Source organism: Ipomoea nil, unplaced genomic scaffold (genome assembly GCF_001879475.1).
Source record: "Ipomoea nil cultivar Tokyo-kokei standard unplaced genomic scaffold, Asagao_1.1 scaffold2759, whole genome shotgun sequence".
Lineage (NCBI taxonomy): Eukaryota > Viridiplantae > Streptophyta > Magnoliopsida > Solanales > Convolvulaceae > Ipomoea > Ipomoea nil.
In genome coordinates, this window is record NW_017619187.1 from 1,767,761 (window position 1) to 2,056,118 (window position 288,358).

General features: G+C 34.1%; 27 protein-coding genes, 1 long non-coding RNA gene and 4 other non-coding genes across 47 annotated transcripts in view; 22 read left to right on the forward strand and 10 right to left on the reverse strand.

The window, feature by feature from the left end:
* The first annotated feature begins 10,255 nt into the window (after positions 1-10,255).
* On the forward strand, positions 10,256-15,478 carry LOC109156891. Of its 2 annotated transcripts, XM_019304772.1 has the most exons (7): positions 10,256-11,060; positions 11,327-11,538; positions 13,236-13,530; positions 13,676-13,761; positions 13,843-13,934; positions 14,540-14,784; positions 14,863-15,478. In XM_019304772.1, the coding sequence occupies exons 1-6, from the start codon at positions 10,740-10,742 to the stop codon at positions 14,770-14,772; spliced, it is 1,239 nt and encodes a 412-aa protein (XP_019160317.1). In that variant the 5' UTR covers positions 10,256-10,739; the 3' UTR covers positions 14,773-14,784; positions 14,863-15,478. The 2 variants fall into 2 exon arrangements, with proteins under 2 accessions (XP_019160317.1, XP_019160316.1); XM_019304771.1 differs by having other exon boundaries at positions 14,540-15,478.
* A 1,627-nt stretch (positions 15,479-17,105) lies between these two features.
* Positions 17,106-19,545, reverse strand: LOC109156890 (protein NtpR-like). The gene is made up of 3 exons (XM_019304770.1): positions 19,251-19,545; positions 17,813-18,552; positions 17,106-17,692 (listed from the first exon to the last, which is right to left on the reverse strand). The coding sequence occupies exons 1-3, from the start codon at positions 19,339-19,341 to the stop codon at positions 17,234-17,236; spliced, it is 1,290 nt and encodes a 429-aa protein (XP_019160315.1). The 5' UTR covers positions 19,342-19,545; the 3' UTR covers positions 17,106-17,233.
* A 7,373-nt stretch (positions 19,546-26,918) lies between these two features.
* LOC109156832 (GPALPP motifs-containing protein 1-like) lies at positions 26,919-43,767 on the forward strand. The gene is made up of 3 exons (XM_019304689.1): positions 26,919-28,137; positions 42,897-42,900; positions 43,756-43,767. The coding sequence occupies exon 1, from the start codon at positions 26,977-26,979 to the stop codon at positions 28,135-28,137; it is 1,161 nt and encodes a 386-aa protein (XP_019160234.1). The 5' UTR covers positions 26,919-26,976; the 3' UTR covers positions 42,897-42,900; positions 43,756-43,767.
* On the forward strand, positions 32,836-35,695 carry LOC109156828 (receptor protein kinase-like protein ZAR1). The gene is made up of 2 exons (XM_019304686.1): positions 32,836-34,542; positions 34,652-35,695. Exons 1-2 carry the CDS (start codon positions 33,084-33,086, stop codon positions 35,317-35,319), a joined length of 2,127 nt encoding a protein of 708 aa, XP_019160231.1. The 5' UTR covers positions 32,836-33,083; the 3' UTR covers positions 35,320-35,695.
* On the forward strand, positions 39,462-45,620 carry LOC109156739 (probable LRR receptor-like serine/threonine-protein kinase At3g47570). The gene is made up of 4 exons (XM_019304572.1): positions 39,462-40,182; positions 40,320-40,610; positions 43,222-45,069; positions 45,167-45,620. Exons 1-4 carry the CDS (start codon positions 39,471-39,473, stop codon positions 45,526-45,528), a joined length of 3,213 nt encoding a protein of 1,070 aa, XP_019160117.1. The 5' UTR covers positions 39,462-39,470; the 3' UTR covers positions 45,529-45,620.
* Positions 45,621-49,280: 3,660 nt separating this feature from the next.
* On the forward strand, positions 49,281-94,184 carry LOC109156825 (LRR receptor-like serine/threonine-protein kinase EFR). 3 transcript variants are annotated; one of them, XM_019304683.1, is made up of 5 exons: positions 49,281-50,054; positions 66,217-66,394; positions 75,355-75,467; positions 91,328-93,487; positions 93,580-94,184. In XM_019304683.1, exons 1-5 carry the CDS (start codon positions 49,349-49,351, stop codon positions 93,945-93,947), a joined length of 3,525 nt encoding a protein of 1,174 aa, XP_019160228.1. In that variant the 5' UTR covers positions 49,281-49,348; the 3' UTR covers positions 93,948-94,184. The 3 variants fall into 3 exon arrangements, with proteins under 3 accessions (XP_019160228.1, XP_019160227.1, XP_019160229.1); XM_019304682.1 differs by lacking the exon at positions 66,217-66,394 and having other exon boundaries at positions 75,177-75,467; XM_019304684.1 differs by lacking the exons at positions 49,281-50,054; positions 66,217-66,394; positions 75,355-75,467 and adding exons at positions 88,770-89,480; positions 90,924-91,214.
* On the forward strand, positions 84,356-85,087 carry LOC109156837 (probable LRR receptor-like serine/threonine-protein kinase At3g47570). Its single transcript, XM_019304693.1, has 2 exons — positions 84,356-84,437; positions 84,526-85,087. The coding sequence occupies exons 1-2, from the start codon at positions 84,410-84,412 to the stop codon at positions 84,891-84,893; spliced, it is 396 nt and encodes a 131-aa protein (XP_019160238.1). The 5' UTR covers positions 84,356-84,409; the 3' UTR covers positions 84,894-85,087.
* A 1,978-nt stretch (positions 94,185-96,162) lies between the features above and the next one.
* Positions 96,163-139,632, forward strand: LOC109156827 (probable LRR receptor-like serine/threonine-protein kinase At3g47570). Its single transcript, XM_019304685.1, has 6 exons — positions 96,163-96,263; positions 113,931-114,221; positions 116,143-117,445; positions 124,938-125,482; positions 125,583-125,884; positions 139,614-139,632. Exons 1-6 carry the CDS (start codon positions 96,233-96,235, stop codon positions 139,614-139,616), a joined length of 2,475 nt encoding a protein of 824 aa, XP_019160230.1. The 5' UTR covers positions 96,163-96,232; the 3' UTR covers positions 139,617-139,632.
* Positions 103,523-104,347, forward strand: LOC109156835 (probable LRR receptor-like serine/threonine-protein kinase At3g47570). The gene is made up of 2 exons (XM_019304692.1): positions 103,523-103,813; positions 103,906-104,347. Exons 1-2 carry the CDS (start codon positions 103,534-103,536, stop codon positions 104,250-104,252), a joined length of 627 nt encoding a protein of 208 aa, XP_019160237.1. The 5' UTR covers positions 103,523-103,533; the 3' UTR covers positions 104,253-104,347.
* LOC109156838 (probable LRR receptor-like serine/threonine-protein kinase At3g47570) lies at positions 117,979-139,625 on the forward strand. The gene is made up of 3 exons (XM_019304694.1): positions 117,979-117,989; positions 118,086-118,482; positions 139,590-139,625. Exons 1-2 carry the CDS (start codon positions 117,980-117,982, stop codon positions 118,451-118,453), a joined length of 378 nt encoding a protein of 125 aa, XP_019160239.1. The 5' UTR covers position 117,979; the 3' UTR covers positions 118,454-118,482; positions 139,590-139,625.
* On the forward strand, positions 135,220-136,394 carry LOC109156834 (leucine-rich repeat receptor protein kinase EMS1-like). The gene is made up of 2 exons (XM_019304691.1): positions 135,220-135,742; positions 135,892-136,394. Exons 1-2 carry the CDS (start codon positions 135,295-135,297, stop codon positions 136,215-136,217), a joined length of 774 nt encoding a protein of 257 aa, XP_019160236.1. The 5' UTR covers positions 135,220-135,294; the 3' UTR covers positions 136,218-136,394.
* Positions 139,633-144,223: 4,591 nt separating the features above from the next.
* On the forward strand, positions 144,224-149,211 carry LOC109156830 (probable leucine-rich repeat receptor-like protein kinase At2g33170). The gene is made up of 4 exons (XM_019304687.1): positions 144,224-144,405; positions 144,445-145,074; positions 146,936-147,226; positions 148,597-149,211. Exons 1-4 carry the CDS (start codon positions 144,321-144,323, stop codon positions 148,983-148,985), a joined length of 1,395 nt encoding a protein of 464 aa, XP_019160232.1. The 5' UTR covers positions 144,224-144,320; the 3' UTR covers positions 148,986-149,211.
* Positions 149,172-150,913, forward strand: LOC109156740 (receptor-like protein kinase 2). Its single transcript, XM_019304573.1, has 4 exons — positions 149,172-149,175; positions 149,687-150,490; positions 150,647-150,793; positions 150,873-150,913. The coding sequence occupies exons 1-4, from the start codon at positions 149,172-149,174 to the stop codon at positions 150,911-150,913; spliced, it is 996 nt and encodes a 331-aa protein (XP_019160118.1).
* A 29-nt stretch (positions 150,914-150,942) lies between these two features.
* On the forward strand, positions 150,943-152,507 carry LOC109156831 (probable LRR receptor-like serine/threonine-protein kinase At3g47570). The gene is made up of 2 exons (XM_019304688.1): positions 150,943-151,843; positions 151,936-152,507. Exons 1-2 carry the CDS (start codon positions 150,970-150,972, stop codon positions 152,280-152,282), a joined length of 1,221 nt encoding a protein of 406 aa, XP_019160233.1. The 5' UTR covers positions 150,943-150,969; the 3' UTR covers positions 152,283-152,507.
* Positions 152,508-155,270: 2,763 nt separating this feature from the next.
* LOC109156833 (lipid phosphate phosphatase 2-like) lies at positions 155,271-157,916 on the forward strand. The gene is made up of 9 exons (XM_019304690.1): positions 155,271-155,546; positions 155,691-155,776; positions 156,246-156,470; positions 156,560-156,647; positions 156,745-156,860; positions 156,959-157,049; positions 157,146-157,334; positions 157,492-157,551; positions 157,639-157,916. The coding sequence occupies exons 2-9, from the start codon at positions 155,750-155,752 to the stop codon at positions 157,809-157,811; spliced, it is 969 nt and encodes a 322-aa protein (XP_019160235.1). The 5' UTR covers positions 155,271-155,546; positions 155,691-155,749; the 3' UTR covers positions 157,812-157,916.
* An 8,594-nt stretch (positions 157,917-166,510) lies between these two features.
* Positions 166,511-169,864, forward strand: LOC109156701 (amino-acid permease BAT1 homolog). Its single transcript, XM_019304530.1, has 8 exons — positions 166,511-166,870; positions 166,994-167,254; positions 167,945-167,963; positions 168,092-168,311; positions 168,406-168,587; positions 168,679-168,968; positions 169,060-169,189; positions 169,396-169,864. Exons 1-8 carry the CDS (start codon positions 166,767-166,769, stop codon positions 169,759-169,761), a joined length of 1,572 nt encoding a protein of 523 aa, XP_019160075.1. The 5' UTR covers positions 166,511-166,766; the 3' UTR covers positions 169,762-169,864.
* Positions 169,865-175,109: 5,245 nt separating this feature from the next.
* Positions 175,110-178,967, forward strand: LOC109156930 (fruit protein pKIWI502-like). Its single transcript, XM_019304829.1, has 5 exons — positions 175,110-175,731; positions 177,062-177,161; positions 177,258-177,353; positions 177,858-177,938; positions 178,486-178,967. The coding sequence occupies exons 1-5, from the start codon at positions 175,250-175,252 to the stop codon at positions 178,546-178,548; spliced, it is 822 nt and encodes a 273-aa protein (XP_019160374.1). The 5' UTR covers positions 175,110-175,249; the 3' UTR covers positions 178,549-178,967.
* A 1,936-nt stretch (positions 178,968-180,903) lies between these two features.
* LOC109156741 lies at positions 180,904-181,407 on the forward strand. The gene has a single exon (XM_019304574.1). The coding sequence runs from the start codon at positions 180,904-180,906 to the stop codon at positions 181,405-181,407; it is 504 nt and encodes a 167-aa protein (XP_019160119.1).
* Positions 181,408-187,324: 5,917 nt separating this feature from the next.
* LOC109156764 (glycine-rich protein 5-like) lies at positions 187,325-192,388 on the forward strand. The gene is made up of 2 exons (XM_019304595.1): positions 187,325-187,526; positions 192,144-192,388. The coding sequence occupies exons 1-2, from the start codon at positions 187,388-187,390 to the stop codon at positions 192,329-192,331; spliced, it is 327 nt and encodes a 108-aa protein (XP_019160140.1). The 5' UTR covers positions 187,325-187,387; the 3' UTR covers positions 192,332-192,388.
* A 9,860-nt stretch (positions 192,389-202,248) lies between these two features.
* Positions 202,249-205,093, forward strand: LOC109156805. 3 transcript variants are annotated; one of them, XR_002050116.1, is made up of 8 exons: positions 202,249-202,622; positions 203,023-203,338; positions 203,480-203,551; positions 203,762-203,829; positions 203,936-204,089; positions 204,177-204,262; positions 204,362-204,451; positions 204,644-205,093. XR_002050116.1 is itself a non-coding variant. In XM_019304657.1 (8 exons), exons 2-8 carry the CDS (start codon positions 203,102-203,104, stop codon positions 204,683-204,685), a joined length of 744 nt encoding a protein of 247 aa, XP_019160202.1. In that variant the 5' UTR covers positions 202,255-202,622; position 203,101; the 3' UTR covers positions 204,686-205,093. The 3 variants fall into 3 exon arrangements, 2 of the variants coding, with proteins under 2 accessions (XP_019160202.1, XP_019160201.1); XM_019304657.1 differs by having other exon boundaries at positions 202,255-202,622; positions 203,101-203,338; positions 204,177-204,257; XM_019304656.1 differs by having other exon boundaries at positions 202,257-202,622; positions 204,177-204,257.
* Positions 205,094-205,239: 146 nt separating this feature from the next.
* Positions 205,240-210,799, reverse strand: LOC109156801 (sulfhydryl oxidase 2-like). 2 transcript variants are annotated; one of them, XM_019304650.1, is made up of 12 exons: positions 210,395-210,798; positions 209,505-209,529; positions 209,341-209,433; positions 208,812-208,993; positions 208,397-208,466; positions 208,185-208,253; positions 207,956-208,029; positions 207,707-207,863; positions 207,237-207,277; positions 206,308-206,454; positions 205,750-206,190; positions 205,240-205,551 (listed from the first exon to the last, which is right to left on the reverse strand). In XM_019304650.1, the coding sequence occupies exons 1-12, from the start codon at positions 210,631-210,633 to the stop codon at positions 205,497-205,499; spliced, it is 1,593 nt and encodes a 530-aa protein (XP_019160195.1). In that variant the 5' UTR covers positions 210,634-210,798; the 3' UTR covers positions 205,240-205,496. The 2 variants fall into 2 exon arrangements, with proteins under 2 accessions (XP_019160195.1, XP_019160196.1); XM_019304651.1 differs by lacking the exon at positions 208,185-208,253 and having other exon boundaries at positions 210,395-210,799.
* A 3,787-nt stretch (positions 210,800-214,586) lies between these two features.
* Positions 214,587-220,218, reverse strand: LOC109156803 (nuclear ribonuclease Z). 3 transcript variants are annotated; one of them, XM_019304653.1, is made up of 9 exons: positions 220,112-220,207; positions 220,057-220,077; positions 217,399-217,835; positions 216,990-217,060; positions 216,650-216,745; positions 216,408-216,521; positions 216,097-216,165; positions 215,941-216,015; positions 214,587-214,689 (listed from the first exon to the last, which is right to left on the reverse strand). In XM_019304653.1, the coding sequence occupies exons 3-9, from the start codon at positions 217,817-217,819 to the stop codon at positions 214,615-214,617; spliced, it is 921 nt and encodes a 306-aa protein (XP_019160198.1). In that variant the 5' UTR covers positions 217,820-217,835; positions 220,057-220,077; positions 220,112-220,207; the 3' UTR covers positions 214,587-214,614. The 3 variants fall into 3 exon arrangements, with proteins under 3 accessions (XP_019160198.1, XP_019160197.1, XP_019160199.1); XM_019304652.1 differs by having other exon boundaries at positions 220,057-220,217; XM_019304654.1 differs by lacking the exon at positions 216,097-216,165 and having other exon boundaries at positions 220,057-220,218.
* Positions 220,219-221,155: 937 nt separating this feature from the next.
* LOC109156806 (sulfhydryl oxidase 2-like) lies at positions 221,156-246,764 on the reverse strand. 3 transcript variants are annotated; one of them, XM_019304659.1, is made up of 7 exons: positions 246,723-246,764; positions 223,949-224,196; positions 223,474-223,498; positions 223,286-223,378; positions 222,681-222,862; positions 222,233-222,302; positions 221,156-221,369 (listed from the first exon to the last, which is right to left on the reverse strand). In XM_019304659.1, exons 2-7 carry the CDS (start codon positions 224,143-224,145, stop codon positions 221,355-221,357), a joined length of 582 nt encoding a protein of 193 aa, XP_019160204.1. In that variant the 5' UTR covers positions 224,146-224,196; positions 246,723-246,764; the 3' UTR covers positions 221,156-221,354. The 3 variants fall into 3 exon arrangements, with proteins under 3 accessions (XP_019160204.1, XP_019160203.1, XP_019160205.1); XM_019304658.1 differs by lacking the exon at positions 246,723-246,764 and having other exon boundaries at positions 223,949-224,270; XM_019304660.1 differs by lacking the exons at positions 223,286-223,378; positions 246,723-246,764 and having other exon boundaries at positions 223,949-224,271.
* Positions 224,846-224,919, reverse strand: TRNAR-UCG. Its single transcript has one exon. It is a non-coding gene; the product is annotated as a tRNA-Arg (tRNA).
* TRNAR-UCG lies at positions 225,626-225,699 on the reverse strand. The gene has a single exon. It is a non-coding gene; the product is annotated as a tRNA-Arg (tRNA).
* LOC109156800 lies at positions 229,506-233,648 on the reverse strand. Its single transcript, XM_019304649.1, has 9 exons — positions 233,306-233,648; positions 232,278-232,474; positions 231,669-231,847; positions 231,305-231,589; positions 231,155-231,213; positions 231,040-231,076; positions 230,809-230,880; positions 230,383-230,707; positions 229,506-230,160 (listed from the first exon to the last, which is right to left on the reverse strand). Exons 1-9 carry the CDS (start codon positions 233,469-233,471, stop codon positions 229,795-229,797), a joined length of 1,686 nt encoding a protein of 561 aa, XP_019160194.1. The 5' UTR covers positions 233,472-233,648; the 3' UTR covers positions 229,506-229,794.
* LOC109156808 lies at positions 231,854-254,248 on the forward strand. Its single transcript, XR_002050117.1, has 3 exons — positions 231,854-231,925; positions 252,701-252,706; positions 254,238-254,248. It is a non-coding gene; the product is annotated as an uncharacterized LOC109156808 (long non-coding RNA).
* TRNAR-UCG lies at positions 244,994-245,067 on the reverse strand. Its single transcript has one exon. It is a non-coding gene; the product is annotated as a tRNA-Arg (tRNA).
* TRNAQ-UUG lies at positions 246,455-246,528 on the reverse strand. Its single transcript has one exon. It is a non-coding gene; the product is annotated as a tRNA-Gln (tRNA).
* Positions 254,249-255,263: 1,015 nt separating the features above from the next.
* Positions 255,264-256,584, reverse strand: LOC109156804 (probable ribose-5-phosphate isomerase 2). The gene has a single exon (XM_019304655.1). The coding sequence runs from the start codon at positions 256,341-256,343 to the stop codon at positions 255,510-255,512; it is 834 nt and encodes a 277-aa protein (XP_019160200.1). The 5' UTR covers positions 256,344-256,584; the 3' UTR covers positions 255,264-255,509.
* A 20,833-nt stretch (positions 256,585-277,417) lies between these two features.
* On the forward strand, positions 277,418-279,469 carry LOC109156850 (heavy metal-associated isoprenylated plant protein 20-like). Its single transcript, XM_019304714.1, has 3 exons — positions 277,418-277,600; positions 278,812-278,887; positions 279,107-279,469. Exons 1-3 carry the CDS (start codon positions 277,526-277,528, stop codon positions 279,394-279,396), a joined length of 441 nt encoding a protein of 146 aa, XP_019160259.1. The 5' UTR covers positions 277,418-277,525; the 3' UTR covers positions 279,397-279,469.
* Positions 279,470-283,594: 4,125 nt separating this feature from the next.
* The window catches only part of LOC109156847 (TMV resistance protein N-like), a 7,793-nt gene continuing 3,029 nt past the window's right edge, over positions 283,595-288,358 (forward strand). For all 6 annotated transcript variants that reach the window (XR_002050122.1, XM_019304707.1, XM_019304709.1 and 3 more), the window contains exons 1-4: positions 283,595-285,337; positions 286,187-287,252; positions 287,334-287,657; positions 287,744-288,358. The exon at positions 287,744-288,358 is cut by the window's right edge. Coding sequence is in view for 5 of the 6 variants with exons in the window: in XM_019304707.1 (XP_019160252.1) it covers positions 286,305-287,252; positions 287,334-287,657; positions 287,744-288,358 (1,887 nt within the window). In the remaining variant the exon portion in view is untranslated. The remainder of the gene's footprint in view (positions 285,338-286,186; positions 287,253-287,333; positions 287,658-287,743) is intronic.

A 288,358-nucleotide genomic window follows, 5' to 3' on the forward strand; every position in this document is an offset into this window, starting at 1 on the left:
GAGCACGAGTCAATGCTATATGCATTGATTCGTGCTGCACCGTTTCGGTGCTTGCGGACCACTCGGGTGTGGTTTTCGGTCCCAATTCGTTAAACCTTCGGGTTTGTATGGACTTCTCGGTCACTCAGATATTTTGAAACAGGTCGTTGTGGTCGGTACGAATTAATTGCGTATTAAGTTCGTGACCGTTGGTATTATTACGATAATAAGTACGACCGTTTCAAACGTTATTATCCTATTATTAAACTTTGAATTTATGTTGGTTAATGGCCATGAATATGCTTTAATTCCCTTCTCCTACAAATAGCTTGGTGGTTGGCAGAATGTTTTGCTGCGAGCTTTGAATCAACCAAAATTCTTTTGTTTTCTCTCCACCCTCATCCAGTTTACAAAAGAAAAGAAATTCTGCCAAACATCTTCCGTAAAATATCGGAGTGCTCAGCTTGTGTTCTAGTTCGCCGGGCTTTGGGTTGGAGTGCTCGAACGCCAAAGTCATAGTCCGTTTTATCCTGGGAGACTGACGCCACAACGATCCTAGCACCCTCGGGAGGTGGCGAATCAATTTTAAGGAGAGTGTGTGTACACACGACTCGGGCTTCCTCTGCTTCTTCTTTCTTCGCATTGGGTTAAAACCTCAGGTTAAAAACCCGTTCTTGCTTTTATTTTGTTCTTGGTTTCGGACCAAGTGATGGGATTAATCTCGGAAAGATTAAATCCTTGTACTAGTTTCGTACTAGTTGTGGTGGGATTAATTTCGTGGAAATTAAGTCCCGTGTCCTAGTTTTGTACTAGTTGTGGTGGGATTATTTTGATAAAATAAATCCCTAGTTGATTAATATATATACGCTTTATATATATATATATATATATATATATATATATATATATATATATATATATATGTAATTTTGGTTTTTAACCAAAATTAGTTGAATTTAATTTTCTATAAATTAAATTCCTTTTTTCGGGACTAATATATATTTTATATATATTTTGTGTATCGATTTATTCACCATTTCCAACATGATATTGACTTGTCAAAATTTATAGGTTAAGATATAATTGACACAAGTCATAAATGTTTATATTTGTAAACAAATAAATCTTTTTAAAAAATATATAATTTATTGCCAAATTATACTCTAAATTTCAAATACCATTTATTTCAGTTTTTCAGTCTTCTTTTCCCCAATTTTCTATTCTTCATTTTCTTTTTCAAAGTGTACAAGTAGATATATTCTTTATTTTTCTTTCTCAAATCTATTTTTATTTCTTCAAAGAACTTTAAAAAGAAAAAAAAAATCGTGTTTCCACTGACAAGTTGCATGCGGTCCAGAATATTGCCAACTTTTAAGTGGTATAGAAAAGTCAACGCCCTGTCCACCATGCCACTTTGGGGTTGCCCAAAGAAGGACCACCCAATTTTGTTCCACAAGTGGTGATAGATGCTGAAAGATTATTTTGGTTTGATTGAAGAGCATCACCACTTGTGGAACAAACTGAATGTCAATTACATCATGAAAGTTAAAGGAGAATATAAATAGAATTTTTAAAATAATTGAATAAAAATATTGCAAAATTGTATAATGTCTATTCAGAATAATGCCATATATCAAAATTAGTAAAAGGCTAGGTATATTTTGTAATTTCAAAAAATATTGAAGGAATGAATTTAATATAATGCTTCAGGTAAATACTTGAATTTTTAAAAAAATTATAATTATTAGTCCCTTTTTACTTGTTAATATCAATTAATATTGATATGAATGTAGCTTATTAAAATTTATTAGTATTGAAGTGCTACTCCTTATCCTTCAATATCCATTATTGGAGGAGCATCAAAACTTAAAAGCATAAAGTTTGGGATGTGGGCGGCCGAGGAGAGATGTGATCCAATTTACGTACATCTATTAGTCTATTTGTGATATGTTTAATAGGAAAAAAAAAAAAAAATTGTACAAGAACAATGGTATAACTAGTAATTGAAATTGTAAGTTTTAACGATTTATTCTAAGACTGATGTTACATTTTTCTTGTGAATTTCACTCATAATATTTACCTCCTTATGTGCCATTACATAACTGGTTATTTTTGAATTTGATAAGTATTTTTTTTTAACTCATGGTGAGACCAACCAATTCACAAATAACATATGAATATAAAGAATTGTATTGTCGTTTTAAGGCTATATGTATGCACACTATCTATGGGTGTGAATTACAAATTGACATGTCCATATTCAAATCTTTTCTTTTTTTTTTTTAAATCTAGTTGTGTTTCAAAGATTTCTTCCAAATATGACACCATTAGCCTTGTGGAGCCCAATTTTTAAAAAATAAAGTTAAATATTATTTTTATAATAACAATAATAAATGTTAAATGTCCACAGTAAAATTTGCCGTAATTATACTATTTGCAAATTATTCTATAAATTCGGACCTAAATATTCACAATTTACTTTTAAAAATTTTACAATTTGTATACTTTGAAACAAACACAAAATGTTAAAAAAGTGGACTCGTTGGGTCGACAGAAGGCTTGCTTCTTGGGCCTTTCCAATTTTCGATTTTGGACTGATTGGGCCTGTAGAAGAAAATAATTTCCTACAGCAAATGTGTGTTGGATTGTAAATAGTATACAAGTACATTAAAAATAAACATGTATAACACTAATCTACCTTGTAATGTGAATCATGCATGATATAATCATTGAATTTTGAAACCTGTGAATTGAAAAACATAGAACAATTAACATTAATTTTATTATTCCAAAACGTATGGATGTATAATTCCTTATATAAACTTTGTTTTTCTTGTTTCCTAATTTTGAATCAATGAAAAATTAACATAAAATAACTTGCAGTCATTAAAATTATAATACAACTATCAATAATGTATTCTAATACATTTAAATAAACTAGAGTTAAATATGTTAATTTGAAATGAAATAATTGCTATAAAATTGATTAAGAAAAACACTAGCTATATCAATTGATGGGATTTAAAGCATAATTTAATCGTCAATAATTGACCGTAACCTTATGTCTTTATCCACAATCAAAAGTACAATATATATATATATATATATATATATATATATCCTTTTATACATGATCCAAATTAAGAGTAGTACATCTAAAGATGAAGTTGTCACTCATCTTTCAACCTTCCTTTTGGATTATGGAATTATCCTTTGGGATATACTCACCACTACAATTATTGAGATGCTGCTGTACTGTTACTCCTTTCTCTTTTTATTTTTATTTTTAGAGGTATGGCCATCGGGGTAGGGCACTTTGTGGCCACCAAGTTAAAGAAGGGCATTTAGTGCATTTGTTCAAGGGAAAATTACATTTTTGGTCCTTCAATTATATTCGTGGTATAAACATAATTCTTGAGTTATATGCGTGATCATCTTTTAACTCCTAAATTATGCGTGAAGTTACGTTTTAGTCTATCGAAAATTATTTTTATCATCAATATATCACTTAATAAAACGACATATTTGGTCTTTCAAATACTAAAATAATCAATTTGCGCATAACTTAAGAATTAAGTATAGTCATGCATATAACTTAGTAGCATATAAATAAGTATTCGCTTTTAAATACTTTATTTTTTTTTATTAAGAAAAGCTTCATTGAGTGATCATTAGGTCTATATTGACAGAGGAGATTCAACAGAAAATTGGAGTTTTATTTTAAGTTTCTCTATATAAATATAAATCAAGTGGGTTGAGAAATAAAGTTTAGATTGTAGTCAATTGTGCAATCAGATTCATAGTATCCATAACGAGATTCACACTCTGGTAACTAAAAAGGAGTGGAAAAGAGAGCATTCACTAATTCATACAACCTCGTAGTCTTTCTCAATAACCCTAACCCTATTCCAAAATGTCTCCAAATTCGGGATGGTAAGCACTTTAAGTAGTCAAAAGCTCATCTAACTTGAACTCCTGATCTGTGATAACTTCTCCATTCAAAATATTTCCAGCTCTAACTACTTAACCCTTGACCCACTTTGCACTTAGTCAAGAACTCTCCTCACTCAAAACTAGGGATGAGCATCGGTCGGTTACGGTTAATAACCGACTGATAACCGAATAACCGATGGTCACTCAATGAAGCTTTTCTAAATCAAGGCATGTCATAGAGAGTAGAAAATGGGGATAGGATTTGAAAGTTCATGTAGAATTACTCAGATTTAGTACACATGGTACTGTGTATATTACACTTCACATTTAATTGATACTTGTTATATACACTAGTCACCACACGCGCATTGTGTGAATAGTCCAATGCCTAATGTGTATTTTTAAACTAGTGTTTTAGAATTTATCAAAATATCATTCGATATCGTGGCGTATATCAATGCAAGATTATCAAATTTTTCATAAAAGTAAATATTTCAAGAATGCATAACTATAACTTGTGACAGAAATGTTAGATTAACTTGTGCATGCAATAGCAGTTTTAGAGGGAAGTACCCTCAGTGGATAGTAGCCAAGCATAGTTGTTGCAACACAAAACCCTATTAATTGGCGTGATCCATGATTCCTTTTGTTGCCACTTTTGCCAAAAATGAATTTTTGATTTGATCAACTAATTGACCAAAGTTCATGTTAAATTTTATTTTGTATTTTTTAGTGCACTATAACATATTCATAGCATATGTTTAACAATTATGTCAATTTTGATTGTGATGGAGTTCGAACCTAATACCTTCCTTATAAATCAATGAGTAAGTTAACAATAATAAATAGTTAACGGAATATTCCGTTAATAAAATTTACATTAACAGGGCGTTTGGTTGGAGGGATTTTAAATTCGCTTCCCACTTAATTCCCACCTAATTCCAAAGGCCATTAAATTTCATAGTTTGGTTGGAGGGAATTGCAATTCCCCCTTAAAATCCCATGTCACCCCCCCCCCCCCCCCCCCCCCCCAGGATTTTAATTCCTGGGAAAAAAAGATAATGATGAGTCAAAATTACCCCTTCCTTTTTTAACCTAAAATTAATATAACGTCTAACAACAATAATGGACATTTTTGCCTTTATACTACTTATTCCCTTTCAATTCTCATGTATACCAAACATTGGAATTGAAATTCCCAGTAATTCTATTCCTGTCAACCAAACACTGGAATTTAAATTCCCACTTTATTCCCAGTAATTCAACTCACATGAAATTACAATTCTTTTCCTACATAATTCCCACCCCCCCCCCCCCCCTCCAACCAAACGCCCTGTAATGGAATGTAGAGGTATTTAGAAAAAGTAAATGATATAATATAGGGTAAAATAGGAAAGAAATACTAAAATGAAAATAATATGAATTATTCATTTCAACAAACAATTACATCAACATTTTTAGTTAATTTTCGTTAGGAGCTTAACTTTATTGGCTCTTATTAGGTTTGTAGATATAAAGCATTATTATATTGTTGTATTCATTAGGCATTTTCTGCAAGTGCCCTCAAAATGTTAGGACATCAAACGTAAGGTATTAGTTGGATTTGCCATGGTTGGTCCAACATATATACCTATATACACAAAATTCTCACATGGGTCACATTTATAAATCAAAGATTTTTCATCCATTATTTTTTAGGTAATTGTTACAAGTCATGTGCAGCCCCTTTTCCTCCAAATTGCTCATGCCCACTACAGAAAGGCAATGCCATATCTTTTAATCAAAATTGTTAGCATAAGCTAAGGAGCTTAGTTTAGAAATGGGTCGCTGTTATCAAATTCTTAAGGTGGGTTGGGTTGGAATATGATCGAGAATCAGAATTGGAATGTAATTAAATACTTAATAATTGAAATTCGTTTTTGTGAAAGTATTTTGTATTTTTAGTAGTAAGTTAGAATTTGAATAATTAATAATATTGTTGTTTGGTTATGTATGATTTTATAATTAGAATAAAAGTTTTAAAAATATAAAAATAAAAAATAAAGGCAATTTATCCTAATATGATGACATCCAAAACACAATATATATATAAACAAATAATCAAAACAAAAAATCTAAAAACATTAATCATATATATATATATATATATATATATATATATATATATATATATATATATATATATATATCACTGTTGGCTAAAGGCCTTGTGGTCGACCGGCATAGCTGTGTCATTTATATATCACTGTTGGCTAAAGGCCTTGTGGTCGACCGGCATAGCTGTGTCCCTTAAATGAGAGGTCTCAGGTTCGTCCCCTAGTGTGGGGACATTGACTATTTGTGCATGGTTGAAAAAGTGACATTTTAATATATCACTGCTGGAAATCTTTGATTTTTTGACCACTTTTCCAACCACCTAAAAAAATAGTTGAAAAAGTGCCATTTTTTTTAATTTTTCGTCGAAAGATTATGATAGGTAAATAGATAAGAATTTCCGACCACCTTTACTTAATGGTCGGAAATACCGACCACAAAGTAAAGGCGGTCAAAAAAAAATCGGCAGTTTAAAATTTGTAAACTAAGTGAGAATTTCTGTCAAAATTGGATGTTAGTTCTGACCACCTTGTCCAGTGGCCGAAAATAGCGACGAAAGTTTTTCCGGATACCAAAAGTGGTTGGAACAAGGGCTTCCGATTTTATTTAAGATCACTTTCAGGTGGTCGGAAATTCCTTAATTTCCAGCTTTGTATAAACATCTTTTTACAAATCATTGAGATAATTCGTTGAGCAAACCTACTAAGACAATGTTACCCGTTAATGGGAAATCTAAACCCTTATGGGGTATTTGGTTTAAGTTATATTTGTTTGGGAATATTAAGATTCTCATATTTGGTTCAGGTTATGTAATTTTTATTCAGGAAATGTCACATAACATCCACATGAAGTTTTTAGCTATTGGAAGGGAATGTGAGATACCCTCTAATTTCTTAGTTACTCTCACATTCCATTGTCTTATTACTAATTTTGGGTTTTTAACATTTTAATCAATTTGTCTTATTATCGTTGCCTTATTTACACACCTCACTTTTAAACTAAACACATGAACCTAACATTCCCAACAATCTAACTTAAAGGTGTGTTTGGAAACTCGAAAATTTTTTCAGATATCCAGTGTTTGGTACCCATGGAAAATTAAAGTTAAAGAAAAATATTTTCCTAGTCAATGTAAAATGCCCCTGTGTTGGTGTAAAATGACGTCTCCTTTTTTTTGAGAAGTCATTTTCCGGATCACTAAAAGATTCTTTGGTCTGCAGCAAACACTGTCTTTGGTTTCCGTCATTTTTTTTAATTTTTTAATAAATAATATTATTTGATTTCAAAAAAATAAATATTATTATAAATTTTTTATATTTTAAACAAAATAATTAATTATATAAAATATTTAATTATATTATTCTACCTCATTTTTTAAAAAATGAACCAAACATATAAAAATATTTTTCTACTGTGTAACCAAACACAAGAAAACAAAAAAAAATTCAAAAAATAATTCATTCTTTAAAAAACATTTTTCAGAGGTCATTTTTTTTACTTAATTTCAAAGCTTACAGGACAGTTAGGCACACATTTAATTGATTGGGGAATGCGGTCTTCCTACCATTAATTACGCTTTAGGACTCTATCACAAAACCAGGTCGACCTAGTACATAGAATCATTTAATTTGGAGTGGACATCTATCATAATTATTTCCCCTCTCAAATTGTATACATGGGAAACTATCGAAAAAAAGTTCTTTTTCTTTTAAAAAAAAATTAACTTTTTATTCTATAGGTTTGATAGTTTTCCTTTATTATATTGATGCATATATATATATATATATATATATATATATATATATATATATATATATATATATATATATATATAAGCATCCTCATTAATTAGTTTTGTTTTTAGGTTGATTTTTGTCTGAGTTAATATCCAAAATGGTCCTCGACTATAGTGGTTTTTCTTAATTTTGTTCTAAACAACTTTGGTGACTTAATATAGTCTCGGAGTTTTGTGTTTTCACTCAATTTAGTTCCAAATTTTTGTATTTTTGCTCAATTTAGTCTCCTATTTGTTATTTCGTCCATTTGTTGTTAAATAAATAGACAATTCAGTAATTTTAATATTGGCATCTCTTTACTCATAGACATGTGAAGTGCGAAATCCATCTTTTTTACGAATTACTCCCAAAATCACTCTTAAACCTGCGAATATAAAATTTGATTCGTAGGTCTGGGAGTAATTCTGGGTGTAATTCGTGCAAGAAAGAATGATTTCTCACTTCGCATGTTGAAAGTAAAGAGAGGTCAATATTGATATTATTAAATTGTCCTTTTATTTAACACCAATTTGATGGAATAACAAACGGAGGACTAAATTGAGCGAAACGTAAAAGTCTGGGACAATATTAAATCACCAAAGTCATTTAGGACGAAATTAAGAAAAATTACTATAGTCGAGGACAATTTTAGGTATTAACTCATTTTTGTCAATTACACGCCTAGCTTGCACGTGCCCTTCACGCGCCAATTGCCCTTCATAGCAGGTGAGCCCAACGCATAGTTGAGCGCACCGGCAATATGTTTTTCCTTATTTCTTCTTAATTGATGGATCCCCCAAAAAATCTATTTTGTAGGAATAAATACCCCAAAAAATCACCATATCCATTAGTACAAAAATCAATCCATAGTTTTTTGTTTGGATAAAAATCTCAAAATGTCACTAATGTGGTTGCTCTAAAAATTGCCATTATACACGTGTATTATTTTTAATTTTATTTTTCACTTTTGATCTTTTTGGAGAAAAATTTACTGACAAAAAAAAACAGAGAAAATGGTCAAATAGACCCTTAAACATTATACGAAAGAACAGTTAGGCTCTCGAACTTTAAAAAAGATCAATTAAAGTATTAAACACATAAACTTATCATTTTGATTGGGTTCATCTCAGTCCTTAAATTTTCTTTAGGTTTGAACATGTGACCTCTTATTTGAGAAAGCCACAAAGATGATATTGAGTTACAAACTACTCGGTTTGTCCTTAAACTTTTATTTTATTCTTTTCTTCACTAGTTCTTCAATAATTGGTCATTTTTCATCCTTATTTTTTAGACATTCTAACAAAATTCTTTTTACTGAAAGACATTTTAATTCGTCTTAACTCTTCACATTTGCATCACGGATCTTTAATTTAAAAATTTTGAAAGCAAAATTGTAAAATTTCTTAACATTTCACACTCATTTAATCTAAAAATGTTGAGGACGAGGTAATTAGAATAAAAGTTTTTTGTGGGTATCAACGTCCATATCATCCTTCACTATTTCACTCAATCTAAAAGATTATTCTTCCTAATAATTTTATGTTTTTTTCTCAATTTTTTGTAGGCCCACCAATTTACTCCACTATACTTTAATTTAATTATTTCTTTTTTATTATCATTATAAAAAATGTAATTACAATTATTATTTTTATTATATTTAAATTAAACATATCAAAATTAAAATAAATTTATAATTATAAAATTGTTAAAAATTTAACAACAAAATTAAATTTAACAATGGGTTAACAAATAAAAAAAGAAATTTTCAACGGTCGAAAAAAGAAGAAGAATAAAAAAAGATAGAACCATTTCAGAGTGGCCGTTAGCGGGCAACCACTCTGAAGTGCCCCACATGGCGCGTGAGAAATACGCGTCCGCTAGGATGTGCAGTTCGCTCCAGACGCACGTTCTCCTCTTTTTTTTTTTTTTTTTTTTTTTTTTCTTCTCCTGCCAAAATAATGTATTTGCATGAGAAAAAACTCTTCTTGAGGTTGCTCTAAAGACATAAATTATAATTCTTTACCAATTATTTTAATTACTTTAAATCTTTCGTGAATAGTTGCGAAAGAAAAAACGAAAGTAAAATGAGACCCACCCGGCACCAAAGTTGAAACGAATGAAAAAGAAATTGTGGTTTTTAGTTTTTAAATATTTTTTTGAATAGTTTATAAATACTTTTTCAACCTATTAGGGGTCTTTGGTTCAAGATATACAAAATAACTAAGATTATATTTGTTTGGGAATATAAGATTCTAATGTTTGGTTCAGGTTATGTAATTTTTTCCGTGAATGTCACATAAGTTTCATATTAAGTTTTCAACTATTAAAAGAACACGTGAAATACCTTTCAATTTTTCAAATAGATCACTCGATCACAAGATCTTTGATTTTTTTTTTTTTTATAAATATTTTATCTATGAATTAAAAATGACAATTAAAAAAAAAATGATTGTAACTTTTTTTTTTTTCTTTGTCATTCGGTCATACCCATACATTTCAGTCAACCTCTGCTCTCTCCTCTTTCTCTTTTTAAAAAATTTTCCATTTCCTCAACTCTCCAACACCAACCATTGTAATATTTCTCCCCATTCTCTCACCGTCGTCGTCATCATCACCGTCGTCGTCGTCATCATCACCGTCGTCGTCGTCATCATCACCATCGTAATATCTCTATTTCTGTAGACGCAAATATCAAACTATATATGCAGAAAAAGAGTTGCGAAATTTGATCTTAATTAACGTCTCTAGGGACCAGAAATCGTTCAATTCGTCCACGACGTTAGGCTAATTCGAATTCTTTTGCGAGATATTCAATTAGCCGGCATCACAACAAGGACATATATTGAAATATATAGAGATAAATACAAAGAGATACAGATTGGACCGCGTTGTGTGTATACGGATATCTATTTGTTGATTTGATATAGAAATTTAGGGCTTTTGGGTGTGTGGAAAAGGATGTTGGGGGCCGGATTGCAGTTTAACCGGAGGTGCAACGGCGACGATCGGTTTTACAGTGCGGCGAAGGCTCGCCGGAGTCGAAGTCAAAATCTGAACGGTCACCAGAATCATCAGAGCCAAGATCATCTCCGAAGAGCTCAGAGCGACGTCGCTGTCTGCCATTCTCCCAAGTCCGATGTCCGAGTCTCCACCGATGAGCCACCGAAGGAGAAGTTGGCCGTTGTAGACGTGCCGGGATATGGTGCCTTGTCGGATTCAAATATCCAACAGTTTCTGCATTCCGTTACTCCTTCTGTCACCGCTCAGTATCTCTCTAAGGTTTATTAATAAAAACTTGATTCAACATTTTTGAGTAATTTTTGTTTTGATTAAGTTGCAAAGTCATGAATACTATGCTATTTTGTTCTCTCTGAAGATATTTCTAAAGTTTAAAGGATATGATTAATTGATAGTCAAATGTGCAAAGTTTTGTTGATTACTTGCAAATTTTAGTGGGCACTTTGTTTTTCTCTTGAACTCTTTGTTGTTGTTGGTATATAGTTATGCTGATGGTGTTTGCTTGGTTTTGTATGTGCTAATGTCAGACTACAATGAAGAGTTTGAAAATGTGTGGTCCGGAGCTTCAGCCATATTTCCTCTTAGGGGATTTATGGGAGGCCTTCAAGGAGTGGAGTGCATATGGTGCTGGAGTGCCATTGATATTGAATGACTGTGATAGTGTAATTCAGTACTACGTTCCCTATTTATCAGGAATCCAATTATATGTAGACCCTTCAAAGTCTTCTGAGAAATCAAGGTATCGATCTCAGTGATTTAGTCTGATTTTATTAGTCTTGAATATTAACTCTTCCATAATCTTGGTAAGGGTGACTCAGCCTGTTTGATCTTGTAGTATATCTTTTCATAATTCAATTTACATTTTTTGTTTTATAGTTTATGGTTTGATTGAGTGAAAATGTAATTTCCTCATTTTCATCATCATGGATTGCAATGGTAAAATGTGTTGTTAAAAGTGAGCTGTCTTGGAAGTTGTGATTAGGGTGTGGTAGAAGAATGCTATGGTTTTGCCAATCATTTTGGATATATAATGCCCTTAGATGGCTTGTCTTAAAACTCCTACTGTTTAGATGATAATGCTTGGTAAACTGACATAACTCAAAATGTGATAACATTTTGCTTAGTTAGTTTCCCTTTTTGTCAAAATATTAAGTTCAATAATTGATTTATCAGTATGTGGACACCCTATAATACTCAAATACCCCCCTAGGCAGTGGCTGATACGAGTGCCTCTTCTCTAAGCTGTGTAAAATGTTTCCTTGAACTGCCAAATACCTTAATGGGGGGCATTTCTATGCATGTTTTCTTGCTGAATTCATTATAGATGATCTGCATTTGAATTCAGTACCATTGCTTTCTAATTATGTACTTTTGAATAGCAAGAGACAACTATAATTGAGTGATGGTCCAAACAAGACCAATTGCAACTCAAATTTTATAGAAAATGAGCCTGTTAGCAGTGGATATACGTGCCCCTTATTTGCAAAGAGAAGGCTAGCTTATCCATATTCCTCATCATATTGCTTCTTTTTGCATATGGCGATTTGGAAACTATCAGTTTAATACTCTGTATGCGCTTTAGTCACAGAAACATACGTGAACTTTTAAGTAGATTCTTTAACCTTTTGTTTGATATTGTTTATAGGTGTGTCCGTGTGTGTATGCATGTCAATTGCACTGACTATATTCTGTCATGTTTTCACAAATTTGTCACCTACTTCAATTAACAAGTCAGTTAACCATTTGAGTATTGAATTGAGTGTGTAAGAAGGTTGCAATGGAGATGTTTAAGCCGGCTATGATCTGCATTGCATTGTTTGGTTTCAATGGTGTTCTGTGACCTGTGTACACTATGGCAACTCAACTTTTGGTTACACCTATATTAGGTTTCCAACTGCTCTTGATTGATTGAATTTTTTGGAAGCTCAAGTTCTTATTCTTCCAAATTTTTGTTTCCTCCCTCTGATTTGTTTTCTCATTGACCCATGGATGGTAACACATTGCTGCCATTCTTTGTCCTAGATTTCATGGTATATTCACTGGATAGTAGGATGTTTTCAATCGTATCTATACAGGAATGTAATGGTTGAGCTGAGTAATACAACTGCAGCATTTTGCAGCTATTCTTTCTCCATGTGAAATATTGGTATTTACCTGTTAAAAAACGAACTAGGCAATACATGCCTTACATAGTTACATGTACTGGTGATGTGTGTGATCTTGCCTCATGGAGTCATGGACCTTTCATACTGAACTGGTTCCATTTTGATGGGAAATAGTTAACCGTAGTGCATTTATATTGTTAATAAGGCATTTTATATTGCAAATGAACTAGAATGAATTAGTGGCATTTGTGTTTAAATTCTGCTTCCTTATGTTAGTGGAAAACTTCTACTTGTCTTGTTTCTTGTCTGAAATGGGTTTATCTTGTGATAGAAAACCAGGTGAGGAAAGTGATGGTGATTATTTTAGGGATTCAAGTAGTGATGGCAGTAGTGATTCTGAACAAGAGAGAGGTCCCTTGAATTATTCAAGGGAGAAAAGGAGTTGCCATTGTCAAACCAGTGAAAATTCTCTTGGGATTGACCGATTGTCATTAAGAGATGAGAATGGTATATCTCAAGAAGGCTTTTCCAGTGATGAAGGTGAACCTGGGCGTTCTCAAGGTCACTTGGTGTTTGAATATCTTGAGCGAGTTCCTCCTCATGGCCGGGAACCTTTGGCAGACAAGGTAGGTCCTTTCATTATAAAAGTCTGTGATGTAAAGTTTTATCCTTGAAGGGAATTAATGACGTAAATGTTTTCTATTACTCATTTATTTATTATTATTACTTTAATGAGTTAATCATTGTCTTGACCTCCTTCTACTGTTGCAGATTTCACATCTTGCTGTCCGTTTTCCTGAGTTGAAGACACTTAGAAGTTGTGACCTACTTTCATCGAGTTGGATTTCAGTGGCCTGGTAGTGTGAATTTTCCTTCTGTTTATTGTCATTTGTATGTGCACACTAACTTGATTAGTCTTTATGATATTACTTTTGTAGGTATCCAATTTACCGGATACCAATGGGACCTTCACTAAAACCCTTGGATGCTTGCTTCTTGACCTATCATCATCTTCGTACACCGGTGGCAGGTAACTGAAACTTTCTTTTATTTTATAGCTCTCATGAACCGAATAGTTTTACTATATTGCTTGTGCATCGTTTATCAAGGGATGCATGTAATGCCACTATCTAAGAAGTTTTGGGTTACATTGAGGTTGTTTGGGTTATATAAACTTTCTTTTATTTTATAGCTCTCATGAACCGAATAGTTTTACTATATTGCTTGTGCATCTTTTTATCAAGGGATGCAAGTAATGCCACTATCTAAGAAGTTTTGGGTTACATTGAGGGTGTTTGGATTATATATATATACATTCTTTTGCTTGGGTGTTTGCTCTTTTAGTTACTACGTGGATGTGATTGCCATTTCTTTGTGGTCTGAAGCACCTATTTTTATATGCATTTCTATTTTATGTTCAATTTGCCACTGTCTTGTATCATCTCCTATCTCCTATAATCCCCTTTTTGTTTTGTGTTTCCAATTGCTTATAATAGTTGCTTTGAAACTCTTTTTAACTCTGAGAAAGCTTGAATACTGATCTAACTACTGTTATTAGTATGATATATATATATATACTTTCATGTTGAACCTTCTTCTGGTATTGCTTTTGAGATTTGAAACTGTACTCTGTAGGGACTCAAGGTGCACGTACCACAAGTATTACATGTCCATGTGAGACGGATGCTATCCCAAATATATTGTTACCTGTTTTCGGCCTTGCTTCATACAAGTTTAAATCATCGCTGTGGACCCCTGAGCGAGGATGTGAACGTCGATTAGTGAACGACCTCTTGCAGTCCGCTGGAAATTGGCTGACAACGCGTCAGGTCCATCACCCAGATTTCAGTTTCTTCTGCCGAAATTGAAACTTTAAGATGGTTTGTTTCTCTTCCCCAAATTCTCACTCCCTCGTAGAGTCATAGGCAAAGAAACCCAATGGTTTTTGTTTGATGCAGCAGTATAACTATGAGGAAAGTTGAGTCAGGGCTGTGACTTGTGAGTTGTGATGCTGTTATTTATTACTATGAGAAAAAGTGGAAAAGAAAAACATTAAAAAAAAAAAGAACAAAAAGGAAAAAAAAAAAAAGAGAAGAGAATTGAAATGGCAGAGCAGGGCAGTCGGGGAATATGAAGGTTGCTATGGGCATGGTCGGTGGCAATTATGTTTAAGATTGGCGACAAAAGAGCAATGATGCATCGGCAAGCTCCACCCCATGTTAGCAACACTGTGGAATGGTTGGAAAAAAAATGAACTTTTAATCTCAACACAATACGTACGTTTGATGGAACCGGCTGATGGGTTTTTTCCCTGCCTTGATGATCATTAGGTTTGGGTTGTTTTTTACCTTGGGGTGGGTTGATAAGAGTTTTCTATGGAAGTGAAGTTCATTTTGTCCGCCCCATATTGTACACTAGTTACTCTTTTTGTTTTCGGTGGGTTATAGTAAGTAGCCTGGGAACCTATAATTAGTTGTACACTAACCGATAATTTTGTTTTGAATCACTTGAATTGGAGTAGCAGGGTACTATAAATTAGTTTTGGCAGCATAATCTGTTTGCACTTTTGGATAACTTTTCATTGAATCATTCTATGCTTATTATCTGTCAAAGCCTCTAATTGAGATATCAGGTGTGTCATGCCTGAAAAGTGGAAAGGAACACAACGCGAATTGTATGAAAGCTAGTTTTGTGCGATGTTCAAGTACAGATTTAACATATTAAATATGTCCATATTTTGTCTTAACGGGTTAATATATTAAGACTTTGAAACTAAATGGGTCATATCAAATTATAATGATCTAGGATACAATCAGACAACTGAACCTGAACATGTTGTTATTTTTGTATCCAGTTTGACTTTGTTGCGTCAAAAATTACTTAGTCTAAGCTCAATTCCGTTGTCACGGTAGTGGAGGGATGAAATTTAGTGGGGTCAATGGGTTTTACCAAAGAATAACAAGCTTCAATAACCCCTTTAAACCAATAAAATAGAAAAATTGAGTTTTAATATAATGTTATTGGTAGAATAGTGCACTTGAATCCTAAACTTGTTTTGAATATTCTCTATTAGGGTAATCCCATTTGTGTATGAAAGTACACATCAGATGTAGGAAGCAATCATTATTATACGGACCATGGTCCACACAATTGTGTGGACCAGAAATAAAAAGTACATTTTAATATACTAAGGGTACATTATTTATGTATGTAAGTTACATTATTTATGTACGTAAGGTACATCTTTTGAAAGTACATTTTTAATATACTAAGGGTATATTATTTTATATAATGTATATTCAATACAAAAATAATGTACTTTTAATATATTAAAAATGTATATGATATTCATGGTCCACACAATAATTTGCCTGTAGGAAGGCACTAGGTCTAAAGAAGTACGTACAAAGTTCGAGCCCAAGTAATAAATAAACAATATAAATGGTAGCCTGGACAATGGACTAGAAGTAGTGTTGTTGTCGAGAATCGAACGATGGTGCGACTGAAAGAGAGGGCAAATGACCACCAGAAAGTGATGTCCCAAAGGAGGCACAGAACACCCCCTTTTAATAACTGACCATGCCCTCGTTGTGCTATTTACATGTACAACTCTCATAACCATCCTTTCCCGCCAGCCACATACACCACACACGTCCAACCCCACACAAAGACGACCTACCCCCCCCCCCCCCTGTCGAAAGGGGGGTGACGCTAGGGCACCAAAGTCGTGACGGGGCACGCGGCACCCTAGTTGACCGTGCCACTCCCAATCACCCTTAGACGAACGTCGAGCCGGCCCTCTCCACCACTTGGCTGGCAACACGCCGCTAAGCCCATGCAGTCAGAACACAAGGTGCAAAATGCCACGCAAGCGATACTGATAGAGCCCAGCACGCCCACCTGTCGACCAACTACCACCGGCAACACCCTCAACCGTGCTCTCCTGACTCACCTCCCTCAACCACCTTTTATGCTACTTGATTAGACCAAGCCCACCAAATCTAGCCCATATCCCATATCCCCATCAATATTAACTTTTATGTTATCAGTCATTCTAAATAATATGATTTTACATATATTGAGGGAATGTTAATAATAATAATAATAATAATAATAATAATAAGTCAACAACAATACCTATTTTTTTGAACCAATAATAATATACCTATTTAAATTTGAATATATGTAAATTTTTTACTAAACTTGCCAACCAGAGGAACCAGAAATTGCAAATATATATATAGGCGGCAATGCGCTACAATTCATATCTTGAAATATACATATTCAAGTTTTGTAGAGAATAAGGTTAACTCATCATGTGTTGGTCGATCAGCTTTCATGATGAATCCTGAGCTTCTTCTCCATAGCCTCTGAACACAGCTGCCCCATCTTACGATAAAACCCCACCATGTCTGATAGCTGTTCTATCGACATTTTCCCGATCACAGTCTTTGCCAGCTTCTCCCTCTCTTCTGTCATCTTCAACCTCTCAATGTACACTGACCCATTCCTCACTGTTGCTCCCATCTGCTTCAGCCTCTTCTCTTGCTGCAAGCTAAGCGCCGTGTTTTCCTCCAGGAATTCTGCGCCTGCTCGAAGCTCAGATTCCTGGACTGAAACCTCGTCGTTGTTACCTCTTCCTGTGCTGTACATGTCCTTTGCAATCGAGAAACTCCTCACAATGCTCTTTCTCTTGCTCTCTAGCTCATTGTTAAGCTTTATATCCTTTTCCACTCTTCTCGAGCCACTCAGCTTCTTCTCGTATGCTCTTACAGCCTTCACAAATTCCTGGTTAATCAACTCAAATATGTTAAATGACAGAAAACAAGTTTTACATGATTCAGCAATGTGCTTACCTCTACGGGAGTGAAACTATTCTTTAATTCATAGTGACGGTGATAGTTTTACCTGATATGCCATTGAACATCCTGGGTAATCAAAGCTACCCAAATCATGGGCACGCATTCGTTCAGGATGGAATTGCAGTCCCATAATGAACTTACCCTCATCTGGATTATAAGCATCTGGATCATAAAACCCTTCTATCAACCCATCAGGAGCAAAGGCCATTGGGACAAATCTCTGAGCCAATTTTTTCACACCTTGGTGGTGATAGCTATTGACCATAATCTCCATCTTCTCATCATCATCTTCTTCCAAAGAATCCTTGAACCATTCATGCAATGGTGTGTTCTCCACGACCTTAACAACATGCCTATGCCCATCATAGTCCTCATAGTTCATATGCACAACTTTTTGTTTCTCTGGGCAGTTTTTGGAGAGCTCTTTCTCTATGTCCTGATAAAGGGTGCCTCCACAAGCCACATTGAGGATTTGTGACCCTCTGCATATCCCCAAATAGGGAATGTTCCTCTCAAGACATAGTTTTGCTAGGCTGAGTTCTATTGAATCCTTTTCGCGATCGATGGCTGTGTCGCTTGCGTGTAGGTTCTTGATTTCTTGTAGCTCTTCGGGTGTAAAGCCTGATAACTCTGAATCGTAGAGGGACGGGTCAATGTCTTCTCCCTCGCAGAGAAGAACTCCATGGATGGGCTCGAAGCTCTCTAGTAGCATGTGGACTCCACTCACTCGTGGGACTATCACCGGCACTGCTCCATAGCTCACTATCAGATCTAGATGGTACTCTCCTGTTCACAATTTCCATATTATGTTATTTCAATCTCATATAATTCCCTCACCCCAGGACCCACGCTCTGACCCAACGAGCCTCAAGTACAATGCTATTTAGTAAAAGGACTCGTGTCTAGTGACTGGTCCTTACAAGTAATCATGTATTGAGTGTAACTCCATCCGATAAGACAATGGATGATTAGGTTAAAGGACCAATGTTTGGTGATTGGTTCACAAGTAATCATGTCTATCATATTGAGTGTAACTCTATTCGATAAGAATACAAGATGATGGAAGGGTAAATTAAGGTACCACCATTAGGTCGAAGGACCCGTGCCAGGTGGCTGGTCCTCACAAGGAATCATTCCATCATATTGAGTGTAACTCCATTTGGCAAGACAGTGAATAAGTAAATTACTGTGCCATTAGGTGGAAGGACCGGTGCCTGGTAGCTAGTACCCACAAGGAGTCAACCATATTGGATGTGTAACTCCATTAGACAAGAGAATCAATATGCCTATAAGGTGTGAGAACTAATGTCGGGGACGGTACCGACAAGGAGCTCACCATATTAGGTGTAACTCTCAGATTCTATTTTGTTAATTTTGATCATACAACACACATGTATAGAAGCAGACAAGTGCATGTATTTGTGAATAAAGAACATAAATTTGGTGGCATATCGTGAAACCAATTCGCAGGAAAGAAGACATACCGACGAAATCAACGAACTTGTTCTTGCGAACGGTACGACGAGAGACGATGAGAACCCTAGGGAGAATGGTGGAGAGATCTGCAGGCGCCATGGCTGAGCTCGATCAAGAAAATCTTCCCCTTTCACAATTCACTTCCAGAAATAAAAGTGAAAAACTAAAGCAAGCCCAAAAATCACACTTAATCCCCTTAATTAGTATCTAAATTACACACCCAGATTTTTAATTAAAATTTACAACGTTAGATTGTTTCCTCGATGGAATATGGAAACCCTAGGCTGTTATATAGATACGTGGGGAATGGGGATGGATGAGGGGTATGCGGGCGCAGTCGAGGCGCCGCGTAAAGAGAAGATGTACGTTTGATTGGTTAGCTGGAACTAAAATGGTATTAGTTTAAATTATCATAGGATTAGATGTAGGGAATAGGGAGTCAAACATTTGATAAGATATGCTGATTTGGATACAGGAAAGAATAATCAATAATATCCGGTCTTTAAGAACCGATTTGATCTAGGGTAGGCTAAAATTGAATCCAAATATTGAATTGATCGAAAGAAAAAAATTTGTAAGAGTAGATGTCAATAACAATTCGACTTAATAGTTCAAGTATGACCGGCCGACTATTTAAGTCATAACAAAAATATTTGTAAATATAGTACAAAACATTCAAATATTGACCGGCCGCTTGATGGCCATTGGTACATTCTCTTTTATCAAGGTTAAAAAAATTGTGGAAAGACATGTATACTATCAACGTATCGTATCATAGTTTAATTAATGGTTCGTAATTCAAGTAGAATAATGAGTTTAATTAATTTTATTTAAATAAGGTTATGTGAGTAAAGAAATATACACCAAAAATAACAATTCAAGTACTCAACCCTTGAAGGAATTAGCATTATTATAGAGTTAATACCCAAAAGAGAAAATTTCAATTTTGGTCACATGACTATAAGGACTTTGTTAATTTCAGCACCTGACTTTCAAAAGTATTAATTTAGTACCTTGACTATATAAATTTTATCAATTTTGGTCACTCCAGTTAAATTGTCAGTCAAATTTGGACGGAAAACCTTAATCCAACATTTAATTTATAATTTGATCAAAATACCATTTTGCCCCTCAGATTATAGATTACGTGTTGGATTGAATTTTTCCGGCCAAATTTGACCGTCAATTTGGCCGGAATGACCAAAATTGACAAAAATTACATAGTCAAGGTACTAAATTGACACTTTTAAAAGTCAGGTGCTGAAATTAACAAAACTCCTATAGTTATGTGACCAAAATTGAAATTATCTCATACCCAAAATAGTCCATCGACTATGTCGTAATTACCAATTTGGTCCTCGACTATCATTCTTACCCAATTAAGTCCTTAATTATACAATTTTTACTCAATTTAGTCCTTTGTCAATTTGACTGTTTGTTGACTGTCAAAAGTGGAAATAAAGTTGTAATTTTACAAGTTTTCTCCTTCCTCCTCATTTAGCAGCGCCAAACCATGTAGCAATAAGCTCCGGTTGGGTTCTAAACCTGTCAGTATCGAAGTAGTGGTTATGCATCGGATAGCCCATGGATTTGATTTCCAATGATTTTTTGACGATCGAAATCTGATCGGAGTGTATTGCTGCGTGGTTTGGCGCTGCTAAATGGAGAGGAAGGAGAAATCTTGTAAAATTATAATTTTATCCCGACTTTTGACAGTCAACAAACAGTCAAATTAATACAGAGGACTAAATTGGGTAAGAATTGTATAGTTGAGGACTAAATTGGGTAAGAATTGTATAGTTGAGGACTTAATTGAGTAAAAGTTACATAGTTGAGGACTTAATTGGGTAAGAATGGTAGTTGAGGACCAAATTGGTAATTATGGCATAGTCGAGGAACCATTTTGAGTATTAACTCATTATTATAAAAGTCAACAAATCAAAATTTCTCCCTTAATAATTATAATCGCAAGATGTTCATTACTGATGAGACGAATATTCGTAAACTATAATCTAAGTATTCGTTGATAAATTATTATTATTATTATTATTACGAATTGACATAGATACATCTTTAGTTTTAACAAGTTTTAAAGTGTTTTGGTGTAGACACATTTTTTTTAAACACTACCTTAGTAGAGCTTTTGTGAATCATCACTTAAATTTATTTATATATAAAAAAAAATTAGTTATATACTTTATACAAATGTCAATAATTATTACATTATGTTTTTGAGTTGGATTTTGAAATTGGAAATTTGGATTGATCAAATGATGTTCTATATTTAAAATTATATTAATGTGCATGCGCTAATTTATCAAAATTTAAAACATAAGATATTAATTTTTAAAATAAAATTTTAATTGCATTTCATCGATAAGCTTAAATGAGCATATTCGAAATAAGTGGGTTGGTCCAATTGATATCCCTAACTTATTCTTGTATTCAACTATAATTAATTATTTATTATCATTAGGTATATGCATCTTAGCAGCTCAACTAATGCATGTTAATCATTGAGCAAAAGGATAATGATGTTACAGATAAAGTAATGCAATGTTGGATAATTATATTAATTATCTTCACATGGATAAGTTTTCTTGCTATTTCATGCATGTACTTCATACTAATTAAGGGTGTTATCTCCCTTCAAAAAAAGGGTGTTATCTAAAATTTTAAACTTCTAGAGAGAGAGTGTGTCAAATTCATGAATAGGAAAAACCCTTTTCGTATGTACATCCACCAAGTTTTTTTTAAAAAAAAAAAAAAATTAATGACAATAAGATTTGACAGGTTCGATGGAGTGTGTCAACAATAATTGAACATTAATTTTTATATAAATGAAATTGATCATTTATAAATTACAAGATAATTATACAACACGTTCATTCTTCCAAAGGTTGAACCCCTGTGCACAAGGAACCCCGCTCTCACACTACCGTTGGTGAGACTCAATCCCTGGTCACTCTTTCAAAATTTCACCTCTATGACTATTGAGCTGCCCATGCGAGTCTTATACCCCACGTTCATAAATGTACACGATGAAGATATTTATTACTTTAGCCGTCAAAACACACCTTGAAAACCTTAATGTATTTGCTAGTATTTTATATATGCGATGCTCAAAATATATGTCAAATATTTAAAATCTTAATTATATTAAAATATTTTTTTTTAAAATAATTATATAAATTCGGTAACACAGACTTCGGTTCGGTTAACAATTAAAGGTTTAAAAACTCCGGTTAAATCAATTCGGTTAATCGAACGGTTAACCAATTGAACACCCCTATCAGTAACCATTCTAAATGAGTGGTCACAAGATCGAACTCCAGTGGTGTGTCATTGATTCTTTTGATTGAAAGGAATTGAAATAGTATATGACAAATACTACCTTGTAAGGAATCATGGGTGTGTGGTGTGTCATTGATTCTTTTGATTGAAAGGAATTGAAATAGTATATGACAAATACTACCTTGTAAGGAATCATGGGTGTTTTTAAAGAATTGTCACTGATATGATTTTTTCAGGAAGTGATGATGACATATATAATTGGAATGATAAAAATTATTCACTATCTGTTCATAATACTTTCTCAATTTACTAAATACAAAGAGTCAATACCTCACACTGGGATTCAAACTTGAGACCTTTCATTTGAGGGCCACAACTATATATGCCGTTGGACCAAAAGGCCTTTGGCAAAAAATATATTATTTAATCAATACATTATATTAAATATAATTTATTGTCTAGTCAAATATGAAGATATATAGAGGTCATCACTATTATAGAATTATATCTTGTGGACTATATGGATGAAAGGTCTAAAACACGTGGCTGAGATGCCAATTATGATTAAACCATGGGTGCATTTCATGTAGCCATATGTATAGCTTGAACTTATCAGATTACGAAAGAATTTCATTTGTGTTTCTTTTTTGGGGTCAGAGCTGAGGAGCGGTACATGTACATCATCATTCAACTTAGAAATATATATATATATATCTCTCGTAGAGCCGCCAATAGGGCTGCCCTTTGGCGGGGCAGAATAGCCAAGTAAATAATATTAACTTTATAAAATTTATAACTATTTTTTGAAACATGTTGTAAATTTAATTTTTAAGATCCTTCTATTATACAATTTTATTCAGCTTCATAATTATGTATTTTGATATTTTGGGCCAAATTAGTGGAGATAGGGAGGGACTTACATGTCAATATTGGCCCATAACATATTCTTGCAATAGTTATGCTGTGTAAACCGAATGCATCATGCGCATGGTGCATAAGATGCAAAACGACATCGTTTTGACTAAAAATGCGCGTCTCACTTTAAAAAAAAAAAATCAAGTTCGATTCTCGACAATAGCATTATTGTGGATATATAGTTATGAAAATTTCTGGATATATAGTTATGAATTTCTGGATATATAGTTATGAATTTATGGATATTTAGTTCATTCATTGTGGATATTTAGTTCATTCATTGTAGATATTTACTTCATTCATTCACTGTGGATATATAGTTATGAATTTCTGGATATATAGTTATGAATTTATGGATATTTAGTTCATTCATTGTGGATATTTAGTTCAATCATTGTGGATATTTAGTTCATTCATTGGAGATATTTAGTTCATTCATTGGGGATATTTAGTTCATTCATTGTGTATTTTTACTTCATCATTCACTGTGGATATATAGTTATGAATTTATGGATATATAAAAATGCTATTGCCGGGAATCGAACCTGATTTCTTTTTTAAGTGTGACGCACGTTTTTTAACCAAAACGACGTCGTTTTGCGTTGTATACACCATGCGCATGGTGCATTCAGTTGCACAACATAATTTGCGATATTTTTAAACTCAAAATCTCTCATATGGGAGTCCAACCCGAGTGTTATTAGACCACAAGATCATGGCAAGATAGTAAACTAATTCTATCATAATATATTGCAAAAGAAGTGCATAGAAAGCATTAGAGCTGTTCAACCACTCCCGAAAATCAGCCATACTTACAAGAAACCAATAGACCACATAATCTACATACAAAATATCCGGCAAATTTTATTGTGGGTCATGATCCACATTACAAAGTGTATCACTGATAAATGTTAATTTGTAGTATATTAAAGGTTCATGTTTAATATATTTAAGATTTAAATTTTTAGATAGTATATTAAAAGTAAACCTTCAAAAAAAATAAACGTGTTGTACATTAAAAATGAACTTTCAATAAATTAAAATAAATTTGTATATTAATGACATATCTTATAATGTGGATCATGCATGATCCACCCCCATGATAATTGATAATGGAGTGTTTAGTAAATAGTTGTTAGCTGATATAGCTATTAGCTGATTGGCAAAGTCTAAATCTTGCCAACATTGCATAATTTTGAATTCTATCTCCACAAAAAGTTTATATTAATAGTGAGTTGAGATTGCACATTTATATTTTTATATTATATATGCTCAACAAACAAACAGTAAAATTTATCATAAAGACTAATGGTGATCTGATGATCGATCAGCAATTGGGGAAAGACGATCCACAAGCAATAGCCACCTTCTTGGCATTAGGGGAAGCAACGAAACGCCGGAGTTTAATTAGGATCCTTCATATATATATATAGTTGCAAAGGCAATTCTTTTGCAATAGTTATGCTGTGCAACCGAATGTACCATGCGCATGGTGCATACGATGCAAAACGACGTCGTTTTGACTAAAAACGCGCGTTCCATTTAAAAAAAAAAAATTCAGGTTCGATTCTCGGCAATAGCATTATTGTGGATATATAGTTATGAATTTCTGGATATATAGTTATAAATTTGTGGATATATAGTTATGAATTTATGGATATTTAGTTCATTCATTGTGGATATTTAGTTCATTCATTGTAGATATTTACTTCATTCATTCACTGTGGATATATAGTTATGCATTTCTGGATATATAGTTATGAATTTCTGGATATTTAGTTCATTCATTGTAGATATTTAGTTCATTCGTTGTGGATTTTTACTTCATTCATTCATTCATTGTGGATTTTTACTTCATTCATTCATTCATTCATTGTGGATATATAGTTATGAATTTGTGGATATATAGTTATGAATTTGTGAATATATAAAAATGCTATTGCCGAGAATCGAACATGATTTCTTCTTTAAGTGAGACGCGCGTTTTTTTAATCAAAACGGCGCCGTTTTGCAACCGTATGCACCTTGCAAGGTGCATTCGGTTGCACAACATAATTTGCGATTCTTTTGTTCCTTGAGCCTTGAGCTCCAAATCTATAATTTGTTGTGTTATTGTCCTTTTTCAAATCTTATATTTGGTTCAAATATCACTTTCATCATTTTGATCATGTATGTACCAAGAACCAAGAAAAATATGTAAACATTCACGAGGTGGGTATATAGTGCAAAAGGCGAATATGTGATGGATTTATTATTATTATTATTATTATTATTATTATTATTATTATTATTATTATTTATTATTTTTGTCTTTTGGCCGTTTGGGTGCTAAATAACATGAACTATTTAAAAAAAAAAATTGAAAATCAAATAGCATTCGCTAGTGGAAAAAGTTTGAATTATTTTAGTATGAGTTCTATTCATTTTGGTATATATTAACGAGGGAGGGTTGTTGAAAAATAAGGAGAAAATGAATTTGATTAGTTTTATAAATATTTTAATTTTGAAAGTTTAAAATAATTATAAAATTGACGTGTTTTTTCTTTATTTACTAAAATTCTCAATATTGATGAATCCGACGGATCTATCAATAATTGAGAGTTGCTAAAAATAAAGGGAAAATGGAACAATTAGTTTTATAAATATTGCAAACTTAAATCTTTCAATAATTATAAAATTGTTCTCACATTTTTTTGCTAAAAGTCTCAATCATTGATAAATTCTAATGAGCGGTTATATCACAAGATCAAATGAGAACGGAGCCCTCCTGTAAAAAGTGAGAACTGATCTCAATCATTCATTAGGGTTCATCAATATTTGATAATTTTAGAAAAAAAAATGCATGATTAATTTTATAATTATTGAAAATTTTTAAGAAAATGCTACATTTTATAATTTTTATAAACTTAAAAGTTCAGCAATAATAGTATCTTAACCTTTAGTTTTTCAAGACGAAGAGTATAAATATGTTCATACTTTTTATAAGAATGTGACAGAGAAGTATTCTCTCATGAACCCTTCCCAATATAAACTTGCGAGGCAATAATAATCATAAAGGCATGTATAATGAGATGTACGTGGGTGGTGGTTGGGGGATCAAGCATGCGGTTCGATTAGATCCCTACTCGATCAGCCATATCTTAACTCAAACATCGATCTATCTATTATATACAGAAAGAATAAGAGTCAAATAGGCTATTGAACCGCATACAATAATACAATTAAGTCACTGTACTTAAAAAAATCTATAATTGGATCTCTAAATTAACCAATTTTATTCAATTTTCCAATTTACAGGTTTCCAGCAGATAATCCCAAATTTAAATTATTTTTTCCAAAAATAATTATTGGTTATTTGGGATGAGCTGCATATAGTATTTTCCTATTCCTATATAGAAAGGAAGTGGGAAAAGATACCCAATTTCATATATTTAATGATCAATCGAATACCCCGCCCACAACCCCTATTGCGGAGTTCCGTTTTCCGAACTACAAAGCTGCAGCAAAGTTTCCGATCGAGATAGCATGGGAGACCATTCCAATAGAAAGAAGAAGCACAGACATGAGGAAGATTCTCCCACTTCCTCTACACCTTCACAATCTCCATCGGAATCGTCCCACTCGGAAATCCACCGGCACAACCGCAGCAGGAAACGCCGTCGCGACACTTATAATGCTAATTTAAGTCTACCTAATGAAGAAACCTCAGCTCCAAGAAAGAGGATGATTGGACCTGCGAAGCCATCTGCTGAATTACTTGCAGAAGCACAGGAGGAGATGAGGGAGGAAGATAGCGATAGCCAACAGTTTATTGGACCTCCGCCTCCTGCGGTGGCGACTGAGGCTGAGTCCACAAATGAAGCAGAGCGTTTTGAAGAGATCACTAGAATTATGGGAGTTGAGGAAGACAATAATGGCTATGATGTTTTGGGAGTGAACAGAAATATGGCGAGTGAAAACATGAAGAAGAGGTACTGGAAGTTGTCTCTTATGGTGCATCCTGACAAATGTTCTCATCCTCAAGCTCACCAAGCATTTGTTAAACTCAACAAAGCGTTTAAAGATTTACAAGACCCAGATAAGAGAAAAGCATTGGATGACAAAATAAAGCTCAAGGAGGAGCAGGAGGAAATGAAGGCAGATTTGCAAGCCATGCGTGAAGCTGCACAGTGGAGACGTTTGCAAGGTATATCCATGGAGGGTGATGATATACTGTTAGAAACACCAAAAAGAGATGAATGGATGACAACCCTCCCTCCAGAAAGAAAACCTGGCCGCATGCCAATGTGTTCAACAACATTTAGCAAGAGTTCCAAGGAGGGGCGGGGTGATACTAGTGTCTGGACAGATACTCCTTCAGATAGAGCACTGAAAGCCAAAATGAATTATGCTTCTAAAGAACAGGATACGAAAAGGGAAAATGCAGATAATGCTGCACTTGTGGATCAGTACAACAAGGCTAAACGATCAAAATCTTTGGTAGAAAAGCATCAAGAGAAAGGTGGGAGCAAGTCCAAGAAAAAAGCAAAGCAAGAAGAATGGGAAGGAAACCATCCATGGAAACCTTGGGATCGCGAAAAGGATTTGAAAGTTAGAAGACAAAGTGTCAAACTTGACGCCCAAAATATGTCAAAGGGTTTGTCTTCCAGATTTTCTTCTGGGTCTTTCCAGAGGAACTTCCTCTAGACGGTAGTGGCATCAATCTCATTATTTTTTTCCTTTTGGACCATGAGATATCCAAACTATTGGGCCAAAAATTGAGATTATTAAAACACATAAAATGAATGGAAAAACCCCTTATTATGAAATGAAGTTTTTTGCTAAATTTTTCATTTGATAATTTAATTACCAACTTTGTTACATGACATATTGTATTATCTTATACGGATAATCAAATTAATTTGTTGTGAGGTACAATAATTTAGAAGTAACTAATGGACAATAAGTTATGACACTCCAAGTGAGATCATTAATTGAGTATATTGTATTTAATACAAAAAAGAAAATGATATAAACATCATTTTACTAAGTACAAGTAAGTCCACTAGCAACACAGGAATTGTTGGGACTAGATATTTCGATACAATAACTTTATTAGGCTATGGTTGACACTCCACAGTACACCGAGGAGGCGCATTGACAACATTAATGGATTACAATTAGCTTGATAACTATAATATTACACCCAGAGATAAAAGATGACAAAACCCTTTTTTTTTTTTTTTTTTAAATTGAAGAAAAAGAAACATCAAAGAAGTGTTCCAATCCCCCATTGCAGTTGTAGCATATGCTTCGACGCAGAAGACCAAAAAAGTGGTACCACGTATGTGTTGTTCTTGGTTGATGTTAAAAATGTTGAGTATATAATATATATAAATATAAATGTGCAATTCAACTATCAGTTTAAACTTTTAGTTGAGATGTAACACATGCTTTAATTTGATATCAGAATTATGTCTTTAATTTGATATCAGAATCATGTCAAAGGTCATGAATTCGAATCTCTATTACTTTAGATATTAAAAACAAACGAAACAAGACAATTTTGGGCATTCAATTTGGTCCCCGTCTCCAACTTTATTGATGCATGTCCTCAATATGCACAGACCGTGCTTGCTGCCCCTAACCACAATCTTGATTACTAGCACTTAATGTTCCATTCAATTTGCATATATATATATATATATTATGAGATCAGGTTAGTAAGAAATCCCCATCTTCATCACAATTGTGATTATTACTTATCCACACAAGGCAAAATAAAATACCCTCGCCTCCGTAACCTCCACACCTCAACTTGACAAGTAGTGGAGAGATAATCGTTGTGATTAAGCTAATCATTAGATGAGAGGACTAATATTGAGTGCATGCCCAGTTGCGATGACTTGATCCTTTAACACAATAATGTTTTCTATGTTATTATTGTTTGAATTCGAGCGAAGAATTGCTCAACTACCCGTGCGGTGCACGTGTGATGCGCGTGCGATACATGGATAAAAATAAATAAATACAATGACACATGTTTAGCTTAATTACCATAATAATTATTAGACAATTATTATTAGACAATTATATTAATATCTATACAATTATACTTTTCATATCTTAAATATATTCCCTTCCACCATATCACATTTACTTTTTTCCTCCTCCTTCATATATCTGAATGAATTAATTGTAATTAGTAGGAAAAAAAATCTAAAGACCCATATTTAATTGTAATTATATTAATATTGATATAATTATTAGCTTAATCAATGTAATATTTATTAGTCAATTATACTAATATATGTGCAATTAATTCATTAATTACCATAATAATTATTAGGTAATTATACTAAAATTGTGCAATTAACTTTCATATATATATATATATATATATATATATATTTATATATATATATATTATCAAAAATTTAATTGTAACAATTATTAAAAAAAATTCAATGACCCATGTTTAATTGTAATTATACTATTATTATGGTAATTATTAGTTTAATTATCATAATAATCATTAGTCAATTATACTTGTGTAATTAATTCCTTAATTACCATAATAATTATTAGATAAATATATTAATATTGTGCTATTATACTATTATTATTATACATTAAGTATAAAAATATGTATATAAAAGATGTCACATTTATTGAGCTATTACTTACCATAATAATTATTAGATTTTATTATATATTATTAATAGCTTATGAGGTCATTTTGGCGGAAAGTTCTAAAAGTGCGATTTTGTTTTTATAAGTAGTATAGATAGATTATTATTATTATTATTATTATTATTATTATTATTTAAAAATATTTGAACGACTTTATGAAAGTCAATAAAAATTTATTAAAATCTATCGATTTGAAAATCTATAAAAGTCATGATTGAATACATTCCCTAAATACTAACCACTGATTGTATAAGAGTGACTTAAGCACGGTTTATATAATAACTTATTGAGTTATTGCCTTTTAATCTGAGTATGTGGTTGAGTGGAAGTGACTCATTCATCATCAATCAAAAGTCAAGTATTCAATCCTTAGCTTTGGGTATGGAGTAGTCTTAAATCCTCTGGCGCCTCCATTGATAATTGAAACCGGAGAAAAGTTAAGGTTTAATAATATACTTAATTACACCCTCATGTCAGCTGCGCCTCAGCTCACACGGAATGTTTATAGACTTTATTCCTCCTTCCATCACGCCACAACATAATTCACGACTTTAAGAAAATTATACCAACGTAGTAGTAACTTTAGACTCCTATCTTAGTCTAATTTATGCTATCATATATATTATAAATATAATCTTATACAGTTCTTAAATTTATTATGCTATAAAGTTTGTTGATCACATATAAATTAAATGTTGAACACATAACAACTAATGGATGACAGGTGCATGTCGATCAACTTAATTTGTTATATTTAGATAGAATTATATTTTTAGTGTTGAGATATAAACAAGAACAAAAATAGCTCAGATTTACGTGGTTCGATAGGTCAGGTGTCTACATCTACAGAAGTAAAGTTATTCTTTTATTAATAATAGTGATGGTATAGTAGAACATCCAGAATTACAAATATCATATTTATATGAAACTCTAAATAAAGTACATGTACTGTACCGTGGGGTCGCTACTGCCCCACACTTGGATCTATCATCTTTAATTTTACTTTCTGTATATATGAGACAAATACAAAGCTTAAAATTAAAAGTATTTGATAAGACTTCAACAAGTGAATATTATATAGTGATTTTAGTAAAAAAGGAATATCATTTTTCTTAAAAAGTATTGGAAACCAAAAATCTTAACTTTAATTATTTATAATTAAGTAGTGAGCATATACATATTTTCTTCTCCAAGCAAGGGTGTTTTGATTTTATTTATTATTATTTTTTGTGACGAGGAAAACCTATAGTAACGTAACTATACAGTGATGTATACTAGGTAAATCTTGCATCTGTGTAATAGGGACGGGAAAGACTATGGGATAAATTCGACTGAGAGAGTACTATTGATGATAATTGAATTCATAATTTTGTAGTATAAAAATAATGTTTCACCCATTCAATCACCTGGAAAGTGTTTTTCAATGCTTGGCAGTGCTATTTCAACAAGTATCTTTTTAAAATTAATTGTTGGGCAATTTGTTTTTTCCCTCATTCAAGTTTACAGTCGTATAGAATCTAAATCGAGTTTAACGTATAATTTTTTTTTATCTATCTCTTCTTAATTTGCAACGAGCAAGTTTTAAAAGATTGGAGAAGCACGCGCGCGCGCACACGCACACACACATATATATATATAATTCCAGATAAGAGCTTATATATATGTAAGAACTTATATATGATCAAATTCAAACCATTGATCTAGTAGATTTAACGTTTGAAAATAAACAAAATTTTATAATATTTATAAAACTTTTTTTTTTTTTTATGTAAATCACAATGTGGTCCGGGTCCACCCGATTCGCTCTCGGCACAGAAGTTGGCTCAGAGGAAATCGTCACTTGTGAAAATCGAACCCGGATTATCCCATAATTCTCCCCCACAAAAAGAGCTCATTTGTCACTAAAACTACTCTATTGAGTTAATATTTATAAAACTTTATACCTATATATATATATTATAATAATAATAATAATAATAATAATAATAATAATAATAATAATGAATTTTCTATATTATCTTGTATTCATATATTTTAAGTTATATATTTAAATAAATAAATTCGACATTTAATTACTTATGTATGAACTTTTCGTATATAATTTTATATTGATATACTTTTAAATATTTTTTTAAATATAAAAATTGGACGTTAACACATTCGCATAATATGAGTGTAAAACTAATATATATATATATATATATATATATATATATATATATATAAAGATCTTAAAAACTGTAGTCTGGTCAAAGTCGCAGGTGGTGGGATGAAGCGCAGTCAAAGCGTTTGGTCTGCTCATAGAAATATGTTCACTTCGTTAATCAATCACTTATTGAATTAATTATTATTACTCCAATAGAAATATGTTCACTTCGTTAATATATAAAGATCTTAAAAACTGTAGTATAGTCTGGTCAAAGACCATTAGATTGTTGTTTCAAAGATTCAAATTTGAAACTTTGTGGTTAAGTAAAATGATACGGAGAAGAAAGTAATATTTATAGAGATTGAGATACATTCGAGTTTAAAATAATATAAAATTACAAGAATAGTTGCAAATTTGGCTTTCTAGGATTCTCTTAGCAACCTTCTTTTTTATGGATTTTTTTCTTCCTAAACATTTTGTCTTGTATTTATTCTCCTGGAAAAAGAACAAAACAAAACAAAACAATAGAAAAAGAAAACAAAGTAAAGGTGAAAAGAAACAAATGGTGTTAATGTCTAGTCTATTGCCCAAATGCCCCGCTGCATTCTTTCTCATTCTCCAAGACACCCTTTTTCTTCTCTCACTACTTCACTGTCAAAGCTTGCTTTTTTACTCGCTCTCCTGACCTCCATTGTTTCTCTCTCTAAACTTTCTCTGCCTCAACTTGGTTTTCAGTTGCACAAAGGTAAGCTCTTTGACACCCAACTTTTCTTTTTTTTTCACCCACATTTTCTTGGAAGAAAGGAAAAAAATGTTAGCTTTGGCATTGTTCATATTGATTTTCTGCAATTCGCAAGCTCTGGTGAGTTCTTTGAATGACGAAGCAAAAGCCCTTTTGTCTTTCAAGCAATCTGTTTTAGAAGACCCAGAAGGGTCACTGAATAACTGGAATTACTCTGATGAAACCCCATGTTCATGGAATGGTATTACTTGCAAGGACCAGAGAGTTGTCTCTGTGACCATTCCCAAGAAGAGCCTATCTGGGGTTCTTTCTTCTTCCCTTGGCTCACTCTCTGAGCTCAGACATTTGAATTTAAGGAATAATAGGCTTAATGGAAGCATCCCTCCTGGTCTCTTTAGAGCTCTAGGTTTGCAAAGTTTGGTTCTTAATGGGAATTCTTTGTCTGGGCCTTTGCCTTCTGAGGTTGGGGGGCTTAATTACCTTCAAACTTTGTATATTTCTCAGAATTTCTTGAATGGGTCTTTGCCTGCAACACTGATTCAATGTAAAAGATTGAAGAAACTTGATTTGAGTGTGAATAATTTTAGTGGTTCTTTGCCGAATGGTTTTGGGGCTAGCTTGGCTTCATTGGTAAACCTTGACCTTTCACACAATGAGTTCAGTGGGTTGATTCCTAGTGACTTGGGAAATTTGTCTAATTTGGAAGGAACCATTGATTTGTCTCATAATAGATTTAGTGGTTCGATCCCATCAAGTCTTGGTAACCTTCCTGAGAAAGTTTATATTGATCTCACGTATAACAATTTGAGTGGTCCAATCCCGCAAAATGGTGCTCTAATGAATAGAGGACCAACTGCATTCCTTGGGAATTCAGGGCTATGCGGTCCTCCATTGAAGAATCTGTGTTCTTCGGGAGGTGATGCTATTTCACCTTCCTTGTATCCACCCTTGCCCAATAACTATCCTCCACAAGGCACAGTGGATCACGAAAGGAGGCTGAGTAAAGGTGCCATATCTGCAATAATTGTGAGTGATGTGATTGGAATTTGCTTTATTGGCTTGCTGTTCTCATATTGTTATGCAAGAATCTGTCCTTGTGGAACGAGACACGATGAGAGCGGGCATGGTTTTGGAAAGGGAGGAAATGGAAGAAATAAATGCTTATGCTTTGGGAAGGAGGTGTCCGAGACTTTATCAGAACATGTAGAACAATGTGATCTCGTCCCACTGGACAACCAAGTGGCGTTTGATTTAGATCAGCTTCTCAAAGCATCTGCTTTTGTGCTCGGTAAGAGTGGCATTGGAATTGTCTATAAAGTTGTGCTTGAAGATGGGCTTAACTTGGCTGTGAGAAGACTCGGGGAAGGTGGATCGCAAAGATTGAAAGAGTTTCAAACAGAAGTCGAAGCAATTGGGAAGCTAAGGCATCCTAATGTTGTAACTCTTAGAGCCTATTATTGGTCAGTGGATGAGAAGCTATTGATATACGACTTTGTTCCAAACGGAAACCTTTCCACAGCAATTCATGGTAATTTTCACACCTACAAGTCCGTAGTTATTTCCAATGTTCCATAAGTTTTCAATTTATATATTGTGTTAATGATAATTTGTTATCTTGTTTCTATTAATGGCTTTAGGAAAACCCGGAATGGTGTCCTTTATGCCTCTTTCATGGTCTGTGCGATTGAGCATTATGAAGGGAACTGCTAAAGGAATGGTTTATTTGCACGAGTATAGCCCTAAAAAATATGTCCACGGTGATTTGAAACCATCAAATATATTGCTTGGACATGATATGGAACCTAAAATCTCCGATTTTGGACTTGGGCGTCTTGCTAACATAGCTGGAGGCTCCCCAACTCTGCTGTCCACTCGAATGGCCTCTGAGAAACAACGACTACCAGGCAGCGGGCCATCAGAAACGTCAACAATTGTTTCAACCGGAGCTTTAGGATCCCCTTACCAAGCTCCAGAGGCGTTTAAGGTAATGAAGCCATCGCAGAAGTGGGATGTGTACTCCTATGGAGTAATCTTATTGGAAATGCTTACTGGAAGATCACCGGTAGTACAGTTGGGATCCTCGGAAATGGACCTTGTTAACTGGATTCACCTTTGCATTGACGAAAAGAAGCCACTTTCAGATGTTTTGGACCCATATCTAGCTGAAGATGCTGATAAAGAAGATGAAATGATTGCCGTTCTGAAGATTTCAATGGCGTGTGTGCACACAAATCTTGAAAAGAGACCTTCGATGAGGCACGTCATGGAAGCACTCGAAAGACTGCCCGCCAGCAGTGCCCTTTAACCTTATCCCGTTTTCCTTGTCGAGAGGAAGGGTGTTTTAATTTTGGAGGTAAATCTTCGTTTAAATCAGTTGGTAAGAGTTTATTTTTTACTGTTTCTATATGTGGATAAGTAAAAGGAGGCTGTGTAACAGTAACACTCTTGTTCTTATCGCAGGCCTTTCCCGACCTATCTTGTTTGTTCGTTCAATATTTCTAGTTTGTTTTTTCTACTTATTGACATTCATAGCTCCAAAATATTAACTGACATACCGACTTCATGAGATCACACATGTGAACCGCTTAAACAGTTGTCAAAGAATTTACAGCTTTTGTAACTATTCTTTAAGTTTTGATAACATGATGTTTTTTTTGTATACATATATATCCTTGCAACTGCAAGGACAGAATGTGAAAAACAATGGCCACTCAAATCATGTTGATGGAGACTATACTACTGGGAATAAAACAATGTCATATGTTGTCATTTTGGATGTTCTGTTGGGTATGCTGTCTGTATGTGTACATTATGAGTATATATGGTCCATAGCTAGCTAAAAGGGGGTAAATAATTGGCTAGGCCAATGCACCCTTTGTAGGGTAAGAAGACAGATGAACAAAAGCTCGAGCATCATTAGTATCTACACCATGCAAAGTGAGACTAATTCAATTGAATTTCGGTCTGCCCCAATCAAACCAGCTCTCCCAAGAGTATTTTTGCATGCATATAGGTTCAGCAGAGCTAGACGAGATTTTTGCAACACTGAGTACAATATGTCTTGAAATGAGTGATCGAATAGGTAAAACGTGATTTTCATACTTAGATACTCATGAGTTTGATTTTTGCTAATGCTAACACAACACGTAGAAGTTTTGATAAATATTATATATATGAATCTTTGATAGTAGGAATCTTGACCAGTGTGTAATATTATTAAACCTGGTGGGGTAGGAGGGCTTTTGAACATAGGGTTATAGTCTTTAGAGCTGGCTTTGTGACTTTATGGGGGGAGAGCATAAATTAATGGAAAGTAAGTATAAGAAAAGTTGAGCCATCTTTGTTGGTATTGATTGGATTATTAGATATGTAAAGAAATAGTTAGGTGTCGTGGGAATGGAAGTCAATTTTTTCCATGGCAAGAGGCATGCATGAAAGCCAATTTGTGTACTATGATTGCCGCCATTCATGCCAACTACAATGCCCAACACAATGCCTGTCTACTAATAATACCGACTAATTTGATATATTTTCTATAGAGTTGGGACTTGGGAGAAGTTTATATCACTTGATAAATTAGGGTCATTAAACCCAATAGGGTAGCTCAAGTGACAAATGATTTTTTTTTTTTTTTTTTTTTTTTTTTTTTTTTTTTTTTTGTGGAGAAAATTCTGGAATAATCCGGATTTGATTCCTACAAGTGATGGGGATTAGTCAAGTGATAGATTGGTTGATGTGTATAATTATTATTAGTCTTTCACGCACATTGTGATGATTATTTTTAAATAAGTACTTCTATCAATTCAAGATTATATAAAAAGTGTTGATGCATAGGTATTCAATGTTGAATTTGTTTATTTAAATCAGTAATTCAAAGTGTATAAAAGCAAGATAATATATGAGAGATATATTATAATTGACACTAAAATAAATGTTTGCAACTTTGTAATGTAGTGAATATAATTAATTAATGAATTTGAAGGTAAGAAATCTTTGAATTGAAGAAAACAAAGATAATATAACTAATAAAATATATATATATATATATATATATATATATATATATATATATATATATATATATATATATTTAAAATTTTTTATAATGAATAATTTTTTTTTGAATAAAAGCATTATAAACATCTAATTCTAAATTAGTTAAATGCATATGTATTATTTTTTGTTGTAGCTACTCATTTATTTATAATTTAATAAGAGTAATAAAATGGGGTACTTACTTTTCATCCACAACAATGAAGTCATTGATTTTTTTTTTTATTTCCATTCTTGTTGAGACAAATTATTTTGGGAGTTTATCAATGACAATTATAAAATTTAAATTATAAATAACTTAAAAAAAAAAGCCTCGTTAACTTTTTTTTTTTTAAAAAAAAATTATAAATAGCATCAGTCAAGCCTTGTTAACCAAACCCGACACATAAAATGAGACGGAGGGAGTAGTAAAATTAACTTGCAAATTTCTTCAAAAATTTTCATGCTTTGATAAAATTCTGAGAATGATATGTAAACTTATTCAATTGGAGTCGGTGAGATGTCAACATTGTCAAATTTTTTTGGAAAATTGTAGTTTTAGAGTCTTGGTGTAGTTGTATTTATGATCAACAACTTTGTAGTTAGGTCACACATGCTTGACAATAATGTAAGAACAATTTTATCCGATAAAAAACAATAGTTCAATATTTATAAAGTAATGTACAATTGTACTATTATAGAAATACATACAAAAAATATTAATACTATAATGACCTAAACCATTTCAATAATGCAAAATCATAATTGAAATATTGAGTTTTGTTCAAACAGAACTTATAACTTATTTTGGAAATATTAACAAACAGAGCTTATAACTTATTAACAACTTAAAATAAGTTAGGAATAAGGGTCAAATAGGTTACTGAATTGCACACCAAAGTACAATTAGGCAATCGAACTCAATAATAATGCAATTGGGTCCCTGAACCACATAAAATCATACAATTAGGTCCAAAATGACTTGTTACCTGAAATGCAGGTTACCAATTTTAAAAATAATGTGTAAATATATTTTAAAATAAAATAAATAATTAAAATTATATAATTAAAAAAAAAAAACTAAAACTGCCGGAGACGAATCGTCTCCGGCAGTCTTCGTCTCCATTGCCAGGAGACAAAGCTTCGTCTCCATGGCCGGAGACCATCCCTTCGTCTCCATGGCCGGAGACCATCCCTTCGTCTCCGGCCATGGAGACGAAGGGACCTTCGTCTCCACTTCGTCTCCGGCAGTTCTAGTTTTTTTTTTTTTTTTTTTTTTTTTTTTTTTTTTTTAATTAATTATTTTATTTAAAATTAATTTTTTAAATTGATAACCGCCACGTCAGCACAATTTAAGGTTAACAGGTCATTTTAGACCTAATTGCATGATTTTGTGTAGTTTAAAAATCTAATTGAATTATTTTTTAGTTCGATGAGCTAATTGCATTTTGATGTGCAATTCGATGGTTTATTTGACCCTTATTTCAATAACTTATAAGTTCTTAAATACGCCGTGTCAGTAGCGTGTCTGTCCCACATTAAACACATTCCCGGTGAACCCCACTTATATGTTGGATCCAAAAATTAATTGAGACCAATAAGCAAACTCCTTCAACGCAGATTAATGTATCTCGATCCAAAACCGAATTATTCTTTGAAAATAAGTCATCCCAGACAAATTATGTCGTGCACCAGGGTGCACAATGCAGTGTGCACCATAAGACTTTATGTATATTATGTTAAGAGTTTATATGTATTATGTATTATGTTAAAATTAAGTATATTATGTTAAGAGTTTATGAATATTATGTTAAGAGTTTATATGTATTATCTATTATATATTATGTTAAGATTATGTGTATTATATTAGGAGTTTATGTGTATTTTACTCTACAATTATATATATACGAAACAGAGAATTTTTAAGACGCTCAATGCATTGTGCGCCTTGGTGCACGATATAACAATTGGCCATCCCCAATTCCATCTTGCTTTCAAAATTGAATCTAGCCCAACCCACGTGGCTCTACAAGGCCACCCATGGTTCAACCAAAGATATAAGTCAAAAGTCAACCAGTTCAAACCTTGTGGGTGTGTTCTCATGGGACACACAAATATAAAAGTTAACCAGTCAAAATTTCCCACTTCCCAGTATTACACTAAGTAGCCAAAATTATAACCACCGTAGTTGAAATTTTATTTTGAAGAAAGAGACATGGTTGCAACCATTTTTTGTGTTTCTCACAGAGTTTCAGGTGAGAAACCAGCCCTGAAACGTGAGAAACCAAACCAGCCGGACTGCACAGGCAAAAAGCATGGGAGTTAAAAAGTTAAATCTTATTTCATGGCCTCTCACTTATAAAGAGAAAAAACTTGAGCATTTAGTTGAGTAGAAGTAATTGGGTAGGTTGCATGCATGCAAATATGATGAGTTTGTTAGTATCAATGCAACAGTTTTTGGTTTTGGTTGTTTTAGTGCAATCCCTTTCCATGGGAACTCATCAGGCTGTGGCCTCCACGGTATCAACATCTGATGAGACTGCTCTATTGGCATTGAAAGGAGCAATCACATCCGACCCTTTTCAAATCTTGTCCAACAATTGGTCTCTCCAAACTCCACACTGTGATTGGATTGGCGTTACTTGCAATGCTAAGCACCAAAGAGTGACCCAATTGAATCTCTTCAATATGGGTCTCAACGGCACCATTCCTGAGGAGATTGGTGGCCTCTCATTCCTTGCAACTTTCAACATCAGCACCAATAGTTTCCATGGCCAAATCCCAGAAAGCATTGGATTCTTGACCAAACTCCAGAGTTTGGATCTGTCCTACAACAATCTCACTGGAAACATCCCCCCAACTATATACAACATTTCTTCCTTGCAATTTGTAGCCATGAAATACAATAGTCTCTCTGGGATTATTCCGGCGGGCATTTGTGATAACTACAGGCAGCTACAAAGCTTGTCTCTCAGATCAAATCAATTGAGTGGTCAGATTCCATCAAGTCTCCACAAATGTACCGAACTAAGAGTTTTGAGTTTAGGAGACAATGAATTTCATGGAAGCATACCACCTGAAATTGGCAACTTTTCCAAGCTCGAGATGTTATATCTATATGGCAACAACTTGACAGGTGAGTTTTTTGTTTTTGGTCTAGTTTTAGTGACATATATGCATGGCTACCAATTTACATAATACTAATATATAGAAGAATGTAATATGTCCATGTGTACGTACTTATATATACTTCATGTCTTTTAATACATTCAGGAGATTTGCCTTGGACAATCTTCAATATTTCATCTTTAATAGCACTTGACTTTGAGAGGAATGAACTCTCTGGAACTCTTCCAAATGACCTCTGTTATCTCCTTCCACAATTGGAGATTCTGGCCATTGGGAGAAACCATATTCGTGGAGAAATCCCTCAAGCTCTATCCAGTTGCAGGAAACTTCATGTACTTTCCATGTCTCACAATGAACTCTCTGGAAGATTACCTAGCGACATCTGGAACGTGTCATCTCTTCGGGATCTCTATCTTGGAGATATGAACTTGACAGGTAAATTCAAAAAACTTTATGAAATTTTGATTTAGGGAATTTTATAAAATAGTGAGGTCAGGGGCAGTGAACCGCCCCAACTAGGCCCTTTTGGCCTCTGGTAGAAATATTGGAGGGAATATAATGGTGGGTTAGAGTGGTGCAATTACATTACCCCCTCCTCCACTGGATCCTTGTCCCCAAAGATCAAAAGAGGAAAATTATTTAGTAACATGGTGATAGTCCTCCCAGGTGGCTGCTTCCACAGGCAAATTTTCCCACTGCACAAGTATTGCACCACTGCCTGGTTATTCCTTTTAATCAACCTCTTGTTTAAGGCTGCTATGGGGTGTGCCAAGACTTCCCCTTCTAGACGGGATATGGCCCTTTGTGAACCCTGGGTAGGGCCAATCGATAAGCCACTGCACCTACCCTTGCTATCACTTGATAAGGTCCATGACAGCTTGATATTGGTTCTTACTTACAGCCATAGTCACTTGCCTATAGGGTTGCACCTTCAAATAAACCCAATCTCCAACTTGGAATGCTCTTTCACTTCTCTTCTTGTCTGCTTGCTGTTTCATTCTATTTTGGACTGTTTGCAAATTGTTCCTCAAGACTGCTATCAGTGTTTTTCTGTTAGCTATCCATCCATTCCCCTCAGTTCTGTGGCCATCTCCCAAAGCCAACATAGGAGACTTGTAACCATAAAGTTCCTGAAAGGGAGTACACTGTAGGGATGAATGGAAGTTAGTGTTGTACCAAAATTCAGCCAAATGCAACCATTTGGTCCAGGATTTAGGTCTGTTGAATACCATGCACCTCAAGTATGTCTCCACACATTTGTTTACCCTCTCTGTCTGTCCATCTGATTGGGGATGGTAAGCAGTAGACATACATAGTTGGACTCTCATTTGTTTGAAAATAGCTTGCCAAAAATGACTGAGGAACACTTTGTCCCTATATCAGTCACAATACTCTCAGGCAATCCATGGAGTTTGTAGATGTTCTCCATGAATTCTGAAGCCACACTTTCAGCTGAGTAGGGGTGTGAGAGAGAAATGAAGTGGCTATACTTGGTGAACATGTCCACCACTACTAAAATGACTTTCCTTACTTTGGGACTTGGGCAACCCTTCTATGAAATCCATTGAAATTCCTTTCCATGCCTGATCAGGGATAGTCAATGGTTGGAGCAGCCCAGGTGTTGCCACATTTTTTGCCATACACCTCTGACACACATCACACTACCTCACCATCTCTTCTATTGCCTTCTTCATTTTTTCCCAGTAAAATAGGGATTTCAATATGTGATATGTACTTTTCTGCCCTGAGTGACCACCCAAGGGTGAGCTGTGCATCTGAGTCATCAGCTGATTTCTCAGTTTGCCCTTGTTCCCAATGTAGAGTCTTTGCTTATATGATTAACCCTTCCTTGACACCTACATTAGGATTCCCATCTGGTGTAATAAGGGCTGAAGTTAGTTTGTCTTGAGCCCATATATCCCCTTCATAGCTTGCAGCCACTTCCTCCATCCATTGGGGCTTGATACTAAGGATATCATTCATCTCAGGCTCATGGTTTGTCATTCTCCTAGTGAAGGCATCTGCAGCACCATTGTCAATCCCCTTTTTATATTGTATTATATAATGTATCCCAAGTAGCTTAGCCAGCTTCTTTTTCTGAATAGCAGTAGTTATTTTCTGTTCTAGAAGGAATTTCAGACTGTAGTGATCAGTCATTATGATGAAATGTCTTCCAACCAGGTAGGATCTCCACCTTTCAACAACATTGATGATAGAAAGATATTCTTTTTCATAAATGTGTAATGAGAATGGTTGGATCAGAGCAAATTATGAGGTGGACTACTGATAAATAATCATTTTAATGTACAAAAAGTTTAATTTTAGATAGTATACTTAAAAATAAATTTTTAATACACAACAAATGAACTGAAAAAAAATAAAAATAAAAATGAACCTTTAATATATTAAAAATGAATGTTATATTAGTGATTTATCTTGTAAGTTGAACCACGGCCTACACTATAATGCTTGTTGCGTACCTCTCCAACCACTCTCAGCTCGCAAATGCATCTTAAGTTCGGTGGGTTGGAATAAGTTAATGATTATTATAAAAATTACTGTTAAAATAATATTAATGTAACAACATATCTGATTATGAATATAAAAATATAAGACTTAAAATAAGAGATTAATTTTATGCAACTCATTTTTAATTTGCTTTATTTGTGAGTTGAAACTAACAGAGCTACTCTAAAGAGACTCAAAGTTTGGATTGGTTCCTAAACTTTTACATAACTTACAGGATACTTACCAAAAGAGATTGGGAAGTTGTCAAACCTTCGAACGTTTAGAGTTTTTGCAAATCGATTGACTGGTACAATACCCTCTTCAATTGGCAATATATCGACTTTGGAGAAATTTTTTGCTAGTGAAAACAATTTGGATGGTAATATTCCCCCAGAGCTAGGAAAGCTATCAAGTCTTAAAGGATTGATACTTGGTACAAATAATTTTAGTGGTGAAGTACCATCCTCCATTTTCAACATCTCTGGATTACAAGTGATTGATCTGTCAACAAATAAGTTTTTTGGCAATCTTCAACCAGGCTTAAGACATTGGATTTCACCAAGTCTTGAAGGACTTCTTTTCGCTGAAAACCAATTCAGTGGAACCATTCCTAGCACTATATCAAATGCCTCCCAACTCATAACGCTTGATCTTGGGAATAACATGTTCAGTGGCCATGTACCTTTGGTGTTTGAAAATTTACACCAACTTCGATATTTTAACATAGAAGGAAACCATATCACAAATGATCCATCGGCCAATGAGCTGAGCCTACTCACTTCATTGTCGAAATGCAAGAATTTGAAAAGGGTTATTTTGGCCGGCAATCCATTCAACACAGTTCTTCCCAGCTCATTAGATGTTGGCAATAAGTCGTCGTCGTTGAAAATCTTGTATGCAGCTGATTGTCACTTGAAAGGCAGTATTCCAAGTGGAATTAGTAACTATATCAACTTGATTTATTTGGACTTGTCCCAAAATAACCTCTCAGGTTCGCTTCCTGGAACATTGGGACATTTGCTGAGGTTACAGGGTTTATTCGTATATAACAATAAAATTGAAGGATCAATACCAAACACTTTATGCTATCTGAAGGACTTATATGAATTGCATCTTGAAGACAATAAGCTCTCAGGGAGCATACCAAGCTGTTTTGGAAATATATCCTCTTTGAGAAAAATATATCTAGGTTCCAATTTATTTACATCTACTATTCCGCTTGGCTTCTGGAATAACAAGGATGTCTTAGAGCTGGACATGTCCTCCAGTTTACTTAGTGGTACCTTGTCTTATGAAATTGGAAGTATGCACACCATGATATACCTCAATCTTTCAGGTAACCAATTTTCTGGAGAAATTCCTGACACCATTGGGCAACTTCAGAATTTGCTTAATCTCTCTCTATCATCAAATAGGCTTCATGGTCGTATTCCTAAATCATTTGATAGTTTGATAAGCTTGCAAGCATTAGATTTATCTAATAATAGCCTCTCTGGTGGTATTCCAAAGTCGATGGAAAAGCTCAAATATCTAGTGTATCTGAATATGTCTTTCAATTATCTCAGCGGTAGAATTCCAAATAGTGGACCTTTCAAAAATTTTAGCATGGAGTCATTCATGGGTAACAAGGAACTATGTGGACCTTCTCGATTCCATGTCATGGAATGCAAAGAAGGTAAAGGAAAACCGAGAAACATTGCCATATTTCTCAAGTATGTTTTGTCATCTCTTGTATCTGTGTTTGTTGTTGCTGTTCTACTGGTTTGGTTGCTTACTTTCTGGAAGAGAAACAAACGAAGGGAACCTCGGACTGAAGATTCACTTGATGTTGCACTCAAGAGGATTTCATACTATGAAATTCTTCGTGCTACAGAAGGTTTTGATGAGAGCAACTTGATAGGCAGGGGGAGTTTTAGCTCAGTGTTCAAGGGCACTTTTGTTGATGGGGTGATTGCTGCTATAAAAGTCTTCAATTTGGATGTGCACGATTCAATCAGAAGCTTTGAAGTAGAGTGCCAAGTGCTAAGGAATATTCGACACAGAAATCTTGTCAAAGTAATAACCAGTTGCTCCAACCTCGACTTCAAAGCTCTGATTTTAGAGTATATGCCCAATGGGAGCCTCGACAAATGGCTCTATTCATATAATTATTTCCTAGATATCTATCAGAGGCTAGGAATAATGATGGATGTTGGGAATGCTCTTGAGTACTTGCATCATGGTCATTCTTTTCTGGTGGTTCATTGTGATTTGAAGCCTGGCAACATTCTTTTAGATGAAAACATGGTTGCACATGTTGGTGACTTTGGTATAGCTAAGCTACTGGACAAAGATAAGGCCACTAAGCAGACAAAAACCATGGGCACAGTTGGATACATGGCTCCAGGTGAACTCACTCAGCTTTCTAATTAAATTTGTAGCTTAGCTTGAAGTTTAGGATATATGGAAGTAATTGTATATTCATATTTTTTGCACAATTGCAGAGTATGGTTGTGCAGGAATAGTATCCAGCATGGGAGATGTATACAGTTTTGGGATTCTACTAATGGAAGTATTCACGAGAAAGAAGCCCACAGATGAGATGTTCCATGGAGACTTCACCATGAGGAAATGGGTGTCTGATTCATTGCCTGATGCAATAATGGAGATTGTTGACTCCAATTTAGTGACAGGAGAAGAAGGTGGAGGGCAAGAAATAGAGGAGTGCTTCTTGATGGTGATGAGATTAGCTATGGAATGCACATATGATTTTCCAGCGGAGAGGATCACCATGGAAGATGCTATAGTAAGACTCAAGTATACACAACAAAAGTTCAACCAAAATGTCTCTATAAGTTTAGTTTAATTTGCATGCTTTGAAATGTTGCTCATTACTTGGATATTGTATTATGATTTCAGGGAATTCTGTTAATGTCCCCTCAAAAAGTAATAAGAACCAATTGCGCACTTGTCCTTATATGTGGTGCTATTTTTATTTATTTATTCATTTTTTTGCAATCTCATGATTAAGTGACTACTTCATAATACCACTAAAATGGAATATATTAAAGATGAGGTCTAGTTTAGTTGAGATGGCTATAGAGAGGCATTGCTATTGATGCAGAAGGTAGCTTTCCTTATTCCTTCTTGCATTGTTTGTGGTGTTTCAAATTCTTTCATGTTCTATGCGATTTTAAGCAGTACTCGACGAATTCCATTGCGTTTAACCAGCCAGGTTTTTTATCAAGTGGAAAGGGTCAACCAAAGACCAAATTGTTATTGTTGGTGCATCATATTGATTCTTCTGTGGCTAAGAATGAACATACATGCATTGTGCATCTTGACAAACTCCAAATGTGAGCTCATATCATTCCAAGAGCTCATTTGTTGGACCATCAAACCACTAGAAGTTCATTTTATTGGATCACCAAACCAATCATGATATCTACAATACAGTTTTACTTTCAGATCACTCCTAGAGCTTATTGGTTGGACTACCAAATCAGGCATGATATCTGTATCACTCCAGGAGCTCATTTGTTGGATCACCAAATCAGTCAAGATATCTTTAATACATTTTGCTTCATAAAGATAAAGTAGTCCTAATAATGGCGTAATTTTGAAATAAATATGAAACGTAATTTTATTTCTTCACCGCCAGCCAAACGTAAAACTTTATTGGTAATGCTCGTGCGTGGTGGCAACAAGGTGAAAGCTTTCATTTTTTAAGCATATAATTAAGATTAGTGGAAGGTCATGTTTTTACATTTCAAACTCTCATTTTCTTTTTGAATGTAAACTCTCATTTTCTTAACCATTTAAGATGGCAACAGAATCTCAATGCATAAGTCAACCGTATTTGCACTTTTTTTATTTATACTTTAGGTTTCTAGTTTATACTAGACTAATCTTAAGTCTCAAAAACTTTTACTTAAAAATTTAGAGGAGGTAAATCGCGAATTACTATACCTATGCACATAATGAGTCATCATCACTTCTGAACAATTTTTTGGACTTTGAATGTCTTAGTGACCCTACATTTTTTTGGGTTTTGGATCTCTCACAGTCACTCAATTGTTGGAACAAGACTTTCCAGATGGTCCTGAGTCATTAAGTTAAACCCCGGACATTTTCAATTTATTAATGCAGGAGTATCCTTGGGTCCTCAGATATGAGTCAATCTTGCAACTCTAACTAATTCATTCAAAAAAAAAAAAACATTTCCTTTAGCTTGCATGTATGATAAACTTGTTAACAGAGCACTTGGTTTCAAAGGAAAGGTATGTGGTTTTGGTTGTGGAATTCAGGGTGGGGCTAATGAGGCTACTCCATTGGCATTCAAAGCCACTATATATAACATTGGACCCCTTTGGCATCTTGTCTAGCAACTGGTCTCATCAACTCCATAATGTGACTGGATTGGTGTTATCTGCAATGTCAAGCACCAAAGAGTGACCCAATTGAATCTCTTAAATATGGGTCTGGACGGCACCATCCCTAGGCATATATAAGAGGGAAAATCATTGTTTTGATTCATCAATTGTTTAACAACCGTCAATTTATTCTTTAATTTTCAATTTAAACGAATTGACCTCGAATTGTTTAAATTTCATCAATTAAATCCCTTGACTATTATTCCTCTAGTCAATTGTTAGTTACCCTAATTTTAGTTGACAAAAACAATTGGAGAGTTATTTCGTTCAAATTAAAAATTAAGAACTAAAACCAAGTGGCTTGTGGTCCACTGGTATCCGATGTCTTGGATTCGAGCCTCAGTGTAAGCGTAGACAGTATACGGGTATTCCCCTTCCTTTGTAATAAAAAAAAAATTAAGAACTAAATTGACAATTACAAAATAATTGAGAAACCAAAGTAATGATTTTCTCTATATAAGATGACCAAAGAGAAATCAACGTTATTACGTATCATAAACGGTTGAAATTATTACAATTGGCCGATGCGGTGGAAGCCTAATTTAAATTGTTTTGTCCAAGCTCTCAGCCGCCCTCCTATTTTCCAAACCATTAAGACCGCAAAAGGAAAAAAAAAAAAAAAAAAAAAAAAAAAAGAATCAACACCAAAATCAACGCATAGCTTTCCATGAGAGAATCTTGCAACTTCCCGTAATTCACTAAAAAAAATTTAAAAAAAAAAAATTCGTAGTTTGCCTATAGATTTAATTTTATTTTTTGGTTCTACATTTATAAGTGACAGTCTATTTTTAAGTCTTTTTTATTTGAACTTTTAGTTCTAGTATTATAGTGGCATAACCATTTTTTGTCATTTATCAACAAAACAATTCAAATATCGTTAAATATAATGACATTTTGGTCTTCAATTAAGGATGTTTTCAAAAAAATAAACATAAAAAATATAGGGGTTCAACTTACTTTTTATAAAAAAAAATTGAAATGCTTTTATATTTAACGATATTTCAAAGATTTTGTTGATGGAGGACTAAAAATAGTCACCCCACAATAATATTATGACCAAATAAGGATGTTCTAATAAAAAAAAGGACTATAAATAGATTGTCACATATAAATCTAGGACCAGAAATGGAATTAACTCTTTGCATATACTATGAGCTTCTTCAAAGAGCAGAATTGGTATCAATGATTGGGTGTTTCGCTCCATACTTTCATTATCTTAAAAGCATATGAGTGGAAAAATCACTATTTTGATCCCTCAATTGTTTTGCAACTATCAATTTAGTCTCTAATGTTCAATTTGAATGAATTGACATCCAATTATTTTAAATTTCGTCAATTAAATCCCTTAGCTACTATTCCTTCAGTCAGCCGTTAGTTACACCAATCCGCCAGTTCAAGCCGATGCACATATTCAATAGAGATCACTCCAGGGATAGGGGTAGAAATCCAACACCAATTCGCCAGTTCTGGTGTTTTCGCGCTCGATTTATCGTATATTTCTCTCTGGAAGTTTGATATCTCCACCTTAAAACAACACTATCAAACCATCCTCCATAACTTACTTGATTAGATATTTTATAGTATTCCGCAAGTGGGGCCCCACAGGACAATCATTGCCGGTGGAGAGTATAGTATGAAGAAGATGAATTATATAGCTTCTCATTGTTTTACAATCTTTTTAGATCTAAATCTCTGAAGCTGATAATGAGAAAATTTTAAAATGTCCACTAAAAATAGGGTAACTAATAGTATGACAGAATACTGACTATAGAATTTAATTGATGAAATTCAAAATAATTGAAGGATAATTTCTTTCAAATTAAAAGTTAAGAACTAAATTAATAATTATAAAATAATTGAAGGATCAAAGCAGTGATTTCCCCCCTAATAAGATGACCAAAGAGAAATCCCCCCTAATAAGATGACCAAAGAGAAATCAATGTTACGATCTTAAATGGTTGAAATTATTACAATTTGCCAATGTGGTTGAAGCTTTCAATTGCATGTTTCGTCCAAGCTCTCAGCCGCCTCCTATTTTCTAAACCATTAAGACCGCCAAAAAAAAAAAAAAAAAAAAAAAAAATCAACGCCAAAGTAAACGCATAGCCCTCAATAAGTCAATGCATGGTATTACCACTTCATTAATTTAGGCATATCATAACTTTGGGTCTTCAGACATGAGTGAATCTTTCAACTTCCACTAATTCACTAAAAGAAAAAAAAAAAAAATCCTTACTTTAATTTGCATATACTATGAGCTTCTTCAAAGAGCACTTGGCATCAATGACTCGGTGTTTGGTTTTGGCCATTGCCCTCTGCATGGCTGTGGCCTCAGGAGCATCAAATAGCTCAGCTGATGAGGTTGCTCTATTGACATTGAAAGCGGCAATTACGTCTGATCCCTTTCGCATCTTCTCCAACAACTGGTCTCATCATACTCCATACTGCGATTGGATTGGTGTCACTTGTAGCGGTAGGCACCAAAGAGTGACCCAATTGAATCTCTTCAATATGGGTCTCAACGGCACCATTCCTGAGGAGATTGGTGGCCTCTCATTCCTTAAAACTTTCAACATCAGCAGCAATAGTTTCCATGGCCATATCCCAAAAAGCATTGGATTCTTGACCAAACTCCAGAGTTTGGACCTGTCCTACAACGATCTCACTGGAAACATCCCCGCAACTATATACAACATTTCTTCTTTGCGATTTGTAGTCATGGAATACAATAGTCTCTCAGGGATGCTCCCAGGAGGCATTTGTGATAACTGCAGGCAGCTACAAGGCTTGTCTCTTAGATCAAATCGATTGAGTGGTCAGATTCCATCAAGTATATACAAATGTGCGGAACTAAGAGTTTTGAGTTTAGGAGAGAATGAATTCCATGGAAGCATACCACCTGAAATTGGCAACTTTTCCAAGCTCGAGTGGTTACTGCTAAATGGTAACAATTTGACAGGTAAGATTTTCAGTCATTCTGTTGTTTTTGGTCTAAATTTAGTGGCATAAATGCATATATGGATACCAATTTTGATAGTAATATATTGTAACATACGAATAATGCATGCCTTTCATGATTTGACTATATATCTATTCTTGGATCAATTAATAAAATAAATTAAAAAGCTACTACTTATATTGTCTTTCAATACAGGAGATTTTCCTTTGACAATTTTCAATATTTCATCCTTGGTAGTACTTGACATGAAGATGAATGAAATCTCTGGAATTCTTCCTAATGACCCCTGTTATCTCCTTCCGGACTTGGAGTTTCTGGACATTGATACAAACCATATTCATGGAGAGATCCCTCAAGCTCTATCTACTTGCAGGAGACTTAAAGTGCTAGCCTTGTCTAAGAATCAACTCTCTGGAAGATTCCCTACTCAAATCTGCAACATATCATCTCTTCAGGAGCTTTATCTTTTAGGGATGAACTTGACAGGTAACTTTTTAATTAAAATTCCTTGAAACTGTACGTACCTTACGTTACTGTTGAAGCGGTGAAGCACCCCAATTGAAATATTTCCTAACAATTTCCCTTCGGAGGGAGCGATTGGAATTAATGATGGACTACTTGAACTACCTACTCTAATCGCTCTCTCAAATTAAACACACTATAAGTTTAGGGGGTTAAAAATTAAAATGAATAAGTAGATTATTATAGACTTACATTAAAATGATATTATAATTTAGGGAGAAATTATAGTTAGTTTATGTAAATGGAAGATATGCCTTTTGGCTAATTGATCTCATCTTATGCTATATTAGCATTTAATAAATAGCATGAAAATACTTCTTTTTTTGAATGTTATTGGCTCTAACAATGAGAGCCGAACTCACAACCTTCTAAATGAAAGTCTAATTCGGATACCATTAGACCATATAATCTTGGTATGAAAATACTTCTTATCCTTCTTCAATTTCCCATCCTAATGTGCATTCATTCGTGGAATGTTCAAGAATTGACTGATCACATCATTAATTTAAAAAAATAAATAAATAAATAAAGGAGAGGTATATATGTAACATTACTCAAAGCATACTATGGCCAAAACGTTGAAATTCAAAATTTTAAAAATAATAACTTTTTGGTTTGGTAGATTGCATTTATTTTGTTCAAAAGATTATTTTGCCCACTAATTTATACTATTAACTTATATTTATATAATAATTCAAAATATATAAAATCTAAAACTTTTATATATACTCCGTATTTTCAATTTAATCATATTGTTTTTTTTTTTGAAAGGAGCCAAGGTGGCAATTTATTCAAAATAATGCGAGATTTGTGCTGGTGGGTTCGCATCCCAGTACATAGCTGAAGTTTGACTAACAACTGAAGTAGCTAAAGCATGTGCTAAATAGTTTTCTGATCTAGGAATAAAAACAACTAAACAAGAAAGTAAAGAATTAATTAAATTCCTGCAACCATCTATTGCGTAGCCAACATATGATCGATCGGTACTAGCTGAAGTAGTTAGGTATTGTTTGACCGTTAAACAGTCCGTGAGTAATTCCAAGCTTTCCTCTCCACGATTCTTTAGCCAAGACAAAGCTTCCTTGCATGCCAATGCTTCCGCCATAAGAGACGAGAAACAATTTGGAAGTGAAGAGACATAGGCAGAGATATATTGTCCGTTTCCATTCAAAAGAACTGCACCTACCGAGGCCGTATTCGTGGCATGGTGATAACTCGCATCCACATAACACCTGCGAGTGTGTTGCCCTGGCGTGGCCGTGACTGTATTGGTGTGCGGCGGTGCAGGGCTGCTTTCGGTTCCACGGTGCACGGCGCACCATGCCTTCATCGTGATGGTGGCCGTCCTTAGCGTCTTCTTCGGCATCGGCATATAGGCGTCCCAAACGGCATTGTTTCTTGCTCTCCAAATATGGTATAAGATTGCAGCTGCATACACCAGACCATCAGTGTCCAGATTATCCAAAATCATATTAAACCATTCATTAAAAATATTCGTCTGGGTAATAGGGATTGGGAGGTTAGCTTGCCCCCATACAGCCTTGGCATAGTCACACGTGACCAGGGCATGCATGGTATCTTCATATAACACTCCACACATAGCACAACTAGGCTCAATATCAACTCTCTTGTTTCGCAGATTCATAGTAGTGGGAAGAATGTCACTCAAAGCTCTCCATAGAAAGGTTTTCCATTTTGGGGGGATTTTGAGCTTCCATAACGCTTGCCATCTATTAAAGGGAGTAATCGTATTATCATACCTGCCAACAATACACTTATAACCACTTTTCACAGAGTACAATCCTCTTGGGTCATCATGCCAATACCACGTATCTTCATAATCTGGTGATATGGGAATTTTCAGAATTCTGGGTACATCTTCTGGCACAAAAATATCCGTTAAAATGGAAGTATCCCATGTCCCCGTCTCTTGGTCAATTAATCCAAAAACTCGTGCATCGGCGAGTTGTGGTGGCATTTCTGTTTGAATCATTGGATTCTGCTCATCCTGCAGCCAGGGATGATCCCATATTCTCGTATCCTTGCCATTCCCTATCCTCCGCCTCACGCCAGTACAAACCATGCTTTTTGCTGCCATAATACTTCGCCAACAAAAACTTGGATTATTCCCAAGATGTGCCTCTGAGAAAGTATCTTTCGGATAATACCTGGCCTTATAAATACGTGCCACTAGGGATTCTGGCCTTGTGAGTAAACGCCATGCCTGCTTTCCCAACATTGCCAAATTAAATGCCCTGAGTTCCTTAAAACCCAAACCTCCATATTTCTTAGGGATGCATAATTTATCCCATGCCTTCCAATGTATTCCCTGATTAGTGCCTGAGTTCCACCAATACCTGTTCATGGTCCTCTCAATAGAAGAAACAACATTCATAGGGAGTAAAAAAACACTCATTGAGAAGGTAGGCATAGATTGAGCCACACTTTTCAATAATATTTCCTTACCAGCCTGAGAGAGCAACTTCTTATTCCATGAACCAATTCTCTGTTTAATCTTTTCCTCAATATACGAGAAAGCTGCCTTTCGATTTCTACCAATAAAAGACGGAAGCCCCAGATATTTGCCAAAATTTGGGGCTTGCAACACCCCCAGTTCCTGCGCCACCATGCCTCTGTCCTCCTCAGTAGTATTTTTGCTATAACAAATACTGGATTTATGATAGTTTACCGCTTGTCCTGACAACTTCTCATATGCCGTTAGGCATCCTTTTATCACACTTGCTTCCTGCAAATTGGCCTTAAAGAACAACAAACTGTCATCCGCAAAGAAGAGATGGGATATTGGGGGAGCTCCCCGAGCTACTCTACATCCATGAATACTATTATTCAATTGTGCCTGTTGCAACATCATAGAGAGTCCCTCTGCACAGATAATAAATAGATACGGAGACAATGGGTCCCCCTGCCTCAATCCACGAGTAGGTGTAACTGAATCAGTACGAGAGCCATTAATTTAAAACCTGTACGATACAGTAGACACACATAACATAATCAACTCCACCCATTTTTTATCAAAACCCATGGTCACAAGCATCCCATGTAGGAACGACCACTCCATTCGATCATATGCCTTTGCCATATCTAATTTTAGTGCAGCCCATCCAACAGCACCACACTGTTTCCTGTGCAAATAATGGCCAACCTCCGATGCTATCAAGATATTATCCGTTATAAGCCTATCGGGTATAAACGCACTCTGGGAATCCGATATAATCTCATCCATCAAGGGTTTCATTCTATTAGTCATCACCTTTGCCATTACCCTATATATCACATTACTCAACGCAATTGGCCTAAGATCAGATACTCGTTCCGGGTTTTGCTTTTTCGGGATCAATACCACATCCGTTTCATTCAGAGTTGCTGGGAAGCTGCAATTATTCAAACAATTGACTATAAAGGATGACATATCCCCCCCTACCACATCCCAAAAATGTTGATAGAAGCCAGGATTCATTCCATCCGGGCCTGGTGCCTTGTCAGGATACATAGAAAAGAGAGCAGTTTTGACCTCATCGTTAGTGAACGGCCGGACTAAAGATTCATTTTGTGCCAGAGTAACACGCAGGGCAATACTATTAAAGAAATTTTCCCCATTCTCCGGGTTTCCCGAGGCAAAAATATCTTGGAAATACTGTAAAACAATCCCCCTCATAGGCTCACCTTCCACCCAATCCCCATTATCATTCATAAGCTTATCAACATTATTTTTCTTTCTACGATGAGAGGCATACCTGTGAAAGAATTTTGTATTGGCATCGGCACCCTTGAGCCAGTGTTGCTTAGCTCGTTGTCTCCAGAATGCATCCTCCTGCGTCTCTGTTCGGCATAGCCGTTCCTCCAACGACCGGAACTCAGCTAACGAGGCTGGATCCGTTTTTCCTCTCAGACGCAGCTGCTCTTTCCGCAAACTCATAATTCTCTCTCCAAACATATGAAACCTGTCACCCCCCCACCGAGATAGCCGAGAGCCACAGAATTTTATGCAATCCTGCAGTCCACGGTCCTTTCCTTCATCCCATGCTTTTTCCACCACACCCCGGCATCCCTCATCATATAACCATGCATTCTCAAAACGGAAACCCCTCCTACTAGCCCCACCCCTCCCTACGGAGTCATGGATGCTTAGAAAGAGAGCCGAATGATCCGACTTGCGGGTTAAAAGATTTGATACTCTGGCTCCTGCAACAATCTCGCGCCACTCATCCGAGGCCAATACTTTATCCAAACGTTCCTCTATCCAGTCCGCCGTTCCTTTTCCCCTCTCCCATGTAAACGGATATCCCTGCATAGCCATCTGAGATAGGCCACACTCCTCAATAGTATCCCCAAAACCGCGTAGGAGCCTATCAGGGTGTGGGTTTCCTCCTCGTTTCTCGTGCTGAAAAAGAAGGTCATTAAAATCCCCAACTACTACCCAAGGCAGGTTAGACTTGGTAGCCAAAGATCGTAACTTTCCCCATGATTCCTCACGTCTGGGTCGCTGTGCCAAGCCATAAAAACCAGTCATTCGCCATTTAGGAAAGCCATGCATACTGACCTCAATATCCACATGATTATCCGAATAGCTGAGCAGACTAGCTGTATTATTTCTTCGCCACAACAACGCTATACCACCCTTCACACCATCACTATCCACACAGAAAAGACCATCAAAACCTAACTTGACACGTAAACGTTCAGCATGTGACCGATCAACCATAGTTTCCATCAAAAAAATAAAGTCGGGTTTCTTACGGGACGCAAAGTCCAGAACTTCACGAACTGTCCATGGATTACCCAAGCCACGACAGTTCCAGCTAAGGGTACTCATTGGGTCGGGCGGGTCTGGGAACCAGAACCCGCCTGCTGCAAGTTTTTTGACTGCTCTGCCATAACAACATCTTCCTCCACCCTTCCCCGCCCTCCTTCATCCGTCACCTCACCGCGCCGCTTAGACACGGCCACCAGCTCCGCCTCCCTGGCGTTACCGGCCCGGCTAGCTTCTACCGGCGCTGCACCACCCGACGCCACATCCGCCGTCTGCCTCGGCTCCTTCTGTCGGCCGGTCGGTAACAACCAGCTCCCACCGACCGGTCGAGGACCCCGAGATCCCCCCGCCTTCAGTTCCGGGCCATACAAATATTCCTCCACCGGTAGCACCGAATCCCTCGCTCCCCGACAGAATTTGTATGAGTGTCCCAAAAGTCCACAAAAATAGCAATATGTGTGCAGACGTTCATACTTGAAATTCACCCAGCAACTCGTCTTATCCCTCTTAATAAAATTCATTCGCCTCCTCAACGGTTTGTCAACGGCCAACGAAACCCTAATTCGATGAAAAATCTTCCATGGTGCATTATCAAAACGGTCATCCGCCTTGACAAACTTCCCCAAGAAATTCCCAATCTGTTCCAATATTACGGCAGTCGCATACCCCTTCGGCAAACCATGGAGTTGTATCCATAAATCAACCGAATCAAGCTCAACATCACACGGGGACATTCCATCCGGGACCTGCTTGCATACAAAAGTGTTATTATCAAACGACCAAGGCCCATCATTCAGAACACGCTGCATATCCGTCACATGGTGAAAGATAAACAAGAAACGGCCAGGTTCCACCTCCGTTGCCTCCACACCACTGACCGGTTGCCATACAGATGCCATAACTTGACTCATAAATTCCAACCTGACCAGCTTTCGTGTCAAGAAACGGCCGACGACCGCCCACTCCTCCTCCACGGCGTCCGGTTCACCACTGCCGTCGCCTTCCTCCACCGCCGGCATAAAAGCCGCGGCCTCCTCCTCCAAAACAAGATCCGCCCATCTCCTCGTCAACCCTGCTACGTCGCTGCTGGTGTGACTGGTAGCCATGCTCGCCCAACCTGCTGCTGGAGAAGCTTGATCGAAAACGGAGAGATCGTCCGTGCCGGAAAGTCGAGATACCGACGTGAAAACCCTAGAGAGAACTAGGTAGAGACTGTACGTCTATTCGGGTTAAATTCGAAATCATATTGTAAGCGCACAAGTTTCTGTCAAAGTTATTGGTCGGCTCCAATACAACAACAACAACCATAATAATTAAAATTAAATTATTATAAAATTTATTTCAATAAATTAATACTTTAAGAATAATTAAATAATTACGACAATAATATTCATATTTTTATAAATACTTTTACATGTTATCAACTAAAACTAAACATTTTTTTTTTACCTTTTAAAGCTTATCTTGGTCAAAGTACCTTTGAAATTTCTATAATATAGTATTTTATTCAATTTAATGATTTTAATTCACTTCACAATATTAAAAGTCAACTCAATTACTTTTTTTTTTTTTTTTGAAAAATGTCAAATAGACCCCTAAAATTTACACCAAAAGTCAATTAGATACATGAACTTTAAAAAATTGTAATTAAACCCTCAAACAAGTTATTTTGGTGCAACTAAACCCATCAATCGGTAATAGGGATGGCAACGGGGCGGGGGCGGGGGCGGGGAGTATACTTCCCGTCCCTGTCCCCGGCGGGGAATAAAAAAAGTTCCCCATCCCCGTCCCCGCAGGGAATTTGGCGGACCGGGGACGGGAAATCCCGATCCCCGATCAACCCATAGTCAAAGTGTCAAACTAATACAATTTTTAAAAATAAAAAAGAAAAATAAAATAAAATTTGTGGCTGTGATTTATGAGAGTTTATATAATATTATACATATTTTGACATTCAATACAATTATTCACACTGCAAATTAATCAACATTCAATATATTCCCATTAATCCAATATATACACATTCATTCAATATTCACAATGCAAAGTAATCAACATTCAATATATTCCAATTAATCCAATATATACATTGTATAAGTATATACACAATATAGTTAATAATCACCAATATATACACAGTATACTTAATAATCTCCAATGGAATATATTGAATGCTCCAAACCTCCAATATATATTGTTAATAATCTAATTCCTAATCCTAAAATAATATATATATATATATATATATATATATATATATATATATATATATATATATATATATATTAAACATTCGGGGACGGGGCGGGGCAGGGAGGGGTATCCCCATATCCCCGTCCCCTTCCCCGTCCCCATCCCGCCGGGGAATTTTAAAAATTTTTCGTTTCCATTCTTGATCCCCGAAATTTTTTCCCGTCCTCGTCCCCATCCCCTACGAGGATGGGGCACATTGCCATGCCTAATCGGTAATCAACATGTTATAGGCAGTCATTCTCATTCTGATGAAAAATTCGACGAATCTCCAACCACTTAAATTTCAAGTTACCTTTTCTGGCTTGGTCGCCTTTTCTTCGGAGAAAAGCAACCTTTCTAGTCTCCTTCTCCGGCGAAAGTGACATGGTTGATGTCTTCATGTAAAATTGATCTTGGACAACACCGGTCAACAGCAAAAATGACGGTCAATGGTGTAATTTTACGGGTAACCTGTTGGTTACCGGTAAATTTGATTTATTTGACCAAAAATAACATGTTTGAGATTTTAATTGCACTTTTTAAAAGTTCATGTGTCTAATTGACTTTTGGCGTAAAATTTAAGGTTCTATTTGACCCTTTATTTTTATTTTTTTAAAACACTCATGATTCTTTACAAGGTAGTTGACCACCACAGGGTTCGATCTGTGACCAACCACAGGTGTCATCGCACTACACAGTAGTTAGCATGCATATTACTTATTAGTTTATTAAAATATATTAACAATTAATAAAATTTTATTTATGTATTGTAAATGTTAATTAATTTTATTTGAATAAATTAAGTCACATGTATTTTGTACTCATAAAAAAGTCACATGGAATGGCATTATAAATCTAAAATTCAATTCATGAACATAACTTTTAAATTTTTTTTTTTTATTAACATGTGGGTTGAAACCAACAATTATACCATGGACCTGAGTCCACCTTGTAAGGTGGATTCATGTCCAAAATACACAATTTACATATTAAATGTTAGTATGTAAATTGTGAACATTCAATATATAAATTGTGAAAATTGAATAGGTAAATTATGTATTTTAAACTCGAGTCTACCTTGCAAGGTAGACTCAGATCCCCAGAATAATTTGACAGTTGAAACAAACCCCCTTAGCTTTAAAAGACTAGCCCAAAGAAGTTTAAATATGTTAATTTAGATTGGCTCATATATTTTTACACAATTATACAGGAATTTTGCCAAATGAAATTGGGAAGTTGTCTATCCTTCGAATGTTAATAGTTTTACAAAACAGCTTGACTGGTACGATACCTCCATCAATTGGCAATTTATCGACTTTGGAATATTTTGTTGTTGGGGACAACAATTTGCAAGGTAATGTTCCTCCAGAGATAGGAAAGCTTTCAAGACTTGAAGGATTGTCACTTCGCGATAATACTTTTAGTGGCAAAATACCATCCACCATTTTCAACATCTCTACATTACAAAAGATTGAGTTGACATCAAATAACCTTTCTGGCAATCTTGAACGTCTAGGTCTAAAACATTGGATGTCCCCACGTCTTGTAGTCCTTTTTCTTAGCCAAAACCAATTCACTGGAACCATTCCTAGCTCTATATCAAATGCCTCACAAATCACAAACCTTTACCTTGGGGAAAACATGTTTAGCGGCCATGTACCTTCGGAGATTGAAAACTTACAAAAACTTAAATACTTTAACATACAATACAACCAAATCACAAATGAGCCATCGGCTAATGAGCTAAGCTTACTCACTTCATTGTCGAAATGCAAGAATTTGAAAATGGTTGGTTTGAGTGGCAATCCATTCAACACAGTTCTACCCAACTTGTTAGATATTGGCAATAATAAATCTTTGTCTTTGGAATGGTTAGATGCTAATGGTTGTCACTTGAAAGGAAGCATTCCAAGTGGAATTAGTAACTTTATCAACTTGATTTCTTTGCATTTGAAAGACAACAAGCTCTCAGGTTCATTTCCTGAAACATTGGGACAACGTTTGTTGAGGTTACAGAGTTTAAACGTATATAATAATGAAATTGAGGGATCAATACCAAGAACCATGTGTTATTTGATGGACTTATTTGAATTGGATCTTAGAGACAATAAGCTCTCGGGGAAAATACCAAGTTGTTTTGGAAATCTATCTTCTTTGAGAAAAATATATCTAGGTTCAAACTTGTTTACATCTAGTATACCACTTGGATTCTGGAATAACAAGGATGTCTTGGAGATGGACTTGTCATCAAATTTACTCAGTGGTACCTTGTCTTCTGAAATTGGAAATATGCACAACATGGTATACCTCAATTTGTCAGGTAACCAATTTTCTGGAGAAATTCCTAACACCATTGGGCAACTTCAGAATTTGCTTAGTCTCTCTCTATCATCAAATAGGCTTCAAGGTCCTATTCCTCAGTCATTTGATAGTCTGGTAAGCTTGCAAGCATTAGATTTATCTAATAACAGCCTCTCTGGAGGTATTCCAAAGTCGATGGAGAAGCTCAAAGATCTAGTGTATCTGAACCTGTCTTTCAATGCTCTGAGTGGTAAAATTCCAAATGGTGGACCTTTTGCAAAATTTGGCATGGAATCACTCATGGGTAACAAGGAGCTATGTGGAGATTCTCGATTTCATGTCATGGAATGCAAAGAAGGTAAAGGAAAACTGAGAAACATTGCCATATTTCTCAAGTATATTTTGCCATCTCTTGTATCTGTGATTGTTGTTGCTGTTCTACTGGTTTGGATGCTTACTTTCTGGAAGAGAAACAAACGAAGGGAACCTCGGGCTGAAGATTCACTTGATGTTGCACTCAGGAGGATTTCATACTATGAAATTCTTCGTGCTACAGAAGGCTTTGATGAGAGCAACTTGATTGGGAGGGGGAGTTTTAGCTCAGTGTTCAAGGGGACTTTTGTTGCTGGGCTGGTTGCTGCTGTAAAGGTCTTCAATTTGGATGTGCAAGATTCAATTAGAAGCTTTGAAGTAGAGTGCCAAGTGCTAAGGAATATTCGACACAGAAATCTGGTCAAAGTAATAACCAGTTGCTCCAACCTCGACTTCAAAGCTCTGATTTTAGAGTATATGCCCAATGAGAGCCTAAACAAATGGCTCTATTCACATAATTATTTCCTAGATATCTATCAGAGGCTAGGAATAATGATGGATGTTGCGAATGCCCTCGAGTACTTGCATCATGGGTATTCTTTTCCAGTGGTTCATTGTGATTTGAAGCCTGGTAACATTCTTTTAGATGAAAACATGGTTGCACATGTTGGTGACTTTGGTATAGCTAAGCTACTGGACAGAGATAAGGCCACTAAGCAGACAAAAACCATGGGCACAGTTGGATACATGGCTCCAGGTGAACTCAGATCACTCTCTAATTTAATTTGTAGCTTGAAGTTTAGGATATATGGAAGTAATTGTATGTTCATATTTTTTGCACAATTGCAGAGTATGGTTGTGCAGGAATAGTGTCCAGCATGGGAGATGTATACAGTTTTGGGATTCTACTAATGGAAGTATTCACGAGAAAGAAGCCCACAGATGAGATGTTCCATGGAGACTTCAGCATGAGGAAATGGGTGTCTGATTCATTGCCTGATGCAATAATGGAGATTGTTGACTCCAATTTAGTGACAGGAGAAAAAGGTGGAGGGCAAGAAATAGAGGAGTGCTTCTTGATGGTGATGAGATTAGCTATGGAATGCACATATGATTTTCCAGAGGAGAGGATCACCATGGAAGATGCTATAGTAAGACTAAAGTATACACAACAAAAGTTCAACCAAAATGTCTCTATAAGTTTAGTAATAAACTAGTTTAATTTGCAAGCTTTGAAATAATGTTGCTCATTACTTGGATATTGTACAATAAAATAACATGTGGCATGTATTTCTAAAGTTTAAACACTGAAATATTTTACCCTATAGCCTGCCTTTTTTTTCCAACCAAAATGTATGTATATGTTTAGCAATATACTTTCTGCCTTTAAAAAAGAAAAAAAAAATCTTTAATTTGATGCAATTATTAAAATTTATTGTGTTTGTACTGTTTTTTTTTTTTTTAAATGATTTTAGGAAATTACATTTTGTTTCTTAATTGTTTGTCATTAGTCTATACACATGGTTTTCATCTATTACAATATATACGATATGATAATGTTATTATAAGGTTTTTAGTAGTCTATATTGGCACCTCATTTTTTGTTGTTTATAGATTTTGATGATGCTAATTCACTAGGCATATTAGAGATACTTGACCTCTAAAATTTTTTCATCCTTGTAAACCGCAAAATGTGTCTCATTCTCTATCGGAAGAAGTATAGCTGGAAGAAGGTGCGCCCACATTTGGAAATTGTAATGAAAGGAAGTGTGTTTAGAAGAAGTAAGTCAGAAGGAGTGTGGTTAATTGGCACAAAATACCATAGATCTTTTGGACTTGTCCCAATGCACCACCTATCAAAAGATCAACCGTTAGTCTCTCAATGCATGCAAAACCAATATATAAACCTCAGAAGCAAAAATTTGGGAATGTGGCAGCTTTTGAAGAGCGACCACTAAATTGTATGAGTCACAATAAGCAAATTTGAAATTCGAATTGGTGCTCAACCTCTTTTGTCTATTAAAGGAGGACCCATGCTTAGAAAAAGATATTGATGAATTTATGAATTCCTGAGTCCAAGAGAAAAGCTTGCAAGCTAAGCAATACTTAGCGTTCTAAATGATAATGCACAAAATGAACACACTTTTGCTCATATTTGTTTATTGAGTTTTGACTCGTCTTCATGAACCTAGCTTTGTGCTTAAATGATTAAATTTAATTTATTATATTTTAATGATGGATGTTGCGAATGCCCTTGAGTACTTGCATCATGGTCATTCTTTTTCAGTAATTCATTGTGATTTGAAGTCTGGTAACATTCTTTTAGACCAAAACATGGTTGCACATGTTGGTGACTTTGGTATAGCTAAGCTACTGGACAAAGATAAGGCCACTAAGCAGACAAAAACCATGGGCACAGTTGGATACATGGCTCCAGGTGAGCTCACTCAACTCTCTAATTTAATTTGTAGCTTCAAGTATATATATATATATATATATATATATATATATATATATATATATATACACACACACACTAAATTAGTATCTACACCATGCAAGTGAGATTAATTCAATTGAATTTCGGTCTGCCCCAATCAAACCATCTTTTCCAAGAGTATTGTTGCATGCATATCTTGATCCCTTTCATTTGAGCCAACATCTTTTATTAGTTACATGTGAGGATTATTAATGAAGTATATATCATTACCATATCTATGTCAACTCATCCCATAAGTCCTATCTAGTGGTAGGGGTGGGATTAGAGAGGGATTGCAGTGATATATGGATAAAATCTTGAACTATAAACCGTTAATGCAAATATGATTATTATTAGTATGACTATAGCCACTGATATGTAAAGAAATAGTTAGCTGTAGTGGGAATGCAAGTCAATTTTTTCCATGGCATGTAGCCAATTTGTCTACTATGATTGCCGCCATTCATGCCAACTACAATGCCCAACACAACGCCTGTCTACTAATATTTACCGACTAATTTGATATATTTTCTATAGAGTTGGGAGAAATTTATATCGATCACTTTATCAATAAATTAGGGTCATTAGTTCTACTATACGTCTATACATAAAAGACCATAGCATCCATGTGTTTTTTTTAGTACTATTAACTTCGTTATCTGTCTATAACTACTTTCTCAATCTACTGAAGAATAAAAGACCATAGCATACATATTTAATATATTAGATAGAAAATGAGCCGGGGTTACGCAAAAATTAGCTAGTGTATGTCTAACATAAAGTGAATTTGTTTGTTTGTTACTTTGGTTGATGTGTACAATTATTATATATTAAATAAAGATGAATTTGGTATTTTAACTATATACATAGTTACATACCAAAGAGTTTGAGATATGCAGAAATAACATGATCTGATTAGTTCAAATTTTAAATTCATATTCATAATGCATAGAATTCATGTTCATAATAATGTAATACACATACACATAAATACGATATAATAAATATGAATTATGTGTATTATGAACATGAATTCTGTGTATTATATAGCTGAGGACACATAACATAATACACAGAATTCATGTTCATAATGCACTGCTGGAAATTATGAAATTTCCGACCACCTGAAAGTGATCTTAAATCAAGTCGAAAGCCTTGTTCCGACCACTTTTGGTATCCGGAAAAATCTTTGTTGCTATTTCTGACCACTTTTTGCTTTTGACTTGATTTAAGATCACTTTCAGGTGGTCGGAAATATCATAATTTCCAGCAGTGATGCACAGAATTCATGTTCATTATATTGTGTTTATGTGTGTGTATTATGAACATGAATTTTGTGCATTATGAACATGAAATCTATGCATTATGAAGTCAAATTCTGTGTATTGGATCAAGGTCTACAGTGCACTTTGGATCCTGGTCCATTATATAATTTGGCCTCTGTCCCACATTAAACACATTCCCGTAGGGCAATTTTTATCGTGGACCAGGCTCCACAGTGCACTATGGACCCTGGTCCAATACACATAACGAAGACACATAATGTACATAATACACATACACAATGAACAGAATTTATGTTCATAATACACATACACATAAACACCATATAATGAAGATACATAAACAGTTAACATAATACACATAATTCATATTCATAATGTACAAAATTCATATTTATAATGCACAAAATTCGTGTTCATTATATCATGTTTATGTATATGTATATTATGAACGTAAATTATGTACATTATAAACATGAATTCTGTACATTATAAAGTCAAATTATTGTGGACCCTGGTCCACGATATACCGATTAGCCCCACTTATCTGTTGGACCCAAAAATTAATTCAGACCAATAAGCAAACTCCTTCAAACCTTGTGGGTGTGTTCTCATGGGACACACAAATATAAAAGAGAACCCATGTGATGCACGAGCTGACTCTAAGATACGCGAGAAATTTCTTTCAATGGGAAACACGCACGATAATGACTTGGGGCATGCAGTCTATCATGGTTACCTAGCTCACTTAATTCAATTTTTCCGCCAAACTACTAACTCCTTCAATTTTCCCACTTCCTAGTATATACGGATTAATTTGATATATTTTCTAAGAAAATATGTTAAATAAGTCATTAAATTTATCTAGCACTATTTAATCTGGGGATCACCCTTCCAAACACGACAGCCAGTCACGAAAGCAACCGTTTAAGCAAGGGCATCAACAACCTGATTCGTTGGTCTTGATGTTAATAAAATAATAAAAAAAAACAACATACTAAAGTAATGATTTGTTTTAACATCAATTTAACAAGGATCATCATCATCATAATTATTACTACTACACATTGGAAAACTCACAATTACCAATCATCACTAAGTAGCCAAAATTCTAACCACCGTAGTTGAAAATTTATTTTGAAGAAAGAGACATGGTTGCAACCATTTTTGGGTTTCTCACAGACTTTCAGGTGAGAAACGTGGGAAACCAATTTATTGGTTTCTCACAAACAAGAAACCAGCCAGACCAGCACAGGCAGAAAGCATGGGATTTTTTTTTTAAATTAAAAAACAAGGTTAGAAAGGGTAAAAATTAAATCTTATTTCTCTGGCCTCTCACTTATATAAAGAAAAAACTTGAGCATTTAGTTGAGTAGAAGTAATTGGGTAGGTTGCTTGCATGCAAATATGAGTTTCTTAGTATCAATGCAATGGTGTTTGGTTTTGGTTGTTTTAGTGCAATCCCTTTCAATTGGAACTCATGCCGTGGCCTCCACGGTATCATCATCTGATGAGGCTGCTCTATTGGCATTGAAAGGAGCAATCACATCCGACCCTTTTCAAATCTTGTCCAACAACTGGTCTCTCCAAACTCCACACTGTGATTGGATTGGCATTACTTGCAATAATGCTAAGCACCAAAGAGTGACCCAATTGAATCTCTTCAATATGGGTCTCAAAGGCACCATTCCTGAGGAGATTGGTGGCCTCTCATTCCTTGCAACTTTCAACATCAGCAGCAATAGTTTCCATGGCCAAATCCCAGAAAGCATTGGATTCTTGACCAAACTCCAGAGTTTGGATATGTCCTACAACCATCTCTCTGGAAACATTCCTGCAACTTTGTACAACGTTTCTTCCTTGCGTTTTGTAGACTTGGGAAACAATCATCTCTCAGGGACACTCCCAGTGGGCATTTGTGATAACTTCAGGCTGCTACAAACCTTGTTTCTTTCAGCAAATAGGTTCAGTGGTCAGATTCCGTCAAGTCTACCAAAATGCAAGGAACTTAGAATTTTGAATTTAGGAGATAATGAATTTCATGGAAGCATACCACCAGAAATTGGCAACTTTTCCAAGCTCGAGTGGTTAAAGCTACAGGGTAACAATTTGACAGGTGAGGTCTTTAATTTGTTAGTTTTTAGTCTAATTTTAGTGACATATATGCATGGCTACCAATTTACATAATACTAATATATAGAAGAATGTAATATGTCCATGTGTACGTACTTATACTGCCTGCCTTTTAATACATGCATGCAGGAGATTTGCCTTGGACAATCTTCAATATTTCATCTTTAATAGTACTCAACCTTCAGTTGAATGAACTCTCTGGAATTCTTCCAAATGACCCCTGTTATCTCCTTCCACAATTGGAGATGCTGGCTATTGCCGTAAACCATATTCATGGAGAAATCCCTCAAGCTCTATCCAGTTGCAGGAAACTTCAAGCACTTTCCATGTCTAGAAATGAACTTTCTGGAAGATTACCTAGGGACATCTGGAACATGTCATCTCTTCAGCAACTTTATCTTGCAGAACTGAACTTGACAGGTGAATTCAAAAACTTCATGAAATTTTGATTTAGGGAACTTTGTAAAATAGTGAATTGAAGTCAGGGGCAGTGTGAACTGTGAAGCACCCAACTGGCAATTTATATCATGGACCAGGGTCCACGTAGTATTATGGATCCCGAGTCGAAAAGACGAGGTACATAATTCATATTCGTAAGGTACATAATTTCATAACACAAGACTTTAAAAATCAAACACAAGACACATACACACGTTATATATTTACTTATTTTTCAAATCTGATTTAGATACATAAATTGTGTTCATTGGCACATAATTATTTCACAACACAAGACACAAAAATTCTTAATATAAGACACAATTACTAATTTGTGTAAGATACATAATTTAATAACACAAGACACAAAAACTCCACACATATACAACAATTTTTATTGTGGACCATGGTCTATGTAGCAACATGGACCATGAAATATGTAATTTTTTTTTTAGTTGCACTTCAGTTTCATTTGAAAATATTGCTATGTTTTTTAGTTTCATTTTTTCTCCACACTAGTTTCATTATAGCAATACTAAAGTATCATTTCAATTCTACTATAGTTTCATTTGATAGTATACATTATTACCTGAGGTCTATTTTTTTGTTTAGTTCTCCACACATACTAGTTTAATTATAGTAATGTTGAAATATTATTTTAATTACACTGCGGTAATTTGACAATATATGTTATTGTATGACTTTGGATTTTAGTTTCATTTTCCAAGCACACTAGTTCCATTATAACAATACTAAAATTTCATTTTAATTATACTACAGTTTTATTTGACAATAATGTACTTTGTTTTTGGTTTTATTTTTCACATATACTAGTTTTATTACAGTAACACAAAAGTATCATTTTAATTTTACTACAGTTCATTCAACAATTATGGTTCACACAGTGATGTGTGGACCGTGGTCTACTGTATAACAATTGTATATACACTAAGATCTACAATGCTATTTGAACCCTGATCAATGGATTGCGCCCCAACTAGGTAGGCCCTTTGGCCTAGTAGAGATTTTGGAAGGAATTGTTGGTTATAGACTTATAGTGGTGCAATTGGACCGTTGAAACATCCTATCCGGCCTAACTCAAATGTTGTCAAATGACTGTGTTGGCAATTTATATCGTGCACCAGGGCGCGCATTGCATTGTGTAACCTAATTCAAAACGACGTCGTTTTATATATAATTGTATAAATAAATATACATAATTGTATAAACAAACACACATAACTGTATAAAAAATACACATAATTATATGAACAATTACACATAATGATATAAACAAATACACATAATCACGTCAACTCCCTTCCACGCCTCCCAAAACGACGGCGTTTTGAGAGGCGCGGAGCACACAGTGCTGCGCGCGCCGTGGTGCAGGGTATAACGATTGAATGAGAGTGGTTGGAGCACTATGGTTGGATCGGGTAAATTATAATGCAGACTATTGATAAATATTCATTTTTAATATAAAAAAACTTTCATTTTTATGTAGTATAGATATACCTAAAAATATACTTTTAGTACACAACAAATGAATTGTCAAAAAATAAAATTAAAAAAAGAACATTTAGTATATTAAAAATGAATTTTATATATTTTCAAAAAAAAAATGAATTTTATACCAATAATTTACTTTGTAAGTTAGACGACCATGTTCTATGGTATAATGCTTGTTGGGTGGGTGGAACTCTCCAGCCACTCTCAGCTCGCAAATGCACCTAAAGTAACAACTAACAACATATCCTATTATGAATAAAAGATTAAAGACTTAAAAATATAAGACTTATAAAATAAGATAAATTAATTTTGTGCAACTCATTTATAATTTGCTTGATGTGTGATTTGAAACCAACTGAGCTATTCTAAAGTGACTCAAAGTTTAGATTGACTTCTAAACTTTTACATAATTTACAGGATACTTGTCAAAAGAGATTGAGAAATTGTCAAACCTTCGAGAGCTTATAGTATTTGAAAATTGCTTGACTGGTATAATACCTCCTTCAATTGGCAATATATCGACTTTGGAGATTTTTTTTGCTAAGTATAACAATTTGGATGGTAATATTCCTCCAGAGCTAGGAAAGCTATCAAGTCTCAAAGGATTGTCACTTAAATCAAATAATTTTAGTGGCAAACTACCATCCTCCATTTTCAACATCTCTACATTACAAAAGTTTGACCTGGGATCTAATAACCTTTTTGGCAATCTTCAACCAGGCCTAAGACATAGGATATCCCCAAGTCTTGAAGAACTTATTCTCAGCCAAAACCAATTCACTGGAACCATTCCTAGTTTTATATCAAATGCCTCCCAACTCAGACTGCTTGACCTTGGGACAAACATGTTTAGCGGCCATGTACCTTTGGAGATTGAAAAGTTACAACAACTTGAATACTTTATCATAGAATACAACCAAATCACAAATGAGCCATCGGTTAATGAGCTAAGCCTACTCACTACATTGTCGAAATGCAAGAATTTGAAAATGGTTAGTTTAAGTGGCAATCCATTCAACACAGTTTTACCGAACTTGTTAGGTGTAGGCAATAAATCTTTGTGTTTGGAATTCTTAGTTGCTGCGGATTGTCATTTGAAAGGCAGCATTCCAAGTGGAATTAGTAACTTTATCAACTTGATTTTTTTGGATTTGAGCGATAACAAGCTCTCAAGTTCATTTCCTGTAACATTAGGACGAGGTTTGTTGAGGTTACAGGGTTTACACATAGAGAATAATGAAATTGAGGGATCAATACCAAACACCATGTGTTTTTTGAAGGAGTTATCTGAATTGGATCTTGGAGATAATAAGCTCTCAGGAAAAATTCCAAGTTGTTTTGGGAACATATCTTCTTTGAGAAATATCTATCTAGGTTCCAATTTATTTACATCTGCAATACCGCTTGGGTTCTGGAACAACAAGGATCTCTTGGAGCTGGACTTGTCCAATAATTTTCTTTGTGATCACTTGTCTCCTGAAATTGGAAGTATGCACAACATGGTACAGTTATATCTGTCAGGTAATCAATTTTCTGGAGAAATTCCCGACACCATTGGGCAACTTCAGAATTTGCTTAATCTCTCTCTATCATCAAATAGGCTTCATGGTCCTATTCCAAAATCATTTGATAGTTTGATAAGCCTGCAAGCATTAGATTTATCTAATAACAGCCTCTCTGGTGGTATTCCAAAGTCGATGGAGAAGCTCAAATATCTAGTGTATCTGAATCTGTCTTTCAATGATCTCAGCGGTAGAATCCCAAATGGTGGACCTTTTGCAAAATTTAGCATGGAATCATTCATGGGTAACAAGGAACTATGTGGAGCTTCTCAATTCCATGTCATGGAATGCAATGAAGGTAAAGGGAAACAGAGAAACATTGTCATATTTCTCAAATATGTTTTGCCATCTCTTGTATCTGTGGCTGTTGTTGCTGTACTACTGGTTTGGTTGCTTACGTTCTGGAAGAGAAACAAACAAAGGGAATCTCAGGCTGAAGATTCACTTGATGTTGCACTCAAGAGGATTTCATACTATGAAATTCTTCGTGCTACAGAAGGTTTTGATGAGAGCAACTTGATAGGCAGGGGGAGTTTTAGCTCAGTGTTCAAGGGAACTTTTGTTGATGGGGTGATTGCTGCTATAAAAGTCTTCAATTTGGATGTGCAAGATTCAATCAGAAGCTTTGAAGTAGAGTGTCAAGTGCTAAGGAATATTCGACACAGAAATCTTGTCAAAGTAATAACCAGTTGCTCCAACCTCGACTTCAAAGCTCTGATTTTAGAGTATATGCCCAATGGGAGCCTAGACAAATGGCTCTATTCACATAATTATTTCCTAGATATCTATCAGAGGCTAGGAATAATGATGGATGTTGGGAATGCCCTCGAGTACTTGCATCATGGTCATTCTTTTCCTGTGGTTCATTGTGATTTGAAGCCTGGCAACATTCTTTTAGATGAAAGCATGGTTGCACATGTTGGTGACTTTGGTATAGCTAAGCTACTGGACAAAGATAAGACCACTAAGCAGACAAAAACCATGGGCACAATTGGATACATGGCTCCAGGTGAAGTCACTCAGCTCTCTAATTTAATTTGTAGCTTGAAGTTTAGGATATATGGAAGTAATTGTATGTTCATATTTTTTGCACAATTGCAGAGTATGGTTGTGCAGGAATAGTGTCCAGCATGGGAGATGTATACAGTTTTGGGATTCTACTAATGGAAGTATTCACGAGAAAGAAGCCCACAGATGAGATGTTCCATGGAGACTTCAGCATGAGGAAATGGGTGTCTGATTCATTGCCTGATGCAATAATGGAGATTGTTGACTCCAATTTAGTGACAGGAGAAAAAGGTGGAGGGCAAGAAATAGAGGAGTGCTTCTTGATGGTGATGAGATTAGCTATGGAATGCACATATGATTTTCCAGAGGAGAGGATCACCATGGAAGATGCTATAGTAAGACTAAAGTATACACAACAAAAGTTCAACCAAAATGTCTCTATAAGTTTAGTTTAATTTGCATGCTTTGAAATGTTGCTCATTACTTGGATATTGTATTATGATTTCAGGGAATTCTGTTAATGTCCCCTCAAAAAGTAATAAGAACCAATTGCGCACTTGTCCTTATATGTGGTGCTATTTTTATTTATTTATTTATTTTTTTGCAATCTCATGATTAAGTGACTACTTCATAATACCACTAAAATGGAATGTATTAAAGATGAGGTCTAGTTTAGTTGAGATGGCTATAGAGAGGCATTGCTATTGATGCAGACGGTAGCTTTCCTTATTCCTTCTTGCATTGTTTGTGGTGTTTCAAATTCTTTCATGTTCTATGTGATTTTAAGCAGTACTCGACGAATTCCAATGCGTTTAACCAGCCAGGTTTTTTATCAAGTGAAAAGGGTCAACCAAAGACCAAATTGTTATTGTTGGTGCATCATATTGATTCTTCTGTGGCTAAGAATGACCATACATGCATTGTGAATCTTGACAAACTCCAAAGGTGAGCTCAGATCATTCCAACAGCTCAATTGTTGGACCATCAAACGACTAGAAGCTCATTTTATTAGATCATCAAACCAGTCATGATATCTACAATACAGTTTTACTTTCAGATCACTCCTGGACTTATTGGTTGGACTACTAAATCAGGCATGATATCTGTATCACTCCAGGGGCTCATTTGTTGGATCACCAAACCAGTCATGATATCTTTAATACATTTTGCTTCATAAAGATAAAGTAGTCCTAATAATGGCGTAATTTTGAAATAAATATGAAACGTAATTTTATTTCTTCACCGCCAGCCAAACGTAAAACTTTATTGGTAATGCTCGTGCGTGGTGGCAACAAGGTGAAAGCTTTCATTTTTTAAGCATATAATTAAGATTAGTGGAACATTCATGAGGTCATGTTTTTACATTTCAAACTCTCATTTTCTTAACCATTTAAGGTGGCAACAGAATCTCAACGCATAAGTCAACCGTATTTGCACTTTTTTATTTATACTTTAGGTTTCTAATTTATGCTAGACTAATCTTAAATCTCATCAACTCCATTTTGTGACTGGATTGGAGTTACCTGCAATGTCAAGCACCAGAGAGTGACCCAATTGAATCTCTTCAATATGGGTTTGGATGGCACCATCCCTAAGCGTATATAAGAGGGGAAATCATTGTTTTGATTCATCAATTATTTTACAACCGTCAATTTATTTCTTAATTTTCAATTTGAACGAATTGACCTCGAATTATTTAAATTCCATCAATTAAATCCCCTAACTACTATTCCTCTAGTCAATCGTTAGTTACCCTAATTTTAGTTGACAAAAACAATTGGAGAGTTATTTAGTTCAAATTAAAAATTAAGAACTAAATTGACAATTGCAAAATAATTTGAGAAACCAAAGCAATGATTTTTCCTATATAAGATGACCAAAGAGAAATCAACGTTACTACGTATCATAAACGGTTGAAATTATTACAATTGGCCGATGCGGTGGAAGCCTAATTTGAATTGTTTTGTCCAAGCTCTCAGCCGCCCTCCTATTTTCCAAACCATTAAGACCGCAAAAGGGAAAAAAAAAAAAAAAAAAAAAAAAAAAAAAAAAATCAACACCAAAATCAACGCATAGCTCTCCATGCAACTTCCAGTAATTCACTAAAAAAAAATTTAAACAAAAAAAATCCGTAGTTTGCCTATAGATTTAATTTCATTTTTTGGTTCTAGATTTATAAGTGACAGTCTACTTTTAAGTTTTTATTAGAACTTTTAGTCCTAGTATTATTGTGGCATAATCATTTTTGGTCATTTATCAACAAAACAATTTAAATATCGTTAAATATAATGACATTTTGGTCTTCAATAATGAATGTTTTCAAAAAAATAAATATACAAAATATAGCGGTTCAACTTACTTTTTATAAAAAAGATTGAAATGTCTTTATATTTAACGATATTTCAACGATTTTGTTGATGGAGGACTAAAAATGGTTATCCCACCATAATACTAGGACCAAATGACGGTGTTCTAATAAAAAAAAAAAGGACTATAAGTGGATTGTCACCTATAAATCTAAGACCAGAAATGGAATTAACTCTTTGCATATACTATGAGCCTCTTCAAAGAGCAAAATTGGTATCAATGATTGGGTGTTTGGCTCCATACTTTCATTATCTTAATGCATATATAAGTGAAAAATCACTATTTTGATCCCTCAATTGTTTTGTAACTATCAATTTAGTTTCTAATGTTCAGTTTGAACGAATTGACATCTAATTGTTTTAAATTTTATCAATTAAATCTCTTAGCTACTATTCCTCCTGTCGGCCGTTAGTTACACCAATCCGCCAGTTCTGGTGTTTTCGTGCTCGATTTATCGTATATTTCTCTTTGGAAGTTTGATATCTCCACCTTGAAACAACACCATCAAACCATCTGTCATAGCTTACTTGATTAGATATTTTATAGTACTCCGCAAGTGGGGCCCCACAGGACGATCATTGCCGGTGGAGAGTATAGTATGAAGAAGATGAATTATAGCTTCTCGTTGTTTTACAATCTTTTTAGATCTAAATCTCTAAAGTTGAATTTGTGTTCGGATCCTAGGATTTTGAATTCAGAAACCCCATATGCCGATACGATGTCGTTGTCAAATAAGTTGTGGTTTTCAACATAATCGTTATATGAAGGTAATAAAAGGGGGATAATGAGAAAATTATAAAATGTCCACTAAAAATAGGGTAACTAATAGCTGACGGAATAGTGACTAGAGAATTTAATTGATGAAATTCAAAACAATTTGACGGTAATTTCTTTCAAATTAAAAGTTAAAAACTAAATTAACAATTATAAAATAATTAAAGGACCAAAGCAGTGATTTCTCCCAAATAAAATGATCAAAGAGAAATCAATGTTATGTATCTTAAACGGTTGAAATTATTACAATTTGCCAATGTGGTTTAAGCTTTCAATTGCATGTTTCGTCCAAGTTCTCAGCGGCCTCTTATTTCTAAACCATTAAGAGCGCAAAAAAAAAAAAAAATTAAATAAATAAATAAAAAATCAACACCAAAATAAACGCATAGCTCTCAACAAGTCAATGCATGTTATTTCCACTTCATTAATTTAGGCATATCATAACTTTGGGTCTTCAGACATGAGTGAATCTTTCACCTTATTCACTAAAAAAAATCCTTACTTTTCATATACTATGAGCTTCTTCAAAGAGCACTTGGCATCAATGACTCGGTGTTTAGTTTTGGTCATTGCCCTTTGCATGGCTGTGGACTTTGGGGCATCAAACAGCTCAGATGATGAGGTTGCTCTATTGGCATTGAAAGCGGCAATTACGTCCGATCCCTTTCGCATCTTCTCCAACAACTGGTCTCATCATACTTCATACTGTGATTGGATTGGCGTCACTTGTAGCGGTAGGCACCAAAGAGTGACCCAATTGAATCTCTTCAATATGGGTCTCAACGCCACCATTCCTGAGGTGATTGGTGGCCTCTCATTCCTTACAACTTTCAACATCAGTAGCAATAGTTTCCATGGCCATATCCCAGAAAGCATTGGATTCTTGACCAAACTCCAGAGTTTGGATCTGTCCTACAACAATTTCACTGGAAACATCCCCGCAACTATATACAACATTTCTTCCTTGCGATTTGTAGTCATGGAATACAATAGTCTCTCAGGGATGCTCCCAGGGGGCATTTGTGATAACTGCAGGCAGTTACAGGGCTTGTCTCTTAGATCAAATCAATTGAGTGGTCAGATTCCATCAAGTATATACAAATGTGCGGAACTAAGAGTTTTGAGTTTAGGAGAGAATGAATTCCATGGAATCATACCACCTGAAATTGGCAACTTTTCCAAGCTTGAGCGGTTACTGCTACGTGGTAACAATTTGACAGGTTAGATTTTCAATAATTCTGTTGTTGTTGGTCTAAATTTCGTGGCATACATGGATACCAATTTTAATTTTACTATATAGTAATATATTGTAACATAAGAATAATGTCTTAGCTTTCATGATTTGACTATCTATTCTTCGATCAATAAATTAAATTAAAATGCTACTATATGGTGTCATTATATTATATTGCCTTTCAATACGTACAGGAGATTTGCCTTGGACAATTTTCAATATTTCATCTTTAGTAGAACTCGACATTTCGATGAATGAAATCTCTGGAATTCTTCCAAATGATCCTTGTTATCTCCTTCCGGAGTTGGTGGTTCTGGATATTGCCTTAAACCATATTCATGGAGAGATCCCTCAAGCTCTATCTACTTGCAGGAGACTTGAAATACTTGCCATGTCTGGCAGTCAACTCTCCGGAAGATTCCCTACTCAAATCTGCAACATATCATCTCTTCAGAGGCTTTATCTTGCAGGGATGAACTTGACAGGTAACTTCATAAAATTTATTGAAATTATACGTGCTTTTAAGTAATCTCATAAAATAACTAGGACATAAACCCGGGTAGACCCTTACTTTATTTGGCATCTAGTTGAAATTTCTGACGGAATGGTTGGAGTAGTGAAACACTCTAATTGAAATGGTAAGGAATAATGAGTGTAAAAACTAAAATATCTTTACATAATGATAATGATACTAAAAATAATAATGCTAAAATTATTTATGTGATACTTTTTTTCTCAACTTCCATGGAAAACAAAGTACCATCCTTCCTTAAAGAAATTTTTTTTTTTCTCAAAATTAGGGAAAAATATTTTTCAGTGCAAAAAATTTTCAATAAACCATCATCCTCAAATTTAAGAAAAGCTTTTTTAATCATCTAACGAAACATGCTATTAATTTCCTAACAATGGCTAGGAGAGCGATTGGAATGATGGATTATTACTTGAAGAGTTAATTCCCAAAATATCCTTCGACTATGACATTTTCTCAAATTGGTTTATTGACTTTTAATTGTACCTAAAGTGGTCCTCCGTTAGTTTTGGTGTTAAGTGGGTGTTAAAATGAGGGGTAAAATCGGTAATTAGGATTTTCACTATAGTCAAAGGACTATTTTGGGTGCAATTAAAAGTTAAATGACCAATTTGAACTATCTAGTTAATATTTTAAAGGAAAATTTCATTTTTATGAACTATCTAGTTAATATTATTTAAAAGTTACAATTGTGTATTATCGTATTTAAATACATATTACACAATTGAAACTTTTAGATTATATTATCTAGTTAACAGACATATAATATGAGGGGCAATATATGTCACATTTTAAAAATTGAGGGGTAACATTTACACCACTAATAATTCAGGGGTAACATTGATAATTGGCCTATTTGTGAGGGGCATAAATTACAATTTTTCCTTTAAAATATTAACTAGATAGTTCAAATTGATCCTTTGACTTTTAATTGAACTCAAAGGAGTCATCTGACTATAATAAAACACTGAATTACCAGTTTTACCCCTCATTTAAACACCCACTTAACACCAAAACTAACATATGATCATTTTGGCTTAAAATTCAATAGTCAGAGAACCACTTTAAGTGCAATTAAAAGTCAAGGAACCAATTTGAGAAATGGTCATAATTGAAGGACCATTTTGAAAATTAACTCTTATTTGAACTACGTACTCTTTTTTTTTTTTTTTGGTAGGGACTACGTACTCTAATCGCTCTCTCAAATTAAACACACTAAGTTTAGGGGGTTTAAAATTAAAATGAATAAGTAGATTATTATAGAAATTATAGACTTATATTTAAAATGATACGAGTATTATAATAATTTAGGGAGAAGTTATAGTTTGTAAATGGAACATAGGAGTTTTGAGTATACAATATATTGATTTCTTTGTTTATAAAAAATTTGAATTCATTTTAATTCAAGTCAAATAGAAAGTAGACTCTACATATATTTGTACCATAAAGTAGTCACTTACAATGCCTTTTTAAGCTAAAAATTTCAACAATGCATATAAATAATTAGTACTATCAAAGCAGGCCAGCCCGGCCCACCGTGGGCTTAATTCTTGGCAGGCTTATGCGGATCGACCCACAAGGCCCACAGGCTAGGATTCATGCAACCCTAGCCTGCCCCGTGCGGGTTGGCGGGCCCTGGGGCTTGGCCTGCAATTTTTTTTTTTTGATAGCTTTTGTTTTTGTTGAATTCAAAGTTAAAAATAAAAATAAAAATAAGTCTACAAATACTAACATTGTGAATTCGCAATCCAACTTTATAGTCTAACAAAAATTAATATTAATTCAAAGTTCAAAAAAATGAGTAAAGTCTAAAAATAATATTAATTTTTTCGTGTTTAAAAATTTTAAAAAAATTATATATATATATATATATATATATATATATATATATATATATATATATATATATATATATATATATATATATCTACTATACTAATAAGAGCCCAAGAAAGTTAGGCCTATAATGGGTAGAAAAAATGGCGGTCACAGATTTTAATCAAATTAATGACTCAGATTGATTATAAGATTGATCAGATTTAAATTTTACACTAAAATTTCCTAAAATACCCACACACCGTTACTAATTCCGTTAAAATTTTAAGAATTGCCGTTAGTTCACCGTTAACTTACTCATTGATTTCAATAAAAAAAAAAAAAAGGTCTTAGGTTCGAACCTCATCCCAATCAAAGTTGGCATAATTAGTACTCTATTTTGCTCTTATTAAATTATATAAATAATAATTTAGTAGTTACAACGAAAAATAATACATATGCATTTCTTTAATTTAGAATTATGTGTCCACAATGTCTTTATTCAAAAAAAAAAAATTATTCATTATCAATAAATTAAATAAGAGAAATAATTTTATTAGTTATATTGTTTTTATTTTTCTTCAATATAAAAATTCTTTATATTCAAATTTATTAATTGATTATATTCGCTACATTATCCTTACAATGTCTTTATTCAGTGAAAAAAATTATTAATTATCAATAAATTAATTAAAAGAAATATTTTCATTAGTTATATTGTCTTTATTTTTCTCAAATGTAAAAATTTTTACATTCAAATTCATCAATTGATTATATTCACTACATTATCTATTATCTTTTTTGTGCACTATTTTTCTAATTAAATATCAAAGTTATAATACAAAATAATGCTATATATTTATTTACCAAGTATTTTATTAATACCATGAAAAAATTAAAAAAAATATAATTAATAAAGCCAACCATATTAACTACTTGAGAGATTTTGTGACAAAGAGAGTATTCAAATCACACAACAAATTGAAGTGAGAACTACCTCGCAATGTCCTTGTTTGACAATCAGCAGTTAGCGGTTAGCGTTAGCGGATTATACTAGCGGATTTGACCAGCGAATTTATTTAATTATTAACATTGGGTAGAAAAAATGACCGCCAAATTATTAAATCAAATGAATGGTTCATATTGTTCAGGTTTTAATTTTTTTCTTTTAAGATTTTATAATTTATCATTAATTATATGATTATCCATTTAACTTTTTCGTTAATTCACCGTTAGTCTAATTCTAATATTAAAGTCTAATATAGAATTATAACTACACCATTAATCCAATTCTAATATTAAAGTCTTAATAGAACTTAGCCACAAATCCTAATGTCAGAATCTCCTCAAACAATATTAGTATATATTTAATATTTTATGCCCTAATTTTTATTTGTTTTCCCTTATGTCCCGTATTTGGTTTCAACCATACCTATACAATTATTTTATTGACAATTATAATCAATCTTGACTATATTATCTTGCATTTGTAAACTTATAATTACCTATTTAACCCGCACGGGCTTAGCTCAATGGTTTAGTGGGTAGTATTTGGGAGAAGAGACCAAGGTTTGAACCTCGGCAGTGGCAATGCGGGAATTATGTCCAAAGTGGGCAGATTCCTTGTGCGTATCAGCATTTAGCCCTGTCTGCTGAACCATTGAGTCACCGTGATTTACAACTTCCCATAATGCTCTGTCGGAGTGTGGGGGGCCCTTGGGGTTGGGGACTCAACCTTTGGGAGAAGAATTACCTATTTAAATACGCAAATTCAACCTTCAATTATCTATGCATGAACAATTTCAATATAATCATATCCTGCCTTAATATACTTTAAAGTACTTATTTAAAAAAAAAAAAACATTGGGCATTATCCCAATCGCGCAATGCGTGTACAAAACTAGTATATATATATATATATATATATATATATATATATATATATATATACACACACACACACACACACACACACACACACACACACACACACACACAAATCTAATAAGAGCCAATAATGTAAGGCCCTTAACTGGAACAAAAAAAATGTCGGTAGTAGTTGTTTCTTAAAATGAATGATTCATATTATTTTGATTTTAGTATGTTTTAATGATTTTCCTTATTTATCCTCTATTATATTATTTCCTTCCTTTAAATAATCCTAAATTCCGTTAATATAAACTTTAGTAACGGAATATTCCGTTAACTATTTATTATTCTTAACATACTCATTAATTTATATAAGAAAGGTCTTAGGTTTGAACCCTATCTCAATTATAGTTGGCATAATTGTTAAACATATATTATGAATATGTTAAAATGTATTAAAAAATATATAATATAATATTTAACATAAACTTTGGTCAAATAATTAGCCCGACTAAATACATAGCATTCAAAGTTGAGCATCAAAGATTAAAAATCAGGAACCACTTTAAAATTATTTGATTTTCTTGAATTTTTTATTTTTTATTAAAAAAAAAAACAAATTTAGGTTAGTTTTTTTTGTTTTAAATATTTAATTACTATTCTTTTGATTATTTAGAACAAAACTTAATATTTCAATTATGCTTTTGCATTATTGGAATGATTTAGGTCATTATGGTATTAATATTTTTTGTATTTTTTTATAATGGTACAATTGTACATTACTTTACAAATATTAGACTAGCGTTATTACAAAGTTGCAAACATTTATTTTAGTGACAATTATAATCAATCTCTCATATATTATCTTGCATTTATAATTTAAATAAACAAATTCAACATTTATTTACCTATGCATGAACATCTCCTATATAATATTGCATTCATATACTTTGAAATACTTATTTAAAAATAATTATTAGACATTATCCCATTCGCGCAAAGCGCGTAAAAAACTAGTATATATATATATATATATATAATGTTACACGGCAAGGCAACATACTGCCTTGCTCTGTAACTCTTACATATGTTACACTGTAACATATGTATATTTAATTTTTTTTTATTTGCGCGGATCATGGGCTGCGGGTCAATTCCGGCCCGCCCTATTAGGCCCGCATTTTTGCGGGTCTATTTTTTCATGACCCTAACTCATCCCACCGTGGGGTGGGGCGGGTCAACCCACGATACTCAGGCCATTTTGGCAGTACTATAAATAATAAATCTTCAAGTTGTTTTCATACTATTTTTTACACATTCAAATAATGAACATTACGTATAAAAATAATGTGTCATATGCATAAAAATAATGTACTATATACATTAAAAAAATATTTTACCTTATGCGTAAAAGTAATGTATCATTCAATTGACAATATATAGAAACAGGTTGAACAATCGTTATGTTGTGGAACCGTGTCCCTGCCACCTTGCAAGGTGGACACAGTTCTATGTTCATAATTATCGAACTATATGTTCGTAATTATAAAGCTATATATTTATAATTTTTTAACTTCATATTCATAATTATTGAACTCTATATTCACAATTACAGAACTCTATGTTCATAATTATTGAACTATATGTTCATAATTATAAAACTATATATTCATAATTTTTGAACTTCATATTCACAATTATTGAATCTCTATATTCATAATTACAGAACTATGTATTTATAATTATGTTCACAACTCTATGTTCATAATTATAGAACTATATATTCATCATTTTTGAACTATATATTTATAATTATGAACAATTTAAGAACCGTGTCCACAGCATAATTTGCCCGGGTTGAAACCAAGCCACTTTAAAATACTAGCCCTAAGAAGTTTAAAGATGTTAATTTAGATTGGAGTTAATTTCCGAAATGGTCATCGACTATAGTGATTTTTCTCAATTTTGTCCTAAACAACTTTGGTGACTTAATGTAGTCCCAGAGTTTTGTATTTTTACTCAATTTAATCCCAGACTTTTGTGTTTTTGCTCAATTTAGTCCCCCATTTGTTATTCCGTCCATTTGTTGTTAAATAAATAGACAATTCAGTAATTTTAATATTGACATCTCTTTACTCATAGACATGTGAAGTGCGAAATCTTTTTTATTTTTTTTTTTAATTTTTATGAATTACTCACAGAATCACTCCTAAACATGCGAATTTAAAATTTGATTCGTAGGTCTGGGAGTAATTCGTACAAGAAAGAGAGATTTCTCACTTCGCAGGTTGAAAGTAAAGAGATGTCAATATTGATATTATTGAATTGTCCCTTTATTTAACACCAATTTGACGGAATAACAAACGGAGGACTAAATTGAGTGAAACACAAAAGTTTGGGACTATATCAGGTCACCAAAGTAGTTTAGGATGAAATTGAGAAAAATCACTATTGTCGAAGACCATTTTGGGTATTAACTCATTTAGATTGGCTCATAAACTTTTACGGCAAATTATACCATGCACCAGGGCACACAATGCATTGTGCACCTTGGCCCAAAACGACGTCGTTTTGTACCTTTTCGCATGTCTGCTGTTAACTCCTTAAAAAAACTTTCATGTTTCGAATGTACAGAATTATATAATAGAATACACAGAATTTTATACTTGAAAACACATAATTTTATAACTGAAAATTCCCATGTTTCGAATGTACAGACTTATATAATATAATGCACGGAATTTTATACCTGAAAACACAAAATTTTATACCTGAAAACACATAATTTTATAACTGAAAATTCCCATGTTTCGAATGTACATAATTATATAATAGAATGCACAGAATTTTATACCTGAAAACACATAATTTTATAGCTGTAAACACAGAATTTTATAACTGAAAATTCCCATATTTCGAATGTACATAATTATATAATAGAATGCACCGAATTTTATACCTAAAAATACAGAACTTATCAAAACGATATTGTTTTGGAAGGCGCGAAGCGCACATTGCTATGTGCAATGTGCGTTCTGCTGTACGCTACAATGATTGAAACATTTACATTTACATAATTGTACAGGAATTTTACCAAATGAAATTGGGGAGTTGTCCATCCTTGGAAAGTTAATAGTTGTAGAAACTCGCTTGACTGGTATGATACCCCCATCGATTGGCAATTTATCGACTTTGGAATATTTTGTTCTTGGGGGCAACAATTTGCAAGGTAATGTTCCTCCAGAGCTAGGAAAGCTTTCAAGACTTGAAGGATTGTCACTTGGCAGCAATAATTTGAGTGGCAAAATACCATCCACCATTTTCAACATCTCTACATTACAAAAGATTGAGCTATCATTTAATAACCTTTCTGGCAATCTTGTACCAGGTCTAAGACATTGGATGTCCCCAAGTCTTGAAGTACTTTTGATGGATACAAACCAATTCACTGGAACCATTCCCAGCTCTATATCAAATGCCTCCCAACTCACAGAACTTGAACTTGGGAAAAACATGCTTAGCGGTCATGTACCTTTGGAGATTGAAAATTTACAAAAACTTGAACACTTACACATACAATACAACCAAATCACAAATGAGCCATCGTCTAATGAGCTAAGCCTACTCACTTCATTGTTGAAATGCAAGAATTTGAGAAGTGTTAGTTTGAGCGGCAATCCATTCAACACAGTTCTACCTAACTTGTTAGATATAGACAATAAATCTTTGTCTTTGGAATTCTTAGATGCTGCTGATTGTCACTTGAAAGGCAGCATTCCAAGTGGAATTCGTAACTTTATCAACTTGATTGTTTTGGAATTGAGTGACAACAAGCTCTCAGGTCCTTTTCCTGAAACATTAGGACGAGGCTTGTTGAGGTTACAGGGTTTATACCTATCTAATATTGAAATTGAGGGATCAATACCAAACACCGTGTGTTATTTGAAGGACTTATTTGAATTGGATCTCAGTGACAATAGGCTCATGGGGAAAATACCAAGTTGTTTTGGAAATCTATCTTCATTGAGAAAAATATATCTAGGTTCCAACTTTTTTACATCTAGTATACCACTTAGCTTCTGGAATAACAAGGATGTCTTAGAGATGGATTTGTCCTCCAATTTACTAAGTGGTACCTTGTCTTCTGAAATTGGAAGTATGCACAACATGTTATACCTCAATCTCTCAGGTAACCAATTTTCTGGAGAAATTCCTTACACCATTGGGAACCTTCAGAATTTGCTTAATCTCTCTCTATCATCAAATAGGCTTCAAGGTCCTATTCCTCAGTCATTTGATAGTCTCATAAGCTTGCAAGCATTAGATTTATCTAATAACAACCTCTCTGGTGGTATTCCAAAGTCGATGGAGAAGCTCAAAGATCTAGTGTATCTGAACCTGTCTTTCAATGATCTGAGTGGTAAAATTCCAAATGGTGGACCTTTTGCAAAATTTAGCATGGAATCATTCATGGGTAACAAGGAATTATGTGGAGCTTCTCGATTCCATGTCATGAAATGCAAAGAAGTTAAAGGAAAACCGAGAAACATTGTCATATTTCTCAAGTATGTTTTGCCACCTCTTGTATCAGTGGTTGTTGTTGCTGTTCTACTGGGTTGGTTGCTTACGTTCTGGAAGAGAAACAAAGGAAGGGAACCTCGGGCTGAAGAGTCACTTGATGTTGCACTCCAGAGGATTTCATACTATGAAATTCTTCGTGCTACAGAAAGCTTTGATGAGAGCAACTTGATTGGGAGAGGGAGTTTTAGCTCAGTGTTCAAGGGAACTTTTGCAGCTAGGCTAGTTGCTGCTGTAAAGGTCTTCAATTTGGATGTGCAAGATTCAATCAGAAGTTTTGAAGTGGAGTGCCAAGTGCTAAGGAATATTCAACACAGAAATCTGGTCAAAGTAATAACCAGTTGCTCCAACCTCGACTTCAAAGCTCTGGTTTTAGAGTATATGCCCAATGGGAGCCTAGACAAATGGCTCTATTCACATAATTATTTCCTAGATATCTATCAGAGGCTAGGAATAATGATGGATGTTGCGAATGCGCTCGAGTACTTGCATCATGGTCATTCTTTTCCAGTGGTTCATTGTGATTTAAAGCCTGGAAACATTCTTTTAGATGAAAACATGGTTGCACATGTTGGAGACTTTGGTATAGCTAAGCTACTGGAAAGAGGAGATAAGGCCACTAAGCAGACAAAAACCATGGGCACAGTTGGATACATGGCTCCAGGTGAACTCAGATCACTCTCCAATTTAATTTGTAATTTGTAATCTAGGATATATGGAAGTAATTGTTCATATTTTTTGCACAATTGCAGAGTATGGTTCTGCAGGAATTATATCCAGCATGGGAGATGTATACAGTTTTGGGATTCTACTAATGGAAGTATTCACGAGAAGGAAGCCCACAGATGAAATGTTCCATGGAGACTTCACCATGAAGAAATGGGTGTCTGATTCAATGCCTGATGCAATAATGGAGATTGTTGACTCCAATTTAGTGACAGGAGAAGAAGGTGCAGGGCAAGAAATAGAAGAGTGCTTCTTGATGGTGATGGGATTAGCTATGGAATGCACATCTGATTTTCCAGAGGAGAGGATCAGCATGGAAGATGTCATAGTAAGACTCAAGAATGCACTGCAAAAGTTCAACCAAAATGTCTCCATAGGCTTAGTAATCAACTAGTTTGTCATCTTCTTTTGGGTTACGAGAAAAATCCAGAGTTACTATTCAATGGTGTGTGCTGGATACATCATACCTTGTGATCCAAGTGGGCCAAAGATGATCACAAGGAGGTAAACTAGTCTGCCTTCTTTGACATGTAGCTCAATAATCGGATACTGTACAACAAAATTAAAAGACCTGGGATACAAAAGTACTGTTTTAATTGATTTCTAATAAGGTTCAAAGCAGTGGCATATTTTATCTTATTTTGATGTTAGACGAATATTATAATTTCCATGATTAAGTGAAGTGACTACTTCATAATACCACTGAAAAGGAATATATTAAAGATGAAGTCTAGTTTAGTTGAGATGGCTAGAGACAGGTATTGCTATTCATGCAGAAGCGCTCCTCACTCCTTGCATTAATTTTGATGTTTCAAATTCTATCTTAGCTTTTTCTATGTGATTTTGAGCAGTACTCTGCGAATTCCAATATGTTTAACCATTCCGGCCAGTTTTTTAGATCGAGGGGAAAGGGCAACTCAAACACCAAATATTTATTGTTGGTGCCTCACAATATTTCTTCTCAGGCTAATTAAGAATGTCCAAACATGCATTGTGCATCATATGACAAACTAACCCCAAAGGGGTGAGCGCAAGCTTAGATCATTTGAGGATCACATTTATTGAACCATCAAACCTATCATGATGTATGTAACACTATTTTGTTCTCAAATCATTCCAGGCGCTCGTTTATTGCCTTAATGAATCTGCAAACCAATCATGATATCTACAGTACATTTTAATTTTCAGGTCACTCCAGAAGCTCATTTGTTGGACTATTAAACCAGTCATGATATCTGTAATACAGTTTTGTTCTCAAATCATTCTAGGAGGTCATTTATTGGATTACCAAACCAGTCATGATATCTACAATACAGTTTTACTCTCAAATCACTCCAAAAGCTCATTTGTTGGACCAACAAACCAGTCATAATATTTGTAATCACAGTTTTGTTCTCAAATCATTCCAGCACCTCATTAGAAAAGATGACAAGTTATTCCTTTATTACTTTAGGAAAGGTTCAAGGTTTGATTCTCACTGTTATTATTGGATTTTTACTCTTTTTTGCCTTTTTAGAAATAGTAATAGTGATATTTTTATTTTTATTCTTTACATAGGAAAGGTCCAAGTTTTGATGTGTTTTGATTTTTGGCTCATATACAATAATACTTATGGATGTGTTTTTAAGTGTTTTTTTTTTTTTTTTTTCAAACTATCTGTTCTGTATTAATCTTTCGCCTCTACAACTAATAATGTCCATATATACTTATTTAATATTTACGAGAAAAAATAACATTATTCTCATAAATAATATTTTATTCTAAATTTATTCCAAAATCCAAGCGTGACGATAGAGTTTCAATGGAGCTTGCTACCGTGTTTGAAATTGGAATCCGAGTCCAGACTGGTCAATGGTCATACAATTCCGACAGAGACTTCCCCAGCCCCGTCAGGGGGTATAAGATGACCAAATAAAAACTAATGCATAGACCTTAAAATATAAGTATATATCCTTTATAATTGGTATAATCTCTCCGTTACATGTTAAAAATAAAATATATAAAATATTAAATGTATAATCTTACTATTAATTTAATTTTTTTTTGTTAAGATTAAATACATATATTTCAATTTCATATAGTCAAAGAATTTTAGGTCGAAACTTTTGGACAATAGTTACATTTTTATAGTTCCACCTTTAGCTTAGTCCTTAAATATAGTAGGGTGTCATCATTTAGAGATTTTTTTACTAATTAAGTCAAAATGTTACTATAGTCGAGATATTAAAATGAAATAAATATTTTTTTTTGAATGTTACTAGCTCTATTACATTGTAGTATCTGTTCATATACTTTTTCAACCTACTGAAACACAAAGAGCTAATAACGCCTCCACTGAGGCTTGAACTCACAACCTTCCAAACGGAAGTCCAACCCGGGTACCATTAGACCACATAGTCCAAAATGAAATAAATATAATTTTACTATTAAAATAAATATTTAGAGCAAGCAAAAGGTTTTAAGTAAAAAATTTTGCATTACCTGATAAAAATATTTTCATGTGTTATTTGCTACATTAAAAATATTTAATTTCGTCCATATACGTATTAAATATGTATTTTAATTAAATTATTTGTGTTCCAACTTCCAATTTCCAACATCCAAAATATAAAACAATACATCATCATATGACAAAAATCTCGTCTAGTTATCCACTAACCTTAATAATTTTTCTTGGAAGAGGGATCGAAATATTCGGCCTTCCAAAAAAATGCTCAGTGAAAATCCGACAACAAAGTCAAGTCACTTTATTATTATTATTTATTTTTCTTTTGAAAGGAAGTCAAGTCATTTTTAAAATCATACTCCGTGTATAAGATGACCAAAGAAAAATCAGTGTTATATAATTATCATAAACGGTTAAAATTATTACAATTGGCCAATTTGGTGGAAGCTTTCAATTGTTTTGTCCAAGCTCTCAACCGCCTCTTAATTATTTCCCAAACCAATCAAGTTTGCAACCAAAAAATAATAATAATTAAAATAAAAATAAAAATAAAAATTCAACGCATAGCTCTCCATAAGCAATCGTTATATCCTACACCACGGCGCACATAGCATTGTGCGCCGTGCGCCTCCCAAAACTACGTCGTTTTGGGGTAGTGTTGGGAGGCGCGGTAGGAAGTTGCTGAGATTATGTGTATTTGTTTACAACGTTATGTGTATTTGTTCACAACGTTATGTGTATTGGTTCATACAGTTATGTGTATTTTTTATACAATTATGTACATTCTTTTTATACAATTATGTACATCCGAATCAGAAAATTTGTGTGTATTATGTTAAGAGTTGATGTGTATTATGTTAAAAGTTTATGTTTATTATGTATTATGTTAGATTATGTGTATTATCTTTTAAAAAGAGTATGTATATTTTGTTATATAATTATGTACATTCATGTATAACATTATGTGTATTCTAGTATAACATTATGTACATTCTTGAACAGCGGGGTTTTTTTTAAGAAAAAACTACTGCCATTCACTGGGGTGGGAAATTTCAAAAAAAAAAAAAATTAAAATGACGTCGTTTTGCATCTGGACGCATAGTGCAACGCGCACCGTGGTGTAGGATATAAATTGCCCTCCATAAGTCAATGGTATTTCCACTCCATTAATGTGGGCATATATCATAGCTTTGGGTCCAAAATCCGTCAATGGTGTTAAGACTATATATGGGCAAATTAATTATACCATTGACAAGGTCCACCTTGCATTGTGGATCTTAATTCAAAACAACATTTAAATTATATGCTTGCAGTTAACATGTATTTGCATGCAAATGACAAAGGGGTGTTTGGTAAATAGCTGTTAGTTGATTGTGTTAGTGGATTTGACTAGTTGAAAACATTAGCTGACTGTAGAAAGATGTTTGGTAAATTAGTTGTTAGGTGATTGTTGATTACATACGAACTGACTTTCTCAAAAAGCTGCTCAAAGCAGCTTTTGAATTTTTGTGTTTTGGATCAATAAGCTATTACAAAAATTTAATTAATCAAACACTCATATCAGTTGTTTAACAAGTCAAACAGCTAATAGTGGTCAAACAAGTCATAATTTGAATCTTGTTTTTGAACTAGTCAACAATACCATGTGGACCTAGTCAATGGTATAACAGTACAATTGTAGGTTATATATGCATCATGCATGAAGGCATATCTTGGGGTTTTCAGACATGAGTCAATCTTGCAACTCCCAGTAAATCACTAAAAAAAAAAAAAAAAAACATTCTTTAGCATAGCTTGCATATATGATGCTGAGCTTCTTCTTCACAGAGCAGTTGGTATCAATGGAAAGGTGCTTGGTTTTGGTTGTTCTAATGCTATCCCAGCTTTGCATGGCAACTCATCATCAGCCTTCCAATAATAGCTCTGCTGATGATAAGGCTGCCCTATTGGCGTTGAAAGCAACCATAACATCCGATCCTTTTGGCGTCTTGTCTAACAACTGGTCTCATCAAACTCCCTATTGTGATTGGATTGGTGTTACTTGCAATGCTAAACACCAAAGAGTGACCCAATTGAATCTCTTCGATATGGGACTCATTGGCACCATTCCTAAGGAGATTGGTCACCTCTCATTCCTTTCGACTTTCAACATCAGCGCTAATGGTTTCCATGGCCATATCCCAGACAACATTGGATTCTTGACCAAACTCCAGAGTTTGGATTTGTCCTACAACAGTCTCACTGGAAACATTCCGGCAACTTTGTACAACGTTTCTTCCTTGCGTTTAGTAGACTTGAGAAACAATCAACTCTCAGGGACGCTTCCAGGGGGCACTTGTGATAACTTCAGGCTGTTACAAGCCTTGTATCTTTCGGCAAATGGATTCAGTGGTCACATTCCATCAAGTCTACATAAATGTATGGAACTTAGAGTTTTGGACTTAGCAGATAATGAATTTCATGGAAGCGTACCACCTCAAATTGGCAACTCCTCCAAGCTCGAGCAGTTAATACTACTTCGTAACAATTTGACAGGTGAGTAACATAATATATATGCATCATATCGCTACCAATTTACATATATAATATCATCTGTTCATTTTTTGAATGCAATATCATCTGTTCATATCAGGTGCGAACTGACCTTAATATGTAAACTTGCTAATTATTGAAAGATTGCACTACACTGTGTAGCCAGGGCGGATCTAGAAAATTATGTGACTGAGGGTATAGTTCAAGTGATTTTAGAAACAGATTATAGGATAGTTAGGGGCGGAGCCAAAACTATACTTGGGTAGGGTTAAATTTTAAAACACTTTGAAATGCTATAAAAATATTTATGGCAAAATATGAAACATAATGGATTAAATAAAATAGTTTAAATATAAAATACAATATATTTATAAAAATACTTTAATTTTAATTTTCTTTTAGTTAAATCAATTTTAAATTTTTGTAGATTAATTGGAATACAATGAAGTATAATATATAATTGTGGTTTATATTAACTAAATGATTAATTTGAATATAATGAAGTATAATATAAACTTGTGGACTACATTCTCAAAAAAAATAAACTTGAAAAAATATTTAATTTACTAAAGGATTGGAAGGGCTAAAATAAAGAAAAGAAACTACAAATACAGAAAAGTGCTCCTAGTGGGATTTGTTTCAATCAACTAATCTACTGAAATCTTTAGTAATTCCTATTTTATATGTATATAAAAGGGTTACGGGAGGAGGATGAGTGGGGGCAATTGCCCCTACAGTCCCCATTGTTAGGGGTGTTCAATCGGTTAAACGAATCGAATTAATCGAACTTTTTAAACAATTAACCGTTAACCAAATCGATATTTGTGTTATCGAATTAATCGAATCGAAATTTTTTTTGGTTAACTGATTAACCAAACTTTTTAAAGATAAATTTAAAATCTTAAAAATCACTTAAAATAATAAATCCAATTAAAATACAATACATATCATAATAAATTAATCCCTAACTTCAAATCAGGGATCAAAAATCTAAAGTCTAAACATCCATAGTCCATTATATATTTATATTAGTATTACACAAGTACTATATATATATATATATATATATTAAAAACTTCGGTTAATTCGGTTTACTGACACTTTTGAATTGAATTAACCGTTAACCGAAGTTTTAAAATTTCTTTAACCATTAATCGAATCGAAAAAATTTAGTTAAAAAACGATTAATCGAACTTTGTCGGTTCGATCCGTTAACCGAAAATTCTCCGAAGTTTGCACACCCCTTTGTACATCCACCAATGTTGTTTAGGAGTCGTTGAAGTGCAATCACTTAGTCGTTGCGATGCAATCTTTCAGTAGTTCACAAGTTTACAGGTTCAGACTGGTTCTCACCTGATTGATATCATCCCTAATCCCTAATCCCTATGCATATATGCTTAAAATTAACTAAATTGTCTTTAATTAATTTCATGATTTAATTCGCAGGAGATTTGCCTTGGACAATCTTCAATATTTCATCTCTAGTAATACTTAACCTTCAGGCGAATGAAATCTCTGGCCTTCTTCCAAATGACCTCTGTTATTCCCTTCCAAAATTGGAGGTTCTGCGTCTTGCCATAAACCAAATTCATGGAGAAATCCCTCCAGCCCTATCCAGTTGCAGGAGCCTTAAAGTACTTTCCTTGTCTGCGAATCAACTCTCTGGAACAATACCTTGTAGCATCTACAACATGTCATCTCTTGAGCAGCTTCAACTTGCAAAAATGAAATTATTAGGTAACTTATATAACCCCCTCCTCCTCCCCTACCCCTACCCTTCAATTTATTTATTTATTTTTAAATTTGATACTAGAGTTTTTTTTTATTAGATTTATTGCATAATTGTTCAGGAAACCTACCAAATGAAATTGGGAAGTTGTCAAGGCTTAGAGATTTGAGAGTTTTTGATAACCGGTTGACAGGTATGATACCTCCTTCAATTGGAAATCTTTCGGCTTTGGAGATTTTTGTTGTTGCAGACAACAATTTGGATGGTAATATTCCCCTAGAGTTTGGAAAGCTTTCAAGTCTTCAACAACTGTCACTTCGATCAAATAATTTTAGTGGCAATATACCATCCTCAATTTTCAACAATATCTCTGGATTACAGTTTATTGAGATGTCATTTAATAAACTTTCTGGCAATCTTCACCAAAGCCTAAGAAATTGGATGTCCCCAAGTCTCATAGAAGTTTATATCCAATTTAACCTATTCACCGGAAGCATTCCAAGCTCCATATCAAATGCCTCCCAACTCGAACGCCTTGATCTTGGGCATAACATATTAAGTGGCCATGTACCTTTGGTAGTTGAAAATTTGCACCAACTTCAATATTTTGCCATAGAAAACAACCAAATCACAAATGATCCATCAGCCAATGATCTAAGCCTACTCACTTCATTGTTGAAATGCAAGGATTTGCATACAATTATTTTGACTGCTAATCCGCTCAACACAGTTCTTCCCAACTTGTTAGACGTAGGCAATAGTACGTCTTTGCCACTGAAAATCTTGTATGGTGATTATTGTCAATTTAGAGGCAGGATTCCAAGTGGAATTAGCAACTTTAGTAGCTTGTATGATTTGGATTTGGGTAACAACTTGCTCGTAGGTTCGTTTCCTAAAACATTGGGACGTTTGCAGAGGTTACAAGGTTTAAAGCTTGGTAATAATGAACTTGAGGGTTCACTACCAAAAACTTTGTGTTATTTGAATGACTTATCTGAAATGAATCTTGGAATGAATGAGTTCTCGGGGAAAATACCAAGCTGTTTAGGTAATGTATCTTCTTTGAGGAAAATATATTTAGGTTACAATTTATTTACATCTGCAATACCACTTGGGTTCTGGAACAACAAGGATGTCTTGGAGCTGGACTTGTCCTACAATTCTCTTAGTGCTCCCCTGTCTCCTGAAATTGGTAGTTTGCACAGCATTGTAACATTAGATTTGTCAGGCAACCAATTTTCAGGAGAAATTCCCGACGCCATTGGCCAACTCCAGAATTTGATTACTCTTTCTCTATCATCAAATAGGCTTCGTGGTCCTATTCCTCAATCATTTGGTAGTCTGTTAAGCTTGCAACAGTTAGATTTATCTAACAACAGCCTCTCGGGTGGTATTCCAAAGTCGATGGAGAAGCTCAAGTATCTCGTGTACTTGAACATGTCTTTCAATGAACTTAGTGGTAAAATTCCAGATGATGGACCATTTGCAAAATTTAGCATGGAATCATTCATGGGCAACAAGGAATTATGTGGAGCTTCTAGGTTCCATGTCATGCCATGCAAAGAAGGTAAAGAAAAACCGAGAAACACTGCCATATTTCACAAGTATGTTTTGCCATCTCTTGTATCAGTGGTTGTTGTTGTTGCTATTCTATTGGTTTTGTCGCTTACGTTTTGGAAGAGAAATAAACGAAGGGCACCCCAAGTTGAGAATTCACTTGATGTTGCCCTCAAGAGGATTTCATACTATGAAATCCTTGGTGCTACAGAAGACTTTGATGAGAGCAACTTGATTGGGAGGGGGAGTTTTAGCTCAGTGTTCAAGGGCACTTTTGTTGATGGGGTGATTGCTGCTATAAAAGTCTTCAATTTGGATGTGCAAGATTCAGTCAGGAGCTTTGATGTAGAGTGTCAAGTGCTAAGGAATATTCGGCATAGAAATCTTGTCAAAGTAATAACCAGTTGTTCCAACCTCGACTTCAGAGCTTTGATTTTAGAGTATATGCCCAACGGGAACCTGGACAAATGGCTCTATTCACATAATTATTTCCTAGATATTTATCAGAGGCTAGGAATAATGATGGACGTTGCGAATGCGCTCGAGTACTTGCATCATGGCCATTCTTTTCCAGTGGTTCATTGTGATTTGAAGCCTGGTAACATTCTTTTAGATGAAAACATGGTTGCACATGTTGGTGACTTTGGTATAGCTAAGCTACTGGACAGAGATAAGGCCACTAAACAGACAAAAACCATGGGCACAGTTGGATACATGGCTCCAGGTGAACTCACTCAGCTTTCTAATTTAATTTGTAGCTTCAAGTTTAGGATATATGGAAGTAATTGTATGTTCATATTTTTTGCACAATTGCAGAGTATGGTTCTGCCGGAATAGTATCTAGCATGGGAGATGTATATAGTTTTGGGATTCTACTAATGGAAGTAATCACGAGAAGGAAGCCCACAGATGAGATGTTCTATGGAGACTTCACCATAAAGAAATGGGTGTCTGATTCATTGGCTAATGCAATAATGGAGATCGTTGACTCTAATTTAGTGACAAGAGAAGAAGGTGCAGGGCAAGAAATAGAGGAGTGCTTCTTGATGGTGATGGAATTAGCTATGGAATGCACATATGATTTTCCAGAGGATAGGATTAGCATGGAAGATGTCATAGTGAGACTCAAGCATGCGCTGCACAAATTCAACCAAAATGTCTCCATTGGTTTAGTAATAAATTAGTTTGCCATCTATTTTAGATAACAAGAGAAATTCACAGACACTATTCAAGAAAATGCACTGTTTAAATCCTGTTTTATGACCCTAATTGACAAAGGATTACAATGAGGTAAATTAGTCTGTTTCCGATTGACACGTAGCTCAATAATGGCATATTTTATCCTATTTTGATGTTAGACGAATATTATTATTTCCGTGGTGTATGCAGAAAGCTAATTAATAAGCAAAAACTTTTTCATACTGCAAGTGTACAAATTAGTGTTTTAAATGCACTCTATCATCCTTTTTATTGTATGTGTATATCCATACGATTTTTATTAAATTAGGGGGCCTTTTTATTAGAGAATTGGTGATTTACAACACCCTACATTGCGGGGCAAATTATGCTGTGCATGGTGCATACGGATGCAAAAACGACGTCGTTTTAATAAAACGCGCGTCTCCCCTTAAAAAAAAAAATCAGGTTCGATTCCCAGCAATAACATATGAACTATAATTCCATAATCGATGAACTATAATTCCATAATCTAATCTATGAACTAAAAATTCCAGAATGAATGAACTAAAATTCCATAATCTATAAACTAAAATTTCAGAATCGATGAACTACAATTCCATAATTGATGAACTATAATTCCATAATCAATGAACTATAATTCCATAATCTATGAACTAAAATTCCAGAATGAATGAACAATATAATGTTGTTGCTGAGAATCGAACCTGAATTTTTTTTAGAAGGGAGACGCGCGTTTTTTTAATAAAACGACGTCGTTTTGGCATCCGTATGCACCATGTCCGTATGCACCATGCATGGTGCATACGGATGCACAGCATAACGATTGACATTGCGGTCAAGTGTGGATGAAGACATGGCCTTCTGTGATGTATCTAGTCGACGCCAAATCTGAACAAAGAAATGCAGAATTGCTGAACTGGTCATATGATTTAAGGTATAGGCGGAGTAGTTGACTTATTAAACCCATTCACATTATAAGTCCATCAACAAGCCCCACAAAATTCACCAATCGTTCAAATCCAAAACAATTAACGCCGTTTCTTTTAATGAAAAGAAACAACAATGTGTATAATATTGTAATGAAAGTACAATATGTACAAAATGAAATTCAATAGCAGCTCTCACATATTGACTGGATATTGTCAAATAAAACTGTAATTGAATTAGAATAACACTTTAATGGTACTTGATAGTGTAAATGGAATCGGGGTTACGAATACGTATGTTTCTGAACGAGTGACGAAGTCGCTCGACGAGTCAGTTGGTCTACCGGGGGTCGGTCTACCGAGTAACGACAGAGCGGTCCGAGGATGAGTAGTATTACGAGCTAGTAACAATGTGATTACACGTGATTGAATTGGTTAGACGGGGTGTAGATTGCAATGTAGAGTGGATTATAAGCAAAGTGACGTTACATAGTGAAGATTACAAGTAGAGTGTAGTAGTTGTTGGAACAAGATGAAGATGAGAAGTGAGGGTGAAACCCTCCTATATATACTAACTAAGTCGGTCTACGTATTTTTTTTAAAGCCAAATCCAAATCACGCCAATAGATATGCCATGGACTCAGGTCCACCTTGCAAGGTGGATTCGGGTCAAAATACACAATTTATATATTGAATGTTCACAATTCAAATTGTGAACATTCAGTAGGTAAGTTGTGAGTATTTAGTATATAAAATTTTCACAAAATTTGGATCTATCCTACAACAATCTCACTGGAAACATCCCCGCAACTATATACAACATTTCTTCCTTGCGATTTGTAGTCATGGAATACAATATTCTCTCAGGGATGCTTCCGGCGGGCATTTGTGATAACTGCAGGCAGCTACAAAGCTTGTCTCTTAGATCAAATCGATTGAGTGGTCAGATTCCATCAAGTCTACACAAATGTATTGGTTGGTGGGTTTTGCCCATAGGAATGGGTATGAAAGTGATTGTTGTTGTTTGGTTGATAGGTTTTTAGAACACTACTATGGGTTTCGAATACCCCATCAATTGAAAAACCCATACCCAAATACAATAAAGGTTTCATTCCCTTATTCATTTTCAAGCACTACTATTAGTAACCATTCCCATTCCACCTACTACCAAACATGTTAAATACTTTCACCAAAACCCATTACCATTACCAAGTATTTGATACCCATTCCGATTCCGATTCCTATGTGCGAACCAAACACACCCATAAAGAGTTTTGAATTTAGGAGAGAATGAATTCCATGGAAGCATACCACCTGAAATTGGCAACTTTTCCAAGCTCGAGATGTTATTGCTATATGGCAACAACTTGGCAGGTGAGCTTTGTTTTTGGCCTAATTTTAGTGACATATATGGCTACCAATTTATATAATATATAGTAGAATGTAATATGTCTGTGTACTTATACTGCCTTTTAATACATGCATGCAGGAGATTTGCCTTGAACAATCTTCAATATTTCATCTTTAATAGCACTTGACTTTCAGAGGAATGAACTCTCTGGAACTCTTCCAAATGACCTCTGTTATCTCCTTCCGGAATTGGAGTATATGGATATTGGCGTAAACCATATTCATGGAGAAATCCCTCAAGCTCTATCCAGTTGCAGGAAACTTCAAGTACTTTCCATGTCTTACAATGAACTCTCTGGAAGATTACCTAGCGACATCTGGAACGTGTCATCTCTTCGGGAACTCTATCTTGCAGAAATGAAGTTGACAGGTAAATTCAAAAAGCTTCATGAAATTTTGATTTAGGGAATTTTATTAAATAGTGACAGTGGCCGTGAAGCGCCCCAACTAGGCCATTTAATTTGGCCTCCAGTAGAGATTCGCTCCTAAACTTATACATAACTTACAGGATACTTGCTAAAAGAGATTGGAAAGTTGTCAAACCTTCGAGAGTTTAGAGTTTTTGTAAACCGCTTGACTGGTACAATACCCCCTTCAATTGGCAATATATCGACATTGGAGAATTTTGTTGTTAAGGATAACAATTTGGACGGTAACATTCCTCCAGAGCTAGGAAGGCTATCAAATCTTAAAGGATTGTCACTTAGTTTAAATATTTTTAGTGGTGAAATACCATCCTCCATTTTCAACATCTCAGGATTACAAAAGATTGAGTTGTCATCAAATAAGCTTGTTGGCAATCTTGAACCAGGCCTAAGACATTGGATTTCACCAAGTCTTGAAGCACTTCTTCTCAGCGACAACCAATTCAGTGGAACCATTCCTAGCACTATATCAAATGCCTCCCAACTCATACTGCTTGATCTTGGGCTTAACATGTTCAGTGGCCATGTACCTCTGATGGTTGAAAATTTACACCAACTTCAATATTTTAGCATAGAAGAAAACCATATCACAAATGACCCATCGGCCAATGAACTGGGCCTACTCACTTCATTGTCGAAGTGCAAGAATTTAAAAATGGTTATTTTGGCCCGCAATCTATTCAACACAGTTCTTCCCAACTTGTTATATGTTGGCAATAAGTCGTCATCATTGGAAGTCTTGTATGCAAGAAATTGTCACTTAAAAGGCAGCATACCTAGTGGAATCAGCAACTTCAACAACTTGATTTCTCTGGACCTGTCCTATAACAACTTCTCAGGTTCGCTTCCTGGAACATTGGGACATTTGCTGAGGTTACAGGGTTTATTTGTACATAACAATAAAATTGAGGGATCAATACCAAACACCATGTGTTTTTTGAAGGAGTTATCTGAATTGGATCTTGGAGATAATAAGCTCTCAGGAAAAATACCAAGTTGTTTTGGGAATATATCTTCTTTGAGAAATATCTATCTAGGTTCCAATTTATTTACATCTGCAATACCACTTGGGTTCTGGAACAACAAGGATCTCTTGGAGCTGGACTTGTCCAACAATTTTCTTAGTGCTCCCTTGTCTCCTGAAATTGGAAGTATGCACAACATGGTATACCTCAATATTTCAGGTAACCAATTTTCTGGAGAAATTCCTTACACCATTGGGCAACTTCAGAATTTGCTTAATCTCTAGCTCTATCATCAAATAGGCTTCAAGGTCTTATTCCTCAGTCATTTGGTAATCTCATAAGCTTGCAAGCATTAGATTTATCTAATAACAGCCTCTCTGGGGGTATTCCAAAGTCGATGGAGAAGCTCAAAGATCTAGTGCATCTAAACCTGTCTTTTAATGATCTAAGTGGTAAAATTCCAAATGGTGGACCCTTTGCAAAATTTAGCATGGAATCGTTCATGGGTAACAAGGAATTATGTGGAGCTTCTCGATTCCATGTCATGGAATGCAAAGAAGGTAAAGGAAAACCGAGAAACATTGCCTTATTACTCAAGTATGTTTTGCCATCTCTTGTATCTGTGATTGTTGTTGTTGTTCTACTGGTTTGGTTGCTTACGTTTTGGAAGAGAAACAAACGAAGGGAACTGTTGAAACACAAAAGTTGTGTCTGTAGAAATATAGCTGTTGAAGTTGTGTAGGGTTGTGTCTGTAGGATTGTGTCTCTTAGTCTGTATATATTTCTCTGTTGTCTCCCCATTGAGACAAGGAAGTAATAACAACTCTTTCTACATCTCTCTCAACATGGTATCAAGCCAACAATTTGAAAAATTTTGAAATTTTTTTCGGTGAACAGTAACAAGTACTGTTCATCCGAAACTATTTTCTCAGATTACTTCCTAAAGGTGTGCTCTTTTGTCAAAATAATACTACAACCTTCATCTCCAGTCTCCGGCGACCCCGGCCCACCTTTTCCGGTCACCGGAACACCGCCCACGCGCCTTCACGCGCCACCACGTCGCCGGCGCTCCGACCCCACGCGCCGGCGCGTGAGGCCATCTCCGGCGAGGTTTTCCGACGAAACTTCCCAGTCCGGCTCGTCGGCCCTCTGCAATTTCGTCTGTACCATCAGATTTCATTTTGGTCGCGATGTCTTCTGACGAAAATTCTTCGGGTATTTCTCCTGCCAATAATTTACCTACTTCTTCGAGCTCTGTTTATGTGCCTAATCTGTCTGGAAATCCGGTAATCACTTCTGAAAGATTATGTGGTTCTCAAAATTACCACTCTTGGTCGGATGCCGTAGAATTATGGTTTATGGGCCAAGGTGTTGTTGACCACTTGCAAAAAGGAGTGGATATGATACCGGAAAAAGAAAAGTCAGTTTGGCAAAGGTTAGATGCTCAACTTTGTAGTCTCCTTTGGCAGTCTCTTTCTCCACAATTGTTACCTTTATTTCGGCCCTTTAAGACATGTGTTGAGGTGTGGAGTCAAGCTCAATCTCTGTACACTAATGATGTCTCTCAATTCTATAATGTTGTTGACAATTTGGTTAACTTGAAGAAAGATGGTATTGATATGGAAACTTTTCTTGGCAAAGCCCAAAGTTTGATTGCTGAGTTTGGTACACTCATGCCTATTGGTGGTACGCCCGCAGAGCAACTTACCCAACGAGAGAAATTCTTTGTAATACTTCTCTTAACCAAATTAGGTCCAGAATTTGAAAGCATCCGGAATCAAGTTCTTGGAAGCAACGAAGTCCCGGGGACCACCGAGTTGTTCAAACGGCTCTTGCAAGTCACCTCCATTCCAGGTACTCACACATCCACTACCGAACAATCTGCTCTAGTCGCACAAGTAGGTCGTGGACGAACTAACAATCGTGGTGGACAGAAAAGCACTAGAGTTTGTGATTATTGTAATAGAACTGGGCACACGCGAGATCAGTGTTGGAAACTTCATGGGAGACCGGTTCGTACCCAAGCAAGTGTTGCTCAATCTCAACCTGGGGAACCAAATTCTCGAACCATTTCCGCTGCTGAGTATGAAGAGTTTGTTCGATTTAAAGCCACTCCCAAAGCTTCTGGTTTAACTCCTGCGGCCCACACTGATGGAACTCATACTGCCCTTGTATCACAATCTAGCCTGAGCGGACCATGGGTTATCGATTCAGGCGCCTCTGAGCATATCTCTGGTAACTCATCTTTATTTTCTCATTTCACCAAGTCTAAGTCCCTTCCATCTATTGTTTTCGGTAATGGGTCCAAGAGTACGGCTACTGCAATTGGAAAGGCTTCCCCCCTTCCTACTTTGCCTCTCTCTTCAATTCTTTATATACCTAACTGTCCTTTCAATTTAATTTCTGTTCATCAACTTACAAAATCTTTGGACTGTATGGTCACTTTTTCTTCTGATTCTGTCATTATGCAGGACCGTCGTTCGGGGAAGATGATTGGTTCGAGGTATGAATCAGAAGGACTTTATCGATTATCTACCCCAAAACCTTCTACAGTTTGCACTGCTACCATTCCTCCTTCCCTTGCCCATGACCGACTAGGACATCCTAGCCTTAATAAATTACGGCGACTTGTCCCTAGTTTGTCTCACTTATCTACCCTAGAGTGTGAAGCTTGTCAGCTTGGCAAACATTCTAGAACATCGTTTCCTAATCGTATTAATAAAAGAGCTGCTTTCCCTTTTTCCTTAGTTCATACTGATGTTTGGGGACCTTTTCGTTATAATTCAATTCTTGGTTTTAAATATTTTATTACCTTCACTGATGATTTTTCTCGTTGTACATGGGTCTTTTTAATGCAAAACCGTTCTGAAGTACTTAATGTTCTTCAAAAATTTGTTAATGAGATAAAATCAGTTTGGGGTGTCTATTAAAACTTTACGAAGTGATAATGCTGGAGAATACTTTACAACTCCTTTATCTAACTTTCTTGATTCAGCGGGCATCCTCCCTGAGTCATCTTGTCCCGATACTCCACAACAAAATGGGGTATCTGAACGTAAAAACCGGCATCTCGTTGAAACAGCCTGCACCATGATTCTCCACTATAAAGTCCCTCCCGAATTCTGGGCAGATGCTATCCTTCATTCCTGTTATTTAATAAATCGTATGCCTTCATCTGTTTTACATGGTAAGATACCTTATACTATTTTATTTCCCGATAAGCCCCTTCATACTCTTCCTTTAAAAATTTTTGGGTGCACCTGTTTTGTCCGGGACACTACCCCAGGGCGTGATAAATTTTCCCCAAAATCCTTAAAATGCATGTTTGTTGGGTACTCTAGGTTGCAAAAGGGTTTCAGATGTTATTCCCCTGATAAGCATCGTTTTTATGTATCTTCTGACGTTACTTTCTTTGAATCAACACCTTTCTTTTCGTCTAGTTTACCGACCTCCATCTCTCATTTTCCTGATGTTCTTCCTGTTCCTACTTTTCAAGGAGGGACCGAGGTACATTTACCTCAAGATCCGTCATCACCTAGAAATCCTAGTCCCTCACCTACTGAACCTCCTTTACAAAACAACAGTGTTACCCCATTTCCTTACACTTATCATCGCCGCTCTCGACCACCCACGACAGTTCAAATCGATGAAATCCCAACTGATTCATCTCTTGAGCTATCTATGCCCTCGAACCTGGTTCCAGCAACAAGCTCTCCTATCGCAAGTCGTGTAGGTAACAGGTCATCACGGAACCCCTTTCCCATATACAACTTTATTTCATATGATCGTCTCTCACCTTCATATAATGCTTTTATCACATGTTTATCTTCTGTTTCTGCCCCTAAATCTGTTAAAGAAGCCCTTTCCCACCCTGGTTGGCGTCAGGCTATGGTTGATGAAATGGCTGCTCTTCATTCATCGGGGACTTGGGAGTTAGTTCCATTACCCGAAGGTAAAACAACTGTTGGTTGCCGATGGATCTATACTGTGAAAGTTGGGCCCAATGGACAGGTAGATAGACTTAAAGCTCGACTGGTAGCCAAAGGATATACACAGGTTTTTGGGATTGATTACACTGACACCTTTTCACCAGTAGCTAAAATTGCTTCGGTCAGAATCTTTCTTTCTATGGCTGCCGTTCATCATTGGCCCTTGCATCAGTTAGATATTAAAAATGCATTTCTGCATGGAGATTTAGAGGAAGAAGTCTACATGGAGCAACCTCCTGGGTTTGTTGCTCAGGGGGAGAGTAACTTGGTTTGTAAGCTCAAACGTTCTCTCTATGGTCTAAAACAATCTCCTCGTGCCTGGTTTGGACGGTTCAGCATAGTAGTGCAAAATTTTGGTTTAAATCGAAGCAAAGTTGACTATTCCGTCTTTTATAGACATCAACATGGTAAGAGCATTTATCTTGTTGTATATGTTGATGATATTGTCATTACAGGAGATGATGTTGAAGGAATACAATTGTTGAAACAACATCTTTTCCAACATTTTGAAACTAAAGATCTCGGGAAGTTAAAATACTTTTTGGGAATTGAAGTAGCACAATCCAAGCAAGGAATTTGCATATCACAAAGAAAGTATGCATTGGATATACTAGAAGACACAGGTATGATGAATTGTAAACCTCTTGACACTCCTATGGATCCAAATATCAAACTCCTACCAGACCAGGGGGAGCTTATCCAAGATCCGGGAAAATATAGACGATTGGTTGGAAGATTACTTTATTTAACTGTAACTCGACCTGATATCTCTTTTGCGGTAAGTGTTGTTAGTCAGTTCTTGGCATCTCCACGTGAAAGTCATTGGGAAGCTGCCATTCGGATTTTACGATATATTAAAAAATCTCTAGGCACTGGTTTGTTATACAAAGACCATGGAAACCTTGAAATTATTGGGTACACAGATGCAGATTGGGCAGGTGCATGGGATAGAAAATCAACATCTGGATATTGTATCTTTCTTGGTGGTAACTTAATCTCTTGGAAAAGTAAAAAGCAAAATGTTGTTGCTAGATCAAGTGCAGAAGCCGAATATCGATCTATGGCCGTTGGAACATGTGAACTTGTGTGGTTGAAAAACCTCCTTACCGAACTGCAGATTTGTACAAAGGAGTCCATGAAGCTCATTTGTGATAACCAAGCAGCTTTGCATATTGCATCAAATCCAGTTTTTCATGAAAGGACAAAACACATTGAAATTGATTGCCATTTTGTTCGAGACAAAGTTACTTCTGGAGATATTACTACATCTTTTATAGGCTCAAATAATCAATTAGCTGATATATTTACTAAAGCTTTAAGAAGTCATAGGATTGAATACATTTGTAACAAGCTTGGTGCATATGATATACATGCTCCAGCTTGAGGGGGAATGTTGAAACACAAAAGTTGTGTCTGTAGAAATATAGCTGTTGAAGTTGTGTAGGGTTGTGTCTGTAGAATTGTGTCTCTTAGTCTGTATATATTTCTCTGTTGTCTCCCCATTGAGACAAGGAAGTAATAACAACTCTTTCTACATCTCTCTCAACAGGAACCTCGGGTTGAAGATTCACTTGATGTTGCACTCAAGAAGATTTCATACTATGAAATTCTTCGTGCTACAGAAAGCTTTGATGAGAGCAACTTGATTGGGAGAGGGAGTTTTAGCTCAGTGTTCAAGGGGACTTTTGCTGCTGGGTTGGTTGCTGTTGTAAAGGTCTTCAATTTGGATGTGCAAGATTCAATCAGGAGCTTTGAAGTAGAGTGTCAAGTGCTAAGGAATATTCGACACTGAAATCTTGTCAAAGTAATATCCAGTTGCTCCAACCTCGTCTTCAAAGCTCTGATTTTAGAGTATATGCCCAATGGGAGCCTAGACAAATGGCTTTATTCACATAATTATTTCCTAGATATCTATCAGAGGCTAGGAATAATGATGGATGTTGCGAATGCCCTCGAGTATTTTCATTATGGTCATTCTTTTCCAGTGGTTCATTGTGATTTAAAGCCTGGCAACATTCTTTTAGATGAAAACATGGTTGCACGTGTTGGTGACTTTGGTATAGCTAAGCTACTGGACAAAGATAAGGCCACTAAGCAGACAAAAACCATGGGCACAGTTGGATACATGGCTCCAGGTGAACTCACTCAACTCTTTAATTTAATTTGTAGCTTCAAGTTTAGGATATACGGAAGTAATTGTATGTTCATATTGTTTGCACAATTGCAGAGTATGGTTGTGCAGGAATAGTATCCAGCATGGGAGATGTATACAGTTTTGGGATTCTACTAATGGAAGTATTCTCGAGAAGGAAGCCCACAGATGAAATGTTCCATGGAGACTTCAGCATGAGGAAATGGGTGTCTGATTCATTGCCTGATGCAATAATGGAGATTGTTGACTCCAATTTACTGATAGGAGAAGAAGGTGGGCAAGAAATAGAGGATTGCTTCTTGATGGTCATGGGATTAACTGTAGAATGCACAGCTGATTTTCCAGTGGAGAGGATTACCATAGAAGATGTTGCAGGAAGACTTAAGCATACACTGCGCAAGTTCACCCACAATACATCTTGATCGAGGTTCAATTGGCAATGCAGTAAACTAGTTTGCTTTCTTCAAAATGGTGCTCAATATTTAGATTGCTTTTATTGATTTCTAATCAGGTTTAAACTGCTTCATATTTTAAATGGCTCATAGCCTCCTTTCTTTATATTGATCCTCTCATAAGAATTTTGACTTAAAAAACATCATCTTAGATCAACCTACAATCACAAAAACAAGAGAGTGTAGCTAGAACTAGTTGCTTCTGAGAGTAGTAACAATTCAAGTATCCAAGAAGTTCAATAATAAACAATGTAAATTGCAAAAACAACAAGTAAATGGTGGTGGTTAGACTCTCTAACTTGAATGATTTCTCATGTTAACCCAAATGGACTCATTACTCAAAACTGATGCTATTCTCCGACAACAGCGTCATTTGAAAGTTGATTTTAGTGGTGATGTTTACTGAGTGTCGTCCTCTAGGAATGGCTATAAGAGAATTAAGTAGAGAGGGGTTAAACATGAGATCATTGAGTGTTTGAAAGCTAACCAAAAAGAAATGATTATTTGCATTGAGAACAAATATAAGATAAAGTAATAGATTAAAATAAAACACAATATTGAAGGTAAGGATTCAGATTGCATAAATGTTTCTTAATGTTTTAAGTTTCTAAGGCAAACAAAGATCAATAATAAAAGTGAGGGAGTTTAGCAAGTGCCAACGCCATTCTCATCGTCATTGGGCTATCACCTAAGTTCTAATCTCATTCTCATGGCAACTAGACTAGGTGAGGCAAATAATCAAACACCTTGTGTGCTCTATCTCTTCCAACTCCCCTTTCTCACGAGTGAGTTAAAAATGTGATAGGTTTGGCTATGGTGAATCCCTATTCTCATAAGTGAAACACCAAATCCAAAATTCCCTGAAAGTGAGTTAGAAATGTGATAGGTTTGGCTATCGATCCCAATTCGCAGTTCTCCTCCTTATCTTACCTTAATTTGAGGATGAGAACTGCGAATTAGAATAGATCTTAGGACTTAAATCTCTTTATTCAGGCTCAAATTGAGATTTTAATTTGAAAAGGACGAAAATATCTTTAATAATTTCATATTTCGACATGTCTTAAACGAATGGATGACCAGCGTGATGAATTTTGACACTAAAATAATAGTCGTGGATGAAAATTGGTACTACAATAATAGTCGTGAATAGAAATTAGTATGAATTAAACATGTGGATCAAAACTGTCATTTTGCTAATATTCGTGACACCAAAATTGGTATTTACTCATTATTTTTCGGGGGAGAGGGATTAAAATATTCGGCCTTCCAGAAAAATGCTCAGTGCAAATCCGACAACAAAGTCAAGTCATTTTTTAAAATCATTCTTATATAAGAAGACCAAAGAAAAATCAATGTTATAATTATCATAAACGGTTAAAATTATAACAATTGGCCGGCCAATTTGGTGGAAGCTTTCAATTGTTTTGTCCAAGTTCTCAGCCGCTTCTTAATTATTTTCCAAACCGGCCATTCAAGACTGCAACCAAAAATAATAATAATAATAATAAATCAACGCATAGCTCTCCATAAGTCAATGGTATTTCCACTTCATTAATGTGGGTATATAATCATATGCTTTCAGCCTTTAAGGGACTAAAATGAGGATTTTCACATTTTTAAAATTTCGTCAATTTAGTACCTAGAAGGATTTAATTGACTAATTCGAAGATTAAATTGGTTGAAATTAAAAATCAAAGATTACATCAATAGTTGAGAAACAATTGAGAGACCAAAATATTAATTTCCGCTAAGTGGGGACCCACGGGACAATCATTGCCAGGGAGAGTATTAAAAAAAAACAAAAACAAAAAAAAAAAAAAAAAAAAACAAAAACAAAAAAACAAAAACAAAAACAAAAAATCAACACCAAAATAAACTAACGCATAGCTCTCAATAAGTCGATGGTATTTTGCACTACATTAATTTAGGCATATCATAACTTTGGGTCTTCAGACATGAGTGAATTTTGCAACTCCTAGTAATTCACTAAAAAAAGAAATTCCTTAGTTTGCATATACTATGAGCTTCTTCAAAGAGCACTTTGTAACAATGAGTCGGTGTTTGGTTTTGGTCATTGCCCTTTGCATGGCTGTGGCCTCAGGAGCATCAAATAGCTCAGCTGATGAGGTTGCTCTATTGGCATTGAAAGCGACAATTACGTCCGATCCCTTTCACATCTTCTCCAACAACTGGTCTCATCATACTCCATATTGTGACTGGATTGGTGTCACTTGTAGCGGTAAGCACCAAAGAGTGACCCAATTGAATCTCTTCAATATGGGTCTCAACGGCACTATTCCTGAGATGATTGGTGGCCTCTCATTCCTTACAAGTTTCAATATCAGCAGCAATAGTTTCCATGGCCATATCCCAGAAACCATTGGATTCTTGACCAAACTCCAGAGTTTGGATCTATCCTACAACAATCTCACTGGAAACATCCCCGCAACTATATACAACATTTCTTCCTTGCTAGTTGTAGTCATGAATTACAATAGTCTCTCAGGGATGCTTCCCGCGGGCATTTGTGATAACTGCAGGCAGCTACAAAGATTGTCTCTCAGATCAAATGAATTGAGTGGTCAGATTCCATCAAGTCTACACAAATGTACGGAACTAAGAGTTTTGAATTTAGGAGAGAATGAATTCCATGGAAGCATACCACCTGAAATTGGCAACTTTTCCAAGCTTGAGCGGTTACTGCTACGTGGTAACAATTTGACAGGTGCGGTTTTTAATTTGGTTTTGGTCTAATAATATATAGTAGAATGTAATATGTCCATGTGTACGTACTTATATTGCATGCCTTTTAATACATGCAGGAGATTTGCCTTGGACAATCTTCAATATTTCATCTTTAATAGCACTTGACTTTCAGGGGAATGAACTCTCTGGAACTCTTCCATATGACCTCTGTTATCTCCTTCCGGAATTGGAGTATATGGATATTGCCTTAAACCATATTCATGGAGAAATCCCTCAAGCTCTATCCAGTTGCAGCAAACTTCAAGTACTTTCCATGTCTTACAATGAACTCTCTGGAAGATTACCTAGCGACATCTGGAACGTGTCATCTCTTCGGGAACTCTATCTTGTAGAAACGAACTTGACAGGTAAATTCAAAAAACTTCATTAAATTTTGATTTAGGGAATTTTATAAAATAGTGAGGTCAGGGGCAGTGAAGCGCCCCATCTAGGCCCTTTAATTTGGCCACCAGTATAAATTTTGGAAGGAATGGTGGGTTAGAGTGGTGCAATTGTAGCGCTGAAACATCATATCCTAACTCAAATGTGGTAAATTGAGTGATATGAGAGTGGTTGGAGCACTATTGTTGGATCGGGACAAATTATGACGTGGGCTACTAATGTTCATTTAGTATACAACAAATTAAATGAATTGTCAATAAATGAAACAAAAAAATGAATTTTATAATAGCGATCTATCTTGTAAGTTGGACCAAGGCATACAGTATAATAATGCTTATTGGGTGGGTGGACCTCTCCAACCACTCTCAGCTCGCAAATGCACCATTAATTTGGTGGGTTAGAATGAGTTTTGAATTTTGATAAAACGAAATTTCTACATCTAATTACAGTATAGAGTTAAGGTATCGTTCCACTAGAGATCACTCTTGTAATGTTTGAAATTGATGCAAGGTGGAGTTAAGCACAAGCTAAAACTACCCTTTTAGAAGCTAGGCCTATTGGTCGTTGTCAAAAGTAGTGATAAGTACTACGGGTTGTCTTTCCACTGAGGATTGGGAGTTAGACACGTACTTGTGTAATAATCAATTCTCTAGACACCGAGACATGAGATCTTTAAGAATTCAAGCAACCATGATCATAGATAGGAGATGAACACAATAATAACCAAGTTCACTCATCAAATAATTAAACACTAAAAATGTAATAATGAAAACAACGGAGCTAGCAGATTAGGAGAAATTGCCCTGTAAGTGCTTAAGGTAAATCTAATAACAAGGGACATGCCCAATTCATTGGTTCACTCTCAATTCACCAAAATAAGCCAATCCTAGGTGCACATCAAGGATCAACGTAACAAGATCACATTCACTTAGGGGTGACCACGGTTCGGTTCGAACCGAAACCGTGCACTGTATAACCGGAACCAGAATCGAATAAATTCTAGAAGTGAGTTTTCTACCCTTAAACAAGATTCACATATTTAAACACATAAATGAAAATACAACCCTAATCCAAACCCCTAAATCTACTACTCCACTACTGCAAGACATTTTATCAAGAACTAAGCACATAATAAAAGATAACATAGAACAAATTAAGACAAAGAAATTGAAGATAACTTCACTATTGTAGACTCCAAGTTGAGATGGGAGAACTCAACCCAAATCCAAGAGCAAAATGAATATAAACACTTTCTACTTTGATGGATCAAATCTAAGCTAAAACTTTCTAGGAATTTCTAAGCTAAAATTGATCTACCCTATTGTGGTTGCTGCCTCTCAGATATGGAAAATGAGGCTTTTATATCGTGCAATCAGGGTTTGATGCACCGGCTCGCATGGGCTTGCAATGGGCCGTGTGTGCGCACTGACATGGCATGGGTGTGTAGCGCCCGTGCAGAAGATAGGCCACGATGCACTTTTATACACAGACAACTGATAAGTATCAAAGATGCTATGTTTTCTGGGATATCTTAGAGACATCATATGCTATAATAGGAGTATTTTGAGCTTATTATATGCTTAGAATAACTTCATTCGCATAAAGTTATGAATAAGGACTAATTGTAGTTGCATTTGTGCAATATAAGAAAACAATGCCATTTGAAGAGAATTTCGGTGATATTTTGGTATTTTGAGAATATCTTAAGTTAGGAATGTCCAAATGAGGTGATTCAAGTGGAATTGGAACGAAAACTCAAAGGGCTACAACTTTGCTACAGATCACAACTTTACCGCGTGATCGTAGCCTCACGACAACAATCTTCTGCAAGCTATTCTGCTAAGCCAGGCCCTTCATCACGAGGTAACTTGCCTCGTGATGAAGAGATTCTGCGCACTGGTTCTGCGTGTCATGCAGCTTGCCACGAGGCGGTAATCTGCGTGTCACTTAGGCACTATCGAGTGTTAAGCTGAGTGGCTGACGGAAAATTTGTAGCTATAAATAAGGTTTTTCTCTCATTTGCGGGGGGGGGGGGGGGGGGGGGGGGGGGGGGGATAGTCTTTTACACTTTGTTCAATCTTGTACTTTAGATTTTAGAGAGAGAATCCTCTCTAGGGGTTTTAGACAACTTGACACCTTGATCTAAAAATTCCTAAGGGGATTCCAACTACAATTGATTAAAGAATTGCTTGGAGATTGGAGATTGTGATTCAAAGCTAAGTGTTCATTTCAAATGCTTCCATTGATTCATCATCTTAGGAAGTGACTTGATGTATTAACTTGATTCATGTTGGAAGTGAACTTTGTATAGACTATTGTATGGTGATGGCCACATCATGAGATAGGTCTTGAAGGTGTGTGATTGCCAAGAGATTGAGATTACACTATAACCTTCTCCACTTGCAATTCCCACCTCGCAACATGAGGTAGAGCTCAGAAGAAGATGTGCACTCTAAGTGTTTGATGAAATGTCTCAAGTAGTAAGGTTGTTATGAGAGTTGGATTTTACTAACTTGATAGGCCAAATAGACCGCGAGAGTGGCTTGGCAATTGAAACATCTTCCAAGAATCATGATCAATGCATTACGCTACTTCATATACTTAGGCCAATATTTTGCAAACAATCAAGGAACAACTACTCCTAGTCCCCTCTATTCACTTGCTTCTTTACAATTGCTTGTTGCTTTACTTTCACTTGTTGCTTTAATAATGATCTTTGTTTAAGTCTTGAGACCTAGCTTTCTACTGCTTTTACGCACTTGTGCTTGGTCGCGCATTGTTCAGTTCCCAATCGCCATCCTTAGAGAACATCACGGGGAATTTCCACCTTCCCCACACCTTCTTTCCATGACACGTATACTACATACGATTATCAACGACACACGGGCGTGCCACCGCCCGTGCATAGCTTTTGCTTCTACGCTATGATTTTCGTCTTGGCTCCTTTTTCTGCGCTTATCCTGGTCTTGCTTTTGTGTGATCTTTTCTATGCATTTTTGTTCCCTTTTTATTTGTTTTTGCTTCCTTTTATACTCTCTTCAAAGTGTAATTGGATACAACTAACCATAAAACACAATCTTTTAGTTTGAAAATCCAAGGTTAAGAATGGGTGAAATATGATAGAAAATGAGAATCATCACCTATCGTTAATGAGTTGGTTTGATATGATTAAACAAATGATAAATATGATAAGTAAAACATAAGACCGGGACTTGGTTGATTCAAGGTATAATGTCAAATATTGTACAAAAGATTAGGGAATTAAAACATGGCATATGGTAAGTGAGATGCACATAAGTGTCCAAATACCACTCTCGTAGCTATTTGGATTTTCAAACTCACCTTGAACTCCACTCTCATGAAAATTCAACTCAAAGTTGTCCAAACAAGAACGCAAAATAGAAATTCTCCTTAACATCCAAAATATTCTTGTAATGGGCATTGACTGTGTGAATGTGTGGCTAGTGTACAAACTCTACTCTCGTAGCAACAAACACACTCCAAGTGAAAGCATATAATCAGGATCTAACAATTATACATAATTTCACATTAAACCCAATTAACACAACAATTAAACCTAGAACACCTAAATAATCCACTTTATGCAATACAACTCAAATAGGCATCAATGACAAGAAATCAAACCAAATCCTAGTCCTAAAACACTTAGCTACTCATAATATAACAATAGATACACAATATTAAAGGAGTAATTGAAATCATAAATAAAAAGCAAAGGAAAAAGATGAATAAGGAAACTTCTCTATTGAAGATTTGAAATTTAAGATTGCAAAGTGTCTTGAGCTTGGAAATAGAGAGAAACAAGTAATCTATCCAAATCTATGTTATTCTAGAGCTAAAATTAACTAGGGAATGAAAGGGAAATGAAGGTTGTGTTTTGTGGTGGAAGAAATATGTTTTAAAACAAGGCAAAAAACAATTTTAAAAGTTAGACACATGTATAGGCGGCCACGGTTGAACCCATGCCCAGCAAATTAAATAGAGTTTCTATGCAACATGTCTGTCTTCTAAGTTATTTCACCCCTTAAACCTTTGAATTGACCTTTATGATCCTCATAAAAGTTGTAGCCTTTCAAGTTGAATTTCCACTGGCGCAAGATTCATTTGATTTGGACATCCCTACGCTGAAATATTGTAAAAATACAAATACGACGCCAATTTGGGTGAGAAATATCACCTTGCTTTCTTTTACTTTGCCTTCGCATTAAATTGCCTATATCATCAAAAACCACTAAGTCACAAGCATTTGGCAAATGAAAGAGTGTTGTTCAATCTTCTTTGCTTCATTTTAACTCCCAAAAATATCCGCATGTTGTTAATGTTTGAATGTTTTAAACTGCAACTTGTGAGTTGTGATTCGTTGTATTATTATGGCAAAATTAGATAGGTTAAGTCGTAGTGTCTGTTAGTGCATTGAGTGGAGACCTGATCGAGCAGACACTATGCCAAAGCCCTTGGAATCTTACCGATGGACTTCACCGACTTATCCGGATTTATCTGGCTGAGCAGTTATAGTACATGGGGTTGTTTTTACAAGAAAGTCCTCATCTCTAATACACCTCAAAGGGTAAGACAGTAATCTTCTACAAGAAATATCTTTTAAGATTACTTGTCTACCATAAGACGGAGAATCTATTTAAAAGAGAGAGATGATTCAAGAAACGTGAAACACTACTACGAGATATTCTTCTGTTGGAAAAATAGCTTAAAATGACATAATAAGTGGCTATTTTGTGGTACAATTATTAGTGGGGTCCACTTCTAATTTGGGCCGGGTCAAAGTGGATTCGGGTTCTTCGTAGTGAGCCGAAGAGATTGATATATTGTACGCTGCAAACGCATAATGGGTGAATGAGAAATTGATTCTCAAAGTAGACCAATTTGAGTTGAAAAAATGAAGGGGAGAAGGTTTTTAAGTAGCTTTTGTCCCACATATGGTTTGGGAAGTGGATTTGCACCACTAATATACAAGAGCATTTCTAAGGCTTATTGAATTGTATAGTATAGAAGCTCTCTCTCGCGTGCAGGGGTGCAAATCAAACCCCAAAATGAGCATGGCTTGACTCGTGTAGGTGGGCACGAATGTGGTCATGTCATCTAGGAAATTGGGTAGCCTTGCGGGTTAAGTTATGCCAATTTTTCCAATTTACGGAAAACTCGCAGACTCGTGGGTACCTGGTGCACGAGTGTCGTTCGAGAGCTGGCCTTGCGGGCTAAATTATGACCCCTTTCTCATCTTGTCTAGCAATTGGTCTCTCCAAACTCATTGGATTGGCGTTACTTGCAATGCTAAGCACCAAAAAGTGACCCAATTGAATCTCTTCAATATGGTTCTCAACGGCACCATTCCTGAGGAGATTGGTGGCCTCTCATTCCTTGCAACTTTCAACATCAGCAGTAATAGTTTGGATATGTCCTACAACCATCTCTCTGGAAACATTCCTGCAACTTTTTACAAGGTTTCTTCCTTGCGTTTAGTAAACTTGGGAAATAATCATCTCTCAGGGACGCTCCCACGGGGCATTTGTGATAACTTTAGGCTGCTACTAAGCTTGTATCTTTCAGCCAATCGATTGAGTGGTCAGATTCCATCAAGTCTACCCAAATGTACGGAACTAATGGGCTGTTTTGTTCACGGAATAAGCCTGGAATGGCATAACATTATTCTCAGTAATAGGCCTACTCCTCTGTTTGGTAACCACTTGTATTCCCAGGAACATTGTTCCCAATGTTCCCGGGAATGACCTATTCCCCTTGCCAGGGAATAGGAGGGGGGAGGGAGGGGGGGGGGGGGGGGGGGCTTGGAATTAGGCTATTCCTAAGTTCTCAGGAATAGCTTAAAGTTTATATTTCCTATTTTACCCCAATTAAATTTATTTCCTATTTGACCACCACCATCGTCGCCGCTGTCGCCACCGCCACCACCACACCGCCGCCACCCCAGCAACACCACCAGCACCACCACCCCAGCAACACCGCCACCGCCACTACCGCCACCGCCACGGCCACCATCATTTATTTTTATAAGGATATTTATGGCTTTTAAAACATATTTCATTTCTATTCCTTAAATCAACAAAACACTGTAATATAATTCATAAAGTTTATTCCTTCCGCGAACCAAACAATAGAATACAATTACTATTCTATTCATTGCCTACTCCATTCCTTATGGAATAGCATTTCTATTACCTCAAAATTCATTCCGTGAACCAAACATGCTGTAAGAATTTTGAGTTTAGGATAGAATGAATTTCATGGAAGTATACCACCTGAAATTGGCAACATTTCCGAGCTTGAGTGGTTAAAACTATATGGTAACAATTTGACATGTGAGGTTTTTAATTAGTTTTTTTGTCTAATTTTAATTTAGTGACACATATGCATGGCTACCAATTTATTACATAATAATATATAGTAGAATGTAATATGTCCATGTGTACGTACTTATACTGCCTGCCTTTTAATACATGCATGCAGGAGATTTGCCTTGGACAATCTTCAATATTTCATCTTTAACAGTACTCAACCTTCAGATGAATGAACTCTCTGGAATTCTTCCAAATGACCCTTGTTATCTCCTTCCACAATTGGAGATTCTGGCTATTTCCGAAAACCATATTCATGGAGAAATCCCTCAATCTCTATCCAGTTGCAGGAAACTTCAAGTACTTTCCATGTCTAAAAATGAACTCTCTGGAAGATTACCTAGGGACATCTGGAACCTGTCATCTCTTCAGGAACTTTATCTTGAAAAAATGAACTTGACAGGTAAATTCAAAAAACTTCATGAAATTAAATTTTTATTTAGGGAATGAACTTTATAAAATAGTGAGGTCAGGGGCAGTGAAACGCCCCAACTATAGGCCCTTTGGCCTCCAGTAGAAATTTTGGAAGGAAGGGTGGGTTAGAGTGGTGCAATTGTAGCTCTGAAACATCCTAACTCAAATGAGTGTGTAATGAGAATGGTTGGATCAGGGTAAATTATGAGGTGAAGTACTTATAAATGTTCATTTTTAGTGTATAAAAAGTTCATTTTTAGGTAGTATACAACAAATGAACTGTCAAAAAATAAAAACTAAAAATTAATCTTATATTAGTGATCTATCTCACACTAGACCTATCAAAACGGGCCAACTTGGCCCAGGGTTCAACATGAAATTGTCCGGGTTAGGTCGTGTCGTTTTTGGACGGGTGAGATTTTCTCAACCCAACCCGTGTAGGACGGGCTAACGTGCTAAACGGGCCATCCCGTCAGCCCGTTTTTAAAATTTTTTTTTTTTTTAAAATTATTTTATTAATTTTTAATGTTATCTAGGTTAGGAATTGAATCCCCACCCTTTAAGTGAACAATTAAGACTATTTCCAACCAACCACATTAAACCTTTTGAAGAATTATTTTATTAACAATTATAATCAATATTGACTATATTATCTTGCATTTGTAAATTTAGAATTACCTATTTTATTACGCAAATTCAACATTCAATTATAACAAATCCAATATAATATTGTCTTGATATAATTTAAATATTTATTTGAAAATAAATATTGAGATTATCCCAATCACGCAATGTGCATAAAAAACTAGTATTTTTATAAAGATACAATTAATTGTATTAATTAATACTTGTATATTGTAATAAATGTACTATAGATAAATAGATAAATTATATATATAAATTATATATATACCGTTTGTGAATGATGTAAATAAATATATAATTATATAAATGTAAGGCATACCAGGACTATGTGGTCTAATGGTATCCCAGTTGGACTTCCAATTGGAAGATTATGAGTTCAAGCCTCAGTGGAGGCGTTATTGGTTCTTTGTGTTTCAGTAGGTTGAGGAAGTATATGAACAGATACTACAATGTAATAGAACCAGTAACTTTCAAAAAAAAAATATAAATGTAAGGCATAGTTGGCTCCACGAGCTAACCCATATCCCACACGTGTTATACAGCCAGGTTGAAAATTCTCCAACCCAGCCTGTCTAAAATACGGATTAAACGGGCTCAACCCGACGGGTTGGGCCCGTTTTGACAGCTCTTGCCTTATGTATAATGCTTGTTGGGCGGGTTGGACCCGTTTTGACAGCTCTTGCCTTATGTATAATGCTTGTTGGGTGGGTGGACCTCTCCAACCACTCTCAGCTCGCAATTGCACCTTAAGTTTGGTGGGTTAGAATAAGTTGATGATTATTATAAAAATTACACTTAAAATAATATTAATGCATGTAACAACATATTCAATTATGAATATTAATTTTATGCAACTCATTTTTAATTTGTTTCATGTGTGAGTTGAAATCAATTCAACCCAGCTACTCTAAAGTGACTCAAAGTTTAGATTGACTCCTAAATTTTTACATAACTTATTACAGGATATTTGCCAAAAGAGATTGGGAAGTTGTCAAATCTTCGAGAGTTTATAGTTTTTATGAACCGCTTGACTGGTACAATACCCCCTTCAATTGGCAATATATCGACTTTGGAGAATTTTATTGTTAACAATAACAATTTGGATGGTAATATTCCTCCAGAGCTAGGAAAGCTATCAAGTCTTAAAAGATTGACTCTTAGTTCAAATAATTTTAGTGGTGAAGTACCATCCTCCATTTTCAACATCTCTGGATTACAAGTGATTGAGTTGTTAATAAATAAACTTAATGGCAATCTTCAACCAGGCCTAAGACATTGGAATTCACCAAGTCTTGAAGGACTTCTTCTCGGCGACAACCAATTCAGTGGAACCATTCCTAGCACTATATCAAATGCCTCCCAACTCACAGTGCTTGATCTTGGGCATAACATGTTCAGCGGCAATGTACCTTTGGTGGTTGAAAATTTACACCAACTTCAATATTTTTCCATAGAAGAAAACCATATCACAAATGATCCATCGGCCAATGAGCTAAGCCTACTCACTTCATTGTCGAAATGCAAGAATTTGAAAATGGTTATTTTGGCCAGCAATCCATTCAACACAGTTCTTCCCAACTTGTTAGATGTTGGCAATAAGTCGTCATCATTGGAAATCTTATATGCAAGAGATTGTCACTTTAAAGGCAGCATACCTAGTGGAATCAGCAACTTCAACAACTTGATTTCTCTGGACTTGAACCAAAACAACTTCTCAGGTTCGCTTCCTGGAACATTGGGACATTTGCTGAGATTACAGGGTTTATTCGTACATAACAACAAAATTGAGGGATCAATACCAAACACCTTATGCTATCTGAGAGACTTATCTGAATTGCATCTTGAAGACAATAAGCTCTCAGGGAGCATACCAAGCTGTTTTGGAAATATATCTTCTTTGAGAAAAATATATTTAGGTTCCAATTTATTTACATCTACTGTACCGCTTGGCTTCTGGAATAACAAAGATGTCTTGGAGCTGGACTTGTCGTCCAATTTTCTTAGTGGTACCTTGTCTTCTGAAATTGGAAATATGCACAACATGGTATACCTCAATCTTTCAGGTAACCAATTTTCTGGAGAAATTCCTTACACCATTGGGCAACTTCAGAATTTGCTTAATCTCTCTCTATCATCAAATAGGCTTCAAGGTCCTATTCCTCAGTCATTTGGTAGTCTCATAAGCTTGCAAGCATTAGATTTATCTAATAACAGCCTCTCTGGTGGTATTCCAAAGTCGATGGAGAAGCTCAAAGATCTAGTGCATCTAAACCTGTCTTTCAATGATCTAAGTGGTAAAATTCCAAATGGTGGACCCTTTGCAAAATTTAGCATGGAATCGTTCATGGGTAACAAGGAACTATGTGGAGCTTCTCGATTCCATGTCATGGAATGCAAAGAAGGTAAAGGAAAACCGAGAAATATTGCCATATTTCTCAAGTATGTTTTGCCATCTCTTGTATCAGTGGTTGTTGTTGCTGTTCTATTAGTTTGGTTGCTTACGTTCTGGAAGAGAAACAAAAAAAGGGAGCCTCGGGCTGAAGATTCACTTGATGTTGCACTCAAGAGGATTTCGTACTATGAAATTCTTGGTGCTACTGAATGCTTTGAAGAGAGCAACCTGATTGGGAGGGGGAGTTTTAGCTCAGTGTTCAAGGGGACTTTTGCTGCTGGGTTGGTTGCTGCTGTAAAGGTCTTCAATTTGGATGTTCAAGATTCAATCAGAAGCTTTGAAGTAGAGTGTCAAGTGCTAAGGAATATTCGACACAGAAATCTTGTCAAAGTAATAACCAGTTGCTCCAACCTCGACTTCAAAGCTCTGATTTTAGAGTATATGCCCAATGGAAGCCTAGACAAATGGCTTTATTCACATAATTATTTCCTACATATCTATCAGAGGCTAGGAATAATGATGGATGTTGCGAATGCCCTCGAGTATTTGCATCATGGTCATTCTTTTCCGGTGGTTCATTGTGATTTGAAGCCTAGCAACATTCTTTTAGATGAAAACATGGTTGCACATGTTGGTGACTTTGGTATAGCTAAGCTACTGGACAGAGATAAGGCCACTAAGCAGACAAAACCATGGGCACAGTTGGATACATGGCTCCAGGTCAACTCACTCAGCTCTCTAATTTCATTTGTAGCTTCAAGTTTAGGATACATGCATGGAAGTAATTGTATGTTCATATTTTTTGCACAATTGCAGAGTATGGTTGTGCAGGAATAGTATCCAGCATGGGAGATGTATACAGCTTTGGGATTCTACTAATGGAAGTATTCACAAGAAAGAAGCCCACAGATGAAATGTTCCAAGGAGACTTCACCATAAGGAGATGGGTGTGTGATTCATTACCTGATGCAATAATGGAGATTGTTGACTCAAATTTAGTGACAGGAGAAGAAGGTGCAGGGCAAGAAATAGAAGAGTGCTTCTTGATGGTGATGGGATTAGCTATGGAATGCACATCTGATTTTCCAGAGGAGAGGATCAGCATGGAAGATGCCATAGTAAGACTGAAGCATACACAGCAAAAGTTCAACCAAAATGTCTCTATAAGTTTAGTAATAAACTAGTTTGCATGCTTTGAAATAATGTTGCTCATTACTTGGATATTGTTCAATAAAATAATCTGGAGGTGTGCTGTTACCATGAGAATGAGACAACAGTATAGCTGCGTCACTCACATTTCCAACTTCACTTTGAGAAAATGAGGTTGGAAGAACATCTGAACACCATATGTTTGATAAAATGTGAGAAAATGAGGTTGGAAGAACATCTGAACACCATATGTTTGATAAAATGCAGCAATTGAAAAATGGGTTCTGAACACCATATAGTTGAGATGGTTATAGAGAGGCATTGCTATTGATGCAGAAGCTTTCCTTATTCCTTCTTGCATTGTTTGTGGAATTGTGGTGTTTGAAATTCTCTCTTGTTCTATGTGATTTTGAGCAGTACTCGAATTCTAATGCGTTTAACCATTTCGCCCAGGTTTTTTATCAAGTGGAAAGGATCAACTCAAACACCAAATTGTTATTGTTGGTGTATCATAGTAATTCTTCTCTGGCTAAGAATGCCCATACATGCATTGTGCATCTTAACAAACTCCAAAGGTCACTTCAAGAGCTATTTGTTGGACAATCAAACTAGTCATGATATTGGATCACCAAACCAGTCATGATATCTATAATACAGTTTTACTCTCAGATCACTCTAGAAGTAGCTCATTTGTTATATATTATTTATTTATTATTATTTTTTTTGAAAACAAGTAGCTCATTTGTTGGACTACCAAATCATGCATAAAATCTGTAACGCAGTTTTGTTTTCAGATCACTCTAAGAGTTCATTTGTTGGATCACAAAATCAATCATGATATCTTTAACACATTTTGCTTCCTAAAGATAAAGTAGTCCTAATAATGGCCAAAACATCACATTGTTCAATTGTTGGCATGAGATTTAATGCCCGTATGGGCAGCTCAACTTAAAATAAATATGAAACGTAAAAGGATTGTTGTCTTCAATTTACTGACATGAGATTTGTCAATTAATGCAGATTGTTGACTCCAATAATTTACTGACAGAAGGAGAAGGCGTCCACCAAATTAAACTAGTTTGCTTTCTTCAAAATGTTGCTCAATATTTGAATTGTTTTTATTGATTTCTAATCAGGTTTAAAGTGCTGATTTTTTTATCCTATTTTGATCTTTAGAAGTTTATACTAATTTTTGTGGTGTATGCAGAAAGCTAATTACTAAGCAGAAACTCTTTCTTATTGCAGTCTGCAGGTGTGCAAATTAGTTTCTCAAAGGCACTCCCCTTCTTTGAGCAAGTATGGGCTCCGTAGTAGTCAAATTATTAGCTTAATTGTTATTCAAATTATGACTTCTAACTTACAATTATAGTTTTTGAGCAAGTCTAATCTTTTAGTATTCAAAGTCTAAGCAGAGATAAATTCCAAAAAAAAAAAAAAAAAAAAAAAAAAAAAAAAAAAAAAAGATTCAAAGTGGCCACTAGCGGCCGGTCACTCTAAAGCGTCATTTCACACTGTATTTTTCTTTTTTCAAAAAACTCACACTTATTAGAGATAATTTTTTTTTTTGTCTAAAAAGTAAAATTTCTACCTCAACTTTAGATTTTTTTGGTTTGAAAAAACCTCATGGCAAAAACTCTATTGGTAATGCGTGGCAACAAGGTGGAAGCTTTCATTTTCTTAAAGCATATAATTAAGATTAATGGAACATTCAACGTTAATTATTAGGGGTTGAATATTATTACAATGGAGTAGAATGAGTGAAAGACCGCAACATGGTGGTCATGTTTTTACATTTTCTTAGACTCTCATTTTCTTAACCATTTAAGATGGCAACAGATTGTCAATGTATAAATCAACGGTATTTGCACTTTTTTATTTATATATTAGGTTTCTTGCTTATGTTAGACTAGACTAATCCTAAGTCTCATAAATTTTTACCAAAGAATTTGGAGGAGGTGAATTGTGAGTCACCTCTACACATAATGAGTCTTCATCACTTCTGAATAATTTTTTGGATTTTGAATCTCCTAGTGACCTCACATTTTTTGGCTTTGGGTCTCTAACGCTTACCCAACAATTGAAACAAGACTTCTAGAATAACCCCTGTGTTATTGAGCTAAGTCCCCGGAGCATTTTCACTTTTATTAATGTAGGAGTATCCTTGGGTCCTCAGATATGAGTCAATCTTGCAACTCCAACTAATTCATTCAGGAAAAAAAAAGCATTTCCTTTAGCTTGCATGTATGATAAACTTGTTAACAGAGCACTTGGTTTCAATGGAAAGGTATGTGGTTTGGGTTGTGGAATTTAGGGTGGGGCTGATGAGGCTGATCCATCGGCATTTAAAGCCATCATAACATCGGACCCCTTTGGCATCTCGTCCAGTAACTGGTCTCATCAAACTAGCTCCATATTGTAATTGGATTATATTGGTCTTACCTGCAATGCCAAGCACCAAAGAGTGAACCAATTGAATCTCTTCAATATGGGTCTGAACGGTTGTTATACCATGGACCAGGGTATATTGCATTATGAACTCTAATACAAAAATTGTGTACTTACCGTCAACAGTTTTTGTAAATGTAAACAAATAACTTATAATTATCGACACATAATATGATAGCTACAACTTAGAGGTACATAAACTATAAATTGCATGTATAGAATGTGTCAACTATAGATACAGAATCTGACTCAATAATTGCTGATAGACAATATGATAGTTACAAGTACAAAAACTATCAACTATAGGTACAAAATATGTCAATTATAGATACATAATCTAAAAGTTATTTTTGGATCAGGATCTACAATACAAGGTAGAACTTGGTCCATGGTATAATTTGCCATGGGCGCTTAATTTAAATTGTTTTGTCCAAGCTCTCAGCCGCCTCCTATTTTCTAAACCATCAAGACCGCAAAAGGAAGAAAAAAAAAAAAAAAAAACGAATAAATCAACACAAAAATCAACGCATAGCTCTCTATAAGTCAATGGTATTTCCACTTCATTAATGTAGGCCTATCATAAATTTGGGTCTTCAGACATGAGTGAATTTTGCAACTCCCAGTAATTCACTAAAAAAGGAAATTCCTTAGTTTGCATATACTATGAGCTTCTTCAAAGAGCACTTGGTATCAATGACTCGGTGTTTGGTTATGGTCATTGCCCTTTGCATGGTTGTGGCCTCAGGGGCATCAAATAGCTCATCTGATGAGGTTGCTCTATTGGCATTGAAAGCGACAATTACATCCGACCCTTTTCTAATCTTATCCAACAATTGGTCTCTCCAAACTCCACACTGTGATTGGATAGGCGTTACTTGCAATGCTAAGCACCAAAGAGTGACCCAATTGAATCTCTTCAATATGGGTCTCAACGGCACCATTCCTGAGGAGATTGGTAGCCTCTCATTCCTTACAACTTTCAACATCAGCAGTAATAGTTTTCATAGCCATATCCCAGACAGCATTGGATTCTTGACCAAACTCCAGAGTTTGGATCTGTCCTACAACCATCTCACTGGAATTATCCCCGCAACTATATACAACATTTCTACCTTGCGATTTGTAGTCATGGAATACAATAGTCTCTCAGGGATGCTCCCAGGGGGCCTTTGTGATAACTGCAGGCAGCTACAAAGGTTGTCTCTTAGATCAAATCGATTGAGTGGTCAGATTCCATCAAGCCTACACAAATGTGCGGAACTAAGAGTTTTGAGTTTAGGAGAGAATGAATTTCATGGAAGCATACCTCCTGAAATTGGCAACTTTTCCAAGCTCGAGTGGTTAAAGCTACAGGGTAACAATTTGACAGGTGAGGTCTTTAATTTGTTTTTGGTCTAATATATTTTAGTGACATATATGCATGGCTACCAATTTACATAATACTAATATATAGAAGAATGTAATATGTCCATGTATACGTACTTATACCGCATGCCTTTTAATACATGCATGCAGGAGATTTGCCTTGGACAATCTTCAATATTTCATCTTTAATAGCACTTGACTTTGAGAGGAATGATCTCTCTGGAACTCTTCCAAATGACCTCTGTTATCTCCTTCCGGAATTGGAGTATATGGGTATTGGTAGAAACCATATTCATGGAGAAATCCCTCAAACTCTATTCAGTTGCAGGAAACTTCAAGTACTTTCTTTGTCTGAGAATAATCAACTCTCTGGAAGATTACCTAGCGACATCCGGAACGTATCATCTCTTCGGGAACTCTTTCTTGCAAAAATGAACTTGACAGGTAAATTAAAAAAAAAAAAAAACTTAATAATATTTTGATTTAGGGAAAGTTATAAAATAGTGACGTCAGGTAGAAATTTTGGAAGGAATATAATAGAGGGTTAGAGTGGTGCAATTGGAGCGCTGAAACATCTTAACTCAAATGAGTGTATAATGAGAATGGTTGGATCATGGCAAATTATGAGGTGAACTACTGATAAATGTTCATTTTTAATGTATAAAATTTTTATTTTTAGATAGTATACAATAAATGAACTGTCAAAAATTAAAATTAAAAATGAATCTTTAGTATATTAAAAATTAATCTTATATTAGTGTTTATAATTATCTTATAAATTGGACCATAGCCAACGGTATAATGCTTGTTAGGTGGGTGGACCTCTCCAACCACTCTCAGCTCGCAAATGCACCTTAAGTTTGGTGGGTTAGAATAAGTTGATGATATGATTATTATAAAAATTACAGCTAAAATAATTTTAATGTATGTAACAACATATTTGATTATAAATAAAAATATAAGATTTAAATAAGATCGATTAATTTTATGCAACTCATTTTTAATTTGTTTCACGTGTGAGTTGAAACCAACCGATTGAGCTATTCTAAAGTGACTCAAAGTTTAGATTGACTTCTAAACTTTTACATAATTTACAGGATACTTGTCAAAAGAGATTGGAAAGTTATCAAATCTGCGAGAGTTTAGAGTTTTTGTTAACCGCTTGACTGGTACAATTCCCCCTTCTATTGGTAATATATCAACATTGAAGAATTTTGTTGTTTTTCAAAACAATTTGGATGGTAATATTCCTCCAGAGCTAGGAAAGCTATTAAATCTTAAAGGATTGTCACTTAGTTCAAATAATTTTAGTGGTGAAGTACCATCCTCTATTTTCAACATCTCCGGATTACAAGCGATCGAGTTGTCATCAAATAAGCTTGTTGGCAATCTTCAACCAGGCCTAAGACATTGGATTTCACCAAGTCTTGAATCGCTTCTTCTCAGCGACAACCAATTCACTGGAACCATTCCAAGCACTATATCAAATGCCTCCCAACTCATTCGACTTGATCTTGGGCTTAACATGTTCAGTGGCTATGTACCATTGGTGGTTGAAAATTTACACCAACTTCAATATTTTGCCATAGAATACAACCATATCACAAATGATCCATCAGCCAATGAACTGAGCCTTCTCACTTCATTGTCGAAATGTAAGAATTTGAAAACGGTTGCTTTGAGTAGCAATCCATTCAACACAGTTCTTCCCAACTCATTATATGTTGGTAATAAGTCATCATCATTGGAAATCTTGTATGCAGGTGATTGTCACTTGAAAGGCAGCATTCCAAGTGGAATTAGTAACTTTATCAACTTGATTTCTTTGGAATTGAGCTACAACAAGCTCTCAGGTTCATTTCCTGAAACATTAGGACGAGGTTTGTTGAGGTTACAGGGTTTATACACAGAGAATAATGAACTTGAGGGTTCATTACCAAAAACTTTGTGTTATTTGAATGACTTATCTGAAATGAATCTTGGAATGAATGAGTTCTCGGGGAAAATACCAAGCTGTTTAGGTAATGTATCTTCTTTGAGGAAAATATATTTAGGTTACAATTTATTTACATCTGCAATACCACTTGGGTTCTGGAACAACAAGGATGTCTTGGAGCTAGACATGTCTTACAATTCTCTTAGTGCTCCCCTGTCTCCTGAAATTGGTAGTTTGCACAGCATTGTAACATTAGATTTGTCAGGAAACCAATTTTCAGGAGAAATTCCCGACGCCATTGGCCAACTTCAGAATTTGATTACTTTTTCTCTATCATCAAACAGGCTTCGTGGTCCTATTCCTCAATCATTTGGTAGTCTGTTAAGCTTGCAACAGTTAGATTTATCTAACAACAGCCTCTCGGGTGGTATTCCAAAGTCGATGGAGAAGCTCAAATATCTCATGCACTTGAACATGTCTTTCAATGAACTTAGTGGTAAAATTCCAGATGATGGACCATTTGCAAAATTTAGCATGGAATCATTCATGGGCAACAAGGAATTATGTGGAGCTTCTCGGTTCCATGTCATGGCATGCAAAGAAGGTAAAGAAAAACCAAGAAACACTGCCATATTTCACAAGTATGTTTTTCCATCTCTTGTATCAGTGGTTGTTGTTGTTGCTATTCTATTGGTTTTGTTGCTTACGTTTTGGAAGAGAAATAAACGAAGTGCACCCAAAGTTGAGAATTCACTTGATGTTGCCCTCAAGAGGATTTCATACTATGAAATTCTTGGTGCTACAGAAAACTTTGATGAGAGCAACTTGATTGGGAGGGGGAGTTTTAGCTCAGTGTTCAAGGGCACTTTTGTTGATGGGGTGATTGCTGCAATAAAAGTCTTCAATTTGGATGTGCAAGATTCAGTCAGGAGCTTTGATGTAGAGTGTCAAGTGCTAAGGAATATTCGGCATAGAAATCTTGTCAAAGTAATAACCAGTTGTTCCAACATCGATTTCAGAGCTTTGATTTTAGAGTATATGCCCAACGGGAACCTGGACAAGTGGCTCTATTCACATAATTATTTCCTAGATATCTATCAGAGGCTAGGAATAATGTTGGACGTTGCGAATGCACTCGAGTACTTGCATCATGGACATTCTTTTCCAGTGGTTCATTGTGATTTGAAGCCTGGTAACATTCTTTTAGATGAAAACATGGTTGCACATGTTGGTGACTTTGGTATAGCTAAGCTACTGGAGAAAGATAAGGCCACTAAGCAAACAAAAACCATGGGCACAGTTGGATACATGGCTCCAGGTACTCACTCAGCTTTCTAATTTAATTTGTAGCTTAGCTTGAAGTTTATGATATATGGAAGTAATTGTTTGTTCATATCTTTTGCACAATTATATTGCAGAGTATGGTTGTGCAGGAATAATATCCAGCATGGGAGATGTATACAGTTTTGGGATTCTACTAATGGAAGTATTCACGAGAAGGAAGCCCACAGATAAGATGTTCCAAGGAGACTTCACCATAAGGAGATGGGTGTGTGATTCATTGCCTGATGCAATAATGGAGATCGTTGACTCTAATTTAGTGACAAGAGAAGAAGGTGCAGGGCAAGAAATAGAGGAGTGCTTCTTGATGGTGATGAGATTAGCTATGGAATGCACATCTGATTTTCCAGAGGAGAGGATCAGCATGGAAGATGCCATAGTAAGACTCAAGCATACACAACAAAAGTTCAACCAAAATGTCTCTAAGTTTAGTAATAAACTAGTTTGCATGCTTTGAAATAGTGTTGCTCATTACTTGGATATTGTACATTAAAATAATCTGGAGGTGTGCTGTTACCATGAGAATGAGACAACAGTGTAGCCACACCACTCACATTTCCATCTTCACTTTGAGAAATGAGGTTGGAGAAACATTTGAACACCATATGTTTGATAAAATGCAGCAATTGAAAAATGGGGTCTGAACACCATATAGTTGAGATGGCTATAGAGAGGCATGGCTATTGATGCAGAAGCTTTTCTTATTCCTTCTTGCATTGTTTGTGGTGTTTCAAATTCTCTCATGTTCTATGTGATTTTGAGCAGTACTCGGCGAATTCCAATGCTTTTAACCATTCCGGCCAGGTTTTTTATCAAGTGGAAAGGGTCAACCCAAACACCGAAGTGTTATTGTTGGTGCATCATAGTAATTCTTCTCTGGCTAAGAATGCCCATACATGCATTGCGCATCTTGACAAATTCCAAAGGGGTGAGCTCAAATCACTCCAAGAGCTCGAACAAACTTGTCATGATATTTGTAAAACAATTTTGTTCTCAGATCACTCGAGCTCATTTTATTGGATCACCAAACCATTCATATATCTACAATACAGTTTTACTCTCAAATCACTCAAGAAGTTCACTTGTTGGACTACCAAATCGGGCATGATATTTGTAACACATACAGTTTTGTTTTCAAATCACTTTAGGAGGTCATTTATTACTATTAGATCACTAAAACAATTATGATATCTACAATACAGTTTTACTCACAAATCACTCCGGAAGCTTATTTGTTAGATTGCCAAATCAGGCATGATATCGGTAACACAATTTTGTTTTCAGATCACTCCAGGAGCTCATTTGTTGATCGAATTACTAAACAAGTCATGATATCTTTAACACATTTTGCTTCCTAAAGATAAAGTAGTCCTAATAATTCATTGTTCAATTGTTTGGCATGAGATTTAAAATAAATATGAAACGTAACATTCTTCACCGCCAGCCAAACGTAAAACTTTATTGGTAATGCTCGTGTGTGGTGGCAACAAGGTGAAAGCTTTCATTTTCTTATGCATATAATTAAGATTAGTGAAACATTCAATGTTAATTATTAGGGGTACGGTTGAATATTATTACAATGGGGTGGAATGAATGAAAGACCGCAACATGGCCGTCATTTTTTACATTTTAAACTCTCATTTTCTTAACCATTTAAGATGGCAACAGAATCTCAACGCATAAGTCAACCGTATTTGCACTTTTTTTTTTTTTTTTTTATTTATACTTTAGGTTTCTAGCTTATGTTAGACTAATCTTAAGTCATTGGCATTCAAAGCCACTATAACATTGGACCTCTTTGGCATCTTGTGCAGCAACTGGTCTCATCAAACTCCATATTGTGACTGAATTGGTGTTACCTGAAATGCTAAGCACCAAAGAGTGACCCAACTGAAACAATTTGTATTTATCAATAAGCACATAATCTGTTGCTGCAAACACATAATGTATTAATTGTAGATACATAATTTGAATATAATGTTCTTTAATTTGGACCAAGGTCCACAATGTAATATGGGCCATGGGTCATGGTATAAATTATTCTTAAAATTTTTAGAATGCAGTTAGCGCCTCCACTAAAGCTCAAACACACAACCTTCCATGTAGGAGTTCAACTTGGTATTATTGCACTAGAAGGTACTTGGTTGCATGAAAATTTGTTAAGCATATATGTAAAGTTAACTTTCTAAAGATTTGCTTATAAAGTCTAGAACTAGAATGCACGAAAATGTGTAGTAGTAATAAATGTGTGAAAGCAAATGTGAGAGAATTTTCATAATAATTCAAGGGTGTTGTAATTCTCTAATCCAGGTTTATATTAGGTACAAAGTCTAGTTGAACAACAATTTCTAGTTATTTAGTAGTGCAACTAGACTACTTAATAAGCTTAGTCAACTTATACCACTTAAGGGGGTGTATTAGAATTTTGTATTCTAGGCACAGTAGCTATAATTCATTCTTCATCTCTCTATATTATTGAAAATATATCCTTTATCATTTTTGTCATGATTGGGACTCTCTGTATTATTATAAATACACGTGTTCATGCATGTACTTTTTTTTTTTTTTTTTTGAATCTATCTCCAATCGTTTTACGGTCTGGATCCACCCGACTAATCTGTTCATGTAATTCATACATAATAGTGTGACCAACAATAAGATTATTTTGTTCGCCTATATCCAACAATATGGCTATGCTTTCTAAGTATTTTTTTTTTTTTTTTCAAGTTATCTCTTTTAATTTAATATTTTCTCCCACTCAAAAAATCTCATGTCTACAATGTTCATTAATCAAAGGTTAAAGTATACTCGGTAATATATATTTGAAACTTGTCTCAGGCCACTTGAGTAGTGAAAACGATTAAACCTAGCCAACACCCAACCGTACGTCTGGAGTCGTTAGTAAATGGAATATATTTTCGTGGGTGGAGACCAGAAATTTTACAACATGCCACCCACGAAAATATATGATATGATGCGTCTTCGTCATGGATGTTTCTCCGAAAGGATAGAAGCACGTATTTTCTTCACTTGAGAGGGTAGAAGCTTTCACATTTTCAAACTCTCATCATTCCAACCATATAAGATGGCAACTCAAAAATCAACGCCTGGAATGGTGTTTCCATTTTATATATGTACGAAGGCATATGTTTGGGTGTTCAGATATGAGTCAATCCTGCAACTCCCAGTAGTAATTCATCACTCAAACAAAAATTTTCCTCAGCTCCTTTAGTTTGCATATATGCATATATATATATATGATGAGATCTTTCACAGAGAACATGGTATCAATGGTTTTGGTTGTTGTATTGGTATCCCTTTGCATGACAACTCGGTGGGCTGTGGCTTCAGCTTATGATGATGAGGCTGCTTTATTGGCGTTCAAAACAGCAATTACATCCGACCCTTTTGGCATCTTGTCCAACAACTGGTCTCATCATACTCCATATTGTGATTGGATTGGTGTTACTTGTAGCGGTAAGCAGCAAAGAGTGACCCAATTGAATCTCTTCAATATGGGTCTCAACGCCACCATTCCTGAGGTGATTGGTGGCCTCTCATTCCTTGCAACTTTCAACATCAGCAGTAATAGTTTCCATGGCCATATCCCAGAAAGCATTGGATTCTTGACCAAACTCCAGCGCTTGGATTTGTCCAGCAACAATTTCACTGGAAACATTCCTGCAACTATGTACAATGTTTCTTCCTTGCGATTTGTAAACTTGAGAAACAATCTTCTCTCAGGGACGCTCCCCCGTGGCATTTGTGATAACTTCAGGCAGCTACAACGCTTGCATCTTTCAGCAAATCGATTTGGTGGTCAGATTCCATCAAGTCTACCCAAATGTATGCAACTTAAAATTTTGAATTTAGGAGATAATAAATTTCATGGAAGCATACCACCTGAAATTGGCAACTTTTCCAAGCTCGAGTGGTTAATGCTATATGGCAACAATTTGACAGGTGAGATTTCCAGTCCTTTCATTTTGCTGTACGTTTTTTTGCCTCACTTTAGTCCTAGTACATTCCGCTACCAAGTTCGTTTCATAAGTGCCCGTCCACTCTTGTCCCTCAAGAGAGAGAAATTAATCTGGCATGGCCAGCACTTTGCCCTTTAATTGAGGGTGCGAACAGAAAATTTATCTGATTTCCTTATACATACTGACTGCATTTCAATAATACATGCAGGAGATTTACCTCGGACAATCTTCAATATATCATCATTAGTAACGCTTGATATTAGCATGAATGAAATCTCTGGAATTCTTCCAAATGACCTCTGTTATCAAATTCCGGAATTGAAGATTCTGTATATTTCCACAAACCATATTAGTGGAGAAATCCCTACAGGCCTATCTAGTTGCAGGAGACTTGAAATACTTTCCCTATCATATAATAAACTCTCCGGAAGACTACCTAGCGACATCTGTAACGTGTCATCTCTTCAGGAGATTTATCTTGAAAGAATGAACTTGACAGGTAACTTTAATTTCAGAAAATTTAATTTTCATGAAATTGTGATTTAGGGGAATTTTATAAAATGGTGGGCGCTGAAATATCATATCCTGACTCAAATGAGTGTGTAATGAGAGTGGTTGGAGCAATATGGTTCGATCGGGGCAAATTATAATTTTTAATGTTGATAAATGCTCATCATTAGTATTTTTAATGTATGAAAGTTCATTTTTAATTAGATAGTATACCTAAAAATAAATTTTTATTGCATACACAATAAATGAACATTCAAAAAATAAACCTTTCAGTATACTAAAAATGAATCTTATATCAGTGATTTACCTTATAAGTTAGGCCATGATCTGCGGTATAATACTTGTTAGGTGGGTGGACCTCTCCAACCACTCTCGCAAATGCACTTTATTAAGTTTGCTAGGTTAGAATAAGTTGATGATTATTATAAAAATTACAGTTAAAATAATATTTAAGTAACATTTGAATTCAACTTCAATGAGTTGAATTCAAATGTTTCTACACCTGATCTTATACTTAGTGATATTAGAGAAATGGTTAAGTCTTTTGTTGACATTAGTTTTTTGTTTGTTTAACGACCTGTGAACATGACAGCTTATTTGTTTGCAAAGAATGACATTTCTAAGTCAGGTTGTGTCAAATGGAGTTATGCTCCCTTTCCTGTTTTGTTAAATGTTTTAGCTTTCGATTAATGAATAAAACATATCCTATTATGAATAAAAAGATTAGACTTAAAAATATAAGACTTAAGTTTAGATTGACTCCTAAGCTTTTACATAATTTACAGGATACTTGCCGAAAGAGATTGGAAAGTTGTCAAACCTTCAAGAGTTTAGAGTTTTTATAAATCACTTGACTGGGACAATACCCCCTTCAATTGGAAATATATCGACTTTGGAGAATTTTGTTGTTTTTGAAAACAATTTGGATGGTAATATTCCTCTAGAGCTGGGAAAGCTATCAAGTCTTAAAGGATTGTCACTTCATTCAAATAATTTTAGTGGTGAAGTACCATCCTCCATTTTCAACAACTCTGGATTACAAGTGATTGAGTTGGCATCTAATAACCTTTATGGCAATCTTGAACCAGGCCTAAGACATTGGATGTCCCCAAGTCTTCGAGCACTTATTATCAGCAAAAACCAATTCAGTGGAACCATTCCTAGCTCTATATCAAATGCCTCCCAACTCGCACAACTTGGACTTGGGCAAAACATGTTTAGCGGCCATGTACCTTCGGAGATTGAAAATTTACAGCAACTTGTATACTTTAACATACAATACAACCAAATCACAAATCAGCCATCGGCTAATGAGCTAAGCCTACTCACTTCATTGTCGAAATGCAAGAATTTGAAAATGGTTGGTTTGAGTGGCAATCCATTCAACACAGTTCTACCCAACTTGTTAGGTATAGGCAATAAATCTTTGTCTTTGGAATGGATAGATGCTAATGACTGTCACTTGAAAGGCAGCATTCCACCTGGAATTAGTAACTTTATCAACTTGATTTCTTTGCATTTGAGTGACAACAAGCTCTCAGGTTCATTTCCTGAAACATTAGGACGAGGTTTGTTGAGGTTACAGGGTTTATACATGGATAATAATGAAATTGAGGGATCAATACCAAACACCATGTGTTATTTGAAGGAGTTATCTGAATTGGATCTTGGAGATAATAAGCTCTCAGGGAAAATACCAAGTTGTTTTGGTAATATATCTTCTTTGAGAAAATTACATTTAAGGTCCAATTTTTTTACATCAACTATACCACTTGGCTTCTGGAATAACAAGAATGTCTTAGAGATGGACTTGTCCTCCAATTTACTCAGTGGTACCTTGTCTTATGAAATTGGAAGTATGCACAACATGGTATACCTCAATCTTTCAGGTAACCAATTTTCTGGAGAAATTCCTGACACCATTGGGCAACTTCAGAATTTGCTTATTCTCTCTCTATCATCAAATAGGCTTCATGGACCTATTCCTCAGTCATTTGATAGTTTGATAAGCTTGCAAGCATTAGATTTATTTAATAACAGCCTCTCAGGTGGGATTCCAAAGTCGATGGAGAAGCTCAAAGATCTAGTGTATCTGAACCTGTCTTTCAATGATCTGAGTGGTAAAATTCCAAATGGTGGACCTTTTGCCAAATTGAGCATGGAATCATTCATGGGTAACAAGGAACTATGTGGAGCTTCTCGATTTCATGTCATGGAATGCAAAGAAGGTAAAGATAAATCGAGAAACATTGCCATATTTCTCAAATATGTTTTGCCATCTCTTGTATCTGTGGTTGTTGTTGTTTTTCTACTGGTTTGGTTGCTTAGGTTCTGGAAGAGAAACAAACATAGGGAACGTCTGGCTGAAGATTCACTTGATGTTGCACTCAAGAGGATTTCATACTATGAAATTGTCCGTGCTACAGAAAGCTTTGATGAGAGAAACTTGATTGGGAGGGGGAGTTTTAGCTCAGTGTTCAAGGGGACTTTTGCTTCTGGGCTGGTTGCTGCTGTAAAGGTCTTCAATTTGGATGTGCAAGATTCAATCAGAAGCTTTGAAGTAGAGTGTCAAGTGCTAAGGAATATTCGACACAGAAATCTTGTCAAAGTATTAACCAATTGCTCCAACCTTGACTTCAAAGCTCTGATTTTAGTGTATATGCTCAATGGGAGCCTAGATAAATGGCTCTATTCACATAATTATTTCCTAGATATCTATCAGAGGCTAGGAATAATGATGGATGTTGCGAATGCCCTTGAGTATTTGCATCGTGGTCATTCTTTTCCAGTGGTTCATTGTGATTTAAAGCCTGGGAACATTCTTTTAGATGAAAACATGGTTGCACATGTTGGTGACTTTGGTATAGCTAAGCTACTCGAGAAAGATAAGACCACTAAGCAGACAAAAACCATGGGCACAGTTGGATACATGGCTCCAGGTGAACTCACTCAACTCTCTAATTTAATTTGTAGCTTGAAGTTTAGGATATATGGAAGTAATTGTATGTTCATATTTTTTGCACAATTGCAGAGTATGGTTGTGCAGGAATTGTATCCAGCATGGGAGATGTATACAGTTTTGGGATTCTACTTATTGAAGTATTCACGAGAAAGAAGCCCACAGATGAGATGTTCCATGGAGACTTCACCATGAGGAGATGGGTGTCTGATTCATTACCTGATGCAATAATGGAGATTGTTGACTCCAATTTAGTTACAGGAGAAGAAGGTGGAGGGCAAGAAATAGAGGAGTGCTACTTGATGGTGATGGGATTAGCTATGGAATGCACAACTGATTTTCCAGAGGAGAGAATCAGCATGGAAGATGTCATAGTAAGACTGAAGCATACACAACAAAAGTTCAACCAAAATGTCTCTACAAGTTTAGTTTAATTTGCATGCTTTGAAATGTTGCTATATTGATGCAGAAGCTTTCCTTAGCTTATTCCTTCTTGCATTGTTTGTGGTGTTTCAAATTCTGTCTTGTTTGTTCTATGTGATTTTGAGCGGTACTCCGCGAATTCCAATGCGTTTAACCCAAACACCAAATTGTTATTGTTGTTGCATCATAGTAATTCTTCTCTGGCTAAGAATGCCCATACATGCATTGTGCATCTTGACAAACTCTAAAGGGGTTAGCTCAAATCACTCCAAGAGATTTGTTGGACCGTCAAACTTGTCATGATATCTGTAATACAATTTTGTTCTCAAATCACTCCAGGAGCTCATTTATATATTGGATCACTAAACCAATCATGATATCTATAATATAGTTTTACTCTCAGATCACTCTAGCAACTCATTTATTGGACTACCAAATCAGAGCTCATTTGTTGGATCACAAAACCAATCATGATATCTGTTAACGCATTTTGCTTCCTAAAAATAAAGTAGTCCTAATAATGGCCAAAACATCACATTGTTCAATTGTTGGCATGAGATTTAAAATAAATATGAGTCGTAACATTCTTCACCGCCAGCCACACTATCCTTATAGAAAAGGATTGTTGCCTTTGATTTACTGACATGAGATTTGTCAATTAATGCAGATTGTTGACTCCAATTTACTGATAGAAGGAGAAGGCGTCCACCAAACTAGTTTGCTTTCTTCAAAATGTTGCTCAATATTTGGATTGTTTTTATTGATTTCTAATCAGGTTTCAAGTGCTGAATATTTTATCCTATTTTGATCTTTAGAAGTTTATACTAATTTCTGTGGTGTGTGCAGAAAGCTAATTACTAAGCATGCAGAAACTCTTTCTTACTCCTTTGAACAAGAAAGTGACCACTAGCAGTTACACTAAAGCGTCATTTCACACTGTGAATTTTTTTTTTTTTGTTTTCAAAAAACTCACACTTATCAAAGAATTTTTTTTTTCTAAAAATAAAAATTCTATCTCAACTTTAGATTTTTTTGGTTAGAAAAAACCTCATGGCAAAAACTCTATTGGTAATGCGTGGCAACAAGGTGAAAGCTTTCATTTTTTTAAGCTTATAATTAAGATAAGTGGAACATTATATTCAACGTTAATTATTAGGGGTTGAATATTATTACAATGGGGTGGAATGAGTGAAAGACCGCAACATGGTGGTCATGTTTTTACATTTTCTTAGACTCTCATATAATTAAGATTAGTGGAACATTCAACGTTAAGTTAATTATTAGGGGTTGAATATTATTACAATGTGGTGGAATGAGTGAAAGACCGCAACATGGTGGTACATAATACATAATACACATAAACTTATAAGAAAATATATATAATCTAACATAATAAATAATAATACACATAAACTCATAACAGAATACACATAATCTAACGTAATATATAATTCACATAAATTCATAACAGAATACACATAAATTCATAACAGAATACACATAATCTAACATAATACATAATACACATAAACTCATAACACAATACACATAAACTCATAACAGAATACACATAATCTAACTTTGGGCCTTCAGACATGAGTGAATCTTGCAAGTCCCAGTAATTCACTAAAAAAAAAAATTCCTTAGTTTGCATATACTATGAGCTTCTTCAAACAGCAGTTGGTATCAATGACTCGGTGTTTGGTTTTGGTCATTGCCCTTTGCATGGTTGTGGCCTCAGGGGCATCAAATAGCTCAACTGATGAGGTTGCTCTATTGGCATTAAAAGCAGCAATTACGTCCGATCCTTTTCGCATCTTCTCCAACAACTGGTCTCATCATACTTCATACTGTGATTGGATCGGTGTCACTTGTAGCGGTAGGCACCAAAGAGTGACCCAATTGAACCTCTTCAATATGGGTCTCAACGGCACCATTCCTGAGGTGATTGGTGGCCTCTCATTCCTTACAACTTTCAACATCAGCAGCAATAGTTTCCATGGCCAAATCCCAGAAAGCATTGGATTCTTGACCAAACTCCAGAGTTTGGATCTTTCCTACAACAATCTCACTAGAAACATCCCCTCAACTATATACAATATTTCTTCCTTGCGATTTGTAGCCATGAATTACAATAGTCTCTCAGGGATGCTTCCGGCTGGCATTTGTGATAACTGCAGGCAGCTACAAAGCTTGTCTCTCAGATCAAATCGATTGAGTGGTCAGATTCCATCAAGTCTACACAAATGTACGGAACTAAAAGTTTTGAATTTAGGAGAGAATGAATTTCATGGAAGCATACCACCAGAAATTGGCAACTTTTCCAAGCTTGAGTGGTTAAAACTATATGGTAACAATTTGACAGGTGAGGTTTTTAATTTGTTTTTCGTCTAATTTTAGTGACATATATGCATGGCTACCAATTTTCATAATAATATACGGAGTATATTATAGTAATGTAATATGTCCATGTGTACATACTTATACTGCCTGCCTTTTAATTAATACATGCAGGAGATTTGCCTTGGACAATCTTCAATATTTCATCTTTAACAGTACTCAACCTTCAGATGAATGAACTCTCTGGAATTCTGCCAAATGACCCTTGTTATCTCCTTCCACAATTGGAGATTCTGGCGATTGCCGTAAACCATATTCATGGAGAAATCCCTCAAGCTCTATCCGGTTGCAGGAAACTTCAAGTACTTACCATGTCTGAAAATGAACTCTCTGGAAGATTACCTAGCGACATCTGGAACGTGTCATCTCTTCGAAAACTTTATCTTGCAAAAATAAACTTGACAGGTAAATTCAGCAAATTTCATGAAATTGTGATTTAGGGAATTTTATAAAATAGTGAGGTTAGGGGCAGTGAAGCGCCCCAAGTAGGCCGTTTGGCCTCCAAGTAGAAATTTTGGAAGGAATGGTGGGTTAGAGTGGTGCAATTGGAGCACTGAAACATCCTAACTCAAATGAGTCTGAATGTAATGAGAATGGTTGGATCGGGGCAAATTATAAGGTGGACTACCGATAAATGTTCATTTTTAATGTATAAAAAGTTTAAATTGGCTCCTAAACTTTTACATAACTTACAGGATACTTGCCAAAAGAGATTGGGAAGTTGTCAAACCTTCGCGAGTTTAGAGTTTTTGTAAACCGCTTGACTGGTACAATACCCCCTTCAATTGGCAATATATCGACTTTGGAGAATTTTTTTGTTAATAATAACAATTTGGATGGTAATATTCCTCCAGAGCTAGGAAGGCTATCAAGTCTTAAAGGATTGTCACTTAGTTCAAATAATTTTAGTGGTGAAATACCATCCTCCATTTTCAACATCTCCGAATTACAAGCGATTGACTTGGCATTAAATAAACTTTTTGGCAATCTTCAACCAGGCCTAAGACATTGGATGTCACCAAGTCTTGAAGAACTTATTCTCCACGGCAACCAATTCAGTGGAACCATTCCTAGCACTATATCAAATGCCTCCCAACTCATACTGCTTGATCTTGGGCATAACATGTTCAGTGGCCATGTACCTCTTGTGGTTGAAATTTTACACCAACTTCAATTTTTTTCTATAGAGTACAACCATATCACAAATGATCCATCGGCCAATGAACTGAGCCTACTCACTTCATTGTCGAAATGCAAGAATTTGAAAAGGGTTGTTTTGGAAGGCAATCCATTCAACACAGTTCTTCCCAACTCATTAGATGTTGGCAATATGTCGTCGTCGTTGAAAATCTTGGATGCAGCTAGTTGTCACTTTAAAGGCACCATACCTAGTGGAATTAGCAACTTCAGCAACTTGATTTCTCTGGACTTTTCCCAAAACAACCTCTTAGGTTCGCTTCCTGGAACATTGGGAGATTTGCTGAGGTTACAGGGTTTATTCGTATCTAATAGTAACATTGAGGGATCAATACCAAACACCATGTGTTATTTGAAGGAGTTATCTGAATTGAATCTTGGAGATAATAAGCTCTCAGGGAGCATATCAAGCTGTTTTGGAAATATATCTTCTTTGAGAAAATTAAATCTAGGTTTCAATTTTTTTACATCTACTATTCCGCTTGGCTTCTGGAATAACAAGGATGTATTGTGGCTGGACTTATCGTTCAATTTTCTTAGTGGTTCTCTGTCTCCTGAAATTGGAAGTATGCACACCATGGAAGAGTTATATCTATTAGGTAACCGATTTTTTGGAGAAATTCCTGACAGCATTGGGCAACTTCAGAATTTGCTTATTCTCGATCTATCATCAAATAGGCTTTATGGACCTATTCCTCAATCATTTGGTAGTCTGATAAGCTTGCAAGAATTATATTTATCTAATAATAACCTCTCTGGTGGTATTCCAAAGTCGATGGAGAAGCTCAAATATCTAGTGTATCTGAATCTGTCTTTCAATTATCTCAACGGTAGAATTCCAAATGGTGGACCTTTTGCAGAATTTAGCATGGAATCATTCATGGGTAACAATGAACTATGTGGAGCTTCTCGATTCCATGTCATGGAATGCAAAGAAGGTAAAGAAAAACCGAGAAACATTGCCATATTTCTCAAGTATGTTTTGCCATCTCTTGTATCTCTGTTTGTTGTTGCTATTCTACTGGTTTGGTTGCTTACTTTCTGGAAGAGAAACAAACTAAGGGAACCTCGGGCTGAAGATTCACTTGATGTTGCACTCAAGAGGATTTCATATTATGAAATTCTTCGTGCTACAGAAGGTTTTGATGAGAGCAACTTGATAGGCATGGGGAGTTTTAGCTCAGTGTTCAAGGGGACATTTGCTGCTGGGCTTGTTGCTGCTGTAAAGGTTTTCAATTTGGATGTGCAAGATTCAATCAGAAGCTTTGAAGTAGAGTGTCAAGTGCTAAGGAATATTCGACACAGAAATCTTGTCAAAGTAATAACCAGTTGCTCCAACCTCGACTTCAAAGCTCTGATTTTAGAGTATATGCCCAATGGGAGCCTAGACAAATGGCTTTATTCACATAATTATTTCCTAGATATCTATCAGAGGCTAGGAATAATGATGAATGTTGCGAATGCCTTCGAGTATTTGCATCATGGTTATTCTTTTCCTGTGGTTCATTGTGATTTGAAGCCTGGTAACATTCTTTTAGACCAAAACATGGTTGCACATGTTGGTGACTTTGGTATAGCTAAGCTACTGGACAGAGATAAGGCCACTAAGCAGACAAAAACCATGGGCACAGTTGGATACATGGCTCCAGGTGAACTCACTCAGCTCTCTAATTTAATTTGTAGCTTCAAGTTTAGAATATGTGGATGTAATTGTATGTTCATATTTTTTGCACAATTGCAGAGTATGGTTGTGCAGGAATAGTATCCAGCATGGGAGATGTATACAGTTTTGGGATTCTACTAATGGAAGTATTCACAAGAAGGAAGCCCACAGATGAAATGTTCCATGGAGACTTCAGCATGAGGAAATGGGTGTCTGATTCATTGCCTGATGCAGTAATGGAGATTGTTGACTCCAATTTAGTGACAGGAGAAGAAGGTGGAGGGCAAGAAATAGAGGAGTGCTTCTTGATGGTGATGGGATTAGCTATGCAATGCACAGCTGATTTTCCAGAGGAGAGAATCAGCATGGAAGATGTCATAGTAAGACTCAAGCATACACAACAAAAGTTGAACCAAAATGTCTCTATAAGTGTAGTAATAAACTAGTTTAATTTGCATGCTTTGAAATGTTTCTCATTACCTGGATATTGTACAATAAAATAACCTGTGGCATGTATTTCTAAAGTATCAACACTGGAATAATGTATGTATATGTTTAGCAATATACTGGTGCCATTTTGACAATCGTAGTTTGCGTGGGTGGAAAGTAGGTCTGAGAATGTTACATTCTAGACACTTTTATACTTAACCACCTACTATCCAGTGTGAAGATACCTTATCTCACACACTAATCACTCTACTAAAACTCAACTTTCAAACTTCTATATCCCACTTTAATTCATTTGTTGTATTTAGTTTAGATTTATTTATTTGTGTTGCTTCCACTTTGATACAATCGAACTAGCTTCACAAGAATTGATCTGATTTAGTATTGAATTGATTTGCAATTATAATGATGCTACTGGTGGTGGGAGCTGAGATATGCAATACTACAATGTTAGAGTATCTACTAAAATGCATTTACAGTATGGATGCTAGCTAGTAGCTATGATGTTTTCACTGTTAATGAAGGACAGTAGAGTGGAGATCGAGGAGCAGAAAACAGGGGGATAGTCATCAGCCGGGAAACTTGTCTTATGGTTTCAGGGAATTTTGTTAATGTCCCCTCAAAGGAGTGAGTTCAGCTCACTCCAAGAGCTCATTTGTTGGATCATAAAACTAGTCATGATATCTGTAACACAATTTTGTTCTAGATCACTCTAGGAGCTCATTTTATTGGATCACTAAATCAGTCATGATATCTACAATACAGTTTTACACTCAGATCACTCCAGAAGCTCATTTGTTGGCCTACCAAATCAGGCATGATATATGTAACACAATTTTGTTTTTAGATCACTACATAGCCCGTTTATTAGATCATCAAATCAATCATGATATCTACAATATAGTTTTACTCTCAGATCACTCCATAAGCTTATTTGTTGGACTACCAAATCAGACATGATATATGTAACACAATTTTGTTTTCAAATCACTGCAGGAACTCATTTGTTGGATCACCAAATCAGTCATAATATCTTTTAACACATTTTGCTTCCTAAAGATAAAGTAATCCTAATAATATGGCCAAAACATCACATTGTTCAATTTGGCATGAGATTTAAAATAGATATGAAACGTAACATTCTTCACCGCCAGCCACACTATCCTTGTAGAAAAAGGATTGTTGACTCCAATTTACTGACAGGAGGAGAAGGCGTCCACCAAACTAGTTTGCTTTCTTCAAAATGTTGCTCGATATTTGGATTGTTTTTATTGATTTCTAATAAGGTTTAATTTCAAGTGCATGCTGAATATTTTATCCTATTTTGATCTTTAGAAGTTTATACTAATTTCTGTGGTGTATGCAGAAAGCTAATTACTCCGTACTAAGCAGTAACTCTTTCTTACTGCAGTCTGCAAGTGTGCAAATTAGTTTCTCAAAGGCACTCCCAGTCTCCCCTAGTCCCCTTCTTTGAGCAAGTATGAGCTCCGTAGTAGTCAAATTATTATCTTAATTGTTATTCAAATTATGACTTTTAACTTACAATTAGAGGGCGTTTGGTTCGCGGAATGTTATATTATCTCAGGAAATGTTAAATTGTAGGGAATGTTAAATTCTTGTGTTTGGTTTAAAACTGTGGTATGTAATATAAATCTGTTTAGTTGAAGAATTATTTTTTTATGGTATGATGATTATTTTTACTTGACTATTGTTAATCTATTTTTATGTATTTTAATAAATTTAAAATTAAAATAAATAAATAAGACAATGGTAAAATATAGTAAATGATTAAAAATTAATTAACTAATATTTTGAACAATAATTAACTAAGACAATGGATTAAAATGACAAAATTAGCAATAACACAAGGGAATGTGAGAATACCTAAAAAATAAGAGGGTATCGATCTCACATTCCCTTACAATAACTAAAAACTTTATATGAAGGTTATGTTACATTCCTGGAGAGAAATTACATAGCTTGAACCAAACATGGAAATCATATATCACCAAGTAAATATAACCCAAGTTATTATCTTATATAATCGGAACCAAACACCCCCTTAAAGTTTTTGAGCAAGTCTTATCTTTTAGTATTCAAAGTCTTTTTTTTTTCTTTTTTTTTTCTTTTTTTTTTTGGAAAAAAGTATTCAAAGTCTAAGCATCACATTATTAATTGGTTTGCAATGCTTTTTTTTTTAATATATAATTGAATGTACCATTGATCTAAAAAATTATATATTTTGAAATGAGATAAATTCCAAAAAGAAAAAAAAAAAAAAAAGATTCAAAGTGGCCACTAACGGTCACTCTAATTCTCTAAAGCGTCATTTCACACTGTGTATTTTTCTTTTCTCAAAAAACTCTAAAAAAAATTTCTCTAAAAAGTAAAAATTCTACCCTCAACTTTAAATTTTTTTATTAGAAAAAACCTCATGGAAAAAACTCTATTGGTAATGCGTGGCAACAAGGTGACAGCTTTCATTTTTTTAAGCATATAATTAAGATTAGTGGAACATTCAATGTTAATTATTAGGGGTTGAATATTATTACAATGGGGTAGAATGAGTGAAAGACCGCAACATGGTGGTCATTTTTTACATTTTCTTAAGACCCTCATTTTCTTAACCATTTAAGATGGCAACAGAATGTCAATGTATAAGTCAACGGTATTTGCACTTATTTATTTATACATTAGGTTTCTAGCTTATGCTAGACTAGACTAATCCTAAGTCTCATGAATTTTTACTAAAGAATTTGGAGGAGGTGAATTGTGAGTCATCTCTGCACATAATGAGTCTTAATCATTTCTAGACAATTTTTTGGATTTTAAATCTCCTAGTGACCTCACATTTTTTGGCTTTGGGTCTCTAACCTAACAATTGGAACAAGACTTCTAAAATGACCCCTGAGTGATTGAGCTAAACCCCTGAGCATTTTCACTTTTATAATTAATGTAGGAGTATCCTTGGGTCCTCAGATATGAGTCAATCTTGCAACTCCAACTAATTCATTCTGGCAAAAAAAAAAAACATTATGCATGTATGATAAACTTGTTAACAGAGCACTTGGTTTCAATGGAAAGGTATGTGACTATGTGGTTTTGGTTGTGGAATTCAGGGTGGGGCTGAAGAAATGTCTAAATCGCATATGTTATAACCAATTATCATCACAAATTTCAGAATTAAAGCAAGCAAGAAGTGTATGCTTACTTTCTAAAGGGAATAGTCGATTTTGGGACATATTTACCTTTGTAATCAAAACTCCCTTAGCATCTGCAATGGTACAACACCCCTGAGTAATATTTATCTTATATCCTTTTTCTGACAATTGTCCCATACTCAACAAATTTTGGTGTAGTTCAAGAACATAGAACACATCGGATATAAAATTGTGAGTATCATCCTTCAATTGAATAGAGATTTTACCTTTTTTCCAAGATTGGCACTTTTGACTTATTGCCAAATGTCACTTCAGACCGGACTGATTCATCTAGTTCGGAAAACAATTCTTTCTTCCCACACATATGATTATTACACCCAGTATCCAATAACCATATGTTTTTATCTGTAGAAAAACTATCACTGGCCAAAAGTAAGGTTTCAGAACTCTCGCCAGACTTTTAAGCAATGTTTGCTTGATTTCCACGATTGTCCTCATTATAGCAGCAATCTGCAATCTTGTGCTCGTACTTGCCACAATTGTAGCAATGAAATGGAAATTTACCTTGTTTGGTATTACATCCACCTCTCTCTTAGTTGGATCGGAGTTACCAAGCCCTCCTCCTTGGTTGGAGTTACCACGACCTCTTCCACTAAATCCTATTCTTCCTCTTCCACGACCTTTACTAGATCATTCACCTCTTTGATTAGTGCCAGTCATATTAAGGGTGGTCTGACTCTTCAAAGCTTCTTCTGCTAGTGGTTTCGATTTTGACATAATCCTGTCAAATGTCAATATGACTTTCTACTATACCTTTCAGCTCTGCAATTGATAAGAGCTCGGTATTGTAAGGACTCTGTTATTGAAGCCACCACATATTCATACTTCATCGGCATAGTTCGAAGAACTTTTTCAACCACTACACCATCTTCAATTGTATCTCCATATATCCTCATCTTATTCACCATATCAATGAGACGAGTGAAATACATATCTACTGTTTCTGTAGAGGTCATCTCACAATTGTCATACAACCTTCTCAACATTGTAACTTAGACTTTTGTGCCCGATCGACTCCTTTGTGTGAGACATTTAAGATGTCCCAAGCTTGCTTTGCTGTTTGAGCACGAGCTAATTGCCCAAAAATGGAGTAATCAACACCTTTGTGAAGCTGTCCCAATGCCAATTGATCTCACCGTATAGCGCCTACATCAGCTCCTTCTGGTAGACTGGAATCAACGAAGTTCCAAAGATTTTGAACATTCAAATGTGTGGTCATCATAATCTGCCGATAATTGTAACTGAGTTTCTCATTCAATTTGGGACCTGACCATACAATATTGAAATTTGTTATCATATTTCATTACGAAAAATATTACAGGATTGGAAAGTTAACCTAGCTCTGATACCAAATGTAAGATATATTAAATATAATATATTTAAATAACTACTTGAGAAGAGAAAGAGAGAGAGGGGAAAAACAATGTTTATTTTATTTCAGAAACTCATTCAACTTAACATTTAAAAGCTATGAAATACAACCTCTATCATTTAGTTCAACTTAACATTTAAAAGCTATGAAATACAACCTCTATTTATAGTAAAATAATAAAGCTAAAATAAACTAACCACTAATAACCATAACCCCATTATACCACTAACCCACTAGCACCATTAAAGTAACTAACCACTAACCCCAGTAAATAAAACTAACAACTAATTAATAAAGCTAAAATAAACTAACCACTAATAACCATAACCCCATTATACCACTAACCCACTAGCACCATTAAAGTAACTAACCACTAACCCCAGTAAATAAAACTAACAACTAATTCAGTAATTAAAAATAACTACCCACTAACTTGGTTTAATAATATAATAATAATATTAATTAATTAATTAATTAATTAATATTAATATTATTATAACAATAAATGAATATAATGGTGTTTCCACTTTATGTATGTGTGAAGGCATATGTTTGGGTCTTCAGATATGAGTCAATCCTGCAACTCCCAGTAGTAATTCACTCTTTTAAACAAAATTTTCCTCAGCTCCTTTAGTTTGCATATATGCATATATATATGATGAGATCCTTCACAGAGAACATGGTATCAATGGTTTTGGTTGTTGTATTGGTATCCCTTTGCATGACAACTCGGGGGGCTGTGGCCTCAGGGGCGGCATCAAAATCAAAATCAAATAGCTCAGCTAATGATGATGAGGCTGCTTTATTGGCATTCAAAACAGCAATTACATCTGATCCCTTTGGCATCTTGTCCAACAACTGGTCTTATCACACTCCATACTGTGATTGGATTGGTGTTACATGTAGCGGTAGGCACCAAAGAGTGACCCAATTGAATCTCTTCAATATGGGTTTCAACGGAACCATTCCTGAGGAAATTGGTGGCCTCTCATTCCTTTCAACTTTCAACATCAGCGCTAATAGTCTCCATGGCCATATTCCAGAAAGCATTGGATTATTGACCAAACTCCAGAGTTTGGATTTGTCCTACAACAATCTCACGGGAAACATTCCTGCAAATATATACAACATTTCTTCCATGCAATTTGTAGACTTGAGAAACAATCTTCTCTCAGGGACGCTCCCAGAGGGCATTTGTGATAATTACTTCAGGCAGCTTCAAGGCTTGTATCTTTCAGGGAATCGATTGAGTGGTGAGATTCCATCAAGTTTACCCAAATGTATGGAGCTTAGATTTTTGAATTTAGGAGACAATGAATTTCATGGAAGCATAGCACCTGAAATTGGCAACTTTTCCAAGCTCGAGTGGTTAATGCTATATGGCAACAATTTGACAGGTGAGATTTCCCGTCCTTTAATTTTTTGTCTCAGTTTATACTTTATAGTAGTACATACATACCGCTACCAAGTTTATATATATATATATATATATATATATATATATATATATATATATATATGTGTGTGTGTGTGTGTTCAAATGAGGACAAGTATATTATAGAGTACTCTGAGGACATATGTAGTGTGTGCCATTAGCCGGTATGTCGTGTGCATGGCCGAATGTAGTCGTGTGCCACAGTTTGTATGTCGCGTGCTAGATTTGTTAATTTATAGAGCCTGGGTTCGAAACCTGATGTTTACATTTATTCTTGTGTGCCATTATGTATTAAGTTGCGTGTCTGGTATTAATTTCTTGTGTGCCCATTATTTGTCCTCAGAGTCTTCTATATATTGTTGTCCTCATTTGAACTCAACCCTATATATATATATATATATATATATATATATATATATATATGGGATACTTGTGTGAGACCGTCTCACGTGTTGCGTCGGGTCGACATGTGGTACTTGTACTACCAAATGTAATACTAAATCATGAATAAAATGTTTGTTACTTATAAGGAAAAATATAATAATTATGATGGCAAATATAATACTTTTATATTTTGATGTAAAAGTATTACTTTTTTCATCAAAAATATTATAATTTCCCAAGTAATGTTGCACTTATACAGGCAAATGTAATACTGATGAAAAATGTAATACTTTTACATCAAAATGTAAATGTATTACATTTTTCCTCAAAAGTATTACATTTTCCTATATAAGTAATAAACATTTTATTCATGATTCAGTATTACATTTGCTAGTATAAGTATTATATTTTATGTTGACCCGACCCGTCTCACAAACAAAGATCCGTGAGACGGCCTCACACAAATTTTTGCCATATAGAAATAGGTATGATCCAAATGCGGCAACTGCTCCTCGTATAATCGTGTGGACATGCCAGAGTTGTTGGATGAGATCATATCAAACAAATGGAAATTAATGTAAATGAGAAAAAATACAAGGACAAATTTGTAATTTTATCAATAGTGTATGTTTCAGTAGTGCATTAAAGGGTTGTTAAGTGGTGCACTTATGAGTGGCCTGTGGTGTTACCACCAAATGGCTGAAAATCAACTAAAAGGGAAACCAGGCGATGATATTTTTGTAATTTTGTGTGCAATGTATATTTTGGTGGTGCACTAAGTGCTAATGTGTGGTGCATTTATGAGTGTTATGTGGTGCACTTATGAGTGCTCTGTGGTACCCCACCAAAAAAGGAAAAATGATGTGAGTTCAATAGGCCCATTGAATAGTACCATTGGACCAGCGGGTCTATTGAACCCATCAACGGGTTTGACACCCCTGATGAATGGTGCAATACTAAGTGCATTACAAATCAAGTGCACCATATAGTACTTATAAATGTGCCACACACTAGCATGTATTGCACCACCGTGAATGATGTAATACTAAAAATATTATAGATCAAAGTCCATCACGTATCACTCAAAGTGTTCCACCAAGCACTCATAAGGGCACAGCACACTAGCAAGTATTCACATGTTGTATGAAATTACAAAATTGTCACCGCGTATTTTTTTTTCTCTTCGTTGATTTCCATCCGTTTCATCTCAGCTCATGCATCATATCCTACGGCTCTAACATGTCTGCACGAGAGAGGAGAGCCCCACCAAAGCATGGACTCCTCTCTCTCTCACTCTCTCTCTCTCTCTCTCTCTCTCTATATATATATATATATATATATATATATATATATATATATATATTATTTATGTATGTATATCTGATCCCTATGTTAAATTTATCTGATTCCATCCTTATACTGACTGCATTTCAACACAGGAGATTTACCTTGGACAATCTTCAATATATCATCATTAGTAAGGCTTAATATTCGCATGAATGAAATCTCTGGAATCCTTCCAAACGACCTCTGTTATCAAATTCCGGAATTGGAGTATTTGGATATTTCCATAAACCAAATTCATGGAGAAATCCCTCAAGCTCTATCCAGTTGCAGGCGACTTCAAAAGCTTTCCATGTCTAAAAATCAACTCTCCGGAAGATTCCCTACTCAAATTTGTAACATATCATCTCTTCAGGAGCTTTATCTTACGAGAATGAACTTGACAGGTAACTTCAGAAAATTTCATGAAATTGTAATTTCAAGAATTTTATAAAATAGCTAGTGAGGTCATAATGGTCCATGGGCAGTAGATATGTCAACGGGGCGGGGTGGGGGCGGGAGACATACCCCTATTCCCGCCCCGACTTTTTTCCCATTCCCCGTTCCCGTCCTCGTCCCCACCGAGGAAGGGAAAATTCCCCACATTCTTATCCCCACGGAGATTATTCGGGGATGGGGAATCCCCACCCTGTTTATAAGTTTATAAAAAAAAATTAAAAATTAAACACTAAAAAAATTTAAATAGATAAGGCATATATATTCATCCCCAACTTAAAGTAATATTCAATATTTTACAATTAAACATGTTATCTAAATATACATTTCGTAAGCATGACATACAATGACAAGAATGCTTCTAAAAATATACATATTATATACAAAGTAATACACATGTGTGTGTTGTGGGGATATATATATATATATATATATATATATATATATATCGGGGGCGGGGCGGGGCGGGGAGAGTACTCCCCATCCCCGCCCCCGTCCCCAACGGGAAATTCAAAATTACCCCCATTCCCATCTTGCCGTTAACGGCTTTAGGCAGTTTCCTTTCGTATTTAAACAGTAGGATATATCCATAACTTCATAATTATATATCTAGAATTACATAACTATATATTCATAATTATATATTCATAATTTGACAACAGTACATTCAGAAATTAATAATTACACATTCATAATTGACCTTATCGATTCTAAATATATAGTTAATTCATTCTGGATATATAGTTCATTCATTCTGGATATATAGTTCACTAATTCTGGATATATAGTTCACTAATTCTGGATATATAGTTCATTGATTCTGGATATATAGTTCATTAATTCTGGATATATAATTCAAATTATGCACGGCATAATGCCGTTAACGACAACCAAAAATATATATATATTTTTTTAAGTTGGACGCGTAATTTTTAATTAAAACGACGCCGTTTTGCAATCGTGTGCACCATATATGCATGGTGCACGACATAATTTGCAGACAAATTATACATGGACCAGGTTTCATCACTTCAATTGTGGGCTTGGTCCAAAGAAATATGAAGATTATATATCTGCATTTAACATATTATGTATTTTCAATTAACAAATTATGCACCTATACATAAATTTAGGGTATATATTAGGCAAATATATCATATGTTAATTGTAGTAGGCACATAATTTATCATACATAATATATTAACTTACATGCACTCAATCTAAATGTTGTTTTGGACCAGGGTCTACAATGAAAGGTGGACCCCCCGGGTCCATGGTATAATAATTGGAGCACTGAAACATCCTAACCGAAATTTTGCAGGGTACTTGCCAAAGGGGATTGGAAAGTTGTCAATCCTTCGAGACTTTAGAGTTTATGTAAATCGCTTGACTGGTACAATACCCCCTTCAATTGGCAATATATCGACTTTGGAGAATTTTATTGTTTTTGAAAACAATTTGGGTGGTTATATTCCTTCAGAGCTAGGAAAGCTATCAAGTCTTAAAGGTTTGTCACTTAGATCAAATAATTTTAGTGGTGAAGTACCATCCTCCATTTTCAACATCTCTGGATTACAAGTGATTGAGTTGTCATGGAATAAACTTTTTGGCAATCTTCAACCAGGCCTAAGACATTGGATTTCACCAAGTCTTGAAGGACTTCTTCTCTACGGTAACCAATTTAGTGGAACCATTCCTAGCAAACCATAGTCTACTGTATAACAACTGCACATACGCTAAGATCCACAATGCTATGTGAACTCTGATCCATGGTATAAGGGATTGCGCCCCAACTAGGTAGGCCCTTTGGCCTAGTAGAGATTTTGGAAGGAATGGTTGGCTATAGTGGTGCAATTGGACCGTTGAAACATCCTATCCTAAGTCAAATGTTGTCAAATGAGTATGTAATGCGAGTGGTTAGAGCACTATGGTTGAATCGGACAAATTATAATGCTGACTATTGATAAATGTTCATTTTTAATATAAAAAAAGGTTCATTTTTATGTAGTATAGATATACCTAAAAATATACTTTTAGTACACAACAAATGAATTATCAAAAAATAAAACTAAAAAAATAAACATTTAATACATTAAAAATGAATTTTATATACATTTCAAAAAATAAATTGAATTTTATATCAATAATCTACTTTGTAAGTTCGACCTTGTTGGGTGGGTGGAACTCTCCAGCCACCACCAGCTCGCAAATGCACCTAAAGTAACAACTAACAACATATCCTATTATTATTAAAAGATTAAAGACTTAAAAATATAAGACTTATAAAATAAGATAAATTAATTTTGTGCAACTCATTTATAATTTGCTTTATGTGTGATTTGAAAGCAGCTGAGCTATTCTAAAGTGACTCAAAGTTTAGATTAACTTCAAAACTTTTACATAATTTACAGGATACTTGTCAAAAGAGATTGAGAAATTGTCAAACCTTCAAGAGTTTATAGTTTTTGAAAATCGCTTGACTGGTACAATACCTCCTTCAATTGGCAATATATCGACTTTGGAGAATTTTGTTGTTAAGGATAACAATTTGGATGGTAATATTCCTCCTGAGATAGGAAAACTATCAAGTCTCAAAGGATTGTCACTTAAATCAAATAATTTTAGTGGCAAAGTACCATCCACCATTTTCAACATCTCTACATTACAAAAGTTTGACCTGGGATCTAATAACCTTTTTGGCAATCTTCAACCAGGCCTAAGACATAGGATATCCCCAAGTCTTGAAGAACTTATTCTCAGCCAAAACCAATTCACTGGAACCATTCCTAGTTGTATATCAAATGCCTCACAACTCATAAAGCTTGATCTTGGGACAAACATGTTTAGCGGCCATGTACCTTCGGAGATAGAAAACTTACAACAACTTGAATACTTTAACATACAATACAACCAAATCACAAATGAGCCATCGGCTAATGAGCTAAGCTTACTCACTTCATTGTCGAAATGCAAGAATTTGAAAATGGTTGGTTTGAGTGGCAATCCATTCAACACAGTTCTACCCAACTTGTTAGGTATAGGCAATAATAAATCTTTGTCTTTGGAATGGTTAGATGCTAGTGGCTGTCACTTGAAAGGCAGAATTCCAAGTGGAATCAGTAACTTTATCAACTTGATTGCTTTGGGTTTGAACGACAACAAGCTCTCAGGTTCATTTCCTGAAACATTGGGAAGACGTTTGTTGAGGTTACAAGGTTTGTACGTATATAATAATGAAATTGAGGGATCATTACCAAAAACCTTTTGTTATTTGAAGGACTTGTCTGAATTGTATCTTGGATACAATAAGCTCTCGGGGAAAATACCAAGTTGTTTTGAAAATCTATCTTCTTTGAGAAAAATATATCTAGATTCCAACTTTTTTACATCTAGTATACCACTTGGCTTCTGGAATAACAAGGATATCTTAGAGATGGGCTTGTCCTCCAATTTACTCAGTGGTGCCTTGTCTTCTGAAATTGGAAGTATGCACAGCATGGTATACCTCAATCTGTCAGGTAACCAATTTTCGGGAGAAATTCCTTACACCATTGGGCGACTTCAGAATTTGCTTATTCTCTCTCTATCATCAAATAGACTTCATGGATCTATTCCCCAGTCATTTGATAGTCTCGTAAGCTTGCAACAATTGGATTTATCTAATAACAGTCTCTCTGGTGCTATTCCAAAGTCAATGGAGAAGCTCAAAGATCTAGTGTATCTAAACCTGTCTTTCAATGATCTGAGTGGTAAAATTCCAAATTGTGGACCTTTTGCAAAATTTAGCATGGAATCATTCATGGGTAACAAGGAGCTATGTGGAGCTTCTCGATTTCATGTCATGGAATGCAAAGAAGGTAAAGGGAAACCGAGAAACATTGCCATATTTCTCAAGTATGTTTTGCCATCTCTTGTATCTGTGATTGTTTTTGTTGTTCTACTGGTTTGGATGCTTACTTTCTGGAAGAGAAACAAACGAAGGGAACCTCGGGCTGAAGATTCACTTGATGTTGCACTCAGGAGGATTTCATACTATGAAATTCTTCGTGCTACAGAAGGTTTTGATGAGAGCAACTTGATAGGCAGGGGGAGTTTTAGCTTAGTGTTCAAGGGAACTTTTGTTGATGGGGTGATTGCTGCTATAAAAGTCTTCAATTTGGATGTGCAAGATTCAATCAGAAGCTTTGAAGTAGAGTGTCAAGTGCTAAGGAATATTCGACACAGAAATCTTGTCAAAGTAATAACCAGTTGCTCCAACCTCGACTTCAAAGCTCTGATTTTAGAGTATATGCCCAATGGGAGCCTAGACAAATGGCTATATTCACATAATTATTTCCTAGATATCTATCAGAGGCTAGGAATAATGATGGATGTTGGGAATGCCCTCGAGTACTTGCATCATGGTCATTCTTTTCCTGTGGTTCATTGTGATTTGAAGCCTGGCAACATTCTTTTAGATGAAAGCATGGTTGCACATGTTGGTGACTTTGGTATAGCTAAGCTACTGGACAAAGATAAGGCCACTAAACAGACAAAAACCATGGGCACAGTTGGATACATGGCTCCAGGTGAACTCACTCATCTCTCTAATTTCATTTGTAGCTTCAAGTTTAGGATACATGGAAGTAATTGTATGTTCATATTTTTTGCACAATTGCAGAGTATGGTTGTGCAGGAATAGTATCCAGCATGGGAGATGTATACAGTTTTGGGATTCTACTAATGGAAGTATTCACGAGAAAGAAGCCCACAGATGAGATGTTCCATGGAGACTTCACCATGAGGAAATGGGTGTGTGATTCATTGCCTGGTGCAATAAAGGAGATTGTTGACTCCAATTTACTGACAGGAGAAGAAGGTGGGCAAGAAATAGAGGAGTGCTTCTTGATGGTCATGGAGTTAGCTGTAGAATGCACAGCTGATTTTCCAGAGGAGAGGATTACCATGGAAGATGTTGCAGGAAGACTTAAGCATACACTGCACAAGTTCACCCACAATACATCTTGATCGAGGTCCAATTCGCCATGCAGTAAACTAGTTTGCTTTCTTCAAAATGGTGCTCAATATTTGGATTGCTTTTATTGGTTTCTAATCAGGTTTAGACTGCTGCATATTTTATCTTATTTTGATCGTTAGAAGTTTATACTAATTTCTGTGGTGTGCACAGAAAGGTAATTACTAAGCAGAAACTCTTTCATACTGCAGTCTGTTGGTGTGCAAATTGTGTTTCAAAGGCACTCTCACTTTCTTAAAGAAAATTAATGTTTTTATAAGTCATTTTAGCAATTCATAGTAAATAGTTAATTTGTCAAACACATTTTTACCCCTAAGTATCTCAATTAGCTATTAGTTAATTGCCACACAACCACATGATATGTGAATATAAAATATAGGTAAATCATGGACAAACATCCTAGATATAGCTGGCGCAACATTTTTATGTTATTAGATAATTGTTCAATTACAATAAATCATGTTATAGCTATGAATAATAAAACTATGCTAGACACTAGTATGACAATATAATCTAGACCAGACCTATTTGTTTAGGTCAATATGGCTTCAGCCCACATGGGCTAGCCCAAACACAAATTACGTATTACCATATCTGAGCTAGCACAACACAATCTTATACACGAGGCAATGTCTGGACAACCTCCATGTAATGTAGGTTTGAATAACTTGGCTCAAACCACACTACTTTTATCTCTTTTTATTAGTCACTCTGTGATATATCATTTTTTTTATTGGATATGTTAATTCTTTATTAAATTAGAGTGGAGTTGATCAATCCACTAGTCATTCATGAAAGTAAATAGTTTTTATTTTTTAATTTGAATGTTGTTAGTAGAGAGTGATAATTATAAGAATGGAATCATTTTGCTTTAGCCAGTGATGAAACCCTAGGAGGATTGGAGTCTTTTTTTCCTCCTCCCTCTATTTCAATTTGAACTCGTCGTAACAACGAACACCTTCCTACTGCAAGGTAAGGCTCTGCCCTCCCCTAGAATCCACTCCGAGTTAGAGGAGCAACTAGTCCAACTTCTTTAGCAGCCAACAAGCAACGTCAGAGCTAAAGCTAAAGCTTATACTATTCTAAGCTAGCGCGAAATAACAAGTAACGACTTCAAGTTTAGACTAGCGCTACATGATAATGCTCCAACCAAAGAAATACACTATATCAATTTTAAAAAGTGTGACATTTTCTAATAAGTGATATGAACAGTTATTATAAAATGAAAAGTGTGATACTGTTTTTGAGTTAATTACATTTTTTATCTTAGATTTATAGGTGACAGTTCATTTTTAATCTTTTTTTATCAGAATATTCACATTTGGTCTTAGTATTATTATGGCATGATCATTTTTTGTCTTTCTATCAACCAAATATTTTTAATGTCGTTAAATACAAAGTCATTTCGGTCTTCAATTACGAATATTTCAAAAAATAAACATAAAAATATAATGGGGTCAACTCACTTTGTATAAAAATGATCGAAATGTCTTTATATTTAATGACATTTTAATGATTTTGTTGACGGGGGACCAAAAAATGGTCATCCATAATAATACTATGACCAAATGTGAATGTTCTAATAAATCATGATTAAAAGTAGATTGATACCTATAAATCTAGGACCAAAAATGAAATTAACTCTAATTTTTTTGGTTAGACTACAATATGTCCAGGAGCCAAAAGGGGGTAGGGAGGGCAGCTGCCCCCCTCACCCCACTCTAACCCCATATATAATATGTGTATGTATATATGTATATATAGTACATGTTTTAGTATTAGTATAAAAAAATATTAAATATTAACAAGAAATGAGTTAAATTAGTTGGTAGAACACATGTTTGGTAATAGTAAAGGTCAAGGGTTCTTGAATCCTTTGGTATTAATATAATTTTATAGTTTTTTTTTTTAATCCTTCCCCTACGCTTCAACACAGGTTTTTTTTTAATATTTAACACACACACACACACACACACACACACACACACACATATATATATATATATATCATTCTTTTATATTAATAGTGAGATGTGTAATTTATAATGTGTTTTCTATTCAAATTATTTTGTCAAATTAATTATGTTTCATATTTTGTTATGAATATTTTTATAAAGTTTCGATGTGTTTTATTTTTCGTCAATATCCAACAATATTTACAATTATATTTCTTACGTAATTTATTTATTTTTTAAAAATTATCTCTTTTGTTTTAATGTTTTGCTTTTACTGAAAAAAATTTCTGAATCCGTCCTTACTGCTTCGCCCCCCTCAACTGAATTTTTGGCTCCGTCCCTGAATATGTTGAGTAAGTTTAACTTTAAACTCGCACATACACCATAATCAAACTAATCAAGATGTCATCACCTTAATTACATTTATCATTTCCTCAACAGTCTTGACCTGTTTAATGCACATTTCAAAGAGACGCATTCCAGAAGATGTGGGCCCCACACGGGGAGAGTAATGGTCATTTGACCGTGGATTGCACATTGTTGACGCATTTGACGGTCCAGATCAATGCGCGTTTCCGTTCAAATGAAAAATAAACAACCAATACTACGGATACTCCCACATTCTATTTCATTTTCTACTTCCTATTTACATGTATGTCATCATTTGATTCATATTACTCTATTTTCTACTCTATACTTATATGTCACTCTCTGATTCATTTAAAAAAAATGTGGACACAATTTTTATTACTTTAGTTTCATCATTTTCTAATATAAAATCAAAATACGTGACAATAATTTTACTCCATTAAAATAAATATATCATTTTTCTTTAAATATGTGACACAGCTTCTATTACTTTTTTTTTTTTTTTTCGAAAGTTACTGGCTCTATTACATTGTAGTATCTGTTCATAGCTTCTATTACTTTAGTTTCACCATTCTTCAATAAAATCAAGCCACATGACGGGAGCTTTACTCCTTGAAATACACATATTATTTTCCTTTTCAAAATAAACCCCTCGCGGTAGTTACCTGCTCCAAGAGGCAGAACCTAGGAAGTCTCAACTGTCAGGCGACAACTCGGCAACTCCTTCAAAGTTCTTTTTTTTTTTTTTTTGAGGAAAATTCCTTCAAAGTTCTAAAATTCAAATTTGCATTTTATTCTTCTGTTCTCTTAATTTTTTAAGTCTTCATCGTCTCCACCAAAAGTTGAGTAGAAGAAGCGTTCTTGGTTGTGTTCTGGCTTCCCTTTGAGCACTCTGAAAAACCAAAGAATAAACAAATTGATCATCTGTTGAAGGTATAGTATATGTCTAAATCACTTTCAAGCTATTTGTATTTATGCCATTTCTGGGAAAAAAAAAAACAAAAAAACAAAATAATCTGCTAATCCCTGTCTTCACATTCTCTCTTTTTGCTTTCTTCACTGTGTATTTATTCTCAGAATTCGACAATCTTTGTTCTGAGAATCCAATAGTCTGCACAAAGGCTTGGTGGGACATCATGAGGAATTTCCTTCATATGTTTCAGGTTTATATGTCTCCTTTGTTTCCTTGTTCCTGTCTTTACTGCTCTTCTTTTATATGATCTTTTGTTCTTATGGTGAAATACTTGACTTTTAGAAACCAATTAAGATTACATCTTTTGTTCCAATTGTTATACCATGGACTGGGTTGTGGACTCTATCCAACACAACATTGAGATTATGTGTCAGCCGTTAACATATTATGTATCTGCAGTTTTCATATGCATTCAATTTATTTATATACATAATCTGTTAATTGCATACACATAATATGTTAACCAGAAGCACATAATCTGAATGTCATTTTGGGCCGTGGACCCCTGGTCTATGGTATAATTTGCCTTGAGCTTCTGGGTAGTGTCTAAATTTTGTGGTTTTCAATTGCCTGAAGCCTCTGAATCTTGACTATAAATCTTACTTGTGTTTGGAACAAGAAACATTAAACTGTGTTGTTTTGATTTTTGGGATGAGCAGCGCAATCCGAATGAGATTGAGCTTGGGTGCCAACATACTATAAAGTCCCATGGAACGACGGTTGCAAAGCATCACAGACATGATTGGCTCATACTGCTTCTTCTTGTGGTTTTAGATGTCATACTTAATGTCATAAAACCATTTTATCGGTTTGTTGGTAAGGACATGATGACTGATCTAAAGTATCCGTTCAAGGATAACACCGTCCCAGTCTGGTCTGTTCCTGTGAGTATATCATACATTGATCTTTGCAATGTTTATATAGTTCAATTCATAGAGGGCGAAATGGTTAACGTAATCTTGTTGATGAACAGCTATATGCAGGCGTGTTGCCAATTATCATCTTCGTTCTCTTCTATCTTCGAAGGAGAGATGTCTATGATCTGCACCACAGCGTACTCGGTAATTTCTGCACCTCTGCTACATATTCTTTGTTTTATATACTATATTCTCAACCGGAATTGTGTAAATTCTGGTACTTAAAAGTAATTCCTTGCAGGGATTCTGTTTGCCTTGCTAATAACGGCTGTAATCACGGATTCAATCAAGGATGCTGTTGGCCGGCCTAGACCTAACTTTTTCTGGCGATGTTTTCCAGATGGAAAAGATGAAGGGGTAAGTAAAGACTCAGAAATGCTATTGAATATTTGAATCAGCTGCCATCTATACAGCTTTATAAGTTATTGTATTGTAATTCTTGGCCATATTTTCAGAACTATGATGCACTGGGAGATGTGATCTGTCATGGTAAAGCGAGTGATATTAAGGAAGGACATAAGAGTTTCCCAAGCGGCCACACTTCATGTAAGTCGTGCACCTGAAAAGTTTAAACTGATAGCGAGACTATACATATATGTTTTATGTGTGAACAATGAGATAATAAGTTTGGTTGTATTGCAGGGTCATTTGCGGGGCTAGGATTTCTGTCGCTGTATTTAGCGGGCAAAATAAAAGCCTTTGACAGCAAAGGGCATGTAGCAAAGCTGTGCCTCATTTTTCTTCCTCTTCTCGTGGCAGCTCTCGTTGGCATTTCTCGTGTCGATGACTACTGGCATCATTGGACCGACGTGTTTACTGGTGGTATCATAGGTTCGTTTCTCCCACCGTATTGACCATATATAAACACATAATCTCACTATCAGTTTAACTCTTTAGTTAAGACAGAATACATCATTCAATTCACGGCATCAGAGACTCAAAAAAATTAAAGACTCATCGTTCTTAACGTCTACATTGTGCCTTTCAGGTCTTGTGGTATCAACATTCTGCTATCTGCAATTCTTTCCTCCTCCATACCACACTGAAGGTATTTAGTAGGATCTTCATTTCATATTTTACTTTTTTGAGATTTCATGTAATTGTTGATATGATGATATTGTTTTGTGGGAAATAGGATGGGGTCCATATGCTTACTTCCGAGCAACGGAGGAGCTCCGCCGTGCCCCGCAACGAATCAGCCTTGATAATGGAATGTATACAGAACAATCCTCAGAGATGCAAAATGGGAATCGCCCATCTAGGCTGAGTAGTAATCGGAATGAAGATGTTGAGCTTGGTGGAATATAATCAGAATGTGAATAACCAACTTTGTTCATTACTAGACTTTAGCCTGTTCACAGTTCACCTAATACAATCACAGTTCACAGTTTATATATAGTGTTAGTTTCTTGATTTTAATTTAGAGTTAATACCTCCAATGGTCCTTCGAGTATTAGCGATTAATCAGTTGTGGTCATCCGAGTTTTAAATGACCTCCAATGGTCTTCCATGTTTTAAAAAATAACCACTCGTGGTCCTAATTCTTAAAAAAATTCGAGTTTAAAATGATCACGAGACATCCTAAAAGGACTACGGGTGGTTATTTTTTAAAACATGGAGGACCATGAGAGGTCATTTAAAACTCGGATGACCACAACTGGTAAATCGCTATTACTTGGAGGACCATTGGAGGTATTAACTCTTTTAATTTATCACTTAATGGACGGTTGAGTCACCGTGATTTACCCTTTCGGTGTCTCCACTATCCTGTCGGACCGTGGACGTGGTGTGAGAGTCCTGGGACGAGGAAATTTTGTTTTCATGGGCAAAGTTTATTGGTTCTGATTTTTCAAAATTTTTGTACTATTTTTTAGGCTAGTCATGTGTGTTTGTTATTTATTCTATTTTTAGGCTAGTCAACTTTCTTCTTGTTTTTTTGTTGGCTAAATAGCTGTTGACTTAGCCTCTCTCTTTCCATGTATATAGATGGAGAGAGGGGCTTAGTCAACAGACAACAGCTATATATACATACATTATACATTATTTTGTTCACCATCAATAAAATATACTTCGTTTCTTTAGTTGTTATTTTCCTACACTATTTTTTTATTTATATAATATTTCCTATCCAACTTTCAACGGTTCTTACTAGAGCCCATATATTAATTAATGAATAACACAGCTCAACACTTTGTTTCTATGGGAAATATTTTAATTAAGTCCAAATACAAGTATTTTTTAAATTATTATGAATTATTGAATATCGTGAAAAATGGAAAATTTGTATTAGGAGACAAAGAGATGCATATAAAAGATTATAAGAGCAAATAAATCAAGGTCGTGTGAGATCGCTTCACGGATACTTACAAATAAAACGTAATAATTTTGAGCACAAATATAATACTTTTATATTTTCATGTAAAAATATAATATCTTTTTTCATCAAAGGTATTATATTTCAAAAATGTAATATTTTGATGAAACATATAATATTTTTACATCAAAATGTAAAAGTATTGCATTTTTCTTCAAAAGTATTATATTTTTCATATAAATGATAAATATTTTATTCCTGATTTAGCATTACATTTACTATATAAGTATTAGTGTATTACATACATTTCATCTTGACCCGATTCGTCTTACAAACAAGGATTCGTGAGACAATCTCACATAAATTTTTTCCATAAATCAAAGGGTCGAGACTATGGACATGGTAGATGAAGCTGCAAAAAATTAATCTTAGCCTTGACATCTTTTGGACATTGAAACTTCCAAAGATTGAAAATGCTACCAAAAGGAAATACTATACGGTGAAAAGTTTGGCTAATATTAATTAATCATCTAGAATAAATATGCGAAATTTATATGTTTAGAAAAGTCATATTACGAAAGAGATAAGGACAACCAAAGATTGTTCTATTAGTTACAAGCAAAGGGTTACAAACTATTCAATCATTTGATACAGAGTGATTAACATTTGTTGAAGAAACAATTTATGTTTTTATTTTGAAGGGAAGAAGCAATTCAAGTTGAAAGTACCATTTTGCCCTCAAAAGAGACGGTCAGTTAACACCTAAACTGATGGAGGACCAAATTGGATATAAATTCAATACTTGAGGACTTAATTGGTCAAAAAAATCGATAACCAATTTGGTACTTTCGCTATAGTCGATGGACCATTTTGATAATTTACTCGAAAACATATATGGCAAATTATATATTGTGTGCCCTAAGAGTTTATGTATATTATGCACTGTTGTAAAAATCGGTATAGGCGTTCCTAGACCGTTCCGCTTTCCCTATTAGGCGCCCAAAAATTGGTTGGGCGCCTAGGTGGCGAAATCCGTCAAAATCAGCCAAGTCGGTCGATTTTGTTTGATTTCGTCCGATGTCGTCTGTTCCAGCTGTCTATAGATTAGTTTGATACTTTGAATCTTTGGATAATTGAAGTATTTGAGTATTTTTATTTTTTAATATTGTTTTGATGTTATGTCTTATGAATTATCATTATTTCATTTATTTGGATGTGTTATTTGATTGAATGTTGAAAACAATCTCATTAAAATTGTCAAACTGCAAGTGTGCCACTATTTTTTTGGCGCCCGCCTAGCACTACGCGCTGCCTGGGCACCCGACTAGCGTCTAGCGCCTACTGCAACCATGGTATTATGTTAAGAGTTTACGTGTATTATGTTTTATGTTAGATTATGTGTATTATGTTAGAAGTTTATGTATATTCTACTGTACAATTATGTACATACGAAATAGAAAATTTTTAGGCCGTACAATGTATTGTGTGCCCAGGTGCACGATATAATAATTGAACATATATTTTTATCTAAATTTAAACAGCCATTGGCCCATGATTTATCAGAATGGTGAGAATGGGCTTTTAAATTTTTCCCAAATGGACCTATGGCACTATGTGTTAAAATTTAGATAAGAAGTATGGCTTTAAAAAATGATGGTACATTTTTGTATTAAAGTCTGTCTTCTAATAAAGGTGAAAATAGGTGAGGCGGAGTTAAGTCATGGCAAAAAAAAATAAGGTCTGTTATAGGAATTTAAGGCATAAACTTGTAAGTAATTTTTTTTTTTTTTTTTTTTATAAGTTAACCTTGAACGTACACTAGGTTCAGCTTGACCTGAAGTCTTTTTAAAGACATATTTAATATGGATACTATCAAAAAAAATGTTGTCATAAGCTTTAAATATGTTTTGTTGTAACTTATCATTATTTGTTATTTTAGTGAATAAAAGTAAGGGAATAAAATAAAATAAATAAAAAAAAGTAAGGGAATAAAAATAGAATGGTGTGCTATTTTATCACTCTAGTGAAAAGTGAGTATAAATAACATTAGAATTGTAAAAAGGACAAAACTTTCAACAATTTCATAAGTGGTGTAAATAGCAATAAGGGTGTAAATATGATTATTTAGTATTTACACTACCTTGATAAAATGTAATTTACGAGATTTTATTAATAATTTTTTTAATTAAAATTTTAAAAATTAAAACATTAAAAAAAAAAAAAAAAAAACAACAACAACAACAACCCCTTGCCTAGTGGGTCACCTTCTCCGGTGAGAAGGCGACCCACAGGGCTACCTTCTCACTGGAGAAGGCGAGGAATTGTTTGTTTATTTGTTTTTTCTATAAATATTTTTATTTTTAAAATTTTAAATAATTATTTAATTTTAAAAAATAAATATTGTAAATAAAAACATAATATTTGACTAATTTTAATGAAGTTGATGCAAATAAAAATTTTATATTTACATCCTTTATAAAGTTAGCACATTTTATCAAAAAATTGTGTAAATAATAATTAAAGTGGTGCAAATAGAATTATCGGATACAAAATATATTTGACAAATGGACAATAAATGAATTTATATTTTCATTATCGACGTGACGATGCGACTTGCATTTGCGTCACGTGATGTAAAATTAATGGGAGTTATGATTGATCCCCCTTCATGAAAATGATAAATGTACTTTAAAACAGTAAAATTCTGTCATGTCATTAATGCTTATATATTTTAGAGTCCCACTATTTCTATTTGGAAAATTTATTTGCCCTACATTAATTGTTATTTACACCACTTTTTGATAAGTATGCTAATTTTATAGGTTGTGTAAATAAAAAATTACTATTTATATTATTTTTATTAAAATTAGTCAAACATTATATTTTTATTTAAGATATTTATTATTTATTTTTATTTTAAATTGTGATAATATAATAATTTTGTCTATAATATTATTTAATTACTTTGTGTAATATCTAACGTTTAATAAATTTTAATAATAAAATTAATTTTATTTTTATTATTCTAATATATTTTAATGATAAAATTAATTTTATTCTTTTTATTCTAATATTCTTTATAACTCAAATTTTACATGTCTTTTTTCTGATATTCTTTAACATTAGGTAAAGCGTAATAAATCAATTTGTCGCACCTACTCCGCCTACCACTCCTGGCCTGTTCTTCATTTGGCAGACCAAAGCCATCGCACAATCACACATTTTACATGTCTTGATGTCTTCATCCACATCCACTCGGTACTTGAAATATTTGTATACTTATTACATTGAATTGCGTTCACAGACAAAATCATTGATTGATATATGCACCCCACTTCATGAACCCATTTAAATTTTGATCCAATCATACCTTATTACAAGTATACATTTTCGGAGTGTTTGGTTGGAACGAAGGAATTAAAGGAAAAATGAATTGTAATTCGGTGAGCAAAGAATAAGGTGAGAATAAAATAGAAATTCAAATTACAGTGTTTGGTATGCAAGTGAGAATAAGAATTTAAAATTTAAATTACAGTGTTTGATATGCAAGAATAAAACATGGAATTGAAAGGGAATAAGTGATACAATGACTGAAATGTCTTTATATAATAATAATAATAATAATAATAATAATAATAATAATAATTTGCCATATGAAACCACTTCCTCTGGTTTCTGATGGAATTCATGCCTACAGGAGATTTTTTTAATAAAAAAGAGAAAGCCATAATATATACAAGACAATAGATTCAAAGTTTCTATCAGGCATGAATGAACCAGTAAACATAAGAGAAGAAAAATCTACGAAGGGCAAAATTATCTTCACACTCTCTTTTTTTCTCTCATTGACCATCGAATTGCAAATCTTTGGTGGGGCGTATGAATTCTAATTTAGCATTCGGAAGGAATTGCAATTCAGTGAAATTGTAATTCTCTCTAACTAAACGTCGTAATTGTGGCTCCCATTGAATTGTGTAATTTAACTACAATTAAATTACTTCCAACCAAACAGACAGACACTTATTGCTGTTTGATAAAATTTTATACCCATGTTGTATTAGGAGCGTTTTGGACCATAATTTGCATGCAAATATTTACAGTATTCAAAATGTGAAAATTAGTTTATATTAATATAAATTCACATACATTTGTAATATAGGTCGGATAAATATATATTTTCAAATTTTGTTCACTCTCACAAATCATATAAAAGTGACAAGTTATACTAGGAAGCTTTTGTGCGGTTAGCTCAATCGAGAGGGTGTTGGTAAGAATCAAACTTGTGTCATTCTAATACGGAAATAATGTTTCACCCAATCGACTACCTCTTTTGGCGACCCATTATCTATTTTGAGTGCATACCCTCAGATAGTAGTTGTATGTTTCCCTCGTCACCAAAAAATAATGTTCCAAAATAGCCTCGTCATCGCCACCCGCTATTCCTACATTGTCATTAATTGTCACATCATACACTCCATCACCTCATTGTATATACACATTGTCATGTTATTAATGTTATTTTATTAAATAATAAGATAGAGATTTCTTAAAAATGCTATTAGTGAAAATCAAAGTCATGGTATGTATATAATATTTTCAAATTTTAACAACTCTACTACTATTGTGGGTGTTGCACTATTCGTCCCTTTACTAATTAACAAAAAATTATGAACAACATTTGCAATTTTAGTACAGCTTAAAGACGAAAAGTTAATAAAATGACGAAAAGTGCAATATCAATGATAATTTATGAATGAAAATTGAGCATGACTAACACTTATGAACGAATTCTACAATTATCTTATAACTTATGGACAAAAAGTATAATTTTCCATTTTTTTTCTTTGACCAATTGTTCGGATAATTAAATGTATTTGGACTTTTTTTTTTTTTTTTGCTTCTCATTAATGCTTTTTTTTTAATGATTTAAAAACACTACTTGCATTTTAAAATTCTAATTTTTACTTTTATTAATTTACACTCCCACTCAAAATTTTGATATTGATATTTTTATTGAAACTCATAAAATGACAATAACTTATCATCCTTTTTACTACATCAAAAAATAAAAGTGTTGAAATAAAAATTGAGATCCCATGTATTAAAACTCATAAAGATTTTAGACCAAACCAGTATGATTATGAGTCAATATAAGAAATTTGACTTTCTAATATGACGAATTTATTGAAAGATTAGGAGCTTGTTCGACAAATGAAAAGTTTGTCAAAATTGAAATTTTGGAATAACTTTTTTCAATAGAAAAACAGGCGGATGAACTTAAAAAAAAAAAAAAAAAAAAAAAAAAAAAAAAAAAAAAAAAAAAAAAAAAAGAGAGAAGTTTACCTCCCTTTTGTCTCGAGTGATTTCTTCACTTTTTTTCTTGCTGAATTCGCCAATTTCTATTATTGGCTTGGTTATTGCCTTAATGATTCATTTTTATTTTAGGGTACATTTAAAAATTTTGAAAGTAACTTTAAAATTTTATTTGTTAAATTTTTCATTGTTTGGCTATATAAGAAAAATAAAACCAATAAAAAAATATATGAGTAGTAAAAAAATTCAGTTTGAAATTAAAGAAAAAGTCTTACAAGATTTTTATTTGAAAGATTTTCTTCATAAAATTCTATCATGATCGGCCTTCTCTTCCACATCCTCTATTAATGGTGCCAAATGAGCACCCTCATATCTACCTAGTTAACTATTTGGGTTAGACCACTAGACCTGAGTGTCACGATTAAAATTTGGACAAGTTCGAGCTATGTTAAATAGTAAAAACTCTTAGCCAACTCAGCCTAAAATCTTTTTAGAAAATAAAGGAAAAAAAATCAAATAGACACTTGAACTTTACACGAAAGTGTAATTAAGTGCATGAACTTTTAAAAATATGCAATTAAACATTAAACTTGTGGTGCATCTAAACCCAATAATCAGTTATCCACCTGGAATAATCAATCATTTGGATTTCGGTGACAATTACGATGAAAATTCTAGCAATCGAGGACGCAAATTCTAGAAAGTTGGTCGTTTTCTCTTCCATTGGGAAAGATGATTAGACTAGACCGGTCATGGTCGTCTTCTCCAGTGGAAAAGCGACCATTCAGTCATCAACGCTAGGTGGTTGATTGTTTTTTTTTTAATGGCGGCGGCAAATATTGGTCAGGGCGGTTAACAACAATAATTTATCAATAGCCTACTAATTACAGTAAATCATACTTATTTGACTCATTTTGTTGGGAATTCGAGGTCTCCAATCGACCATCACCAATCTCGGAAGATGGGGGAACATCATGCTGGTGTGTTCTCGTGAGTGTCGCGAGTTTGAAGAGATGGAGTTTCGACACATTAAAATATGAATGATTGTAATCATGTAATAGGTGGAATGTAAACTATTATTTAAATTTTCACATTTAATTTAATTATTCAAAATATTTCTTTCCAGCAAATAACGACACATTTGTGGCTAGACGTCCAAATCAAGGTTAGTAGATTTGCACAAAACTGATTTGCATTCAGATTATTTAAGTAAATGGAACAAACAACCCAACACAACATCCATTTTGGATTAACTTTATTTCCATTAGTATACGTAACAATTTGCATCTACATCTTGCATGTTTGTCCACTTATATGCACAACACCATAAAAATCTTTTCTCATTAATATTATATTCCTTGGTCGTGTTATTAATAATAATTATATTTCGTATCCACTATTAAATTAACAATAGCTATATTGTGGATTATGGTTTAAAATGATATCATTTCAAAATAATATGGCTAACAATCATGTGTACTCTTCACCACACGCCATAACTATGTTGCACTTATAGTGTACATTAAACTTTATTTTTTATGAACATATAAAATGAACATTATAAACCTACTAAATAGTGCAGAGTAAATAGAAATACGTACATATGATGTACCTAAAGTTTAATATTCTATAAAATATAGAATAAATATTATGAACATAATATAAGATAAATATTATAGTATTAAACATGATGCACTTTGACATTATTAAACATGAAGTATGCGCTGGAAGATTATGGGTGATCATGTGTGATCACTTTATGGAATTTTATGGACTTTTCAAATTTCGAGAGATAAGTACAATTGTACTTTGTAGAAATAACACCTACTTTTGAGGGATAAAATTAGAAAGTTAGTAACATTTGTTATGTTGTATTAAAAACCGTGCAAAAAATAAATGAGACAATCAATTAGGGACGAAGGGAATATTTATTTGAAAGTTAGAAGTGAATGATATTATATCAGTTTGTCCGAAGTAAACGGATGAGTAAATCATATAATGTTAATTTGCTCAGAACAAACTAATGACGGAAACTAAGGATATCCTTATCCCTACAAATCTATCTCGCTTTTAAAAATGAATCACACTTCCACATCATCCAATTTTCAAATCATTTATTATTCACACTACAATCATGCAAATCCAATCAACTTTTAACATGCCCCAATTTCACATCATTTTAAAACATTAATAAATAAACCAAGGACCTTCTGATCTAATGGTATCAAATTAAACTTCCACATGAGAGGATGTGGGTTTGAGCCCCTTTGTGAAGGCGCTATGTGTTTTTTTTTTATTTTTTAATTGATTCCTATTTTTTTCCTTTTTTCTTTTTTAGTTTTCAAACCGTTAAATCTATTATAGGAATGATTTAACATTTGTCCCTCTGGAAATTTTGTTCTCATGGAATAGTAATAGTGTAATACGATACATGTGGTAACTTTTTTAGATTTGCCAAATTTCCGTAGATTCATGGAATTTTACGTTTCGAATTGGACCACTTTATAGTGAGCTTACACGACTGATCGGAGATTCAGAGGCTTTACTCTTCCTGTCCTCCCAGTTTCGTCCCAAACTTGACAAGACCCACCGACAAAGAAGCAAGAAACCAAGAACAGTAGGTGAGTGACGGAAAAATGACCATTTCTTCATACGGCGGCGAACCCAAACACTCTATTGATTCCGACCATACGCGGCTTCACGAGCTCGGCTACAAGCAAGAGCTCAACCGCAACCTCTCGTGAGTAAAGCTTCGTTCTTTACACTCATATGGGCTCCGGGAGTGGCAGAGAATTCTAAGTTTAAACCAATTTCTTTTATCTTCTTCTAGCTTTTAATGGGTTCTTGAACTTTGGCTGTGCAGGGTGTTGTCCAACTTTGCGTTTTCCTTCTCTATTATATCCGTGCTTACCGGCGTGAACACCCTTTACAGCACTGGGTTGAATTTTGGTGGCCCAGTTTCATTGGTGTATGGATGGGTCATTGCAGGTACCTTCACCATGTTTGTTGGGCTATCCATGGCTGAAATTTGCTCTTCTTATCCCACCTCAGGGGGTCTCTATTATTGGAGTGCCAAGCTTGCTGGTCAAAGCTGGGCTCCTTTTGCTTCTTGGATCACCGGCTGGTAATATTTCCATTTCCTTGTTTAATAAAAATAGGCTAAAATTGTCTCCAATGGCAGCGCAGTTGGTTCTTGAGTAGTAGATTGTGAGTAATGACACAAAATCATACCTTGGGAGTTATACCCAATGTGGTGGACTCGGGTTTGATTCTCTCACCTAATGAGCTGTTGAGCAACCGTGATTTATCTTTTCACTATCCTGTCGGGCAAAAATAGGCTAAAATTGCCTGCAATGGCAACTAAGTTGGTTCTTGAGTAGTAGATTGTCAGTAAAGGCACAAGATCAGACCTCGAGAGTTACACCCAATGTGGTGGACTTAAGCACTGGTCCTTTCACCTAATAAGCTTCTGAGTAACCGTGATTTATCCTTTCACTATCCTGTTGTCCTGGCTTGAGGAAATTTCGCCCTTTGTGGGCAAAAATAGGCTAAAATTGATTTTATTTTCTTAGCTTTTTTTTAGTACATCTGATGGGATGAAAGAGGTGTGGTTTGAACTTGGGCATACTAGGAAAAGGTAGCTTACTATCAAACTATTGCTTGAACCTCAATTAGATATGCTTTTGTAGGGTATTCATTTTAGTGCTAATATTGCAGTTCATAACTAGTCTTTTTGGTAGAAAAGATTGCATTTAGGCCTTATTACCAATTCTCTAAGTAATTTTTCCTTTCTTTCATCCCCTTCCCCCTGCAGGTTCAACGTTGTTGGTCAGGTAACAGTACAAACAGCTACTTCACTTACGATATTACAAATTCCCGTGTCTAATTCAACTCTGTATGCTCATCATTCTGGAAGACCGTAAAAGTTTGCTCTAACCACTGAAGAAATGTTTGTTTACAGTGGGCAGTGTCAGCTAGCGTAAACTTTTCACTTGCACAGTTGATTCAAGTGATGGTTCTCCTTAGCACAGGTGGAATGAACGGCGGTGGATATGAAGCATCTAAATACGTAGTTATTGCTATACATGGTGGAGTTCTTCTATCACAGGCTATCTTGAATAGCCTTCCCATATCGTTGTTGTCCTTTCTTGGACAGATAGCTGCTGCGTGGAATATATTTGGTACATAGAACCAAGCCCGTTCTGTCCACTCGAGTATGCCTTAGATTAATGAAAATATGTTTCGGACCTCTAACTGTAGTTGATAATTGTTCAGGTGTCTTTCTTCTTATGATTTTGGTCCCGTTAGTTGCAAAGGAACGAGCCAGTGCCAAGTTCGTGTTTACACACTTTAACACTGACAACGGGGTTGGAATCCATAGCGAAGTGTATATATTTGTCTTGGGGCTCCTTATGAGCCAGTATACGTTATCGGGCTATGATGCATCTGCCAATATGGTGAGTTGTCTAGTTGGTAGCATTTCTCGTTTTTCTTTTAGTTAATGAACTGAAAGTGTTCTTACCTAATTCCGAAAACCTGTTATTGCAGACAGAGGAAACGAAGAATGCTGCTAAGAATGGGCCGAAAGGAATCATACTTGCCATTGGCATATCGCTTATTGCTGGATGGTGTTACATACTTGGTATAACTTTTGTTGTTACCGATATCCCGTATCTTTTGAGCCCGGATAACGATGCGGGTGGTTATGCTATCGCTCAAATGTTCTATGATGCGTTTAAGAGTAGATATGGCAGCGGTGTTGGTGGAATTGTTTGTTTAGGTGTTATAGCCGTCGCCATATTCTTCTGTGGAATGAGCTCACTGACTAGCAACTCGAGGTGAAACTTAACATACTACTCGGAAACACAAATAGTTCTTTGCTAAGAGACTTTAATTAACCTCGTCGGATATTAATCAAAATCGTTTCAGGATGGCTTATGCATTCTCGCGAGATGGAGCTATGCCATTTTCGGCGTTCTGGCATAAAGTGAACAAGCAAGAGGTCCCAATTAACGCAGTCTGGGCATCAGCTCTAATCGCATTCTGCATGGCACTAACGGTATGAACTCTTTCTCTTATTTTCGCGTGTTAATATCAATGTTGAAAAAAGCGCTAGGCACCCTTTAGGCGCCTGGGGACCGCCTAGAGCGCCTAGACGGGTGCCTAGGAGGCCGACTGCCTAGCCCCTAGGCGCGATTTTTGCAACACTGGTTAATATGCAACATTCCCCGGAAAGTAAACAGAATTTCATCTCAAACTCTGCAGTCTCTTGGAAGCATAGTAGCATTTCAAGCCATGACATCAATAGCAACCATCGGTCTTTACATTGCATACGCTTTGCCATCCTTTTTCAGAGTGACTTTGGCCCGGAAATCTTTCGTGCCAGGGCCGTTCAACTTGGGGCGCTATGGGGTCGTCGTGGGTTGGATTTCGGTCTCGTGGGTGGCCACCATTTCTGTGCTCTTCTCGTTGCCTGTAAGGTATCCTATAACAGATAAAACTCTGAATTACACTCCAGTAGCAGTAGGAGGCCTTCTTGTTCTGGTTGTCTCTTCATGGATTTTTGGTGCTAGGCATTGGTTCAAAGGCCCTATTACAAATATTGATCACTCTTCAAGTGGAGATGCATAATTGTAAGATTTTTGTATGTACAAATGTGGGACATTAGAGATTTCAAATTGTTTAGTACTTGCTTAAGCTTATGTTTTATGGAATAAACTATGTAGCCCTGCAACCTGCAAGTCACCAACAAATAACTCAAGTTTACAGAAGATTTGATCGAACGGGATAAGAAACTACAAAAGATCAACCCAAGTTACTCAAACAAAAGATGATGCACTCACTTATCTACAAGGTTGCATTTACAACACCTTTAAATCTCATCTGCTATCTTCTGTTTCATGGGATGTGGTGCTTACACAACCTTTGCTTCCACTAAAAGCTTATGCTTTATTTGTGTTACTTTCAGAAAAAATATAATGTGCTTATCACCCATTAGCACTGAAGTATAAGATAATCCACATCAATCAAAATCTATTAGTAATAGTATAGCATTTTGTACTACCGGCCACCGCCGCAGCAGAGACCGAAACACTCCGCCGCAGCCGCAGCAGGAGGCCACAGCCTCCTCCTTAACTGTAGCAGCAGCCGCCCTAACCCGACTCACCTCGCACCCGCCGGCGTCCGATAGCTTCCGGCGTTCAGCACCAGTTTCGGCGAAGGGCTGTGAAAAAGAGTGAAGACGATGAGTGTCGTCGGAGGGCTGCGTGGGTTAGGACTTTAGGTGTAATAATTGTAATAATTTCACTTTTCCTAATATGGTTACTAGGGTATAGGTATTGATAATTGAATTTCACGAATTTTTTTTTTAATTTTTTTTTAAGATAGAAAATTTCACGAGTTTTAAAATTAGCAAATTCAACCTACAATTATTTAATTTTTTTTAATTTCATTCCTTTTAGTCAAGTTACTAACAAGAAGTAACTGGAAATTTGTAATGGCTAAAATTATGAGGATAAATTTATATTTTTCTTTTTGTTTTTTCTTTCTTTTCCCTCTTGGTTGTGGGGATGAGTGAACTGTTTTTGTCGTTGTAATCGACATTCACAAAGGGGATCTTGTAGTTATTAAAGGAAGATATGTTGAATTGATCGAGTTGATTGGAGTGATAGAGGTTTTTAAAAGTGTGTTGTTGGACTGAACTTTGAAGGGGTCTCCTCTGTGAACATTAAAATTCAAGACCTTGGAACGATTGTAAAGAAAGCCTTAAATCTTGGGTATGGTCGTCGATGCCTCTGATCTCAACAACAATCCCAGCTTCTGTTGCATGAAGCTCTAGAACTGCATAGTAGAAGAATTAGCCTCCAGTGAAGCTCTTTCTATAGGGAAGAAGCTCTTTTATTAATGTATCTGCAAAGGGGTCAGAATCCATAGAAACCGTCAACAAAAAGCTTAACACATTTCCAGCGTCACTTTGGTTCTCATTCCCAACTGTCACCATTGTCCTTTACTCCTTTTACACAACGACAACGTACTCAGCAAAAGTGTTTAAGAAATTCATGTCTACATCGTGGATTTCTATATGAAAGTTGCTCGAATTTTGGATGGGTTTTCATGTGGGAAGTTGAGCAAGCTCATCAATGGAAAAGAAAGGGAAGAGAAAAAGCAAAAGACAAATTTGTCCTCATCATTTTAATAATTAAAAATTTTCGACTACTTCTCGCTCGTAATTTGGCCAAAAGGATTGAAATTTAGAAAAGTTGAATAGTTGTGAATCTAAATTGACAATTTTGAAACTCGTAGACTCTAACTAATAATAGATCAATAATTGTAATATTGTGTAAACCAAACACATAAAATAATCTTACAATACCACATTTATTAAAATTAAGAATAAGAATATTTACCAGTTATCAAAGAATATTTACCAAATTGGAGTTAAAGACTAAATTAGTCAAAATTAATAATTAATTAATTTAGTTAAGAGATCAAAACAAACATAAATTCTATTTTATTTGTTTGGATCAAAACAGTAAAGAAACACATGAATATTAGAATGCACACACAATGTGCTTAAACAAATTTTAAATTTATTTGGATCAAAACAGTAAAGAAACACATGAATATTAGAATGCATACACAATGGGCTTAAAAAATAAATATTAGACTTATTTTGGTGGGATGCACCAGGCCAAAGCAGTAGTGCAACGCTATGACGACGCTTGAAAGCCCAGATAGCAAGCTACCTTAATGGGCCTTCTCCCTAAAAAAATTGAGTTAATATCGTGTGGACCATTGGCCCACGTATCAGATATTAAACTGATAAGAACAGATACTACACTTGATCTTAGCCAAAAGGCCGAGAAAGGTATGCCTTAAAATTTCTTCGGCCCAGTTATTTTATAGCATTGTACGTGCATCCGCTCCCTCTGTTTAAACGATGTGGGACACTATGCTTCTATCTTGAGTAGTAATAGCCACTCTGCTATTCATCTTCTCCCTCTCTGTTGTGTCTGGAATTTGCAGGTTGTGTATTGAACACTTCGGCTTTACTAACAATTAGTTGGAACACATTACATTTCATCTCCAGGTAGTTTGTTCAAAGCATTCATAGCAATTCTTCTATCCCTCATGGTAGTTGCAGCTGTGATTCTTCTGGTGAAATACATGACCAAGAACAAGGCCGCAGAGCCCACAAAGGAAATCCACGAAACAGCCTAAGGAAATCAACATGTTACATAGTATTTTATTGCTCAAAAGTCCACAAATTAGTTATAACATGTCACTAGAGTTCTAGGAAAACTATGGCGATGCTTCGACCATTAAACCCCACGATGGGCGATTGACGAATAGTTACCTATCGTCTTCTCTGGTTAAAAAGACAACCATGGGCTACCTTGCCCGTTGGGAAAACAACATTCTCCAATTGATCGCCTTTTCCATCAGAGAAGACGACTAGCGACCGTTTGACCGTTTGTTGGTCATCAAATTTAGTGACCGAAGTCTCCCGAAATCTTAGTGACATGTTATTACATGTCAATAATCAATTTTTGAATTTTGATGCAAAAAATAACTTACTGGTAATTTTAATTGCAACTTTTAAAAATGTATAGACTTAAGTGACTCTTAATATAAAATTTAGGGGTTTATTTGACAATTTTTTCATTAATATTTAGGGGAAAGGTCATACATGGACTAATGTTAATTGTAATATTTCGTTGATACATATTATATTAAAATAACTCAAAATAAATTGTCATACACAAAAAATCTATAATATATACATATCTTGTATACAATACCTTTGCAATATATAGCATTTATGCACTTTTATAGCAATTATGATGATATATCTAAAAAATTATTGCAAGTGTTTGATATTGTTAATCAAATACAAGTTAGACAACACATTCATTAAAAAATAGATAACAAACTATCTAAATATATCTTAATGAAACATTAATGTGTATAAACATCTTTATTATATGAGAAATGAATAACTTACAATTATTTACAAAGTAATATTTTAAGCATAAAACATTTTTTTATAGTAACCATAAATCATTATTATAAATTAAATTATCATATATAGCCTACATTATTATTTAAGTAGTCTATAAAGAAAATAATTTCAAAATTTAAAAGTGAATTATTTTTTAAGATAAGCGGTAAAAAGACTTCTACTTTTTTCTTTTCAAGTTACTCATAATCAAAACTTTCATCATCACCAAGCATCTTATACTCAGATGGTATGTAGTTAGGGGTGTTAGCGAACAGAGCTTTCGGCAAACTACTCGTGTTCGTGTTCGGTAAGCGTTCGTTTATGTTCGTTTGTTAAGGTAAACGAACATTAACAAACAAAATTTAGAACTCGGTTAATAAAGGAACAGAGCTTGAACAGTTGTAAGCTCGTTTGCTAAGAGATCGTGAACAAGCTCATTTGTGTTCGTTTACTAATGTTCGTGAACAAGCTTGTTTATGTTCGTTTAATAACGTTCGTGAACAAACTCGTTTGTGTTCGTTTAATAATGTTCACGAACATGTTCACAAACATATATATTATATTATATTATATTATATTATATTAGTTATGCAGTTGTATTGTTTGTTTGATTATTGTTCGTGAACGTAGATTATTTATTGTTCACGAACGAATTGTGATCATGAACATGTGCATGTGTTTGTTTATTAAGTGTTCATGAACGTAAATAAATACGTTCATGAACGTGTTTGTTAATGAACATGTTTGTGAATGTGTTTGCTAACGTTAACAAACACGTTTGCGAATGCGTTCACGAACGTTAACAAACACGTTCGCGAACATGTTCATTAACGTTAACGAACACGTTCGTGAACGTGTTCGCGAACGTTAACAAACACTAATGAACGCTTAACAAACGAACACGAACAGGATTTTCAAAAACCTTAACAAACGAACACTCCAAATTCCTTAACAAACGAACATGAACAACCTTCGTTCGTTTATGTTCGGTTCGTTAACAGCCCTACATGTAGTGACCTCTCTAATATGAGAGATCATGAGATTGAGCCTTGGTAGAGACGTTGTTGACTTTTTGTGCTTAATTCTTTTTTAGGGTCAAATGCTTGGTAGAATAATAATAATAAGAGTTAATACTCAAAATCGTCCTCGACTATAGTGATTTTTCTCAATTTCGTCCTAAACGACTTTGGTGACCTAATATCGTCCCAGACTTTTGTGTTTCGCTCAATTTAGTCCTCCATTTGTTATTCCGTCAAATTGGTGTTAAATAAAGGGACAATTCAATAATGTCAATATTGATCTCTCTTTACTTTCAACTTGTGAAGTGCGAAATTCCTCTTTCTTGTACGAATTACACCCAGAATTACTCCCGGACCTGCAAATCAAATTTTATATCCGCAGTTTTAGGAGTAATTCGTAAAAAAAAAGGGATTTCGCAGTTCACATGTCTATGAATAAAGAGATGCCAATATTAAAATTACTGAATTGTCTATTTATTTAACACCAAATGGACAGAATAACAAATGAGGGACTAAATTGAGCAAAAACACAAAAGTCTGGGACTAAATTGAGCGAAACACAAAAGTCTGGGACGATATTAGGTCACCAAAGTCGTTTAGGACGAAATTGAGAAAAACCACTATAGTCGAGGACGATTTTAGGTATTAACTCATAATAATAATAATAATAATAATAAAATGTAAAAAAAAATACACATGACATCACAATCAGCAAAAAATTGTTGTTAACATGCTAAAAATGCTATTTTTTTTCTTAATTTATGAATGAATTTAAAGCTTATTCAAATTTGATGACTTAATTATTGTTCCCAAATAATTCAATGATCTATTTGTACATTTTCGTATGCCATCAATTTTGTAACAGTACTAAAAAACAAAAATGTTTATTACAACTTGTGCGTCACATCGGTTAAAATAAAAAATGGTTACGCTTCTGAGACACAAGCGTCCGCGGAAGTCTCTAGCCTCCGTCCATGACCAACTTATAAACATTATACGACCTTTAAAAACATGTTTTCTTTGAAATTGTGTACACTACATTAGACTCCCTTCCCATGCACCCTACCCCACCTAATTCCTTCCTTGCCGCCCATCATACATGGCATTCCTGAAACTTCTCGCCCGCCACCACAACCAACTCTCCGCCCAAACCTGTCGTCTCTCCGTCGCCGCCGCCGCCGCCGTCCTTCCGGACACCGCAATCTGGACTCCTGCCCCTCTCATAACCGTCTCTCCCGCCGCGAGGTCCCTCTTCCACGTCGCTATCGACGTCTCTGATTCTCCTGAACTCGCCGTGTCCCACACTAGGGCCGGGCAGTATCTCCAGCTCCGAGTCCCCCGCGTGGCCAAACCGTCCTTCCTTGCTATTGCTTCCCCGCCTTCCCTCGCCGCCGCCAGGGGCGTGTTTGAATTTTTAGTGAAGAGCGTTCCCGGCTCCACCGCTGAGCTTCTATGTAATCTCCGAAAAGGTGATATTGTGGAGTTGAGCCATATTATGGGGAACGGTTTCGACATCGATCGGATCTCTCCGCCAGAGAAGTTTCAGACTGTTATAATTTTTGCCACCGGATCTGGAATCAGGTGAATTATTCGTGGCCTTCAATTTGAAAGCACTTTATTCTTTACTCGTATTACTAATCGCCAGTTTTAGACAAAGTTCTTAAAATTGAGCTTAGATTGTTCGTAGGGATAAATCTCTGCTCAATTATTTACTTCTATTTTTATTTTTGCTTAATGATTTTGATAATCATTTCAGCATGCCAAGCCAGTCGGCCAGAAAAATACCTAGTTAGTTAGCTAAATAGATAGGATTGTCATGCTCTCAATACATATAAGTGCAGTTATATTTGTATCTATATCTGCCATTTCCTTGTCTATGGAACGAGCATTTCATGATGTAGTCCAATAACATATTCATATGTAAGTTCAAGAAATACTTGAGATATGAAAAGTTATGTGGTTTCTGTAAGAGCTGGAAGGATGATGAATTTCACAACGATTCACATCTTCAGTTGCAAACGGATGTTGACTTCAATTGGAGTAGATACATGTATAGTTGTTTATTGCAATTAGAATTGTGAAAACTAGTCTGTTGTCAAAATTTGGTACTTTTTATTTTGCATACGCAACAAAATAGTCCATCGTTAAAATTCCTTCATTACTTATGTTCCTAAAACAAAAAATAAAAGATCTTGATGATTTTGGGAGTGTCAATGGAGTTATCTGGCTTATGTATTATCTTGAGTTGCATAAATTCTGACTTGATAACAAAAAGTCTGGACCTTGATTAACTTTCACTTTTATTGAATTCTCTACTTCTTTAAACAATATTTATGCTTCTCATGGTAACAGCTGGGAAAAAAATTAGCAAGGAACTGTTTGAATGTTGGTGAGCAGAACCGTTAGGAGAATAGGGTGGCGAGAAAAAGGTTTTACTCATGGAAAAAAGATGAAGTTCCTAGATGTTTTGAGTTGTATAGAAGGATAAATAGGTCATAGAGGTTCATGATGCAGGCAGTAGAGGGAACATGTGATCATTTTGAGGTGAAGAAATTTGCCAAGGCACTAGTAGGGCAAAGAAGGCAAAGAGTAGTGAAAAAAGTAACTAGCTTGAAAAAGAATATAAGTTTATAGATAGTTGGACCGTAAAACTAATTCTAATCCTACTAGGAATCATAAAAGAAAATAAGCAAAATGCTATCACTCCTTGTATTGTGCTTCTAAAATCTAAAAAGAAAGAACCAACGTTATCCCTAATCATCATAGAAAAATAGCATAGAGAATTTTTATATCTTTGCTAAACTTGATAAATTGATTAAACCCTAAGTGTCAAATCTCTCTCTCTCTCTCCCCACCCACCTTCCCAGCTTCCCTGGTAATTTACTCTTCTCTACCTACTTGTTGTACGCAGCCCAATTCGATCTTTAATTGAGGCAGGGTTTGGTGCTGACCAGAGATCTGATGTGCGATTATATTATGGTGCACGAAATCTAGAGAGAATGGCCTATCAGGTATTAGGTGCTACTTACCATTTGGATAATTCTGTTTTTGTTTGCACTAAAGTTTGTACCATTTTTTTGAGGTTTTGTATCTTTCATCTTTAATAGGATAGATTTAAAAATTGGGAAGCTTCAGGAGTTGACATTGTACCAGTATTGTCTCAACCTGATGATACTTGGACTGGAGACTCTGGATTTGTGCAGGTAATTATCATGTATGAATATATGCTTGCATTGTCTTTTTAGCTTGTTTTCTTTGTCCAGTTGGTCTTATAAACTTATAATGAAAGTTATGCTACCTCAATGACTCAGCAAATTTAAGCTCATTTTGGACAAACAGTTTTAAGTACTTTTCAATAAGCTCCATGAAATATGATCTAGGCAACATATATGGGTTTGACCGTTTGACATTTCAACTGGTTTTGGAAAACTGTTTTCTTGATTATTTTGACAATTTCCTTGAAATAGTTTGTCAAAATAAGTTCAAAACAGGTTTTGATGAGAAGCCATAAGCTGTTTTCATAAGCTTATCTACACGCAATAAAAATGAGTATAACTGCTTATAGGACTGTAGGAGTAGATAATACCAATAAGCTCATCTGGACGGGGATATAGACTTGTGTGATTTGGGTTGTGTTATGTGTTTTCTACTTGTTTATTCCTTTTTATTTAAAGAAACATAACATTCTGATACTGTCACTTTTGCAGGCTGCATTTTCCAAAGCCAAAAGAACTTTTAGCCCTCGGTCCACTGGTGCAGTGCTTTGTGGACGAAGACGAATGGCTGAGGTTTGTAGTTGTTTTATCTCAACTTGAAAGCTCTAAATGATCTTCCTAAATATTTATAACTCAATACCTGTTTATATTGAGGTTTCGTCTTACTCGAGTCTTTCTTGATCTGTGTTCAATTTTTTTATGTTTTTTTTTGGAGAAAAAAAAAAAAGAACATCAAGTTTTCTTCATTAGAGGAGTAGAGAACATAAATTAACAACAGTTAGCTATTGAGTAAGAATGTTGTAGCGTCTCCTTAATGCTAGTTAGTAGGTAATAAGCATTAGGATTCAAGTTCGCTTTCCCATTGTGGGGCCTTCACATACATATCTTTAGGGTTTGGAACGGGAATTTCATGGTTGTTGGTAAGTGCTAAACATGGATGCTTGCTTGATTGTTTGTTTGTGTACTTCGTGTGTGCCATTTTATGTGACAGATTGTTGGATTAAGAAAAAAATGAGATCAGGGAAGGGAGTTTATTTCTTAGGAGCTGCCTCTGTAATGGTATAGTTTCTAAACTCGTGAAATAAAAACTTAAGTCATGAAAACTATTTGCCTCTTGCAGGAGGTCACTTCTGTTCTTTTAGCAAATGGCGTCCCAGCCGAGAAGATTCTAAAGAACTTCTAACTTGAAATCGGAAACAGTTACTTGTATTATATTTCTCGCTCAATAGAAATCATTCAATTTAACATGCTCTAATGAGCAAGATTTTGCAAATGCGGTATACAACACCCGAAATCCTTGCCTGTTGCTTTCTGTAGCTGATGCAGTGTACTTCAGAGGAGAAAGAGTAGATGCAGTTTTGTAGGGAGGTATGTTGTGCTCTCATAGTAGCTTTCTCATTTTTCCTTTTTGCCATTATTTATAATTACTAAAAGTGGCTATTTGGAAAGATGGTGCCCCAAAATTCTTTGTACACAATCTATACAAATTCTTGTAGCCTATATTAGTTTTTTAGTATTGTATTGTACTATGGTTATGGGCTATAAATTGCATACACAGTTTCATGGAGAAAATTAATAAAAATTACATACATATAGTTTCATGCACTGTATTCCAGTAAAAATAACGTTGTTGATATCTTTGAGAGAAATTGTTGTATGATGTTACTCCGTAATATTTACCTGAAATGATGTTTTTATTTATTTAAATACATTTTCATATCACACAAAAAAGTAAATTCTATGCATACACATGTGCAGTAGCAGTGTGGACCTTGTGGTACCAACGTTATATGCAGTACGTGATTATTACTTAATAGTAGGTTGACCATTTCAACCATCAAAATTGCCAGCCATCATCGACGTAGTCTTTAGTCAACAATCTCGCACCTATTAACGCCGGAATTGCACTCCTAATGAAATTACTGCATGAGTTTTTCTTATTTGAATTTTTAGGATACTTCGTTTTCCTTGCCCAAAGTAAAACTCTCTAAAATTCTCTAGGTCTCAACACACTAGCTTGAGACATTGACGGTTAAAGTTTGATCTTGTGTCCTTATACATAATCTGAGCAGTTTGTGTTGGTGCCTATAGGGAGGAGTCAACTAAAAATTAAGAACCGTCTAATTAGACCTAATGATTCTAGAGAAATAAGAGAAAAAAAAAATAGCAATGGTATTTTGATAGTTTTCTCCAACTATAAAAGTGCACTTTCTAACACTATACGATGCACTTTTCAAATTTATACTGTACATTTTTGCCAATTTAAAAATGCATTGTACTTAGGAGCACATTTTAGAGTTTATAATTTAATTTATTGATATATTTTAGTATTTCACTTTTTGAGTTGGTTTTACTTTTTATTGCTTAGACTTTAGTATTTACTATTTAAGTTTAGGATTTAGTTTTCTGTTTATGTTTTAAAATTCTTCTAGAAATGCATTTTATATTGTTAAAAATTACACTCTAAATATCATAATGTTACCGTTCCTAGTTTTCTTCTAGTTTATGGGTTCACTTTTTATTACTCAAGCTTTAGTATTTACAATTTTGGTTTAGGATTTAGTTCTTTTTTTTTTTTTTTTTTTTTTTTTTTTGTATTTTTTTTCTTCTTTTTGTTTTTGTTTTTGTTTAGGTTTTAGAATTCGTTTAGAAATGCACTCTATATTGCTAAAAATTATACTCTATAGTGTTAAAATTACACTTTCGAAGTTGGAAAAAATTATCATAATGTCACAATATATCTTTTTATATTGCATCAAATTCATTAGATTGTTCCAAATGGACAATTGTGATTGATTCTTAATAAGTTCTATGTGAGCGAGTTGTGTGTGTGTGTAAGATGTTGGATCAAATGAGAATTGCCACCCAAGTAAAAACTACGATCCAATTATGACCGTTAATTTGAGATGATCAGCGGTTGTAAAGAAAGAAAAAAACACGATGACCTTTATATTTCAAACTTAAAGTGCATTGTGAAAAAACTATAATGGTGCAATGTCTAGTTATATAATGCACTTTTTAAATATCAATTTTGAGTGCACATTTACCTATCAATAGATAATTATTGCTTGTTACATATTCACAATTTTCACAAGAAGCATGCATGGTTCTCATGATATGATAATTAAATTATTGCTTATTAATCGACTAATTCTGCCACGGGTTAGAAAAAGAAATCCACGAAATAATTATAAATACAAATAAAATTTAATGAAATAGTCATATATATACTCATGTATATGAAGAAGGGATTATTTGGAGGTAAGTAGTAAGTAGTGACCCATACGGCATAAGTTTATATAGACGACCGTGGACTTGCTGTTATTATACTTAGGTTGTATATATATATAGCACTAAATAACTGCTATCCTTAACCACCCCATCCACGCCATAATTCATTTCACGTACGCCCATACTTCTTTTACTTTCTCTCTTTACAAAAGCAATATAATGTTTTCTTCTTTAATTTAGATCTACAATCTACAATTTGAAGGATTTGAATTGGATTCCAGTTTTAATTGATTCAGTTTTTGCGGGTATGGGAAATCTCGTTCCGTGCTGTACTAGTTTAACTCCAAGAATGTGCGCCACCGCAAAGGCGGTCAGGGTGATCCTACCGGGCGGCGGAATCCGGCAATTCTGGGAGCCGGTGAAGGCGGCGGAGCTCATGCTCGAACACCCCGGCTACTTCTTGATAAACTCCACGTCCATGAATGTGGGGCGGCGCTTCTCGGCGTTGTCGGCGGATGAAGACTTGGAAATGGGGAATGCGTACGTCATGTTCCCGTTGAGGCGGGTCAACTCGGTGGTCACGGCGGCGGACATGGCCGTGCTCTTGGAGATCGCGGCGGCGCGTGACTCCACCGCCAAACGGATACCCGTTGTGAGAGTGTCGCCGGAAAATGAGGTCAACCGGTCGTCGGAGTTGGATTTGACGTTCGAAGGGTTTGCAGAACAGGAGTTGAAGTATAGATTATCGTCGTCTCGGTCAAAGCGGCCATTGTTGGAAACAATCGTGGAAGAATCAGTTCCCGCTTTTTGAGCTGCAAATTAAATGCGCAATTGTCGCATGAATTTATCGCTCATAAATGGTTATGTGATAATTGTATGTTTAGATAGTTAATTATTTAATGTTTGTGATCTGACATTTTATTTTATGCTATGTAATTCCATTATAGTATGAGGTACACATATAAATATACTTTTTGTATAATATATGATAATAATTTTTTTCAAACTCAAATTTCTGTCAAGCTAAGCATTAGTCTAAAGAGCTTTCCATGTCACATTGCATGCTTCATTTACAAAAGAGGAAATCTCAAAATGGTCTTCCGACTATGGTCTTTTCTTAAATTGGTCTTATGACTTTTAATTAAATTCAAATTAGTCCTTTAACTATTAGATTTTAAGTCAAATTGATCCTCCGTTAGTTGGGTGTGAACTTGGCGTTAAATTAAAGGGCAAAATAAGAAATTCAGCTCATATACTCCATTATATAAAGATTTCGACTGAATGTATTTAAGCTGTTGTGTAAAATCTAGAGTTTCCTCGCCTCACACTGCGCTCAAAATTTAAATTCAAAACTTGAAAAAGGGCTATAGTTGGATGACCATTTTGAGAATTTTCTATTTACAAAATTTTTAAATTCGAAATTCTTACTTAATGATGATTATACTTAAAATTATAACCTAATGAATATAATTAATAAATGCTTTTTGAAAAAGAATTTGATAACTGAATTATTATTGCAATTTTTTATTCACGACATTGTCTACCGACCTAAGTCAAATAAATTTTGCCACTTTGGTAACGGCAGGGTGAGTCAAAGAGGGCTTGTGACTTGTGTGGACATAGAAAAATGATGAAGAAATTGCATAACTATTTCAACATCTTTTTGTGAAGTTTTCTTCCACTTCATATTTTCTTTAATTTTGCAGTATGGCACAAGTCCTAAAGTTATTCAAATTAAATTAAAGCTGAGATATATGATTTGCATAAAAAGAGGACATAACTTTGTGAATCTTCACCTCATACTTATTATTGGAAACTTTAAAACTTCCAATCATATCTTTCATTTAATCATAAAGTAAAAAAAAAAAAAAAAAAAAAAAAGTAAAATAAAGCAATTTATAATCTCATCTTTTAATTAAGTTTTAACCTTTGAAGCAATTGGAAGTAGTAATTAAATTCTTAATATTCTTGGTGAAGAATGATTAATATAATGGATACAATGCTCAAGTGTGATCGTCTTTTAATTATTAGATTGATCCAAATTGATCAAGAAGTTAATACATTTATTACCCTTCTGAAGGGTGTGTGGAATCCTCAAAGTAATTAAATTCTTTATTACCCTTGATGCACGCCCATTGCACATCTATTTCTACTTATACATCTCTCTTGTTGTTAAAGGGTCTTCATCACCACCTCAACCTCCGTATAACTCATTTCTTGTTTAATCAAAGACCCTTGTACAAGTTGTCCATGGGGCCTATTTTAAGGACAAAGACGATGACTAGTGTTCCTAAAAACGTTAATTGGACTAGCTATTTCACTTTCAATTGTATGCTTTATAAAGTTTTATTTATTAATTTATTTATTTTTGGTAGAAATTTTGAGGAGAAAAAAGTTCAATTAGAGTATTGCACAACAAATTAAGTATAATCACAGTAAGATCGACTATCAAAGATGATATCATTTTGACCATCTACTTATTTGTTCAATTAGAGGCAATTAATTCACAAATAATCAATAAATATAAGGTATTATAACTTATATCTCAAATTATATTAAATCATCATACAAAATATATATTTTATATGCAAATTATATATTTTATATAATTGCACTCCCACAAGAAGTAATATTATTCTAATTATCTAAAAACATTATACGAATATCTATAAAAGAAATAATAATCATAATATATTAAATCATTCTATACATTTAATTTGAAACTAATTAGAGAAAATTATACGATAACGTGAATTTTAAATGTTTATATTAAGTGCATAAATTATAATTTTCCTATAATATTTATAAACAAAAAAGGACCCCATGCATGCTTCGAGAAGGTTGTGATCGTTTGATCCATTCAAGTCAAGTAACAATGGTAGTAGCTATAGGAGATCCAAACATTATTTGTATTGACTTCATTGCTCATCCAAGACTTGCTGACTTCATTATATCAGTAGAATTCACCAGGATTGCACCACCTTCATTAAATATAGTCAAACATTAATATTTATTATTTATTATTTATTTAATAATCAAACTATTAATTATTTTTTAAAAAAAAACTAAAACCTCTGGCCTTCTCTGGTGATAATATTATAATAATTGATAACTAAAATTGAAATTTATTCTATAATTAATTAAGAATGAAATATCACATTGAATAACAAAAAAAATTATTAAAAAATATTTTGACTGGTGGAGAATGTGATAAATATGTCTCGATTTGTTATGCTGTGCAACCGTGTGCACCATGCATGATGCACACGGGTTTAGATTCATAATTTCTATACTGTAGATTCATAAAATATATACTGTAGATTCATAATTTTTAAATCGTAGATTCATAATTTTATACAGTAAATTCATAATTTCTATACTGCAGATTCATAATATATATACTGTAGATTCATAATTTCTTTACTGTAAATTCATAATTTCTAAACTGTATAGTTATCAAATTATGAACTATGAACATATAGTTATGTATTTGTGAATACAAAGTTTAACAATTGAGAATATATATGAACATTAAAAATTATAAATTTAGCGTACAAATTTTATGAATCTACAATATAGAAATTATAAAGCTACAATATAGAAATTATAAATTTAGACCCGTGTAATTTGCCCGGTTTTCGTGATTGGGTTGGAATAATGGAAATGAAGCCCAATAATTGGAGACCGAAGATTTGATTCTTATCCAAAATTGGAACACCAACTATGTCAATACTTATGCTCTAGACCATACTCCACATAAGAATAAGATAGGTTCGTTAGTGATACACTCATTATATCGTAGACTGTGATGCACGTGCACCGCGGTAAAAAATGACACCGTTTCTTTAAGTAAAGAAACGGCTTGCCGTTACTGTTAATGGAGTCTGCATGTTTGGTGTATTAAATAACAATTGATATTGCAGTATATCTAAATCGATACTGCCTCACGTATTATTTTTTATATTATCAAATGAAACTGCAGTTATATCAAATGATACTGTAGTTGTGGTGAAATTAAACTGCAGTGTATATAAAATGAAACTGAATAATATTTCACATATTTGAGTGTATATTGTACAATGAAGCTGTAATTATATCAAAATGATCATGTAGTTGTGTTTTAATAAAACTATAGTGTATATAAAATAAAATTAAATAACATTTCACATATTTGAGTCTATAAATATTGAATGAAAGTGTAGTTATATCGAAATGAAACTGTAGTTGTGTTGAACTGAAATTGCAGTGTATACAAAATGAAACTGAATAACAGAGTTACTTTTTTGCGGAAGGGTGCGGAACGGCGGAAAACGGATGCCGTTTCTTTTCATTTAACAAAACGACGTCATTTTGATGCGCGGTGCATAATCGATTATGTACTACGGTGCACGATATAATTTGCCTTAGTGATATATGTCTTCATTTTTAATATATTAAAAAAATTATAGTATTTTTTTTTGAGAAAAATATTTATAATATTATATATTCAATTTTTAAAGGTTCATTTATAGTATATATGTTTATTTTTAATTTATTATCTAAAAATAAACATTTAATACATTCTATGCACATTTAATATACAATTTTTTTTTTAAATTACAATAAACATTTAATAAATTGTCCCGAGGGGCTTAGCTCAATACTTGGTCACCCTAGAAGTCTTGCTCTGATGGTAGGATGGAGATTGGATTCTAATTGAAGGCATGGCGGGTCATTAGAAAACCCAAAGCTAAAAAAATTGCTCAGAGGTGATGATAATTCTTTGTGCACAAAGTGTATAGCCAGGAGTGGCATGTGCGATTTACCTCCTCCAGTGCTCTTGGACAAGGGTTATGGGGGCTTAAGGTTAATTTAGTGCAAACTGGGAAACCTAATGTATTAAAAAAAACATTTATTTCACCTTACAATGTTGCTATGGTCAATGGTATAATTTTCCCCGAGTATGGTATTAATTATACATTTTAGTTTATTAGTACTCTTAATAATCATTGATAAACGTTAATATACGTCTAAGATCAATTCTTACTTATTACATGGAAATGTTCTCATTTGAACCAATCATTATATATGTGTGTGTGTGAGAGAAACTCTTAATGTCATGACACTATTTTTTTCAGTAATACATTTTAGCTTGAATTTTGTCGGTACGATTATAAACTCTCTTTTTCAAATTTTTTTAATACTTGAGAAATAAGACAAAAAATTTACATAATAAATCGAGAATTCGAAACACCAACACAATCAACTATCGAGAGAGCACAGAGACCATCCGAGGGACATCTAATATGATAGTTGATTGTATACATTATGATTATATAGTTACAAGTGTTTGGTAAAACTAACTATCTAGTCAATTAACATATATTTATATTATTTTTAAACTGTTAAAACCAGCTACCAGGAGGTGCCTTCTCCGGCTACCTACTGGTCGCCCGTCGCCGGTTTTCACTCAGAAGTAACCAGAACATTGCTGGACAACTGTCGGAACTCTAGTGATATTATTACAGGTTATTAATTGGTTTTAGACCTTGATGCACTAAATCGATATGTTTATGCGTTTAAATGCAATTTTCAAAAGTTCGAGAACCCATTTGATTACTTCTCATATAAAGTTTGGAGGTGTACGTATTTTACCTTTTTAAGAAAAAATAAAAATTGTGATCATATTTTCTAGGATGAATCAAAGTTAACTATGTAAACAGAAAATAAAAAATAGCAGATTCCTTGTGCGTACCGGCATTTGGCCATATTTACTAAACCATTGAGTCACCGGGATTTGCATCCGCTCACATGCTCTGTCGGGTCGGAGTGTGGGGCCTTTAGAATTAGACTTTGAACAAGAAAATAAAAAATAGAACAAAAATTATTTAAAAATATGTAATACGGAGTATTAATCAAGTAGAATTTTACTATAAAAAAGAGTTAATACCCAAAATAGTCCATCGACTATGTCGTAATTACCAATTTGGTCCTCGACTATCATTCTTACCCAATTAAGTCTTCAACTATACAATTTTTACCTAATTTAGTCCTTTGTCAATTTGACTGTTTGTTGACTGTCAAAAGTGGAAATAAAGTTGTAATTTTACAAGTTTTCTCCTTCCTCCTCATTTAGCAGTGCCAAACCATGTAGCAATAAGCTCCGGTTGGGTTCTAAACCTGTCAGTATCGAAGTAGTGGTTATGCATCGGATAGTCCATGAATTTGATTTCCAACGATTTTTTGACGATCGAAATCTGATCGGAGTGTATTGCTGCATGGTTTGGCGCTGCTAAATGGAGAGGAAGAAGAAATCTTGTAAAATTATAATTTTATCCCGACTTTTGACAGTCAACAAACAGTCAAATTAATACATAGACTAAATTGGGTAAGAATTGTATAGTTGAGGACTTAATTGAGTAAAAGTTACATAGTTGATGACTTAATTGGGTAAGAATAATAGTTAAGGACCAAATTGGTAATTATGGCACTCGAGGGACCATTTTGGGTATTAACTCTATAAAAAATGTTACTCTAGACTTTTCTTTTTAACCATTATTGTACTTTCTTTTGGCATACATAGCAGTGATAGGCTGATAGCACATTAGCACGCCTATGTACGACAGCAACACTTGGCGACATGGACAGAATGGGCCATTTGCTTCAGAAACCAAAGCGTCCCCCTCAAAATACACGTATGCATGCTTACATTATATGCCACTTATATATATACCCCTCCCTCACTTGGAATTAAAGAGCACCCTAAAATCTCTAACGAAACATAAAACAGATAGATATTCACTAGTTTGACAATGGGAGGCGGTGGAAAAGGAGGTGGGGGCGGCGGCGGAAAAGGAGGTGGAGGCGGCGGAGGAGGAGGGGGTAAAGGTGGGGGTTCTGGTGGAGGCGGTTGCAAGGGCGGCGGAGGCACTTCTGGTGGAGGAGCCAAAGGTGGCGGTGGCAGCTCCTCCAAGGGGAGTGGTGGTGGCGGAGGGGCGCGTGGGTCAGGTATGATGGTGGCGCCCGGTGGAGGAGGAGCCTATATTTCCAGAGGTGGTTTTGAAAGTAACCCTCAGGGCTACTTTGCTGGTCTGCATGCCGGTCAGAAGGGTAATTAACGGAGGAGAAGAAGAAATAATAAATAAAGTTTGGGCTATATCTATGGAGACTGTAGGTGTATATCTATCTATGTTTTTGTAAAATAAATGTGTGCTTAGCTTGCGTTTGCAAAATAAATGTGTTCTTTTGGCTAAAAAAAAGGGAGATACACATTAACTAACACTAACATCACAACTTAAATATATATATATATTTATTGAGTATTTGTAAATTCATTAATTTTTGTTAAAAGTTAACAATTTATCCAACAAAGAAGTTGATATTATAGGATTGAATTCACTCTTCAAATCAAGATCAATTCTTTTTTTTTATATTACTCAAAGGTATTCTTCCGGTCGATAGTCAGAACTAATTTCTCATCCCTACTGTCAGCACACTAACTGGTAGGGGACTGGCCAAATGATTTGCTCCATTCACATGGATGGAGATCAAACCCTCAATCTTATGCTTAAGAGACAAGGTGTTGATCAAAATCATTAATTTTTGTTAAAAGTTAATAATTTATCGAACAAAGAAGATAAGATTATAGGATTGAATTCACTCGTGAAGAAATTACTCGTCCGAATTTTTACAATGTCCACCTTAACATATATGACCCAATTAAATTTTGCAAATTATGTTGTGGAAACGTGTTTACCATGCGCATGGTAAACACATGGGTAGATTCATAATTTCTATGCTATAGATTCATAATTTTATTTTTCATTTGTTGTTAATGACGTTTCTCTCTTCGCAATCACATTATTTTGTCTTCGTAGTACAAATATTATAAATCTACAGTACAGAAATTATAAATCTACACTATAGAAATTATGAATCTACTATATAAATGTTATGAATGTACAGTATAGAAATTATGAATCTACAACTTAGAAATTATGGATATATTCTGTGTTCACCATGCGCATGATGAACACATTTCTAGAGCATAACTATTGATTAAATTTGCGACCATTATATAATCGATCCAATTTACAACAAATAACGTAAGCCCAATAGCTTTAAATAAATTTGTAACATTTATCATGTCAATTTTCAGCAATTATACTATGCCACGCGGTCCAAAAATGTCATCGTTTCTTTACTTAAAGAAACGGTTCGCCGTCACAGTTAACTGAGCGCGCATAGTGTATTAATTTTCAACTGAAGCTACAATGTATCTAAACTGACACTACAGTATATCTAAAACGACACTACCTCACGTATTATTTTTATATTATCAAATGAAATTGCAATTGAATTGAAATAAAACTGTAGTTGTGTTGAAATGAAAATGCAGCGTATATAAAATGAAACTGAATAACATTTCACATATTTGAGTGTATATTGTGAAATGAAACTATAGTTATATTGAAATGATAATGTAGTTGTGTTTAATTTAATGAAACTATAGTATATATAAAATAAAATTAAATAACATTTTCACATATTTATTAATATTACATTTTAATATAAATATTACATTTGATCTTGAATTCATCCATTTCACGGATAAGGATTCATGACATAGATTCATACGAGTTTTTGTTGATGTAAATATGTAAAGTTTGTAGACATTTTTTTAAAGGCTCCACTTGTCAAATTATTACAACCATAATTCCAAGAATTGTACCAGTTCCAATACTCATTGAAATCAACACTTTGTATTGCAATCCTACCACTTAGGATCTTTGAATCTAAAACATGACTCTAGAATTTGATAATAACTATTTTGGTGCCCTTGCATACGCAAGTAATTAAAGATCAAGAACATTAAAAACCAACTAAACTTTGTATAAAACACTTACAACATCAGACTCTCATGTTTATCTGTTTCTCTAAATCAAATGGTAACATAAAACCTTTAACATATATAAATTTAAAAATTCCAAAAATTATAAATTATTTTGAAAAAAATAAGGGTGTGTTTAGTTCGCACATGGGAATCGTAATCGGAATGGGTATCAAATACTTGGTAATGATAATGATGAGTTTTAGTGAAAGTATTTTGTATCTTTGGTAGTAGGGTGGAATGTGAATATTATCAATAATGTTGTTTGGTTATATATGTATGATCCAATAATGGAAATAAAGATTTTAAAAATACAAGAACACAAAATCAAGACAATTGATTATACTAAAAATTCTTTGTAGTAGTTCATAGCAAGCCCAGAAGTCTCATGGCTGTCTTCTGCTATGGCAGAGAGAGCTGAGAAGAAGAGGATTATGGCTAAGAAGAAGAGAGCTCTTGAACCCATTTTCATGAATGATATGTGGGTGGTGGGTTGCCTTCTCACCGGAGAAGGCAACCCAGGTAGTTTCTACCCAACTACCTGGGTCGCCTTCTCCGATGAGAAGGCAGCCTAGTTGCCTTCTCACCGGAGAAGGTGACGCTAAGTTTTTTTTTTTTTTTTTAATAATTTAATTGTAAAAAAAATATAAAATAAATATTAGTTTTTTGATCACATTAAATAATATGGTGTAAATAGCATTTTGTAGTTAGCATCACCTATAAAGTAGTTTGACCTATTATGTAAGTGGTGCAAATAGTAAAAAGGGGGGTGTGAATAGAATTTCCATTTTAAGAAAAGCAAAACATTTGAACGACGTAATGGGCCATTTGCTTCAGAAACCAAAGCGTTCCCCTCAAAATACACGCATGCTTTCATTAATTATATGCCACTTAACACATCTATATATATATATATATATATAACATAAATGCACACCCATTCTCACTAACAACTGAAGAGCATCCTAAAATATTCACTAGCTTAGTTTGAGGATGGGAGCGAGGCGGTGATGGAAAAGAAGGTGGCTGTTGCGGAGGAGGAGGGGCTAAAGGTGGTTTCAAGGGCGGAGCCACTTCTGGTGGAGGAGCCAAAGGTTGCGGCGGGGGCGCCAGTGGGCCAGCTACGGCGGTTGCTCCCGGCGGAGGTGAGCGTGGGCCGGGAATGATGGTTGCTCCCGGCGGAAAAGGAGAGCAAATTCCCAGGGACGCTTTTGAAGCTAATCCTAATTAAGGACTACTTTGCTGATCTGCATGCCGCTCAGAAGAAGGAAGGCTAATTATCAAGAAGAAGAAATAAAAATAAAAATATTATTATTATTAATAAAGTTGGATGTCTTGTTGGACTTAGAAGATGATGACTAGTCATGGTGTATGAAATTTTGATGTATTCTCATTGAGAAAAACATATGGTAATACACAAATTTATTTCTTATATCAACAAACAACCTTAATTAATTACTCTGTGTGTCATATATATTTTTATGTTTGACTTGACACTCCAATTTAAGATGTTATATTTAATATATTGCTTAAGTAATATATTCTTATTTTTGTCCAACATATATACATACATAAAATTAAAAACAAAATGCTTTGCCCAAATGAGAAAGTAGCATTTTCACGCCTAAAACCACCTCCCAAAACTATAAATTATGATATAGTGTTATTTTGACAAAGGACCATGAGGGTTAGATTATGTTACTTGCGGTCGATTAGAAATTTTATAAACCTTTTTTTTTTTTTTTTTTTTTTTGGATTAGATATAAAGGAGGGGAAAATCCAAGTTAGACTAGGCGTTAACGTAGGCCCTTCCACCCGTACTTCTCCGGTGGGTCCTGGCACCCATTTTATCCTTCCACATCAACTCCTAAATTTTATAAACCTTTATGAGTTGACTATGGGGGGTTAGTATTTTTTTTTTTAAAACATTAGAAAAAAAACATCAAAAATTTTAAACTACTTTTAAATAAAAGAAGATCTGTAAATTTGGAAATAAAACACGCACGAAAGAAAACAACATTATTTTATCACAGAATAAATAACAATATAATATAATAGGGCAGAAAAGGAAATACCAAAACATGAAAATATTATAAAGAAATTGCATGCAACCATCGAAAATAATTAAAATTCCGGAATGCTGAGCATGCAGCCAATGAAGCACTAGATCGAACTCGATCTTGCATTTCTTGAATTGCATGCCATTATCAACTTAACCTAGCTTCTTGTTGTCATGGCTTTCGGGCTTAGCTTTGGGAAGAGGAAAACTACTGTTTTATCCACACTCAAGCACATAACACATTCCATTTCGCGTCGTTTCATGGCGGCAGCATCTTGCCCAGAACTTGCACGCTACCTCACTTTAAGTTCAGAGATTTGAGCTCTTATATATCTCCTTCATGCGTTCCTCATACTCCACCCGGCCTGATGATGATGATCCCTTTGGATTGGTGGAGCTTTTCAATAATAATTTAATAGTGACATTTGAAATGAGCAAACCTCTTTGAGTTGGTATATATCTGTTATGGTACGAAATTCAAGTGACCTTTATTGGATAATAAACTGCATGCATTCATGCAACTTTGGAATTTGCAGTATATAATTGATTAGCTTTAATTGGTGAACAAATTTTGGTGAGCCTAGAAACTGATGGTATCATTCTGGTGCAGGAGCCAAAGGTGGTGGTGGTGGTGGAGGCGGCGGCGGCAGTGGCATCTCCTCCAAGGGGAGTGGCGGAGGTGAGCGTGGGCCCGGAATGATGGTTGCTCCCGGCGGAGGAGGAGAGCAAATTCCCAGGGATGCTTTTGAAAGTAACCCTAAGGCCTACTTTGCTGGTCTGCATCATGCCGGTCAGAAGGAAGGGTAATTAAGAAGAAGAAGAAAAAATAATAATAATATTAATAAAGTTTGTGGTCTTGTTAGTCATGGTGTATGGAATTTTAATGTATTCTCATTGAGAAAACATATGGTAATACAATTTTTTTTTTTTTAATTCATATCAACAAACAACCTTAATTAATTACTGTCTCTGTGTCATATATATTATCATAATGTGACACTCAGCTCAGATTTAAGATGTTATATTTAATATATTGCCTAAGTAATAATTTTTGTCCAACATAATACGGAGTAATAATTATAGAAAGTTTTTAAAAGGTATTTTAAAAAATTAGTTAATAAATATTATTACATTTGATGTGTGATATACGACGTGTCTACTCTACGGTGTATGGTACTAACTAGGTCGGTTTTGGGCTTGGTTCCTATGCCTAGTCTGCTTGTTGGTTAGTTTTTAGGTTCGGATTACTTGACAGTGGACTAGAGACTTAGAGGTTCCCGAGCTAAAGATCACTTCCTAATAAATGCCCAAAGTCTCCCTCTCTGTAATAAATACGGTATTTATAGCTAAACTAATGGGGCAGGTTCCGGGCTCTCGGCATAGAGGGCACGGGAGTCCATGCACAGGTTCAGGCCGGAGTTGAAGGAGTTACGAACACGTGCAGTAGTGTTTATGAAGGTACATGCCCCGCTGTTGAGTCTAGATCGGTATTTTGGCCCCGACCCAATAAGGTCGGGCGCACGGCGCTCGCCAGGAGACCCGCAGGTTTGCTAGTAGAGGTGCGTAGTGAGCCACAAGGTCGGGAAGAGACGGTGAGGAGCTCGGGTTTGGTCGGGTCGTGATCCGCTGGCACGAAAGACCCAAGATCGATCACCGTATAGCCTAGACTCGGGGAGAAAATCCCCATCAATATTTATGCATCGCTTTTTATTTTGAAGTTACGATATTTTTCTACACATTTTGTCAAATCTTGAGAATTCATAAGAGAATTATGAGCAAAAGAAAAATATTATTTTAATATAGTATTGACACCACTGTATTTAGTGGCTGACTCGACCACCGCTAGCAGGGCCATTCCAATAAAAATTGGGGCCCTGTGCAATATCTTAATTTGGGACCCTTTTTTTCAAGTAATTTCTATATATAAATAATAGTTGTTCAAAAAGTTGTATCAAAATATAAATATTGTACAAAAAAAAAAACATTTAAAATTTCATTTAACAAGTGACATGTGTCGTGCACATTTATACGCAAAATCATTTACCAAACTTTTGATATCAATTCCTTCCAAAAGCTCATTTTCAATGGAGATTAAAGCTATTCCATTAAGTCTCTTGCAATACACTTGATCGTAATTAAGATTTCAAAAATTTCAACTTTCAAAAACTCATTTCTGCAGAGGCAACAATAATATTCGATATGCAATAGTAGCATTTGGAAAACAAACCATCTGTTTCAATTACTTCAATATACTCACTACCCCTATCTTTTCTTTCGATAAAATATCTATAAGTAATTTTAACTCAATATACAATTCATTCCCATCAATATCACCACACTGTTCATCTCTCTTAAGAGCTGCATGCTAATTAATATTTGGGAATTGAATTAAAAAATAAAAATAATGGTAATTGCTAATTAGCCGTAATTGTTATTTGAGATTTTGAATTGGAAATTGACATTCTTAATTAACAATGGTACTTGTCAATTGAGATTTAGGAATTAGAAACCGCCAAAAGTAGGGAAGGAAATCAAGGGATTAGGATATATATATATATATATATATATATATATATATATATATATATATATATATATATATATATACACACACACACACACACACTTTTTCTTGGGGTTTTTAAAGAAATTATCAATTGGGCACAATTTCACCTTATCACAAATTGGTCCAATCTTCTTGCACTTAGCCTGAAATCATGTATACTATATATACATAATTTTTTATTTTTTATTTTTAAATATGGAGCCCCCAAAAATTGGGGGCTCTGTGCGGTCGCACATGTTAAACATGCTCAGAACTGGCCCTGAAATGAAAACGTATTAATTTTTTAAAACATAAACATATATTTGAAATGCAAAAATATTCATCCCTCATAGAGTCAATTAAAAAAGGAATTTAATATCCTGGAGTGAATTCAATTTCTTCCCTCTAATACATAAAAAGTTGAGGATTTTGGAGTCATCTGCCCACACGCATTTTCCTACCAAAACCATCATTCTATTTAGTTCTCACTTACACCACACACAATTGAGTCAAATAATGCAGCATATACTATCTATATTTATTATTATTTATTTATAAGCCAACCGATTTTCATCCCAAGTTATTCAAGCTAAGTGAGATCATTCATTTCAAATGGTACAATATTTAATAAAAATTAGTATAATTACCATTACTCTTTAAGAAAAAAAAATGTTTAATTTAATTGTTTTTTGGGGGGACAATTTAAGTTAGGGAGACGTTTAATTAGAAACCAAATGCAATAACCAACCCAGCTTTCCTAAATATTTTTAATTTAATATATCTAGTAATCTTTTATTTTCTCTTTGGAGAGCTCTCATTTCATTTATTCATTGGGTTAGTTGGTGACGGGCAAGATCTTGAGTTCATGATTATATATATACATATATACTTATATATCACCATATGCACTTTGAAACTTTGTTTAGTGTACATAAGGATGATCGTGTTTTGGTACTGGTTCCGGATTGTCAGTTTACGGTTCCGATAAATAATAAATTGGAGCTGGCGGTTCCGCTTTAAACCACCAATTTGAACTTCTTCTTTTAAAATAAAATAAAATTCTGTTGTCAAATATAACTTTTCTATTTTTTTCGATTTAGCATCAGAACTGGCAGGTTTCGAACTGAGACCTTTTGAGTTTCGGTTATGAACCATAACCAGAACTGTCTGTACGATTTCGGTTGGCTTGGTTTCTATAGTGTTCGATTAAGTTCAAACTGAAATATAGTCATACATGCATGTTCAAAGTTTGTAATATTTACAAAATTCTCATTGCATTTTTTCTTTAATTTTCCCCTTTATTTTCGAGCCGTTTATCATCCCCGATCAATTGCTAGCATTAGTATGCATTATATATATAATTAGAATTACATGAGAACCAAATGTTAGATAAGAACCGCGGATCAATTCTAGTTGTTGATTTGGGACGATTAACGGTGGTAAAATAAGGAAAACACAATAACATTTTGATAAATATTTTAAATTAAAATTAAAATGTATCATATAACAACTACAAGTGTAACCGTTGGTATGTAATGCCATAATGATAGAATGTGCCTTTACATATTAACAATTACACTTATAGTTGTTGTACAATATACTTTTAAAAAACCTAATTTTAAATACACGTATACTACATATCAACAATTACACTTGTATATGTCTCGTCTCTTAAAAAATTTATTGATATTTCTGAATTTCTCATGCTAAAAAGAATGCCATCTAGAGAGACACCAAATTATTGGCTGCATTTAAATTATGGGGTGCCCTTACTTTGACTATAGGAAATCAAATGATACCTCCTTAGGCAAGATTATTTGTTTCTACTTAACAGTATGGATTTTGTACATAAAATAAATTAATAATTGTGTCTTATGTTATAAATTTTTGTCTTGTATTGTAAAATTTTGTGTCTATAAACACAAGTTATGTACCTAAATTAGATTTGAAAAATAAGTAAATATATAACATGTGTATGTTTTTTGTGTAGTAATTTTTTGTGTCTTGTATTATGAAATTATGTACCTTACGAATATGAATTATGTACCTCGTCGTTTCGATTCAAGGTCCATAATGTTATGTGAATCCTGATCCATGATATAAATTGCCTTGTCTAGTAAAACTTTTTTAAAAATATAACTAATGTATAAATTGTCTTTAAAAAAAAAAAAACTAATCTATAAATTTTCATACAAATTTACACATTTTAAGATATGGTTTCAAAAATCATGATATCAAATTGATACTTATATATCGGTGAACTTAACAAAAAATCAACCAAATAGAAACATACCGACGTACATAAAATTAAATTATATACCAAAATTTTTATGCATCTAATATTTGTCCTTGGAAAACATGTACTATAATATTTGGGGCAGAAATAACGTAAAATATTTACAATAAAAATTATTGTTAGCCAATTAAGTAATGAATTGAATGGGGAGAAGACGAGACGTAAAGGAGTAGATTTTTTAATTAAGTGGTCAAAGGACCCATCTCTGAAAATGAAAGACAAAAATGTGATGCATATCATATCATTTTCAAACCATTTTAGAATAAATAATAACTAGTTTTTGCCCCGTGCGATGCACGGCATAAAATTTAAGTAACTTTATTATTGATAATATTTTAAAAATAATAAAGTAAAATATTAATCATGAAATTAAAACTTATTCTGAAATGTATTTTTCTTTAACAATACTAAATTGGTTGTTATATCGAACATCACATACTGTTAACATATATTATAAAGAATTGTGTTATAACATACCACATGAGATTTAAAAAGTGTACATTAAAATAATTATATATATATATATATATATATATATATATATATATATATATATATATATATATATATATATAGACACACACACACACATTTTTATAAAAAGAAAATTTAAAAATTAGGAAATCAAACAATATACAATAAAAAATTATGAAATTAAATTTTCTTATATATAAAAACATTTATTAATATGATTTGCAATTAAAGCCTATAGTACATATACTTGACAATATATAAATAAAAAATACAGTATCATCATCATACATTGAAACTAACTACGAAAATCTTTTCTTAAACATTGCTTAATAATTATAATAATTATATACGAACAACATATATAAATCTAAACTAAATATGAAATATTTCATGACATGAAAGAAAAAATAAAACCTGCAATGCTAAGCCCAATAAACATTTAATTATTTATCTATATAATCCAGTTACGTTGCATTTCAGCCCAATACCCGAGCCCATTAACCCAATTATAAAACTTGATTACCAAACCCTAATCTATATTTTTTGACGATTTCGCTTCCGTCTACTCTGTTGCGTTCGTCATTCTCTCTAAAATGTTCATTGACTTACGCGAACCTTATCTGTTTCCGACGTCTTGACACACTCGATTTTAAATCATCGCACGTCCAAGTAATCCACTGCTAAAAAACTTTTCAGATAATCTGACCGTAGCTTTTGGCCGTTGTGGAATTGCTTTCTTCCCCAAATGTCGATCTGAAAAATCGAGTGACCGGAGCAGATCTAAAACAAACTAATAAATACAGTATCATCTTTAGGTAAAACTTATTGTTTAAAACGAAATTAAGAAATACATCATATTTTCTAGGGTGAATCAACGATTTGGTCCCTCAGTTATTTGCGACTTGTCAATGTAGCCCCTCAATCGCGTATTCATCGATTTGGTCCCCGAAAATAATTGTTTTTCGTCAATTTAGTCCCTATGACCGTATTCCGTCAAGACTCAGGTGAGAGCTCCGATTTGCCCTGGACATTTTGGTCTTTTCATGCCTTCTTCTTCATTAACTCTAACCAAGCTTCGCTGGAGAAGCTCAAGCTCGCCGGAGGGAGCTCCATCTCTTCTCTACTCGTCGAAATGAGCTCACCTCCGTATAACCACCCAAGAACTGATATTACACTCTGAATTCCACAATACTTTGAAGATCATATCGTTTTCCCAGCTGCCATGGAGAACAACGGCGTTTACTACTCCCAAAATCTGCCGACTGTGATGGTGACCAACGACAACGGAGTGGATGCTCCTGGGTTGAGAGCTCTAGTTAGCGTCCTCGTCTCCACTAATCACTTCAACATCCTCGTTTGCGCTCCCGATTCCGAGAAATCGGCGGTTAGTCACAGCATAACCTAGCGCCACGCAATTCGGGCCAAAAGAGTTCACGACATTCCCGGAGCCACTGCGTTTGCAGTTGTCGAAACTCTACCTCGAGACCACCTTGCCTGAGCGCCGCCGTGACAAACCTCGAGACTTGCCGAACCGAGTTCGCGGAGCTAGGTGTGTTAGATGAATATATGGTGCCATTTTCCCCACCATTTCCGACGATAATGACACGCACTTGATTTCTAACACTTTGGCTCTCATTAACAATGCCTCTGCTCCCAGGGAAACTACCTACGAGGATGGTTTTCCGACGTGGTTTCGCCCGGTGACCGGAAACTGCTCCAGGACGGCTCCGCCGTCAGGCCGAACCTAGTGGTAGCTCGGGACGGCTCTGGCGACTTCAAGACCGTCAAGGCCGTTCTTGTTGCCGCTGCTATGAGGCGGCGGCGTGGCAGTGGATGGTTTGTCATCCATATAAAGTGTGGCGTTTTCTGGGAAAATGTTGAGGTTGGGAAGGAGACAAAGAACATCATGCTTGTTGGCGATGGATTGAGGCGCACCATAATCACCGACAGCTGGAGCGTTGGCGGTGGTTCCTGATGCTGGTAAGAAGAGGCTAAGAGACTAAGAGACTAAATACATGAAAAGACCAAAATGCCCAGGGCAAATCGGAGCTCTCGCCTGAGTCTTGACGGAATACGGCCATCGGGACTAAATTGACGAAAAACAATTATTTCCGGGGACCAAATCAATGAATACGCGATTGAGGGGCTACATTGACAAGTCGCAAATAACTGAGGGACCAAATCATTGATTCACCCTATTTTCTAATTACTTAATATCAGTTCAATAATTATTTGTTTAAACTTATTCGTCTCTCCAATATTATTGTTCATGCAACTGATTTAAATTTTAAAAATCTTTTTTTCAATTTAGTAACTGATTTAGTAACTTTTTTTTTTTAAAAAAAAAAATTTCCTCTCAAAACTATATTAGAATGAACAATTAAATTTTTATCGATCAACAAAATTGTAAAAATAAAAAAAAACAGGTTAATCTTATTTTTTAAAATCGAATACTATAATTTTTTTTTCAGTAAACAATCAATTAATTTATATAATAAAATGTTAACTTACAAATACTGGAATGTATTACCTGCTTCATCATTAAATAACAATAATTGTAGATTAATATGTATTGAAAATAGATAAGTATGCTGCATTATATACCTTAAAATGATGCAATTTCATTTAATTTGTATTTAATACCTTAAAATGATGCAATTTCATTTAGGCGGGAAATTGAATTGGCAAAAAACATTTTGCTATTATATAGAGTAAGATAAGATAAGATTATTCCTTTTTTTTTTCCATCACGTAATTAAAAGTACCAAAGATAGCAGAAAGTAGAAACAAAAGAAAAAGAGTCATTTCCTAGAAGAAAATAAAGATCACAGAATGAAATAATTAGTCTATAATTTGTATAAATATTACTCTTTTTTTTTTTTTTTGTTATATAAAAGAACAGACTTCAATTTTAGTCATGGACATTATTATAATAATGTCATATTTAGTCTTATTCTTTTAATTTTTTCATCATTATATCACTAACGTTCATTTGTTTGTTACAATTAGTCCATTTAAATTTTATCTTTTCACAATTTAATAAAGAATGCTAAATGTATTTTTATCATTTAATAAAAAGAATTTACGACGGGAGAAAATTACATTTTGTTGTGAGACACCTAAATGGTTAAATTACATATTTAAACATTGGATGATAAAAATTTAAATGGAAGATTAATTGTGATAATCAAATAAAAGTTGATAATATAATGAAACAAAATTTAAGAAGTATGACTAAATGTGGCATTGTCATTGTTGGTTTCGTGACCTAGGGGGTCACTCGGCGAGCCAACATAACTAGTTCGAGTAGTTAGTAAAATAGAAATAAGCAGACAAAATAAACGAGACATGATAATTTTAATATGGAAATCGAAAGGTAAAAATTACGAACCTTTATGAACGGTGCCGAGTTAGAAATTCACTATTTTATAAGAGATTTTGTACATATATCACCGCATGTTTTCTAGTATAGATAGATGTGGATCCACCCCTTCTCTTCTTGTTTCTCCCCTCTTTTTATACTAGAAGGATAGTAAATGGTGAGTGGGGGTACTCATGGGTAATTAATATGGTAATAATGGGATTTAATGGGTGATAAATGAGAAATAATGGGTAATTAATTGATGGCTAATGGAGTTTAATTAATGAGATGGAAATGTTATAAAAGGTTAATCAGGGAGTCAGGCTAACTGATCATATCTCAAGTGCTTACTGTTGAGTTTGAGTGCTATATTCGATTGCCTGTTAGGTGGTACCGATTGAGTGTCTATATTAAGTATTCATCCGTCACAATAATTAAAAACTAAATGTGGAATTTGCTGTATAGAGAATTAGTGAGTATATGATGCATTTGTCAAATAATATTAGGGCCGATTCCAATAAATGGTTATTTAGGCATGCATGCATGATGCACTTATGTCAATTTTTACTGCCATCACATTCTATAGTCATGATGAAAGTTGAATATAGTAAACTATGAGTCAGAGTACAAGTGTAAAATGAATCTTTGTCAATAACTTTTTGAATTAAAATAAATCAAAACCAAATTTACCACTAAACTCAATATGCCTTTTTTTGGGGGGTGGGGTGGGGTGTTAAACCACATAAATTATGGCAAAACAAAGCTACCAAGCGGAATAAAAGTTTTATCCTTCGAGTCTTTATTCCGCGAAACTTTGAACAATTTATTGCAATTTAAAATGTTGAACTAGATAACGATTTGCTATAAAGACATACTTATTAGTATTGATTTTTTTTTATTTTTTTATTTTTGGTTTTTAAGGTGTCTTAGGAAGGAGAGAAAAAAGATGAAAAAAAAAAAACAAATATCTTGACATGCCGGCGCATACACTGCACACGCCTGACTGGATATGTGCTCAACGCGCAAAAAGTAAACATCTTTTCTTCATTTTCTCTCTTCTGTGGGTTCACAAAAAAACATTATATTCCTTGTAAGACATTCTCAAATTTTATCTCTCCTCACACTCTCTTCTCCCCATCACCAATATTTAACTCAAAAACCGAACAAAATTCAATAATGTAAATGCTTGTTTTCAAGATTTTCAAAAATAACAACGTTTAATTTGTTTGGGAACCGCATCACTACTTTATTGAGGTCATTAAAAAACGTTACGTTATAATTAAAGTTATATGGTGAAACGTGTATATTCATCACGAGACTAATTTTTGTGCAAAATGGTTAACCTCGCAATACAAGCATTCAAACTGTAGGGTGCATTTGCTTGAAGATTGCCCAAGAGACCTCAAGCAGTAGTTGTTTTTTACAAATACTATTGAAATTGGGTGACTTAAATTTATGTAAGTGTTGCTTTGTGCTCCCAAGTCCCATATGTAAATGAATAATTAAAATTTTAAATTCGTACAAATAGCTCAGTTGGTTCTCAAGTGATAGATTGTGAGTAAGGATACAAGACAACAAATCATTCATCAATTGTTATACCATGAACTAAAATCCACCTTCTATTGTGGACCCTGGTAAAAAAACTATGTACCTATTGTTAACTGGTGCAAAAATTATGTGTTTATAGTTTAACATATTATATGTTTTCAGTTAATAAGTTATGTGTCTATAAATAAATTGAAGACACATATTATGTGTAATATATCAACAGTAGACACATAACATCAATATTATATTGGACCAGAATTCACAATATAAGTTGAACCCTACTCCATGATATAATTTGTCGCAATTCACCGTAGTGCTGGGTCTGAGGCGGGAGAATTTCGTCTTTTGGCAATAATTTAAAAAAATATTCTTGCAAATTGTACTTAACAAAGATTTCCTTTGTAGTGGAGACACGTTGAAAGGCACGACACCTAAGAAGATGTAGCGGATCAGTTATAGACATCAAACATAATCCACTAATCAAGAACGCACACATTCTCTTTTATATGTACATGAATCTCGTGCGAATTGACGCCCAATAACAGCGACACTCTCCAATCTCTTGCTTCTTTCCAAAACCCAGATTTCTCTCAACACAGAGGGATAGATTATAGATAGATGCAAGAGCTTTCTTAGCTTTAAGATATCACATATCAGCTCCCTTTCTTGCAAGTTTCTCTTTTCTTTTCTTCATGCCTATATCCTCTTAAATTCCCAGACCTTAATAGCTTTGTATTCATTCTAAAGATCGCTTTTTGGCATCTGGGTTTGCTTCATTCCCCTCCTTACTTTCCCCTTTCTTTTACCCAACTTTCTGCCCATTCTTCAAAAGACCGCTTTTTGTCCCTCTCATTTCGCCTTTGCTAATCTTGAGGTGGGTTCTTTTTATCTTGCTCTTGTGATTACTGAATTGGATTTCGTCATGTACTTTGATTGTTGTGTGTTCTTTTGGTTTAGTTGGGAAGTTTCTTCAGAAGATGCCTTTATTTTGTCGTTTCATAACAAGTTTTCTTGCCTTTATTGTGCTTGGTTCCTTGTATCAGAATCAGAAATGTTTGTGCTTGTTTTATAGGGCTGTATGTATCAATGCTTTTCTCTCTAAAATGAGAAACAAAATATTTTTCACATGACAATTGTTAATTTGTTTTGCTTTTATTAATTTGTTTTTTTTTAAGGTAATTTAGTACTTGAAGCTTGTAGGTGCAGAAAAATATGATTTTGCTAGTTGTCTTCCTGAGGATTGTATGTAACTGTGTGATGGGTTGCGATTTCAGGAAAAATCAAGGAGGGGTTGTATGAGACATTATTGGTTGTATTAACTTTATTGCTTCTAAGAATAGCAGCTATCTTAGGATGGGAGATCATTTTGTTTTTCTGGTTGACCGTTTGCTCACCGAATCGACTTTGGAGGCTGCAATAGAGAGCAGGAATCAGAAACAGTTAACCGTTGAGGATATGGCAATAGATTGCTCTTCTAAGGACTCTGAGGCCGTTTCGTCTCTGAAGAAGATTGTTGAGTGCAGGATATGCCAGGATGAAGATTTCGACTCGAATATGGAGACCCCCTGCTATTGCTGTGGTAGTTTGAAGGTTTGTGGCATTCGATGACTTTTGTTATTCTAGTTTCTTTTTCAATTGATGCTTAGCTAAGGGGTGTTTGCGTCTTATACTGGCTTCAATATCAATTATGGAGATGGTAACGGATTATGCTTTTACCTGTTATGCTTTCAGTATGCACATAGGAAATGCGTGCAAAGGTGGTGTAACGAGAAGGGTGACACTTTATGCGAGATATGCAACCAGGTAAGCTACGCTTTTAGTTCTGTATTTTCTTTTGATTAGAGCAATTACCGATCTGAATGTATTAGTTTTAACTCTAAATAATGTAGTAGTTAAAGCATTGGCCTAGGAGTCGGTTCTTGAGATCTTTTATTAACTCTAAATCCAGTGAAAAAGTACATAAGTTGTTGCACTTTGCGTTAGTTTCTAAACTCGGGTTTCTTTGGACTGCAGCCTTTCACGCCTGGGTATACAGCGCCACCCCCAATTTTTCGTCTCGGGGGAATTCCAATGAACTTTAGGTATTTCGTTCATCTTATTCTTCCATGTACCATAAAAAATGCATCTTACTAATTTTCTGTATTGAGAATTAGAACAGTTGATGTATGCATGTGATTTTCCTATCAGGGGAAATTGGGGAATTGCCAGAAGGGACTTGAATTATGCTCATCTCACTGCAGTTGTTTCAGCTGATCGGAATTTCGTTGATTCTTCCGATGATGATTATGCAGTTTCTACATCAAGTTCAAATGTTATGTGTTTTCGTTCTATCGCCATAATAGTAATCTCTCTCTCTCTCTCTAATGACCATTCACACACAATTAAGCATCATATTTAGTTTATCTTAGCCATCTCCTCTTACATGCAGTTCATGGTTCTTATAATTCTCCGTCACACTCTTCCAATCATCAGTGTTCAAGAATGGGATTATCCGTTCCCCTTAATCATGGTGAGGTACTAAACTTAAAACTCGGGTTAACAAAAGGTGAAAGGTTGCTATCCTCACTATAGTATACCGGTGGATTATATTCTTATTCCTCATTCTTATGACAGTTGCTACTCCTAAGAATTGCCGGGGTGGTTTTTCCTATCTACTTTATATTCAAAGCCGTGACTTCTTTCCTACACCGCAGACAGCAACAGGTGATGTTATTGCCGCCTTTTTTTTTTTTTTCTCCGGACAAAGTATCTCTGTTTACTTTGCATTTATATAGATGCATTCTGCACGAAAAGGCTAATTAATACATTTCTCGCTCTGATGAAGAACCTGGTTATCATCAAAGTTGTCTCTGCATTTACTTTTGTGTTCATATCTGTTCTTTTTCGCGTGAACAGGCTAATCAATACACTCCTCCCTCTGATGAAGAAGCTGGCTAGTACTAGTGTGTTCTTTACAAAGGTGTCGGGGTTCTTGATAACCATCCCGGGGTGTCTGCAAACACTAGTGTGTTCTTTACAATGGTGTCGGGGTTTGGTAACCATCCCGGGGTGTCTGCACTATCGACCTCATATTGTTACCATACAACAATACTTCAAATTGTGAATAGTTTGGAATGACAGAAGTGACAATGTACATCAAAATTGAGATCACATACAGTGGTCCTCGAAATCGAGAGGAAAAGAAAAAGAAAGTTATTGAAAGTGTTGAAGATTCTAGCTTGTTAGAGGTTTTAGGTGAACCAGTTGGAACTGTTATTGTATGTTCCATTGATCCTGTCTGTATAGTGTTTTTACAAGGAATGTAAACTAGTTTTTAGCTTTATATGTACATTCTTCTTTCTTGCATGTTATTGTGAGCTGCAAAATGAAATGATTAATGGCTTTTCTTATTGCGAAAAACGAGTCGTGAACGGATTGACTCATTGCACAACTTTGCTTGCCCAGAGTGGCAAGTATTACACTATCACAAATTCACAATGAGAAGCTCATAATTACGGATAAAAAGTAACTTGCAAGACTTGCATTACTGTGCTTTTACTAAACTTAGAAGCTCAATCCATATGATAAAATCACGCCACGAAAAATTCTGTTATAGTTTCGTCCAAGCTACAAAATCAGGAGTAAATCCGTGTGGTCCATTTTGGATAGAATTTTCCAATGAAAAATATATGTAAGAGTATCTTGTGCTGCAAGTTCAATAAAACTTACAATCTCTTGCTTTGTACTCTGGGCATTAGTTTCTTGAACCTTACTTTACAGCCAGTGTATTAGCCCTGTTGTAATCTTTCCAGCTTTCCTTAGTCCTGAAAAGTGAAAAATTGAAAACATTCGTGCACAGAAAATAATAAGCAATCCCAATCTCCCACAAATACAAACTTGTTATAACTCCCTCTTGTATTTCTTTTTCTTTTGTGAGTTTATCAGCTCTTTTAAATCAGTTAGAATAGGTCCATCGCGTCCATAATGATCATATATTTTTGAAAGAGTGCAGGTATTTATACTTCCGGATCTTTTGCCGTGATCGCCAGAAGCAAGCGAGCGCTCCAAATGTGCAACTGGCCACACCAATTGCAAATGCAGCCCCGACTGGCACGGCTACCACGTTTGCTGAAGCTATCGAATCTTCCGAAGTTGCTTTGTCACCGTCGCCTACTAGAAGTTCCTTGTCCTTGTGGAGAGTGAGTGTCTTTCCATAGTAACTAACCAGGAACTTGAAGACCTCATTGTCATCCCATTTGATCTTGTTATTTCCATCGCCATTTTTGCTTTGGCGAAGGTAGCAAGATGGACAGAGATGTTTCGGAGGCCAGATAATTTTCGGAAATTTAGGATCACCTGTCCCTAGTGAGGCTTCTTGTTTCATTAGTCTATCATTCACGTTGTTGTGCGCATTCCACAACCACAGGACATAATCTCGGGCAGTCTTCAATGGACTAGAAACACTGCAAGTTTGGAACATTTATATAGAACATGTTCAAACAATAAAACAAAGAAAAATTAATCATGTTTAGGGTCATTGGACAAGGGAAAGGAAAGAACATCCTCTGTTAGCATTTTACCTTGAACACATCTCATGAAAATGCTCCCTACACTCATCACATAGAAAAAAGTTGTGTATGAAATCACAGGTAGCTTTAAATGCCATCTCACTTTCTCCATCCTCCACTCTTACAGAGAGTGAGTGTAACAACACCCACAACCCACAACTGCAAACCAAACAAATGTTTAGGGTTTTGAGGAAACGGCATAGAGCAAAAATCACAGTATCACAAAGTATTTGCACCACAATCACCCATTGCAATAAAATAAATAGTTGTTTCTACCAACTTAATTTACTATATTGCCTTTTGTATCATGCATTTTACAACAATGCAGTAGGCATAAAATTTAAAATGTGAGTGAGTTTAATCAACAAAATAAGTGCCAGATTATGGCAGGCTTCAAGATTACAAGCATGTGAATATTGCACTAGTAAAAAGGAAAGAAATTGACTCATTTAATGAGCAAAGAACCGTTTCCTTTTTAATCCTGCAGTCTTAGACTCTTAGTTGACCACTTGCCCAATAATTTTTGTTTTAAGGCAGTTCTGAAAGACAACTAGGAGGAAAACAAGCTACTTAGACAGGGAAAGGGTAGGCTCCACTATGCAAAGAATAATTGCTTAACAAGCTCAATCATTTCAGTTTCTCAACCAGGATAAAAATCTGTTTTGCTAAAAATCATTTGAAAATTTCAAGTTGACATTACCAATCATAGTACTCAGGTACACGTAAGCCTAGATATGATTCTCCTCAATGTCTCTTATAGTGTATAATATGGCCTAATACTTGCATCAAAGAACATAGGCTAACTTTACAACTAAGGATGCTTCCAAGGAATTATATGGCTTAATGGTTATTTAACTACAGTGTGCATATCCAACTTTGGTGAGTACAAACAACTTAAAACACATAAATTTCAAGAACAGAGTATTTGAATGCCATGTTACCTGAAACCTCTAGTGTCATTCGTACTTCCATGACAAAACATCTGAAAAAATATAAGTCACTCTTAGAGTACTAACATTAGAAACTCCTCAGCAAATAGCAACCTCTAAACAAGAAATCTTAAATGTGGTACATCTCATCCTTTCAAAGAAGTTAGTCACTTAGTCATTGAAGATTTGAAGGTAGTTCTTTTAGGCAACCAAAGAAAAAAAAAATTCTTTCTCTTTTTCTGCTCACATCCTTGGGTGGGGAGGGATTGTTAAGAGGAGGTGATAAAGGAATAGGATAAGAAGTACCACCGAATCATCCATTATAAGCCTACCAATGAGCAACTGCTGTGGATAGACATCTAGTGATGGGACCATTACGGCATTACTTATGCACAATAAAGCAAATTATAGCATGAACTTAGCTTCACTTTGCTTCATGTGCCATCAACTACTCTTAAATAAAAATCAAAATTTACACCTACCCAATTTCCACGAGGAACCTCTTTCCCGCAAATCTGGTACTGTCCCAGCACACCCTTTTTGGTACAGCTGACAGTTTCATCTTTGTTCTTGGACAATGCCTCAGATGAACATATATCATCAAAGTTAACAAGAATCTCTCCACTACCCTTCCGGCATCTATATCAAGAATCACATTTCCAAAGGTGAAAACAGTACAATATACAATATAGTAAAAGATAACAGGAAAATAGAAAATGCAGGGTATTGACCTTCTAGAGGGGTGATGAGCCACCAGAAGTTGAAGGAATGTTATTAAAGATGCTTTTGTCTCTGATTTAATCATCTGAATCAATAGGGAGACAAAAATTCATGGCAACCAATAATGAATAAAGGAAAATAAAATTTAAAAAAAAAAAAAACAAAACAAAACAAAACACACACACACACACATCCTGTGAGAAAGGGGGTATTAGAGATATGTAAATACCATTGATTTACCTTGTGCCCTAAGATGATATCAAAGGCAGTAGAAGTTGCCTCCTCAACATCATATATAGCTCTGGCAATCTTTCACATAATATGGCACGCATATTAGAAAATTAAGGATTGCTTGCCAAAGAAACTATCACATTAATATTATTGTTATATAAATGATAGCTAAATTTACAAGAATTGTGGTAACTAATTCACTCTCACACTTTATTTACAACCTGCTCAAGATCTGCAGTACTTGTTTGAATATGCTCATTCTCGTACTTCTCATCATCCAAACCATATGAGCTGAGATTAAAAAACACAAACAAAGATAAAAATTTAGAAATATTAAACATGAGATTGAGAAGTGAATGAAAATAAGAGTTAAATATATCTTGAATTACACAACTGATAAGCAAAATAATTTTATTAAAAAAAAAAAAAAAAGGAATGACATTAGAAGTAACAGTTACCAATAATAAAAATTGATATCAGTTGCAAGAAACTTGTCATCAAAGTATGCAGTATGAATTATATGAACAGGGGAAGGCCATTTTCCATGTTAGTAGAATTTCAACATAACAAAAACTGAACCATATAACCAACAAGAAAAACAAGTTGATTATGTTAGGTTAAGTGCAATATGTATACCTTCCCAATTGCTTATTGATCCAGTCTAGCAAGAGAGTTGCCGTGCGTCCATTATCTATAGTGATTATGTCACCTTTTTCTTGGTTTGGATTCCAACTACCACCAACAAATTTTTTCGGAGGCCCCCAGAAAAGCATAGGGTAGTGCCCCACAGAGAACTTATCACAAAGATTGGAATTTAACTGTGCTGCCAAAAAAGTGAAAAGAGGAAAGAACCAGTAAGTAATGGAAAAGAAATATGATCTCCAGATATTATGAAAATGAGTAGGGTACGAGAGTAAGCTCCCAAATCTGTCAAGATGAGATTGCATCTTGAACATCCCCCAAGTGGCCTTCCCTCCCAATAGAGAGACAGAAGGAGAAAGAATAGCATGAAGTAACAATACAACATCAACCACAATCTAAGAGCATAAAACAACAATTTCACACAGGAGTGAATGTTTGCTCTCTTCATACTTCTGTATTCTTCTTTTCCTACTTTAGTCATTCATAACAGCTTAAGAATAAAGAGAAAGCATAGTAGTAATACCCCCAATGCACAGTCTACTCTTGTCATTAATACAAGTCCTGGATGAATAGCATCTGCTCCATTAAAAAGTCGAGCAACCTTCTCATATTGTGGCTGCAAAGTTGAACCTACAGAGATGAGCATAAGGAAAATAAAATCTCAATTAAAAGAAAGCATATAGATACCTTATAATTCCTGCATGCAGGGCACCTGCAAGAAAAATGTAAGTCTTCAATTAAGATTGACATAGAAAAAAATTAATGAAAAGAGTTGTAATAAATGTAAAATTTGTGACACTGGGGATCAAAGTATGAAGAGAAGCAAGATGGGTAAAGCTGAGTTCTGATTTCAAGGTAAGAGGAGTTACAAGGGAAACCAGAAGGCCATAGAAGGTGCTCAAAAGCGGTAAGGGAAAAAACCTTTTAATTAATATTTGCCATCAGCCCACTTCTTTTTAATTCCAAGCAAGTTAATTTCAGTTTGCCTTCATTTTACTATACGTTCATGCTCATGTAGTAGAAATAAAATGAACATGAAATTAATAAAATCCGGCAAAATGAAATACACTGATGAAGTTAGAACACAAAGCAGCTCTGGGCCAAGAGTAACTGATAAAAAAAAAACTTCATAGTTCAACGTGATAAAAAAGGATCATCCAGTTTCCACATTTCCAGACACTATAAATCACATGAAAAAGCAATATATCTTGCCATACTAATATCAGAAAGCATTTTTATTAATACAACAAATTTGCAAGAATATTCTGCAAACAAATTGCTAACACTCTTTAAATAAAAGGAAATGAATTTTCATTTTTCACCTCTCAATTTCTTCATTTTGCAAAAAAAAAAAAAAAACATTCCGTCTTTCATTCCTAAGCATAAAAAAATCAATTTACCCCCAACAAATTTATTGTTAAGCATCATTTTCAAGCAACATTCCCTAATACTAATAAGAATTTGACCATTTTCAGCAGCGCAAACTACAATTACACGAAAGCTCAGGCTGGAACGGAATCAAAAGCATTTTCATTTCACAAAACCTAAAACCAGAAATCACAGGAACTGCAACTGACCAGTTAGCGAAGAACTCAACAATGGCGTAGGTGGCGGGAGTGTCTTTAAGAACCACATCAAAGCCCGTGGCGTTCAAGTCCACAGCGTAGTCTCGCTTCTCGTCGACGCCGCCGCCGCCGCCACTGGCATCGCTGATCGCCCGGAGAAGACTGCGGTGAGATCCAGCTGAAGCGAACACAGACGCTCCCAAGCTCCATACAAACATGGCCCAACAGAGGATCAAAACTGAAGAAGACATATGTATAGGAATACGTATGAATGAATAGAATAGAATAGGTATGTGTTTCAGTTTCGATCTGCGTTTTGGAGGAGCAAACTGCAAACCCCTCGGCCTCAGAGGAGTTTTCTTCCGTTTTGTGCAGACGTTTTAACGTACTTCCCTACATTGGACTTTCAAAGGGTGAAAATATTTGATTTTTGGATTTTATCTTAATTGGGAAACGCTCACATCATCTATTTTCTTTTTTCTTTTGCAAATTAAATAAACCGAATACAAATATTTAATGGTGCCATTGAATAGATTGCCGGCCTGCAAATTGAATAGAAATATTTAAGAGTTAATTCCACTTTTAGTCTTAAATTTATAGGTGACATTCTACTTAGTTCTTGTATTTAACAAAATTTTAACAATTTTTTTGATATATGACCAAAATTGATCATGTCACAATAATACTAGGACAAAAAAGAGGATGTTCTGATGAAAAATTATTAAAACTAGACGGACACCTATAAATCTATAACCAAAATTAGAATTAACTCAAATATTTATTATTCGTTATCTTTTATAGGAATAAGGCTTATGATGATATCGAATTACAAGCGAAATTGTAATTGGGTCATCCAACTTAATAAAATTATAATTAGATTTTTGAACAATCTAAAATGATGCAATTAAAACAAAATTGATATGTTCTCCCAATTATTGATGTGGTGACAATGAATTCATTAAAAATAATAATAATAATTTAATAATTTAAATAAATTAAACTTACTTAAAGAAAAAAAAAAATCAGCATCACCTTTGTTTTCGACCAAAGACGAAAAAACCTCTCCATCTCTTAGCCAAAGGCAAATGCCATTTTTTCATCTCCAGGCAAGAGATACCTCGTCATCTTTAGGTGAGAGGCGAAGGCCTTCTCTTCGTCTCCGACTAGAGACAAAGACGAAGGAGAGAGGTTAAAGCTTTTTAAAAAAATAATAATAATTTTTTTAATTATTAAGATTAATTTTAAAAAATAATTTTTTAATAAATTAACCGCCACATCAATAGTAAGCATTAAAAACAAATCTTTTTTTTTTTTGAAAGGAGCATTAAAAACAAATCAATTGTAGTTTAATTGAATTATTTTAAATTGTTTAGATAGTCAATTACAATTTTTTTAGTTTGATGTTTCAATTACAATTTCATTGGTAATTCAATGGTCTATTTGAATCATATATGTATGTATGTATGTATGTATGTGTGTGTGTATGTGTGTGTATGTGTGTGTATGTAGGAGCTATAATAAAAGTATTATTAGACACAAAATAAATAAATAAATAAACTAAAAACTGGTCTTAATTTGCAAGCTTAATTTAATTAAGTTAGGTTGTTGGGACCATATGCATGCAACTTGGTATGTGAATATGTGATTAATTACTTGTTGGCCAGTAGGATTAAGAATTTAAGATAGTAGTACGGTAGTAGTGTAGTACTGTGTACTACTATGTTAGTGTAATTAGGTGCAATGTTAGTTTGTACATTATGTTTACTTTTTTTTTTTTTTTTTTTTTTTTGTAAATTTATAAATGTGTTATGATTTAATCTTTTATTTTTTCCTTCTAAAATGTTAACATTATTAAATAATACAGTAAAATATAATAACTTTTTTTTAATACTACAATAAATTAAATATTGTGTTATTTTTCCTTTAAAAACATATATCTTTTAATATAAAATCCAAAAGTTATAGCACCCAAAAGATTTAGTATTATGAATATAGCAGAATAATGCGGAAGCGATTAATCAAAAATTGAGAATTAAAAAAAGTTAGAAATGAATAGGGAAAAGGACAAAGAATATTTTGAGACAAATGGGTAATAAAATTATCTATAATATAAGAGAATATTACAAAGAACGTAAGAGGATAAAGATGAATGTAAGAATAAATTTACAAGCTATGATAGCAATCCTTTATATATGTGATTTGAAGATAAAAAATAGTAAACATGAGTTGAAGCATTTTTTAGGTACATCAAAAGGCGGGTATGCCGTAGCCTTTTTGCAGGCTTGCAAAGTTAAATAAAAACAAATTTAAAAAGTCACTTTATTTTTCACATTATCTTATAATTGATAATTTTGGAGATGAAGACAGTCTTATTTTGAAATAAGTTCACTAATGTTGTAAACACCCTGAAGAACTTGCACATGAAAGGAGTTACTCCTAAGGATGGCAACGAGGCGGGGCGGGGCGGGGAGTATTCCCCTTCCCCGTCCCCGTCCCCATCCCCGCCGGGGAATTGAAAAAATTCTCCATTCCCGTCCTCGCGGGAAAATCCCCATCCCCGACCAACCCCATAGTCAAATTGTCAAAAACTAGTACATTTTTTTATTTAAAAAAATGAAATCTATAATTATATGATTCATCATTTATTTTTCAATTTCAATAGTAATACAGTACAATTATATGAATGATTGTATCAATTCAATCCACCAACAAACAATTATATGATTAAATTTTTAAATGGTTCACAGTATGTATACACTAATACGGTAATAATCTTAATATATATATATATATATATATATATATATATATATATATATATATATATATATATATATATATATATATATATATATATATATATATTAATTTTCGGGGACGGGACGGGGCAGGGCAGGGAGGGGTATTCCCGGCCCCGGCCCCGTCCCCGTCCCCGTCCCCGTCCCCGTCTCCGTCAGGAAAAATCACAAATTTTCCGTCCCCGTCCCCGATCCCCGAAATTTTTTCCCATCCTCGTTCCCCGAAATTTTTTCCCATCCCCATTCCCGTCCCCGCATATTGCCATCCTTAGTTACTCCATGATGAGTTAACCAGCCTTGCTAGATAGACCAGGCTTACCAACTCTATTCAATTGAGCAAAAATATTTAAATCTAAAAATTATATAAAAGTCTATAATTATAAAATTTTACCAAAAATAAGAGATGGATTAGTATAATTAGTAGTAATAATTTGTACATTCTATTTAATAGCTCATTTTTTTTTCTTTTACACTTACAAATTCTTAGTCTAGAGTTTTTACTTCTAGAGAAGCGGAGGCCATTTCCATTAGGAATGTGCTAAACTAAATAGAGACGATGAATGATGAGAAGATCTAGATGGAAATGGATGCTCTAATGGTAGTTCAGGGTTTAACAACAAAAAATGACGATTCTTCTTTCAAATTGATTTTATATGATATTAACGAAATGTTGTTTACCTTTCTTTATGCATTTGGTAAACAAACAACAAATCGCATTACCTGTATGTTAACTCGAGAATCGATTTCTTTGTTTGCTTTTAATTTATTTTTTTTTTTTTGATGTATTTGTATTCAAATTGCTCTTTTACGATTAAAAGAAAATGTGTTCCAACCAAAGAATGAGAAAGACAATGAAATTATCATTTTTTTAGGAAATAGTACAATGCAAGAGAATATTATAGATGCAAACAATAGTGTTGTAAATGAATTATGAAGTGTTCTCATTCATTAAAATAAAAAGTATATGCAAATTTTAATTACAAATAAAATATTTTAAAATTGAAGAAAATAAAATCTTTACTCTCCTTTAGTATTTTATTTTTCACACCTTTTAAAAGAAAAATATCATGAATTTTTAGATCACCATCACATATCAACATTTGAGTTTTTATATTAACAATTTATTCCCATTAACCAAACAATTGAATCAATATTTGAAATAATTTCTTTTCTATGAAATGTAAATATTGAATCAATATTTGAAATAATTTCTTTTCTATGAAATGTAAATTTAATTCACTTTCAATTCTTTTCTACAAACCCTACAAACCAACCAGGCCATTAAAGATTCAAATTGTTTTTTTAGTTCGAATTTTGTTCACAAATTAGAACAACCTTTGTAATTTGTAAAACATAAAATTCCAACATTCAAAGAAAAAAAGTGAACCAATTGCGCAAAATAAAAACCATTTTCAAAAAATATCCTTAAAATCATCAAAAACCTTCTGTAAGGGCAAAAACTCTTCCTGCCAAAGGTGGAGGCAATGCAGAGATAGCTTCTTGAATGACCTGAGAAAACATTTAAACATTGTTGGAAGATTTGATCAATACTTAAAACTGGAATCTGCCAAAATAATACCTAATTAAGCTCCAAAAGCAAATTATTTTCAACACATAGTAAATCCAATTGTTATACCATGGACCAAGATTCATATTGCATTGTAAACCCTGATACAAAAATTCTGTACCTTCAGTTAACATATTCTGTACCTACAGTTAACCATTTCTGTACATGTAAACAAATAACTTGATAATTGCTAACACATAATATGATAGCTACAGGTACAGAAACTATCAACTGCAAGTACAGAATGTGACAACTATAGATACAGAATCTGAGGGGGCGTTTGGTTCAAGTTATATAACATAACCAAGGGAATGTGACATTCCAAAGTTCACATTCCTATGTTTGGTTCATATTATCTCAGGGAATCTAACATTCCCCAAGAATGTCACATTCCCTCCACATAGGATTTTGAAGGGAATGTGATTCCCTTCAATTTCTAAGGTTATGTAAGATAACCTTGGTTATGTTAGTTTATTATACACACACACACACATATATATATATACATATATATATATATATATATAATTATTTTTGTAATTATATATATATATATATATATATATATTTTTTTTTTTTTTATTATGTTAGGTTAGCATATAAAATAATTTTGTTTCTCAAGTTCAATATTTTAGTTAATATTTTAAAATCATGTAATTATATATGATACCGTTATCTTATTTATTTATTTTAATTTTTAAATTTATTAAAATATATAAAAATATGTTAAGGATATTATAGTGTGTGAATAAAAGATAACTCTAAACCAAACATGATTATATTACATACGTCAATTTTAACCAAACACAAGGAATCTAACATTCCCAGCAATCTAACATTCCCAAGGTAATCTGACATTCCGTGAACCAAACGATCCCTGAAAGTTACATAATATGATAGCTATAGGTACATAAACTATCAACTGCAAGTACAAAATGTGTCAACTATAGATAGAGAATCTGAAGGTTATTTTTGGACCAGGGTCTACAATGCAAGGTAGACCATTGTCCATAGTATAATTTGCCTAGTAAATCTCAAAAATTTAACAAGTACGGTATCTTTTCAACTTCCATTCGCTCAGTAGGATGGCCATATAACAGAACGAGAAGACTAGAAATATATATTCAATCAAAGACAACACTTAATAACGATCTTGAATAACAACTAACTACAAGAAAGTGGTGCCAACTTACATCGAGTTGATAACGAGCCGAAAAGTGGATTAGAAGTATAGCTTTGTTTTCTAATCTGTCTGCATGCTTCACTATCTGTTAAAAGTTGAAGAAAACAACAATCAATGTTTTTCATAAGTGGAGAAGATGATATCTATTCAAAGAAATCGTTACTACTTCAGACAAATGAGTGTGTCCATATTCCCTAGCATTCTCTGCTGTCACTGTTTCCTCGACATAGGTGCTCTGCAGGGAAAAAACCTGATGTAAGTACAGTTTTTTATTAACATTTGAACTGGCCGAGTTTTTCAACATAGGTTGTGCTAGAATGATACATTTGACTAGGTGTGAGAACTAGGCACTTTGAGAGGAAAAATCAGTCACACATTGTAAACAACTGATGCAACATATCTACTCCTAGGAATGGATATTCAAAGAAGCCCAGGATATCAAGTAACAATGAAAATGTTACAGATTAAGTTCTCTACCTCCACAATGAGTATCCTTGCCCTCAAAGCATCAATATTATCATTGTCCAAAATGAAATCTGACATTGTGTCTCCCGTAAATGCAATTTCAGGAGTAGTTACAGTGTTTGTGATCTGTCATAAGGAAAGAAAAATGTCATTCATCTGCTATTCACAGGATGGCATGTTGTATTCGATTGATTATTCAATATATTCGTGAATTGTTGCATTAAATTTGTATGCATAAGATTATTGCAACAGACCTCCACACATGATGACTTCAATTTCTTTATCTCTTCTGCTGGAAGACCAATGTATTCTTGCTTAAGCTTATGTTTTATGGAATAAACTATGTAGCCCTACAAGTCACAATAGAAACTCAAATATACATTATCCAAAATTTTGAGAATTGATGAGGACAAAGCATTCCATCATACCAAGGAACATACAATCACATAAAAAGTAAAAACATAAGGTTTATACACTGTATATATAATATATGATATACTGGATACTGAAGATAGCAGCACTACAATTTAGACAAACAAGAGAACCACCCTTCAATATTTCTAAAGCATCAATCAAACTGAAAGGAGAGATAACCTGGCTGGGAATAACATGATAAGTCTTGAACGCCCTTACTTTTAGATCCTTTCTTAAGCAAATCTCTTCTCCTGAAAATACATGGTACTCCATTAATTTAAGTTCTAATAAACAAAAAGAAAAAAAAATTGAAGTAGCTACTACAGACATTCATACCTAGCAATAAATAGACTCTCATCAACTACAAATTTCCAAAAACATATGTATTTACTAAAATTAATTAAATTAGGTATTCACCAAAATCAGCCAACTCAAATTTCCTCCACATTAAAATGCATCCCAAAAAAAGATAATTCAACTACATATCACCCACATCATGTCCAATAATAAATTTCAGTTTTCATGAATTGCATACACAAAATAATCAATATGTCTAGTTGATTTTAAAGAAAATGAAATCAGATATTACCCACATCCAAGGCAATCAAAGTATGCTTGAGCTCAGATTGGTCCATAGCTCTATGAGCTTCAAAAATCTTCTCAACACTTTCCTTAACAGCCTTGGGCACAAAAATTGTTGGTGGCGTCATTCTATAGAGGCCGCGTGTGGCCACGTACATAGGCAGCCCTCCAATATGGTCCATGTGGCCATGGGAGATGAAGAGAAACTGTTGAGACACAGCACGTTGCGGGCACTTGCCAATGTCAAAGGCCAAGTTTAAAGTGGGGATAATCACACATGTTTCATGACCAGCAATCGAAATTCCTTCAATTTGATAGCCTTCTATGTTCAGTCCCCTTTTCAACGCTTTTCCCTTGCTGTTCTTGTTCTTCGATTTTGAGGGACTAGGGTCTGAAACAGAGGTGCTTGTTTCTCGCTTTATCTCCATTGATGATATCAAGAGTCTATAAGAGGAAATCCCCAGTTTTCAGAACATTGACAGATATAACTGATCATACTAGTTTGGTATATATAAGGTATGTACAATACTAGGTTTAAGGGTATAGATAGACAAGGATTTTGAACAGTTATCCATAAATTATAAAAGTACAATATTAAGTGCACGGGAATAAATAGGCGCAAACTGTGATCAAGTGTAGAAACTGTTCTGAAAATGCAGCATACAATCTAAGAAGTTCACGTAGGGATGGTCACGGGGCCTGGGGAATATGCAGGGACATATTCCCCATCCTGACTCCCTACCCCGGTCCCCACCCCGCATTCAGGGGATATATTTTCCCATCCCCGCACCTGCAGGGATTATGGGGGTCCCCGCAAAATTTCACACAGACTCTCCATCCCAATAATCTAAAAAATACAGATTAATCTAATAAAATCAAAGTAATCCCAGTAATTCCAAGCTATCTATAGAATCAATATGCTAAAAATCTGAAATCTGAAATGCATTGACAAATCAAGATGAAAGCCACATTATAACATTCCAAACATCGGCTGCAAATAAAGAAACGTGTTCAAATGCCAAAAGCTGAAGCAATCAAATGGCTTAAAAAAAAAGCAATTGATTCACAATCATCAATAATATCAGCAAGAAATAACCAAGAATGGCTTGGGCAAGTAAAACCATCATCATACAAATCGCTGGGCAGCAATAGGAAAAGCATGTGTAGCAATGGTGTTTTAGAAATAATCTAAATTACACTCAAAGGCCTAGATGAGATATATGAGAAACAGATATTGGATGATAGAGAGTTACTAGAGTGTCATCGCTTGTCTACCGTGGAGTTGAGGGCAGCCTAAAGCTATGGGTGGTGTTGCCAGTGAGGGAGAGCACACTACATTGCTTGATTGGTGGGTAAGCACAGCTACCACTGGAAGTGTGGCTGCCGATCAGGGTGGAAATAGGCTATGCCAAGCCTTAACAAATGGTTGTAAGTAGGCTTTTTTTAGGTCCAAGCCTGAGCCTACAATAGGCTTCATTTTGTAGCCTTTAAATAGGCTTTGAGTCTATTTAAGACCTTTACATTATAGGCTTTAAATAGGCTATTTGTTAAAAAAGAAATTTAAAAAATTAAACCTAATACTACAACAATAGAACATATTACATAACCTAATAACTAGTGCAATACTCCAATACAAAACTAGTACATAAACTCTAGAGATTTTCCATCTCTTGTATCCAAAAGGTAATTTTCAAACCTGTTAAATTTTTATAATTCATTACCTCTTGATAAATTTTCTCCCAAAAACAAAAATTGATGTACATAAATCATTATCTTCTACATTAAACCATTTGTGTGCACTTGAGTTTTCTGCACACTCTCTATCTCATACACAGCACTTTGAACATTGAAAGGTAGAATAAAGAAACACACACTGACATACTCTTACTACACAATTTTAGCCTTAAGAGTTATGATCACATCCTAAAAAGCACAAACGAAGTACTTGGTGGCAATATTGATTTAAGGAAATCATCAAACACATCCAACAGCAACATAATGCAAACAAGCTGCATAAACCAAATCTCAATATGGATAAAAAATCTAGCTAACTTGAGTTCTGGAACTAGGGTCAATTAAGCGAACCTTTGGAAAAAGAACAACAATTGTATTGATAGCTGCACTTGAAATAAAATTACCATTTTTACTGAACTATATAGTCTACTTTAAAAACTTGAAACACTTCATCTTTTTGAGTCCCCAAAACTAAATACATATTAGCAAACAATCAGTGAAGATGTTGAATATTGTGCACATAAATACCAGAGTCTTGAAAGGCAATAGAAGTATACTCCGTACAAATTACAGGAATGATCAAAAATAAAATGAAAAGAGCTAATAAAATCAGCAGAATCAACGAAAATTGTGAGGATCAGAGCAAGCATACTTGAAATGAAATTGTGGATGATAATAAAGAAACTAAAATTCAAAACAAAGCAATCGACAAAGAGTGAAGGAAGAAGGCAGTGACTGTTGGAAATAGCCTACATACGACACCTGGGCTCCTGGGAAATTTTAATTTTCCTTAGCCCAGCAAATCTTCTCACCGGAGTGGTTGCGCGCCTCGGAGAAGGAGGTTCGCCGGTGCCCACGCCTTGCGCCTCTGTGCGGATATCTCAGCATAGCAAAAATAAATAAAAAGCAAAAGAAAGAGGGGAAAACATGCCTGCCCTATCGTTCGCCGGAGAAGGTGGCTCGCCGGAGAAGGTGGCTCGCCGGAGTGGTTGTTCGCCGATGCCCTAATTGACCTGAATAATAACTTCAGGTTACTATTCAGTATTCACGTGCGTTTTCCATTTCTCTATTTAAAAATTGTGTTTGTGAACTCTTCAAAAAAAAATGTGTATGTGTAATATCACTAATATCCCATTTTGGATTCTATTTTTTATCCTTACGAGGTCTCTCTACTCTCTCAAAAATTTATGCTAACACCCCTATAAATTTTGAAGTGTTATTTTGTTCAAGTTCGTTGAAAACAATATATTTAAATACTCAAATATATTTGTTGTGTATCTATTGTATAATGAGATATTATTGTGACATTAATTTTGAGAATATTTTATTTCAAATTATAATTTTCCACGGGAAGAAATAGAACCCTGAATTGGATCAACCGAACTCAAACTTGACAATTCCTTCTCATTGTCAAATTATTGTAACTTAGGGGGTCGGGGCTTGATGATATGATAATTCGATTAGTCCCTTGCCTTGTGATGACTTGGATCAAAAGGCCTAATGAGGTCATCCTTGATAAGAGCTTGGAAATTCTCAACATGACAAAGTCATCCTAAGGTTAAAAGACGGAATGGAGTGACCTCGCTATCCTAACATCCTGTGATGACTTGGAGTACGTGAATGAGCTCGAATTAGTGAGATCGTCTCAACTTCTCAAGACTCAACCACGAAGAATACAAGGTTAATAAGGAACTTAATAAAAACATGAATCCTCGTAATTATTGTCTCGGGGCGACATAATATATTGAAACAAATGTTCTGTTCCGACAATAACTAGCAATTTTTCAGTCAATACCTTGCTCATTTCTTTATCTCGAATTAATTATACAAATCTTGATATTAATCAGTTTCATCATTTATTTTTGTTGAATTTTTCAAAATATAATAAGTAACTTTAAAGAACATAAAAATTTTAATTTGAAAATATGAGTATAACATTACAATTGCAATATTTTAAATGAGTAAAAATAACAATATAATTATAATCTCTATTGATTCAACTATAATTAAATACAAATAATTATAACAAATTACAAAAATAACAAATAACTCCATTATATTGTAAGCAAATTAAATAGTTTTAGTAATACATAAATACCTCTGGAAAAAATTATGAGAATAATCTATCGTATCACTTCATAATACAAATAGAAGAAGCATTATATTATAAAGGAATTAATTTCTCTTTTCCTTTGCCGACTTTCTTAATCACTTCTTAACATTTTAGAACTAAGAAATCTGCACCTGAATAATCAAAGCGACACAAATATTGCTTTAGGGGTTGAACAAAGGCAGATTATACTATGAACTATTGATAAATATTCATTTTTAATATATTGAATGTTTATTTTTAATTTATTATATTAAAAATTTAGTACATTAAATATGAACCTTCAATAATATTATGCTTTGTTTGCTTTATATATATATATATATATATATATATATATATATATATATATATATATACAAAAATGACTAACATGTCAATGATACAATATGAAGTTGTGGATCATGGTTCACGGTATAATAATTGATAAACAAATAGTTAAATCATCTCAACTCAAATATATTCAAATCTAAAAATTATATAAAAGTCAATAATTTTAAAATTTTAACAAAAATAAGAGATGTGTTAGTATAATAAGTAGTAGTAATAATTTATACAAATGTTTTTTTTTGGGTAAACTTACAATTCTTTTCGATTTTACCATTCTTTAATTTTCTTTTTCTTCACTAAATTGTTAATTTACCATTAAATATAATAACTTGTACATTGTAGACTTTTTATACACTTAAAAATTCTTTTCGATTTTACATTTCTTCTTTATCATGATATAATAATAGTTTTTTTTTTAATAAATAAGATATACTTAATTTTACAAGATATTACTAGTATAGTTACAATAGTACTTGGTATAAATAAATATACCTTATACAATCGACATACATAAATGTCAATCAACCCTGTAAACTTTTAATATATTAATTATTAATTTCTATTGTTTTAATTAATCGTTTTATAATTTTTTTATTTTCGAGTAGATCAAACAATATCAATGTTTAGGAACTAATTAAGTCTAGGTAATTAGGCATTATGAAAAAACCTGTCCGAGGTTTGTAACGTTTGTCAGAAGTACACTTTCCTCTTTCTTCTCGTCATCAAAGCCATACATGCTGAATATGCAAAAAATAAAAGATTGCTATTAATATATGTACATTAAGCACAAAGAGTGAATGTCCACTCATCAAACTTGTGACCTTCCATTTAGAAGAGTCACAGTTATGTCGTTCGATTACAAGATCTATGACAATGTAGGTACATTAATTAACTAACATGTTGTACATAAAATGTATTAGACAATGTTTTTTTTTTTTTTTTTTTTTAGACAATGTTTTTTGAAACACCATTTTTCAACTTTCCTTTAAATAATATAATCATCAATTTTTTTTTTTTTTTTTTTTGTAAAGTACTATCAATTTATATGATTTATTAGAGTATACTTTAATTAAGGATCGATTTAAAACAAAATACAAAGTAATATATTTTCATACCTATTCAAGTATATATTAATCCAGTTGAGCAATTGAACGTGGGTTCGTCCATTATCAATGGGACGCATTTCTCCTATTCCTCCATGTAGACTCCAATTGCCATTGACAAACTCAGAAGATTTACCCCAGAAAAGCATGGGGTAGTGATTTACAGAGAACCTATCACAAAGATCAATATTTACCTTCGAATTGTTTAGAAAAAAAAAATTGTTAGTAAGCTATTCTCAATAAAATATTATAAGGTAAATTTATAATTTGAGAAAATTATAAAATTTTGATCTATATTTTGTTGATTTATATCATGTACAATCACTTATAATATGTTTAATTTGGTTGCTTGCCAAGTACAGTAAGATTGTAAGAATACTTGTTACAACGTATTATATACAACCCAAAAAGTATAAAGAGTTGGACATCGTACAAATTAGTATAATGTCAAAGAAGTTCAAGTGATAAAATTCATTCAAATTATAAATTAAAAAAGAAAATAGCATAAATGCTTATTGCATAAGATAAGCCTAAACCACTCATCAAAATAGTGCTAAAACATATAAACTTTGTGTAATTTTTAATAATGAACATAAAAATGACAAAGAAATATATACCTTTAAAGCGCAATCGACTCTAGTGAGTAGCAAAATTCCGGGATGAACAGCATCTACCCCATTGAAAAGTCTAGCAACTTTCTCATAATGTGGCTGCCCAAACCAAAATTTGCCCATTTAGCCATAGAGAATTATTGAATTAAGCATAGAACTTAAAGGTGGGACATAAACATACAAACTTTGAATACCTTATAGTTTCTGCAAGCAGGGCACCTGCAAAACAAATAGAAGTATTTTTAAATAGAGATTTACTTTAAATAAAATGTAATAATAAAAGAAAAAAAAAACTTTAACTTCTCAAATCTCTTAGCCCTATATAATTCTATCAGCTTAGATCAGTGAAAGTAAAAAAGTGAATGCAATTCTCTAATCACCTTTCCCTCTCATATCTTTGAATTAATTTTTTTTTTAATACTCATGATTATTTACAATGTAGTATCTGATTTAGTAGAAATGACCAAATGTCGATGTGCACAAGAGATTTGTTCATTTTGGGCATAATTCTCACAGTGCCACCGAAATTCGAACATGATTTCTTCTTACAAATACTGTCTACTAAACCATTAAGCTAAGTCGTTCAGTCATAATTTGATTAGTTCTATCATATACGGAGTACTATGTTACAATTTGAATCTGAGTGGCGAAAGAGAGAATGAAACTGACCAGTGAGCGTAAAACTCAACGATGGCGTAGCTGGCCGGAGTGTCTCGGAGGACGGCGTCGAAGTCAACGGCGGTCAAGTCAACGGCGAAGTTGCGCTTCTCGGCGCTGGACGATGAAACTGATTCCGATGCCCCATAGCCATAGGATGAAAGAAGCAAAGTGGCCGTGAAGAGCAGCAGAAGAGTCGGAGAAGCCATCGATCAAAGTGAGAGTAAATTTAATCAAACCAAACACTGAAGTTTGAAGTTGTGAATGGATGGACTATGGAATTTCAGAGTGGAGGAATGAAATTAACCAATTAGAGAAGACAGATTGAGAAGACTTTGGACTTCACTCTTGTCTTTTCTGCCTTAATTTTAGACTTTTTTTTTTTTTTTTTATACATTCAATTTCTATTTACATCGCTAATTCTAAGCCTCAGAAATCATGCTCAAGTGTAATTGGAGGAGGTAAGGTAAATTGCTAGTTGTTGTTGGCTCACGAATTCATTTCATGATTTCTGTCATTGGAGTAATTGGAGGAGGTAAGGTAAATTGCTAGTTGTTGTTGGCTCACGAATTCATTTCATGATTTCTGTCATTGGAGTAGTAACTTTAGGTCAGGTGATCTACTACTTGAACTAGTTTAGGTCAGGTGATCTACTACTTGAACTAGTTTTGGAGTAGTAACTTTAGGTCAGGTGATCTACTACTTGAACTAGTTTTGTGATCAGGTGATCTACTACTTGAACTAGTTTTGTGAGAAATTATATTTAATGCTACTCAAGTCATCTCTAACTAGACTCTTCTTGTGGGATTTTAGCTTTAAGTCTGGTGGTCTGTTGTGGGAATTTAACAGAGTAGCGGGAATCTCAAAATCATATGTTGTAATCAACAATCGAAAACCCCTTCACACACTTGACCACAGTGGGAGTCGAACCCACGACCTTCTGATCCGAAGTCAGACGCGCTAATCCACTGCGCTATGCGGCCAGATTGAATTTTGTATATTTCTCAATGTAAAAATTGAACATTTAGTACTAGCGAATTCTGTTCCAATATATTATGGTTGTCACCATTTTTAGTCAACAAGTTGTTAACAAAATATCACTTTTGCTCTTTCTGTTAATATATCTGTCAATTTTTTAATCAAACCAAGCAGTGAAGTTTGAAGTTGTGATTGGGTTTATTATATATATACATGGTTGGTTGGGTGGGGTTCTAGATTGGTTTTATACATAAAATTCGAATCGAATCCAACACACCGCGTGTTCAATTTTTAAGATCCCGCCTTCAACTCATCACCTACTATTACTCCAAAAAAAAAAAAAAAAAACCCTCAATCTATGCAGTGTGAATTTAAGTGGATAGATATTCACAGAGTATATTAAAAAATCAGTGTTGCAAAAATCACGCCTAGGCGCCGATTAATCGGCGCTAGGCGGTCGGCCACCTAGGCGCCGATTAATCACTCTAGGCGCCCGCCTAGAAGCCCTAGGCGGTCGTCCCCAGGCGCCTAGAGGGCGCCTAGCGATTTTTGCAACCTTGTAAAAAATAGAAGTTGCACAAATACAAGCCATTGTGCATTAATATTAGTAATAAAACGCAAAACAAATTCCTTAGGTTATTTATAAATAGAGCAATTTAGTCTTGTATTCTATATACACATTAGAACGTTATTCTTTCTTTTTTTTTTAATTGACCACAATGGGAGTCGAACCCACGACCTTCTGATCCGAAGTCAGACGCGCTAATCCACTGCGCTATGCGGCCAAATTGAAACTTGCATATTTCTCAATGCAAATATTGAACTTTTAGTAGTAGCGAATTTTGTTCCTATATATTATGGTTGTCACCATTTTTAGTCATTAAGTAGTTAACAAAATAGCGCTTTTGCTCTTTCTATTAATATATCTGTCAAAATTTTTAATCAAATCAAACAGTGAAGTTTGAAGTTGTGATTAGATGGACTTTGGAATTTCAGATTGAAGCAATGATACGAACCCGTATCAAGCCGGCACCGCTTTGAGTGGATGCAGACTCCAAAGATGGAATTAGGGGAGGGGAAAATCAGAGAGAGAGGGAGAGAGAGGGGGGGGAGAGAGGGAGAGAGATTTCAGAGAAGGAAGATGATAGTAGAGAAGAAAAAGATAATAATAATTCGCATGTCTTTTTCCCCTAGCATGCAGGGTGATTATATACTAAGTTACTCCTATTATGCTTAGGATTATGATTCCTAATTAATATGATATAATAATGTATTAGGACTAAACTAATGTATCCTATTACGAATAAACTTAGTCTAACAAATGTAATCTGCTATCCGTGCCGGTTTCCTTCGTTTTCTCCTTGGCCTAGTAGCATGGGTTGTTTCTTTTCTTTCTCCAAATTCTTGATTTTCACCTTCTTCTACTGTGGATATACTCGTATCAAGAAATGAAATTAACCAATTAGAGAAGATAAATTGTGAAGACATTGGACTTCACTTTTGTCTTTTCTTGTTACTTAGAAATAGTTTCCCCGTCTACTTTAGTGCACATCGATTTATGAGAAAGCCCACTCATAATCGAGTCGTTCAAATTTTGTCTAACTAATTCAATTGAGATTACTCCACAAATTTTGTATTTTTCTTTTTGAGTCCGTTTGGAAAGTATGGAAATGACTTCTGAAAAATGAGTCATTTTTCAGAAAATATTTTCCTTTCTAGTGTTTGGTTGTATTATGGAAAACTGTCTTGATGTGTTTGGTTCATTTTATGGAAAATGAGTATAATTATATAATTAAACATTTTAATTAATTTATTTAAAATATAAAAATATTTATAATAATATTAAAAATAATATTATTTATTAAAATTTAAAAAAAAATGATGGCATTCCTAAGAATTGCCTTGGTTTCCGGGAAAAACTAGTCCGTCGGAAACGAGAGCCTTGGTCTGGAAGTCTTCATCGTCGTTCGTCAATGTAGTTGCCTTGGTAAGGAAGCTTTCATCGTCGTTCGTCGATGTAGCTTTGGTCTGGAAGATGACTACTTCCGCCAAAATTTGGCGGAAGTCATTTTCCGCCAAAATGTAAAGATTTTTTCTAATCAACAGAAAATGCTATTCGTTGACTGAATTTTTCAAGCGCATTTAAACACTAACAATCCATAAAATAATTTTCAGAAATCATTTTTCAGATTTTTAAACATACCCTTAATGTTTTAAGAAATTTTTTAATTTTTATTACCTTTTGTACAAGGGCGGCACGTCAATTTCATTGGGTTGTACATTGTCAAATAGTGAAAATCTCTATCAACAACAGGGATTCAAACCCTCGTTAAACAAAAGCCGTGAAAGCCAACAAGCTTACAAGCCTAGCTTGGTAAAAATGTAAAATAAATAGAAGTTGCATGGGTAACCCCAATCAAGATAGCTAAGAAAAATATAAACTTTTAATTACAATGTTACGAGTTTGATTTCCAACTATCTTGGTTTGGGTCAATCAACTATGGGTAACCTAGGTTGATACCTAGTGCACACCCTTGGGTTAGGTATAACAATGGGTCATGAATGACAACATCTATCACCAGACTCACATTATATTTTCTCCATCCATCCCAATCACGACTCACAACGGTTGAACTTTTTCATAATTCACTATCGCTCTACTGGGTGCAGGTAACCACTACAGGTACCCACCATCACCACTGGTTATCTTATTAAAAAATTTAAAATAATACTTAAATTACTTGCACATAATAAAATAATAATATTCACTAGTTATATTAAAACATAAAATAATATAAAATATTTACATATAATAACTAAATTTTTATTTTTTTAAAAAAAATAAACTTATTAATTTAGAACTTATAAGGATGCAAGGCTTATAAGTTCGGAGTAGGAAAATAATAATGTTCAAATGCGGTTGGTGCGCCCATGTACGGTTGTGCGGTTAAATCCGAGTAATTGATCTTGCTTAAATCAACATCCAAGATTACAAAAATTGAAAAAAAAAAAAAAAAAAAAAAACGCGATGTCAATTTGGTAATTTTTGCATTTAGGTCAAATTTAAGATGCGTGGTTTTTCTTCTTAAGGTGCATGGTTTTTGTACTTAAGGTGCGTGGGTTTTGTGCTTAACGTGCGTGGGTTGTGTGCTTACTACTTAATGTGAGTATTTGTTGAAACTTAAGGTGCGTAATTTTTGTGTTTAAGGTGCATGAGTTTTGTGCTTAATGTGAGAAGTTGTTGAAACTTAAGGTGCGTTAGTTGTGTGAAACTTAAGGTGAACCATTTTAAAACCTTAGGTGTGTGGTTTGTGTTCATAAGGTGTGTGATTTGTGTTCCTAAGGTGCGTCATTTTAATGCTTAAGGTGTGTCAACTGCACAACCACACGGGAAGCCTATACCCGCACCTGAACCCTTCCCTATATATTCTAGGCTAGTTTTGTACATAAAATTTGAATCGAACCTGAGCCACCGCGTGTTTAATTTTTAAAACAAACCTTTCGACCCACCACCCACTATCAAAAAAAAAAAAAAAAAAAAAACTTAATTTATGCAGGATAGATAGATATTCATAGAGCATATTAAAATTGTTATCTCTACCTCGAATAATAGCAGTGAATTTCTCTCGTCACTAAAAAAATAGAAGATACACAAATAGAAGCCATAGTGCATTAATATTAGTAATAAAACGCAAAACAAATTTCTTAGGTTATTTATAAATAGAGCTTGTACTAGAAGGATCGCTTGCTTCTTGCCTTGTAAGCATCCACAATAGTTGATTCTTGTTGTGGTTTTAAGGGGTTGTTGTAAGTGTGATTAGCAACGAGAATATGGGAGGAGAAAAAAACAAAAAAAAAAAAAACAAAACTGATTAAAAAATAAAAATAATAATAAAAACATGTCATTCTCAGGCGCGTGCTGACACGCCTAGATGGCGCGTGCATTGCACGTACCCGCTGGGTGCACTTGTGCCACGCACGAGCAGTTGAACCTTTTGATCAGTGGGATCCACTTTTCTGCATTATCTCTTCTCTTACATATGTTTTCCAAATTTCTCTTTCTTGCCTCTCTCTCCTCCAACAATGCATTATCTCTTCTCTTACATATGCTTTCCAAATTTCTCTTTCTTGCCTCTCTCTCCTCCAACAAAGCCTCCTTTTCCTTAAAATTTGTGCATTATCCACTATTAGGGATACTCTTACTTAGTCAAGAAAGCTTCCAAGATGTGTCAATGGTTGAATGGTAAAATAGTTAACCTAAAGGCCAATTTTGGCTTATTTAATCACTATTAGTTGTTTAAATTAGTTTAAAAATCAATATAAGTGTTCGATTAATTAGCTTTTTGTACTCCAAAATGCTAAAATTCAAAAAGATACTCAAAACAACGTTTTTAATTAACTTTTCAAAAAAATAAATTATACCGAATAGCTATCCGCTAACAGCTAATTTACCAAACACAGTTCTACAACCAACTAATGTTATCAACTAGTTAAACCCTCTAATTAATCCAATCAGCTAACAACTAAACCCTCTAATCTGATTTGGTACTGTGTCTGACCAAATTTCCAGCCTGATATTCACAAAGAAGTCAAATTGCACAAAGTAAATCAGATGAATGGAAGAACAAAATTTAGTCTGTATTCTATATACATATTACATGTTACAACCAGTGTAGATGAATAAATTGGCTCCTAGCCCTCAAACTCAAAAATGCTGCTTCGCCCCATTCTTGAGCCTGGCATGCAAGAGATCAATCAAACACAGATCCTATGCCATAACATTATTATTCTCTTCCCTGTAACCTAATCCTCATACTATATGCTGTCTAAAACTCTAAAGCCATATATGGTACTTCGGTTGCTAATATCGCGGCCTTTCTTTAACATGGCGGCGCCCTATTTTTCTTGAAGAAGAGCTTCGCAAACGCTTCCTCCCTTTGGGGGCGGTTTGCATATATCATCCACAGTGCAAGGCTGAGCATGACGCCCACCGAGATCAATGCCAGCCCTGCATTCACGGTTCTGAGGTGGTGTTCCAATGGCGGGCAGTGGTGGGAGGTGATGTTCCGGAAGGTGTCACGTACGAAATTGCAGTTCTGCAGGTTCAGCATTGGCGGGGCGTAATGTTGGAGCGCGTAGCTGATGTTCACCGCTGCAACGAGCTGTCCATACATGTCGGGCGTCAGCCTCCCTATGCTGCTGCAGAAACCGGTGGCTGACATGTTGCAGGTGTACTTTTGCCAAACCTAACAAATTTTCATATGGAAGAGAGGAATTAGCATTTTTTTTTTAGTGCTACTGACTCTGTTACAATGCAGTATCTGTTATATAACCTCCCATACAGGAGTGCAACTTGGTGCCACTAGACCAGAAGGTCTTGGCATTTAGCATTTTTGTTATATAACCAAAGTTCATTATTATAACCTTTGGAGCAAAAAAAAAAAAAAAAAAAAAAAAAACGGTATTACCAATGAGGAGTTTTCCATAGAAAGCTCTTGCTCGAAACAAGGAAGATCTTGCAGCCGGGAGTCGTAAGGATAACAAAGATGAGGCATCAACGGTCCGGATTGATTGTAATAAATAGAGTTGTGTGGATCAGTTGGATTCGAATTAGCGTAGGTGTCTATAAATCCATTGACGATGTTTACAATGTCAACAACGACTTGTTTGCTCTTGACCAGTGTCCGGTTTGTGGTTCTCTGGTCAACACAAGGCAGGATGTTGCTAAGAGCAGTTTCTGCATGAGGATTGTCCACCCATTCTCCCATGGCTACACAAGTGTCGGAAATTGCACTGAAACCCACAATATTCACCATCAAAATATGCCCTTTCAATATCTACTAAAACGCTCTTTCAATGAGAAATCAAAATCTACTAAAATTTCAAATTCTTACTTGTCAATGACTACAAAAACTCCACAGAGAATGAATGTAACCGAAACTAGCAACCATCCACTAATGATGAATCTGCACCAAGTTTAATCAGCCGTAAGACAATTGAAAGCCAGATAGACAAACCCATTGCCTTTTCCACTTTCCCCGCTAAAGCAGAAAAAAAGAGGTAAAGGCAAAAAAAAAAATGTAATTTTTATGAACTGTCTCAGAACTGATCGGGGAGAAGCATACATATGAATTGTGTGTTTATGGCCTCGGATAGATAGGCCTGCAAGAAAGTATGATGCACATTAGTCAATTGGCGAGCGGGGAAGTTTGTAATCGAGAAGTATTTAATAATACATACAAAGACCAAGAAGAGAAATGATAAGCATCACTGCTGCAACTGTGATCAATGCCATGCGGCTGCAAAAAAGTTTATGTGATTATCAAAATTAGATGTTTAAACAAAACCAAAACAATTTAAGAATTTACGCAATCTGTAATAATATCATACATAACATTGAAGACGCCTCTTATCCTGTCTGAGTTATCATTTGTTTTCTCCTCGAGCATATCTGCCGCATCGTTTAAGTCTTCGTTCAATCGGTCAATATCATCCATTACATTTGACGGGAGGAATATCTGGGCCACTTTAACTGTTTTTGCAAGCGTCAAGTATTCCGTCACATTCCTCAAAGTCAGCACAGTATAGTCCGATTGGTTCACAACAAATTTGAGAGTATCCAAAGACTCGACATGAAATTTATCCTGTCCGACAGAAAGAAGAATGCATCCAATCCTGTAGAGATACAGGGAATTAGGTAAGTACAGGGCTTAGTAAATAGATAATCACAATCTAAGTTGTACTGAATTATTACGCTGCAGTGCATGTGAAGACGATAAGCACGATTAGGCAAATCCTTTCTGAGCAGTGTGATTCGGTGCCCTTGATATTAATGCTCCATCCAATGCAATGATGTACCACGAGGGCCAAGCCGAAAGAAACAAACCATACCACCGAAAGAATGAAGCCAGCCGCACCTGTAAACCCAACCGACTGCAGATACAACCATGCATAAGTATGCCTCGCTCAACTTTTTTGCTTTGAACATTCAACCAACAAGAAAAAGATGGTGTCTTTAAAACGTTAATTGTCTAGTAAATTCTAGGTTGTAAACGTGTGCCAAAGACAAGAGTGCAAATGGTGCAAGTAGCAGGGAAAAGGGCTATCTTCCTTGCCCTATCCAATGGGAAATCAATAAGTAATGCAGTAAGTTCAAACCATTAAGTGATTTCAATTTTCTTTTCGTCATTATTTCTCATCTTTTGCCTTTTCTTGGTCGACGAAGTGCAAAGGTAAGCAGGAAACAACAATAAGCAATCAAAATCATGGCCAAATCCTAACAGGAAACAATCTAGCTAATGCAAACACACAAAGCACCATAGCTAATGCAACCTGGAGAGAATAAAAAGTGGAAAGAACTTACAGCCCAGTAGTGTTTATTTGCAATATCCCATCCACCTCTGTATTTGCGAAACCTAGAAAGAATGTCTGGCCGCTTCGTCCTATTCCCCGCCAATACAAGCGTGCAAGTAAGTCCCTCACTGGCAGGACCAGGTGCCTGGGCCTGTGCCAAGCCTGCATTCAGTACCCCATCTGTCCAAGACCCAAAGTTTTCCTTGCCTGCATTTTCTCCACATAATTAAGACAAATATCACATTAATGATCTGATCATCAACAATCCAAAGTTCAGAAAAAATTTTGACCACTATTACTTGTTTGATTTGGTTAAACAACCAATATGAGTGTTTGATTAATTAGCTTTTTGTGACAGCTTATTACTCCAAAACACTAAAATTCAAAAAGCTACTCAAAACAGCTTTTTTGATCAGCTTTTTGAGAAAGTAATTTTGTATGTAATCAGCTATCAACTAACAGCTAATTTATCAAACATCTTTCAACAATAAGCTAATGCTATCAACTAATCAAACTCACTAACTCAATCAGCTTACAACTGTTTTTTACTAAGCAATTAGAGCAACAAATCACACAAAACTTCTACATTTAGTAGTTTTTGTACAATAAAATATCAAGATTTATTTCTGTTTTTGTATAATAACTAGCTTATTAAGAGTTACTGAGTAGTGCATTTCATAATCCAACTTCTGTACTATACAACAACCAGGAAACCAATTCGTGTAGAACTGTAGAAATTACTACCACGCAATTGCAGTGAGAAAATCGAGGAAGTAATTTTCCATTTTTAAGAAAAAGATCAAAACTTTAATTGCCAAAAATAGCACTCCAAGATCAAAACTCATCTAACTTCACACAACCCATTTTCAAAGTGAGCGCCAATTTCCATTTCAATTACTAATCGATATCTCATTAGAGTAAATAAAAGCAACTAAACAAAACATCAAATACCCAGAAGGAGAAACCGAGAAATCAGTCAAACAGGATACTGAAGAATTTTCAAGAATTTTCAAGAAATCATTCTCTGTTATGAGTTACCAAGAACGGCGGCGAAAGGGTCTCCAGAGCGCACAGAATCAGCTGTGTTTGAACTGATACAAATGGCGACAGCAATGAAGAGAGCAAAGAACGAGTAACCCTTCACCATCTCCCCCCTCCTGAAAAATCTCACTCCACACAGCAAGTATTCACACCATTCATTCATTCATTCATATACGTATGTGCTTTCAGTAAAGTGCAAGAAACCCAAAAAGCCTTGTGATCATTTTGTTCTTTCCTTCAACCCAATGCTTAGATTAACTTTGAGGGCTTTGATTCACAGAGACGCACATGATATATATATACACACGCATATTGGTTGGAGAGAGAAAGCGGTGATCGGAATGGCCGAAAAAGGCGGGTGTGAACGAAGGGAAAAAGTGAGGGGAGTGACCGCTATAAAAGCAAGCCAAAACGAGTCCGCTCACAAAAGATTACTTATTACTTTTTAGAATTTAGACTTTCCTCCCCTCCAAGCACACTCTTTTCAACCTTGATTAACAAACAATTTAATATATCAGTATAAGATAAATAATTAATGTCAACCACCTTATAAGCTCTTTATAAGGGAAAGTCACAGCAATATATGGAGAAAATATACAATATATACTATCTCGTAACAGAGTCTATAGTACTCAAAAAACGGTTGAGAGAGCGTTTTGTCACTTTTACACGGCGTTTGATGGGAATGAAGGAATTATGAGGGAAATGAATTGTAATTCGGTGGGAAAAGAATAAGGTGAGAATAAAGTAAGAATTCAAATTACGTTGTTTATAGGGATTAATAGAATTATTGGAATTGAGAAGGAAAAAAATTATATAAAGACTAAAATACCCCTGTGTAATAATAATAACAATAATAATAATAGTAGCCAAGGGTAATAGTGTCATTTCATCTATTTTTTCATTTCTCCATCCATTGAATTGCAATTCGTCGTAATTGTAATTCTCTCCAACAAAACAATGTAATTCACCTTGTTCATTGAATTTCAATTCTTTTACAACCAAATCACAGTGTACCAAACACTCAAACAGGCTCTTAGGGTCCTACCGACACGAATATGATTAATCTCTATGAATCCGTCCCAACCCTATGAAAAGGTAAATTAAGTCAATGTGACTCTGATACTCAATAACAAATTGTACACTTCTATACATAAAATAATTAATTTAAACACAAATCTCCAATATTCATGACAAGAATCAAATCGTATTGGATACCAATTGATATTGACGCCTGAATTATCAATATAATAATAAATATAACACTTAGGTACGTAATTACTTGCTTTGCTATTAAAAAAAAAAAAAAAAAAAAAAAACATTCATGCACATTAGTCTGTGTAGCATTTATTTTATCAACTGTACTACTAAAAATATGACATTTAACTATCATAATAAATTTTGGCAATATATTTTATTGATTACAACCTTTATTTATTTTATTTATAATAAATATATATAAAACCCATTCATATATTTCACTATCACATTAATATCACTAGTATTTATTTATTTATTTATGTTCAGATAGATCTTTGAAATGCGAAATGATGACAGAGATATATATTATTGGATTTATCATTTTAATTAGTTTTGATGATGAAAAAAGCTAATTAATTTCAAAATTAGAAATTTTTGCTTAATGGGTGATGTGCTTCTAATTAGAGAAAATTCACAATTTTAATCTTTTAATTATAAATATAATTTATTTCTATTGATTTTTTTTAAATAAATATGGTCCTTTAATTATTAAAAAAAAAACTTTAAATTTAAATTCTTGACAAATTAAAATTTCGAGTTCCATTTATATTTTAAGCTTTATGAGCGCATATGCGTAACTTCCAATTTATTATCTATTTTTTCGTAATAATTCTAGATACAAATTGAGCTTGACATATAAAATTATTGATATGATGAATTTGCTGTTCGTTTAATAATTAAAGGATTATAAGTATAACATTTTTAAATGATAAATTTAATTTATAAATTGAGAATAATAGAGAGTAAGAGAGATGAAAAGTGTATTTTTATTATAATTAATTTAGCTAAATGTCTGATACAAGTTATGTGCTCATAGGAATTATGTGAATTCAAAGAGGATAGGAGGCGAAAATGGCATCTCCTTATTTATTAATTTATTATTATTATTATTATTATTATTATTATTATTATTATTATTATTATTTCTTAATTTGAAAAAAAAAAAAAAAAGAGGAAAAAGGGACAGTCAATGACTCAAATCAGCCGATCCGACTACATTAGTGACGTGTAAATAGACTTATAACAGCAGATAGAATTAGTCATTATCTTTGATTTTAAAATTTTAAAAACATATAGATTAAATTAATTAATTTAGAAGTATAAAATAAAAATTAAATATTCTGAATAATTGGGGACCAGACGTGTATTTATTTTAAATAATACGGATGTAACAATAATAATTCTTCCCATAATAATAATAATAATAATAATAATAATAATAATAATAATAATAATAATAATATAATTGGTTTTGGTCGTCAATGGAGGCACAACAGAATGGGAGAGACGCACGGGGTTATGGTTTAATAAATTGATTACGTCGGTCAAGGAGATTTGCTTAATGGGTTAATTACATTTTACACCTCAAAAATATAGAATATTAGCAACTTTCCACCTTTGAAGTTTGAACTACTCATTAATATCGATTTTATGTATTTTTTTTTTGTTCTTATTTTCATTTCTAAGATGGTAATGTTCTGAATTGCATTGTACAGATTCTACAGAATAATTGGATCTGTAAGCTTTAAAATAAATCATAATTTTAGAGAAAAAAAATTACATTTTTAACCCTCAAGATATATGGCAAATGTAATTTTAGCATTTAATTTAAATGCTATTGTAAATTTGTAATTTTTCTAAATAAATTTATTATAAAATACACCATAATCAGTGCCGATCAGAGAGCCGGACACGATATACGCATGCAGGGGCTGTTTGAATTAAAATTATAGAGAAATACCTAAGAAACGTTAAAAATGGAGAAAATTAGGAAATCTGACGCGTGGCCTAATACAGTGGACCCCACGCGAGGACACATCAGATACGGAGTAACCACTGCATGAAAATGTGTGCGCGCCGCGTACAAGGTACAACACTCTACGCAACAACTGTAGTAGATTGTAAAAAAAAAAAAAAAAAAAAAAAAACTCGCTTAATTAATAATTACTCCTATTTTTACTTTTTAGCGTCTACATTTTAGAGTCCGTTTAAAAAGTAGGAAAATGACTTCTAGAAAATAATTTTTGGAAAATGAATTATTTTTTGGAAAACATTTTCCTTTTTCAGTGTTTTGTTGCATTTGAAAAATTGTTTTGGTGTGTTTGGTTCATTTTTCAGGTGTAGTCAAACACCAAAAACCCGAAAAATGACTTCCAGAAATCATTTTCCGGGTTTCCAAACACAACCTTAAATAATTTTATTATAACGTATTGTAAATACTTCATCTTTACCAAACTCAACTTTATGACCTGAGAAATTACTTTATTACTTTTTGTATGAGCGGTGTGTAAAGTAAGAATTTAAATTATATTGTTTAATATGAAAGAATAAAATTATTAGGAATGAAAAGAAAAAATAATGTAAAAACAAAAATGTTATTGTGTAATAATAATAATAATTAAATGAAGAAAAGTTTTTTTTTTCTTTCCACGATAAATTGGAATTCGGAGGGAGGGAGTTAAATTGGAATTTGGAGGGAGGGAGTAGGGGATAAGGGAGGAATGAATTCTAATTCCATAAAAGAAGATAATTGCAATTATCTCCAACCAAACAATGAAATTTTTATTGTCAAATAACTGGGTTGTAGTTGAATTATAACTACAGCATACCAAACAGGGCATCAAATATTAAAACTATGATTATATTTAAATAATTTAAATTTAAATAATGATAATAATAATAAATGAATAAAGATCAATATCTATATTATATTTAATTGAAAAAAGATAGGCAATGCATGATTGGAACTATTGGCAATTTGGCATCATGCAAATGTAGGCCATAAGATCCTCTTTTATTTATTTATTTTTTTTTAAAAAAAAAAAAAGAAGAAAAGAAAGTTGTAATTAAACACATCAATATTATATTTTGGTGCAATGAAATTTAAAAAATGATTCATTAGCGACATGCTATCACATGTCACTAGGGTTGTGCAATCCTCTGATACAAATTTCGACAAGAAAACGACCAGTTGCGGAGTAGGAAGGCGACATTGGTCGCCTTCTAGAGTGAGAAGACTGCAAAAAGGTTAGGTCGCCTATCTCTAGTCGTTTTCTTGTCGGAATTTGAGCCGGAGTGTCGCCGAAATCCTAGTGATTTGCCATCACATGTCACTAACCGGTTTCTGAGTTTCATTGCACCAAAATACAATATTGATAAGTTTAATTGCAACTTTAAAATGTTTAGGAGTCTAATTGACTTTTCATATAAAATTTAAAGGCCTATTTGATTTTTTTTCCTTTCTATTTAGTCATCAATGTTAAAATTTATTAAATAATAACCAAATTATAACATTTTAATGGCAACTTTTTACAATAAAAATGTATTAAGGGCAATTTTGTTCATTAAATATATGGTGTATACCATTTGAAGTACAATGTATATCTTATATTAACATATAAAAATGAACAAAAATGAGTAACATAACCTAAATTAACACATAAATCTTTAGATTAATATTTTTAAAAAAAGTTACCGATTCTATTACATTTATACTTTCTCAAGCGGTTGAAATACAAAGAGTCAACATCACCTAGACTGGGGCTTGATCTCATAACCTCCCATATAGGAGAGTCACTACATGCCATCTGAGCACAAGGTGTTTTGCATATTTTTAGATTAATTAGATGAGAGAAATTCAATTGATGGTTAAATCTCATCAAATTGATATTGAGATTAAATATAAAAATCTTATTATTGTCAATGGACCAAAAAATAAATGTAATTAGTACTCCTTCAATAAATTTCATAATTATAAATTTATTTTCCTTTTGATACATTATTAAAACTGAAATGAAAAGCAGCACAATAAAGTCAGACACTTTAGTATCATAGACTCCATAACCTTAGGGGTTAGGATGCAACATCATCAAATGCATGAAACTTTCTGGTAAATCATCTACCATTGTTGTACCATACCCTAACCACTAAAGTTCCCTACATTGACTAAACAGTATGTACACTTGTTTGAGTTGTTTCATTCATAAAGTGTGTCATACATTTTTTTTCTTTATCCTACTATATTTCAGGATCAATTTCTTACAATCAGTTATAAAATAATAATAATAATAATAATAATAATAATAATAATAATAATAATAATAATAATAATAATAATAATAATAATAATAATAATAATAATAAAACTTCTCTTATTTTCATCTCATTCATTATTACCTAATTTCACTGTTGTTTTAGAGTTCAACTTTATTACCCATATATGCATTTCGGACTCATTTGTCTGGACTAATCTCAGCACTTTCCTAAACTTTTTTGTGGTAAAACCGTAAACCTATTTATTACACACAAGGAAAAAAGTTAAATGTTCCCTCAAATTATATATGTACCTTGTGGTCTATTGGCACGAAATTATTCTCCCAGATGGGAGGTTATGGGATGTGTTCGATTTTTAGTGGGAGTGGTATTGACTCTTTGTGCTTCAATAAGTTGAGAAAATAGTTATGAACATATATTACATTGTAGTAGAGTCAGTAGTACTAAACAAAACAAAAAAAAAACAAAAAAACAAAAAAAAAACAAAAAAAAACATGTAACTACAATTAGGCTACTAAATTATTAAAAGTTTCAATTAGACCTCTTTACTTTTTCAAATTGATACAATTAAGTTGATTAGCCGATTACCAAAACTAAAATGTGCTTATGTAGCATTTTATTCAAATAATAAGTTAAATGTGATTACTATACATGGCATCCATGTGTGATACTTAAGATTGTAGTGACATCTTCATTCAAATAAATAAACTAAAAAATAAATTATTATTATTATTTTAAAAAAAAAAGAGTAAAAACTTTGGACGAAAAAGCCAACAAGGCTTCTCCATTCGAAGTATAGGGGTAGCAACGTGGGTTGAGGCAACAAACCGATCCTAAACCACCCCATGATGAGGCGAGTTAAGGGCTTAAGGCAAAAAAATTTGACCTGTAAAGAAGTAATCCTTACATGGATTTTTTTTTTTTTTTTTTTCAAAAATGAAATGTTTGGAGGCTTATTCTAGTATTTGTATACATTTAATACACACATACATTTTAAGTTTGCATTGAAACCTCTAATATGGAGTCTATTTATTTGAATAAAAATGCCAACAAGGATTCTAGGTTAGCACTAACTAAGGCTTTAGGTCATATTTAACTCATTTATACTTGGATTTTACATACTCATTGGCTCAATTGCATCAATTTGACGGGTTAATAGATTCAATTGAATTAATTTGAACAGTTGAATGTCTAATTAAAATTTTCTTATAATCTAAATATTTAATTATTATTTCTAAGTATAATTTGAGCCCTATTTTACCCCTTTTCCATTACACCTATTTTCACCATAAACGTCTAAAACTACCCAACTTTTAGGGGGCGTTTGGTTCAGGTTATATAAGATAATCAATGTTATATTTGCTTGGTAATATAAGATTCTTATGTTTGGTTTAGGTTATGTAACTTTCCCAGGGAATGTCAGATAAATTCCGTATTAAGTTTTTAGCTATTGGAATGGAATGTGAGATACCCTCCAATTTCTTAGGTAATCTCACATTCCCTTGTCTTATGACTAATGGTGGGTTTTGGACGTTTTAATCAATTTATCTTATTACCGTTATCTTATTTACATATATTAGTTTTAAACTAAACACAAGAATCTAACATTCCCAGCAATCTAACATTCTCTAAGACAATCTAACATTCCGTGAAGCAAACGCCCCTATAGCAGTCATTCTACTACTAGCTTTTCACACTTCAAGCACCACACCTCACTTGCCAAAATTTTAGTAACCCATTCATAATATATTGTAATATTTTTTAAAAATATATATATTATAATTAATTTTATAACAAAGTGGAAATAAAAAAAATTCATGTCTACATTAAAATATTATCAAAATTAATTTTCAAATTATTAAAAGTGAAAATATCTAGTGAAACCAAAAGTATGAAAATTTATATTTGAGTAATTTGTAAAATTGTAAAAAATGATATCATAGCAGCGCACATATATCGTGACGAAATAGAGTAATTGGTAGTCATGTCAATATGTATGTTCATCAAGAACATGGGATGAGTTCTTTTGTGTTTCCTTTAATTTGGTGGCTATCCAATTGGCCGTTTTGATGGATGATTGCACCAGTTTGTTGTGACTGAGAAGAATTTCATCTTAGTAGTGTAATTTTGTTTTCTTGAAGTCCCCTTCTTTTGATCCCAAAGTTTTCTTGAATTCCCCTTTCTTTTGATCCCAAAGAAAAAAAAAATTGTTATGTTAAAGTAATTACCCAAAATTATCCATTAGCTAAAATTGGCAATATAATAATGAACAAAAATCACTTATAATCATAGTCATGTGACCAACACCATTATGGTGGATTAATAACAAGATTGCATAATGAGTATCTATGATGGACCAAATATCTCATATTTGAGTATGGAGATCATTGGCATTTTATGTGTTATTATACTGCTATCCAATATATAAATCTCATTGTTCACTCCTAAAAAAGGTACGGAGTATGTTCTTTGTAACTATAATATATTTCAAGAATTTACTCCGTATATGTTATTTGACAGAAATTTAGAACTATAAAAATAAAATATGTGAGTTTAAAATAAAACCAATAAAAAGATATGTTGGGTGTGTTTACTAATTAATGAAAAAATTTACAATTTTTCTAGAGAAATAAAAATAAAGAATAAATTTACTTGTACATATATAAAACAAAATGGATTGAGAATGAAGAATGAAACATTGAAAAACAAAATTAAAAATAATAATAATAATACAACTAACCGGTCATTGTTTTTCACAAATTTACTTTAAACCTTTCGTTTTTTAAATGACTAGGGAAACCTGTAATCACTATCTGAGAATGCACTTTGGATAAATAGATTCCACTTTTGTGCAATAGCCTACAAATTGTACTAGAAAGATCTTGTGCTATAGACTCAATCGAGAGAGTATTGACAATAACCGAACTCGTGAATTGAGATAATGTGGTAAAAATGCAATTGAAGTAATATAGTTGTTCTAATTTCAACGTTATTCTTCAAATCTTCAAATTATATTATAATTTGAAGGAATAAGGTTCAAATTGGCCATTGAACGTAACCTGAAAATGCAATTAGGCCACTGAATGAAAAAAAAAAAGTGCAATTAGGCCACTGAATACTCCAAATGTACGCAATTTCACCTGATAGCAAGTTACCATCAATTTTAGCAGGTTACCTGCTTACGTGGCAGCTGAGTTGGCATTTTTAATAATTTTTAAATAATTTTTAATAAAGTTTAATAATAAAGTTTTTTTTTAAAAAAAATTATTTAAAACAAATTTATTTTTTTTCAATTTTTTTTAAATATTATTAAAAGTTATTAAAAATTATTTAAAAATTATTAAAAATGCCAACTCAGCTGCCACGTAAGCAGGTAACCTGCTAAAATTGGAGGTAACCTGCTATCCGGTGAAATTGTATACATTTGGAGTGTTCAGTGCCTAATTGCACATTTTTTGGTGTTCAATGGTCTAATTGCATCTTTTTTTTCGTTCAGTGGCTTAATTGCATTTTCAGGTTACGTTCGGTGGCCAATTTGAACCTTATTCCTAATTTGAACGTCTCCCAAAAGGAGCAATATGATCTAATTTCATCCATATGGTGTCAAAAACGTGTTCAACAAATTCAAGAGGAACTTGTACGTAATTGATAGGTCATTCTGTCATGCAGGTAATTAAGTTGGACGAAGATCGACTTGCAGAGTGAAAATAATAATAATAATAATAATAATAATAATAATAATAATAATAATTAGAAAATTAGATAAAATAGCATGTTAAGTGATCATTTTGAGACAATGAGATCTATTTTGAATTTGGTTCTAGTCAAAGTCTATTTAGGTCACTTAAGTAAGAGTTTAATTTGCTATATTATACATTTAAAATGAATAATGGTAAATGAAAAATTGATTTTGCAAAGACAAAATTTTTGTGGAGTCCACTGGATGGGGAAAGGAGAGAAAGTACAAACGCAACATGCACGTGTGGGAAAATGTTACATCCAATTGGGCGCGTAGAGAAATTGTTTTTTTTTCTTTTTTTTTTTTGTCATGATTTTTTTTCTCCTTTTTCCTCTTATCTCTTCCCTATCTCTCTACATGGAACTGAAAAAACCCATCAAAATATTCAAAGTGATGAGGTTGCCCTTACGGGTCTATGTTAAAGTGCATGAAGAAATATGTGTCATAAATGATGTGACATTAAATAGTTGGAAATATTGTGATAATCGTAAAGAAATGGTTTGCTTGTGAAAATTAGGTTACCAAATACACACAAACTATACACGTAAGGTTACTTGCGTTTTATTTTATTTTATTTTATTTTTTAAAAAATTAATAATAGCTCTTGGGTTATTGGATATTATTTGTTCGATTTGTAAATATTGAGTTCGAGAAAATTTTAATTTTGATCACACAATTATAAGGGTTTTGTTAATTTCAGCACATAATTTTTAAAAGTGTCAATTTAATATCTTGAGTATGTAATTTTTGTCAATTTTGATCACTTCGGTCAAATTTAGCCAGAAAATTTTAATCCAATATTTAGTCTAAAATCTGAGGGGCAAAATTGTCTGTTCAAATTTTTTCTCCTAATTGGTGTTGACTGTAGAATCTCTTCAGACGGTAATGGTTCAAGTTCTCATCGGAAAGCCACGCCTGGTGGGTGGAGTTTCCTGTCACGCTATTCACCACCGACACGATCACCGTGCTCAGATAGTACCCCATGGCCAGCGACGTTGCCAGCGATCTCATGCTTGCCGGCGCCTCGGAGAAGAAGAACTCCATTAACCTGGCGAGCGTGAACAAATCCGCCGACCCCAGGAAAAGTTACTGGAACGCGATCCAGAGGAAGGAAATGGGTAGCGGGTCGCGCGAGACCCGATCCGACCGCGACACGATGACGCTTGACTTCGACAACGGCCGCGACGGCCATGGCGGCGATGGAGAGGACCAGCCCGGCGCCGACGCGCTGGAGGTGGGAGATCCCCATCTCCGTCTTGGTAATTCTTCGTAGGTCAGCGCCAGGACCATCGTAAAAATGATTGGAAAAACAGGGAAGGACGCCGGCGGGGCTTTCAGGGACCCGAGCTTCGTGTCCATGGTGGCCGCCTGTTGAACCGAGAACGTTGAAAACTGGGCTAAACAGCAATTCAGCATGATGGTGCAGGCGAAAACAGGGAGGATTTTGATCATTTGATTTTGACGTCTCCAACCTGCTGGACTGTGCATTCGAGTTTATTACAGGCTGGCATGTTTAGCACAGCGTTGTTTAGAAATTTCAGACTTTTCGACGGTTCATGCCCAGGTTCGACGACGTTTTTGGTGGTAAATGTGTCTGAACCGGGTCAACAACTTCATTCGGTCAACACCAATTAGGAGAAAAGATGGAAAAGACTATTTTGCCCCTCAAATTTTAGACTAAATGTTGGATTAAAATTTTTAGGCCAAATTTGGCCGGAGTGACCAAAATTGACAAAATTTACATATTCAAGGTACTAAATTGACACTTTTAAAAATTAGGTGCTGAAATTAACAAAGCCCCTATAAACATGTGACCAAAATTGAAATTTTCTCTATTCAGTTACTTAATTCTTATGCAACAATGACATTTTTTTTTCTATTAGTGTTTTTATTATTATTATTATTATTATTATTATTATTATTATTATTATTATTATTATTATTATTATTATTATTATTATTATTATTATTATTATAACATTACTTTAATAAATGATAACATATGGGCAAATTATGATGTAGACTCGGGTCCAAAATGACGCCGTCTGAATTTTGAAAAAAAAAATTACTTTCTTCCTTGCCGTTTGTCTTCTGAAATCGTCCCTCTATATTTACAATTTTTGAACTATATATTCACAATTTTAGAATTTTATATTCACAATTTTAGATCTCAGTATACAAAATTAAAGAACTCAATATTAACAATTGCAGAACTCTATATTTACAATTTCATAACTCTATATTCACAATTAAAGTTCTCTATATTCACAATTACAGAACTCTATATTCAACAGTATAACACAATTTTTGAACTCTATATTCACAATTTTTGAACTTTATATTCACACACACAAAAAAAAAAATATCATAGGCTGAGAAAACAGTGCCACTAATAGCACCGTTATTCTAGACACGCGTTTTGGACATGGGTCCACCTTGACAAATTTGCAAGGTGGATCCGCGTCCACGGCATAACAATTGACAAATTTGAGGGTTGGGGTGGGATACGGGCCGGGTCGAAAAAGGGCCATGTTTGAAAATTCTCCAACTTAGCCCGTCTAAAAATAAACATTCATTTGCAGTCGAACCAACCTTTTGATCCAAATATTCATTTATTCATTTACTCTTTATACTGACCACAATGGGAGTCGAACCCACGACCTTCTGATCCGAAGTCAGACGCGCTAATCCACTGCGCTATGCGGCCAGATTGAATCTTGAATACTTTTCAATGAAAAAATTGAACTTTTAGAGTTTTATTACTAGCAAATTTTGTTCCTATATATTATGGTTGTCACCATTTATAGTCATCAAGTTGTTAACAAAATAGCACTTTTGCTCTTTCTGTTAAATGTTAATATATCTGTCAAAATTTTAAATCAAACCAAACAGTGAAGTTTAAAGTTGTGAACTGATGGACTTTGGAATTTCAGAGCGGAGAAATGAAATTAACTAATTAGAGAAGACATATTGTGAAGACTTTGGACTTCACTCTTGTTAATTTTAGGCTGTTTACTTTCTTTTTCTTTTTATACATTAAAATTTTATTTAGATTAGGTTAATCCTAAACCTCAGAATTCTTGCTCAAGTGTAGCTAGAGCCGCAGGGCCGTTTGCAATGTCTTAATTTTAGACGTACCCTTTTTTCAAAAATTTCTCGGTCAAATTTGGTCGGACTTACTAAAATTGATAAAAATTACATACTCAATGTACTAAATTGATATTTTTGAAAATTAGGTGCTGAAATTAACAAAACCCCTATAGTTGTGTGACTAAAATTGAAATTTTATCTATTGAGTTACTTAATTCTTATGCAACAATGACATTTTTTTCTATTAGTGCTTTATTATTATTATTATTATTATTATTATTATTATTATTATTATTATTATTATTATAACACTACTTTAATAAATGATAACATATGGGCAAATTATGATGTAGACTCGGGTCCAAAATGACATTGTTTTGAAGCAAAATGATGTCGTCTGAATTTTGAAAAAACAAATTACTTTCTTCCTTGCTGTTTGTCTTCTGAAATCATTCCTCTATATTCATAATTTTTGAACTCTATATTCACAATTTTAGAACTCTATATTCACAATTTGAGATCTCAGTATACAAAATTAAAGAACTCAATATTAACAATTGCAGAACTCTATATTTACAATTTCATAACTCTATATTTTCAATTACAGAACTCTATATTCAACAGTATAACACAATTTTTGAACCTATATTCACAATTTTTGAACTCTATATTCACAAATTTTGAACTCTATATTCACAAATTTTGAAGTCTATATTCACAAAAAAAAAAAATATCGTAGGCTGAGGAAACAGTACGACTAATGGCACCGTTATTCTAGACACGCGTTTTGGACCTGGGTCCACCTTGACAAATTTGCAAAGTGGATCCGCGTCCATGGCATAACAATTGACAAATTTGAGGGTGGGGGTGGGATACGGGTTATACGGGCCGGGTTGAAAAATGACCATGTTTGGAAATTCTCCAACTTAGTCCGTCTAAAATAAGTATTCATTTGCGATCGAACCCACGACCTTCTGATCCAAATATTCATTTACTTTTTATATTGACCACAGTGGGAGTTGAACCCACGACCTTCTAATTCAAAATCAAATGCACTAATCCACTGTGCTATGCGGCCAGATTGAATCTTGCATACTTTTCAATGCAAAAATTGAACTTTTAGAGTTTTAGTACTAGCAAATTTTGTTCCTATATATTATGGTTGTCACCATTTTTAGTCATCAAGTTATTAACAAAATAGCACTTTTGCTCTTTCTGTTAAATGTTAATATATCTGTCAAAATTTTAAATCAAACCAAACAGTGAAGTTTAAAGTTGTGAATGGATGGACTTTGGAATTTCAGAGGAGAGAAATGAAATTAACCAATTAGAGAAGACATATTGTGATGACTTTTGACTTCACTCTTGTTAATTTTAGGCTTTTTACTTTCTTTTTCTTTTTATACATTAAATTTCTATTTAGATTAGGTTAATCCTAAACCTCAGAATTCACTCTTGTTAATTTTAGGCTTTTTACTTTCTTTTTCTTTTTATACATTAAATTTCTATTTAGATTAGGTTAATCCTAAACCTCAGAATTCTTGCTCAAGACTAGCTAGAGCCGTAGGGCCGTTCCAATAAAAATTAGGACCTTGTGCAATGTCTTAACTTTAGACGTACCCTTTTTTTCAAAAATTTCAATATATAAATGGTTGTTCAAAAAGTTGTATCAAAATATAAATATTGTATAAAGAAAAACATAATTGCAATTCCCCCAACCAAATGCTCTACTCAATGTACACCAATTTATCAATATTGATTAAAAAAGTCTATATTGATAATTAATTAAATGCAAACATATATATTTTCATACACTAAAAAAGTTTTTTATATTTTATTTATGAGCACAACGTTCGATATCATCATTAGTTAATCATTTGACTTTACAATTGTATTAACAATCATTTACCAACTCTTCTAAGGCTATGTTACACATATTAACATATTACAGTTAATTTTTTAATTTTATTTATTATTATTTTTTTATACTTAGGTGATCCCAATTTCGTCAGATTAATTCTAAGTTCACAGTACCACAGTTCTTAGAGTCACTGCAGAGGTAAATCGCGAGTCATGCAATCAGCCTATCAGTCATATCCTAATTTTCATGTGCGAATTTTTAAATTTTATAATTACACTAGTAAGCTGCTTACTAACTACGTTAATATACTAAATTCTTTATTTTATGTTTTCCAATATAAGGTAAATATGTTTTAATTTATTATTTTCTTTTTCGATTAACTTTACAATTGATTAACGCAATTATATTTTATTACTAGTTTTTTACGCGCATTGCGCGATTGGGATAATGCCCAATGTTTTTTTTTAAAAATAAGTACTTTAAAGTATATATATATATATATATATATATATATATATATATATATATATATATATATATATATATATATATATATATATCAATGCAAGATTATATTGGAATTGATCATGCATATATAATTGAATGTTAAATTTGCCTATTTAAATAGGTAATTATAAGTTTACAAATGCAAGATAATATAGTCAAGATTGATTATAACTGTTAATAAAATAATTGTATAGGTACGGTTGAAACCAAATACGGGACATAAGGGAGATCAAATAAAAATTAAGGCATAAAATATTAAATATATACTAATATTGAAGAGCTTGCGAGGTAGTTTCCCACTTCAATTTGTTGTGTGATTTTAATACTCTTTTTGTCAATAAATTCCCAAGTAGTTAATATGATTGGCTTAATTATATATATTTTTATATTTTTATTTTTTTAAAACTATTATTATTATTATTATTATTATTATTATTATTATTATTATTAAATATATGTATACCGTACCCTTAGGTCATTTTACATGTTAATCTAAACAGTTAATTTTTTCAAATATCTTTTTACCAATCGTTGATATAATTCGATGGTCAAATCCGCTAACGCTAACCGCTAACTGTTGATTGTCAAACAAAGACATTGCGAGATAGTTCTCACTTTAATTTGTTGTGTGATTTGAATACTCTATTTGTCAACAAATCCTTCAAGTAGTTAATATGATTGGCTTTATTAATTATATCTTTTTAATTTTTTCATGGTATTAATAAAATACTTTGTAAATAAATACATAGCATTATTTTGTATTATAACTTTGATATTTAATTAAAAAAATAGTGCACAAAAAAGAAGACAATAGACTATGTAGTGAATATAATTAATTACATTGGAGAAAAATAAAGACAATATAACTAATAAAATTATTTTTCTTAATTAATTTATTGATAATGAATAATTTTTTTTAATAAAGATATTGTAGGGACAATGTAGCGAATATAATCAATTGATGAATTTGAATGTAAATAATTTTTATATTGAAGAAAAATAAAGACAATATAACTAATGAAATTATTTCTCTTATTTAATTTATTGATAATGAATAATCTTTTTTGAATAAAGACATTGTAGACACATAATTCTAAATTAACGAAACGCATATGTATTATTTTTTTGTTGTAGCTACTAAATTATTATTTATTATAATTTAATAAGAGTAAAATAGAGTACTAATTATGCCAACTTTGATTGGGATGAGGTTCGAGCTTAAGACCTTTCTTATTGAAATCAATGGGTAAGTTAACGGTGAACTAACAGAATTTAATGGAAAAGATAATATTTAACGAAAAAGTTAACGGATAATCATATTCATTAGGGATAAATTGGGAAATCTTATGGAAAAATTAAAATCTGATAAATCTGAGCCATTTATTTGATTAAAAAATTTGACCGCCATTTTTTCTACCCATTATAGGCCTAACTCTCTTGAGCTCTTATTAGTATAGTAGATATGTAGAAAACATGCAGCAACAATCACATTCTTTAGTGGGTGCTAAAATATTCTTAAAATATACTCCGCATTACATATACACCGAAAGGTTAGAAAGATCGCACATAATAATTTTCAATCAATCAAAGCCGAAAGATGGGGTAGTGTAATTCTTGGTTCCTTTAACCGGGGATAAGGTGTAAAGGTGGGGACACAACAATCCTTGACTATTCCCATCCATTTACCAATCCGTCATTTTCTTTCGTCAAATCTTTAAGAAAAGTATGTTTTTGTTATTATCTTTTTTTTTTTCTTTTTCTTTTTTTTAGAAAAATGACACTTTTTCCATTTAAATTATATACTTATAGAATTGTTCCTCTTAAATTATTCATGTATTCATATTATGCCCTCAATTATTTCTAAAAGTTACGACTTTTTTCTTGATATATTAAATAGACATTTTTACCTTTAAAATAAATATATATTTTCTCTCTCCAACAAATTATTGCTTATATATAAGGATGACAACGGTTCAGTTCGAACCGAATCGAACACTATAGCAACCGAATCGAAAGATTTCGGTTATGATTCAGAACTAAAACTCAATATTTAGGTTTCGGTTTATTAAAATCACGAACAAAAAAAAAATGAATCTTCGAAATTGGAACAACTACTATCATTAGTTTAACATTAGAATTATAATATTTACAAATCGTGTATATTCATTTTCGTATTTATTTTGATTTTCACATATAAGTAGATATGACAACGATTCGGTTTGATTTTGAATTGGCGGTTCACGGTTTTGAATTCGATTTGAACCGCTGGTTCAAACCTTTTTTTTTTTAATTATATATTTTATTTTTAAAATAGTTTAAATTCAACAATTAATGTATTTTTTGTTTAGAACTGGAACCGGTAGTTCCGGTTAGCGATTTTAATAAAATGAAATCCAAATATTGGGTTCCGGTTCTAAATCATAACAAGAACATTTCAGTTTGGTTGTTACAGTGTCTAGTTCGGTTTGAACCAAATCGTAGTCATCCCTACATATAAGCAATAATTTGTTGGAAAAGAAAAATAAATTAAATATTTATTTTAAGGCTAAAGATGTCCACTTTAAGAATAATTGAAGGACTAATATAGTGAAGGTAAATTATGCCCTGGAAACGTGTTCACCATGGGTCCAAAAGGCGCCATTTTTACGTTAAAAAAAAATTTCGCGAATGTGGTGTTAATGGCGCGCGTTTGGTCAGATTATGAATTTTCTGTTATGAGATTATGAATGTACTGTAAATTCATAATCTCATAACAGAAAATTCATAATTTATGAATGTTGAAGCAGCTTGCGCTACAGAGGAGCAGCCATGGTTTCGGACGAGAATGTGTAAGCATGGTTCCAAAGTGAATGTGCAGGCATGTATTCATAATTTATGAATGTCCGAAATCATTGCTCACCTCAAATTAAAGTTAAACCGCGAAATTTGAAATGAAGAAGAAAAGTCACGCGATTAATTAAGGAAAAAAAAAAAAGATAACGGTGCACTAACACCGTTGGGACCGTGTTCACCATGAATGGTGAACACGGTTCTATGGCATAACGATTGTGTAGTGAATACATATATAATTCAAGGGAAAAAGTACTATAAGTATATAATTTAGGAAAAAAGTGTTATTATTATTATTTTTTATATATTTTCTTTAATTTATTATGGCTTGGGTTTAGAGGTTTAGTATTGCACGTGCATGAACATCCGAATCAAGCGGCACGTGAACAATAGGCAGCCTTCAGAAAGGTCTTATTCCATCGGTTAATGACCACTTTGGTACAAATTCAAACCAATTGGTAAAATAATTAGTTTGATAATTATAATTATTTGTAGTTATGAAACTCCATTAATCAATTACTATCAAAGCTTAAATATGTACATGTGTTAATGCATTATCTACATCAATATAGCGGAATCCTTCGTTTGACTTAATCTAAAAAGACTCACAATTTTTCTGTTTTAATTTTCACGCTATGTTAAAATCATGTTTTGATCTATTTTATTTATATTATATATGCTTGCAGATGAGTGTAAAGATTTTGTTATGCCCTTAGAGTCATTAACACCAATAACTTCAATTATAAATAAATACATTTCCTTGATTGATAAAATAAATATGATACTATTCCCCACACAAAATTATAACGACATATATCAATTAAGAAAAATACAATTAAGTTTAAAACTATGATAAAGAATACCTATAAACACCACCAATGTGCATAAACATATTGAATGTGAACAAAAATCTTATGATTGTATAGATGCAATTCCATTCTTACCCTTGAATTGCTAGATTCATTGTTTCTAGAGGGTACATCACAGAGGATAGAAATGAAACTACGCCATGAATCTCGGCAAATTATATCGTGCACCAGCATGTGTGTCCTGACCAAAACGACGTTGTTTTCCGTTTTTGCCGTTAATTTCTAAAAAAAAATTTAAAAAAATCTTTCTTTTGGATGTACAAAATTGTATAATAGAATACATATGTAACTCATAACATAATACACATAATCTAACATAATATATAATACACAAAAACTCTTAAAATAATACGCATAAACTCTTACAAAATACACATAAACACAAGTGTTAAAAAAAAAAAAAACTGTAACGGGATTGGACGAATGGAACGATGTCCGTCGCATCAACTTTCCATATAACTTATAAAAACATCTTCATTTTGGGTCATACGCACAATACATTGTGCGCTCCGGTGCTTGATATAAAGATTGATGAATCTCTAAAGAATAGAAATCCCATGAAATATTATAAGTAGAGAAAATAGAGTAGTTATGTTGTGCATCCGTATGCACCATGCATGGTGCATACGGATGCAAAAACGACATCGTTTTATTAAAAACGCGCGTCTCCCCTTAAAAAAAAGATCAGGTTCGATTCCCAGCAACAGCATTATGTTGTTCATTCATTATGGAATTTTAGTTCATAGATTATGGAATTTTAGTTCATAGATTATGGAATTATAGTTCATCGATTCTGGAATTGTAGTTCATCGATTCTGAAATTTTAATTCATAGATTATGGAATTTTAGTTCATTCTTTCTGGAATTTTTAGTTCATAGATTAGATTCTGGAATTTTAGTTCATAGATTCTGGAATTATAGTTAATCGATTCTGGAATTATAGTTAATCGATTCTGGAATTTTAGTTCATATGTTATTGCTGGGAATCGAACCTGAATTTTTTTTTTTTAAGGGGAGACGCGCGTTTTTAATAAAACGACGTCGTTTTTGCATCCGTATGCACCATGCATGGTGCATACGGATGCACAGCATAATTTGCCAGAGAAAATACACCTAAAAAGAAGAGGACACAGCAAACCTGGCCCAACTATAACAGCCCAGTAAACTGAATTAGCGGCCCACAGGCCTTAGTTTGAAAATGAATAGTAGTTGGCATAATCAATTTTGTACAATAGTTATAACATGGATAGAGTTCGCGTAGCAAGATGGATTTATACTATTGGGAAGAATATTTTACTTTTATTATATGGTAAGTTCACCATTATTATGTAATGTGATGTCATCTCAGTTATCATGTTTAAAAAAGTATATAATAGATACTACCTTATAAAAAAAAATATTATGAGTATTTCAAAAAAAAAATATTGTAAGTTAATTTTTAGTGTACAATAACTTATATGAACTTACAAGTTACAATAAACTAAATTATGTGTATGCAGTTAATATATTATGTACCTTCAATATATTTATAGGTGCAAAATTTGTTAGCTGAGAACACATAATATGTTAACTGCACGCACATAATTTTAATGTTGTCTGGAGTAAAATTCACAGTGCAAGGTTGATCTTGGTCCATGGTGTAACAATTCATTAATTGCCAACGAAAAAATTATATTGTGAATTATGGTCCAAATTGCAATGTAGACTATGAACAAATGTTCATTTTTAATATTCTAAAGGTATCTTTATTTACTTAAGTAATGTACCTTTAAAAAATAACAATTTTGTGTGTTAAGAATGTACTTTACGTCATCAGTTCTCCCAATCGTTATACCGTGCACCAGGGCACACATAGCACTGTGCGCCCCGCGCCTCCCAAAACGACGTCGTTTTATTAAGTTGTTAAAAAAAATTCCTCTGTTTCGAATGCACATAAACTCATAACAGAATACACATAATCTAACATAATACATAATACATAATACACATAAACTCATAACACAATACACAGAAACTTTTAACCAAATACACATAATGGGTTTGGTTAACAAAATATACATAAACTCTTAATTGAATACACATAAACTCATAACACAATACACATAAAATTTTAACTGAATACACATAATGAGGTTTCGTCTGTTCTGATAAATGGAATGACATCAACATGAATCGCGCGCGTTTGGTGCCCGGACGCACATTACTATGTGCGTCGTGGTGTACGATATAAATTGCCCAGATCTCCACCTTACAAGATGGACCATAATCTATGATATATTACTATAATGATTGTCCAATCAAATTGGTCATCACTTTTACTCACCATTCAAAAAAATGACATAAATTTAGTGGTGCAGTTGCTTAATTGTGACTGATACCCCAATTTGGTCTTCTGACATTTACATTTACATTTTCCTATTGTGTATCAGTAGTCCAACACTTATGGGACCACCCCACACCGTCTTTTTATGTTCTCTGCATACATTACCCAACAAGAAGCAAGAATCTTGTTGTCCCCACAGATCACAACACTATAAATCAAATGGCACAACTTGTTGTCACTCTATTGGGAAATTTCTGTGAATTTACAAAATCTTGGCCTGTTCTCTCCATATCTATCACTTGTTTCTTAGTTAATCAAGAAAATGATAACCACAAAATTGGAGTATAATCTTTTTCTATTATTAAGTGCATTGTTAAGACTACCCCAAAAAAATCTAGAAATGGTGAAGTAATTGTTGTAACAGCTTATGAAAATGAAATAACTATTCCTAATATTGGGGATACAGACCTCAGCAGAATTAAAGTGTTACTATCTTAAATGTATATGGATAGTTACGGTTACTATCTTAAACGTATATGAATAACTTTTTAATACATTATGTATCTCAATTTACGTTAAATTAATCCTAAACCCACAAGAATCATTCAAGATCGTACATGGATAATTTAACAAGACATCCAAGACTTTAAAGTTCCATTTTTGCAGAGGAACAAGAATTAGAACAGTATCGAACCTGTGATTTATCCTTTCACTATCCTGTCAGATCACAGTGTAAGATATTGAGGGCGAGAGAATTTCCCTTTGTGTAAGGAGAAATTAGATCAAGGAGAGAAGGAAAAGAAAGAAATCAAATGGAAATGTTTTCAGAACACAATGTAAATGACTGCATCAACATCCCTGCTAAGATTTCTACAGAGCTAATGTCATATAATTCAGTGGGGGAATTAGTCACAGTGTCCGATGATAGAAACCTGAATTACTCTGAAAATGCTGTCCCACCCTTATATGCCTATAATTCAGCGAGAGGATTAATTACTGTATCCAAAAATAGAAACCTGGGTTTACTCCCAAAATCAACATCCCTGCTAAGATTTCTACAGAGCTAATGTCATTCTCCCAGTGCACAAACAAAAATGTCACCTTCTCACGCTGCACATAAAATGCATCACCTCTTATGCCTAACCAATGTGCTTATCAGAATCTTCAATTCTATTCTGGTGGCTCTAAAGTCTCACAAAACCCACAAACAAGAACAAAAGGACAGCATTCAACTAGCAATTCAAAGGATAATACTTTTCTGTGTATTTATCTGCATAGTACAGCTGCAGAGGATAGCAATTTATCCCCTTCAAAACCAAACTTCTGAAAGAACTCAAGTGTTTGCAGATAATCTATCATCCCTTCTTTCAAAATGCATGTTAGAGCAAGTTATAGAGAAAGGAATTCACTAAGGATATGTTCTATTTCACAATCAAGTTAAGCTCTGTAGTTCACCAATCATGTGAAGAAAAAGAATGGGAATTCCAGAACTTTTTAGGTGATAAAACTAAGTAGTTAAATGTATGAGTTGATGCAAAAAGCACCAATCTTTGCCAGGTACATAATATAGGGAGATTGCCCATTGAAAGCAAAGACTAAATAGGGACTAAATTAAGATTAAGATTATGGGGTATATTAGCTAAAGTATCAAATTCTAGCTCCGATTAGCATTAGTTTCCTACTTGGTTTGTAACGGTGACGCCGAGCTTTCCGGCGACAATCACGGTGGTTACCATGTCAAGAAACATGCCGTGCTCAACCACACCGGCGAGCCTCAAGATCGCGTCGCTGGCGGCCTTCAAATCGCCCATTTCTTTCTTGAAATACAAATCGATGATGTAATTGCCATTGTCGGTAACGAAAGGCTGATTGGTATCGCCGGCGCCGGCGGTGGTTGTTGTTCTTAGCTTGGCTACACAACCGGCTTCCATGAACAGCATCTCGAGTCGTCGGAGGGTGAATTCCCAGCAGAAGGGGACGATCTCGACCGGCATCGCGAGCCCGCTGCCGCCCAAATGCCCCACGAGCTTGGACTCGTCGACGATCACCACGAATTTCTTGGACGCCGCCTCCACCATTTTCTCCCGGAGCAGCGACCCGCCCCGCCCCTTCACCAGGTTCATGTGCGGGTCCACCTCGTCGGCGCCGTCGATGGCCAGATCCAGAATCGGGTGCGCGTTCAAATCCGACAAGGGAATCCCCAGCGCCACCGCCTGCGCGTGGGTGGCCTTGGAGGTGGGTATCCCCACGATGTTCTCCAGCTTCCCCTGCCGCAAAAGCTCCCCGATGCGGTCCACGGCGTGCTTCGCGGTGGACCCCGTCCCCAATCCCACCACCATACCCGACTCCACATACTCCACCGCCTTATACGCCGCCAGCTTCTTCAACTCATCCTGGCTCAGCAAAACCGGGGAAATCTGCGCCGGCGCCGCCACCAACGGCTGCGGCTCCGCCGTCTTCTTCCGCTTCTCCGAAGCGGCAAAATGGCGGTAAGCGACAGCCATAGTCAAAAGAAGAAATCAAAAAAGAATGAAAAGAATTTGTATGGGCAGAAAAAGAGGCTATAACATGGTGAGGAGAGAAAAGATTAGGGAGTTTGGGGATGACGGAGGCGGGCATGGGGAGGGGTATAAATAGGGAAGAAAAGAAGAGAAATTATAGAATTAGGTTTTGGGAAAAAGTGACAAAAAAATGTTATCTTTTTGGAGAGGGAGGGAGGGAGGAGGAAGGCGTGAGTATTGTGCGGTGCAGATGGGAGAGAATCCAAATCCCAGCAAGCATCAAATTGGATCACGCATTCTTAGTAAGAGGAGAATTACAACTCTACCCAAATACGCGGAAAAAGTAATATAACCGGCATTTGGCCGGTCTGTTAAATTATTGAGTCATTGTACCCGCATGAGCATCTCAACTGGTAATAAATGTGAAAGTTTAGAACAATGGTCAGGGATTGAGTCTCATCAGCAGCAGTGTAGGAGCAACCTCTCAAAGTGAGGGGGTTCCTTGTGCGCAGTGAGCAAAGGTTTAGCCTATGTGGTTCATGTTCAGTTGAGTTACCATGATTTACATCTTCTCAAATGCTCTGTCGGGTTGGGGTTCAACATTTTGAAAGAATTATTGAATCATTGTGATTTACAATATTTCAAATATTCCGTTAGATTGGGGTGTGGAGGTCCTTGAGATTGGGGATTCAATTTGTTAGAGAAGTAATTTTTTATCGAACTTATAGAAGAAAATATATATTTAGATCTTGAATTATATTTTAATATAAATTCTGATTGTGTTTACACCTAATCCATCAATTATCATGAAAGCATGAAATTAAAGTAACGATTTTGATCATTTTACATTAATATTTCATTGGATTTCATTAGATTTGGAAAATAACAAATAGGGATGAGGATGACTATCATTGCCCACTACTTTGAACTTGGCCTCATGTGTGTAAGTAAAGAGTTGGTCTCAAACTCGCTTGGAGTTTGAGGATGCATGCATCTAGGGAGAATTCATATTACAACATAATAACTGGGCGTTTGGTTGTAAGGAATGAATTATGAAGAAAATAAATTGTAATTCGATGAAAAAAGATTAAGATGAGAATAAAGTATGAATTCAAATTACGTTGTTTGGTAGATAGAAATAGAATTATTGGAATTAAGAAGGAAATAAGTGGTATAAAGACTAAATTATCATTGTATAATAATAATAATAGTAATAATAACCAAGAATAATAGTGTCATTTCATCTATTTTTCCTTTCTCACATCTATCGAATTGCTATTCATGGAGGTACCCCATGAATTGCAATTCAACAAAAGGAGGAAAATACAATTCCCTCACGACAAGGATTTTTAGTTAAGATTCACAAAATTTCATAAAGACAATACTGGTGTTTATAGCCTCAATTGTAACGAGTTACGAATTATGCCTTTTAGCCTCTAAGCATTAATAGATGGTCTTAATTATGTATAGATGGGCTATGAATTGTATAGAGAAATTTCCACTTTTGGTCCAACGAGTATGAGATTATTTTCACATTTGATCCCTGATTATTAAAATTTTCAGATTTAGTCTCACGGCTTTTAAATGCCTACCACATTTGGTCCTTCAAATAAAAATTTCGGCCACAAGTGACTATTTTTCTTGCGAGTGAATTAATTTAAGGGTAAAATCCTACCACATTTGGTCCTTCAGATCAAAATGATGTTGTTATACATGCTGCATCAAGTAAAAGCTCCGAAGCGTTCTCAACATTAAGGTACCTCTTATCATTAGCACATTGAACTGGAAAATCTTTAAGCAAGCAACTAAATGCTCCCAGTTTACTGTCTTAGCCTTTGCAATTTCAAAAAAAAAAAAAAAATAGTTTACTGCTTCAAGTTGATGACAAGGGTACAACGTTCTAGATTTGAATTTACTCCATAGAAGCATTGTAGCTACTCATTTTGTGAATTTGTTAAACAAATAATTTACCTGAATCTAAATGTTGATTTATTTTGTATTGCTGCATTTTGACCTGCTAGACTCGTCGGGATCTAACTCAGTTTTCCTTCACGGTACTTGTTCAGGGAGGTGGTGTTGATGACTTCTTTTCACATATCATGTGTTGTTGTTGTGCATTAGTCCAAGAAAATGATAATTTTGCCCTTAAGTTAATTCACCCGTCGAAAAAATAGTCATTGGTGGTTAGAATTTTGATCTAAATGACCAAATATAATAGGAATTTAAAAGTCACAAAATTAAATCTGTAAATTTTAATAGTCAGAGATCAAATGTAAAAATGGTCTCATACTTGTGGGACTAAAAGTAAAAATTTCTCAATTGTATAGAAGTCCCTAACAGAGGGAAGAAAGACATGCCCTCAATTTTTAGGACACACGAACCATCATTATTAAAAGAGCTTTCTTACTAATCAAGTTCTAGAAAGATTCTTTTTAATCATGTTGTTTTACTTTATCATCATTTATTATATTTTTAGGTAGTATGTTACAAAATGGTGATATAAAATGGTCACACAAAGGCCACAGCCTCCAAAATATTTGTTTATTGGATAAGAAGTTGGACTTAAAACTTACTTCTAGCGTTAGGCTTTGACATTGATTGTGTACAAAAGAAAAGAGGATATATTGTTTGCACGGTTTAACTCAATGATTTAGTATATATATACAGTATTTGAGAGAAGAAGCTAATTAAGATTCCAAACTTGGCATAGGCAGTGTGGAATTATGTCCAAATCCGACAAATTTCTTGTGCGCACTGACATTGGCGCGTCCTGTCTGCTGAGTTATTGAGTTATCATGATTTATCTCCTCCTACATGCTTTGTCGAGTCGAGACGTGGAGAACCCTTAGTTTGAATTCAATCTTTTAAGAGAAGAAAAGAAGATATATTTCAATGCATTGGATAAGGAGAAATTGACCCCCAAACAAAAGATATGATGCAATTGGTCACGTAGCGGTAACATATAAACTAGATTGATATTCTTTTCTTGGTAAATGTTACTCAAATTTCATTTATATTTTTGTCAAGAATTATGTTATTCTAGTTACCATGACCCACTAGTATACTAATTATATTAACCCTTATCAATTTTTAAATTAGAAGAATTAAATTCTAACATAAATAATTTATCAAATACTACATTGTAATAGAGCCAGTAACATTAAAAAATTTACCAAATATTAATTTTTTAAAATTTATAATTTCCAGGCTTTTATTAAAAAATGGGGAAAAGGAAGATACCACTTTCACGGCTCTTTCTAAGCAGTAGAGAATAGTTGCGGACCAATCTCCACCCAACAATGTGCTTTCTTTCATTTTAATTTTAACATCTCAAAAGACTGATTGAAGTCGCAGTTTGGTCCACAAAAAATAATTTTATCATTTTTCTAAAGAGTCAAAGATTTGATTCTCTATATGCACCGCCGTGGCCTAAAAGCTGGATCACACCACCTTCAACGGTTGTAGAAATTATAGAATTCCTTCCTATAATCAACTTTAAAAGTTGAAATTTCAACTTTATCCCATTTTATGTGGATAAAGCATATTTTGCACTATTTTCACGATGTATTACATCACCAATTGGTATATTATGGGTCGAAGTTCATTATAAATTCGGTAAACTCTTTTAAAATTATATACATACAGATAATATATTATGCATTTCTAATTAATAAATTTTATATTATTTTCAGATTGTACATAATTTGAATGTTGATCTCGATTTAGTGTATAATTTGTGATGATTTACCATTAAATATTTAAATGCTGTGTATCTGGCTAATGGAGTAATATTTTTAAGGTTACGTTCACACTAATCTAACTTTGATAAAGTTTAGTAAATGAGTAATTTTAGAAGGGGAGAGACCAAGTGATATATGATTTCCTAACTCCTGAAAATCTCTGCAAAGATTATATTTTTCATATTAATTGAGATTATGTTCATCACTTATAATTATGCATAATCATGTTAAAATTAGTAATTCAATTCAAATTTTACGGATATCTCAGTCTCTATCATGTATATTTACACATCACCCTGAACATGGTAAAATTTTAAAGGGACAAAATGCACGAAAATGATGCAAGATAATTTGTACCCAAAATTCAAGTTCCATAATTATGCAAGATAATTAACCACCCTTTTGATTGTAAAATGTGTGTGACACATGTTTGATAGTCAAATGTGTGTGATACATGTAAAGTATGTTGAGAATAGAAATAATGTGCAGTTTACTTACAAGATCATAATTTTAGTGGGATTCTTTCTAAAGCTTGATATGCCTTAGTTATTATAATGTCTATCCTGGTTGATATTATAAAATGGATCACTGACATATAGACGTTTAGTTTTAGTATACTAAATGTTTATTTTTAATGTATTAAATATTTATTTTAATAAATTACTTAAAAATAAACATTCGATACATTAAAATGAACATTAAATACACTAAAAATAAACATTTATTATTAGTTCACATTATATTTTGCTTATATATGCCTTTGTTTATCAGGGTTCACATTGCATTGTGAACCTTAGTCCAAAAACGACATTCAGACTATGTATCTATAGTTAATATATGAGTTAATGCCATCTGAGGTACTCTGAGTATGGTGATTTCGTCACGTTTAGTTCTAAACTTTTAAATTGACCATCTATGGTCCTTCGACTTTTGAATTTCAACCTGTTATAGTTCTTCCGTTAGTTTCAGTCTTTTAGGCCGTGAAAAATAAGGATAAAAGTGTATATGTAAAAAGTAGGTAGGCTATACTTGTGCATTATATTGAATCAATGAAGCAGCAAAGTAGGAAACAAGGCATGATTATTGCCTTACTTGCTTTCGTGTTAATTATATTATAGATTTAATCAGATTTCATTATATCACATATATATTCTTTTCACATAAACAAAGTATAAAATATTCAAAACTTTGTCTTCATTAATTAGCTAAGTCCTAGTTTGGTTCATTGTTGATCTTCAATGATGACATAGTAATCTTGGTGTTTGGATATGAAAGCAACGTTTGGAGCTTCATCTCATCACTCTTCTCTTAACAAAATAATAGAAGAAATATGTTAATTAATTGGATGACCTTGAAGAGTTAGGGACCACTTAGCTTTTTGTTTTGTTTTGTTTTTTGATTTATTTTTTGTTTTTTTGAATTAATATATCTTTTGATCCCACGACTATTGAGGTCTTATTATTTTGAGTACATAATTTTTAATTTATTTTTTTCAATTTTAATGTCTAACATCATTTTTAAAAAGTCATTCTTGGTCTTTAGCTAAATTGACAACCAAATCTTGCAGGATGTCATTTTTAGGGGTAAAGTGGTCAACTCAGGTAATAGTCTACATTATCAGTCAAAACAAAGGAAAACAAAAAAATATAATTTCAAACACCTTATATTTGTCTAAAACTAATCGTTTTTCATCAATTCATATTGGGATGTTTTAACGGTTGACCGAAAATTAATTCATATGAAGTTAGGCGTCAAAATTGAAAAATAAAAAAGCAGTGCACTGAAATTAATAAGACCACGAAATTGTGGGATGAAAAGTAATATATATTAATTCTACTGATAATGTAGACTATCACCTGAGTCGATTATTTTTTTTATTATTATAATGTAAGAGAAATGGATACCCAAACTACTAATTGCCTCCACTAAAGTTCGAACCTATTACCTCCCACTTAAGGAAGCACCCGGATAGTACCATTGGACCACAAGGTCCTTGGTTGAGTCGACCATTTTACCCCTCAAAAAAATGACATCCGATAAGATTTGGCTGAAAAGAACAAGAATGATATAAAAAAAAAATAAAGTTAAGCATTAAAACTGAAAAAATTAAAATTGAAGTTGTGCAGTCAAAATAATAGGATTTTAATATCCGTTTACGAAAAGTAAAATTAATTCTTAAAAAAATCAGTGGAAATATTTTATATTTTATGATGATCTAATATAATATACACTTTACAACTATATGTTATACATAACACTAAAGAGACAAGATAAAAAAAATAAGGTTTTTTTTTTTTTTTTTTTTGGCAACATTTTTAATAAGGTTTTAATGAGACTAACTTTATCCATTCTATTTTTTAAAGTGAACTCTATTGTCATATCAGAATATTTGTAATTTACTCATTATTTTTTTTACATCCATCCAATTCTAACTCACTTTCAATAATAATAATAATAATAATAATAATAATAATAATAATAATAATAATAAAATTCATATAAAATTAGTATTTTGATTTTTAACTTGACTGGATGAATAATTCACTTAAAGTATGGTATGACATACCTAATCTATAATTAATATCACTTTAATTTCAAACTGTACTCCAATTTTTGATTCGAAATAACTTGACATTACGAGTTTGATCTGATAAAGAATGTTGAATTGACTAGCTTGGATGCATACGAAAACTAGAAGAGAAAGAGAAACAAGAATTGTGTTTAGATGAAGTGTACCAAGGGACATGTTACAAGGCGTTTCCTAGAAATAGCAAAGTTTTCTGTATTCCTCACCATTGAATATCACATTTTCATTTTAAATGGTAATGATATATATATATATATATAAATCGTTGAATGGAAAATGACACTTTCTTTTCTTGATTGTAAGGTATATATAGTTTTAATTTTTCAAATGTTGACATTTCAACTTCTAGTAAAATTAAAACGGTATTTTTACTAGTTATTAATATTGTTTCATTACTCTAAGTATGCGACAAAACAAAAAACAAAACAAAACAAAATAGAACAAAACAAACAAAACTTAGTCCGACTATTATTCCTTTGCTGATTAGAGTTACAAGGCGAGCTTCATTCAGAGTGCACTTTCGGATAATGAGTGCAAATTTTCTTGTAAATCAAACAATGTAGTATTCTTGCCGTCCTAAAATAAACCAAGTGCTGGTGCAAAGCTGCCAATGTTTTTCATGTGTTTCCATGGAAGATGAGGGAGGGAGGGAGTCAAAGCTTGAATATTAATGGACTCTCCCTTTTGGGGGCATGTCTCCATATATATATCATGTAAGAATTCCAACTTTGACCAGCCAAAACTTCATTTTCCAGTTTGATTCTTCCATAGATCTTTTATGGTACGTTTGATGGTGTTTTGATCCAATCGTTATACCGTGGATCTTGAGCCTATACGACGTCATTTTGAACTTTAATTTTCACGAAGACCGTTTGTTTTTCTTACAAAGATTTTTTTTTTTTTTTTACTGTAAACATGTGTATGTATTACTTGAAAATATATGTTTTATATTTTACTTATTCTCAGATCTAATTTGTGTAGATAATTTATGTCATATAGCATATAATTGCATAATATAAGACATGAATTCGTAAATTAAAACATACATTGTGTTTTGTGTTATACAACTACTAATCGATTTCATGTACAAAATTCTTATGTTTAATGTACAGAATTTCATAAAATAATGCACAAAAACATGATTTACACTTAAAAAAAAAAAAAAAAAAAAAACTTTGTAACACGAACTGAAAAATTAACAGTCTCCATTAAAATTCAAGTTTAAAACCACGATGTATAGGATCGGGGCAGTTAACGGTATAACGATTGACTTGAAAAGAAGTAAATCCAAAACTATTAAACCAAGGCCCATTCAGCCTCAAAAATTAAAATTATACCTAAAACTCAGCCCAAAGACTTACCAAACCAAAGAAAACCTGCAAGTCCAGAATGTTCAGCCCAGCATAAGCATCCTCAATTGTTATGTTGTGCATCCGTGTGCACCATGTACGGATGCAAAAACAACGTCGTTTTGATTAAAAATATGCGTCCCACTTAAACAAAAATCAGTTTCAATTCTCATCAACAGCATTATGTTGTTCATTTATTCTGGATTTTTAGTTCAGTGATTCTGGATTTTTAGTTCATTGATTCTGGATATTTAGACGGAAATCAAAACTGATTTTTTTTTTCCATTCATGCTGGATATTTAGTTCATTCATTATGAATATTTAATTCATTCATTTGGATTTTTAGTTCATTGATTCTGGATTTTTAGTTCATTGATTCTGGATATATAGTTCAAATTATGCACAACATAATGTTGTTGCCAGGAATCGAAACTGATTTTTTTTTTAAGTGGACGCGCGTTTTTAGTCAAAACGACATCGTTTTTGTATCCGTGTGCACCATGCATGGTGGACAAGGATGCACATCATAATTTGCCGAGCATCCTTCAAAATATAATTTGAAAATTATCTTGATAACTTTGATTTACATTAAAGTCAATAACCGTTATTTAAAAGTGTATTTTGTGTGAAGCACGTCTTGTGAACTTAGGCAAAGGAGGTAAATCAACTTAGATTGTCCATATACCAAAGCTGATCAGCTCAAATAATAATAATAAAAAAAAGATCAATAACTTGAAATTTTATAGTTACCTAATTAACCACTTAGTCAACTTGACTGGGTTGCTCGCATTTTTTAGGATAAAAACTTAATTCATTAAATCATGAGCAAGACAACTTACAATAAATCGGGGAGGAGTATCAAACCACTCCCCGCAACCTGACTTAGAAATGGCTTCCCTAGCAACAGTGTGGGCAACACAATTCGCAAATCGCTTAACAAAACGGAATTCGACATCACCAATCATGGATGCCAATTCTTTGATATCGTCAATTAAAAAACCAAAAGTAGAATAAAAAGAAAAAGAATGGAGTGCATGAAAAACAACTTGAGAATCCATCTCCACTTCTACATTACCTATTCTTGTGTCCTTCAACCAACTCAAAGCCTCCCCTTAAATTCATTGCTTCGGCCTCTTTAACACTAAAAGTCCCAGACATGTATTTGTTTTTTGCAGCCAAAAACACACCGTCATCATCTCGCAACACCCATCCGAAGCCCATAGCATTGTTTTCCAGATTTAATGAGGCGTCCGTGTTCAGTTTCAAATACCCTATTCGTGGCCTCGTCCAACGAATAGCACCAGTAACAACAATAAAACTGATTGTACATTCCTGTACAAGTTTCCAATTCCCCCAGAAATAGAACACTTTTCGTAACATCACATTAACATCAAACTCCACCCCCTTCCAAACACTATCATTCCTATTGCACCATATACCCCAAGAAGCCATAGCAAATTTAATAAGTATATCACCACTCAAAGACTTAATATAACCAAAGAACCACTCAGACACACAGTGACATTATTACTGTTGGATGACTTAACACTGGTAACCCAAGCAAATTCCAAATCTTTGTTGCCTCAGTACTGTTTGAGGAGATATGCCATGCACTTTCAGTTTCTCTCCTGCATGTGTGGCAAACCAATGAGCAATGAATGTGTTTCGAAGATAAAGCATCTCGGGTTGCTCGTATTTTGATCACTTAATTCATATGGATGTTTGTTTTATTGAATTAGTTTTTGACTCTCATAACAACTTGAAGAAATATGCTAGTTTGTTTTAGAAAAAAAAAAAAAAAAACTAGTTATTTCAGTTTCGTGAAACCCAATTGAAATTGATCATTTGATTAGAATCGCATTACAGTCTTGTACAAGCTAAGTAATCATCATCTGGCTGTTGGTGCTGAAAACCATCAGAATCTACAATTTCAACAGACACAACATATACAACCCAAGAAATTATCCGAAAAGGATATGCAAATCTCCATCAAAACTCAGAATTCACTACGATCTGGTGACATAAATTTCTGAATTTTACTGTTCACAACCTCTGCTCGTCCGCTTTCAGTATCATCCGACAAAGGAATCATTTCACGGACGCCATGAATCACGATCGTATCACTGTAATACATATCCGGGAACGAAATCCGAACGCCGTTCACAAAAATTAGGTGATTGGAGCTAGTTACGGTCACGCTAAACCCGTTCGCATAATCCTTGAACACTGTTCCGGCGCCTTTGCCGAGCTCGTTAAGCTCTGTCCATGGAAGTACACAAGGCAGTATGTGCCTCAGCAGCAGCGACTGGTACGCCGCCGCATTGCGGGAGTACGAAATCAAGGCCTCATCCACCGGCGCGAACACCGTCAATTTCATCGGCGAGGGGTTCAGGAAGCCGAACAACTGCAGATCCAGAAACGAAGCCATTATCATATAGCCTCTCGATTTCAGCGCCGCGGAAGCGTCGAGAAGTTGCGAAAACTGCTGCAGTTTGCATCCAGAGGAACCGATCAGGCAGGAGCTTGTCTCTCCAGAAGCCGGAATGCTGAAATTAGGGCTGAAGAAGTCGTCAATTTCGAAGACGGTTACAGATCCGTCGTCGAAAATGGGCGAGTCGTCGGAGAGTTTTACTCCGTTGATGGAGACCGGCGCACCGCCGCAGCGAGAAGTGGTAACATAGAGAGAATCGGAGGACGATAGAGTCGGGATTTTGGATCCATATGGGAGGGAGCGGAGAGAGGTGGAGGAGAGGGAAATTGGTGCGAAGTGGAGTAGGAGGTGCGGCAGCGACGGCTGTCCTATGGCGGCGAAGGCCGAGTCCGGTGGAGAGAAGATCGTGAGGGCGGATATTCCGGCGGGAACTGCGGAGTGAAAGATGCCGGAAGCGGCTATAAGGTGGATAGTGAGAGACATGGAGATGTAGCCGGATTTGGAGAGCTTCTCAGCTGCGTTGAGAAGGAATTGAGGCGGCGACGGTAAAGGCGATTGCGAAGACCAGTGGAATTTTTCAGCGGACAGAGAAACCACCGAGAGAAAAACGATGACGAAAGAGAGTGATTTGGAGGAAGCCATTGTTCCTGCTTCAATTCTTCGTGACAAGTGAGATTGAGGGTGGTTTTCTGATACTGTAAAACGTAAACGCTTTCGGCGGGAAAAAGTTTGAAAGGGACGCGTGGCTTGATCTGATTGATGCATCCAGGGATGATTAGTTTGGATTTGTTATCCCTATCTTCTTAGAGCATCTCCAACCTAATTCACACCAAAACACCAAATTTTTTCTTCAAATGTCACATCAGAAGGAATATTCTCACACCAAATTCTATTCATCTCCAACCCATTTACACCAAAACACCAAAACACCAAATTTCTACATTAAAATAATCTAATTTCTCAATTATTAGTTCAAATATAATTAGTTTAATATAATTTAGTTCGAACTTAATTAGTTTAGTATAAAATATAACTTATGATGTAAATAATAATTTTTATTAATATATATTCTAGTTATTAATATATTTTTATTATGTTCTAATTATGTTTAATGTATTTGAAATTTTAATTAATATATATTCAATATTAGTCTTGTTTCGATCGTCTCAACGAGATCTTTAAAATGATATAATTTATATTTAATAATACAAACTTTAAAATATAAATATTTAACAAAATAAAAAATTAGATATAAAACAATAAAGGATACATTTGGAATTAAAAAAAGAAGTAAGGACAAAAGGGTAATTTTTCTCCCCATTCTCCATTTGGCGTTGATGAACAGTGCCAGGCCAAATATGGCGCAGCACTGTTCATTAACGCCAAAAAAATGGCGATATGCAGGGATGTCGTCTCCCATTGGAGCACTCAATTTTGCAGGTTTGAGTTTTGGCGTTGAATTATAGCGTTTTGAGTCTCGCTTGGAGATGCTCTTATATGTGATAGGTAGACTTATGAATTATGATGTAAATGCATTATTTATACTAATATTAATTATGAATAAATTTTTATAAAAGTATAAACATTTAAATTAAAATATGATTTTTTTAATTAAAATATAATATTTAACGTTAAATAGTACTTACAACTATATATATATATATATATATATATATATATATATATATATATATATATATATATATATATATATATAATCAACAGATGATTTAATTGTTACTTATGAGAGTGTGTAATATTTATGATAAAAAATATGATAGTTTTAAATTAAAATGTAATATTAAGATCGAGTTGATGAGTTGCTTATGATAAACAAAATTGTAATATTTAGTAAAAAAATGTAAAATTTATCAAAACTTGACCTATCTCACGGATAAGAATTCGTAACACGATTTCATAGGTGAATTTGCCAAAACATTTTAGGCATATTTGAATTGGTTTCAAATTTGGAATAAAAATCTTATGCGTATACTAAATGCACATTATTTGATAATGTACAAAATAATGTATTTTATGTATATAAATAATGTATTTTTATTTGTGGTTCACATAGCCATATGGACTCTAGTCAATAGAATAATAATTTGTAAATTATACCATGGACTAGGGTTCACTTTGCATTATGGACTCTAGTTCAATCTGACATTCAAATTATGTGTCTACAATTAACATATTATAGGTCTTTAGTTAACATATTATGTTTATATGAATAAATTAAGAACACATAATATATTAATTGTATACACATAACATAGTAATTGTTATTAGGGGACACTCTCGTTTCTTCCCCTACTCCGACCGTCTCTCAATCGTCTGTCATTCGGCCTTTCTTTCGCTGTCGACACCTCTTCCCCCTCTCTCTTCCACCCCGGCACCCCCACCATCTCCTCCGGCCCCTCACCGACATTTCTTCCTCCTTCACCACCGTCTCTTGCTATTTCCAACTTCAGATCCAAGTTTCTTTACCTTTTTTCAGCGTTCAATAAATTATATATATATATATATATATATATATATATATATATATATATATATATATATATATATATATATATATATATATATATATATATTAGTTAGTGGTTTGGTGTTTAGGATTTGTTTTGGCTGTTTTAGATTTGATTTTCATATGTTGTTTTGTTAAAGTTATTCCCTCTCGTTTTGTTTGTGAGTTATTTCCTCCTGTGTCTTTAGCGAGTTTTCCTCTCGTTTATTTGGCGAGTTCTTTTTTTTTTTTTATATGGTGAAACAATATATTGATAACTGAGTATGTTTGCTTCATCCCGAGCACCGAAGAAGATCTGAACCTTGATATGCAGTTCAGATTAACGGAGATATTGTCTACGGACAGAAGAGTCGCAATAGAGTCAGACTCGGATAACAAGATCATTAACAATAACAATATCAAAGAAGTTCAAGGTTCTCCAAACGAATTCAGCTTCAATATTGAAAAACAGTCAAAGATTCAAGTTTCGTGTAGCATTGAAAACTTGTTTCAATGTCTGATTGTAAGAATGTTTTATCATTCCATCAATCTTATTGTAAACTTTTCATCGTATGATTAATGAATTAGCTCTTTATTTTAAAAAAAAAAAATTATCAATTTGTTTTGAAAGGAATATTTTATCAATTAGACATACATAATATATTAATTGTAAATATATAATTTTAGACCCTCATGATTTATCATGTTAGGAATCTATCCTTAGAGCATCCACACTTGTGCATATTGTGGGGAGATTTCAGCATTAATTCTTCCCTACACGAGATAATAACTAGTGTGGAGGGGAGATAATTGAAAAATAATTGTCCTGCAAATGTGAGGATATTGTCAGAAGAAAAAAAAAAAAAAAAAAAAGAAGAAATAAGGTTGTGTGGGTTCGCGCACAGCCTTGGGCAGAAGCCGGGCGCGTGCACTGCACGCGCCCGGAGGCGCGTCAGGCGCGCCTGATTACTTTTTTTTTTTTTTTTAAATTTTTTTGTTTTATTTATTTATTTATTTTTTCTCTCCCCTCCCGCATTCTCTTTCCTAATCACTCTTACATTATCTCCTATTCTCCCCAACCAATGTGGATGCTCTTAGGGCGAACAGACTTTCTAGACATCAACGACATGGCAAATTATAGCTACAAACACGTAAAGACCAACACAAATGACAATACAAAAACCCTTTCAAAATATATATATATATATATATACAAAAACAAACCCGACACCCAAATCTTGGATTTTGCGTCATAACTACTCATAAGTGACTCAAATCCTTCTGTCTCGTTATCAAGATTTCGATCTCTCGGCCCCACTCAAAGTAAAAGCTAGACAGTTTGGTCCAATACCTTCTTGATACGTTGACATAAATCGTGACATCAATTAATATGTGGGAAAGGATTAATTTGTGAATGATAACTTAGCTTACTAATTAGTAAGAGAATTATAAAATGTTACCCTTTTTAAAGAGATTGTAAAATGTTACTTTTGTTTGACCTTTTAGAATACTATATTAAAAACACTATACGTATAATGTATCCATTCAGATTGTGTCTTGATTTCTATCCATTGTTTGTGTGCTAATAAATATTTATATTCTACTTTAAATATTGTATGTCTTATTTTTTGGACAAAATCATTATTATTATATTTTATTTATTAGACAAAATTATCATTACATTGTTAAAACTCTTGTTTTTAATTAATTTTAACATTGACGACTACATCACTATTATCGGCCATAGACCTACATCTAGCTATCTACCATATCTTTTACCTATTTTTAAAATATTATTTTATTAAAATCATCATATGCACATTAATTTAATAATGTGTTATATTTTTGGAGCAATCGTACTCCAAAAATATAACCCATGACCTCAGGGTGTCTTTTATTTACTTTCTACTCGATCTCATGACTTCCCACATGGGAGAAATCACTACATGCCATCAAAGTACAAAGTGCACCACGTTAGGAAAATACATCACAAAACACACACAAATTAGGTACGCATCACCAAAAACACACCATTAGGTGTGAGTAAAAACATCATACAATGTTTGGAAATACACCATTGGGGTGTGGTGAGTTATATGTAGTATTTTTTAGGTCTGTTGTGTATTTTTTGGTGTTTTTTGTATTTCATTGTGATGTGTTTCCCTTACACTGTTGGTGCATGTTGTTAACACTGTTGGTGTATTTTGAAATTTCGTCGCACCGCCGCATCTAAGGACATTGCCGCATTTGAACTTTTATATATATATATATATATATATATATATATATATATATATATATATACATATATATAATTTTATTGACAGTAAGAGTACTGTAGGGATAAGGAATAAGGATAGCTTCATATACACAACAATAAACCTTGGGACAAGTAAGTTAACCTAAGTCATCAATCAATGATTTGTGAATTGAAGCTAATCTAAACACTGTTCTCTTCAAATGATTGCATCTTATCAATCATAATTCTATTTAGTTACCCCAAAGGCTTCAGAATATGCAAGACTAGACGCTAAGCATTTCAATTGCTCCGGCCGATATATATTTTCTGCCCCTGTTACAGCAAATCATGGAGTGATTTTTAGATAAAGAGTTTTGGTAAGGAAAAATAATATTTTTCTAAGGGTATCCATAATTTGTGTATTTGTGGGGTTTATTCACTCCACGTCTCCACATCAGTACCTTTTAAATATGTTTTATTGCTATATTCATTTATTAACCCTATTCGAAATTAATAATATTTCGTATTAAATAATGTTACTTATTGTATAATTAATAATTTAATTAATTGTTCTTTTCCCCAACCTTAAGGGTCCTCACATCCCAGCCCGACAGAGCAGTTGAGATGATGTAAATCATGGTAACTCAACTGAACATAAACTACAGAGGCTAGACCTTTGCTTACTGTGCACAAGGAGTAGCCCCCCTCACTGCGAAATGAATTGTATTATATATTATAATTTATACTAACTTTCGTTTACAAAATAAAAAAAGTAAATGATGGACATACTGTATGTCACTATATAACACATCTTGTAAACATTAGTTATTTTGGTTGTGCCGCTCATATTATTATAACTTTTTCGTTATTCACAATGTCTGTATATCTATTGACATGATAATTCGATACCTCACACGATGAATTTTCTAATTGTAAAAGAAAAAAATCGATTTCAAGTAGTGAATTGATTTAGTTAATTTTTAAAAGCTAGGATTTGTCATATTAATTTTAGTTTTCATATTTATATATTGCAATTTTGATAATGATGGATTTTCAAGGGAAGAGCAATCTAGGCCATTAGTTGTTGCATAAGGGAGGGGATTGAAATGACTGGACTATATGCATATATGTATGATAACATCCCTATCCACTTGAACAATTTGTTCATCTCATCATCTCATTAAATATGATATATAGTTTGATAGAGTTTGTGTAATGTCATTTCCAATGCGTATACCCCACACAAATAATATTGTTAACTTATAACTTGGGTAACTCATGTGGCACAACAAATTTGGCCAACACATATATTGTGCAATCATGAAATTATTTGAAGTTATTCAATAAAAAATGTTGTGTATATCTAACTCATCACACATTGGCATATGAATGGGAGAAAATGTTTAAATTATTGAATGGGAAACCCTAACTATTTAGGTCATGTCACAATCTCCATGCATTCAAGGTGGAAGCTAAGAAGTCTTGAGGGAAATGATGAAGGCCTAGGGGAGCTATTAAAAATTGAGCAGCTGTCATTTCTTTCCAAATAATGGAAAATATGGGCTCCATTAATTCATTGATCGCCACTTGAAACTAATATTTTGCTTGCTACTCATCCAACCAATTGTCCCCATGACAACAATTGCTAGTAGCCTGTTTGGACATCTCAGTTAGTCACATAGAAAAAGTTTGAGACTAATGATCCGAGATGAAGTCTCACCAACAGCAGTGTGAGAGCAACCTCTCAAAGTGAGGGGCTCTTTGTCTGCAATAAGCAAAGGTCTAGCTTCTACATGTATTCAGATGAGTTACCATGATTTACATGCTCTCAGATGCTTTGTTGGGTCGGGGCATGAAAATTTGCTGATAAAATAATTTATAGGTAAAATAATGAAATTTATATGTATTAAATTAGTAGGTATTTCAATATTTTCTTATAAAGCTTGGAAACTAAATCAGCATAATGAAAAAAATTATATTTGATGATGCTGTTTGTCTCTTTATATTAAAAGGATATACTTTGAATAACTTATAATTTGGAGTTTTCTTGAATTTAAACACCTTTCTACTAGTTATTCTAAATAGTCTTTTTATTTTAATTCTGTTGTAGATTACTTATATGATGTAAGAGACAAAAGATCACTTCAGTGTCAATTGAAAGCTTAAAAATGAAGATGTAAATAATAGAGAAATTGAACTTATTGTACTTTATACCTATATGGGTGTGGATGAAATTTTGTGGAGTCTATTCCAATTTAACTAGAAGTCTCAGGTTTAAGCCTCGACTATGTAAGAAACAAAATTGCTTGCTATCCTTACTGATTGAAATTTGTTCAATTTAGACATTAATTGGGCAATTGAAATGTACCACTGCACATGCATTCTCATAAGTCATATATTATAATAAAGCATTTATAATGTTCTTTGTTTGTTTCTAATAAAAGTTGCAGACAAGATATGATTGATGTATGCCATTAATTTAAGATTTAACCCATTCGATTGAGAATAAATTTAATGGTCTTTGTATTATAGGAAATAATAATATCTTGATTAAGGATGGATATATTGCCCACCAACAACAATCAAATGCATGTAAATCCCAATCCCAAGCTGCAATCCCGTGCATGTAAGATGGAGTTTAGCCACTAAAAAATAATAAAAGTTTTTTAGTGGATAATATAAAATTCTCGTTACATATTTAACTTTATTTAAAAAATTATCATGATTGTTAGGGTAGGTGAACAAGAGTCATGTGTAATACTTTTAAAAAAGAGTCATGTGTAATAATTTAAATTGAATCATCTTTTTTACATAATTTTAAATATAAAAAGAAGATAATATTTATTAAAAAGTTAGTATTAAAATACAATAATATTCAACAAGAATGAATATTTTCTTGAAACATATAATTATAAGGCATAAAAATAATAGATAAATGGCACTTTGTTTGAGTTTGAAATTTTGAATATTATACTTCAATCACTTGTTCAAAAAATTTGAAAGAATTTATAAATAATTAGAACCAATCCCCTCCCCACCTACTAGCTTCGTGATTTACTCTGATACTAATTCTCAAATCAAACACTTATCATTATGCCAAAAGTTATAGTTGGTAGTGAATACGTAACTTTATTTTCTTATACTTATATAGCAGTTAATGTCACGTTTTGATGACAGGATGTTGAAATCTATCGGGTCTCCAAGCTGCCGCTCAACACTAGTATCATGGGGTGTGACAATATAATTGATATTCGAGTGGATGGTGTGATACCCCTTTCTTGCCGTATGTGGTAAGACAATTTACCTATGACAATAATACTCATTAATATATATTCTTTTTCTAAGATGATTAGTGGTATAATAAATGCGATTATAGAGAAATTCCCTAAACATTACTCCGTATAGTGGGAATGCTTAATTGATGTCATGCATGCCGACTGGCCAGAAGTAGTGTGGTTGGGCAATTGATAGTGAAAGCTCATGCAAAAGAGTAAATGATATGATTATGTGACTTCACATCAAACCTTAATTGCCTTCTATATCTTTTCGTATTTAAATTACTCATAGCAGCAAGCTGCATGCGTGTGTCTATGGACCTTCTTAGATTTAGATATTGAGATGTTTAGTAAATAGCTGTTAGTTGATTAAGTTAGTGAGTTTGATTAGTTGATAATATTAGTTGTACTGATTGTAGAAAAGTGTTTGGTAAATTAGTTGATAACTGATTACATGCAAAATGACTTTCTCAAAAAACTGGTTTGAGCAACATTTTGAATTTTAACATTTTGGGGTAATCAAACACTAATATTGATTGTTTAACCAAGTCAAACAGTAATTGAAGCATGTACTCCATCCCAACTAAAAACCTAAGTTAATAGTTGGATTGCACATTAATGGTTATATGCTCAACAATAGTGATTAAATAAGTCAAAATTGACTAATAAGCTAACTATGTTACCAAATATGGTCATTAGCTATATACTAGTCCTTTAATTTGTATGTGTTTTTGTATTCAATATAAATATGTTTAATAAAACTAGCTACTAATGTATAATAATTACAATTTCAATTATGTCTTTAATTCTTTATATTTTTGTAACAGTGAATATCGGGTTAAGATGACATTATATATGTTGAAATTATCCCTCTAAGCCTCCGCCCAACACATCTTAACTATAATAAAGTTATATGGTTTGGGAAGTAATTAATATTATAATTATTATGTTATTATAAATATAAATAAAAAATAGAAAAAATAAAAATATTTTAAATTGTTTAATATAATAATATTTTTGAGCTTCCATCGGTCAAATATTTATTATTTTTATAGAACACAAAATTACAAATAAAATTAAAATTTTGTATGGTTAATATAATCTCTAATTATGTACATATTCAAATAAACTTATAAGAGAATTTACATAATTACACTGATTTATTCTTAATTGTCATCTACATTATAATTTTCACAATACGAATAATAACTAAGATAATTACATTTAGAAAGCAAATTTCAAATTTTGTAGGAGTAAATTTAAACTCTAATTGAACATATTTGTTTATAGGATTATATAATATATTCTTTATGCACATGTCATTCCATAAACCCACATGTCATTCTATAAGTCCAAGACCACTTTTTGTGGAGATAATTCAAATGGATTTTTTTTTTTCTTTTAAAAGTCCTAAGTTTAGAAATCTAGAAAAATATTAAACACCCATACGATATATACATTTATATATTTAAATTTTTATTTATGGTTCAAATGATTTTTTTTTTTTAATTCTGAAGTTCAATAATTGTCTCACGGCCCGCAGCATTTGTTTTCTTCATCCTTCTCGCTTCTGCCATTTCTTTGAAGCATTGAGAAGATAGGCAAGTACACTCCACAATCTCTACCTGTAAAAGGTAGTTCCTTAATGTCTGGCTCCATTTTTTCTACCACTTTCCAGGATCATTTTCTTTTGTTTTATATTATTATATTAAACAATTTAACATATTTTTATTTTTTCTATTTTTTATTTATATTTATAATAACATAATTTTTTCCCGTGCATCGCGCGGGTGAATTACTAGTTAAATTAATAATGAAAATGCACATACGGGACTCCACTCAATGTGGTTTGCATGTGTTTAAGAATCCCAAAAGGAATATACTAATTGTTGACAACTTATATCCTCGTTGGAGTTGCCTAATCAAAATTTTTGTAATTGTATGTTTCTTGGCCTCGTTGACCTCAAGAACTTATCTAGCTAGGTGACTAAAATCTTGATCATGATTCAAAATTCACTAAAAGTTATATTGCATACTTCCTCTTAATAAAAAAAAACATAAATAATTTTAATATATTAGAAAAATACACTTAATATTGAAATTTCTATAAAAAGAATACTAGTTTAGACTATGATTCTACTCACATGTAATATCATACGTCACTGCTGGAAATTATGAAATTTTCGACCACCTGAAAGTGATCTTATATCAAGTCGAAAGTAAAAAGTAGTCGGAAATAGCAACAAAGGTTTTTCCGGATACCAAAAGTGGTCGGAACAAGACTTTCAACTTGATTTAAGATCATTTTCAGGTGGTCGGAAATTTCATAATTTTCAGCAGTGCGTGTATGGTATTTGTCAACTATAAATAAGATTTTGTGCAATATATAATATGAATAATATAATATATACTTATAAGGGATATAATTATACAATTCCTGGTCAAGGTCACAATGTGGGCTTCACCTAGAGTGCACCTTCTAAGTATCGGTTGCAAGTTGTATAGTTATGAGTTCAAACTCTTGATGACCTTATACTAAAACCATTCAAACTCTTTTTACTCAAGACTTAACACTTTTTAAGACTAATATTAAACAAATTTTATATATAAAAAAAAAGGTGATTTCTTTCAAATTAAAATTGTTGAGTGTTTTGGGCTTTGGCATATATAATTTTGGGTTAGGAGTGTAAGACTCAACAATTATTACTAATAAATAACTCATTTTCCAAGTGATCTCCTGATAAACTAGGGTGCAAGTAAAGCCCCATATTTCTCCAGATGTCATGCATCATATGGATGTTCTTATATAGAATGATTATAAGGAGGCACAAGTCTTTTTCTTGAATAAAATATTTGAATTTCCACAAACACAGCATGTGGACAATCTCTTACCATACTTATCAATAATACATGCATATTCAATCTCAGTCGTCTATATATATATATACAGACACAGATTTCATGCATAACTAAGCCACAAACTCCCCAGGCCACCTAACAATTCCCTTACAAAACTTCCCCTAGCTTCCCCACACACAGATTAAAGAAAGCTGGAAGAATGGGTATTCTTGATCATCTATCAGACTTGTTTGAGGTTAAGAGAAGAAGAAAGAAAAAGCGAAAACTCATGCAGGTTTGTTTAACTTGTTATTAATAATACTTTTATCATGAAACTTTCTATGATTTTCTTTTTTAAAAAAATAAAATAAGAAACTTTTTACTCAGTTATTTTGCCCAAATAACACTTCAATTCCATGCCATTAATTAACGTATCACAATACTAAACTAAACCCTTTGGATGACAATTGCGGATTTTAATTCTCTATAAAATAAAGAGTGTGATGTAGATATTGGAACCGGTCTAAGAAGGATTCAAGCTCAATAAAGGAAGCCCGGGGGGCCAAGACAAGCAAGAAACCCGGATGACATTACCCGAGTGGTTGTACCCGGCAACGAGTGTCCGGGTCCCATGGCCCGGGTAACGGGACCCTGCCTTCGTGGTTGGTCCCGAGCAGCGTTTAGGCATCCCGAAGCCCGTCTCCGGGGCCAAAACGGATAGTTTCAACCCAAACCCGTGGCTAATTTTGTATAAAAGGGCATTGTATGAGTATTACCGGGATCATATTCTATTCCTATGAACTTCTTGTAATATTTTAGCTCTAATCAATCTAATACTACTATAATCCTACTTAATTATCCATTTTACCCCTTATATTTTATCCGAGTTAAGTTGACCCTTTTAGAGCCCGAGTCATTTAGTTCCATCAGAGTGTTTAGCCACTTGTTCCACCATGTTAAAATTTTGTCAGTACATTGAGCAAGTATGTAACTAACCTGGTGGTGAGCTTTTTTTTAAGTATTACTGACTCTGTTACAATGTAAATATTTGTTCATAGCTACTTTGTTACGTGGCTGGAGAGCTTGAATAACTAAAAGTAATACTGTTTAATTTATTGGCAATTTTCGTTTAAAAAACATAATTTATTAGAGAATTGTTACTTTTAAAGAAAAAATAACATGAACATATTCTCTATTTCTTTATATTTTTTATTAAAAATTCAGAAAATTTTAAAATTTTCTATTTACTCAACACGCTTTAATTTTCTCGAGCTAGAAATATTTGCATGTGTATATTCAAACAGAAGGTTTATTTTTATTTTATTATTTTTGGAACTTATGGCACTATGCCATATTGCACTTGGAAATCCCCTTTTCCATAGGATAACATAGTTCTCAACCCCCCCCCCCCCCCCCCCCCCCTTTCTCCCCCTCCCTTGCTCAATTTATTAATTATTATACTTTCCCTCATTAAATTTCAAACTATATGTCTCCCAATACGTACAGACAGTTGACATCAGGGTTAAAATGGATTGTGATGGCTGTGAGAGAAGGGTTAGGAACGCTGTTTCTTCCATGAAAGGTTTGTTCAAGTTTCTGTACAACACAAATAATCAAATATGTATATACTATATAACAAAACACTAGTATATACTTATATATAAAGATATAATATACTAAAACCAACAACAACAAAAAAAAAAAAATCAAGTTACATATATAGAATACGATCTTAAATAATGTAAATCATTATATATATTCACGACTAATTAATCTTTGTTCCCTGTATGGTATAATTTAGGTGCAAAATCAGTGGATATAAACAGAAAGCAAAACAGGGTAACAGTATCAGGTTATGTGGAGGCAAAGAAGGTGTTGAAGAAAGTAGAAAGCACAGGAAAAAAGGCTGAGTTATGGCCATATGTGAAGTATGATTTGGTGTCATACCCTTATGCCCCTGGAGCCTATGACAAGAAGGCTCCATCTGGTTATGTGAGAAATGTTCCCCAAGCTATTATCCCAAGTCCAAATACGGAGAGGTTCACCTCCATGTTTAGTGATGAAAACCCTAATGCTTGTTCACTCATGTAACATATATATTTACGTGTACAATATCATATATGTATATTCAATAAAAGTTCTAAGGGTAATATTAAAATATAGGCACATCAATCTCTTCATAAATTTTTGTTAGTCCCGGTCAAGTAAAAGTCTAGAGAGAGATTGAAATATGGGTTGGATAAATTTTTAAAATTTTTTAATTTAAAGAAGAAAATCAAAGTACTTAATTGTAGTTGAAGACCTGAACTTGCCAAGTTAATTATTAAGTTTTGTGGCTTAGATTTGTTCGATCTTAAGAAGTTTTGCATATATTTGTGTGTATGCTTTATAGATCGAGTGCAAGCAAAATAAAGAGTATGGGAGAGAGAATGAAAGAGATTTTTTTTTTTTTTTTTTTTTAAGTGGTTCAATATTGCAAGTCCATCATATCAATAAACAATTAAGATTCATTTTTTTTTTAAAAATAAACAATTAATATTCAAAATACATTATTAGTATGATGAGTAATTGAGTATCATTTAAAAAATCTCAATAAGATATTTTTAATAATATATTTTGTAATATTAAATTTATTAATAAAATAAAGAATAATACATGTAAATTATAATAATGAACTTACAATATTATAATAATAAGCTACGATCAATGATATTTTTAATAAAGGTATATTATTATACGTAGGGAAGACAATTTAACCTAATCTTGATAGGAAAAAACGATCCAGCAGGAATGAAGAATTTTTTCGGGAAACGTAGGCGGGGATGGGGAGTTTCCCATCCTCGTCGAGAACGGGACGGACCACGAACCCTTATCTATGTACCTATTCCTGATTACTGGATTTCTCAAATAATAATGGGCTTATAGCACTTTCCCCCATGAGTTATTCAAATATCCATTTTGTCACCTCAATTATTTTATAAGTGACAGTTTTTCCTCCTTTGATGTTAAATGGATAATTTTACCCTTAAAGTAATTATTTCATTTATTTTTTCTTCTCCAACAAATTATTACTTATATGTAGCGATGAATACAGTTTGATTTGAATCGAATCGAATACTATAGCAACCGAACTGAAACAGTAGTGACGCTTCTTGTTACGATTCAGAACCGGGAAAAAATAAAATAAAATAATTGTTGAAATTTGGCTATTTTTAAAATAGAAAATAAAGTTTACAAAAATAGATAAATAAATAAATTTTGAATTGGCGGTTCAAATCGAAACTGAAATCAGAATAAATGTGAATTGAAAATATGTTTGCATTTATAAATCAGAACATTATAGCAACCGACGGTTTCGATTCGCATTTATTCTAATTCCAGTTTCGGTTTGAACTGCTGGTTCAAAATTTATTTTATTTAAATTCTATTTTCTATTTTAAAAATAACCTGAATTAAACAATTATTTTATGCTATTTTATTTTATTTTTCCTGTTATGAATCGTAACAAGAACTGTCTATACTGTTTCAATTCGGTTGCTATAGTGTTCGGTTTGGTTCAAACAAATTGTAGTCATCCCTACATATAAGCAATAATTTATCGTAGAAAAAAAAATAAATGGAAACATTATTTTAAGGGTAAAAATGTGTGAGTCTCGTGCTTAAGGTGCGTGAGTCTTGTGCTTAAAGTGCGTGAGTTTGTGCTTAATGTGAGTAGTTGTTGAAACTTAAGATGCGTGTGTTTTTGTGCTTAAGGTGCGTGAGTTTTGTGCTTAAGGTGCGTGTGTTTGTGTTATGAAGGTATTTTGTTTGTATGCTTAATATGCGTGTGTTGTGTACTTAAATTGCGTCAGTTTAGTGCTTAATATATATATATATATATATATATATATATATATATATATATATATATATATATATATATATATATATATATATATATATATAAGGTTAATTCCACCAGAGGTCTCTTATCTTTGGTGACAATTTTAAATTTAGTCACAGACTATCGTTTTTGCCATTTTACATCCCAGACTATTGTTTTTTGGACACTTTTAGTTCTTCGTATGACTTTTTCTATTTTTAGTAAGGACATTTTTGTCTTTTCATATTTTTCTTTTATTATTTTTCAGTTGCAACCGATTTAATTGGTTTAGAACTTTACTAAAAATAGGTTGAAAATATGGTTACTAAAAATCAGAGGTTACCTAAAGTTCTAAACTAATTAAACCTGAAAATAACAAAAGAAAATTATGAAGATACCAAAATACCTTTACTAAAAATAGAGAAAGTCATGAGAAAGATTAAATGTGTCCACAAAACAATAGTATGGGATGTAAAATGACAAAAATGATAATCTGAGACTAAATTTAGAATTGTCATCAAAACAAGGGACCTCTACTGGAATTAACTCTATTTATATATAATAATTAAGCAATTATTTTTTTATATGATATAAAAATTATGAAGGAAAAAAGTCAAAGGGCCTCTGCCTGACTGCATCTCTTCATTTCTCACAGACCACAGTCTCACTCCATGTCCCATCCACCCATCCCTGCTTTTCTAGTCTCACTCCCAGCCGTTATCCAGATCCTCAAGAGTCAAACGGTCACGTCCTCCGTTTCCGACTTGCCGCCAGTCGTCCGCCAATCTCTGCTTCTCTGGTTTCAATTCGCTGCTTGTCTATTTCGTCGTGGTGGTAATCTAGCTTTTTTTCTTTATTTTCTACTTAAGGCTCTCTGCTAGGTATTCTTTCACTCAAGCTTTTCTCTTTATTTCTTGAAATAATTATGCTAAATATTACGGAGTGTGTTTTGTTTTGGTGGTACCGTGGTAATCTAGTTTTAGGGGACATGTTTATGATTTAGTTTTTTTTTTTTTTTTTTTTTTTTTTTTTTTTTTTTCTTTCCCCACAATCATCAAAATAAAATTAGTAAAAAGCTACAAAAGATGCAATTTTGTTGTCTTGATGATTAACAGAATGTAGTACTGCTTCCCAGTATGTCTTTAATGAACTGAAGGATGGATTATTGCAGAAAACAGCATAAAACCTAACCTGAAGCAGTCAGTAATTTCTTTTTCTTTTGCAGGGCAAGGAATCCTCATCCCCGAAAAATCCCTGTGGGGACGGGATGGGGCCATGGGGGTAATTCCCAATCCCAGTCGGGGAACGGGGAATGGGGGTTGAATTTGGGGACGAGGTCCACTCCCCCGCCCCGCCCCGGTGCCATCCCTAATTATACGGACTACAGAGTAATAATGAACCACACTTTATTATGGACCATAATTTGTTTGTGGACATACAGTGATAATGTGATATGAACCCTTTCTTAGTTTCTTTACATTTATGATCATTTTTTGACATAGAAAAATCACGCGTATTGACAATGTTAGACCAATTAAGTCACGCGTATTTACTTACTGGAATCTCCATATCAGTAATTCTGTGTCTGTATGTTTCAGAGCAAGGCACCCAATTTCCAGTTTCAGAATATGGCTTCTACCTCTTCCGCTACGCCTTCACAATCAACTCACAAATTCACTTATGATGTTTTCTTGAGCTTTAGAGGTGAAGATATTCGCAAAACTTTTTTGGATCATCTTAACCATCATCTCAAACAGAAGGGAATTCATACCTTCAAAGATGATGAGAAATTAAAGAGGGGAGAGTGTATTGCTCCGGCTCTGTTATTAGCCATTAAAGAATCAAGAATTGCAGTTATCATCTTTTCCAAAAACTATGCATCGTCAACATGGTGCTTGGATGAAGCTGCAACCATCATGGAATGCAAAGAAAAGTTCGGCCAAGTTGTGGTGCCAATTTTCTATGACGTGGAGCCTTCACATGTGCGCAAGCAAACAAGAAGTTTTGCTAAATCCTTTGCAAAACACCGAAAAAATTTCAAAGATGGTAAGGGGAAGGCAAAGGTTGAAATGTGGAGGAACGTGATACGCACCCAAAATAAGAGATGGTTTACTCAGAAAAAAAGGAAGGATGCAAATCAGGCAAATCAGAATATACAAGGAAGGCTTAACTCAAGGGATTTTGACAAAAATAGATAGAGGCATAATCATCTCAACAATCATCTCCACAATTATCTCCTTTCTATAATTATTTATTTCCTAGCACTATAAATTAGAATCTCTAGATGAGAGTAAATCATCCAATAATCTTCCATAGTCTTTAAGCTTTAGTAGCTAGGCAAGAGCCTAAAACTCTTGTGGGGCAAGAGCCTAAAACTCTTGTTGGGGGAAGTCTTGTGACTTCCTATTTCTTTTCTTTAGTTTCTAGTCTATCAAAAATACCTTTGTTCTTATCTCTAACAAATTGGTCCGACCTGCCGTTGAATGGCGAACACACGTGATTCCCGCATAGAGACGTTAGAGAAGAACCAAGATGCACTGCGTACTGAATTCACTACATTGACCGATCGATTTGCAGCCGTAGAAGCTTCTGTGGCTAGGATGTCTGATCTCATCGCTCTCTCCTTCCAAGGCGGAGGGCACAACAATGCCAGTGCTTCATCAACTTCCATCCCAACGCCGAATTCAACCTCTCTCCCAGAACATGTTCAGCCGGACAACACCTCGCTGCCCATTGGAAAAACAGAACTCCCTACATTTGAAGGCACCGATCCAATTGGGTGGTTAGCTAGAGTGGAGCAGTACTTTGCCATTCATCACACCCGAGAGGATTTGAAGGTCCCAACAGCTTTCGTTAGTATGGAGGGGGCAGCTCTACATTGGCTCCGATGGCTACAACAACAACAACCCACTCTTACTTGGACTCAATTCACACATGACCTTTTGGAAGAATTTGGCGACGAATTGCCTGGGCCACCGTTTGAACAGCTTGCCGCTCTTCGTCAAACGGGCTTGGTGGATGAATTCATCGCTGCGTTTCGAGCTCGCATTGCCCAAATTCCTGGACTTGCTCCTCACATTCAATTAGGGCTTTTTCTCAACGGCTTGAAACCTGCAATTCGGGTGCGGCTCCGACCGAATGATGTGACAGATCTCCGAACAGCGATGCGTGTCGCTCGCGCGGCAGAACGAGAAATTGAATTTCTCTCCACAAGCCGGCTCCTTGGACGCAGTCTGAAAGACGAAAATGCAGCGCTCCAGATAATTCATTCACATAGTGGGTCTACTTGGTCTAATGGGCATGGGAAGAATTCCCAAACCAATTCTATTTTGAATTATTCACAGCCCAAACCCATTCCAACCCAGTCTCAATTTTCTGGCAGCAATCAAACATCTTCCTTCCCCTCCCAAACACAACCTGTGTTTCCTGCTATGCAGTCTTCAGTACGCAATTCCAGCACATCAACATCACGAGCTCCGGCACGACATTATTCTAACAAAGAGTATCTGGACATGCGCGCCAAAGGACTTTGTTTCCGTTGTCAGCAACCGTACAGTCCGCTTCATGTATGCCCGAATAAATCCTTGCAAACTCTAATTGCAGCAGAGGATGACGAGGACGACACGAGTGACGAGCCTGGTGTAACTGACCAAATCGACACCGGACAATATAGGGCAGTCTTTCCAATCTAGCCTTGGGGACAAGGCTGTTTCTTTGGTGGGTGGCAATGATACGCACCCAAAATAAGAGATGGTTTACTCAGAAAAAAAGGAAGGATGCAAATCAGGCAAATCAGAATATACAAGGAAGGCTTAACTCAAGGGATTTTGACAAAAATAGATAGAGGCATAATCATCTCAACAATCATCTCCACAATCATCTCCTTTCTATAATTATTTATTTCCTAGCACTATAAATTAGAATCTCTAGATGAGAGTAAATCATCCAATAATCTTCCATAGTCTTTAAGCTTTAGTAGCTAGGCAAGAGCCTAAAACTCTTGTGGGGCAAGAGCCTAAAACTCCTGTTGGGGGAAGTCTTGTGACTTCCTATTTCTTTTCTTTAGTTTCTAGTCTATCAAAAATACCTTTGTTCTTATCTCTAACAGAACGCTTTGAGAGAGGCAGGAAAAATTGTAGGGCACGATTTACAGGGTGATAAATACAACGGGTATGCTTTCGACGTCCTTGGCTTCTTTAGCATTTTACTCTATTTTTTTTTTTTTATTTTATTTTATTATTTTTTGAAATTTTATATGAAAGTAGCGCTATGAAGGTTAATACCTAGCTAGTTTTATAATTAATTCTCCCAAAACATTTTATATTATTTTTTGTTAAATCTTACTCTTAGACATTTATTATATATAATTAATTTGATACATTTAAAATTAATAGTCAATATTGATACATATGTTAAAATACCGAAGTGTGAAGAATTGATAGAAAAAATTAATTATATGATTACGTATTTTACTCGACTACTATATATATATATATATATATATATATATATATATATATATATATATATATATATATATATATACACACACACACACACACACAAACACACAAAAACTCAATTTCCTGCAAGAAAATCTACTTCTTGAAAGATAATTCTATCACCTGGGGTAATTTCACAGTCCGACAAAATAAATGCAGCTTTAAAGTCAGGAAAACATGGCTATTTTAGGGAGATAAAATAACAAATAGCTGAAAGAATTGGCATTATCTAACACTCGTAGCCACAAATTAAAACATGGCCACAAATACCCCGTTCTTCCTCTAACTGTTATTTTGCTAGTTTTAATAATTAATAATAATATACTCTTACAATTATTATAATAGTATAGAAATAAAACAGACCACCTTACCAATAAAATTGAAGTAAAGAACTAAAAAAAAGTATAGAGGGACTATTATATAATTTAAAAATTATTAAACATTGGAGATATAAATTATAAGCAGTTGAGTTTCCAAAAAATAAAAACTACCAATGATGTGTTTGTTTTCTTTTCAGGTATGAATTAGCATGTATTCAAGGAGTTATTAATGACATATTCAAACTGCTTCCAACCCAAAGCATTCAGAAAAATTTAGTGGATTTAGAGTCACAACTTAAGAACATAAATAGCTTGATGGAAATGTCTTTTAGAGATGATGTTAAATTAATATTGGGCATTTGGGGTATGGGCGGTATAGGGAAAACAACTCTTGCAAGAGTTGTTTTTGCTCAATTATCTGAAAGATTTGATTGCGCATGTTTTCTTGCTGACATTCGAGAAAATTATAGTAAACATGGACTGGTAGCCTTGCAAAAGAAACTCCTATCAGAACATCTGGAGGGAAGTTCAGTGCATATAGAGGACGCGGATAAAGGAATTTGGGTGATCAAGGAAAGGCTCCAATTGCAGAAAGTATTGATTGTTCTTGATGATGTAGATCAAGAGGAGCAATTGGATAAATTAGTTGGAGACGGTGAATGGCTTCACAAAGGTAGTTTAGTCATCATAACTACCAGAGACAAACATTTACTCACCCAATTTGGAGTTGCCTATAAATGTTATGAAGTAAAGAAACTGGAAAAAGAAAAAGCTCTTCAACTATTTAGTTGGCATGCTTTCAAGAAAGAATCTCCAGATGATGGATTTGTAGATTTGTCTACATCTTTTGTAACTTACGCTGCTGGTCTTCCATTAGCTCTTAAAGTCTGGGGCTCTTTTCTACGTGGACGAAACCATAAACAGTGGGAAAGTACGCTGGAGATGATTAAAACCATCCCAGATGAGGAGGTTATTGAGAAGCTTAAGATAAGTTTTGATGGGCTTAAAGATGGAGAGAAAAGGATATTTTTGAGTATAGCATGTCTGTTTCGTAAAAAGAGTAGAGATTATGTAGAAGATGTACTTAAGAGTTGTGATTTGTTTCCTGGCATTGGAATATCAGTGCTAATCGAAAGATCTCTTGTGTTTGAATCAAATGGATGTATAGATATGCATGATTTGATTCAAGAAATGGGTTTGCGCATTGCAAGAGAAAATCCTAGGAGGATGATATGGCAGCTTGATGACCTGTTAGATGACGTGGTAAATATAATAATATCTATCTTGTGCTTTTATACTCTTAGTCATTGAATTTGAAAAATTCATGCTATTTTCTTCTTTCAGGATCATGAAGAGATGGAAGGTGTTTTGGTCACATTCAAATACCGACGTAGCTATAATAATATTAGCTGTGTCATTGAAGCTTTCAAAGGGATGAAAAAATTGAAGATACTCATAGTTAAAGGCCTGTTTGGTATCGATTTTTACAGTTCAGAGTTTGAGGAAAGATTTGGTTGGAACACTGTGGATAATTATCTTCCTAGCAGTTTGAGGTGGCTTCATTTCTCATGTTATCCTTTCTTTTCATTACCCGAAAGCTTTCATCCATCAAATCTGGCTGGGTTTCATTTACCTCATAGTTCACTCAGAACTTGCATCATAACAAAGGTAATTCAATTCAACTCTCTTCCTTCTATCATCGAGCTATGGATTTGAGACATATATATTTTCTTTCAATCTTATATATCCTGCAGAACATGAACAAATTGGTTTATTTGGATCTCAGCTCTTCCCACTTTTTGTTGGAAACCCCAAACTTTCTAATGATGCCAAATTTAGTGAGATTAGTCTTCCGAGACTGTATCAATTTAAAAGAAGTCCATCCATCTATTGGACGTCTTGAGAAGCTTGTTTTATTGGATTTAAGTAAATGCGGCAATCTTAAGAAGCTTCCCAGCTTCACTCAAGTCAAATCTCTGGAGTTTCTCAATCTTGGCTTTTGCCGGAAATTAGAAAATTTTCCAGAGATCCAGGCAAGTATGCCATATCTACTGGAGCTGGAATTAGAATCCAGGATTAGAGAACTCCCCTCATCCATCCAACAACTACATGGCCTCACTAAACTACGTTTGGTTGATTGTCATTATCTTTTTCAACTTCCTGAAAGCTTATGTGAGTTAAAAAATCTTAAAGTTGTTGAATTTGAAGGATGTCCTGAATTGAAGTCCTTGCCAGAAAATTTGGGCAACTTGTCACAATTGGAAAAGCTTCATATACAGAGAACCGCCATTTCTCAACTCCCATCTTCAATCAAGCAGTTGAGTTCAATTGAATACTTATACTTTGGAGATATTATTTCTCCATGGGAA

Coding starts and splice junctions, on each gene's coding strand:
- LOC109156891 (XM_019304771.1), top strand. CDS start 10,740: ATGTTGGGGGCCGGATTGCAGTTTAACCGGAGGTGCAACGGCGACGAT. Junction 13,531..13,675: donor GGGAACCTTTGGCAGACAAG/GTAGGTCCTTTC, acceptor CTACTGTTGCAG/ATTTCACATCTTGCTGTCCG. Junction 13,762..13,842: donor AGTTGGATTTCAGTGGCCTG/GTAGTGTGAATT, acceptor TTACTTTTGTAG/GTATCCAATTTACCGGATAC.
- LOC109156890 (XM_019304770.1), bottom strand. CDS start 19,341: ATGGCGCCTGCAGATCTCTCCACCATTCTCCCTAGGGTTCTCATCGTC. Junction 18,553..19,250: donor CAAGTTCGTTGATTTCGTCG/GTATGTCTTCTT, acceptor AATTGTGAACAG/GAGAGTACCATCTAGATCTG. Junction 17,693..17,812: donor GATGTTCAATGGCATATCAG/GTAAAACTATCA, acceptor TTGATTAACCAG/GAATTTGTGAAGGCTGTAAG.
- LOC109156832 (XM_019304689.1), top strand. CDS start 26,977: ATGGGAGACCATTCCAATAGAAAGAAGAAGCACAGACATGAGGAAGAT.
- LOC109156828 (XM_019304686.1), top strand. CDS start 33,084: ATGTTAGCTTTGGCATTGTTCATATTGATTTTCTGCAATTCGCAAGCT. Junction 34,543..34,651: donor CCTTTCCACAGCAATTCATG/GTAATTTTCACA, acceptor TAATGGCTTTAG/GAAAACCCGGAATGGTGTCC.
- LOC109156739 (XM_019304572.1), top strand. CDS start 39,471: ATGATGAGTTTGTTAGTATCAATGCAACAGTTTTTGGTTTTGGTTGTT. Junction 40,611..43,221: donor TGGAGATATGAACTTGACAG/GTAAATTCAAAA, acceptor ATCTTCAACCAG/GCTTAAGACATTGGATTTCA. Junction 45,070..45,166: donor AGTTGGATACATGGCTCCAG/GTGAACTCACTC, acceptor GCACAATTGCAG/AGTATGGTTGTGCAGGAATA.
- LOC109156825 (XM_019304683.1), top strand. CDS start 49,349: ATGAGCTTCTTCAAAGAGCACTTGGCATCAATGACTCGGTGTTTGGTT. Junction 75,468..91,327: donor TGCAGGGATGAACTTGACAG/GTAACTTCATAA, acceptor ATAATTGTTCAG/GAAACCTACCAAATGAAATT. Junction 93,488..93,579: donor AGTTGGATACATGGCTCCAG/GTGAACTCACTC, acceptor GCACAATTGCAG/AGTATGGTTCTGCCGGAATA.
- LOC109156837 (XM_019304693.1), top strand. CDS start 84,410: ATGGGCACAGTTGGATACATGGCTCCAG. Junction 84,438..84,525: donor AGTTGGATACATGGCTCCAG/GTGAACTCAGAT, acceptor GCACAATTGCAG/AGTATGGTTCTGCAGGAATT.
- LOC109156827 (XM_019304685.1), top strand. CDS start 96,233: ATGTTATTGCTATATGGCAACAACTTGGCAG. Junction 114,222..116,142: donor TGAAAAAATGAACTTGACAG/GTAAATTCAAAA, acceptor ATCTTCAACCAG/GCCTAAGACATTGGAATTCA. Junction 117,446..124,937: donor CTTGATGTTGCACTCAAGAG/GATTTCGTACTA, acceptor TGCCCTCAAGAG/GATTTCATACTATGAAATTC.
- LOC109156835 (XM_019304692.1), top strand. CDS start 103,534: ATGCCCAATGGGAGCCTAGACAAATGGCTTTATTCACATAATTATTTC. Junction 103,814..103,905: donor AGTTGGATACATGGCTCCAG/GTGAACTCACTC, acceptor GCACAATTGCAG/AGTATGGTTGTGCAGGAATA.
- LOC109156834 (XM_019304691.1), top strand. CDS start 135,295: ATGGGTCTCAACGGCACCATTCCTGAGGTGATTGGTGGCCTCTCATTC. Junction 135,743..135,891: donor ATATGGTAACAATTTGACAG/GTGAGGTTTTTA, acceptor TAATACATGCAG/GAGATTTGCCTTGGACAATC.
- LOC109156830 (XM_019304687.1), top strand. CDS start 144,321: ATGCATATATATATGATGAGATCCTTCACAGAGAACATGGTATCAATG. Junction 145,075..146,935: donor ATATGGCAACAATTTGACAG/GTGAGATTTCCC, acceptor ATTTCAACACAG/GAGATTTACCTTGGACAATC. Junction 147,227..148,596: donor TACGAGAATGAACTTGACAG/GTAACTTCAGAA, acceptor GAAATTTTGCAG/GGTACTTGCCAAAGGGGATT.
- LOC109156740 (XM_019304573.1), top strand. Junction 150,491..150,646: donor ACGTTTGTTGAGGTTACAAG/GTTTGTACGTAT, acceptor AAATATATCTAG/ATTCCAACTTTTTTACATCT. Junction 150,794..150,872: donor GGTATACCTCAATCTGTCAG/GTAACCAATTTT, acceptor ATCATCAAATAG/ACTTCATGGATCTATTCCCC.
- LOC109156831 (XM_019304688.1), top strand. CDS start 150,970: ATGGAGAAGCTCAAAGATCTAGTGTATCTAAACCTGTCTTTCAATGAT. Junction 151,844..151,935: donor AGTTGGATACATGGCTCCAG/GTGAACTCACTC, acceptor GCACAATTGCAG/AGTATGGTTGTGCAGGAATA.
- LOC109156833 (XM_019304690.1), top strand. CDS start 155,750: ATGAGGAATTTCCTTCATATGTTTCAG. Junction 155,777..156,245: donor ATTTCCTTCATATGTTTCAG/GTTTATATGTCT, acceptor TGGGATGAGCAG/CGCAATCCGAATGAGATTGA. Junction 157,050..157,145: donor CCCAAGCGGCCACACTTCAT/GTAAGTCGTGCA, acceptor GTTGTATTGCAG/GGTCATTTGCGGGGCTAGGA.
- LOC109156701 (XM_019304530.1), top strand. CDS start 166,767: ATGACCATTTCTTCATACGGCGGCGAACCCAAACACTCTATTGATTCC. Junction 166,871..166,993: donor GAGCTCAACCGCAACCTCTC/GTGAGTAAAGCT, acceptor TTGGCTGTGCAG/GGTGTTGTCCAACTTTGCGT. Junction 169,190..169,395: donor CATTCTGCATGGCACTAACG/GTATGAACTCTT, acceptor CAAACTCTGCAG/TCTCTTGGAAGCATAGTAGC.
- LOC109156930 (XM_019304829.1), top strand. CDS start 175,250: ATGGCATTCCTGAAACTTCTCGCCCGCCACCACAACCAACTCTCCGCC. Junction 175,732..177,061: donor GCCACCGGATCTGGAATCAG/GTGAATTATTCG, acceptor TGTTGTACGCAG/CCCAATTCGATCTTTAATTG. Junction 177,162..177,257: donor TAGAGAGAATGGCCTATCAG/GTATTAGGTGCT, acceptor CATCTTTAATAG/GATAGATTTAAAAATTGGGA.
- LOC109156741 (XM_019304574.1), top strand. CDS start 180,904: ATGGGAAATCTCGTTCCGTGCTGTACTAGTTTAACTCCAAGAATGTGC.
- LOC109156764 (XM_019304595.1), top strand. CDS start 187,388: ATGGGAGGCGGTGGAAAAGGAGGTGGGGGCGGCGGCGGAAAAGGAGGT. Junction 187,527..192,143: donor TTCTGGTGGAGGAGCCAAAG/GTGGCGGTGGCA, acceptor CAGGAGCCAAAG/GTGGTGGTGGTGGTGGAGGC.
- LOC109156805 (XM_019304657.1), top strand. CDS start 203,102: ATGGGAGATCATTTTGTTTTTCTGGTTGACCGTTTGCTCACCGAATCG. Junction 203,552..203,761: donor TATGCGAGATATGCAACCAG/GTAAGCTACGCT, acceptor TTTGGACTGCAG/CCTTTCACGCCTGGGTATAC. Junction 203,830..203,935: donor GGAATTCCAATGAACTTTAG/GTATTTCGTTCA, acceptor TTTTCCTATCAG/GGGAAATTGGGGAATTGCCA.
- LOC109156801 (XM_019304650.1), bottom strand. CDS start 210,633: ATGTCTTCTTCAGTTTTGATCCTCTGTTGGGCCATGTTTGTATGGAGC. Junction 208,254..208,396: donor GTACTGCAGATCTTGAGCAG/GTTGTAAATAAA, acceptor ATTATGTGAAAG/ATTGCCAGAGCTATATATGA. Junction 208,030..208,184: donor ATATCATCTTAGGGCACAAG/GTAAATCAATGG, acceptor CTATTGATTCAG/ATGATTAAATCAGAGACAAA.
- LOC109156803 (XM_019304652.1), bottom strand. CDS start 217,819: ATGGAGATAAAGCGAGAAACAAGCACCTCTGTTTCAGACCCTAGTCCC. Junction 216,746..216,989: donor ATCATGTTATTCCCAGCCAG/GTTATCTCTCCT, acceptor TGTGACTTGTAG/GGCTACATAGTTTATTCCAT. Junction 216,166..216,407: donor CAAGGATACTCATTGTGGAG/GTAGAGAACTTA, acceptor TTTTCCCTGCAG/AGCACCTATGTCGAGGAAAC.
- LOC109156806 (XM_019304659.1), bottom strand. CDS start 224,145: ATGGCTTCTCCGACTCTTCTGCTGCTCTTCACGGCCACTTTGCTTCTT. Junction 223,499..223,948: donor GTTGAGTTTTACGCTCACTG/GTCAGTTTCATT, acceptor TTTGTTTTGCAG/GTGCCCTGCTTGCAGAAACT. Junction 223,379..223,473: donor CTGCTTGCAGAAACTATAAG/GTATTCAAAGTT, acceptor TGGTTTGGGCAG/CCACATTATGAGAAAGTTGC.
- LOC109156800 (XM_019304649.1), bottom strand. CDS start 233,471: ATGAATGAATGGTGTGAATACTTGCTGTGTGGAGTGAGATTTTTCAGG. Junction 231,214..231,304: donor AGAGGCGTCTTCAATGTTAT/GTATGATATTAT, acceptor ACTTTTTTGCAG/CCGCATGGCATTGATCACAG. Junction 230,161..230,382: donor CTATGGAAAACTCCTCATTG/GTAATACCGTTT, acceptor AAAATTTGTTAG/GTTTGGCAAAAGTACACCTG.
- LOC109156804 (XM_019304655.1), bottom strand. CDS start 256,343: ATGGCTGTCGCTTACCGCCATTTTGCCGCTTCGGAGAAGCGGAAGAAG.
- LOC109156850 (XM_019304714.1), top strand. CDS start 277,526: ATGGGTATTCTTGATCATCTATCAGACTTGTTTGAGGTTAAGAGAAGA. Junction 277,601..278,811: donor AAAAGCGAAAACTCATGCAG/GTTTGTTTAACT, acceptor CAATACGTACAG/ACAGTTGACATCAGGGTTAA. Junction 278,888..279,106: donor CGCTGTTTCTTCCATGAAAG/GTTTGTTCAAGT, acceptor GGTATAATTTAG/GTGCAAAATCAGTGGATATA.